The sequence below is a fragment of the Choloepus didactylus genome, chromosome X (assembly GCF_015220235.1).
Source record: "Choloepus didactylus isolate mChoDid1 chromosome X, mChoDid1.pri, whole genome shotgun sequence".
Classification (NCBI taxonomy): domain Eukaryota; kingdom Metazoa; phylum Chordata; class Mammalia; order Pilosa; family Megalonychidae; genus Choloepus; species Choloepus didactylus.
In genome coordinates, this window is record NC_051334.1 from 91,658,825 (window position 1) to 91,947,182 (window position 288,358).

At 37.4% G+C, this 288,358-nt stretch overlaps 2 protein-coding genes and 1 pseudogene across 2 annotated transcripts; 1 reads left to right on the forward strand and 2 right to left on the reverse strand.

Annotated features, from left to right (window-relative positions):
- Positions 1 to 28,831: 28,831 nt before the first annotated feature.
- Positions 28,832 to 29,442, reverse strand: LOC119523861 (annotated as a pseudogene).
- Positions 29,443 to 79,080: 49,638 nt separating this feature from the next.
- LOC119522773 (unconventional prefoldin RPB5 interactor-like) lies at positions 79,081 to 81,436 on the reverse strand. Its single transcript, XM_037821404.1, has one exon. The coding sequence runs from the start codon at positions 81,298 to 81,300 to the stop codon at positions 79,699 to 79,701; it is 1,602 nt and encodes a 533-aa protein (XP_037677332.1). The 5' UTR covers positions 81,301 to 81,436; the 3' UTR covers positions 79,081 to 79,698.
- A 16,076-nt stretch (positions 81,437 to 97,512) lies between these two features.
- Positions 97,513 to 243,137, forward strand: LOC119522251 (DNA-directed RNA polymerases I, II, and III subunit RPABC4-like). The gene is made up of 2 exons (XM_037820845.1): positions 97,513 to 97,651; positions 242,965 to 243,137. Exons 1-2 carry the CDS (start codon positions 97,513 to 97,515, stop codon positions 243,135 to 243,137), a joined length of 312 nt encoding a protein of 103 aa, XP_037676773.1.
- Positions 243,138 to 288,358: the final 45,221 nt, after the last annotated feature.

The window sequence follows — 288,358 nt, forward strand, 5'->3', positions numbered from 1 at the left end:
TTTTAAATTTTTTTTATTTTTCATGCAGTTGATTTAAGAAAAAAAAGTTTAAAAAAAATAAAAAATAAACAAGGAAAAAAATATGCAGAGCCCCCTTGAGGAGCTGGTGGAGAATACAGGGGTATTGGCCTGCCCTACCTCGATGGTTGCTAACATGGCCACAGACATAGGGGACTGGTGGTTTGATGGATTGAGCCCTCTACCATGGGATTTGCCCTTGGGAAGACTGTTGCTGCAAAGGAGAGGCTAGGCCTCCCTATAATTGTGCCTAAGAGCCTCCTCCAGAATGCCTCTTTGTTGCTCAGATGTGGCCCTCTCTCTCTACTTAAGCCAACTTGAAAGGTGATATCACTGCCCTCCCCCCTACGTGGGATCAGACAACCAGGGAAGTGAATCTCCCTGGCAACGTGGAATATGACTCCCAGGGAGGACTGTAGACCCAGCATCGTGGGATGGAGAACATCTTGACCAAAAGGGGGATGTGAAAGGAAATGAAATAAGCTTCAGTGGCAGAGAGATTCCAAAAGGAGCCAAGAGGTCACTCTGGTGGGCACTCTTATGCACAATATAGACAACCCTTTTTAGGTTCTAATGAATTGGGGTAGCTGGTGGTAGATACCTGAAACTATCAAACTACAACCCAGAACCCATGAATCTTGAAGAGAATTGTATAAAAATGTGGTTTATGAGGGGGGACAGTGGGATTGGGGGGGCCATGGGGATCACACTCCCCTTTGTCTAGTTTGTGGATGGATGAGTGGAAAGGTGGGGGAAGGAAACAAACAAACAAAAGACAAGGACACCCAGTGTTCTTTTTTCTTTAGTTGCTCTTTTTCACTTTAATTATTATTCTGTTTATTTTTGTGTGTGTGGTAATGAGGGTGTTGGGGATTGATTTTGGTGATGAATGTACAACTACATAATGGTACTGTGAACAATTGAATGTATGATTTGTTTTGTATGACTGTGTGGTATGTGAATATATCTCAATGAAATGAATATTTAAAAAAGGCTAAGCTTACTAAAGGCTTCCTAAAAATATGCCTTTTCTGGTATCAATTTGATGTTCAGTTAGAAGAGCTGAAAATAAATAACTATTAATTCAATAGTGTACTTCCAAATCTTCTGCAAGGAATTACAATTACATCAAACCAAACTACCATTTTGGAGAGATCAAACTTAATAGCAGAGCACATAGCATGAAAATTTTCTCCACCTTCCATCTGAACTACAAAAAGCCTCTATATGTCAAGAACTATATAATGAGTTTTGTAATTGGCTTCTTTACACTCAATGATTTTTAGTGTTTGCCATACCAGTTTAATTTAATGTAAAATTTTGATATTGAAAGCTGGTCTCAGTAATGGATGTCTAGATTTCCTCTGCATTAGAAGGAATGGTTTGCATTTAAGGTTAACTGTATTCACAAAGTATAAAATTTCTTAAGAAACAAACCAAAGCAAACAGCCAACCTCCTGAAAAAAAAAGGACTTAAACCTCTCAAAAAAGGAAAGACTTTGAATAAATCAAAATCAGAAAATCAGAATATAGGGATTTTAATATAAAAATCTAATTTAGAAGCAATTTATCAAAAATATTCCACATTCTTCATGAAATACAACTATTTTAGTAAGGTGTTTTGTTTTCATCAAAAACTTTATCACGTCATTTAAATTACTTGTAACAAAAAGCAGATTTTTAGTTAATTTAAATTTTATAGCTTAAAAAACATTGTATTTCTTTAACTGAAAAGAAGTATATTAAGGGCCTGTTGTTTTGAATTGTGAAGAGTACACATGGTTCATGTTGTCCACCTAAATTTAAGTAACCCATTCAAGTAGCAGGTGAATTCTTTGTCCAAGGAAGGCACTGCTGATGTCAATCCACCCTGAAGCCTTCCTAAATGTTTTGACAATTAGCTGCTCTTTTCTGTGAATTTCTATCATTTTTTGGGTTTATCTCTCCTATAACCCTCACCTCATTATGCATTGTGCTACATCTCAATGTTTACATGTCCCTTTGCTCTGCTAAACTGCATACATTTGTGGACAGGATGCATCTCCTCAATGGATTATACCCAGTAGACATGCCATTTGTCTACTGAACAAGTAGGGAAAGCAGATAAAAGAACATGGAAATCAACAATGGCTTCCCAAAGATGGTGTGGGTTTGCTTCCCGAAGTTTAAAGTAAAAATGCTTTTAACCATTAATAGATAAATTTCAAAAATAAAGTGTTTGGCTTAAATACCTATTGAGAACACTGCCTGGAGTCCTGTTCTTTCAGTCTGAAGAATTCCCTTTAGCATTACTTTAAAGGCAGATCTAGTGGTGATGTCCGGTTTTATCTGGGAATGTCTTAATCTCTCATTTTTGAAGGAAAGTCTTGCTGGATGTATAATTATTTGATGCAGTTGTTTTCCTTAAGCATTTAAAAGATTTCAACACCCCAACATCTTGCTTCAGTGGTTTCTGATGAGAAATCAGCACTCAATCTATTTGGGACTCCATTGTATCTAATGTGTTACTTTTCTCTTGCAGCTTTCAGAAATATCTACTTGCCTTTACATTCACTAGGGTGAACAATAAATAATGGGGTGTATTTTTCCTCATGTTTATTCTGTTTAGTGTTCTCTGGGCTTCTTGGATGTGTATATTCATGTCTTTTGCTAAGTTTAGGAAGTTTTCTGTTGCTAGTTTTTGAATATTTTTTCTGCTCATTTCTCTTTTTTCTCCTTCTGGGACTCCCATAATGCATATTTTGATATTTTTGATGGTGTCCCAGTGGTGTATTATAATATTTTTATGTTTTATAATTTTTTCTTCTTTCTTCTCCTCAGCCTGATTCATTTCAAGTGTCTTGTCTTATGTTGCTAATTATTTTCCCAGTTCTAACCTGTTGTTGAAAGCCTCCTGTGAATTTTTCATTTTAGTTATTGTGGTCTTCAACTCCAGTAGTTCTGTTTGGTTCCTTTTTAAAATTTCTATCTCTTTACCTAAAATATCATATTGCTCATTTGCTATTTTTCTGATATACTTTAGTTCTTTCTCTTTATTTTCCTTCATCTCCTTTTGCATTTTTAAGATTCTTTTAAAGTTTTTCTTTGGTGTACCAACATTCTAGTCTTCTTTGTTGGTGTTTTCTGAATTAATATGCTCTTCCTCTGGATGGGCTCTATTTTCCCTTTCCTTTGTTTGTTTTGTACTGTTTTGTTGCACATTGTATATTTTAATATTTTAAAATGTTAACTCTGGGATTTACTCCCCATGATGTTTCTTTCTTGATTTTATAAGCAGCTGGTTACAAGATAAAGATTTTGTTTGGTGTCAGCCTCCTCTTAGGAAGGTTAATGTTACGGTGCCCGTGAGTTAAAGTATGAGACAGCCAAACAGAATTTAAAGAGCCTTTTATTAGCCAGCTAGCAGGCGGCTGCTGTCTCTCACTCCGCGCAGGGAGTTCAGCAAGCAGCCCCCACCTGTGTGCGCTGGTGCCTTATATAGACAGAAACCGTATCCTAGAAACGCAAGCAAGCAAGCTATTCTAACAGAAGCAGAGTTGGCAGTTTAGCTCTTGATCACAAAAACAATTACACAAAGAGTTTCACTTGGAACTGGAGCAGTTATTGATCATACAAAACAATTTCACAAAAACAATTTCACAAAGAGTTTCACTTGGGACTGGAGCAGCTATTGATTATTAAAGGTTACAAAAAGTTTCACTTGGACCTGGAGCAGTTATTGTTAAAAGGGTTATGCTTGGCTGATGCGTGCAACCACAGCTTTGCCTCCCCTAAACGGTAAAGTTTTGATTTCTTTAACTGGTACAGGCCCAGTCTCACTCCCCCCCCTCATGGCCTAATGCTGTTTACACAACACTATTGCTTTGCAGATGTTTTGGGATTAAGGGAAAGGGACCCCACTTCAGTTAACCCAAGGTGCATGCAGAGTGCAGGAACTCAATTTCTTTTCTGTGCCTGTGTCTTGTTTTGTAATTGTGTCTGTTATTTATTTTGTGGTTCCCCTTTCTACAGAAGTCTGAATGCCCACCCTATTTTCTGGAAGACAGCTGAATCCCTCCCAGATGTTTAAGGCAGGCATGCCTTTGACCCATGCTGTCTGCCTCTATTCTTTCTTAAACTTCTTTCATTTTCTCAAACTGCCTACACCTGGAGGGTCAAATCTGAAGGCACCATGCCACAGGGAAGTTTCCCAAGTCAGTCTTTACCAGCCAAAACAGAGCCATTGACCCATAAAAGTTATGCATACTGACTCTTAATTGCCTTGGTAAAGAGAAGAGGAAGTGCACAAGTAGATTCTTTCATGGCTTCACAAAGCTGAGCTTCCTTGATCTCCACAGCAAATGCACCCTTCAACTAACTGTCCTCCACAGCCCAGGAAGCATAGTGATTTTAAGTCCTCTCTGTTACTGCCTTTGCTGGAACAATGGCCACAAACAGAGCCAGACCCCAAGTGATCCAAGTCACTAATCAAAAGTTGTGGTTAGCAATTTGCTGTTCCCACCTTTGGTGTTGGGAAAGAGGATTTTTTTGCTCCTTTCTGCTACCAGCCATCTAGCCAGGAACTGGTCCCCGTGGTGGTCTGCTATGAGAGTTGTTGATGGGCACTGCTAAGCACTGCATGGAGAGAGTAATTTACTGTTCTTTACTGTAATTTACCAATCTCTTCCTCCTACTCTTCCTTGGATGCTGTCGTGTCCTAGTGGCCTCAAGAGTTTCAAAATAATTGCCCTAGTCAGCCCCTGCATGTTTGATAGTTGTTCTGGTGTAAGGGCTGAATTGTGGTACTTCTTACACCACCATCTTCCCATAATCCTGTCCTGTAATGTGTTCTTGAATTTGAGATGTATGTTTTCCCTTATTAATTCTCTATGTCTTCCTTTCTAGTAGTCTTGCTCTAACCTCTAAATGGCCTCATGGTATCATCAGCCCCAAACTAGGATGTGTTACTTTGGATTAACCCAGAATTATATAATGAAACAGAGGTTCCAGTTTAAGTATTTTACTTTGGAGGTGATTCTAGGAAACATTAAGTTAATGAGGAATGGAGAAAGGCAGCCAAAATAATTTGTTATTGAGCAAATAACCATTATGTATAACTGAAATTTATACCTCTGGGGAACTCTGGAATCTAGTGTAAAATAAACATTTGAGACTGCCACAGATTATGGCAGGAGTCCATGTATTTTTCAACCAATTTCTGCCACTCATTGTTTGAGGGCTGCTCTGTGAACATTAATTCCTTGGAACTTTTCACTTGTTGCATGGGTGACAAATAGTGCTTCAGATGCCAGAGAAAATTTGCAGGAAAGGATAAAGCTTTTAGTATTTGGAAGTCAGGTCATTGTGGGGCACTGAAAGTGTCTACTTTATAGTGTTTATAATAGTGGTTGAGAATTGCTATCTTGCAATCATGTGGTTATATTACAGGTTCAGTCGCTCAGACTACAAGTGGCTTGACTCGGTGTCTATGATTCTGTGGTCTGTGTTCTTTTTTATTCTAAATTCAGTTTTATTGAGATATATTCACATAATCTACAATCATCTGCAATGTACAATCAGTTGTTCACAGTACCACCATATAGTGGTGAATTCATCATCACAATCAAATTTTGAACATTTTCATGACTCCAAAAAATAAAAATACAAGTAAAGAACACCCAAAACATCCCCCAACCCCTTACTACTCATTTAATTTTTGTTCTCATTTTTCTACTCATTTGTCTATACACTGGATAAAGGTAGGGTGAGCCACAAGGATTTCACAAGCACGTAGTCACACCACATAAGCTACATACTTATACAATTGTCTTGAAGAATAAAGGCTACTGGGTTGCAGTTCAACAGTTTCAGATATTTCCTTTGAGCTATTCCAATACACTAAAAAGTAAAAAGGGATATATATACAATGCATAAGAATAACCTCAAGAATGACCTCTCAACTCCATTTGGAATCTCTCAGCCACAAAACTTTATTTTGTATCAATTCTCTTCCCCATTTAGGTCAAAAAGATTTTCTCAATCCCATGATGCTGAGTCCAGGCTCATCTTTAAGAGTCATTTCCCAGGTTGCCAGGGATATTTATACCCCTGGAAGTCATGTACCACATATGGGGGGAGGGCACTGGGTTTACCTGCCAAGTTGTCTTAGAGAGAGGCCACAACTGAGCAACAAAAGAGGTTCTTAGGGGCAGGCTTAGCCTCTTCTTTTCAGTAAGGAGCATCATAGCACAAGCCCCAAGATCAAGGGCTTGGGCCTTCTAAATTAGGGTCCACATGCTTGTGAGAATATCAGTAATTCCCCATGTGTAAAAGTTTAATATTTCCAAATATTTTCCCTGGCCCTCAGGGGGACTTTGTAATACATTTTTATTCTCTGGCAAATTACCTTGGGATGCATCAGGGTTTCATACTAACCTGTACAAACCAACAAGATTTCAATCCCTATTCAAAGTTCCATGTAATTATGGTGTTTTAATACACTGAATGTACAAGTTCAATTATTTAGTGTGCTACAGAAAATATAGATTTTGCCCCAAATAAACATTTCTTCCTTTGGTCTCACACAGAAGTTGAAGTTTTCAAATACAGTCAATATCATCCTTTACCCTTTAATCTGATTTGCCTTAGTCCTACCCACATCTGCTTAATTAATATCTCTAATTAAAATCTGAACTCATTTTCAGATTTTTAAAGTTGATGTATGGGATAATACTGACATTCATAGATGCCAAACCCTATATCTGAGTTTAAGGTATCACACAGACAACTCCAAAGTTCATGGGACTGATCAGGTTTTACACAGAGCTCAGCATCTCAGAGTTTAGAGATAACCAATAAAACTCAGGAATAGATGTGACAGCTGTAAGAGTCTGCAATCTAGGAACCTTTATAGCAAGCTTCCTCTGACATCCTGTTTTCTAAGATTCAATTCTCAGAGATTGCACATTATAATTAGTCCATATTAATGAGACATTATAATGTTTGTCTTTTCATTTCTGGTTTATTTTACTCAAAATGTTTTCCTCATGATCCATTCACCTGGTTACATTGCTCACAACTTCATTCATCTTGAAGTCACTCGATAGTCTATTGTATGCATACACCACAGTTCACCATTCTGTTCTTCAGTTGATGTACCCTTAGGCAACCCCTATGCATTGAAAATCATGAATACTGCTGCCATAAAAACCAGTGTACAAATGTCTATTCATATCCTTGCTCTCAGTTCTTCCAAGTAGACACCCAATAGTGAGGTTGCAGGATCTTGTGGCAACGTCATACTTAGCTTCTTGTGGAACCACCATACTGGCCTCCAGATGGGCTACACCATTCTAGCTCTCCTCCAATAGTGAATAGGTACATCCCTCTCTCCACATTTTCTCCAGCACATGTATCCTTATGTTTAATTTTTCCCCTGAAAATTTATAGAGATATATTTACATAACATAAAATCATCCATGGTGTACAATCAATTGTACACAGCATCATTATATAGTTCTATATTCATCACCAAAAATAGTCAGCCCTTGAAAACATTCATCACTCCAAAAATAAAATAATATAATAAAAAGATAAAAGAAAAATAAAAACAAATAAAATAAAATAGGATTAAAAGGTCAGAAATACCACCACCAACAATACCATACCCCTCCCTTATATACCCCTATTATACACATTTACCTGTGTTATATTTATTTTGTTACAATTAATGGTAGCATTTTCAACAGCTTGCAAAGTTGACATTCATTTTTTCTTGCACATGTAAAAACATTTTTATATTTGCACATTTAATCACCATCATTGACCACTCTTGTTTTCCATAAGTTATACAGTCCCATTCTTTATCTTCTCTTTCCTTCTTGTGTCATATATGTCCCCAGCCTACCTCTTTCAACTTTCCTCACAATCATCGTTTTTCAGTGTGCTTACAATATTGTGCTACCATCACACAGTATTGTGCTACCCATTTCTGGATATACAATCAATCCTTTTGAACAGCCCATACTCCTTCAACACCAAATGCCCGATCTCTATCCTCTATATCCTGATAACCTGTGTTCTCAGCTTGAACTCTCAAAGTTTGCTGATTAATGTTAAATCATGTAAGTGAGACCATGCAGTATTTGTCCTTTTGTTTCTGGCTAACTTTGCTAAACATAACATCCTCAAGGTTCATCCACATTATTATATGTTCTGTGACTTTGTTCTGTCTTACAGCTGCATAATATTCCATCATACATATATACCACAGACTGTTTATCCACTCATCAATTGACGGACATTTGGCTCTTTCCGTCTCTTGGCAATCATGAATAACACCACTATAAACGTCAGTTTACAAATGTCAATTCATGACTTAGATAACAGTTCTTCTGAGTATATACCTAGAAATGAAATTGCAGGATAATATGCCAATTCTATACTTAGCTGCCTGAGGAACCACCCTACTGCATTCCAGAGTGGCTGCACCATTCTACATTCCCACCAAAGTGAATAAGTGTGCTCTTTCTCCACATTCTCTCTAGCAGTTTTAATTTTCTGTTTTCTTATAGTAGTCATTCTAGTAGATGTGAGATGACATCTCATTGTGGTTTTGATTTGCAATTCCTTAATAGTGAGTGAAGTTGAGCATCTTTTCATATGTTTTACAGCCACTTGTATTTTCTCTCCAGAAAAGTATCTGTCCATGTCATTTGCCCCTTTTTAAATTAGGTTGTTTGTCTTTTTGTTCTTGAGTTGTATGATGTCTTATCTGACATGTGGTTTCCAAATATTCTCTCCCCTTGTATAGACTGTCTTTTTACTTTTCTGACAAAGTCCTTTGTTGTACAAAAGTGTTTAATTTTGAGGAGACCCCATTTATCTATTTTTTCTTTCATTGCTTGCACTTTGGGTGTAAGGTCTAGGAAGCCAATTCATAGCACAAGAACTTTAAGATATTTCCCTATATTTTCTTCTAAAATTATGTTCTTAGCTCTAATGTTTACATCTTTGATCCATTTTGAGTTAATTTTTGTATAAGGTGTGAGACAGGAGTCCTCTTTCATTCTTTTGGATATGGATATCCAGTTCTCCAAATGCAATTTATTGCAGAGGTTGCTCTGTCCCACTTGCAATGGCTTGACCACCTTATCAAAAACCAATTGTACATAGATGAGAGGATATATTTTGGAACACTCAATTCTATTCCATTGGTTGTTATATCTATCTTTATGACAGGACCTGCTCTTTTAACAACTGTAGCTTTGTAATATGCTTCAAAGTCAGGTAGTGTGAGACCTCCCAATTCATTCCTCTTTCTGAAGATATTTTTGTCTATTTGAGGCACATTGCCTTTTGAAAAAAAATATTGGTTATTTTTACTATTTCTCAAAAGTATGTTGTTGGGGTTTTAGTTGGTATTGCCTTGCATCTATAAATCAGCTTAGGTATAATTGACATCTTAAATATATTTAGTCTTCCAGTCCATGAACACCATATATTCCATTTTTTTTTCAGGTCCTGTTTCATTTCTTTTAGGAATTTCTTGTAGTCTTTCTCCATCTAGGTCTTTTGTGGCCTTGGTTGTTTATTCTTAAATACTTAATTCTTTTGGTTGCTATTGTAATGGAATTTTTTTCTTGATTTCCTCCTCATGTTGCTCATTAGTGGTGTATAAAAACACTACTGATTTTTCAGTGTTGATCTTGGACCCTGTCACTTTGCTTTATTCATTTATTAGTTCTAACAATTTTTTTTCTAGATTTTTCAGGATTTTCTACATATAGGATCATGTCATCTGCAAACAGTGAAACTTTTACTACTTCCTCTCCAATTTGGATACCTGTTATTTCTTTTCCTTGGCTAACTTTTCTAGCTAGATCTTCCAGTACATTGTTGAGTAACAATGATGACACTGGGCATCCTTGTTTTGTTCCTATCTTAGAAGAAAAGCTTTCAGTGTCTCCCCCTTGAGTATGATGTTAGCTGTGCTTTCTCATATATTACCTTTCTCTTCTTGAGAATGGTCCCTTCTATTCCTATACTTTTGAGTGTTTTCATGAAGAAAGGATGTTGAATTTTGCCAAATGCCATTTCTACATTGATCCAAATGATCTTGTCTTTTTTGTGCTTTGATTTATTGATGTGGTGTATTACATTAATTCATTTTCTTGCACTGAACCAGCCTTGCATACTTCAAATGGATCCCACCTTTCATGGTATACAATTATTTTAATATACTGCTGGACTTGATTTGAGAGTATTTTGTTGAGGATTTTTCATCTATATTCATTAAAGATATTGATCTATAATGTTTCATTACAGTATCTTTTTCTGGCTTTGGTATTAGGGTAATGGTGGCTTCATAGAATGTCTTCTTGAGGATTCCCTCCTCTTCAGTTTTTGAAGAGTTTGAGCAGGATTGTTAGTAATTCTTTCTTGAATGCTTGGTGGGATTAATGTGTGAATCCATATGGCCCTGGACTTTTCTTTTTTGGAGCTTTTTGGTGACTGACAATCGTTTTACTTTTGACTGGTTTTTTGAGGTCAGCTATTTCTTCCCAGATCAATGTTTGTTGTTCATGTGTTTTAGGAAGTTTCCCATTTCATGTATGTTGTCTAGTTTGTTAGCATATAGTTGCTCATAGGGTCCTTTCATTATCTCCTTTATTTCTGAGTGATCAGTTGTTATGTCCCATTTCCCATTTCCAATAGTATTTATTTTTCTCCTATTTCTTTTTTTTTGTTGTTAGGCTAGCTAAGGGTTTATCAATTTTATTGATTTTCTCAATGAACCAGCATCTGTGTTTTTTTTTTTTTTGATATTTCTATTGTTTTCATATTCTCAATTTCATTTATTTCTGTTCTAATCTTTGTTATTTCTTTCCTTCTGTTTGTTTGGGTTAGTTTGCTGTTGTTTCTCTGGTTCCTCCATGTAGAGAGTTAATTTATCATTTTTTGCCCTTTCTTCTTTTTAAATATAGACACTTATGGCAATGAAATTCCCTCTCAGCACCACCTTTGCTGCATCTCTTGTTTTGTTATGTTGTGTTTCATTGTCATTTGCCTCAAAATACTTACTAATTACTCTTGAAATTTCTTCCTTGACACACTGATTTTTTAATACTATGTTGTTCAGCATCCATATATTTGTGAATTTTCCAGCCTTTAGCCCATTATTTATTTCCAACTTCATTCAGTTATGATCAGAGAAAGTGTTTTGTAAAATATTGATTTTTTTTAGCTTATTTTGACTCACTTTGTAGCCCAACAGGTGGTCTATCCTCAAGAATGTTCCATGTACACTTGAGAAAAATGTGTATTCTGCTGTTGTGGGGTGTATTGTTCTACAAATGACTGTTAAGTCTAGTTCATTTATAGTACTATTCAACATCTCTGTTTCCTTATTGATCCTGTGTCTAGATGTTCTTTCCATTCATGGTAGCATTGTATTGAAGCCTTCAACTGTTATTGCAGAGCTGTCTATTCCTCACTTCAGTGTTGTCAGTGGGTGTCTCATATATTTAGGGGCACTCTGGCTCAGTGCATAAGTATTTATGATTGTTATGTCTTCTCAATGAATTCTTTAATTGAAACAGTGCCTTTTTTCTCACTTTTAATTGTTTTACGTTTGAAGTCTACTTTGTTTGATATTAGTATAGCTATCCCCACTTTTATATGGTTGTTTTCCTGAAATATCTTTATCCAACCTTTCACTTTCACTCTATTTTTTCTGTGTGTCTACATTGAGTCTTTTGTAGAAGCATATAGTTTGGTCCAGTTTTTAATCCATTCTGCCAGTATATGTCTTTTTATTGGGGTATTTAATCCATTAAAACATAACGTTATTAGTGTCAAAGCAGTTCTTTCTTCTACCATTTTGTCTTTTGGATTTTATATGCCACATTTTATTTTTTTCTCTCTTTGCTTTTACCCATCTTGACATTCCTGATTTCTACACTCTTCTCCATACCTCTCTCTCTTGTTTTTTCTTATCAGCCTGTAGCTCTCCCTTTAATATTTCTTGTAAAGGAGGTCTCTTTTTCACAAAATGTCTCAGTGTCTGTTTGTCTGAAAATATTTTAAATTCTCCCTCATGTTTGAAGTAGAATTTTACCACATATAGAATTTTTTGATGCCAGTTTTTCTCTTTCAGTATCATTGCATGTTTTCTGCTCAGAAATCCACACATAATCTTTTTGAACTTCCCTTGTATATGAGGAATGGCTTTTCTCTTGCTACTTTCAAAATTCTCTCTTTATCCTTGACATTTGACTATCTGATTATTAAGTTTCTTGGAGTAGTTCTTTCCATGTCTATTCCATTTGGGGTACATTGTGCTTATTGGATCTGTAATTTTATATCTTTCATAAAAGATGAGGAGTTTTCATGATTATTTCCTCCATTATTCTTTCTGCCCCTTTTGCCTTCTCTTCTCCTTCTGGGATACCAATGACATGTATATTCATGTGCTTCATGCTGTTATTCAATTTACTGATCTCCTGCTCATATTTGTCCATTGTTCTCCCTATCTCTTCCTTTGTGTGTAGGTCCTCTATTTCAAGAATTCTTTCTTCTCCTTCTTCAAATCTGGTGTTGTAAGTTTCCATTGTGTATTTAATCTTTCCTATTATGTCTTTAATTCCCTTAGTTTTTGCCATTTCCTTTTTTCAAACTTTCAAGTTCTTCCTCATTTTCACCCAATGTCTTTATATCCTTAATCTCTTTTATCATATCTTCCCTCAGCTCCTTGATTTGATTTTTGAAATGATTTGGCATGCTTGTTTAAATATCTTTAATTAGTTGTTTCAACTTCTGTATCTTGATTGAACTGTTAGTTTGTTCTATTGACTGGACCTTATCTTCTTTCTTCTAATGTAACATAATTTTCTGTTGGTTTCTAGGATATTTTTTCTTAATTAGTGTGCCAGTTTGAATGTACTGTGTCCCCCAATTCCATTATCTTTGATGTAACCTTCTGTGGGCAGATGTTATCAGATTTGATTAGATTTCTTTGAGTGTTTCTTCGGAGCTGCACCCCACTGAGCTGTAGGTGAAAACTCTGATTAGATATTTCCATGGAGGCATGGCCCCATCCATTCAGGGTGGGCCTTGATCGGTGGAGCTATATAAATAAGCTGACAGGCAGAGGGAACTCAGTGCAGCTGAGAGTGAACTTCTGAATAGGAGTTACAGCCAAGAGGGACACTTTGAAGAAAGCACAGGAGCTGCAGATGAGAGACATTTTGAAGATGGCTGTTGAAAGCAGACTCTTGCTCTGGAGAAGCTGAGAGAGGACAAATATCCTAAGTGCAACTATGGCAGCCTAGAGAGGAACGTCCTGGGAGAAAGCCATTTTGAAACCAGAACTTTGGAGCAGATGCCAGCCACGTGACTTCCCAGCTAACAAAAGTTTTCTGGACACCTTTGGCCATCCTCCAGTGAAGGTACCCGATTGCTGATGTGTTACCTTGGACACTTTATGGCCTTAAGACTGTAACTGTGTAACCAAATAAACACCCTTTTTATAAAAGCCAATCCATTTCTGGTGTTTTGCATTCTGGCAGCATTAGCAAACTAGAACGGATTTTGGTACCAGAAGTGGGGTGATTTTGCTGCTGCATTTGCAAATACCAAACATGTTGGAAAGGCTTTTTAAATGGATAAGGGGAAGATTCTGGAAGAATTGTGAGGAGCTTGATAGAAAAGGCCTAAACTGCTTTGAAGAGACTGTTTGTGGAAATATGGACTCGAAAGATACTTCTGATGAGGCCTTGAGCAGAAATGATGAATGTGTCATTGCAAACTGGAAGAAAGGTGATCCTTGTTTTAAAGTGGCAGAGAATTTGGCAAAATTGAGCCCTGGTGTCACATGGAAGGAAGAAGTTGAAAGTGACAACCTGGAATACTTAGCTGAGGCAATCTCCAGGCTACATGTGGAGGATGTACCCTGGCTTCTCCTTGCAGCTTATAGTAAAATGCGAGCAGAGAAAGATAAACTGAGAACTGAACTCTTGGTTTCAAAGAAACCAGAAACTGATGGCCTGGAAAACTCTGAGCTTCCAGGGGATGGAACTCCAGAAGCTACAGCCCAATATGAGGATTTAACTGAACATGGAACCCAGCCACCATTTCAGTACAAACCAAGATTGGAGATGGAGTTATCAAGAAAGGATTTGTGGAAAGTCCTATTGTCTGATGGCTTTGACCCCTGTGTGCTTCATGCAAAGCCAACAGAATTTTTGTGAGATCTTTATAGACAGAGCCATTTCCGGTCTGGACTGGAGGAGCCAAACAAGGAAAAAATTGAAGGAAAAATTACATCAAAGACAGAGCCATGGAGGTTGAGGTCTGGTGTCAAGAGGTCTCGGGCTGGGAGAGCAGAGCAGCCCACACACATGGAAAGGGTGAGTTTGCCCTGGAGGTCAAGGGCAGGCCTTCCACCTCGATGCTCAGGAAATGTTCTGCAACCCCAAGCCCCAAAGAGGGTGGAGCACATTCCCAGGGAATTGGGGAAGGCCTGGCCGCCACCACACTGTTCTGAAGGGGTTGAGCATGTGCCCCAGAGATGGAAGGGAATCCAGGTGCTGCCCCTACGTTTGAGGAGGGTGGGGCCAAGAAGGTGGTCTCCCCAATGTGTGGATATGTTGAAGCACTCACCCAAGCATTTGGAGAGGAAAGGGCTGCCACAAAGGCCCTTAGGAAGGGTTGGATTCCCACTCTTTCAAGCCCCAAGGATGCAACCTCATTCTGTTAATGATTCTCAGACTTTGAAATCTAATGGAGCTTGTCTGGCAGGTTTTAGGGACTGTTTTGGTCCTGTGAACCCTGTTTTCTTTTCAGTTTTTCCTTATGGCAATGGGAATGTTTATCCTATGAATGCTCCTCCTTTGTATATTGGAAGCACATAAGTTGTTCTAAGTTCACAGATCCACAGCTAAAGGAAAGTTATGCCTTAGGACTGACCATGCCTATAATTGATTTTGATGGCATCTTGTACTTAACTATTGTTACTGAAATGATTTAAGTTTCTGTGATATTGTTGTGGGATGAATGTATTTTGTATATGGAAAGATAATGTCATTTTGGGGTCTGGGGGTAGAATGTGCCAGTTTGAATGTATTGTGTCCCCCAAACACCATTATATTTGATGTAATCTTGTGTGGACAGATGTTATCAGTTTTGATTAGATTTCTTTGAGTGATTCTTTGGAGATGTGCCCCCACCCAGCTGTAGGTGATAACTCTGATTAGATATTTCCATGGAGGCATAGCCCCACCCATTCAGGGTGGACCTTGATCAGTGGAGCTATATAAATTAGCTGATGAGCAGAGGGAACCCAGTGCAGCTGAGAGTGAACTTCTGAATAGGAGTTACAGCCAAGAGGGACACTTTGAAGAAAGCACAGGAGCTGCAGATCAGAGACATTTTGAAGATGGCTGTTGAAAGCAGACTCTTGCTCTGGAGAAGCTGAGAGAGGACAAATATACTAAGTGCAACTAAGAGTGATGTTTTTGTGGAACTGCAGCCTAGAGAGGAACGTCCTGGGAGAAAGCCATTTTGAAAACAGAACTTTGGAGCAGATGCCAGCCACGTGTCTTTCCAGCTAAAAAAAGTTTTCTGGACACCTTTGGCCATCCTCCAGTGAAGGTACCTGATTGCTGATCTGTTACCTTGGACACTTTATGGCCTTAAGACTGTACCTGCGTAACCGAATAAACTCCCTTTTTATGAAAGCCAATCCATCTCTGGTGTTTTGCATTCTGGCAGCATTAGCAAACTAGAACAATTAGTATGCAGTTTGGATGTATTATGTCTTCCAAAATGCCATGTTACTTTATGAAATCCTGTGGGTTAGTTGTATTAGTGTTAAGTTGGAATCATTGGATTAAATTGTATCCATGGAGATGTGACCCACCCAACTGTAGGTGATAACTCTGACTGGATTATTTTCATGGAGGTGTGGACCTGCCCACTCAGTGTGGGTCTTAATTTAATCACTGGAGGCCCATAAGTGCTCAGACAGAAGGATCTCACAGCAGCAGCTGAGAGACATTTTGAAGATGGCCATTGAAAAATGATGCTGACATTTTGGAGAATGCCATTTTGAAATGCAACCTGGGAGCAAGCAGATGCCAGCCCATGTGCCTTCCCAGCCAACAGAGATTTTCTGGATGCCAATGGCCTTTCTCCAGTGCATGTACCCTATTGTTGATGCCTTGCCTTGGACACTTTATGGCCTTACAACTGTAACTTTATAACCAAATAAACACCATTTATAAAAGCCAATCCATTTCTGGTGGTTTGCAAAATGGCAGCAACAGAAAACTGGAACAATTAGTTCATTCTTGAGGTCATTTTCACTCTTTTACTTTGGTTTTTATTGTTGGTTAGCCTAGTTATCTGTTTTTGGCATTCAGTTCAACTTATTCTAGACCTCTAACATAGCTTCTGTTTGACTGATCAGAATTTTTTAACTATTGTTATTCTTGTTATTGCCCTGCCTATATGTATCTCTCACTGGCCAGTTGTCAGATTAGCTCTGCCTCTCAGTACCTCCTATAACCAGGCACCCACACTAGTCTGCCTCTTTGGGGTAGGCACTGGGCAGCATATAAATTTCTCTATGTTTGTGTGTAAAAAATTCTGCTTGCTTCCAGTGGTGTTCCATTTTTTTTTGCCAGCCATCAAGTCCTTGGTTTCTTTTAGAGCACTGATTTAAATTTTGGGCCATCTGTATTTCTCAACTTAAAAGGGAAGGTTTCCTGGGATAGTGGTTTAGATCAGTTCCACTGGTTCTGGGTTAAGGTTTAGAGAGGTTTCCAGAAGTCCTAAAATTACCTTGCCCTTTTCAGTCTGCCCAGCAGTTGGTGCTGTTCAGTGACTTAATTGTCCTCAGAAGGTGTTTACCTTCTGTATCCAAGGCTGTGTTTGAGCAGGTGAGGCTGAATTATCTCTTGGAGCTCAGCTGCATCTGGCTGGGTGAGACTGAATTACCTGTTTTATCCTGGCTGTGGCTGGGTGGGGCTACAGTACATCTTAGAGCCCAACTGATTCTTGTTTGATGGTGTTGATTACCTCCTGTTGCTCATGTCTGACTGGTCACAGCTGAAGCTGTGGGTTTCCTACACCCACACATTTCTGGGTAAGGTCTGACTCAATGTGGGGCTGTGTCTGCCACTCCCTTTGCAGCAGAGGACTCCCCCAGCTGTCACAGATCTCAGCCATCTGAAAGGCAAGTATCAGGCTGCCAGCTATTGTATTCCTCAAGGGTGAGGGAAGGGCTTTCAAACTCAGGGCTAGAAATGTCCCATGCCCATGTTTTCTCAGACTTTTTGTCCCTCACCAATGTGGGTCTTGAAATATTCTCCCCTATGCCAATGATCTCCAAATTATGGGGATTTGTCTCACTGCTGTGAGCAATTCTTTAGTCTCTGTCCCTGGTGAGTGGTGAGTCAAACCTAACTGCAGGGTTCTGTTTCTTCCATGCTGTGTGAGACTGAGTGAGGGGAAGGGGAGAGGACCTGCCAGCCCAGAATGGAGTTCTGCTATCTTGTACCACACTTCTTCTTCAATTTGGCATCTGTAGGATCCTTCTCCTGTCCATACTCTCCTCCAGAGTTCTGAGCAAGTCAAGGCTATCTCCCTTTTTTGTTTAATATCTGGGGTGATGTTTTTGGCAGCTGTTTACATTGCTGTGTTGGTGACATCACATCCTTGTACTTTGGATTTAATCTGTCATGTCATATTTTTTCTCTATTTATCCTTTTAGTTACCCTTTATTCTAATCTTCATTTATACACTCTTTTCCAAATCTCTCTCCTGTCTTTTCCTTCTGTCTGTAGCACTCTCTTTAGTACTTCTTATAGAGCAGTTCTCTTGTTCATGAACTTTCTCACTCTCTGCTAATCTGAAAATATTGTAAACATTCTGCCATTTTGACTGACTCATTTGCTGATTATAGAATTCTTGGTTGGCAGTTTTTCTCTTTTATTATGTTAAATATATCATATTGCTACCTTGTCGCCTCCATGATTTCTGCTGAAATTTTCATACTTATTCTTATCAAGCTTGCCTTGTATGTGATGGAACACTATTCTCTTGCTGCTTTCATAATTCTCTCTTTGTCTTTTACATTTCAGAATATGATTAGTAAGTGGCTTGGAGTAGAACTCTTTGGATCTATTTTGTTTGGGGTACACTGTGCTTCTTGAATCTGTAATTTTATGTCTTTCATAAGAGTTGGGAAATTTCATTGATTATTTCCTCCACTTTTATTTCTGACCCCTTTCCATTTTCTTCTCCTTCTGGGACACCTATAAAACATATATGCATGAGCTTCATGTTGTCATTCTGTTACCTGAGGCACTGCTCATATTTTTCCTTTCATTTCACTACCTCTTCTTTTGTGTGTAGAACTTCAGATATACTATCCTCTAATTCACCATTCCTTTCTTTGAACTCTTCAAACGTGTTGTTTTATGTCTTCATTGTGTTTTTCATCTCTTCTATTGTGCCTTCATTCCCATAAGTTCTGTCATTTGTCTTTTCAAGCTCTCAAGTTCTTCTTTGTGGACACCCTGTTTCTTCTTTATATCCTTCATCTCTTGCCACATTTCCCTTCCACTCATTGGTTTGATTTAGAAGATTTCCTTGAACATATTTCAATATTTATTTCAACTCCCATATCTCAGTTGATGTGTTAGTTTTTCCTTTGGCTGGGCCATATTTTCATTCTTCCTGGTGGGTGTCATTTTTTTTTTTTTTTGCCAGTTTCTAGGGATCTGATTTTCTTGCATGGTTTACTCTGGAGTTTGTTTTCTCTAGTTTGCCTAGGGTTTTCTTGTTGTTTGGGTTTGCTTTCTTTCTGTTCTTTGTCTATCTTGCCAACCACTTGTCAGATTTGGTTTGTCACTCAGTCTCCTCCAAACACCAGGCTTTCATAGTGGCCTGCTTTATGTATGGGGTGTAGGCACTGGGAACCACAGCAAAATTTCTGTGTGTGGGTTAAATGTCTGCTGGCTCCCAGTGGTTCTCTGTTTTTCATTGGTCAGCAAGACCTGGGTATTTCTATGGTACTGCTTTAATAGTTGGGTTGTCCATATTTCCAAGCCAAAACAGGGTGGGTTCATATGCAGGGGGTCTTGACCAGATTTAGTGGGACTGAAATAGTCTATGAAGAGCCCTTCAATTCTCTTGCACCTTCCAGTCTGCCTGGTATCTACTGGGCAGTTCCATAAATTAATATTCCTCAGAAGCAGTTTCTTTGGCATCCAAACCTTTTCACCAGGCAGGCTGAAACTGGGTTTCCTGAGCCCTCACCTTGCCAATGAAAATCTGGCTCAATGTGGGGCTGGGTCCCTCAATTTATTTGTGGCCAAAGAATCCCCAAGGTTTTGTGGTTTTCAGGTGTCCCTCAGGCAAGGAAACTGCCTCCCACTGCTTTTTCCCTCTCTAGTGGGGTAAGGGCTTTCAGACCCAGGGGTGGAAAACGAGTCTCTGTCCATGTTTTCTTGGTCTTTGTCCCTCACTCTTCTGGGCCTTGAAATGTCCTCCCCTGTCCCCAGGTTCTCCAATAGTGGGGGTCTATCTCATTACTGTGAAAGAAATTATATTTTGTGTCCCCCATTTGAGGGATCCTGGTTGCTGTGAGTCTGTGAGTGGGGGACTGTAGAAGAAAAGCCAGTATGAGATGAGATTTTGCTATGTGATATTTATCTCTGTCTTCAATTTGTCATTTGCAGGGACCTTCTCCAATATATATCTTTCCTCCAAAGTTCTGAACAATTCAGAATTGTCCTTTTCATTTCATTGATTTTCTGGGGAGAGAAATTCAGTTGTTGTTCACATCTCCGTGTTGATCACATATCGGTTTTTAAAAGACTAATATTGCTCTTGTGTGGGGGCCTAAGGAAGCAAAAATGGAATGAGGAAGAATAGTGACTCTTGAAGTACATATTTTCTTTCTAAAAGGAAATACAGGAAACTCTCACAGTGATTACTTTGGGATTCTGGAATAGGGAAAGAGACAGAACATGTAATGGAGACATTTGCTTTTCATTTAATAGCCTTCAGTATTGTTTGAATTGATAAGCAATGCCTATACCCTGTTAGCATAAAAATAAAATTACATAAAACTAAATAAAGAAATGAAACAATAGGAGGCCATTGAAATAATCTAGCAAAGAGATGGTTGGGGTTAGTCTGCTGCCAAGAAGATGGTAAAAGAGAAATAACTCAATATTTATTTGGTAGTGGAAAAAATAAGGGTTGCTGATACATTTGTCATGGGAAGTTTGAGGGAGAGCTATTTGATGGATAGGTATTCTATTTATTGCATTGAAGTTTTTAATTTATTGATAATTGTGCAGGTAAACATCTTTGGTGTGTCTTGATAAGTGGTGTGAAATCAAGAGTTCAGTTTTCAGAGGATTGTGGGAAGATGTCAGAGTAGGAAGCCCAAGACTCAGACCTTCCACCAAAACCACTATTAAACAGGCAGGAACTGTCTGAAACAATTATTTTGAAACTCCAGAGGACAGAAGAACATTGTACAGAATCCAGTGAAGAATGAGAGGAAGAGGCTGATAAATTATGGTAAAAAACAGTAAACTGCTTTTCTGCCTGGCAGCTACCAGCACCCATACCCCTTTCTCATGGCAGGACACTGTGGGTCCAGCCCTTGGATAACACATTGTTGATGGAAATGGATGTAAAAATCCTCTTCCTCAAGACCAGGAGTGATCATGGCTTTTGATTAGCAAATTTTAATAGCTGGGATCTCTGACCATTATTTCAACCCACCCCAGAAGGAGGTTGTGGTGGAGAAGACTTAAAGACACTGCACTTTCTCAGGGGTTTGTGGGACAGAGTGTTTAATGACTGCATTTTCTGGGCAGCCTAAGAAAGCTAAGATATTGAAAGCAATGTAGGAAACTCTTGGTGCCCTTCCTGATCCCTCCCTAGGGCCCTTTGAAGCAGGTTTGTACCATCTTTGGGGGCCTCTGTCCATGCTTTGACTGGGAATGACTGTCTTGGGAAAGTAATCTCCTTGGTACCCCTTCTGCCAGAATGTGCCCTCCAGGCAAAAGCAGCAAGAGACAATGGAAGTGGTGTAAGAAACTAAGGGCAGACAATCTGGGATAAAGGCCTTCTAGCTATAAACACCTGGGAGAGGGAGGTCTGTCTCCTGGAAAATTGAGGGAAAAAACCAAACTCCTGTAAACAAGGGAATTCCAAAACAACTAACAAGTACAAGTCCAGGACAAGACACAGTCCAGAAAGACAGGGAAAACCCTGTACACTGCATTTGCCTTGAGCAGACCTTCCTTATAGCAGGGCTGAAGCTTAGGGAAATCTCTGTCATCACCAGAGATTTTTTTATCAAGAAAAAAGACATCTCATGGAATGAATCCAAGAATTAATATTTTAAAATATTAAAAGGTACAGTGGAAAACAAAAGATTATAAGACAAAAAAAGAAACAGCAAATAATGGCCCATTTAAAGGAAAAGGAAGAGATTAAAAATCAAGTAACCACCAATGAAGAAGACCAGAATGCGGACATACAGAACAAAGTATTTTAAAAAATGATCTTACAAATGCTCAAGGAGATGAAAGAGAGTACAGATATAGAACTAGAGGATGTGAGGGAAACAAAGGATGAGAAATATCAGAATCTCAGCAAAGAGGTAGAAATTTTAAGAGACACAAAACAGAACTACAGGACTTGACCACAGAACTGAAATGAAAAATTCACAGGAGGCTTTCAACAACATATTGGAGCTGAAAGAAGAAAGAATCACTGAACTCAAATACAGGGCACTGAAAATGTGTTACCTGAGGAGCAGAAAGAATAAAGAAATATGAAAAGCAAAAATATCCAAACACACCACTAGGACACCATCAAGTACACCAACATATGCATTATGGGTGTCCCAGAAGGAAAAGAAAGAAAGAAAAGGGCAAAGAGTATTCAAAGGAATAATGACAGAGAAGTTACAAAACTTAGCAAAAGACATCAGAATGCATATCCAAGCAGCCCAGAGAACACTAAACAGGGTAAACATGAATAAAAATAGAGCCTGTTACATATTGACCACAGTAGTGGATGCAAAGTAAAATTAGAGCACCCTGAATGATGCAAAAGAAAAGCAATATGTCAGATAAATGGAGTTTCAATTAGATTGAGTGCTGGTTTCTCATTAGAAACCATGTCAGCAAGAAGGCACTGGGTTGAAATACTCAAAGTTCTGTCAATGAAGAATTTATATCTGGTGATACTTTTTTTAAAAAATGATGGATAGATTAAGACATTCCAAGATAAAAAAAAAAAAAAACTGAGGGAGTTCATCACCACTAGACTTGCCCTTTGAGGAATGCTGAAGGGAGTTCTTCAGGCTGAAAGGAAAGGACATGAGGCAGTGGTTCAAAGGAGCATAAAGAAATACAGTTCTGCAGTAAAGGTAGTCATTTGTGTAATTATAAATGCCTGTAGTATTGTAGTATGTTGTTTGTTATGTAACTCTGCGTCTTACTTCCTACTGGTACCAAAATGCAAATGCAAATGCATACAAGTGTTAACCAGTACAAAAAGGTGATGGTACAGAACGGTATAGGAAAAGGATATGTTTATGTTATTTAAGTAATTTAGTATTACACCAAATATGATCATTATACATTTAGGATGCTAAATTTTAGCCCTATGGTAAAAACAAGGAAAATAGATGAAAAATATATCTGGATAGAAAACAGAGGGCACTCATATTGTGAAATAGAAAAAAAAAATGTAAAATTAAGCATTAGTGGAATAACTGAGGGCCTAAAACATGTAATTTATAAAGGCCAAATAGCAAAATTGCAGATGAAAGCCCCATAATATCGGTACTGACTTGAAATGTAAATTGATTAAACTCCAATCAAAAGGCAGAGATTGGTAGAATGGATAAAAGCATGACCCAAATATACACTGTCTCCAAGATATTCACCTTAAATTCACAAGTAAAGTAAGGTGACAGTGAAAGGATGGAAAAATATGCCATGCAAGTAGTACCCAAAAGAGAGCTGGGGTGACTATACTAATATTGGATAAAATAGACTTTAAGTTCAGATGGGTTTGGAGACTTGCTCTTGGCCCTACATGGTCCTGATCTGGTGGGGAAAAGGCAGCCAGGTTCAGGCCTGGCCACAAAGAAAAGTTCTCTGTGAAATTAAAGGAAGAAGATAGTTGAGATATTTACAGAATATCAAAATCAGATCTGTAGGTGAAATAAACTCATTCAGAATAAAAAGATAACTTATTGAAGTTGATTGTTGAAGCAAAATGCCCCAAACAGGAAATTGAAGTATTTACTGCTAATATCCAGGATCTTAAGAATCGGAGAAGAGTAAGGAAACCATTTCCACTTCTTACAAAGCTAATGAATAGAGATTTGAAAGGCTGCAGAAATCTGTAGAGTTCTATAAAGGTTGACTTGGACCAGAAATTAAAATGTTTTATGATAATAGAATAATATGAACATCAAATGCAGAAGCAGATATACTATATCCTGCAAATAATCTCCAGTTTCATATGGGAGGTTTTATGGTTTGAAGTTGTATTTACAGGAGAAAAATCATGCTCTTTTCTTAATGCAATTTTATTTACACATATTCATATACCATACAAACATCTAAAGTGTACAATCAGTTGTTCACAGTATCATCATATAGTTGTGTATTGACCCCATCAATCCATTTTTGAACATTTTCATTACCCCAAAATGTAAAAATAAAAATAAGAATAAAAAATGTAAAGAAGAACACAAAAATCACCCCATACCCATCTTCCACCCTATTATTCATTTATTTTTGGCCCCATTTTTTGACTCATCTGTCCATGCACTGGATAAAGGGAGTGTGAGCCAAAGGGTTTTCACAATCACAGGTGGCTACAGCATATAAGATATATAGTTATATGATCATCTTCAAGAATCAAGGCTACTATATTGCAGTTCAACAGTTTCAGGTATTTCCTTCTAGCTATTCTAATACACAAAAAACTAAAAAGGGATATCTATGTAATGCATAAGAATAACCTCCAGAATGACCTCTCAACACAATTGAACTCTCTCAGCCACTGAAACTTTATTTTGTTTAGTTGATCTTCCCACTTTTGCTCCATAAAGATTTCTCATCCGCGGGAGTCATGACCCATATTGCCAGGGAGATTTACACCCCTGGGAGTCATGTCCCACATAGGGGTGGGGCAGCAAATCCACCTGCCAAATTGGCTTAGAGAGAGAGGCCACATCTGAGCAACAAAATAGGTTTTCTTATGGTCACTCTTGGGCACAGTTATAAGTAGACTTAGCCTCCCCTTTTCAGTAACAAGCTTCATAAGGGCAATCCCCAAAATCAAGGACCTGGCATACTAAACTTGTAGACTCCAATGTTTATGAAATATCAGGAATTCCCCAGGTGGGAATGTTTGATATTTCCATATTTTCCCCAGTTCTTTGAGGGGGCTTTGCAAATTCTTTTTTATTCTCTGTCCAGATTACCCTGGGATGTATCATGGCTTCACTCTAACCTTTACAAACTAACCAGATCTACTCAATATTTAAGGTTCTATATAATAGTGTTTGAATAAACTGACTACACAAGTTAAATTATATAGCGTGCTACAGAAAGTATAGATTTTACACCAAACACATTTTCCTTTGGTCTCACACAGAAGTTGAAGTATTTTTATATAATTTTTATTAAGATTTATTCACATGCCATATAATCATCCAAAGTATATAATCCATTGATCACATTGCCATCATATAGTTGTTCATTCATCACCCCAATCAATTTTTTTTACATTTTTTTAAATTGAGATTGTTCAGACACCATACAACTATCCAAATATACAAGGTGTACAATCAACTGCCTATGGCACCACCATACAGCTGTGCATCCATCAACACAATTAATTTTTTTTTCATTTTTAGAACATTTTCACTGCTCCAGAGAAAAAATAAATACAAGAAAAAAAGGAAACTCAGATCCTCCCATACCCCTAACCACATCCCCCTCTATTATTGATTCATAGTTTTTGTATAGTACATTTATAATTGTTGGTGAAAGAATGCTAAAATACTACTATAACTGTAGGATATGGTTTGCAATAGGCATATATTTTTCCCTATATGCCTCTATATTATTAACTTCTAGTTATAGTGACATACAATTTTTATAGTTCATGAGAGAGATTTCTAATATTTTTATAGTTAATCATGGACATTGTCCACCACAAAAGTCACTGTTTTATACATTCCCATCTTTTAACCTCCAACTTTCCTTCTGGTGACATGTATGACTCTGAGCTTACCATTTCCACCACCTTCACACACCTTTCAGCACTGCTAGTTATTTTCATAACATGCTACCATCACCCCTGTCCATTTCCAAATATTTAAGTTCACCCTAGTTGAACATTCTGCTCACAATAAGTAACTGCTCCCCATTCTTTAGTCTCATTTCTATATCCTGGTAACCTATATTTCATGTCTATGAGTTTACATACTATAATTAGGTCACATCAGTGAGACCCTGCAATATTTGCCTTAATGTGTCTGTCTCATTTCACTCAATATAGTTCCCTCAGGGTTTCTTCAACAACCCATTTCTTTTAAGATGGTTTTGTTCACACACCATACATTCCATCCTAAGTAAACAATTGTTGGTTCCCTGTATAGTCATGTATATATGTATTGAGCACAATAGGCACTCTCTATATAAGGACATCTCCATTTCTTCCACAAAGATGGAGGAAGAGTCAAAGAAGGCAGAGATGCAAGAGAAAAAGAAAAGAGAAAGAGAGAAAAACAAACAAAAACAAAAAGAAAAAAAAGCAAAACTTGATAGCTAGAAAGAGATGAAAGGAAAGATAGCATAAACCTAAAGTAGAACAAAGAGTCAGACAACATCACCAGTGTCAGGTGTCCCATACCCTTCCCTATTCACCACCCCTCCATATGAATTTAGCTTTGGTACACTGCCCTTGCTACATCAAAGAAAGCATAACACAATGTTTCTGTTAATCCTAGCCTCTAGTTTGCATTGATTGTATTTTCACCCAATCCCACCCTATTTTTACACCTTGCAATGTTGGCATTCATTTGTTCTACCTCATGTAAAAACATATTTGCACCTTTTATTACAATCATTGAGAACCCCAGGTTTCCCTGAGTTACACAGTCCCAGTCTTTATCATCCATCTTTTGTTCTTGTGTCCCACATGGTCTCAGCCTTCCTCCTTCAACCATATTCAGTCATCTTTGTTCAGTGTACTTACATTGCTGTGCTACTATCTCCCAAAATTGTTTTCCAAACCTCTCACTCCTGTCATTTCCTTTCTTTCTGCAATGCTTCCTTTAGTGTTTCCTGTAGAGCAGGTAACTGGTTCACAAACTCTGTCATTGTTTGTTTGTCAGAGAATATTTTAAGCTCTCCCTCATATATGAAGGATAGTTTTGCTGGATATAGGCTTCTTGGTTGGTGGTTTTTCTCTTTCAGTATCCTAAATATATCACCCCACTTCCTTCTTGCCTCCATGATTTCTATAGAGAAATCCACACAGTCTTATCAAGCTTCCTTTGTATATGATAGATTGATTTTCTCTTGCTGCCTTCAGGATTCTCCCTTTATCTGTGACATTTGATAATGTGATTATTAAGCGTCTTGGAATAGGCCTATTCAGATCTGTTCTGTTTAGTGTATGTTGCACTTCTTGGATCCATAATTTTATGTCTTTCATAAGAGATGGGAAATTTTCATTGATTATTTCCTCTATTATTGCTTCTGCCCCCTTTCCCTTCTCTTCCCCTTCTGGGACACAAATGACACATAAGTTCTTGCTTTTCATTTTGTCTTTAAGCTCCTGGAGACATTGTTCATATTTTTCCATTCTTTTCTCTATCTGTTCCTATGTGTGTAGGCTTTCAGCTGCCTTGTTCTCCAGTTTCTGAGTGTTTTCTTCTGCCTCTTGAGATCTGCTGTTGTATGTTTCCAGTGTGTCTTTCATCTCTTGTGTTGTGCCTTTCATTTCCATAGATTCTACCAGTTGGTTTTTTGAACTTTCAATTTCTACCTTATATATGTCCTGTGTTTTCATTATATGGTTCAGCTCTTTTGCCATATCTTCCCTAAACTTTTTGAATTGACTTGTTAGTTGTTTCAATTCCTGTATCACAGTTGAAGTGTAAGTTTGTTCCTTTGACTGGGTCATAACTTCATTTTTCTTAGTGTTGGTTGTAGTTTTCTGTTGTCTAGGCATGGTTTCCTTGGTTACCCCAATCATGTTTTCCCAGACCAGATCAGGCTCAGGTCCCAGAAGGAAGAAATATTGAGTATCTGGTTTCCCTGAGGATGTATCTTAGAAAATTTTTACACCCTGTGATGCCTCAGGTCTCTGTGCTTTTCTGCTCAGAAGGTGGTCCATGTCAGCCAGTAATTCTTGACTGGTGTAAGGAGGTGTGGCTGTTTTTCCCTAGTTCTGAATGGGAGGTGGATAGTAGAGCTGGGCCCCACCCATTTCCTCCTAGAGAAGATAGTCCCCCCAGGGGGAAGTCATTAGCATTTCAATAGTCTCTCTCTGCCTGTGCTATACCCTTGTCTGGGTCACAGCACTGGGAACTGAAAATGGCTGAGACTTTCTCCACTGAGCTGAAAAAGAAACAGAAATTCCCCTTCAGAGCAAGTCTGAGGTGACCCTCTGACTCTCCAAGGTCAGTCATCACCCAAAGCCTCTGTCTGCTTGTTGGGGATTTGTACCTAGTAGTGAGCAGTTCACACTCACTAATTAAAACCCCAGTTGGAGCTCAGCTGAGCTATAGTTGCTTGCTAGGAGAGAGCTTCTCTCTGGAACCATGAGGCTTTGCAGCTCAGACTGTGGGGGAGGGGTCTCCCAACTTGGATCTGCAGTTTTTACTTACAGATTTTATGCTGTGGTCTTGGGCATTCCTCCCAATTCAGTTGTTGTATGATGAGTGGACAGTCTCATTTGTCCCCCTGAAGTTATTCCAGATTATTTCCTAGTTGTTTCTGGTTTTTTAAGTTGTTCCAGGGGGACTACTTAGATTCCACTCCTCTCTATGCTACCATCTTAGAACTTCCTCCCCAATTGATTTTTTAACATTTCCCTTGTACCAGAAAAAGTGAAAGCAAGAATTAAAAAAAGCAAGTGTAAAAACAGAACAACCAAATTGTCCTCCTCTCCATTCTTCCTTTAGTTTTTTTTTTTGCCCCCTTTTTTCTATTCATCCATCCATACACTGGACAAAGGGGAGTGGGATACACATGGCTTTTCCAATCACATTGTCACCCCTCATAAGCTACATTGTTATGCAATCATCTTCAAGATTCAAGGGTTCTGGGTAGTAGTTTGATAGTTTCAGGTATTTACTGCTAGCTATTCCAATTCATTAGAACCTAAAAATGGTTATCTATATTGTGCATAAGAGTGCCCACCAGGTGACCTCTCAGCTCCTTTTGGAATCTCTCAGCCACTGAAACATTGCGTTAGAAGTTGAAGTTTTAAAACACTGTCAATATCATCCTTTGCAATTTAGTCTGAATTACCTTAGTCTTAACCAAGTCCATTTCATTCATATCTCTAAATCAAGTCTGATCTCTGTTTCAGCTTCTTCAACAGTTGCTGTATTAGTTAATCCTGAACTTCATAGATGCCAACCTCTGGCTCTGAATCTCAGGTGTCACATAGATTTTTTTTTTCTTTTCAAGTAACTTTTATTTCTTATTTACAACAGAATTGGGTCTTTATTCTTCATATTTGGGGACATTTGTTATCAGCAGCCAGATGGAAAGGTTGTGGTGAAGTCAAACTCATTCTGCCCCAGCCACAGCTCTGGAAGCTTATTGGCTCAATCCAGTCACAGTTCCACCACCAGCAACATCAGCACCTCATCATTGACTGGCTCCAAATTGGTGATAGCAGGGCTCCTGGCACTGGTAAGAAGGAGTATTCCCACCCCTCCTGTCTGAGCTGCAAAGCCCCAGTTTTGCAGGGACCCTGCCTCACTGGGTTGGCCTGGAGTGGCAGTAGCCATCCCATAATACTGGCTATTAAGTTTCTGCAGCTGCCTACTGGCCATCAGGTGAGGGGTGGGATGGTGGTAGTAGAGCTTATTGGAGATGGAGATTGGTAGGAATTTGTGGGATCCCCACTGGCCTTAGTTCCATTTGAGGCCACCCCAGGGCAGTGCAGAATGGCTACTGCTTTATGGTCTTTCATCCCCAGGTTAGTGCAGGCCAAATATCTCATCTCATGATTGGTATCATCCTTCACAGGTGAGGTGCCACCCCTGATATCAAGTGCAGGCCTCAATATAGTTGACATTTCAGAGCCTTGGCAGAAGTTGGATAAATTGGTGGGAGATTATCCTGCCAGCTGGAGATCTTGTGCTCTGCAAAGTCACCTGCCAGAGGGCCCCATCAGTTATTGGTACCTTCCTTGGCCGTCTTCCTCCTTGGCAGAAACAGCAGGCTGCTGAGGGCAGCCAGGCAGGGTGAGCCTTCTTTTGGTAGCTCAGCAGTGCTGCTTCTTTATTTTTTTCACTTTTAATAAAGTTATTTTAGTTGGCTTGCTGGGGATACACATTTCTCCCTTAAAATAAGAAGGTTTTGAATTGAGTCAATTTCATCTTTATTCTCTTTTTTCTCCACCATATAATAGTCCCTACACCATCTTAGCCACTGCATTTTCTTTTCTTCCTCTTTTTTCCATACCAAAATGGAGGAATGGGGAAGTCAACAAGCACAGCATAAAAACAGGATGCTCAGAGTAGTCAGATTATAAGGCAGTTTTATTGAATTAGTTGCATGTAAGAGAAGTTCCAGGGACCAATGAGGCTATACACAAACAGTTCAGCATCTTAGAACTTAGAAATAACCATTACAACTCATGAATAGATGTGACTATTGTAAGAGCTTTCAATCTAGGAACCTTTACAATAAGCCTTCCCCTGATAACCCTTGCTCTCTGGTTCAATTACCAGAGTATGCACATAACAGTCCATATTAGTGAGGCATTATAATGTTTGTTGTTTCATTTCTGGCTTATTTCAATCAACATACTGTCCTCAATGTCCATTCACCTAGTTGCAGACCTCACAACTTCCTTCCTTCTTGCCACTGCACAATACTTCATTGTATACACCACAGTTCACTATTCCATTTATCAGTGTACCATTAACCTAACTCCATCTATTGAAATTTGTGAATACTGCCACCATAAACATCAATGTGCAAATGTCCATTTGTATCCCTGTTCTCAGTTCTTCTAAGTATATACTCAATAACAGTGTTTCAGGACAATATAGCAACCCCAAGTTTAGCTTTTGGTGGAACCACCACACTGCCTTCCAGATGGGCTGCACATTCTTCTTCCCCACCAACAGTGATTATATGCATGCCTCTCTCCACATTTTCTCTAGCACTTGTATCATCTGTTTATTTTTAAACAGTTTTATTCACAGACCACACAATCAATTTTAAGTAAAGAATAAAGAAATCCAGTATAATCACAAAATTATGCATTCACCACCACTAACTGTATGAGGACATTTTGATTTCTTCTGCAATGAAACAGGAAGAGGAGAAAAAAATGAAGAATAAAATAAAAGAAGAAAAACTAAAATGGAATAAACATAAAATACAATGAAAACCTCAGACAACAAAACAATATCAAGAATCCCATACCACTCCCTTAAATATCCCTTTTATAGACATTTAGCTTTGGTATATTGCCTGTGTTCCAATGAAGGGAAGTATGTTACAATATTACTGTTAACCATAGACTCTAGTTTGCATTGATTGTATTTTTCCCCATACCATCGAATTTTCAACACCTTGCAAAGTTGACATTAATTTGTTCTTTCTAATGTAAAACATTCTCATCTTTGAACATGTAAAAACCATCATTGACCGCTCTAGGTTTTGCAATGTTATACAATCCCAGTCTGTATCTTCTGTCTTTCCATCTGGTGTAATTCATGCTCCTAGCCTTCTTCTTTCAACCACACTCACGTTCATCTTTGTTCAGTGTACTTAAAATATTGTATTGCCATCACATAGTATTGTGCTATCCATTTATGGATCTATACAATGAATCCTGTTGACCATTCTGTACTCCTTCAGCATGAAAGGCCCCATCTCTACCCAATTTCTATCTTATGATAACCTGTGTTCTCAACTTTAACTCTCCAAGTTCACACATTAATGTAAATTTGTATCAGTGAGAACATACAATATTTGTTCTTTTGTTTCCAGCTGATTTTGCTCAACATAATGTATGCTGTCTATCATTTTGTCTTTTGGATTTCATACACCATCCTTATTTTATTTTTATTTTACTCTCTCTTTTTACCATTAATGATAGTCTTCATTTCTACACTCCTCTCCAAACTTCTCTCTCCTGTCTTTTCCTATATGCCTGCAGCGTTCCCTTTAGTATTTCTTGTAGAGCAGGCTTTTGTTCAAAAACTTTTTCAGTGTCTGTTTGTCTGAAAATATTTTAATCTTTCCCTCATTTTTAAAATTAAATTCAGTTCTATTGAGATATATTCAAGCACCATACAATCATCCATGGTGTACAATCAACTGTTCACAGTACCATCATATAGTTGTGCATTCATCACCCCCATCTATTTTTGACAATTTTTCTTACACCAGAAAGAATCAGAATTAGAGTGAAAATAAAAGTTAAAAGAACACCCAAGTCACCCCACTCATCCTACCCAAATTTTCATTTACTTTGTGTCCCCATTTTTCTATTCATCCATCTATACACTGGGAAAAGGGAGTGGAATCCACAAGGTTTACACAATCACACTGTCACCCCTTGTAAGTGACATTGCTATACAATCATCTTCAAGAGTCAGGGCTACTGGCCTGGAGTTTGATAGTTTCAGGAATTTACTTCTAGCTATTCCAATACATTAAAACCTAAAAAGGGTTATCTATACAATGCATAAGAATGTCCACCAGAGTGAACTCTCAACTCCATTTGAAATCTCCCAGCCACCAAAGCTTTATTTTGTTTCACTTCACATCCTCCTTTTGGTCAAGAAGATATTTTCAATCCCACAATGTCAGGTCCACTTTCATCCCTGGGAGTCATATCCTGTGTTGCCAGGGAGATTTACAACCCTGGGAGTGAAGTCCCAAATAAGGGGGAGGGCAATGAGTTCACCTGCTGAGGTGGCTTAGCTAGATAGAGAGGGCAACATCTGAGAAACAAAGAGGTACTCAAGGGGAGACTCAGGCACAATTATAAGCAGATTTAGCTTCTTCTTTGCAGTAACAAGATTCACAAGAGCAAGCCCCAAGACAGAGGGCTCAGCATACAAAACTGTCAGTCCTCAATGTTTGTGAGAACATCAGCAACAGTCCAGGTGGGGAAGTCCAACACTTCCACAATTTCCACCAGCTCCTTCAGGGGTGGGTGCTGCATATATATTTTTATTCTCCACTCAAATTACTTTAGGATCTGTTACTATTTCATTCTAATCTATAGAGACCTACCATAGATCACTTCCTAGTCAAAGTTCCATGTATTCATGGTGTTTGAACAAACTGCCTGTAGAAGTTATATTGTTTAGAAAATATAGATCTTCCACCAAATAAACATCTCTTCCCTTGGTCTCACATGGAAATTGAAGGTTTAACATACAGTCAGTTTCAACCTTTACACTTTTGGTCCAATTTGCCCTTGTCTTAACCAGATCTGCTTCATTCATATTGTTAATTGAAGTCTGGGCTCCTTTTCAGCTTTTTTTTATACAGTTGCTGTATGTGCTACTACTGACATTCATATCTGCTAAGAGCTAGCTCTGAGTTTCAGCTGTCACACAGAAGCCCAATGATCCAGAGGCCAATTAGGTTGTACACAATGGGATCAGCATCTCAGCGTTTGGAGATAGCCATTACAATTCAGGAATAGATTTGACTGCTGTAAGAGCTTACAATCTAGGAACTATTGCAATAATCATTCCCCTGTTAGGCTGTGCTATAAGATTCAATTCTGAGTTTACACATTGTAGTTAGTCCTTATTGGTGAGGCATTATAGTGTTTACCTTTGTTTCTGGTGTGCTTCACTCAGAATGCTGTCTACAGGATCTATTCATTTCATTGTCCGTCTCACAGCTTCACTCCTTCTGGTAGTTGCTCAACATTCCATTGTATGCATACATCACAATTCACCATTCTGTTCCTCAGTCGATGTACCCTTAGGCCACCACCACCCATTGCAAATTATGAATACTGCCTCCATGAACACCAGTGTGCCAATGTCCATTCATGTCTCTGCTCTCAGATCTTCCAAGTACATACCCCATAATGAGGTTGCAGGACATTATGGCCCCCACATACTTAGCTTCTTGTGGAACAAACACACTGACCTCCAGAAAGGGTAAACCACTCTGCCTCCTTATCAACAGTAAATAGGTACATCCCTCTCTCCATGTTTCCAGCATTTTACCCTTATTTATAATTTTTCCTACAATTTTATACAGATATATTCACATACCATACAATTATCCACAGTGTACAGTCAGTTGTTCATGGTACCATCATATAGTTGTACATTTATCACCACAGTCAGCAATTGAAAATACTGATTATTATGAAAAAGTCATTTTTTATTGAATAATAAAAAGATAATAAAAAGAAAAATAAAATGTCATGCAATACAATATAATAGTAAGGACAGAAAATGACACAATTACCAAGAATCCCATATCCCTCCCTTATATCTCCTTCTCATATACATTTAGCTTTGGTATATTGCCTTTGTTACATTTAATGGAAGAATATTACAATGTTATTGTTGACAATAGATTCCAGTTTGCTTTGATTATGTTTTCCTGAAATACCATCCTTTTTTCAACATTCTGCATGGTTGATATTCATTTGTCCTCCTACATGTAAAAACATTTTTACATTTGTACACTTAATAACAGTTATTGGCCAGTCCAGTTTTTGCCAAGTTATACTGTCCCAGTCTTTGTCCTCTATCTTTACCTCTGGTGTCATGCATTCCCCTATCCCACCTCTTTCAGCTTTACTCACCATCATCTTTTTTCAGCGTACTTACAATATTGTGTTACCATCACACAGTAATATGCTATCTATTTCAGGATATATACAATCAATCCTGCTGAACATTCTGTAGTCCTTCAGCATCAAATGCCTAATATCTACCTTCTTTCTATCTCTTGGTAACCTGTGTTATCATTTTTTAACTCTCAAAGTTTGCTCATTAATGTTAGTTCATATTAATGAGACCATACATTATTTGTCCTTTTGTTTCTGGCTAACTTCACTCAATATAATATCCTCAAGGTTCATCCACATTATTATATGTTCCATGTCTTTTTTGTGTCTTACAGCTGCATAATATTCCATCATGGGTATATATCACAGTTTGTTTATCCACTCCTCCATTGATGGACATTTGTGCTGTTTTCATCTCTTGGCAGTCATGAATAATGCCACAATAAACATTGGTTTAAAAATGTCCACTTTGAGTCTTAACTTTCATTTCCTCTGAGCATACACCTAGCAATTGAATAGGTGGGTCACATGGCAAATCTATACTTAGCTTCTTGAGGAACCTCCACACAGTCTTCCAGAGTGGTTGTAACATCCTACATTCCCACAGACAATGATAAGTGTGCCTCTTTCTCCACATCCTTTTCAACACTTATGATTTTCCATTTTTTGGATAATGGCCATTCTGGTATGTGTGAGATGATATCTCTTCATGGTTTTGATTTGAATTTGCCTAGTAGCCAGTGACATTGAGCATTTTTCATGTTTTTCAGCCATTTGTATTTCCTCCTCAGAAAAGTGTCTGTCCATGTCTTTTGCCCATTTTTAAATTGGATTGATTGTCCTTCTGTTGTTGAGTTGTAGGATCCCTTTATATTTTTTGAGATATTAAACCCTTATCTGATATATGGATCCAAATATCCTCTCCCATTGCATAGGCTGCCTTTTGACTTTTCTGACAAAATCTTTGATATACAAAAGTGTTTAATTTTGGGATTCTGGAATATAGCAGTTAGGAAAGACAGAGCAAAAAACATCTCCATGAAAAATATGAGATAAAAGTCAGAAAGTGTCCCAGAACACCAATTCCAGCAATGCACCAGCTGGACAAGGTCTACTAAATCCACAGGGACCATGCACTTGGTGAAACTGGGAGCCTACATTCTGACTGCTGTAAACATGGAAGTCACCTTCCACAAGAATGTTAGGCAGGGCATGGCTGAGTACAAATTATAGCTTTTGATCATCAAATTGTGATCCCACGGTCCTGACTTTGAATCATAGATTTAGCCCACACATACAGGGATTGCCTGACCATTGTTTCAACCCTCCTCTGACAAGGGTGATTGTGGTGGAAGTTCCAAGAACACAAGATCTCCTCAGGGATGAGTTAAAAATTTGCTGAAGTATGCCATTTGCTGGGAAGGCCAGGAAAGTGCAGCTTCATGGAGCCATCTAAAAGGATTCGGGGCATCTTTCCAGACTCTCTCCCCAGGGTTCTTTGGAACTGGTCTGTGTTCCCTTCATGGGTCTCTGGGCCTGATTTGGCTGGGAATTATTGACCAGGGAAGGTCCCCTCCAGGGTGATCTTCCTCCCAGAATTTGCACTCCAAGCAAAAGCAGCTAGAAGCAATTAAAGAGAAGTTAAAAAAATAGAGAGAGGCAAAATACTGACAAATAGAATAGATCAAGATTCTTGGAGAAGGAATAGAATAAAGAAAGCTTTCCACTGATGGTGAAGCAATTGCACAAATAGTTCAATCTTACAAATTTTACTGCATACCCAGATGAAGAAGAACTGAAAAAATCTGATTAGTTCAACATGGGCAATTCAAAAGGTCTAGAATAAGTTGAGCCAAGATTCAAAGAAAAGCCTTAACACACAAGCAATAATTGCTATTTGAGAGAAAGAAACTGGCCATCAGAGCAAACTCATCAAGATAATTAGATGCATAGACATAGGCAAAAATACAAGATATATTAAGAAACAGGGAGATAATTTGTCAAAGAAACAAATTACAGTGTCAGAAGTGTCACAGAATTTGAAACAATCAAAGACATTCAAAGTAGTCTCCTAAATCATCTCAAGAAGATTAAGGATAATATGGTTAAAGAGCTAAAAGACATTAAGAAAACACTGGATGAGCATAAAGAAGAATTTGAGAGCACACAAAAAACAAAACAGAACATATGGGAATGAAAGTCACAATGTATGAGATTAAAAATACCCAAGAGGCAGATTTGAACAGGAGGAAGAAAAGGTCAGCAAATGTGAAGACAGGACATTCAAAATCTTGAAAACAGAAGAACACAGACAAAAAAGAAAGGGAAAAATTGAGCAGGGTATAAAAAATTGAATGATAGCACAAAGCATACAAACACATGCATCATGGGTGTCCCAGAATGAGAAGAAAGGAAAAGAGACAGAGAGAATATTTGAGGAAATCATAGCCAAAAATTTTCCAACTTTTACAAAAGACATAAATATATATGGCCAAGAAGTGCAACTTGCACCATACGCAATAAATCCTTATAGACCTACTCTGAGACACAAACTAAAAGGAGTGTCAACTGCCAAAGATAAATAGATAATTTTAATAGCAGCAAGGGAAAGTGATTCATCACATACAAGGGATCATCAATAAGACTAAGTCCTGATTTCTCATCAGAAACTGTGGAGGTGAGAAAGCAATGGTATGATATATTTAAGGAATGAAAGGGAAAAGCGGCCAGTCTAGAATACTTTATGCAGCAAAACTGTTCTTCAAAAATGAGGGAGAGTTTAAAATACTCACAGATAAACAGAAACTGAGAGACTTTGTGAACAAGAGAGCAACCCTACAAGAAATCCTAAAGGGAGTTCTGCAAGCTATATGGAAAATACAGGAGAGAGATGCTTGGAAGACAGTGGAGAAATGTAGATTATCAATAAGGGTAACTAAAAGAGTAAAAAGTGATAAAAAATGATATGACATATAAAAACCAGAGGATAAAATGTTTGAAATAACTACTGCATTTACAGTAATAACATCAGTGTTAATGGATTAAACTTCCCAATAAAAAGCAACAGATTAAGAGAAGGGATTTTAAAAAGTATGATCCGTCCACATGCTGTCTACTAGAGACTCACCTTAGACTCAAGGACACAAATAAGTTGAAAGTGAAAGGTTGGAAAGGCATTCCATTCAAACAGTGACAAAAGGAAAAAAAAAAGCTGGGTAGATATACTAATACTGGACAAAATAGATTTTAAATTAAAAATTATTGCAAGACACAAAGAAGGACACTATATATTAATAAAATTGGTAATTCACCAAGAAGAAATAACAATTATAAATATTTATGCACCTAACAAGGGTGCCCCAAAATATATGAAGCAAACGCTGGCAAAACTGAAGGGAGAAAAGACACCTCTACAGTAATAGTTGATGACTTCAATACACTGCTGTTGTCAGTAGATAGAACATGTAGACAGACAATAAGGAAACATAGAACTTGAATAAGATAAGTGAAGTAGACCTAACTGACATAAACAGAACATTGCACCCCAAACAACAAGATATGTATTCTTCTCAAAGGCTTATGGACAATTCTCCAGGATAGAGCACATGATGATCCACAAAATAGCTCTCAATAAATTTTAAAAGATTGGAACAGTACAAAGCATTTTGTCTGAACAAAATAGAATATAGCTGAAAATCATTATCAGGCAGAGAACTGGAAAATTCACAAATATATGGAGGTTAAACCACCAATGGGTCAAAGGAGAAAATGCAAGAGAAATCAGTGAATATCTTGAGATGAAAGAAAATGAAAACACAGCATATCAAAACTTATGGGATGCAGGGAAGGCAGTGCTGAGAGAGATATTTATAATACTAAATGCCTGCATCAAAAAAGAAGAAAAAGCTAAAATATAAAACCTAACAGCTCACCTGGAGGAAGAAGAAAAAGAGCAGCAGATAAATCCCAAAGCAAGCAGAAGAAAAGAAAGAAAAAAGATTAGAGCAGAAATAAATGAAATTGATTATGAAAATAATGGGCACATTCAGAAAACCAACAGTTGGTTCTTTTAGAGGATAAATAAAATTTGACAAACCATTAGCTAGACTGACAAAAAAAGAGAAAAGATGCAAACAAAGAACATCATAACTGAGAGGGAAAACATCACTTCACAGAAATAAAAAGGATCATAAGAGGATACTATGAATAACTGCATGCCAACATGTTAGACAACTTGGGTGAAATGTACAATTTTTAGAAACACATGATCCACCTACACTGACTCAGGAAGAAATAGAAGATTTCAACAGAAGAAATAGAAGTAAAAATATTGAATCAGTTATCAAAAACCTCCCAAGAAAGAAAAGCCCCAAACCAAATGGCTTCACGAGTGAGTTCCACCAAGCATTCCAAGAAGAATTAAGACCAATCCTGTGCAAACTCTTCCAAAAAATTAAAGAGGGGAACACTATTTAACTCATTCTACAAACCCAACATCAACCTAATACAAATCAATATCTCTATGAATATAGATGCAGAAATCCTCAAAGAATTACTTGTGAATCATATCCAACAGTAAATTAAAAGATTACACACCATGATCAAGTGGGTTTCATCCCAGGTATGCAAAGGTGGTTCAACACAAGAAAATCAGTTAATGTGATACACCACATTAACAAACTGAAGTAGAAAAACATGCATCTCAATTGATGCAGAAAAGGCATTTGACAGAATCCAAAATCCTTTCTTGATAAAATAAAACTCTTTGGAAGATATGAATAAAAAGAAACATCCTCAATATATACAAGGCATATATGACAAATCAATAGCTAACATCATAATCAATGGTAAAAGACTGAAAGCTTTCCCTCTTAGGGAACAAGACAAGAATGCCCACTGTCACCACTGTTATTCAACATTGGGCTAAAAGTTCTAGCAAGAGTCCAGAAGACAATTATATAATAATGTAGATTACAAGGGGTGACAGTGTGATTGTGAAGACCTTGTGGATCACACCCCCTTTATCTAGTGTATGGATGAGTGGAGGAATGGGGATAAAAACTAAAGGACAAATGGGGTGGGATGGGGGGATGATTTGGGTGTTTATTTTCACTTTTATTTTTTATTCTTGTTCTGGTTCTTTCTGATGTAAGGAAAATGTTCAGAGATAGACTGTGGTGATGAACGCATAACTATGTTATCATACTGTGGACAGTGGATTGTATATCATGGATGATTGTATGGTGTGTGAATGTATTTCAATAAAACTGAATTTAATTAAAAAAAAAAAGTTCTAGCAAGAGCAGTTAGGCAAGGAAAAGAAATAAAAGACATCCAAATCACAAAGTCATAAGGAAAAGTTTCCCTATTTGCAGATGATATTATCCTATATAAAGAAAGTCCTGAAAAATCAACAACGAAGCTACTAGAGCTAATAAATGAACTCAACAACATGGTAGGATACAATACAAACACATAAAAATCAGTAGTGTTTCTATATACTAATACGAGCGATCTGAGGAGGAAATCAAGAAAATTTCCATTTATACTGTCAACAAAAAGAATCAAATATCTAGGAATGAATTTAACCAAAGATGTAGAAGATCTTTAGAAAGAAAAACAATTAGGGGGGAGGAGGGGCAAGATGGCAGACTGGTGAGCTGTATGTTTTACTTACTCCTCCAGGAAAGTAGGTAGAAAGCCAGGAACTGCGTGGACTGGACACCACAGAGCAATCTGACTTTGGGCATACTTCATACAACACTCATGAAAACGTGGAACTGCTGAGATCAGCGAAATCTGTAAGTTTTTGCAGCCAGGGGACCCGCGCCCCTCCCTTCCAGGCTCAGTCCCATGGGAGGAGGGGCTGTCAGCTCCGGGAAGGAGAAGGGAGAACTGCAGTGGCAGCCCTTATCGGAAACTCATTCTACTGATCCAAACTCCAACCACAGATAGACTGAGACCAGACACCAGAGAATCTTAGAGCAGCCAGCCCAGCAGAGAGGAGACAGGCATAGAAAAAAAACAACACGAAAAACTCCAAAATAAAAGCGGAGGATTTTTGGAGTTCTGGTGAACATAGAAAGGGGAAGGGCAGAGCTCAGGCCCTGGGGCGCATATGCAAATCCCGAAGAAAAGCTGATCTCTCTGCCCTGTGGACCTTTCCTTAATGGCCCTGGTTGCTTTGTCTCTTAGCATTTCAATAACCCATTAGATCTCTGAGGAGGGCCCTTTTTTTTTTTTAATACTTTTTTCTTTTTCTAAAACAATTACTCTAAGAAGCCCAATACAGAAAGCTTCAAAGACTTGCAATTTGGGCAGGTCAAGTCAAGAGCAGAACTAAGAGAGCTCTGAGACAAAAGGCAATAATCCAGTGGCTGAGAAAATTCACTAAACACCACAACTTCCCAAGAAAAGGGGGGTGTCCGCTCACAGCCATCATCCTGGTGGACAGGAAACACTCCTGCCCATCGCCAGCCCCATAGCCCAGAGCTGCCACAGACAACCCAGTGTGACGGAAGTGCTTCAAATAACAGGCACACTCCACAAAACTGGGCATGGACATTAGCCTTCCCTGCAACCTCAGCTGATTGTCCCAGAGTTGGGAAGGTGGAGCAGTGTGAATTAACAAAGCCCCATTCAGCCATCATTTCAGCAGACTGGGAGCCTCCCTACACAGCCCAGCAGCCCAGAACTGCGCTGGGGGGATGGCACTCACCTGGTACATAGCACAGTCATCCCTCAACAGAGGACCCGGGGTGCACAGCCTGGAAGAGGGGCCCACTTGCAAGTCTCAGGAGCCATACACCAATACCAAGGACTTGTGGGTCAGTGGCAGAGACAAACTGTGGCAGGACTAAACTGAAGGATTAGACTATTGCAGCAGCTTTAAAACTCTAGGATCACCAGGGATATTTGATTGTTAGGGCCACCCCCCCTCCCTGACTGCCCAGAAACACGCCCCATATACAGGGCAGGCAACAACAAATACACACGCAAGCTTGGTACACCAATTGGACCCCACAAGACTCACTCCCCCACCCACCAAAAAGGCTAAGCAGGGGAGAACTGGCTTGTGGAGAACAGGTGGCTCGTGGACGCCACCTGCTGGTTAGTTAGAGAAAGTGTACTCCACGAAGCTGTAGATCTGATAAATTAGAGATAAGGACTTCAATTGGTCTACAAATCCTAAAAGAACCCTATTAAGTTCAGCAAATGCCACGAGGCCAAAAACGACAGAAAATTATAAAGCATATGAAAAAAACAGACGATATGGATAACCCAAGCCCAAGCCCCCAAATCAAAAGATCAGAAGAGACACAGCACCTAGAGCAGCTACTCAAAGAACTAAAGATGAACAATTAGACCATAGTACGGGATACAAAGGAAATCAAGAAGACCCTAGAAGAGCATAAAGAAGACATTGCAAGACTAAATAAAAAAATGGATGATCTTATGGAAATTAAAGAAACTGTTGACCAAATTAAAAAGATTCTGGACACTCATAGTACAAGACTAGAGGAAGTTGAAAAACGAATAAGTGACCTGGAAGATGACAGAATGGAAAATGAAAGCATAAAAGAAAGAATGGGGAAAAAAATTGAAAAAATCGAAATGGACCTCAGGGATATGATAGATAATATGAAACATCCGAATATAAGACTCATTGGTGTTCCAGAAGGGGAAGAAAAGGGTAAAGGTCTAGGAAGAGTATTCAAAGAAATTGTTGGGGAAAACTTCCCAAATCTTCTAAACAACATAAATACACAAATCATAAATGCTCAGCGAACTCCAAATAGAATAAATCCAAATAAACCCACTCCAAGACATATTCTGATCACACTGTCAAACACAGAAGAGAAGGAGCAAGTTCTGAAAGCAGCAAGAGAAAAGCAACTCACCACATACAAAGGAAACAGCATAAGACTAAGTAGTGACTACTCAGCAGCCACCATGGAGGCGAGAAGGCAGTGGCACGATATATTTAAAATTCTGAGTGAGAAAAATTTCCAGCCAAGAATACTTTATCCAGCAAAGCTCTCCTTCAAATTTGAGGGAGAGCTTAAATTTTTCACAGACAAACAAAGGCTGAGAGAATTTGCTAACAAGAGACCTGCCCTACTGGAGATACTAAAGGGAGCCCTACAGACAGAGAAACAAAGAAAGGACAGAGAGACTTGGAGAAAGGTTCAGTACTAAAGAGATTCAGTATGGGTACAATAAAGGATATTAATAGACAGAGGGGAAAAATATGACAAACATAAACCAAAGGATAAGATGGCTGATTCAAGAAATGCCTTCACGGTTATAACATTGAATGTAAATGGATTAAACTCCCCAATTAAAAGATATAGATTCGCAGAATGGATCAAAAAAATGAACCATCAATATGTTGCATACAAAAGACTCATCTTAGACACAGGGAAACAAAGAAACTGAAAGTGAAAAGATGGAAAAAAATATTTCATGCAAGCCAAAGCCAAAAGAAAGCAGGTGTAGCAATATAAATCTCAGATAAAATAGACTTCAAATGCAGGGATGTTTTGAGAGACAAAGAAGGACACTACGTACTAATAAAAGGGGCAATTCAGCAAGAAGAAATAACAATCGTAAATGTCTATGCACCCAATCAAGGTGCCACAAAATACATGAGAGAAACACTGGCAAAACTAAAGGAAGCAATTGATGTTTCCACAATAATTGTGGGAGACTTCAACACATCACTCTCTCCTATAGATAGATCAACCAGACAGAAGACCAATAAGGAAATTGAAAACCTAAACAATCTGATAAATGAATTAGATTTAACAGACATATACAGGACATTACATCCCAAATCACCAGGATACACATACTTTTCTAGTGCTCACGGAACTTTCTCCAGAATAGATCATATGCTGGGACATAAAACAAGCCTCAATAAATTTAAAAAGATTGAAATTATTCAAAGCACATTCTCTGACCACAATGGAATACAACTAGAAGTCAATAACCATCAGAGACTTAGAAAATTCACAAATACCTGGAGGTTAAAAACACACTCCTAAACAATCAGTGGGTTAAAGAAGAAATAGCAAGAGAAATTGCTAAATATATAGAGACGAATGAAAATGAGAACACAACATACCAAAACCTATGGGATGCAGCAAAAGCAGTGCTAAGGGGGAAATTTATAGCACTAAACGCATATATTAAAAAGGAAGAAAGAGCCAAAATCAAAGAACTAATGGATCACCTGAAGAAGCTAGAAAATGAACAGCAAACCAATCCTAAACCAAGTAGAAGAAAAGAAATAACAAGGATTAAAGCAGAAATAAATGACATAGAGAACAAAAAAAACAATAGAGAGGATAAATATCACCAAAAGTTGGTTCTTTGAGAAGATCAACAAGATTGACAAGCCCCTAGCTAGACTGACAAAATCAAAAAGAGAGAAGACCCATATAAACAAAATAATGAATGAAAAAGGTGACATAACTGCAGATCCTGAAGAAATTAAAAAAATTATAAGAGGATATTATGAACAACTTTATGGCAACAAACTGGATAATGTAGAGGAAATGGACAATTTCCTGGAAACATATGAACAACCTAGACTGACCAGAGAAGAAATAGAAGACCTCAACCAACCCATCACAAGCAAAGAGATCCAATCAGTCATCAAAAATCTTCCCACAAATAAATGCCCAGGGCCAGATGGCTTCACAGGGGAATTCTACCAAACTTTCCAGAAAGAACTGACACCAATCTTACTCAAACTCTTTCAAAACATTGAAGAAAATGGAACACTACCTAACTCATTTTATGAAGCTAACATCAATCTAATACCAAAACCAGGCAAAGATACTACAAAAAAGGAAAACTACCGGCCAATCTCCCTAATGAATATAGATGCAAAAATCCTCAACAAAATACTTGCAAATCGAATCCAAAGACACATTAAAAAAATCATACACCATGACCAAGTGGGGTTCATTCCAGGCATGCAAGGATGGTTCAACATAAGAAAATCAATCAATGTGTTACAACACATTAACAAGTCAAAAGGGAAAAATCAATTGATCATCTCAATAGATGCTGAAAAAGCATTTGACAAAAACCAACATCCATTTTTGATAAAAACACTTCAAAAGGTAGGAATTGAAGGAAACTTCCTCAACATGATAAAGAGCATATATGAAAAACCCACAGCCAGCATAGTACTCAATGTTGAGAGACTGAAAGCCTTCCCTCTAAGATCAGGAACAAGACAAGAATGCCTGCTGTCACCACTCTTATTCAACATTGTGCTGGAAGTGCTAGCCAGGGCAATCTGGCAAGACAAAGAAATAAAAGGCATCCAAATTTGAAAAGAAGTAAAACTGTCATTGTTTGCAGATGATATGATCTTATATCTAGAAAACCCTGAGAAATCGACGATACAGCTACTAGAGCTAATAAACAAATTTAGCAAAGTAGCGGGATACAAGATTAATGCACATAAGTCAGTAATGTTTCTATATGCTAGAAATGAACAAACTGAAGAGACACTCAAGAAAAAGATACCATTTTCAATAGCAACTAAAAAAATCAAGTACCTAGGAATAAACTTAACCAAAGATGTAAAAGACCTATACAAAGAAAACTACATAACTCTACTAAAAGAAATAGAAGGGGAACTTAAAAGATGGAAAAATATTCCATGTTCATGGATAGGAAGGCTAAATGTCATTAAGATGTCAATTCTACCCAAACTCATCTACAGATTCAATGCAATCCCAATCAAAATTCCAACAACCTACTTTGCAGACTTGGAAAAGCTAGTTATCAAATTTATTTGGAAAGGGAAGATGCCTCGAATTGCTAAAGACACTCTAAAAAAGAAAAACGAAGTGGGAGGACTTACACTCCCTGACTTTGAAGCTTATTATAAAGCCACAGTTGCCAAAACAGCATGGTACTGGCACAAAGATAGACATATAGATCAATGGAATCGAAGTGAGAATTCAGAGATAGACCCTCAGATCTATGGCCGACTGATCTTTGATAAGGCCCCCAAAGTCACTGAACTGAGTCATAATGGTCTTTTCAACAAATGGGGCTGGGAGAGTTGGATATCCATATCCAAAAGAATGAAAGAGGACCCCTACCTCACCCCCTACACAAAAATTAACTCAAAATGGACCAAAGATCTCAATATAAAAGAAAGTACCATAAAACTCCTAGAAGATAATGTAGGAAAACATCTTCAAGACCTTGTATTAAGCGGCCACTTCCTAGACTTTACACCCAAAGCACAAGCAACAAAAGAGAAAATAGATAAATGGGAACTCCTCAAGCTTAGAAGTTTCTGCACCTCAAAGGAATTTCTCAAAAAGGTAAAGAGGCAGCCAACTCAATGGGAAAAAATTTTTGGAAACCATGTATCTGACAAAAGACTGATATCTTGCATATATAAAGAAATCCTACAACTCATTGACAATAGTACAGACAGCCCAATTATAAAATGGGCAAAAGATATGAAAAGACAGTTCTCTGAAGAGGAAATACAAATGGCCAAGAAACACATGAAAAAATGTTCAGCTTCACTAGCTATTAGAGAGATGCAAATTAAGACCACAATGAGATACCATCTAACACCGGTTAGAATGGCTGCCATTAAACAAACAGGAAACTACAAGTGCTGGAGGGGATGTGGAGAAATTGGAACTCTTATTCACTGTTGGTGGGACTGTATAATGGTTCAGCCACTCTGGAAGTCAGTCTGGCAGTTCCTTAGAAAACTACATATAGAGTTACCATTCGATCCAGCGATTGCACTTCTCGGTATATACCCGGAAGGTCGGAAAGCAGTGACACGAACAGATATCTGCACGCCAATATTCATAGCAGCATTATTCACAATTGCCAAGAGATGGAAACAACCCAAATGTCCTTCAACAGATGAGTGGATAAATAAAATGTGGTATATACACACGATGGAATACTACGCGGCAGTAAGAAGGAACGATCTCGTGAAACATATGACAGCATGGATGAACCTGGAAGACATAATGCTGAGCGAAATAAGCCAGGCACAAAAAGAGAAATATTATATGCTACCACTAATGTGAACTTTGAAAAATGTAAAACAAATGGTTTATAATGTAGAATGTAGGGGAACTAGCAATAGAGAGCAATTAAGGAAGGGGGAACAATAATCCAAGAAGAACAGATAAGCTATTTAACGTTCTGGGGATGCCCAGGATTGACTATGGTCTGTTAATTTCTGATGGATATAGTAGGAACAAGTTCACAGTAATGTTGCTATATTATGTAACTTTCTTGGGGTAAAGTAGGAACATGTTGGAAGTTAAGCAGTTATCTTAGGTTAGTTGTCTTTTTCTTACTCCCTTGTTATGGTCTCTTTGAAATGTTCTTTTATTGTATGTTTGTTTTCTTTTTACCTTTTTTTTCATACAGTTGATTTAAAAAAGAAGGGAAAGTTAAAAAAAAAAAAAAGAAAAACAAGGAAAAAAAAAGATGTAGTGCCCCCTTGAGGAGCCTGTGGAGAATGCAGGGGTATTCGCCTACCCCACCTCCATGGTTGCTAACATGACCACAGACATAGGGGAGTGGTGGTTTGATGGGTTGAGCCCTCTACCATAGGTTTTACCCTTGGGAAGACGGTTGCTGCAAAGGAGAGGCTAGGCCTCCCTATGGTTGTGCCTAAGAGCCTCCTCCCAAATGCCTCTTTGTTGCTCAGATGTGGCCCTCTCTCTCTGGCTAAGCCAACTTGAAAGGTGAAATCATTGCCCTCCCCCCATGTGTGATCAGACACCCAGGGGAGTGAATCTCCCTGGCAACGTGGAATATGACTCCCGGGGAGGAATGTAGACCCGGCATCGTGGGATGGAGAACATCTTCTTGACCAAAAGGGGGATGTGAAAGGAAATGAAATAAGCTTCAGTGGCAGAGAGATTCCAAAAGGAGCCGAGAGGTCACTCTGGTGGGCACTCTTACGCACACTTTAGACAACCCTTTTTAGGGTCTAAAGAATTGGGGTAGCTAGTGGTGGATACCTGAAACTATCAAAGTACAACCCAGAACCCATGAATCTCGAAGACAGTTGTATAAAAATGTAGCTTATGAGGGGTGACAATGGGATTGGGAAAGCCATAAGGACCACACTCCACTTTGTCTAGTTTATGGATGGATGAGTAGAAAAATAGGGGAAGGAAACAAACAGACAAAGGTACCCAGTGTTCTTTTTTACTTCAATTGCTCTTTTTCACTCTAATTATTATTCTTGTTATTTTTGTGTGTGTGCTAATGAAGGTGTCAGGATTGATTTAGGTGATGAATGTACAACTATGTAATGGTACTGTAAACAATCAAAAGTACGATTTGTTTTGTATGGCTGCGTGGTATGTGAATATATCTCAATAAAATGAAGATTAAAAAAAAAGAAAGAAAAACAATTAAGCATTGTTAAAAGAAACAAAGAGGATCTAATTAAATTTAAGGATATTTCATGTTCCTGGATTGGAAGACTAAATATTTTATGAGATCATTTCTACCCAAATAGATTTACAGATTCAACACAATCCTAATTAAAATTCCAACAGCTTCCTTGCAGGAATTGAAAAACCAATCATAAAATTTGTTTGTTAGGGTACAAGACCTCAAATACCCAAAAACATTTTGAAAATAAGAATGAAATTGAAGGACACACACTTCCTGACTTTAAAGCATATTACAAAGTTACAGTGCACATGGAACTGGCATAAAGATAGACACATCAAACAATGGATTTTATTAGAGAGATCAGCAATAGATCCTCCCATCTATGGTCAATTGATTTTTGACAAAGCTGCCAAGTCCACTCAACTGGGAAAGAATAGACTCTTCAACCAGTGGTGCTGGGAGAACTAGATATCCATATCCAAAAGAATGAAAGTGGACCCTTATCTCACACCATATACAAAAATTAATTCAAAATGGATCAAAGACCTAAATATTAAAGCCAGGACCATAAAATTCCTAGAAGAAAATATATGGAAGCTTCTTCAGGATCTTGTGGTAGGCAAAGATTTTTTTGACCTTACACACAAAGCACATGCAATGAAAGAACAGCTAGACAAATGGGACGTCCACAAAATTGAATACTTTTGTGCTTCAAAGGACTTTGTCAAGATGGCAAAAAAACAGCCAATTTAATGGGAGAAAACATTTGGAAACCATGTATCCTATTAGCATTTAATATCAAGAGTACATAAAGAAATTGTACAACAAAACAATAAAAAAGACAATGAAATTAAAAATGGGCAAAAGGCTTGAATAGACATTTTTCCCAAGATGAAAAACAAATGCCTAAAATGCACTTAAAAAGATCCTCAGCATCACTAGCTTTTAGGAAAGTGCAAATCAAAAACCACAATAAGATATCATTTCACACTTATTAGGATGGCCACTGTTAGTAAAACAGAAAACTACAAGTGTTGGAGAGGATGTGGAGAAATAGGAACACTTATTCATTGCTAGTGGGAATGTACAGCCATTGTTGAAGAAGTTTGGCAGTTCCTCATATAGTGAAACATAGAATTCTGATACAATCTGACAATGCCACTACTAGGTATATACTCAGAAGAATAGAAAGCAAGGACAAGAATAGACATTGGCACACTTATCTTCATGGGGCTGTGCTGATTTTGATGTATTATGTCCCCAGAACACCATTATCTTTAATGGAGTCTTGTGTGGGCAGGAAACATATTGGTGTTGATTGGGTTGAGACATTTGATTGGATGTTTTCATGGAGATGTGATAAGTCAAGTGTGGGTGAGATCTTTCATGGGATAATTTCCATGGAATTGTGACCCTATCCATTTGGCATGGGCCTTGATTAGTTCACTGGAGCCCTATATGAGCTCAGAGAAGAGTGAGATTTCTACAGCCAAGAGGGACACATCGAAGAATGCACATGAGCTGAGAGAGGAGCTGCAGATGAGAGACAGTTGAAGATGGTCTTTGAAAGCAGACTTTTGCTCCAGAGAAGCTAAGAGAGGACAAATGCCCCAAGAGCAACTGAAAGTGACATTTTGAAGAAGAACTGCAGCTTAGAGAGGAATGTCCTTGGAGAAAGCCATTTTGAAACCAGAACTTGGAGCAGACACCAGCCACATGCCTTCCCAGCTAACAGAGGTTTTCCAGACACCATTGCCCATCCTCTAGTGAAGGTACCTGATTGTTGATGCATTACCTTTTACATTATATGGCCTTAAGACTTTAACTGTGCAACCAAATAAACCCCATTTATAAAAGCCAGTCCACTTCTAGTGTTTTGCATCCTGGCAGCATTAGCAAACTAGAACAGGGGCCAAAAGATGGAAGCAACACAAATCTGCATGAACTGATGGATGGATACATAAAACATGGTATATACACCCAATGGAATGTTATTCAGCTGTAAGAAGCAATGAAATTCTGATGCATGTGATCACATGGATGAAACTTGAGGACATTATGTTATGTGACTTAAGCCAGGTACCAAATGACAAATAATGTATGATCTCACTAACATGAACTAATTATAATGAATAAACTCAGAGTCAGAACCTAGATTTTAGTTTACCAGGTAATGGGCTAGATTTAGGGAATACGTTTTTTATTGTTCAAAGTGTATGGAGTTTCTGTTTTGGATGGTGGAATAGTTTTGGTAATATATGGTGTTGAAGGTAGATAATATTGTGGATATAATAAACAAAATTATGCATTTGATTGTGGCTAAAAGGGAAAACATGGGCAAAGCATCTGAATGGAACATTTCTTCAAATAATATATACAGATGGTTAATAAGCACATGAAAATATGACCAACAAAACCTATGTCCACACAAATCTTGTACACAAATATTCAGAGCAGCATTATTCAAAATAGCTAAAAAAGTTTTACCAACCCAAATGTCAATCAACTGATAAATAGGTAAACAAAGTATAGTATATCCATCCAGTGGAATATTATTTGTCTATGAAAATAAATTACAGATACATGCTACCACATGGGTGAACCTTGAAAACATTATGCTTAGTGAAAGAAGCTAGTCACAAACGGCCATGTATTATATGATTCCATTAGTATAAAATGTCCATAATTAACAAATCCATAGAGATAAAATATTTTGGTTGCCAGAGGATTGAAGGAATGAATAATGGGGAATGACTAACAGCCATGGATTTTGGGGGGAGGTGATGAAAATTTATATAGTGATGATTGTTACACAACTCCAGGAACGCACTAAATACACTGAATTGTACATTTCAAAAAAGTAAAATTTATGGTATGTGAGTCATATCAATAAATTTGTTACTAAAAATACTCTAGGCAGGGGTGTGGGGCAGGATGGCGGAATGGTGAGGTGTATGTTTTAGTTACTCTCTTGGGCAGTTGTTAGAAAACCAAGAACTGTGTGAACTGGACACTGCAGAGGAGTTTGAGTTTGGACACACTTCATACAACACTCATGAATGTGTGAAGCAGCTGAGATCAGGGAAATCTGTAAGTTTTCTTGGCCAGGGGGCCCACACCCCTCCCTGCCAGGCATAATCCTGAGGGAGGAGGGGCCATCAGTGCTGGGAACCAGGAGGGAGAACTGCAGTTGTAGCACTGATTAACAATCTCAGACTGCTGAACAAAAACTCCAACCATAGATAAACTGAGACCAGACACAGGAGCATCGGAGCAGTCAGCCCAGTGGAGAGGAGATAAGACTAAAAAAATAGCAAAAAACATAAAAACAGAGACTTTTGGAGTTCTGGTAAACATAATCAGGAGAAAGGCTGGGCTCAAACAGAATCAGGCACATATGGAAACCCAAGGGGCTGGGCCCTTCTCTGAAAAGCTGGGGTTTTGTTTCTTGATTGTTCCTTAATCACTCTTACCTGCTTGCTTTTTGCATTTCAATAGCCCATCAGAACTGTGAGGACTGAAATAGTCTATACTGGGCACTTCTTTTCCTTTTTTTCCTGTTTTTTAATCTGTTTCTCTTTTTTTAAATGACTATTCTAAGAATCTAGGAAGCCCATTAGAGAAAGCTTCAAAGACTTACAATTTGGACCCAGGCAAGAGCAGAGCTAAGACAGCTCTGAGAGACAAAGCAATAGGTCTAGTGGTGGAGAAAATTTGCTAAAGACCATAAGTTCCCAAGATAAGGGGAGCATGTCCCAGCTCCAGTGGCAGCCCTCTTTTGGGGAACTCAGAACACAGGGGCTGGGATTCAGAAACCAGCTCAAGTCAGCCATTCCCCCAACAGGATGAGGGTCACCAGTCTCCATAACTCCTCACACTGGTGAGGAAGCTGCAAGATGTCAAGCACCATGTCCTGGACAGCATAGGAAAATCACAGAGACTAAAGGCCTAACAGCAGGGTCTCATTCTCAAGGAAACTCCATATCCTCCTCCTGAGACCTGAAACACTCTGGACTGGGAAATACTGACTGGGGTTGATGATATCTGAGGAGACTGTCACACAAAAATTATACATAGAGTCAGGGCAACAAACAGAAAACAAGAGGTGAAAAACTGATTAACAAAATAGAACCTGATATAGAGGACTAGGATAATCTGAACTAAATACTAAAGGTTAGAGAACAAAGGCAACCAACAAGAAAACCCTAGGTAAAAGAGTGAACACAAGCTCCACAATAAACTAATCAAGAAAGTCAGATGACTAGACAGCTCAAAATAACAAGCCATATTAGGAAAAATGAAAATATGGACCAGCCAAAGGAACAAACTAATAGATCAAACAAGATACAGAAGTTGAGGCAACTAATGTTAAATCAATTCAGTGTACTGAAGGAAGAACTAATTAAAGATGTCCAAACAAATTTTCTAAATGAATTAACAAATCAAGTCAATGAACTGAGGGAAGATATAGCAAAAGAGATGAAGGATATAAGGAGGATACTAGGTGCATAAAGAAGTCATAAACATGAAAAAACAAATGGCAGAACTTATGGGAATGAAGGACATAATGGAGGAGATGAAAAAGACAATTGAGTGATATAACAGTAGATTTGAGCAGGCAGGAGAAAGGATCAGTTAATTGGAAGACCAGACATCTGAATTCATACACACAAAAGAACAGATAGCAAAAAGAATGGGAAAATACAAGCAGGGTCTTAGGGAGCTGAGTGACAACATGAAATGCACAAATATATGTGTTATGGGTGTCCCCAAGGGAGAAGAGAGGGGGAAAGGCACAGAAAGAATAATAGAAGAAATAATCACGGAAAATTTCCCAACTCTTATGAAAGACAGAAAATTGGAGATTCAAGAAGTACAGTGCAACCCAAACAGAATAGACCCCAATAGACCTACTCCAAGACACTCACTGATCAGATTGCCCAACATCAAAGACAAAGAGAATTCTGAAAGCAGCAAGAGAAAAGCAATCCATCACATACAAGGTAAGCTCAATAAGATGATGTACAGATTTCTCTGCAGAAGCTATGGAGATGAGAAGAGAGTGGTCTGATATATTTAAAATACTGAAAGTGAAGAACTTCCAACCAAGAATTCTACATCCAGAAAAACCGTCCTTCAAAAATGAGCGAGAAATGAAAATATTTTCAAACAGACACTGAGGAAGATTGTGAATAAGAGACCAGCGCTACAAGAAATACTAAAGGGAGTGCTAGAGGATGATAGGAAAAGATAAGTGAAAGAGGTTTGGAGAAGAGTGTAGAAATGAAGATTATCAGGAAGGGTGAAAAGTGAGAGGAAAAAATAAGACATGACATAAAATCCAAAAGACAAAATGAGACAAGAAAATACTGCTCTTATAGTAATAACAATAAATGTTAATAGATTAAACTTCCAGATAAAAAGACAGACTGGCAGAATGGATTGAAAACAGGACTCATCTATATGCAGTCTATAATAAACTCACTTTACACACAAGGACAAAAGTAGGCTGAAAGAGAAAGGTTGGAAAAAGATATTTCATGCAAACAGCAAGCAGAAAAAATTGGGAGTATCTATATTAATATCAGACAAATTAGACTTCAAAAGTAAAACAATTAAAAGAGAAAAACAAGGACAATATATATTAATAAAAAAGTAAATTCATTGAGAAACCATAACCAACAAAAACGTTTATTCACCAAGCCAGAGTGCCCCAAAATTCATGAGGCAAACACTGAGAACACTGAAAGGTGAGGTAGATAACACTACAATAGTAGTTGGAGACTTCAATACAGTGCTCTCATCAATGGGTAGAACATATAGACAGAGGTTCAATAAGGAAACAGAGATGTTGAATTGTATGACAAATGAACTAGACTTGACAGACACTTATAGAACACTACAACCCACAACAGCTGGATACATGCTTTTTGCAAGTGCTCATGGAATATTCTCTATGATAGACCAAAAATTCAGTCACAACACAAGTCTCAACAAATTTAAAAATATTGATATTATAATAAACCCTTACTTGGAACATAATGGAATGAAGCTGAATATAAATAACAGGCAGAAGATTGTAAAATTCACAAATATATGGAGACTAAACAACACAGTCTTAGAAAACCAGTGGGTAAAGAAAGAAATTACAAGAGAAATCAGTAAATACCTCGAGGCAAATGACAATGAAAACACTATATATCCAAACATATGGGATGCAGTGAAGGTGGTGTTGAGAGGAAAATTTATTGCCCTAAATGCCTATACTAAAAGAGAAGAGAGAGCAAAAATTGAGGAATTAACTGTCCACCTGGAGGAACTAGGAAATAACAGCAAACTAACCCCAAGGGAACAGAAGGAAAGGAATAACAAAGATTAGAGCAGAAATAAATGAAACTGAGAACAGGAAAACAATAGAGAGAATCACCAACATTAGAAGCTTGTTCTTCAAGAATATCAACAAAATTGATGGACCCCTAGCTAGGCTAACAAAAAAAAAATGGAGGGTGGATGGAAAGAAGTGCATTCAGAAACAGGAAGGGAAACATAACTTATGACCCTGCAGAAATTAAGGAGATAATGAGAAGATACTATGACCAACTAAATGCTTACAAACTAGACAACTTACATGAAATGGACAACTTCCTAGAAAAGCATAACCAACATTTACCTGAGAAGAAATAAACAACCTCAACAAACCAATCACAAATAAAGAGATTGAGTCACCATGAGAAAGCTGCCAAACAGAAAGCCAAGGACCAAAAGGATTCATATTTGAGTTCTACCAAGCATTCAAGAAACAATTAATATAAATCCTGCTCAAATTCTTCAAAAAAAACTGAAGATGAGGGAAAGCTACCCAACTCATTCTATGAAGCCAACATCACCCTAATATCAAAATCAGACACATGCCCCATATGCAGGGCAGGCAACACCAATTACACACGCAAGCTTGATGCACCAGTTGCATCCCACAAGACTCACACCCACACTCACCACAAAGACAAAGTAGGGGAAAACCGGCTTGAGGGGAATAGGTGGCTCACGGACGCCACCTTCTGGTTAGTTAGGGAAAGTGTACTCCATGAAGCTGTAGATCTGACAAATTAGAGATAAGGATTTGAATCAGTCTACACATCCTAAAAGAACTCTATCAAGTTAAGCAAACACCAAGACGCCAAAAACAACAGAAAAATTTAAAGCATATGAAAAAAAACAGACAATATGGATAACCCAAGGCCAAACACCCAAATCAAAAGATCAGAGGAGACACAGTACTTGGAGCAATTTATCAAAAACTAAAGATGAACAATGAGAGCATGGCACAGGATATATAGGACATGAAGAAGAGCATGGAACAGGATATAAAGGACATGAAGAAGACCCTAAAAGAGCATAAAGAATAAATTGCAAGAGTAAATAAAAAAATAGATGATCTTATGGAAATAAAAGAAACTGTTGACCAAATTAAAAAGATTCTGGATACTCATAGTACAAGACTAGATGAAGCTGAACAGCGAATCAGTGACCTAGAGGATGACAGAATGGAAAATGAAAGAACAAAAAAAAGAATGGGGAAAAATTGAGAAAATTGAAATGGACCTCAGGGATATGATAGATAAAATAAAACATCCAAATATAAGAGTCATTGGTGTTCCAGAAGGGGAAGAGAAGTGTAAAGGTCTAGGAAGAGTATTCAAAGAAATAGTTGGGGAAAACTTCCCAAATATTCTAAACACCATAGATACACAAATAACAAATGCTCAGAGAACTCCAAATAGAATAAATCCAATAAACACACTCCAAGATATATTCTGATCACACTGTCAAATATGGAAGAGAAGGAGCAATTTCTGAAAGCAGCAAGAGAAAAGCAATTCACCACATACAAAGGAAATAGCATAAGACAAGGAGTGACTACTCAGCAGCCACCATGGAGGCGAGAATGCAGTGGCATGACATATTTAAAATTCTGAGAGAGAAAAATTGCTGACCAAGAATTCTTTACCCAGCAAAGCTCTCCTTCAAATTTGAGGGAGAGCTTAAATTTTTCACAGACAAGCAAATGCTGAGAGAATTTGCTAACAAGAGACCTGCCCTACTTGAGATACTAAAGGGAGCCTTACTGACAGAGAAACAAAGAAAGGAGAGAGAGATATAGAGAAAGGTTCAGTACTAAAGAGATTCAGTATGGGTACACTAAAGGACATTAGGAAAGAGAGGGGAAAATTATACCTGACAAACAAAAACCAAAGGATAGGATGGCTGATTCAAGAAATGCCTTCACAGTAATAATGTTGAATGTAAATGGATTAATCTCCCCAGTCGAAAGATATAGATTGCCAGAATGGATAAAAAAAAATTAACCATCAGTACATTGCATACAAGAGATTCATCTTACACACAGGGACACAAAGAAATTGAAAGTGAAAGGATGGAAAAATAGTATTTCATGCAAGCTACAGCCAAAAGAAAGCAGGAGTAGCAATAATAATCTCAGATAAAATAGACTTTAAATGCAAGGATGTCATGAGAGACAAAGAAGGCCACTACATACTAATAAAAGGGGCAATTCAACAAGAAGAAATAACAATCATAAATGTTTATGCACCTAATCAAGGTACCACAAAATACATGAGACAAACACTGGCAAAACTAAAGGAAGCAATTGATGTTTCCACAGTAATTGTGGGAGAATTCAACACATCACTCTCTCATATAGATAGGTCAACCAGACAGAAGACCAATAAGGAAACTGAAAACCTAGAGTCTGATAAATGAAGTGGATTTAACACACATATACAGAACCTTACATCCAAAATCACCAGGATACACATTCTTCTCTAGGGCTAATGGAACTTTCTCCAGAATAGATCAAATACTGGGACATAAAACAAGCCTCAATAAATTAAAAAAAAATTTAAATTTATTCAAAGCACATTCTCTGGCCACAAAGGAATACAATTAGAAGTCAATAACCATCAGAGACTTTGAAAATTCAAAAATACCTGGAGGTTAAACAACATGCATCTAAACAATCCATGGTTTAAAGAAGAAATAGCAAGAGAAATTGCTAAATATATAGAGATGAATGAAAATGAGAACACAACACACCAAAACCTATGGGATGTATCAAAAGTGGTACTGAGGGGGAAATTTATAGCACTAAATGCATACATTAAAACAGGAAGAAAAAGCCAAAATCAAAGAACTAATGGGTCAGCTGAAGAAGCTAGAAAATGAACAGCAAACCAATCCTAAACCAAGTAGAAGAAAATAACAAGGATTAAAGCAGAAATAAATGACACAGAGAACAAAAAAAAAAAAAAAAAAAAACAAGAGAGGATAAAAAACAACAAAAGTTGGTTCTTTGAGAAGATCAACAAGATTGACAAACCCCTAGCTAGACCAACAAAATAAAAAAGAGAAGACCCATATAAGCAAAATAATGAATGAGAAAGGTGACATTACTGTGGATCCCAAAGAAATTTTAAAAAAATTATGAGGATACTATGAACAACTGTATGCCAACAAACTGGATAATGTAGAGGAAATGGACAATTTCCTGGAAACATATGAAAAACCCAGACTGGCCAGAGAAGAAACAGAAGACCTCAACCAATCACAATAGCTAGCAGTAAATACCGGAATCTATCAAACTACAGCCCAGAACCCATGAATCTTGAAGATGATTATATAAAAGTGTAGCTTATGTGGGGTGACAATGTGATTGGGAAAGCCACACTGACCACACTCCCCTTTGTCTAGTTTATGGATAGATAAGTAGAAAAATGGGGGAAGGAAGCAAAACAAAACAAAAGAAAGCAAAACAAAACAAAAAAGGCACTCACTGTTCTTTTTTACTTTAATTGCTCTTTTTCACTTTAATTTTTATTCATATTATGTTTGTGTTTGATAGTGAAAATGTCAAAAATTAATTTCGGTGATGAATGCACAATTATATAATGGTACTGTAAACAATTGAATGTGCACTTTGTTTCATATGACTGCATGGTATGTGAATATATCTCAATAAAATCAGTAAAAAAAATCAGGTGAAGATTCTACAAAAAAAAGAAAATTATAGACCAATCTCTTTGAATATAGATGCAAAAATCATAAAAAAAGCACTAAATATTGAATCCAGCAGCACATTGAAGAATTATACACCACAACCAGGTGGAGTTTATTCCAGGTATGTAAGACTGGTTCAACACAAGAAAATCAAATAATGTAATACACCATATCAATAAATCAAAGCAGAGGAATGTCATGATCATTTTGGTCAGCGCAGGAAAGGCATTTGACAAAATTCAGCATCCTTTCTTGAGGAACACTCTTCAAATGATAGGAGTAGAAGGGAATGTTCTCAATACAATAAAGGCAATATATGAAAAACCCACAGCTAACATCATACTCAATAGGGAGAGACAGAAAGTTTTCCCTGTAAGATCAGGAACAAGACAGGGATGCCCACTCTCACCGTTGTGATTCAACATTGTGCTGGAAGTTCTAGCTAGAGCAATTAGGCAAGAAAAAGAAATAAAAGGCATTCAAATTGGAGAGGAAGCAGTTAAATTTTCACTGTTTGCAGATGACATGATTCTATATTTAAACAATCCAGAAAAACTACAGCAAAGCTATTAGAGTTAATCAATAAAACAGCAAAGTGACAGGCAACAAGATCAACATGCAAAAATCAGTAGTGTTCTTATACACAAATAATGTGCAACAAGAGGAAGAAATAAAAAAAATCCATTTACAATAGTGTTCTAGTTTGATAAGGCTGCCAGAATGCAAAACACCAGAAATGGATCAGCTTATATAAAAGAGGTTTATTTGGTTACAAAGTTACAGTCTTAAGGCCATAAAGTGTCCAAGGTAAGTGATCAGCAATCAGGTACCTTCACTAGAAGATGGTGAATGGCATCCAGAAAACCTGTTATCTGGGAAGGCACATGGTTGGCGTTTTGCTCCAAAATTTTGGTTTTAAAATGGCTTTCTCCCAGGACATTCCTCTCTAGGCTGCAGTTCCTCAAAACTATCACTCTTAGTTGCTTTTGGGATGTTTGTCCTCTCTTAGCGTCTCTGGAGCAAGAGTCTGCTTTCAACAGCCATCTTCAAACTGTCTCTCATCTGCAGATCCTGTGCATTATTCAAAATGTCCCTCTTGGTTGTGGTAAGCCTGCTCTTTCTGTCCGAACTTATATAGTGCTCCAGTAATTTAATTCAGACCCACCCTGAATGGGTGGGGCAACACCTCCATGGAAATTATCCAACAAAAGGCCTTGTCCACAGTTGATTGAATCACAACTCCATGGAAACACCCCAAAGTTTCCAAAATCTAATCAACACTAATATGTCTGCCCACACAAGATTGCATCAAAGATAATGGCATTTGGTGGGAAATAATATATCAAACTGGCATATTCCACCCCCTGGATGCCAAAATGACATTATCTTTCCATATACAAAATACATTCATCCCACAACAATATCACAGAAACTGAAATCATTTCAGTAACAACAGTTAAGTACAAGATCACACCAAATCAGTTACAGATGTGGTCTGTCCAAAAGCAAAATTCCCCTCTAGCTGTAGATCTGTGAAACTTTGAACAAGTTATATGCTTCCATTATACAAAGGAGTGACATTCACAGGATAAACATTTCCATTGCCATAAGGAAAAAAATAAAGAAAACAGGGTTAACAGGACCAAAACAGTTCCTAAAACCTGCAGAACAAACTCCATTAGATTTCAAAGTCTAAGAGTCATTAACCGAATGAGGTTGCATCCTTGGGGCTTGAGAGAGTGGGGGTCTAACCCATCCTAAGGGCCTTTGTGGAAGCCCTTTCCTCTCCAAATGCTGGAGTGAGTGTTCCAACGTATCCACACATTGGGGAGACCACCTTCTTGGCCCCACTCTCCTCGAATATTGGGGCAGTACCCAGATTCCCTTCCATCTCCAGGGCACATGCTCAGCCCCTTCAGAAGAGTGTGGTGGCAGCCAGGCTCTCCCCAATTCCCTGGAAATGTGCTCCACCCTCTTTGGGGATTGGGGTGGCAGAACATTTCCTGAGCATCAAGGTGGAAGGCCCACCCTGAACATCCAGGGCAAAGTCACCCTTTCCATGCATGTGGGCCCCTCTGCTCTCCAGCCCAAGACCTCTTGACTCCAGACCTTAACCCCCATGGCTCTGTCTTTGAAGAAATCTTTTCTTCAATTTGTTCCTTGTCTGTCTCCTCCAGTGCAGACTGGCTCTGTCTATAAAGATCTCACAAAAATTCTGTTGGCCTCACATGAAGCACACAGGGGTCAAAGCCATCAGACAATAGGACTTTCCTCAGATCCTTTCTGCTTAACCACTCCTCCAATCTTGGCTTATGCTGAAATGGCAGCTGGGTTCCATGTTTGGTTATATCCTCATGATGGGCTGTAGGTTCCGGGGTTTCACTCTCTGGAAGCCCAGAGCTTTTCAGGACGTCAATTTCTGGTTTCTTTAAAACCAAGACTTCATTTCTAAGCTTATCTCTGTCCTCTCACATTTTACTATAAGCGGCAAGTAAAAGTCAGGCTATTTCTTCTGTATTTGCTTGGAGATCTTATCAGCTAAATATTCCGGGTCACTGCTTTCAAATTCTGCCTTTCATCCAACATCAGGACTCATTTTTTTCCAAATTCTCTGCCACTTTAAAGCAAGAATCACCTTCCTTCCAGTTTGCAAAATCACATTCATCATTTCTGCTCAAGTCCTCATCAGAAGTATCTTTAGAGTTCCTATTTCCTCAATCTTGTCAAAGCAGTTTAGGCCTTTTCTATCAAGCTTCTCACAATTCTTCCAGAATCTTCCCCTTATCCATTTAAAAACCATCCAAACATGTTTGGTATTTTCAAACTCAGCAGCACCCCACTTCTCTGGTACCAAAATTTGTTCTAGTTTGTTAACGCTGCCAGAATGTAAAACACCAGAAATCGATTGGCTTTTATAAAGGGGGTTTATTTGGTTACACAGTTACAGTCTTAAGGCCATAAAGTGTCCAAGGTAATGCATCAACAAACAGGTACCTTCACTGGAGGATGGCCAATGGCATCTGGAAAACCTCTGTTAACTGGGAAGTCATGTGGCTGGTGTCTGCTCTAGAGTTCTGCTTTCAAAATGGTGTTCTCCCAGGACATTCCTCTCTAGGCTTCAGCTCCTCAAAAATATCACTCTTAGTTGCCCTTGGGGCATTTGTCCTCTCTTAGCTTCTCCAGAGCAAAAGTCTGCTTTCAAAGGCCATCTCCAAAATGTCTCTGTAAGCTGAAGCTCCACTGTCAGTTCCAGTGCATTCTTCAAAGTGTCCCTCTTGGTTGTGGCAAGCCTGTTCCTTCTATCTGAGATTATATAGTGCTCCAGTAATTTAATTCAGACCCACCCTGAATGGGTGGGGTAACACCTCCATGGAAATTATCCAACAAAAGGCCTTGTCCACAGTGGATTGAACCACAATTCCATGGAAACACCCAAAGGATTGCAAAATATAATCAAACTAATATGTCTGCCCACACAAGATTGCATCAAAGTTAATGGCATTTGGGGGAACATAGTAAAATTGAGCTGGCACAAATAATAACCAAAAGAATCAAGTTTTTAAGAATAAAGTTAAAAAAGGCCACAAAAGACCTATACAAAGAAAACTGAAAGAAACTGCTAAAAGGAATTGAACAGGACCTGAAAAAATGGCAACATACCATGTTCATGGATTGGAAGGCTAAATATAATTAAGATGGCTATTTTATCAAAACTGATTTATAGATTCAATGCAATCCCAATTAGCATCCCAGTAATTTAATTTGCAGGCATAGAAAAACCAATAACCAAACTTATTTGGAAGGGCAAGTTTCCTCAAATAGCCAAAAATATCCTGAGAGAGAGGAACAAATTCAGAGGTCTCACAGTACCTGACTTTGAAGCATATTACAAAGCTACAGTTCTCAAAGCAACATGGTACTCACATAAGGGCAGAGATTCTGACAGTTGGCATTGAGTTGAGGGTTCAGATATAGACTCTCACATCTATGAACCATTGATCTTTGATAAGGCCATCAAGCCAAAGCAACTGGGACAGAGCAGCTTATTCTATAAATGGTATTTGGAGAACTGGATATCCATTTCCAAAGAATGAAAGAGGACTTGTGTCTCACACCTTATACAAAAATTAACTCAAAATATATCAAAGACCTAAAGATTAGGACCAAGACCATAAGACTCTTAGAAGAAAATTTAGGGCAATTTCTTAAATATCTTGTGATAGGAGGTGGTTTCCTAGACCTTAAACTGAAAGTGCAAGCAACCAAAGAACAAATAGACAAATGGGATCTCCTCAATATCAAACACTTTTTTACATCAAATGACTTTGTAAGGAAAGTAAAAAGTCAGCCAACACAATGGGAGACAATATTTGGAAACCACATAACAGATAATTGTTTAATATCCTGAATATATAAAGTGATCCTACAACTCAACAGAAAGACAAACAGCCCAATTGAAAAGTGGGAAAAGACATGGATAGACACTTTTCTGAAAAGGAGATACAAATGCTCAAGAACATGTGAAAAAATGCTTAACTTCACTGGCTATTAGGGAAATTCAGATCAAAACTACAATGAGATATCATCTCACACCTACCAGAATGGTCATTATGCAAAAAAAAACAGAAAATTACAAGTGCTGTAGAGGATGTGGACAACGAAGTACAGTTACTCACTGTTGGTCAGAATGTAGAATGGTGCAAACACTCTGGAAGATAGTATGGGTGTTCCTCAGGAAGTTAAGTATAGATTTGCCATAAGACCCAGCTATTCCATTGTAGGTATATAATCAAAGGAACTGAAAGTTAAGACACAAAAGGACATTTCTAAACCAATGTTTGTTGTGGTATTATTCACAATTGCCAAGAGATGGAAATAGCCCAAATATCCATCAATGGATGAGTGGATAAACAAACTGTGGTATATACACATGATGGAATATTATGCAGCTCTAAGACAGAACAAAGTCATGGAACATCCCTCTCTCCATGTTTTCTCCAGCACTTTTACCCCTTGAGGGCATTATGTTGAGTGGAATTCTCCAGTAACAAAAGGACAAATACTGTGTGGTTTCACTAGTATGAACTAATATTAATGATCAAACTTTGAGAGTTAAAAGCTTATAACACAGGCTACCAGGAGATTGAAAGAGGGTGGAGATCAGGCATTTGAAGCTGAAGTACTACAGAATGTTCAGAAGGGTTGATTGTATAGATGCAGAAATAGATAGCATAATACTGTGTGATGGTAACACAATATTGTAACTACACTGAACAAAGATGTCTATGATTAAAGCTGGAAAAGTTGGGATAGTGGAACATATGATATCAGATGTAAAGCTAGATGATTAAGCCTGGGACGGTATAACTTGGCAACAACTGGAGTGGCTAATGACTGTGACAAAATGTACAAATATCAAAATGTTTTTACATGTGGGAGAACAAATAAATGCCAGCCATGCAGAGTGTTGAAAAAGGGATGGTATTTTGGAAAAAATATAATCAAAGCAAACTGGAGTCTATGGTCAACAGTAACATTGTAGTATGGTTCCATTAAATATAACAAAGGCAATATACAAAAGCTAATTGTGTATGTGAGGGGGATATAATCAGGGATATAGGATTCTTGGTAGTGGTGTTGTTTTCTGTCTTTACTATTGTATTGTATGACATATAATTTTTCTTTTTATCTTTTTTTATTATTCACAGAAAAACCTCTTTCATAGTAGTCAATATGTTCAAGTGCTGACTGTGGTGATAAATGTACAACTATACAATGATACCATGAACAACTGACTGTACACTGTGTATAATTGTATGGTATGTGATTACATCTCTATAAAATTGTATGAAAATATAAATAGGGTAAAAGTGCTGGAGAAAACACGGAGAGAAGGATGTACCTAGTTACTGTTGATGAGGAGGCAGAATGGTGTAGCCTTTCTGGAGGTCACTGTGGTGGAGCCACAAGAAGCTAAGCATGTGGGGGCCATAAGGTCCTGCAACCTCATTATGAGCATGTACTTGGAAGATCTGAGAGCAGAGACATGAATGGAGATTGGCACACTGGTGTTTATGAAGGCAGTATTCATAATTTGAAATGGGTGGAGGTGGCCTAAGGGTACATCAAGGGAGAAACACAATGTTGAACTGTGTTGTATGCATACAATGTAATATTGAGCAACTACAAGAAAGAGTAAAGCTGTGAGACATGCAAAGAGGTGAATCAATCATGTAGACAGCATTTTAAGTGAAGTACACCAGAAACAAAGACAAACGCTATTATGTCTCACCAGTATGGACTAACTACAATGTGTGAACTTAGAATTGAATCTTAGAGCACAGCCTAACAGGGAAATGATTACTGTAATGGTCCCTAGATTGTAAGCTTTTATTGCCATCAAATCTAATCCTGAATTGTAATGGCTATCTCCAGACTCTGAGATGCTGATCCCTTTGTGTATAACCTGATTGGTCTCTGGAACATTGGGTATCTGTGACTCCTGAAACTCAGAGTTAGAGTTTGGCACATATGAATGTCAGTATTAATGCATACAGCAACTGTTTAAAAATAAAAACTCAAAAAGAGTCCAAACTTCAATTAGACATATGAATGAAGCAGACCTGGTTAATAATAGGGCAAATAGGGCCAAAGGGTAAAGGATGAACTGACTGTGTGTTAAAACTTCAACTCCCATGTGAGACCAAGGGAAGTGATATTTATTTGGTGCAGGATCTGTATTTTCTAAGTAGTGTAACTTCTACAGTTAGTTTGTTCAAACACATGGAACTTTGTATTGGAAGTGAGGTATGGTAGGTTTTTATAGATCAGAGTGAAATAGCAGCACATCCCAAAGTAATTTTGATGGAGAATAAAAATATATGCATGAGGAAAACCTAAGATGGCAGTTAGGTGAGACAGGGCAAAAAAAACACCTCTGTGAAAAATACTAGATAAAAATCAGAAGGTGACCCAGAATACCAGTTTCAGAGATGCACCAGCTGGACAAGGTCTGCTAGAACCACAGGGGCTGTACACTTGGTGAAACCAGGAGTCTGCATTCTGAAATGAGTGAGTAAGCCAGCTGGAAGACCCACAGCCATGCTGCAGTGTGGGGAAGCCAGGGGTTGGCATTTGGAGAAGGACTGGTTCTTTTTTTAAAAAAAAGGGAAAAACCCAGGAGCAGCCACAGTTGTGACGGTGGGAACTGCACAGTGAAGCAAGGCTGGAGTGAGCCGAGCCAGCCTCTCAGTGTCTGGCATGGAGGATAGACTGCTGCAGATTCCCTCAGGGCCAGGGGAGTGGAGGGGAGAGCCAGAAGGAGAAAGAAACCGCACTGCTGGCAGTTGGCTTCCCAGTGGGCTGGAGACACTCCTGCCCGGGGCCATGCCCACAACCCAGAGCCGTGCCAGTTGTCCCGGAGCTGGGAAGGAGGAACTGTGCAAGGAGGGGTGGTTGAGATGTCCCATTAAGCCATCTTTGCAACAGGCTGAGAGCGCCCCTGCATGGCCCAGTGGCCCGGGGCTTCCCTTGAGGGATGGCATGCACTTGTGATGTAGCACAGCCTTCCCTCAGCAGAGGTCCTGGAAGATCACAGGAGAGAAGGGGGGCCCACTCGGAAAACCCAGGGATGCTACATCAATGCTGGTGATTTGTGGGCCAATGACAGAGAGGGTCTGAGGCAGAACTGAAATGAAGGCTTAGACTCCTGCAGTAGCCTTGAATCTCTGGGAACACCTGGGGGGTTTGAATATTAAAGCTACCCTGCCTCCCTAGCCACCCAGACACATGCCCAACATTCAGGGTGGATGGCTCCAGCAACACACCCAAACTGAGTTCACCAACTGAACCCCACAGGAATCATTTCCCCACACACCACAAGGACAAAGTTGAGGAGGACTGACTTGAGGGGTATAGGTGACTTGCAGACAAGATCTGCTGGTTAGTTAGAGGAAGTGTATGCCACCAACTTGTATTTCTGAAAAATTAGATTGGTATTTTTTTTTTACAACTTGAAAGAACCCTATCAAGCAAAGCAAATGCCAAGAGGCCAAAAACAACAGAAAATCTTAATGCATATCATAAAACCAGATGATATGGAGAACCCAGTTCCAAACACCCAAATCAAAATATCAGAAGAGGCACAGTACTTGGCACAATTAATCAAAGAAGTACAATTGAGGGATAAAAACATGGCAAAGGATAAAAAGCACATGAAGAAGACCATGGCACAGGATATAAGCGACATAAGGAAGACCCTAGAAGAGCATAAAGAAGACATTGCAAGACTAAATAAAAAAATAGAAGTTCTTATGGAAATAAAAGAAACTGTTGGCCAAATTAAAAAGACTCTGGATACTCATAATACAAGATTAGAGGAAGTTGAACAATGACTCAGTGTCCTAGAAGTCCACAGAACAGAAAATGAAAGAATAAAAGAAACAATGGAGAAAAAAATTTGAAAAAATCAAAATGGATCTCAGGGATACAATAGATAAAATAAAATGTCCAAACGTAAGACTCATTGGTGTCCCAGAAGGGGAAGAGAAGGGTAAAGGTCTAGAAAGAGTATTCAAAGAAATTGTTGGGGAAAACTTCCCAAAACCTTCTACACAATATAAATACACAAAGCATAAATGCCCAGTGAACTCCAAATAGAATAAATCCAAATAAACCCACTCTGAGACATATTCTGATCAGACTCTCAAATACTGAAGAGAAGGAGCAAGTTCTGAAAACAGCAAGAGAAAAGCAATTCACCACATACAAAGGAAACAACATAAGACTCAGTAGTGACTACTCAGTGGCCACCATGGAGGCAAGAAGGCAGTGGCATGACATATTTAAAATTCTGAGAGAGAAAAATCTCCAGCCAAGAATACTTTATCCAGCAAAACTCTCCTTCAAATTTGAGGGAAAGCTTAAATTTTTCACAGACAAACAAATGCTGAGAGACTTTGCCAATAAAAGACCTGCCCTACTTCAGATTCTAAAGGAAGCCCTACCAACAGAGATATAGAGAATTTTAACAGACATATATACTACCTTACATCCCAAATCACCAGGACACTCATCTTTCTCTAGTGATCACGGATCTTTCTCCAGAATGGACTATATGCTGGGACATAAAACAAGCCTCAATAAATTAAAAAAAAAAAACAATTGAATATATTCAAAGCACATTCTCTGACCACAATGGAATACAAATAGAAGTCAATAATTTTTGATTTGCAACTCCACTATTTACTTCCTACATGATGTAAAATACACAAACTCTAATGACAAATAAGTGGTTTTGAACTCAATGTAAAACATGTAATTTTTGACAAGAACTATATAAAGTTGGGGGAATGGAGGAGTATCGGAACATAGTTTATGTGTCCTATTAAAGTTAAGTTGGTATCAAAGAAAAACAAGATTGTTATGGATTTAAGGGGTAAATTTTAAGCCCCACAGTAAACACAAAGAAATTATCAGAGAATATGACCATAGAGATGAAAAGTAGAGTATGGATTAAGAGAAATGGGGGAAGGGGCAATGGGGAGTTAAGAAATGAGTGTAGGGTTGCTGTTTGAGGTGAAGGGAAATATCTAGTAATGGATGGTGGGAAAGAACATTACAACATTCTAAATGTGATTAATCCCACTAAGGAAATGCTAGGGAGGGGGTGGAATGGGAAGATTTAAGCTGTATGTATGTTTCCACAATTGAGGAAAAAAAAAGAAAAAAGACAGTCTAAATAGATGACAATTGAATGTCAAGGATGACCCTGGATGGGATCTGAGGATGGAGGACAGGAGGCTCAAAGGGACACAGGTGAGACATAAGATAAAAAAAAAAGGAAATATAGAATGTAAGCTTTGTATCAATGTTGAATCTTTTGTACCTCTTAGCTGCATTTAATGGGATTGCATAAAAGAATGTTCTTGTTCATGGGAATTGTATATGTGAATTATAGTGTTTGTTCAAGGATGGTGCAGCTAGCTCTCATATGTTCAGAAGACAGAGCAATACATGATGGATGATAGATAGGGAGGAAGGGATGGAGGGAGGGAAGGAAATAGCAGTGTGACAGCATGTTAAAGTTGATGGATTGGGGTATCAGGGGAGGGGGGTCAGGGTATGCTGGAGTTCTGTGTATGGGGTTTGTATTGGTTTTGCAACTGTTCCTATAACTTTGAATTTATTTCAAAATAAAATTAAAAAAATTAAAAAAAACTCAGACATGGAAAAATAAATATATATATGTGTATATATATATATATATGTACATGTGTGTGTGTATATATATATATATATATATATATATGCACCCTCCCCAAAGAGCCGGGGGAAAATGTGGAAATGTTGGACTTCCTCACCTGGATTGTTGCTGATGTTCTCACAAACATTGAGTACTGACAGCTTGGTATGCCAAGCACTCTATCTTGGTGCCTGCAATTATGAACCAGGTTACTGCAAAGGAGAGGCTAAATCTGCATATAATTGTGCCTAGGTGACTCCCCCTGTGTATCTCTTTGTTGCTCAAATGTGGCCCTCTCTCTCTAGCTAAGCCACCTTGGCAGGTGTACTCCTTTTCCTCCCCGCTACATGGGACCTGACTCCCAGGGGTGGAAATCTCACTGACAATGCAGGATAAGACTCTTATGTATAAGCCTAGACCCAGAATCATGGGATTGAGAGCATCTTCTTGACCAAAAGGGGGAGAAAAATGAAAAAAAATAACTTTATATATACATATATATTTTTATTGAGAGTGTTCACATACCATACAATGATCCAAAGATCCAAATTGTACAATCAATTGCCCGTGATACCATCATACAGCTGTGCATCCATCACCACAATTAATTTTTTTCAATTTTTAGAACATTTTCATTACTCCAGAAAAGAAATAAAGACAAAAAAAAAAGAAAATTCAAATCCTCCCATACCCCTAACTACCCCCCCCCATTATTGATTCATAGTTTTGGTATAGTACAATTGCTACTGTTGATGAAAGAATGTTAAAGTACTACTAACTGTAGTATATAGTTTGCAATAGGTATATTTTTTCCTATATGCCTTTCTATTATTAACTTCTAGTTATAGTGTCATACAATTGTTCTAGTTCATGAGAGAGAGTTCTAGAATTTGTATAGTTAATCGCAGACATTGTCCACCACAAGATTCACTGTTTTGTACATTCCTATCTTTTAACATCCAACTTTCCTTCTGGTGACATACATGACCCTGGGCTTACCCTTTCCACCACATTCACACACCTTTCAGCACTGTTATTTATTCTCACAACATGCTACCATCTCCTCTCTCCCTCCATTTCCAAACATTTAAGTTCACCCTAGTTGAACATTCTGCTCATAATAAGCAAACACTCCCCATTCTTTAGTCTCATTCTATATCCTGGTAAATTATGTTTCATGTCTATGAGTTTACATATTACAGTTTGTTCATATCAGTGAGACCCTGCAATATTTACCTTATGTGTCTGTCTTATTTCACTCAATATAGTGCCCTCAAGATTTCTTCATCAACCCATTTAAGATGGTTTTGTTCACACACCATACATTCTGTCCTAAGTAAACAGTCATGGGTTTCTTGTATAGTCATGTATTTATGTATTTGGCACCATCACAACTATCTATATAAGGACATCTCCATTTTTTCCACAAAGAAGGCAGAGAGACAAAAGAAAAAGAGAAAGGGAGAAAAACAAACAAACAAACAAAAAACTTGATGGCTAGAAAGCAACAAAATGAAAGATAGCATTAACCTAAAGTAGAATAAGGAGTCAGCATCACCAATGCCAGGAGTCCCATATCCTTCTTTTATTCCCCAACCCCCATATATAGCTTTGGTATATAGCCTTTGTTATAGTAAAGGAAGCATAATACAATGTCTCTGTAAATTATAGTCTCTAGTTTGCATTGATTGCATTTCCCCCCAATCCCACCCTATTTTTAATACCTGGAAATGTTGACATTCCTTTGTTCTACCTCAAGTAAAAACATATTTGTACAGTTTATTTCAACTGTTGTAAAATTATTACAATTGTTGAGCACCCTAGGTTTCCCTGAGTTACACAGTCTCAGTATTTACCCTTTGTCTTTTGTTCTGGTGTCCCACATGTTCCCAACCTTCCTCTTTCAACCATACTCACAGTCATCTTTGTTCAGTGTACTTACATTGCTGTGCTACTATCTCCCAAAATTCTTTCACAAACCTCTCACTCCTGTCTTTTCCTTTCTGTCTGCAGTGCTTCCTTTAGTGTTTCCTGTAGAGCAGGTATCTTGTTCACAAACTCTGTCATTTTCTGTTTGTCAGAGAATATTTTAAGCTCTCCCATAGCAGTAAGGGTCAATTTCTGAACCCTCAATTCAATTCCATTGATCAGTATATCTATCCTCAGGCCAGTACCATGCTGTTTTGAGAACTGTAGCTTTTTAATATGCTTCAAAGTCAGGTAGTGAGAGACCTCCCAATTCATTCCTCTCTCTCAAGATATTTTTGGCTATTTGGGGAAACATGCTCTTCCAAATAAGTTTGGTTATTGGTTTTTCTATGCCTGCAAAGTAAGTTGTTGGGATGTTAATTGGTATTGCATTGAATCTATAAATCAGTTTAGGTAGAGCTGACATCTTAATTATATTTAGTCTTCCAATACATGAACATGGTATGCTCTTCCATTTTTTTAGGTCCTGTTCTATTTCTTTTAGCAGTTTCTTGTAGTTTTCTTTGTACAGGTCTTTTGCGGCCTTTGTTAAGTTTATTGCTAAATACTTGATTATTTTGGTGGCTATTGTAAATGGAATTTGTTTTTAATTTTTGCCTATTGCACATTATTTGTGCATAAGAACACTACAAATTTTTTCGTGTTGATCTTGTAGACTGCCATTTTGCTGTATTCATTGATTAGCTCTAATAGCTTTGCTTTAGATTTTTCTGGATTTTCTGCATATAGAATCATGTCATCTGCAAACACTGAAAGTTTTACTTCTCCCTCTCCAATTTGGGTGCCTTTTATTTTTTCTTGTCTATTTGCTTTAGCTAAAACTTCCAGCAAAATGTTGAATATCAATGGTGACAGTGTGCATTCCTGTCTTGTTCCTGATCTTAGAGGGAAAGCTTTCAGTCTTTCCCCATTGAGTATGATGTTAGCTGTCAGTTTTTCATATATTGCCTTTATCATATTGCAAAAGTCCCCTTCTATTCCTATCCTTTATATTGCTTTCATCAAGAAAGGATATTGAATTTTGTCAACTGCCTTTTCTACATCCATTGAGATGATCATGTGTTTCTTCCATTTTGGATTATTGATGTGGTGTGTTATATTAATTGATTTTCTTTTGTTGAACCAGCCTCAATTCCTGGAATAAATTCCACCTGGTCATGGTGTATAATTCTTTCAAAGTGCTGCTGAATTCTATTTGCAAGAATTTTGAAGAGGATTTTTGCATCTATATTTATTAAAGAGATTGGTCTGTAATTTTCTTTTTTGTAGTATCTTTGATTTTGTTGTTAGGGTGATGTTGACTTCATAGAATGAGTTGAGTAGCTTTCCCTCCTCTTCAATTTTTTTGAAGAGTTTGAACAGAGTTGATATTAATTCTTTCCTGAATGCTTGGTAGAATTCACATGTGAAGCAATCTGGCCCTAGGCTTTCTTTTGGTGGAGATTTTTGATGACAGACTCAATCTCTTTACTTGTGATTGGTTTGTTGAGGTCCTCTATTTCTTCTCAAGTCGATATTGGTTGTTTATGCTTTACTAGGAAGTTTCCCATTTTGTATAAGTTGCCTAGTTTATTAGTATATAGTTGCTCATAGTATCTTCTCATTATTTCATTTATTTCTGCAGGGTCAATAGTTATGTCTCCTTTCCCATTTCTGATTGTATTTATTTGCATCTGCTCTCTCTCTCACTCTCTCTCTCTCTCTCTCTCTCTCTCTCTCTCTCTCTCTCTCTCTCTCTCTCTCTTTTTTTTTTTTTTTTTTGTTAGCCTGGCTAGCAGTCCATCAGTTTTATTGATTTTCTCAAAGACCCAACTTCTGGTTTTGTTGATTCTATTGTCTTCATGTTCTCAATATCATTTATTTCTGCTCTAATCTTTGTTATTTTTTCTCATCTGTTTGCTTTGGGGTTAGTTTGATGTTCTTTCTCTAGTTCTTCCAGGTGAACAGTTAATTCCTCAATTTTTGCTTTCTCTTCTCTTTTAATATAGACATTTAGGGCAATGAATTTTCCTCTCACCACCAACTTTGCTGCACTCCATAAATTTTGATATTTTGTGTTTTCATTTTCATTTGTCTCAAGGTTTTCACTAATTTGTCTTGTAGTTTCTTTCTTTCCTCAATGGATTTCTAAGAGGGTGTTGTTTATCCTCCATATATTTGTGAATTTTATGACTTTCTGCCTATTTTTTCCAACTTCATTCCATTATGGTCCAAGATGTATGTTTTTTGTATAATATTAATAATTTTAGATTTGTTGAGACTTGCTTTATGACCCAACATGTCTATCCTAGAGAATGTTCCATGATCACTTGAGAAAAAAGTGTATCCTGTTGTTGTTGGGTGTAGTGTTTTATAAATATCCGTCAAGTCTAGTTCATTTATCATACAATTCAACATTTCTGTTTCTTTATTGATCCTCTGTTTGGATGTTCTTTCCATTGATGAGAGTGGTGTATTGAAGTCTCCAACTATTATTGTAAAGTATCTACTTCTCCTTTCAGAATTGTCAGTGCTTGCCTCATGAATTTTGGGGCACCCTGGCTTCATGCATAAATATTTATGATTGTTCTGTTTTCTTGATGAATTGATCCTTTTATTAGTATATATTGTCCTTCTTTGTCTCTGTTTCACTTTTGATGTCTCATTTTTTTAATATTAATTTCTTCTGCCATTTTGTCTTTTGGATTTTATATGTCATAACTTATTTTTCCCTCTCCTTTTACCTTTCCTGATAATCTTCATTTCTACACTCTTCTCCAACACTCTCTCTCCTGTCTTTTCCTATCAGTGTATAGTACTCCCTTTATTATTTCTTGTGGGTCTGGTCACTTATTCACAAACTCAGTGTCTGTTTTTCTAAGAATATTTAATCTCTCCATCATTTTTGATGGACAGTTTTGCCAGATATAGAATTCTTGGTTGGCAGTTTTTCTCCTTCATTATCTTAAATATATCATGCCACTGTCTTCTTGCCACCATTGTTCCTGTGGAGAAATCTGTACATAGTTTTCCCTCTTTTACCTAGTGATTTCTTGTTTCTTGGCTTGGTTTTCTAACCTTTGTTGCTTAGTTCAACTTATTGTAGACCTCTAATTTAGGTTCTATTTAGTTGATCATAATTTTCCCCTCTTGTTTTTCTTTTTCTTGCCTTGCCTCTATGTAGCCTTTTTGTGAGAGGGTTTCCTCAGATGTGTTTGTCCCCATTCAGGTTTTCCCAATCTAGAGAGGCCCAGGTCTCATGAGGAGGATATGGAGTTTCCCTGAAATGAGATCCTCCTGTGAGGCCTCTAGACTAAGTGCTTTTCCTATCCTGTCCAGCAGGTGGCACTTGCCAGCCTACAGGTCCCTCACCAGTGTAAGAATGTGTGGTGCCTTTAATTCTCTGCAGACTGAGCCTGTCAGGGGAGTGGCTGACTGAAGCTGGAATCTGAATTCCAGCCACTGGAGTCTGAGTTCCCAGAAGGAGGGCTGTCAATGGAGCTGAACTTCCCTCCACTCTCCCAGTCTTAGGATCTCCAGCTCTTTCCTAGGGGCACTCTTCCCTTCTCCCTTCTCCTCTTTTGGACAACTCCAGCTTAATCCCTTGGTCAGCCCATGTTGCCATTTAAAGACCAGTTTGTAGACTTTCTTTAGAAGTGAATCTGAAATTCAAAGAAATTCTGGGTACTCTGTTTCCCCCCAAGAATAGCATAGACCATCAACTTGTGCTCTCTGATAGAAAATAATTGCATATTTTACTTTTAAATTTAAAAAAAGGAAAAAAAAACAAAAAAGTCCTTTTTAAAAGCCTTTCTCTAAACTGGAAATTTTGTTAGTGTCAGAATAGAGTGTTTAAAGATGGACTTCAGGCTATTGTCTGGATAATTACTCTCCAACAGCTTTAATCCTGCCCTTGCCAGAGGCTAATAAAGTGCTAAAAATATGGAGTCAGTGAGAAAAGAGAAGGGACAAAATGTAGGGAAAAAAGCATTTTTGGAGCTAGGGAATGGGCGTCCACTTTTATGTGCCCCCCATTCCCAGATTCCAACCCTTCTCTAGCACTCCTAGCTCCAAAAATTAGTTCATTAATTTGTTAATTAATTCTGCAGTTGATGCCATGTTGAGTCCCCCTTCTTGCCCTCAGCAGATTGTTTTTTTTTTTCCTTTCAGTGAGCCAGCTGCAAAACAGTCCACGGGGCCTGTGTGGGAAGGGGCACCTGACCACTTATTGGGGGTTGTTACAAAGTTTGCTGTGATCTCAGCTTTTCCACTGCTTCCAAATTGTGTATGATGTGTGACTGGTCACTGGATACCCCCAAAACACTGTTTCATACTGTTCCTGGGTAATTACCAGCTGCCCTAGAGGAGAGACTAATTTCCACACTTCACCTCTCCACCATCTTGCCCTCTCCTTTCCTTTCCCTCATTTTTGAAGGACAGTTTTGCCAGATATAGAATTATTATTTGGCAGTTTTTCTCTTTCAGTATCTTAAACATATCATACTCCTGCCTTCTTGCCTCCATGGTTTCTACTGAGAAATGAACAAATATTCTCATTGAAATTCCCTTGTATATGATGCTTTCAGAATTCTCTTTTTGTCTTTGGAATTTGATAATCTGATTATTAAGTGTCTTTGAGTAGGTCTATTCAGATCTATTCTGTTTGGGGTAGGCTGTGCTTCTTGGATCTGTAATTTTAGGCCTTTCAGAAGAGTTGGGAAATTTTCAGTGATTATTTCCTTCATTATTCTTTCTACCCCATTCCCTTCTCTTCTCCTTCTGGGACACCCATAACATGTATATTCATGCACTTTATGTTTTCACTCAATTACTTGAAGCCCTGCTCATATTTTTCCATTCTTTTCCCTATATGTTCTATTTTGGGTAGGATTTAAGATGTCCTATACACTTGTGAATGAATCCTTTCTTCTGCCTCTTCAAATCTGCTGTTGTATGTCTACATTATGTTTCTCCTCTCTTCTATTGTGTCTTTCATTCCTATAAGTTCTGTCACTTGCTTTTTCAAGCTTTTGAGTTCTTCTGTATGGACACTCTGTGTCTTCCTTATATCTTTCATCTTTTTCTCCATATCTTCCCTCAACACAATGATTTGATTTTTGAATTGATTCACCATATTTCAATAACTTTAATTATTTGTTTCAACCCCTGTATCTCATTTGAAGTGTAAGTTTGTTCCTTTGACTATGCCATATCTTTGTTTTTCCTAGTGTGACACACAATGTTTTTTCACTAAGGCATTTGGTTTCCTTGATTACCCCAATCAATTTCACCAGACCAGTTGGACCCATGTCTCAGGAGGAGGGTGTAATCTGTACCAAGTTTCCTTAAGGATGAGACTTAGCAGCTTGTCAGACTTTCCTTTGAGTCCTCTAGATTCTGTGCTTTTCCTGTCCTGCCCAGCAGGTGTTGCTTGTCAGCCTGCTGCTCCCCAACTGCACAAAGAGGTGTGGTGCCTTTAATTCTTGGAAGACCCTGTCCCTGCCAGTGACTGAAGGTGAGTCCAAAACCAAGTTTAGATGTTTCTGTTTTTTTTCCCCAGTCCTTTGCGTCTGAAATATCTGATGGAGGGCAGCCACTTAAGTTGTGCCCTGTCCCCCCTTTTCATAGGTAAGATACACCCTTAGGGAATTATTTCCTTTACTTGAATTCTTCCTTTGTTTCCCTAACTATCTTAACCCCACATTTGCCTGGGTAAGTGCTGACAATTGAAAATTCCTGGGACTTTCTCTAATGAGCTATTTAGAATGAGATATAAAAGGGAAAAGAGAGAAATATCATTTTATGATCCAGTCCCTAGCCACCCAGTTTCACCAGTCAAGACCTGGAGTTGGTACCTGGTTCCATGTGCCATTTTTCTTGGCATACAGCCGTTTTCGATTATTCTGACTTTAGCCAAGTCCATAATTCTTTTTTATTTATTTATTTATTTATTTACTTGATTGTTTATTTATTATGCTATTTTCTGTCTTCCCTGCCTCCTCTCTGCTGGGAGACACCCCAGGTTTACTTTTCTGCTTCCTCTGGGTTTATCTGTGCTCATAGCTTGTATTCAGTAGTATAAATTTGTTAATTAAAACTCCAATTGAAGCTTTGTTGAGCTACTTTCCCTTTCTCCTAGTAGACAATGCTTCTTTTTCACAGAGGGAAGTGTTCCAACTCAGCCTGCCATGCCAGTGTGGGAGGGGTGTCAGCTCTGCTGTTTGAGGGTTTTATTTATTGTTCAATGCTATGATCTCAGACCTTTCACCCATTCCAGAGTGGTGTACAAAGTGTGTCCAGTCATGGATGTCCCCACACTGTTGTTTCAGACTATTTACTAGTTTTTCCTGGCTGTTTACTAGCTGCTCTTCAGTACTAACTAAATTCCACACCTCCCTATACTGTCATCATTCCCCACCTCCCAGATCATGTTCTTTTATTACCTTCTTGTAGTTGTAGACATATTGTGGGTGGGGCCTTTTAATTAGGTTATTTTCATTTGACGCATGCCCCACATGACTCTCCTACTGGATTCCTTTATAAGAGGATAAAAGACAGAAAGAAAACACATAAAATGGCCAAGAAAAGCTCAGAATGAAAACCAAAGAAACAGAGAGGAAACCACTGAAGCCAGAAACTGGTAGCAGTGAAACATGGGAGATAATGGAGAGAAAAGTCAACATTGCCATGTGCCTGAACAAGTGATAGAGGATCACCAGTACCTGGTCTTCAGGGAGAAGATATCAAGCTGTTGATGCCTTGATTTGGACATTTTTCATGGCTTCAGAACTTTAAACTTGTAAGTTAATAAATCCCCATTGTAAAATCTAACCCATTTTTGGTATATTACATTTTGTCAGTTTGCACAAACTAAAACTAGAGGCAATGGTGATATGCCTCCACCTTTAAACATACCAAATGACATTTCCCTCTAGATACTTCATCAAATGCCTTCTGAGAGATCAGGAGAAATTAATAGGGGATTTTCATGTGTGGCACGCTGAAGAATGGTTCTCAAAGATATCCACATCCTAATCCCTAGAACCTGTGAATGTAACCTTATATAACAGAAGGGACTTTGCCACCAGTGTGAATACATTAAGGATCTTAAGATGGGAAAAAAGAATCTGAATTGGCCATAAATGTAATCAAAAGTATCCTTATAAGTAGGAGTAGGAGTGAGAGTTGGCTACTGAATGGGAGAAAGCAATGTGACACCAGAAGCAAAGATTACAGTGATATGTTCTTAAGATGGAGAAAGGGCCATAGGACAAAGAACATAGGCAGTCACTAGAAGCTAAAAAGTAAAGCACTATGAATTTTCCTCTCATAGTCCCTAGAAGAAACCAGCCCTGCAACCACCTTGACTTAGTCCACTGAAACTGATTTCATACTTTTGACATCCAGAAGTGTGAGAGAAGAAATTTGTGATGTTTAAAGACACTAAGATTGTGATAATTTGTTACAGCAGTCATAGGAAACTAATACACATGGAACTATTTAGCTTCTCTGGGCACCACATTATCATACAGTATTTGTCAGGGTGAGGTCCTTGGACCAGCATCATAATTCCCACCACCTGGGAGCTTGTTGAATATGCAATTTATCAGGCCTCACACAAACTTGATAATGAGAAACACTGGGACAGGTCCAGCAATCTGGGTTTTAACAAACCTTCCAGATGACTATGAGGCAGTTCAAATTGGAAGAAAAGCATTATAATATTTTTCTTTTGACTTGGCAACTAGAAGGATGTTATGTATTTGTGAAGGATGAAATAATCTAAGAGAATATCACTTTTCTGAGACAGACGTTATGAGAAGGCAATGTGAAAAACAGAGGTACATCCCCAGTACACTATATCAAAAATAGCAAGAAAAAGTCTTCAAAATAACAACATGAGAAATATTATTAATCTAAAGTCTATTCCATCTGTGCTCAAATGTTTGAAACAGCAAATTCAAGTGTGGTTGAATTTATTGGAATCAGCTAAATAGTAAATTTTTATTTGATGAAATATATTTTCATTTAATGGAATGACAAATAATTATTTTTTACTCAAAAAAATTTCAGAGTGTGTGCAGTCTGTATTCTTATCAATTTCTTGACTTAGAATTACTATGTTGAGCATATGAGGATAGAATCTCCAATGTCATATTAATGGTGAGTTCATTTAAATTCAAATATATGTTACTCTAAATATATCTCAGGTTAACTTAGAAAAATAATAGCATTTTCAATATGATGCCTAAAAATGCCATTGCATACAAATTTTGCATAATACAAACACATGATACCTATTTTTATATTAAATTTAATTTTTTTTTTTTTTTTTTTTTTTTTTTGAAAAATTATTTAATGACATTACTCCTAGAGATTACATGCTGGTAAAGAATACCACAACAGTCGGACAAGAAATTTTGTTTCAGGGCGGGGGGGTTGGCTATCTAGTACAGAATGGCTCACTTGAATTGCAGATGGAAATGGGAGCTCCTTTGTGTTTGTGTGATGTACATTTTATTTGGTTTGGCTTTTTTGGGGGGATGACTTGAGAGTAAAACAGTTTTAAACTGCAAAATATATGCAGAGTTGATCAAAATTTACAAAAGTACAAATATGCATCTTTAGGTGATCTTTCAAAATCAGGCCTCTGTTCAGAATTATCCAGTAACTAGTGGGGATTCAAGCTCACCCCCTTATTACTAAAATACATATTCATAAAACTTTTACAGTTGTGTTGTTCCAGTTACAAATAGTTCTACTTTTCTAGGACATAATTTCACTGTGTTTAAGCAAAAATTCATTAAAGAAGCTATAAATAACCTTTAAATATTTAGCCATGAATAGAAAGAGTGGACTGGCATCGATGGCTTATTTTAGTACTAATGCAGAATGCTTTTTAAAAGCCATGGTTTAATATGCATTGAGCTCATGATTAACACTTGCAGTTTAATTTTCAACATCAGAATAAATTTCTCTTTATTTTAGTTTGCTAAAAGTAAATATTTTAGTTATTTACCAAAATATTTCATTTCAGCCAGCCTTAGAGAATAAAATGTAGAAGATTAAAACGTAAGAATTCTAAACTTAAAAAATCTGCTTTTTAGCATTCAGAAATCTTTCCCTTTTTCCAGAATATGGGTGGAGTTATAACTACACACATTATGGGAGAAAAAGTGCCTATGGATTATAAGAATTCAAGGACTCATTGTGTCATGCTTGTAACATATAGATGCTTGCATCATAAAGTTCACAACATTTAAGAGACCAAGTTCCATAAAATTTTTACTTGAAAAAAAAGTTTTACAAAATACCATTCTTCCACAAAGAAACTTTCCCACAGGGTACATGTAAGCTTTCTGCCTTAGAGATACAGCATGACATTCAAAGGGGAGAGGTTTTTAAATAGCCACATAACTGCAAAACCTACAAGATAAGTAGGTGGGTTTTTGTTGTTGTTAAAGTGCCTTTAAAATGCTAAAGCAAGTAATGAAATATAATTGTTGAATCTATTTGAAATTTTAAAACTTTCTTTAAAATGATCCATATGGTATGCACAACATCACAGCTGGTACAAAACTGCCTGTATTGAAACACAAAAACAATGCATAAGAACAATATTCTCTTAAAAATAATTTGAAATGCTGACACTGCATCATAAGACAAACTTAGACAAGGGTGTTGACAGTATTCAGGGAATTAACAAAATAAGCTGAATATTAAAGTATTCAAACATTTAATTTTAATATCACTCTGAGGGTAAGAGAACTTGCTATAACTTAACTCAGGAACCCTTATTTCAAACTACATGTAACATATTTTGCTATATATACTCTAAACAAATGCAAAACTAGGTTTCAGGATGTTAACTCCCATTTCCAAAGAAGAGCCTAGTTTTTCTGTTGCAATCTGGCAGCTCTGAACTTTGAAACCCTCTTGGTAGTTTCTTCTGACACATTTGACAAAAATTCTTTTCGTTCTGGAATAGTGGGTAGTACAGGATGAGCAATGGCTGGATGAGGTGTTAAGGATGGTAATATAAATTCTTTTTCTATTACAGTTCCAGAAAAAGCCTCAGGTGTTCCTGATAAAGGCGAAAGTTTCTTTTGATGACTTTCTTGTTGTTCTTCCAAAATGCTCTCACTGGTATCGCTGCAAGTGGCTTCTTCACAGCTAACACTCCTCAGAACTCCACGTCGATCATCAAATTCAGCGGCACTGCTTTCACTGGTATCACTACAAACACTGTTCTCTCTGCTTCTAGACTTCAGGATTGATTTACGAGGGACATATTCTCCATTCACAACATCAACAAAGACTCTGTAAATGTCAGCAGGAGTCCTAATGGTAGGCAGCTCCTGGGCAGAATGGCCACTGCCAGAGCTGTTCTTTCGCTTACGTTTGGCTTCTTCTCTCTTTTCACTAAATTTTAAAGTGGTATTTTTTCCAGTATTTATTCGGACCCTCTTAGGTTCAACAGTATGAGAAAAATATATTGTTGGTACAGATTTATCTCCAGTCCCTAAAGCATCATGGTCATTTTCATTATCACCATCCTCATCATCCTCATCCTCATCATCTTCATCATCTTCATTACTAGGATAGGAATTTGAACCATTCACTGAACAATTCAACTGAGTATTCACTTGACCACTGAACAGTTCTGAATTTGTAAAATCCTCATGACAACTGCTGGGAGTAAGAGCATCTGTTACTTGATCAGCCCCATTCCCGTTTGGGTTTTGATCTTCTTTTTCATCCTCAGAAGAAGTTGTATCTTCTCCATTTGCAATTCCAGAATCAGGATGACTATCAAGTTCTCCCAGCAAACTTTCTTGTCGCTCTAGTTCTTCAAGTCGAGCCCACAGTTCCTCATCAGCAAGCAAATCTTTGGATTTTACATCATTTGAAGAAAAATCTGCTTCAAAAATATCTGAAGTTTTGGGTTTGGAGTGAGGTTTATGGGCAATTCTGTGTTTTACTTTAAATTCAAAGTCACTTTTAATTTCTTCTCTTATGTCAACAATATCACCTGCAGCATCACTCATTTTCTGCAAATCTTCTGTGAATTCAACTCTGGATTCAAAATTTTTCATCACTTTTTTAAAATCATCTATTGTTTTTCTTACATGTTCTTTCCTGTGCTCAACTAAGCCTACAGCCTGCTTTGCTGAGCACTTTGCAAACCAGTTGTCCCCAAGTAAAACAGTGACTTCATTAGTATGGACAAGTTTTCCTGGCATGAAGGCAAAGGGGCCAAATGGTACCATGATATTATAAGACAACTTATCAGGCAATGTACTGAGTCTTTCTTGAAGGGCATTATAGTCATTATCTACCTTCTTCCAGTGCTGGATTTTCTCTCGGCAGTTACTGACCACCTTTTCCTGCTCCTCGCGGAGCCGCGCCACCTCCGGGCCACGCAGCAGCGCCGAAGCCGAGGCCGCGGCGGAGGCGTCAGCGTGGGGCCCGGGCTCGAGCGGGGCCTCCATGGCGGGGGCGCCGGGGATCTGGGGTGGGGGGAAGGCGGCCGGCCGGCGGGCTCAGCGCAGCGAACGAGTCCTAAATGAGTGTTTATGGCAGCGGCGTGGCCGGCGGCTGCCCAGCGCCCGCGTGCTCGCCCTCATCCACCGCGCGTCCGGCGCTGAGGAGGCCGCGCCCGCGCTGCCCGCTGCTGCGGCGGCCGCTGCTCGCGTCCCGGCTGCCCGCGGCCGCATCTCACTCGCACATGTCGCCCGCCGCCGCCGCCGCCGCGGGCTGGGAGCCGGAGTCGCCTTTCCCGGGCGGGCCGAGCCGAGCGGGGCGTCCCGTGGCGGCCGCGCCTCCTCCGAGCCTCTAAATTTAATTTTAAGTTACATACATATGACATACAATCATCCATGGTGTACAATCAACTATTAACAGGACCATTATATAGTAGTGTATTCGTCACTCTAATCAATTTTGAACATTCTCCTTATTCCAAAAGCAATGCAAATAAGAAAAAATAAAAGTAGCAAAGAACACCCAAAGCATTCCATCCACCATCCCACTGTATTTTTCATTTAGTTTTTGTCCCCATTTTTCTACTCATCTCTCCATAAACAGGATAAAGGAAGTGTGTGCCACAAGGTTTCACAATTACACAATCACACCATGTATGACACATAATTATGTAATCATCATCAAGAATCAAGGCTTCTGGGTAGCAGTTCAACAGTTTCAGTTATTTCCTTCTAGCAATTCCAATACACTAAAAACTAAAAGGGGATATCTGTATAGCAAATAAGAATGCCCACCAGAGTGAACTCTCAACACCATTTGAAATCTCTCAGCCACTGAAACTTTATTTTGTTTTACTTTGCTTCCCCCATTTGGTCAAGAAGATTTTCTCAATCCCATGATGTGAGGTCTAGGCTCATCCATGGGAGTCATGGCCCATGTTGCCAGGGAGATTTACACCTCTGGGGCTCATGTCCCAAATAAGGGGGAGGGTAGTGAGTTCACCTTCTCAGTGGGCTTTTAGAGAGAGAGAGGGCCACATCTAAGCAACAAAAAGGTTACCTGGGGGAGACTCTTAGGCATAATTATAAGTAAGCTTAGTCTCTCCTTCACAGTAACAAACTACATAAAAGCAAGCCCCAAGATCAAGGCCTCACCCTACTAAATTGTTAGTCCTCAATGACTGTGAGAATATCAGTATTAACCTAGGTGGGGAAGCCAACAGATCCACATTTTCCTACAGTTCCTCATGGGGGCCCTGCAAATATATTTTAATTATCTCCTCTAATTACTTTCAGATGTGTCAGGATTTCACCCTAACATGTAGAAACCTCTCAGATCTCACTTCCAATTCAAAGTTCCATGTAATTCTGGTGTGTGAATTCTGACCATACAAGTTAAATTATTTAATGTGCTGCAGAAAATAAAGTTCCTGCACCAAATAAACATCTCTCCCCTTGATCTCAGATAGAATTTGAAGTTTTAAAACACAGTCAGTATCATCCTTTACCATTTGAACTGATTTTCTTTAGAATAATTGAATTTGCAAGAAACTCACTTTAGACACAAGGACAGAAATAGTCTGAAAGTGAAATGTTGGAAAAAGATATTTTATCCAAACAACAACCAGAAAAATGCAGGAGTAGCTATATTAACATCAGATAAATTAGACCTCAAATGTAAAACAATTACAAAAAACAAAAGAACAGTACATATAAAAAAAGGGTCAACTCACCAAGAAACCATAACAATCAAAATATTTATGCACCAAGCCAGAATGCACCAAAATACATGATGTAAACACTAACAACACTGAAAGGAGTAGATACCTCTACAAAAATAGTTGGAGATTTTAGTACACCACTCTCATCAATGGATAGAACATCTAGACAGAAGATAAATAAGGAAAACAGAGACATTGTGTTGTATGATAACTGAAGTACACTTGAAAGATATTTTTAGAACATTATACCTCACAATAACATGATACATATTTTTCTCAATTTCTCATGGATCATTCTCTAGGATAGACCATATGTTGGGTCACAAAGCAAATCTCTACAAATATGAAAATATTGATGTTGTCCAAAACACTTTCTTGGATCATAATGGAATGAAGTTGGGAATCAACAACAAACAGAAGGTCAGAAAATTCACAAAAACATGGAGGCTAAACAACACACTCTTAGACAACAAGTGGGTAAAGGAAGAAATTACAAGAGAAAGTAGTAGATACCTCAAGGAAAATGATAATGAAAACACAGCATATCAAAACTTATGGATGCAGCAAAGGCAGTTCTGAGAGGGAAATTTATTTCCCTAAATGTCTATATTTAAGAAGAAGAGAGAACAAAAATTGAAGAGTTAACTGATCACCTGGAGGAACTAGAGAAAGAACAGCAAACTAACCCCAAAGCAAACAGAAGGATAAAAATAACAAAGATTGGAGCAGAGATAAATGGAATTGACACCAGGAAAACAGAGACAATCAACAAAACCAGAAGTTTATTCTTTGAGAAAATCAATAAAAATCAAGGACCCTTAGTTATGGTAACAAATAAGACAGCAGATGCAAATAAATAGATCAGAAATGGGAAAGGGGACATAACTACTGACCTCACACAAATAAAGGAGATAATGAGAAGAAAATGCCAGCAGCTATATGCTAATAAACTAAACTACATAGATTAAATGGAAAACTTCCTAGAAAAGCAGGAACAACCAATATTGACTCGAGAAGGAATAGAGGACCTTAACAAACAAATCACAGGTAAAGAGATTGAGTCAGTCATCAGAAAGCTCCCCCAAAAGAAAAGCCAAGATGGCTTCCCAAATTAATTCTACCCTGAATTCAAGAAAGATTTAGTGTAATTCTGCTCAAACTCTTCAAAAAAATTGAAGAGGAGGAAAAGCTACCTAACTCATTCTATGAAGTTAATATCACCCTCTTACCAAAGTCAGACAAGGATACTAAAAAATAAAATTATAAACCAACCTCTTTAATGAATATAGATGCAAAATCACCAACCAAATACTTAAGAATTGAATCCTGCAGCACATTAAAAGAATTATACACCATGACCAGTTGGGATTTGATGCTGTTTCAACACAAGAAAATCAAATAATGTAATACACCACATCAATAAATCTAAGTTGAGTGTCAGAGAAGATGGTGCATAGAGAGGAGTGGAAGTTAGTTAGTCCCCACAGAGCAACTGTAAATAACCAGGAACAGCTAGTAAAAGATCTGGAATAACTGCTGGGAGACGACCATGACTGTCCACACATCACACAACAATCTGGATTGGGAGAAATACCCAGGATTGCAGCATAAAATCTGTAAGTAAAAACTGTAGACTCAAGCTGAGAGCTCCTCCCTCATGGTGGATTGAATTGCAAATCCTTGCTGTGCTAGAAAGCAGCACTCTCTGAACAACTGAGCATACCTCAGTCAAGCTCCAACTGGGGTTTTAATGTTAACTGCTCAATACAAACTATGAATCCCCAACAAGCAGACAGAGGCTTTTGGTGATGACTGAACTTGGAGAGGCAGGGGACATATCTGTCTCAGGATGGGGAGCCCAAAGTATTGGGTGCAATCTCTGGTCAATGGGTGAATCTGGGGGCCAAAACCAGACCCTGACAGGAGGCTTTCTGTCCCTTTCTTTCTCTCTCAACCTGGGTGGCTCAGTGGAGAAAGCCTCAGCCATTTTCAACTCACAGTGCTCTGCAGTAGAGAAAGCCTCAGCCATTTTAAATTTGCAACAATCTGAACCAGACAAGGGTGGAGATAGCAGAATCAGAGAAACAAAGAACCTATTTATATGCAAATGACCTCTCTCTAGGGGGCATATCTTCCCTAAGAGGAAGACAGCTGTGCCAAGTTCTACTACCTGCCTTCCATTCAGAATTAGACCCCAGAGACTGGGGGAAAACAGCCATGGGCCACACCTCCTTACACTAGTCTAGAGAGACAGGCTGACAGTTGCCACCTGCTGGGCAGAAAAGCACAGGGTGTGTCAATCCTCTAAGAAACACCATCAGAGAAACTGTATACTGAATATTTCCTCCATCTGGGATCTGAGCCTGTTCGGGTCTGTGAAAACCTGATTGGAGTAACCAAGGAAACTAGATGCCTAGACATCAGAAAACTACAACCTACACTAAGAAAAATGAAGTTATGGCCCAGTAAAAGAAACAAACTTACACTTCAACTGAGATACAGGAATTTAAACAACAAATGCTAAATCAATTCAAAAAGTTTAGGGGAGATATGGCAAAAGAGATAATGGCTACAAAGGAAACACTGGGTGTATACAAAGCAGAAATCAAAAGTTCAAAAAAACAACTGACAGAATCTATGGAAATGAAAGGCACAACACAAGAGATGAAAGACACAACAGAAACATACCACAGTGAATCTCAAGGGGCACAAGAAAACACTCAGGAACTGGAGAATGAGACATCTGAAAGCCTACACACAAAAGAACAGACAGGGAAAAGAATGGAAAAATATGAGCAATGTCTCCAAGAACTTAAGGGCAGAATAAAATGCAAGAATGTACATCTCATGAGTGTCTCAGAAGGAGAAGAGAACGGAAAAGGGGCAGAAGCAATAATAGAGGAAATAATCAATGAAAATTTCCCATCTTTAATGAAAGACATAAAATTACAGATCCATGAAGCACAGTGTACCCCAAACAGAATAGATCTTAACAGGCCTATTCCAAGACACTTAATAATCAGATTATCAAACATCAAAGACAAAGAGAATCCTGAAAGCAGCAAGAGAAAAGTGATCCATCACATACAAGGAAGCTTAGTAAGACTATGTGCAGATTTCTTAGCAGAAACCATGGAAACAAGAAGGAGGTGGTGTGATATATTTAAAATACTGAAAGAGAAAAACTGCCAATGAAGAATCCTATATCCAGCAAAACTGTCCTTCAAATATGGAGAGCTTAAAATATTCTCTGACAAGCAGAAAATGACAGAGTTTGTGAACAAGATACCTGCTATACAGGAAATACTAAAGGGAGCACTACAGACAGGTAGAAAAAGACAGGAGTGAGAGGTTTGGAACACAATTTTTGGTGATGGTAGCACAGCAATGTAAGTATACTGAACAAAGGTAACTATGAATATTATTGAAAGAGGAAGTTTAGGAGCATATGGGACACCAGAAGAAAAGAGGAAAGATAAAGACTGGGACTGTATAACTCAGTGAAACCTAGAGTGTTCAACAATTGTGATAAAATGTGCAAATATGTTTTTCATGAGGGAGAAGAAATTAATGTCAACCTTGCAAGGTGCTAAAAATAGGGACGGAAAATACAGTCAATGTAAACTAGAGACTATAATTAACATAAACATTGTATTATTCTTCCTTTAATGTAACAAAGTCAATATACCAATGCTAAATGCATATAAGTGGGGGGCATAAGAGAGAGGTAAGGGACTCTTGGCATTGGTAATGTCTGACTCTTTATTCTACTTTAGTTTAAGGTTATCTTTCCTTTTGCTGCTTCCTAGCTGTCATGATTTTTTTCTCTTTCTTTTTTCTTTTTCTTTTGCCTCTGTACCTTCTCTGACTCTTCTGCCTGCTTTGTGGAAGAAATGGAGATGTTCTTGTATAGATAGTGGTGAGGGTGGTTAACACATAAATGTGTGACTATGCAGGGAACCATAGATTGTCTACATAGGATGAAATGTATGGGGTGCAAACAAAACCATCTCAAAAAATGGGTTGATGAAGAAAACTTGAGGGCAATATACTGAGTGAAATAAGCCAGACATATAAGGACAAATATTGCAGGGTCTCACTGATAGGAACTAATTATAATATGTAAACCCATAGACATGAAACATAAGATATCAGGATATAGAAAGAGGCTAAAGAATGGGGAGCAGTTGCTTGTTATGAGCAGAATGTTCAACTAGGTTGAATTTAAATGTTTGGAAATTAACAAAGGTGACAGTAACACATTGTGAGAATAACTAACAGTGCTGAATGGTGTGTGAATGTGGTGGAAAGGGGAAGCTTAGAGTCACATATAGCACCAGAAGGAAAGTTGGAGGTTAAAAGTTGGAAATGTATAAAACAGTGAAACTTGTGGTGGGCAATGTCCATGATTAACTGAACAAATATTAGAAATCTCTTTCATGAATGAGAGCAAATGTATGACCCTACAACTAAAAGATAACAGAGGAGCATATAGGAAAAAAAATATATACACTTATTGCAAACTGCATACTACAGATAGTAGTATTTCAATGTTTTTTCATATACAGTAACAAATGTACTATAAAAATACTATGAGTCAACAATGGAGGGGTTGGTTAGGGGTATGGGAAGATTGGAGTCTCCTTTTTTTGTCTTTATTTCTTTTCTGGAGTAATGAAAATGTTCTCAAAATTGAAAAAATTTAAATGTGTTGATGGATGCACAGCTGTATGATGGTACCAGGGGCAGTTGATTGTACACTTTGGATCTTTGGATATTTGTATGGTATGTGAAAAACCACAATTTAAAAATGTGATAATAAAAAATAAATCTAAGTGGAAGAAACACAAGATCATATCAATTGCAGAAAAGACATTTGACAAAATTCAACATCCTTTTTTTGATGAAAATATTTCCAAGGGTAGGAATAGAAGTGAACTTTCTTAATATGATAAAGGCAATAAATGAAAAACCCACCTGATGCTGAATGGGAAAAGACTGAAAGCTTCCCTCTAAGATCAGGAACAAGACAGAGATGCTCATTGTCACTATTTTTATTCAACATTGTGCAAGCAGTTCTAGCTAGAACAATTAGGCATTAAAAATAAATAGAAGACATCTAAATTTGAGCAGGAGAACAAAACTTTTACTGTTTGCAGATGACATGATCCTATATGTAGATAATCCAGAAAAATCTACAGCAAAGATATTAGAGCAAATCAATGAATACAGCAAAGAGAAAGACTACAAGATCAACACACAAAAATCAGTAGTGCCCCTATACACATGTAATGAGCAACAGGAGGAAAAAATCAAGAAAAATTTCCATTTACAATAACAACCAATGGAATCAAGTACAAGGAAAAAACTTAACCAAGGCCACAAAAGAACTACAGGGAGAAAACTACAAGAAACTGCTTAAAGAAATCAAACAACCTAAAATAAATGGAAGAACATACCGTGTTCATGGATTGAAGACTAAATAGAGTTAAGATATCAATTATAACTAAACTGATTTATAGTTTCAATGCAATACCAATTAAAATCCAAACAACTTACTTTGCAGTAATAGAAAAACAAATAACCAAATTTATTTGGAAGGACAGGGCACCCTGAATAGCCAAAAATATCTTGAGAAAGAGGAACAAAACGTGAGGTCTCACACTACCTGACTTTAAAGCATATTACAAAGCTACAGTGGTCAAAACAGCATGGAACTGGCATAAAGATAGACATACAGAAAAATGGAATAAAATGGAGTGTTCAAAAATAGACCTTTTCATCTACAGACAATTGATCTTTGATAAGGCCATCAAGCCAAAGCAACTGGGCCAGAGCAGCCTCTTCAATAAATGGTGTTTGTAGAACTGGATATCCATATCCAAAGAATGAAAGAGGACTCCTATCTCACACTTTATACAAAAATTAAATCAAAGTGGATCAAAGACCTAATCATTAGAGCTAAGATGCTTAGACTTTCAGAAAAAAAATATAGGGAAATATATTAAAGATCTTGTAATAGGAGGTGGTTTCCTAGACCTTACACCCAAACTATTGGCAACCTAAGAAGAAATAGACAAATGGGATCCTCAAAATTAAACATTTTGTACATCAAAGGACTTTGTCAGAAAAATAAAAATGAAGCCTATACAATGGGAGACAACATTTGGAAACCACATAGCAGATAAGGGCTTAATATCCAGAATACATAAGGAGATCCTACAACTCAACAACAGAAAGACAAACAACCCAATTAAAAAAGGGAAAAAGACATGGATAGGCACTTTTCCAAAGGGGAAATGCAAATGGCTTAAAAACATGAAAAGATGCTCAACTTCACTAGGTATTAGGGAAATGTAAATCAAAAGTACAGTAAGCTATCATCTCAATCTAACAGAATGGCCATTATCAAAAAAACAGAAAATCACAAGTGCTGGAGAGAATGTTGAGAAAGAGGCACATTTATTAACTGTTGGTTGGAATGTAGAATGGCACAGACACTCTGAAATGCAGTGTGGTGGTTCCTCAGGAAGCTAAGTATAGAATTGTCTTATGATCCAGCAACTCCATTACAAGTATATACTCAGAGAAACTGAAAGCTAAGACATGAATAGACATTTGTAAACTGATGTTATAGTGCCATTCTTCATGACTGACAAGAGATGGAAGCAGCCAAAATGTCCATCAAAGGATGAGGGGATAAATATCTGTGGTATATACAAATGATGGAATATTATGCGGTTGTAAGATAGAACAGAGTCACAGAACATATAATAATGTGGATGAACCTTGAGGACATTATGTTGAGCTAAGTTAGCCAGAAACAAAAGGACAAATACTGTATGGACTCACTATATGATCTATCATTAATGAGCAAACTTTGAGGTTAAAAGATGAGGAGAGGTTATCAGGTGATAGAAAGAAGTTAGACGTCAGGCTTTTAATGCTGAAAGACTATAGAATGATAAACAGGATTGATTATATAGATCCAGAAATGGATAGCATAATAGAGTGTGATGGTAGCATAATATCACAAGCACATTGACCAAAGAATTCTGTGATGAAAGCTGAAAGAGGAAGGCTAGGACAAGTAGACACCAGAAGGAAATATAGACAATAAAGACTGGGATTGTAAAACTGAGTGAAACCTAGAGTGATCAATGATTGTATCTGTTCTGGTTTGCTAATGCTACCATTATACAAAATATGAGAAAGTGGCTTTTATAAAAGGGGTTTATTTCATTACAAAGTTACAGTCCTAAAGCCATAAAAGTGTCCAAAGTAAGGTATCCACAATAGAATATCTTTACTGAAGAATGGCCGATGACATCAGGAAAACTTTTGTTAGCTGAGAAGGCACGTGACTGGAATTTTCTGATTCTTTGCTCTGGGGTTCTGGCTTCAAAATGGCTTTCTCCTAAATGTCTCTTGGCTCCTCTCTCTTAGATTCTTCAGCTCCTGTGCATCTAGGCATCACGGGTCCTCGCTTAGTTTCTATGGAGCAAACTCTAGGCTAGTATCTCCAAATATCTCCCAGCAAATTCGTGTCAGCTCTTAGCTTCTCTCCAAAACTCCCCACTCAGCTTCTCTGAGTTCCTTCCATTTGTGAACTCTTTTATAAGACTCCAGTGATAAAATCAAGACCCAGCCTGAAAGTGCAGGGTCCATAACTCCAAGGAAATAATATAATTGAACCTTTCACCCACAGTTGATTGAGTCACATCTCCATGGAAGCAATCAAAAGCTTCCAACTGAATCAACAGTAATATGTCTCATCTGACAAGATTCCATTAAAGAATATTGCTTTTGGGGGGACATAATGTACCCAAACTGGCACATTCTACACCATGGACCCCAAAAGGCATATACTTTCTGAATTCAAGATACTTTCATCCCATCACAATATCAAAAACTTAAATCCTTTCAGTAAATCCAAATTCCAATCAAAATCAGTCACATCTCTGGTCTTGTCCTAAAGCAAAATTCCCCACTGGTTGTGGACCTGTGAAACCTAGAACAAGTTACCTGTTTCCAATATACAAAGGAGGAACAGTCATAGGATAAACATTCCCAGTGCCATAAGGAGAAACTGAAAGGAAAACAGGGTTCACAGGACCAAAACTGTTCCTAAAACCTGCAGGGCATACTTCATTAGATTTCAAACTCTGAGAATCACTTATCAAATGATGTTTTATCTTTGGGGCTTGAGAAAGCAGGAGGCCAACCCTTTCCAAGGGACTTCCTGGCAGTGCATTTATCTCCAAATGCTGGGGTGAATGCTCCATCATATCCATGCACTGGGGTAACCAACTTATTCTTGGGCCAACACTCCTCAAACTTCAGGGCATCACTGGGACTCTGCCTCTCTAGGACAAAGGTTGTCTCCTCTCTGAACAGAGGGGTGGATGCCAGGTTCTCTGCAGTCCCCAGGAAAGGTGCTCCACACTCTGTGAGAACTGGGGTGGCAGCACTCTTCCTGTACATGGAGGCAGAAGGCCTGCCCTCTGCCTTCAGGTCAAACTCATCCTTTCCACATGCATGGGTTGCTCTGCTCTCCTTGCCAGAGATTTCTTGACTCCAGACCTCAATTTTCATGGTTCTGTCTTTGAAGAAATTTTTCCATCAATTTGTTCCTTCTTCCCCTCCAGTCCAGACCACCAGTGAATCTGTCTATACAGAACTCACAAAAAATTGTTGGTTGGCTTGTCATGTGTCTTACAGGGTCAAAACCATCAGACAATAAAACTTTCCACAAATCCTTTCTGGATAACTTCATCTCCAATCCTGGCTTGTACTGAAATTGCTGGCTGGTTCCAGGTTTCAGTAAATCATCACAATAATCACGTGGGGATGTAGCCTTTAGGGTTTCACTTTCTGGAAGCCCAGAGTGTTCCAGACCACCAATTTCTGTTTTTTTTTTTTAACCCGTGTCCATTTCTTGGCCTATCTCTTTCTTCTCACATTTTGCTGGGTCCATATCTCCATGGAAATTATTTAATCAAATCTTTCACCTACAGTTGATGGAGTCACATATTCATGGAAACACTCAATCAAAATATTCCAACCTAATCAACCCTAATATGTCTGCCTCCACTAGATTGCATTAAAGAATATGGCTTTTGGGTGGGACATAATATATCCAAACTGGCAACGTGTCTACATGTACAAATATAAGAATATTTTTACATGTGGGAGAACAAATGAATGTCAACCTTGCAAGGTGCTGAAAAACGGATGGTATTGGGGAAAATGTAATCAAAGCAAACCAAAGTCTATGGTTAACAGTAACACTATAATATATTTCCATTAAATGTAACAAAGGCAATATATCAAAGCTAAATGTCTATGAGAGGGAGATATAAGTGAGGAGTATGGGATTCTTGGTAAATGTGTTGTTTTCTGACATTATAATCATATTGTGTTATATGGTATTTTAATTTTTTTCTTTTCTATTACTTTTTAAATTTTTTTGAAGTGATGAATATAGTCCAGTCCCGATTGTGGTGATGAATGTATAACTATATGATGATACTCTGAATAATTTATTGTACACTGTGGATGATTGTATGGTATGTGACTATATATAATATTAAAGAGAAAAATATAAAGAGGAATACAAGTGCTGGAGAAAACATGGATAGAGGGATGTACCTATTCACTATTGGTGGGGAAGTAGAATGGTTTAGCCTATCAGAAGGACAGTGTGGTGGTTCCACCAGAAGCTAAGTATGTGGGTGTCATAAGATCCTGCAACCTTATTATGAGGCATATACTTAGAAGAATTGAGAGTACCACACCAATAGACATTTGCACACTGGTGTTTATGGCAGCAATATTCATGAATTGCAATGGAGGGGGATGGCCTCTGGGTACATCAACTGATGAACAGAATGGTGAACTGTGGTGTATGCATATGATAGAATATTGGGCAGCTGAAAGAAGGAATGAAGCTGTGAGATATGCAACTAAGTGCAGGGATCTTGAGGAAAGCATTTTGAGTGAAGTATGCCAGAAACAAAAAGGCAAGCATTATAATCCCTCACTAATATAGTCTAACCATAATGTGTAAACTCTAAGAATTGAATCTTAGAGCACAGCTTATCAGGGGAAAACTTGTAACAGTATCTAGATTGTAAGCTCTTACAGTAGCCGCATCTATTCCTGTGTTGCAATGGTTATCTCCAAATTATAAGATGCTCAGCTTTTTGTGTGTAACCTTGTTGGTCTCTGGAATTTTGGGTATCTGTGTGACACTGGGAACTCAGAGCTAAAGCTTGGTAGCTATGAATGTCAATATTACCTCATACAGCAACTGTTTAAAAACCTGAAAAAGAGTTCAGACTTTGATTAGAGATATGAATGAAGTGGATCTGTTTAGGACTCAGGTAAAACTGTTTTTAAAATGCCAAATTTAATACTATATGGAGCTTTTTATTGAATGAATGAATATCATACCTTGATAAGACATTTGCATGGAATGTAGGGTTTCAAGAGTAGTAAACCAGAATGAAGACCTAAGCTGTATTTTTAATTCCTATACTTTCATAGAAAGGGGTATGCAAGACATTATAATTAATATTTAGGACTTTACTTTTTTCTGTGGTAATGTTTGGTTATCAGAATTTTGCGTCTTTGCTGACCACACTCCATGTTTATCAATATTTCTTGTACCATACAGAAATAAACTGGAAGAGTCCATGTTGTGGGATCAAAGAACCAGTTAACAAAGAAAGGCAAGTGGAATTCATTTCCTTGCCAGGGCCAAAAAGTAACAAATTCTTTGTAAATTTGGTAAACAGGACCCAAATAAACTTTTATATTACTGCATTTAATAATTTTGTAATTTTGTTTTACATGGCTCTTTTTACATATTCCAAATTAATTCAAGGTATTTAGTAAATGACAATTTCATCAACATGTTTACAGCTTGAAACACTAGGCTAAGAAGTAAAATGTTAAATGTGGGAGGACAACCATGCCCAAAGTGAAAGGAGGTATTCCCTGCTTCACCCTTCAGATACCAATCATGTAAAAAAAAAAAAAAATAACAGAACATCACAGACTTGTTATTACAGCATTCTATTTATAATGAATACCTGGGTGAAAAACTTATTTTTTCTGCTATCACTGAACAACTTGCATCATACTGCAGAACTCTATGGTATGACGCAGTGTAATTTACTAATTTAATTTTTTGATTATACTGAGATATATTCACATACCATACAATCATCCAAAGTGTACAATTGTTCACAGTACCATTGTATAGTTGTGTATTCATCACCACAATTAATTTTGAACATTTTCATTACCACAAAAAGTATAAAAATTAAAGTAAAAAAGACCCAAAACATCCCATCCCCAAATCTGTCCCTATTATTCATTTACTTTTTTGTATCCATTTTTCTACTCATTTGTCCATACACTGGATAAAGGGAGTGTGAGCCACAAGGTTTATACAATCACAGGGTCACACAATGTAAGCTATATTGTTATACAATTGTCTTCAAGAATCAAGGCTACTGGGTTGAAGTTCAACAGTTTCAGGTATTTCCTTCTAGCTATACCAGTAAACTAACAACTAAAAAGGGCTATCCATGTAACACTTAAGAATAACCTCCAGAATGTCCTCTCAACTCCACTTGAAAACTCTCAGCCACTGAAACATTATTTTTTTATTTCTCTTCCCCATTTTTATCAAGAAGCTTTTCTCAATCCCTCAATGCTGGGTCCAGTTTCACCCCTGGGAGTCATGTCCTGTGATGTCAGGGAGATTTACACCACTGGGAGTCATGTCCCACTTAGGGGGGAGGGCAGTGAGTTTGCCTGCAGAGTTGGCTTAGAGAGAGAGGGGCCACATCTGAGCAACAAAAAGGGTTCTCTTGGGGTGACTCTAAGCACATTTATTTATAAGTAGGCTTAGCTTCTCCTTTGCAGTAACAAGCTTCATAAGGGCAAGCTCCAAGTTCAAGGGCTCAGCCTTCTAATTTGGTACTCCCAAATGCTTGTGTGAATATTGGTAATTCCCCAGGTGTGGAGTCGAATATTTTCACATTTTTCTCCAGTACCTCTCAAAGGGGCTTTGCAAACATATTTTTATTCTCTGCCCAAACTACTCTGGGATTTATTGGTGCTTCACACTAACCTGTGCAAGCCAACCAGGTCTCACTCCCTATTCAAAGTCCCATGTAATTATGGTGTTTGAATAAACTGATCATATCATTCAATTATATAATGTGCTACAGAAAATATAGATTTTGCATCAAATAAACATCTCTTCCTTTGGCCTCACATAGAAGTTGAAGTTTTAAAACACTGTTCCTTTAAACTCACGTAATTATTCATTCACCACCAAAATCTGAATGAGAACATTGCCACTTCTTCTGCAAAGAAAGAGGAAGAGGAGGGGAATGAAAGAAGAGAAAAATGAAAACTAAAAGCTAAAAGAAAAACTAAAATAAAAATAAAATAAGTTCAGAAAACACCACCACCAAGAGTACCACACCCCTCCCTTATATCCCCCTCTTATAGACATTTAGCCTTGACATATTGCCTTTGTTACTATTAATGGAAGCACATTATAATGTTACTGTTAATTATGGACTCTGGTTTGCATTGATTGTCTCTTTACCCAATACAATCCCATTTTCAACACCTTGCAAAGTTGACATCCATTTGTTCTCCCTCATGTAAAAATATTCTTATATTTGTATATTTAATCATAATTATTGACCACCACTCTGGGTTTCACTAAGTTATATGGTTCCAGTCTTTATCTTTTATCTATCACTCTGGTGTTGTACCTACCTGTAACCATCCTTTTTCAACCATACTCACAGTCATTGTTCTGTGTACTTACAACATTTTTCTACCATCACACAGTATTGTGCTAGAGATTTCTGAATCTATATAATTGCTCTGTACTTCTTCAGCATCAAATCCAGACCTCTACCCTGTTTCTGTCTCCTGTTATCTTCATTTCTACACTCTTCTCCAAACCTCTCTCTCCTGTCTTTTCCTATCTGAATAATATTCCCTTTATTATTTCTTGAAGAGGATGTCTCCTGTTCATGAACTCTCTCACTGTCTGTTTATCTGTAAATATTTTAAAATCTCCCTCATTTTTGAAGGACAGGTTTCCTGGATATAGGATTCTTGTTTGGCAGTTTTTCTCTTTCAGTATCCTGACTATATCATACCACTACCTTCTTGCCTATATGGTTTCTGCTGAACGATCCATACTTAGTCTTATTAAGCTTTCCTTATATGTGATGGATTGCTTTTCTCTTATTGCCTTCAGAATTCTCTCTTTGTCTTTGACATTTGAAAATCTGATTAGTAAATATCTTTGATTAAGTCTATTGAGATGAATTCTTTTTGGGGTACACTGCACTTCTTGGACTTGCAATTCTATATCATTCATAGGAGTTGGGAAATTTTCATTGATTATTTCCTGTATTATTCTTTCTTCCCCCTTTCCCTTCTCCTCTCCTTCTGGAACACCTATAACATGTATATTCATGTGTGTCATGTTGTCATTCAGTTCCCTGAGACCCTGCTTATACTCTTCCATTCTTTTTCCCTATCTGTTCTTCTGTGCGTAGGATTTCAGATGTCCTGTCTTCTAGTTCGCTGATCCTTTCTTCTGCCTCTCCACATCTGCTGCTGTATGTCTCCATTGTATATTTCCTGTCTTCTATTGTGCCTTTAATTCCTATAAGTTACAACATTTGTTTTTTCAAGTTTGTGAATTCTTCTTTGTGGGCCCCCAATATCTTCTTTCCAGCCTTTATCTCTTTTGTCGCATTTCCTTGCAACTTGTTGATTTGATTTAGAAGATTTGTTTGCACATCTTTAATTAGTTGTTTCAACTCCTGAATCACAGTTGAGATGTTAGTTTGTTCCTTTGACTGGGCCATATGTTTGTGTTTCCTGACATGGTACACTTTTTTTTTTTTTTTTCATTTCTATCTAGGCATCCAATTTTCTTACTACTTTATTCTGGAGGTTGTTTTCTCTCTTTTTCTAGGTTTTGTTGCTGGTTAACTTTGATCTCTGTCTTTTCTTTGTCTCTGTCACTGGCTAGTTGTCAGATTGGCTCTGTTCCCCAGTATTCCACCCCAAATCAGGCATCCACTGTGGCCTGCCACAGGGATGGTAAGTAGGCACTGAGAACCCCAGGAAGTTCACTGTGTGTGGTAATACAGATCTGCTCACTTTCAGTGTTTTTCTGCTTTCTGGTGACCAGTAAGACCTGGGTTTGTTTTAGAGCTCTGCTTTACAGTTGGGTCTTCCATATTTCTCAGCCAAAACAGGGCCAGGTTTCTGTTCATGGCATGTAGACCACCTCCTGTCACATTAAGGAAGTTTTTCAATTCTTGCACCTTCTGGACTGCCAAACAGATGGCACTATTTCATACCTTAATTGTCCTCAGAAGCTGCTTTGCCTCTGAGCATAGGGATTCCTATGCACTCAATTTGCTCACCAAAATCTGGCTTAATGTGTGGCTACACCTGTGGCAAAGTACTTCCTCAGGTGACTCACGACTCCAGCCAGCCCCAGGCAAGTAAACGGCTGCTGGTTGCTGCTTTCCTCAAGGGTGTGGAAGGGTTTTCAGACCCAGGGTTGGAAACACAGTGTCAGTCCACATTCTTTCAGTCTCTTTGTCCCTCACTGACCTTGGACTTGAAATGTTCTCCCTGTCCCCTGGGTCTTCAAATGGTGAGGGTATGTCTCACTACTGTGAGAGATTTTGTAGTGTGTCCATGGTGGGATGGGTCTCATCTGCTGAATCTGTGCCTCTCCCACTTGAGACTGAGTGAGAGGGAGGAGAGAGGACTGGCTGGTCTGGGATGGAAGATTCCTATGTGATGTTCTTCCCTTTCTTCAATTTTGTATTTACAGTGTCCTTCTCCAGTCCATATCCTCCTCCAGAGTTTCAAACAATTCAGAGTTATCCTTTTTTCATTGAATCTCTGGAGAGAAGTTTTCAGTAGCTGTTTATGTCACCATGTTGATGACAACATCACCTGTGTGTTTAGTGTTATTTACTCTTAACCCTCTAATAAAGGCTCAGCCATTGAGTAGAATACATGTATTTCAAGGGGAACAGAATATGTTTGCTTGTGCTGTGTTTACAAATACATCCTACTCTTCAATTCACTATGAAAACATTTCCTAGAAAATTATTATTAATGGACTGAAGAGATATGGGCCTTCTTTATATTGAACATGAAAGGAAAGTGTAAAAAATATATAGAGATGTGAAGTCAAAATAGTTATGAGAGGGACAAAGATGGTAATTCTAAACTGATAAAGGAGAGAATACAACAAGATATAACAATTATAGATATATATGCATCTAATTACATACACCCAAAGTATGTGAAGCATATACTGACAGGTTTAAAAGAAGAAATTGATGGTTTTACATTAATAGTAGGAGACTTTAACATACCACTCTCAATAGTGGGTAGAACAGCTAGTCAGAAGATCAATAGGAAGTACAGGACCTGAATGATACACTAAATCAGCTAGACCAAACAGACATATATAGAACACTGCAACCAGGAAAAATAGAGTATGCATTCTTTTGAGTGGACATGGATCATTCTTCAAGATACACCATATGTAGGGTCACAAAACAAGTGTCACTAAATACAAGCATATTGAAATCATAGCATGTATCTTCTCTTACAACAATAGAATGAAGCTAGAATTCAATAACAGAAAGAGAAATGGAAAATTCACAAATACGTGGAAGTTAAACTGCATACTCTTAAACAAACAATGTGTTAAAGAAACCAAAAGCAAAATTAGGGAATACATTAAGATGAATGAAAACATAAACAAATATATCAAAATTTATGGGATGCAGTGAAGGTAGAGCTGAGAAGGAAATGTGCAGCCCTAAACAATTAAATTAAAAAAAAAAGGAAGTACTAAAATCAGATCTAACTGCATACCTGGAAGAACTAGACAAAGTAGAGCAAACTAAACCCAAGGAGAGCAGGAGGAAGGCCACAAGACAGACTAGAGCAGAAATAAATGAAATAGGAAACAAAAACACAATAAGGAGAATCAACAAAACCAAAATATGGTTCTTTGAAAAGATAAGTAAAATTCGCAAACCTTTAACTAGATTGACAAAGGAAAAGACAGAGAGGATATAACTAACACAATTCAGAAATGAAAAGTGGGACAGTACTGTAGACCCCACTGAGACTGAAAAAAAACTTTGAGGAGACTATGTAAAACTATATGTCAATAAATTAGATAACCTAGATGAAATGGACAAATTCTTAGAACCACACAAACTATCTACATTGACTCAAGAAGAAACAGAAGATATAAGCAAACTGATTACTGCCAATGTGATTCAATCAGTCATCATAAACTTCCCAACAAAGAAAAGCCTAGCACAAGATAGTCTCACAAGGGAATTCTACCAAACTTTCCAAAAAGGCTTAACTCATATTCTGCTCAAAAACTTCTAAAAATTAAAGAGAGGGAACACTGCATAATTTATTCTATGAAGCCAACACCATCCTGATACCAAGGGCAGAAAAAGACCACAAGGAAATAAAACTGTAGATCAGTATCTCTTATGAATATGATGCAAAAATATTCAACAAAAATCTAGTAAACTGAATCAAGCAATACCCTAAGATAATTATACAGCATTATCAAGTTGGATTTATCCCTGCTATGCAGAATTGATTCAATATAAGAAAATCAACTAATGTAATATTCCACATTATTAAAATGAAGGAGAAAAAATACATGGTCATCTCAACTGGTGCAGAAAAGGCATGTGACAAAATACAGCACCCTGTCTTGATAAAAGCACTCAAAACACTAAGAATAGAAGGAGCATTCCTCAATATGGTAAAGGGTGTATATGAAAAGCCCACAGCTAACATCCTACTTAATGGTGAAATACTGAAACTTTCCCTCTAAGATCAGGAATAAGATAAGATGCCCACAGTCACCACTGTTACTCAACACTGTACTAGAAGTTCTAGCCATTAGACAAGGAAAAGTAATAAAAGGCATCCAAACTCTAATGGAAGTAGTAGTATCCTTATTTGCAGAAGACATGATCCTATATGCAGAAAATCCTGAAAAATACACAACAAATTCCTAGAGCTAATAATTAAATTCAGCAAAGATCAGGATGTGAGATCAATATGCAAAGATCAACAATGTTTCCATACACAAGAAATGACCAATCAGCTGAAGAATCAAGAAATAATTTCCATTTACAAGACCAATAAAAAGAGTTAAATATCCAGGAATAAACTTAACCAATGATGTAAAAGGGCCTATACACACACAACTAGAAAACATTGCTAAAAGAAATCAAATAAGACCTAAATAAGTGGAAAGACATCCCATGTTCATGGATTGGGAAGCTAAATGTTGTTAGGATGTCAATTCTACCCAAATTAATCTACAGATTCAATGCAATACCAATAAAAATACCAAAAGCCTATTTTCAGCAATGGAAAAGCTAATTATCAAAATTATTTCAAAGGCTAAGGGGCCTTGAATAGTCAATGTATCCTGAAAAAGAAGAATGAAGTGGGAGGACTCACACTTTGTGACTTTAAAGCATATTGTAAAGTCACAATGGTCAAAGTGTCATGGTACTGGCATAAAGATAGACATATTGACACATGGAATCAAATTATGAGTTCAGAAATACACACTTTAATCTATAGTCAATTGATTTTTGACAAGGCTTCCAAGTTCACTCAACTGGACAGAACACTCTCTTCAATAAATGGTGTTGGAAGAACTGGATATCCACCCCCCATAGAATGAAAGAGGATCCTTAATCCACGCCCTATACAAAAATTAACTCAAAATGGATCAAAGGCATAAATATAAGATCCAGCACATAAAACTCCAAGAAGAAAATATAGTGAAACATTTTCAAGATACAGTAATAGGTGGTAGTTTCCTAGACTGTACACTCAAAGCACAAGCAACAATAGGAAACATAGATAAATGAGACCTCCTCAACATTGAATACTTCTGTGCTTCAAGGGGCTTTGTCAAAAGGGTGAAAAGACAGCTGACTCTTTGGGAGAAATTTTTTATAAAACACATACCTGATAAGGGCTCGATATCCAGAATATATAAAGAAATCATACAATTCAACAATAAAAAGATGAACAGAGCAATTAAAAAATGGGAAAAACACATGAACAGACATTTTTCTAAAGAAGAAATACAGACGGTAAACAGCACATGAAAAGATGCTCAGCTTCACTACCTATTAGGGAATGCAAGTCAAAAGCTCAACGAGCTATCATCTCACACCTATGAGAATGGAAGTATTAAACAGGAAACTACACGTGTTGGAAAGGGTGTGGTGAAATAAGAATTGGAGAGGGTGTAGTAAAATAGGAACCCTTGTACACTTTTGGTGGGAATGTAAAATGATACAACTGCTGTGGAGATCATTTTGACCATCCCTCAGGAAACTAAGTAGAGAGTTGCCTTGCTACCTGGCAATCCTGCTACTCTGGATATACCCAAAAGATCTGAAAGCAGGGATGAAAACAAGTACTTGCACACCAATGTTCATAACAGCATTATTCACATTGCCAAAAGATGGAAACAACCCAAGTGTTCATGCAGATAAATGCATAAACAAAATGTGATATATACATCCGACAGAAAGTTATTCAGCAGTAAGAAGGAAAGAAGTCCTGAAGCATGTGACAGCATGGATGAACCTTTAGGAAAGTATGTTAAGTGAAATAAGTCAGACACAAAAGGACAAATATTGTATGTTCTCACTGATATGAACTAATAGTAATATGTAAACTCATAGACATAAAACATAGAATATAGGATACCAGGATATAGAATGAGGCTAAAGAATGAGAAGCAGTTGTTTAAAATGTGCAGAATGTTTAACTACATTGAACTTAATTGTTTGCAAATGGACAGCGACAGTAGCATGTTATCATGAGAATAATTAATATACAGAGTGGCATGTGAATGTATTGGAAAGGAGAAGTTTAGAGTTATGTACGTCATCAAAAGAAAGTTGGGAGTTAAAACATGGGAATGCATATCACAGTGACTCTTTTGGTGGACAACGTCTGTGATTAACTGTACAAATATTAAACATATAAAAAGTTCTTGTATGAGCTAGAATAAATATATGACAGATTATAAGGGTTAACAGTAGAGTGGAATATGGGAAAAATTACCAATCACAAACTATGAACCAGATTTAACAGTAATATTTAAATATTCTTTCATCAACAGAAAAAAAAAGTACCACACCAATACTATGGGTCAACAATAGGGGGAGATAAAGGGTATGGGAGTATTTGAGTTTTATTTTTTATGTTTATTTCTTTTCTGGAGTAATGAAAATGTTCTAAAATTGACCATGGGGATGTATGCACAAGCATAGCTGATGATAATTTGAGCCACTGATTGTGCAGTTTGGATGGTTTTTATGGTGTGTGAATATATATCAATAAAATTGCAAAAAAAAAAAAAAAAAAAAAAAGCCTTCCCATTGGTAAGGAGTAGAAGAGGGTAGGGAAATGGCTAAAAGAGCTTCCAAAAATTTTCCTTCCCCATCTCACAACAGGGACAACTGTCAGGCCATTCTAGTTCCCAGACTGAATCATTCCAGGGAGAAAACTGGCTGAGGGTGTTCACTATAGTCAAATGTTCACCAGGCAACACATGAAGAAACAAGCACAGGACTCTTTACACATTTGAAAAGAGAACCATTTCTTGTAGAAACTCTCAATAGGCAATTTCAAGTCCTGCAATATAAGCATCTTCCCATATGATGTGGGGAAAATCCTGGTGGAAGTGTTACTTGCTGTCACCCCATATATAGATCACTCTTAGGATAGGCTTAGGGGAGCTCTGAATTTGGAGAAAGGGCTGGAAGAAGGAAATACATCCAAATGCAGTTTTTGTACTCAGAGATAAATAACATTGTGTGTGTGTGTGTGTGTGTGTGTGTGTATTTTTCCTTACTAGTGGTTTTATCTTGTGTGGTTTTATTTTTTTCCTGAAATTATCCTATGAAACTAACACAACAAAAATAAGATGGGGTAAAAAAATAAAGGCATCAAAATTGGTATGGAAGAAGCAGAACTTTCCCTCTTTTCAGATTACATGATCCTATTATACAGAGGTTCCTGTAAAACCCATGACAAAGTTCCTAGAGCTAATAAATGAATTCCACAAAAGTGAAATATACAGGATAAGTGGCCAAAAATAAGTAGTGTTTTTATATACAAGCAGTGAACAATCAGCAGAAGAAATCAAGAAAATAATTCCATGTATGACAGGAACTAAAAGAATCAAATATCAGGGAATAAATCTGTCCAAGGATGTAAGGGACTTGTACACAGAAAACAAACAAACAAACAAAAAACATTGCTAAAAGAAGTCACTCAAGTATTAAATAAATGGAAGGACACTCATTGTTCATGGATTTGAAGACTAAACGTCATTATGAAGTCAATTCTTCAAAAAGTGATTTACAGACTCAACATAATTCCAATCAAAATTACACAACCTTCTTTGCAGAAATGGAAAAATCATTCATCAAATTTGTATGGAATGGTAAGGCATCCCAAATTGTCTAAGTCATGGAAAAGAAGAATAAAATTGGAGTACTCCCACCTCCCAATTTTAAATCTTACAAAGCTACATTAACCAAAGCAGCATGGTACTACAACAAGAGCAGGCAAATAGACCAATGGAATTGAAGTGAGGACTCAGAATTCAACCCTCAGGTTTAAGGCCAGTTGATTTCAACAGGGAGGCAAAGACCACTCAAATGGGAAAGAATAATCTTTACAACAAACAGTGCTTGGAAAACTGGTTCTTCATTTGCATAAAAAGGACAACCCTTACCTCACACCTTACACAATAATCAACTCTAGGTGGATAAAATACCTGAATGTAGGAGCTAAAGCTATCAAACTGCTAGAAGAAAACATAAAGAAGTGTCTTCAGGACCTTTGTTAGGTAAATGGTTTGTTAGTCTTTATACCCAAAACACAAGCAAGCAAGCAAAAAATTACACATGGGACCACATCAAAATTACAAACCTTTGTTCCTCAAATGATTTTATCAGGAATGTAAAACAACAACCTACACAATGGAAGGAAATATTTGGAATGCAAATATCTAATGAAGGCCTAATATCCAAAATATATAAAGAAGTCCTACAACTTAACAACAGAAAGATAAACAACCCAATTAAAAGTAAGCAAAAAACCTTGTGGTGGTCTGAAGCTGTTATGTACCCCAGAAAAGGCTGTGTTCTTTTAATTTATTCCTTTTGGTGCAGACCTGTTGTAGGTTGGAACTTTTGATTAGGCTATTTCAATTGAGATGTGAGTCACCTCATTCAGGTTGGGTCTTAAGCTCTTTAATTGAGTCTTTTATAAGAGGATAAATAAAAGCCCAGAGAGCTCAGAGAAGCCACAGAGAAATTAAAAGAATTTAAGAGAAGTTCAGAGATAAAAGCCCCAAAGAAGCTAGGAGAGGACACACAGAAGCTCAGAGAGGAAGCCACAGGAAACAAGCTGAAAGCACCAAAGCCCAGGAACAAATGACAAGTTGATGCCAGCCTTGTGCCTATCCATGTGACAGAGATGTCCCAAATGCCAGCAGCCTGTCCTCAGAGTCCAGATATTGTCCTGTTGATGCCTTGAATTGGACATTTTTGCAGCCTAAGAACTGTAAATTGTAAGTTAATAAATCAACATTGTAAAGGCCAAATCATTTCTGGTATATTGAATTCCAGCAGCTTTACGAAATCAAAACACACATGAACAGACAACTGGATTTAAGATATACAAATGGCTAGAAAGCACATGAAAAGATGCTCAACATCATTAGCCATCAGGGAAATGCAAATCAAAACCACAGTGAGATATCATTTCTCACCCATTAGAATGTCTGCTATATGAAAAATGGAAAATAAGTGTTGGAGAGGAAGCAGAGAAATAGGAACCTCATTTATCACTAATGGCAATGTATTTTTGTGCAGCTGCTGTGGAAGACAGTTTGGCAGTTTCAGCAGTTCCTCAGATAGCTAAGTTTAGAACTGCTATATGTCCTGGCAATTCCACTATTAGGGATATACTCAAAAGAGTTGAAAGCAGAAACTCAAACAGGTATTTTCACACCAATGTTCATAGTGGCATTATTCACAATTGTGAATCATTGGCTTATTGATGAAATTTAAAGTTATGGATTAAATTGACTAAGGTGAGAGTGTAGGGAGAGGTGAAAAGAGTGCTTAAGACTGAAGCCTGTTTGAAACCAGTCTACAAGTAGAAGAAGAGTCAGTGAATGAGAATGAGAATAAGAATGAGAATGAGAGGCTACAAATTTAGAGAGCAAATCAGCAGGGTATAATATCACAAAATGAGAAGGAAAGAGTGTTACAAGCAATAGAGTTGTCAAAAATTGTCGAAAGTAAAATGAAAAAATGAATCATCAAAGCATTAAAAGAAAGTTGATATTTTCTAGCACTGAGGTTCCAAGTGTGCCTCATTTTCTTTAGGCTGCAAAGGTTAGACAGTGTCATCCCTGGATCTTGGTCCCTTTCATGTCTTGCCACCTTCCTTGAAAGTTGGCTATGATCACCAATAGTAATATATTTTACAAACCATAGTTCACATTACTCCATAACCACTAGTTCACATTACTCCATAACCACTGTCTTAAGATATATACACAAAGTGTAGAGATTTCTCATGATGGGACTTCTTGTGATCTAGTTGCCCCAATCTCAGTTTTTGAAGGCTTATATTACGATATTGATAGTTGGATTTGACTTAATTGACCAGAATTAAGATGAAATGAATAATTTATTTTAACTCCTGAAATGCTGTAGCTATTGTGTCAATGAGACCTTTGCCTTTTTTTTGGAAGTGGTTGGTCATTGGGGCAGTAGAGAAATAAGATAAAGTGTTGGTAGTACTTTGTAAAATCCAGGAGCTATTAGACCTATTAATCTAATTGAGAGTCTCCAAACTCAAGATCATAGACACCTCAATATTGCCATATTTGATGCCTTGGTCAGTCAGTATGTAGTCTAAGAACTCCACCTCAGGGCTATTGTCTTTTTAGACTCCTCAAGCATAGGAGTTAGTAGGAGTCCAACTTCTGTGAATAAATAGAGTTGCGTGCAGGCAAACATTTAAATAACTGTTTTAAAGGCTATAAAAAATCCCATTCATGAACAGTTGTAAGACAGTGGTGGCACTGAAGACAACAAATAACATCATCCTCTGTTCACTTTTGGAGTATATTTGTAATTCTAACTTTCAATTTTTTCCTCTTTTATGACCCAGACAAGGTGGTATGCACACTAGAAACCCAGTTTTATTAAACTTGGCTTGCAAAGTGGTCCAGAAGTCAGGTATTAGTAAAAGCTATCCAATTAACCAGTAATATCACATATCCATATATAGCTTTAAGTGCAGTACAAAGTAAAATATGTTGCTAAGATTCCCTTTAATCTCTCAGAAGTGAGGATCAGACAAGGGTGAGTTAGGTAGCACCTTAGAAGATTGTCCATTTTAGTACACAATTCTCAGAAGCTCCAATGAAAAGTGATCATGACCTCATCCATTACACACTCATCTGAATGATGGTGAATACTGTAGATCCTAGGGAAGGGTTCAAATAGTCCTTTCCACATTTCTCATGGGTGTCAAGAACCGTCTTCTGGGTGAGGTACCATAAAAGTATTGGAGGAGGCGGGCAAGATGGCGGAGTGGTGAGGAGCAGAATTTTGTCTCTCCCCTAGAGCAGCTGGCAATTACCCAAGAACTATATGAAACAGTGTTTTCGGAGTCTCCAGTAACCAGTCACACATTGGACGCAAGTTTGGAATTGGAGGAAAAGCTGAGATCACAGTGAACATTGTAAGTTCCCCGGACCAGGGGTCTGGCGCCCCTCCCCACCCAGACCTCACAGACTGTCTTGCTGCCGGCTCCCTGAAAGGGGGGGAAAAAAACCAAAAACAGCAATCTGCTGAGGGCAAGAAGGGAGGCTTAACCCAGCCTCAACTGCAGAATTAATTAACAAATTAATTAACTAACTTTGGGAGCTGGGGTGCTAAAGAAAGGCTGGGCTCCGAGAAGTGGGGGCACGTAAAAGCAGGCACCCATTCCTAGACAACAAAAAAGCCATTTTATTTCCCTTACATTTTGTCCCTTATGGGTTCTCGCTGATCTCTTATCTTTTTGCATTTCAATAGCCCCCGGCAGGGGTGGAACTGAAGTGGTTGGAGAGTAATTATCAGACAATAGCCCAAAGCATATCTTTAAATGTTCTATTCTGACACTGACAAAACTTCCAGGCTGGGGAAAGACTTTTAAAAGAGACTCTTTTTTTTTCCCTTTTTTCTTTTTCTTGATTTCTTTTCTACTTTTTTTTTTTTTTTAAATCTAAAAGTAATATATGTGGTTGTTTTCTGTCGGAAGGCCCGGGTTGAGGGACTAGGCTGGGCTTGGGGGAGACGGAGTACCCACAGTGTCTTTGAGTTCCGTGTTCACTACTGAGGGCCTCCACCCCTGTCTTTGATTGGCAACTCAGGCTGACCAAGGAATCTACCTGGAGAGGCCCCAAAGAGGAGAGAGGAGAAGGGAATAGTGCCCCTGAGGGGCAGCTGGAGTTCTGAGGATTGGGAGAGTGGAGGGAGGTCCAGCTCAACTGGCAGTCCTCCTTCTGGGAATTCGGACCCCAGGGGCTGGAATTCAGATTCCGGCTTCAGTCAGCCACGCCCCTGACAGGATCAGAGTCACAAGGAGAACTAAAGTCTCCATACCTCCTTACACTGGTGGGGGAGCTGCGGGCTGGCCAGCGCCACCTGCTGGACAGGAGAGGAAAAGCACCAATTCTAAAGGCCTCATAGGAGGGTCTCATTCTCAGGAAAACTCCAGACCCTCCCAATGAGACCTAAGCCTCACTAGACTGGGAAAATCTGACTAGGGTCGACCATATCTGAGGATACCCACTCACAAAAAGGGTACATAGAGGCAGAGCAAGAAACAGAAAAAACAAGAGGGAAAAATTCTGATCAACTAAATAGAACCTAAGTTAGAGGTCTAGAATAAGTTGAACTGAATAGCAGAGGCCAGAGAACAAAGCCAACCAACAAGAAAACCACTAGGTAAAAGACAGAAAACAAGCTCCAAAATAAACTAATCAAGAGAATCAGATGCCTAGACAACTTAAGATAACAAGCCATACCAGGAAACACGAAAACATGGACCAGCCAAAGGAACAAACTAATAGCTCAGCTGAGACACAGGAGTGGAGGCAACTAATGCTAAATAAATTTGATGAAATGAAGGAAGATATAGCAAAAGAGCTGAAGGATATAAAGAAGACACTGGCTGACCATAAAGAAGAATTCATAAACTTAAAAAAACAAATGGCAGAACTCATGGGAATGAAGGCCACAATGGAGGAGATGAAAAACACAATGGAGGGACACAGCAGTAGATTTGAACAGGCAGAAGAAAGGATCAGTGAACTGGAGGACAGGTCATTCGAATTCATACACACAAAAGAACAGATGGTGAAAAAATAGAAAAATATGAGCAGGGTCTTAGGGAGCTGAGTGACAACATGGAACACACAAATATACGTGTTATGGGTATCCCAGAAGGAGAAGAGAGGGGAAAAGGGGAAGAAAGAGTAATAGAAGACATATTCACTGAAAATTTCCCAACTCTTATAAAAGACAGAAAATTAGAGATTCAAGAAGTACAATGTACCCCAAATAGAATAGATCCCAATAGACCTACTCCAAGACACTTACTGGTCAGATTGTCCAATGTCAGAGACAAAGAGAGGATTCTGAAAGCAGCAAGAGGAAAGCATTCCATCACATACAAGGGAAGGTCAATAAGACTATGGACAGATTTCTCTGCAGAAACCATGGAGGCAAGAAGATAGTGGTATGATATATTCAAGCTACTGAAAGAGAAAAACTGCCAACCAAGAATTCTATATCCCGCAAAACTTTCCTTCAAAAATGAGGGAGATATTAAAACATTTTCAGACAAACAGACACTGAGAGAGTTTGTGAATAAGAGACCGGCACTAGAAGAAATACTAAAGGGAGTGCTACAGGCTGATAGGAAAAGACAAGAGAGAGAGAGCTGGAGAAGAGTGCAGAAATGAAGATTATCAGGAAAGGTAAAAGGAGAGGAAAAAATAAGATATGACATATAAATTCCAAAAAACAAAATGGTAGTAGAAAGTACTGCCCTTACAGTAATAACACTAAATGTAAATGGATTAAACTCCCCAATAAAAAGACACAGACTGGCAGAATGGATTGAAAAACAGGACCCATCTATATGCTGTCTACAAGAAACTCACTTTAGACACAAGGACAAACATAGACTGAAAGTGAAAGGTTGGAAAAAGATATTTCATGCAAACAACAACCAGAAAAAAGCGGGAGTAGCTATATTAGTATCAGACAAGTTAAACTTCAAAAGCAAAACAATTGAAAGAGACAAAGAAGGACACTATATATTAATAAAAAGGCCAATTCATCAAGAAAGCATAACAGTCATAAATATTTATGCACCAAGACAGAATACCCCAAAATTCATGAGGCAAACACTGTGATCACTGAAAGGAGAAATAGATACCTCTACAATAATAGTTGGAGACTTCAATACACCACTGTCATCAATGGATAGAACATTTAGACAGAGGATCACTAAAGAAACAGAGATGTTGAATTGTATGATAAATGAACTAGACTTGACAGACATTTATAGAACACTACATCCAACAACAGCAGGATACACTTTTTTTCTCAAGTGCTCATGGAACATTCTCTAGGATAGACCACATGTTGGGTCACAAAGCAAGTCTCAACAAATTTAAAAATAGTGACATTATACAAAACACTTTCTCAGACCACAATGGAATGAAGTTGGAAATAAATAAAAGGCAGAAGGTCATAAAATTCACAAACATATGGAGGCTAAACAACAACCTTTTAGAAAACCAGTGGGTAAAGGAAGAAATTACAAGAGAAATTAGTAAATACCTCAAGGCAAATGACAATGAAAACACAACTTATCAAAACTTATGGGATGCAGCAAAGGTGGTGCTGAGGGGGAAATTTATTGCCCTAAATGCCTATATTAAAAGAGAAGAGAGAGCAAAAATTGAAGAGTTAACTGCTCACCTGGAGGAGTTAGAGAAAGAACAGCAGACTAACCCCAAAGCAAGCAGAAGGGAAGAAATAACAAAGATTAGAGCAGAAATAAATGCAATTGAGAACAGGAAAACAATAGAGAGAATCAACAAAACCAGAAGTTGGTTCTTTGAGAAAATCAATTAAATTGATGGACCACTGGCTAGGCTAACAAAAAAAAAGAGAGAGCAGATGCAAATAAATGCAATCAGAAATGAGAAAGGAAATGTAACTACCGACCCTGCAGAAATTAAGGAGATAATGAGAAGATACAATGAGCAACAATATGCTAATAAACTAGACAACTTAGATGAAATGGACAACTTCCTAGAAAAGCAAAAACAACCAACATTAACTCAAGAAGAAATAGATGACCTCAACAAACCAATCACAAGTAAAGAGATTGAGTCAGTCATCAAAAAGCTCCCAAAAAGGAAAAGCCCAGGACCAGGTGATTTCACATGTGAATTCTACCAAGCATTCAAGAATGAATTAGTACCAATCCTGCTCAATCTCTTCAAAAAAATTGAAGAAGAGGGAAAGCTACCTAACTCTTTCTATGAAGCCATCATCACCCTAATACCAAAACCAGGCAAAGATACTACAAAAAAAAAAAAAAAGAAAATTATAGACCAATTTCTTTAATGAATATAGATGCAAAAGTCCTCAACAAAATACTCGCAAATCGAATCCAGCAGCACATTAAAAGAATTATACACCATGACCAGTTGGGATTTATTCCAGGTATGCAAGGCTGGTTCAATACAAGAAAATCAATTAATGTAATACACCACATCAATAAATCAAAGCAGAAGAACCACATGATCATCTCGATTGATGCAGAAAAGGCATTTGACAAAATTCAACATCCTTTCCTGATGAAAACACTTCAAAGGATAGGAATAGAAGGGAACTTTTTCAATATGATAAAGGCAATATGTGAAAAACCCACAGCTAACATCACACTGAATGGGGACAGACTGAAAGGTTTTCCTGTAATATCAGAAACAAGACAGGGATGCCCACTATCACCATTGTTATTCAACATTGTGCTGGAAGTTCTAGCTAGAGCAATTAGGCAAGAAAAAGAAATAAAAGGCATCCAAATTGGAGAAGAAGAAGTAAAACTTTCACTATTTGCAGATGACATGATTCTATATGTAGGAAATCCAGAAAAATCTACAGCAAAGCTACTAGAACTAGTCAATGAATACAGCAAAGTAGCAGGCTACAAGATCAACACGCAAAAATCTGTAGTGTTCCTATACACAAGTAATGTGCAACAAGAGGAGGAAATCAAGAAAAAAATCCCATTTACAATAGCAACCAAAAGAATCAAGTATTTAGGAATAAACTTAACCAAGGACACAAAAGACCTTTACATAGAAAACTATAAGAAACTACTAAAAGAAATTGAACAAGACCTGAAAGAATGGAAGAACATACCATGTTCATGGATTGGAAGACTAAGTATAGTTAAGATGGCAATTTTACCTAAACTGATTTACAGATTCAATGCAATACCAATTCAAATCCCAACAACTTACTTTACAGAAATAGAAAAACCAATAACTAAATTTATTTGGAAGGGTAAGTTGCCCCGAATAGCCAAAAATGTCTTGAGAAAGAGGAAAGAAGTGGGAGGTCTCACACTACCTGACTTTGAAGCATATTACAAAGCTACAGTGCTCAAAACAGCACGGTACTGGCATAAGGACAGATATACTGATCAATGGAATCGAATTGAGTGTTCAGAAGTAGACCTTTACATGTATGGACAACTGATCTTTGATAAGGCAGTGAAGCTGAAGCAACTGGGAAAGAGGAGCCTGTTCAATAAATGGTGTTTGGAGAACTGGATATCCATTTCCAAAAGAATGAAAGAGGATGTCCATCTCACACCTTATACCAAAATTAAATCAAAGTGGATCAAAGACCGAAACGTTAGCACCAAGACCATAAAACCCTTAGAAGAAAATGTAGGGCAATATCTTAAAGATCTTGTGAAAGGAGGTGGTTTCTTAGACCTCACACTCAAGGCACGAGCAACCAAAGAACAAATAGACAAATGGGATCTCCTCAAAATTAAACACTTTTGTACATCAAAGGACTTTGTCAGAAAAGTCAAAAGGCAACCTACACAATGGGAGATGATATTTGGAAACCACATATCAGATAAGGGTTTAATATCCCAAATATATAAAGGAATCCTGCATCTCAATAACAGAAAGACAAACAATCCAATTAAAAAATGGGCAAAAGACATGAACAGACATTTTTCTGAAGAGGAATTACAAATGGCTCAAACACATATGAAAAAATGCTCAACTTCACTGGCTACTAAGGAAATGCAAATCAAAACCACAATGAGATATCATCTCACACCTACCAGAATGGCCATTATCCAAAAAACAGAAAATGACAAGTGCTGGAGAGGATGTGGAGAAAGAGGCACACTTATTCATTGTTGGTGGGAATGTAGAATGGTGCAACCATTCTGGAAGACAGTATGGAGGTTCCTCAGGAAGCTAAATATAGATTTGTCATATGACCCAGCTATTCCATTGCTGGGTATATACTCAGAGGAACTGAAACTTAAGACACAAACAGACATTTGTAAACCAATGTTTATTGCAGCATTATTCACAATTGCCAAGAGATGGAAACAGGCCAAATGTCCATCAAAGGATGAGTGGACAAACAAACTGTGGTCTATACACATGATGGAATATTATGCAGGTGTAAGACAGAACAAAGACATGGATCATGTAATAATGTGGATGAACCTTGAGGACATTATGTTGAGTGAAGTTAACCAGAAACAAAAGGACAGATTCTGTATGGTCTCACTAATATGAACAGACATCAATGAACAAACTTTGGGAGTTAAAAGCTGACAACACAGGCGACCAGGAGATAGAAAGAGGGCAGAGATCAGCCATTTGATGCTGAAGCACTACAGAATGTTTAGGATTGATTGCATAGATCCAGAAATAGATAGTATAATACTGTGTGATGGTAGCACGGTATTGTAAGTACACTGAACAAAGATGTCTGTGAGTAAAGCTGAAAGAGGTGGGATAGGAGAATGTATGACCCCAGAGGTAAAGATAGATGATAAAAACTGGGACTGTATAATGTGGCAAAAACTGGAGTGGCCAATGACTGTTACTAAATATACAAATATAAAAATGTTTCTGCATGTGGGAAAGCAAATGAATGTCAACCATGTAGAAATTTGAAAAAGGGATGGTATTCAGGAAAAAACATAATCAAAGCAAACTGGAGTCTATGGTCAACAGTAACATTGTACTATACCTCCATTAAATGTAACAAAGGCAATATGCCAATGCTAAATGTATATGAGAGGGGGATATAGGAGAGTAATATGGGATTCTTGGTAATGGTGTTATTTGCTGTCCTTAGTAGTATATTGTATTATATGACATGTTATTTTTCTTTTTATCATTTTTTCTTATTGCTAAAAAAAAACAATTTTTCTTTTAGTAATCAGTATGTTCAAGTGCTGATTGTGGTGATAAATGTACAACTTTATGATGATACCATGAACAACTGATTGTACACTGTGGATCAATGTATGGTATGTGAATATAACTCTATAAAATTGTAAGAAAATATATATATAGGAGTAAAAGTGCTGGAGAAAACATGGTGAGAGGGATGATGCCTCACCAATATGGACTAACTATCATGTGTAAACTGAGAATTGAATCTTAGAACATAGCCTAACATGGACACAATAATTGCAATAGTCCCTAGATTGTAAGCTCTTACAGCAGTTAACTCTATCCCTGAATTGTAAGGCCTATCTCTAAACTTTGAGATGCTGATTCCCTAGCATATAACCTGATTGGTCTCTGGAACAGTGCATATCTCTGAGACACCTGAAACTCAGAGCTAGAGCTCAGCAGATATGAATGTCAGTATTAGTGCATACAGCCACTGTCAGAAAAAAAAAAAAAAAGCTGAAAAAGAGCCCAGACTTCAATTAGTGATATGAATGCAGCAGGTCTGGTTAAGACCAGGGCAAGCCAGGCCAAAGGATAAAGGTTGAAACTGACTGTGTTTTAAAACTTCAACTTTCATATGAGACCAAGGGAAGAGATATCTATTTGGTACAGGATCTAAATTTTCTAAACAGTACAACTGTACAGTCAATTTGTTCAAACACCACAATTGCATGGAACTTTGAATAGGAAGTGAGATACGGTAGGTTAGTATAGCCTGGAGTGAAATAGTGACACATCCTAGAGTAATTTGGGCAGATAATAAAAAATATATTTACAACCTCCCCCTCCCCAGCTCCGAGGATCTGGGGGAAGGTGCGGATGTGTTGGACATCCTCGCCTGGACTGGTGTTGATTTTGTCACAAACATTGGGACTGGCAGTTTGATGTGCTGAGCCCTCAAGCATGAGACTTGCTCTTATGAAGCTCATGACCACAAAGGAGAGGCTAAAGTTGGATGTAATGGTGCCTAAGAGTCTCCCCCTGAGTACCTCTTTGTTGCTCAGATGTGGCCCTCTCTCTCTCTAACTGAGCCATCTCGACAGGTGAACTCGCTGCCTCCCCCCCTACATGGGACCCAACTCCCAGGGGTGTAAATCTTCCTGGCAACACAGAGTATGACTCCCGGGGATGAATGTGTACCCGGCATCGTGGGACTGAGAGTATCTTCTTGACCAAAAGGGGGATGCAAAATGAGATGAAATAGTTTCAGTGGCTTAGAGATTCCAAATGGAGTCGAGAGGTCACTCTGATGGACATTCTTATGCACTATATAGATAACAACTCTTAGGCTTTAATGTATTGGAATAGCTAGAAGTAAATAACTGAAACTACCAAACTCCAACGCAGCAGTCTGGACTCCTGAAGACAATTATATAATAATGTAGATTACAAGGGGTGACAGTGTGATTGTGAAGACCTTGTGGATCACAACCCCTTTATCTAGTGTACGGATGAGTGGAAGAATGGGGATAAAAACTAAAGGACAAATGGGGTGGGATGGGGGGATGATTTGCGTGTTCTTTTTTCACTTTTATTTTTTATTCTTGTTCTGGTTCTTTCTGATGTAAGGAAAATGTTCAGAGATAGATTGTGGTGATGAACGCATAACTATGTTATCATACTTTGGACAGTGGATTGTATATCATGGATGATTGTATGGTGTGTGAATGTATTTCAATAAAACTGAATTTAATTAAAAAAAAGTATTGGAGCTGGATTTGTAAGTTATCATCTGAAGTAATAAAAATGAATGAGAAAAATTGAACAGTAAGTAGAAGTGCTAAGGCCCAAGGAGACAGGAGAGTGAGACAGGCATTGAAATGTAAGTATCTTAAGCTTCTCTATATATGCTGATGAATCCCAAACTCATATCTCCTGACAAGACCTTCCCGGTGATTTCTAGACCATATATCCAACTGCTAACTGATATCTTCACTTAAATGCTTCACAAGCACTGCAAATTCAACAAGTCCAAGTTGGAACTCATGCCTTACTTCCCCTCTGAATCCATTATTCTTCTATTGCTCTCTCATATATATTGAATTGGTTAAGCAAACTAGAAACTTAGACCTCTGTCTCACTTTCCTCTTGCTTACAAATCTCTTAAATTGCTCCCTTTCTCTCCATCTCTATTTCTACTACCTGTCACAATTGTTTGTCACCTTAAACTACTGCAATAGCCTATTACAATATATTCACCCAACAGCCAGTAAGAACTTTTAAAAATGCCTATCTATTCAAACTTTTTGATGGCATCCCATTATAATTAGCATAAGGGCCAAATTTCTTAAACCATACTTAGCCTGGTTTGACCCCTACATACCTTCCCATATAGTCTAGCTTACATAACCCTCTTTTAGTTAATGAGGCAATGATATTGGTCTACTTTCAGTTATATTCATGTACTTGCTTTGCACCTTTCTTTGTCACATTTCAAGGCCTTTGTATATACTATTCCCTCTGCATGGCAATCTCTTCACCTTTTCTTATTTCAATCAATTTCAATTCACCCTTCTGGTTTCAACTCAAATGTCCCTTCTTCAATGAGGTGTTTCCTTACTTCCTAGATTAGCAGGTCTATTACAAGCTAAATTACACTGCACTTCTTTTTGCAGCATTTATTACATTGGTAATTCAAATATTGTACAAATATTTGTTTTATACCTGGGTCCTCTAATTGTAAGGAAGAAGGAAGAAACTATATCTGCCCAGTTCATCAGTATCATTGCCTCATGCAGTACTTAGCACATATTAGGTACTCAGTGAATTAATGAGTGCAGCACATAGCTAGGAAGGATCCCCAGGTCAAAGGCAATAATATGACATGTGAGTTGGGAATTAACCAAGAGTAGGGGAGCCCACATGATTGCTAAGACCACTAACTATGGGTGTTTGAGGTTGCTTTAATGGGCTGAGAAGGGTATGATTTGTAGGTAAGATCATCTTGACCTAAGTACTCCAATAGAAAATACTTCTCTCCACACCATCATATGTATACAAGGCCCAAAGCTTTTCCCAGCCCCTTTTAGGTTGTCTTTCCATTTTTAAATATCATAATTGTGTTTCTTTTCCTATAAATGTCATAATTGTGTATCTATTCCTACACAACATGTCCTTCATTGTCTTCCTTTCCTTCTTTGCTCCCTATGCAAAAAATAGACATTAAATAAAATAATTCCTTTACATATTTACTTTAATATTGTGCTTTTTCATCATAAAGATAATGCATATTCAGAGAAAGTTTAGAGTATAGAAAAAATAGGAAGAAAATGTCACTCAAATTTCACCAACTAAATGCAATGACTTGTACTAATTTACTATATTTCATCCTAGTCTTTTCTATTTCTAGGCATAGACTTTGTCTTTTCCAGATTGTTATTATAAAATATACAGTCTTATAATGAAATATTTAAACAAACTGTTCTTAATTGAACAACCCACACCTCCAAGATAAAGCAATCTTCTGGGACCTTGAAACAATTATTTGCAAATGAAGACCTAAATTCCAAACTTTTAGACCATGTTCCTAAATATAGTTTTAAATATATATGAAACAACACTCAATAATGATACACAGAGAGAGATGAATGTTTATTTCTGCTATAGTAATAGAATTTTGGTTACCTTTAATGCATCAGATTCCCATTAGTTTGGGAAAATTCTCTGAGCCAACATTTCATTGACTTATAAATTATTCCTGAATAAATGCTTGAAATCTTCCTCTTTGACATTGCTGGGGAAGATCCAGTACCAGGTGGATATGGGAGAAGAGCGAAGGAGTGACTGTCTGAACTAAGTGATTAGAAGAAGGGTGGGGGGACTACATAGCTAAATTTATGACCATAAGATAATATATATTTTAAGGTTAGCATTCTTTTTCCTGATTTCTTAAAAATTTTGTTTAAGAATATTGATTATTTTGTCTTTAAGGGGTTTCTGTCTCCAGTTTTAGGTATACTATATTGAACATATTTTTACTTAGTCATTATTTTTTATATGGACATGTCTCTGGGCATCATATTATTTAGATTCCTACTTCTCTCATCTTTTTAGACTAATTTTATCTAAAATCCAGGTCAGTTCCTGATTTCAGCCCTTGTATCCATGGGAACTACATACCAGATGGTCCTGTGACTAACTACACACTTACACTTATCTACTTCATTGCTCCATCACCACAACTGAATCCTGCAATTTGATAGTGTTATTCTCTAACCAGATATTGTACTGAAAGATACTAAAAGTTTTGATTATCCAATTTTTATCAGCTTCACTCTTCTCATCCACTATTTTCCTCCTCCTTACAACTGCTCTTCTTAATTAGATTCAATAAGGACTGTTTATGTTAGGGAATATTTGTACCAATTACTCTTGCAGAATATGTAGTAATCCTTGCTTTTAACCTCTGGAATGTATTAGATATTCAGCAATGATTCCAATATCTTCTTCTAACTACTAGTCTGGATATCCTTGAATGGGTGGTTTTGTTGGTTACAGAGAGAAGAACTAATAGAAATAACTCATCATGCAGCTGCCTTGGTGGTGAAAGAGGGAATGTTAATTATTTTAGGTACTGAAGTTCTAAATTGGTGGCCATTCTAAAATGACTAGTGAAGTCTGCACACAGTTACCTCTATATTGTACAGGAAACAGAACTATAAAAGATAGTTTTATAATATACATATCTTTGTGTATTCTGAAAAATGATACGTATGGGTTTCTCTCTGTCTCTCTCTCCTTTTTACTTTGCCTCTCTCTCATCTTCCTTTCCTTCCTATCTTCTTTCCTTCCTTCCTTCCTTTTTTCTTCCTGCTTAAAGAAATACTTCCCAAGAAATGTTGAGAAAATTTTGTTTTTTTGTTTTTTTCTGGGCTTGGTTACAGTGTATGCTATCTCTTCTTTACCATTACATTGGGGTTATTTCATTGTGTTTAAGAAGTTCCTGTTCACAATTTGTCAAGTCTAGGTTTGATTTAACCTATATAGATAGAAGAAATTATTTCTTGATATAAAATGAAAGCTATGGAAGATCTCATAGCCAATCATTTATCAAAGATGATTGGCTTCATAGGGTAATTCTTGCATAAAAATTCAATTTCAGACAATCAGTCCAACGGCTATGGAGTGCCTATTATAAGACTGGAAGGCAATGTAGTGGTGAGAATACCCAACTGGAAATTAAAAATAAATAGGTAACAGTCTTAGTCTGGCTAATTAGTACTTGATCTTGGAAAAGTAACTTTAACCACCTGAGATTGAGGTTCTTACCATTGAATTAACACAAAATTACAAATTTGGCCTATTTAGTAAAATTTGATTTGGAAGTACTATCTAAATTGCAATGTATAAATATTAGGAATAATTTTTATAGTGAGTCCAAATTTTAAGGAAAACATCAAATAATAGAACAGTCTCAACATATTTCAGTAACATCCCAGCTGACTTATTGCAAGTAGGAGATTTTAGGTTAGGAATCTGGGGAGACAAGATGTAGGGGCATAATGCACTTTAACCAGCAAACTGTGGGATAATAAGAAAAGTAATTATGAACTAGGACACAGAAGATGGAGAGAAGCATACTATAAGTTGCCTGCATACATTCAACTTTGAGAAGGTTGGATAATTTTTCTAATATACCAATTTTTTCCAGTGGTCCAACTTGTATACTTGATTTTCTAGGAAGCCATTATCCAAGCAAAAGTGTGTCAAAGACTTAAGTCCCAGACTGCTTCTGGTAACATCAAGTTAACATGGCCTAGGGAAAATATTTCTGAATAAACATGATAGGTTGTATTTAGCACATATTAAATTTTCTGAAGTAATCTAAGTACTCAATCATACAGGAGATCTTGTTAAATAAAGTAACTTCCAAATAATGAAGTGAGTCTTTTGTACTACTCCAAATGTGGATTCAGTAAACCTCATGTGATATTATTAAATAAAATGGCATGCAAATTTCAAATGGAGAACATGTAAATATGGTTGTGTTAGTAGAACTCACCATTTAAAAATGAATCAATGTGTATTCTGAATCTATTTTATGTGAGTTTAACCATATGTTCCTGTTGGAATCTTTCTTTACTTTGTGAGACAAAATAAGGGCCCTTGAAATTCTTTGCAGATAACATGTTTATACTCTTGCTGAGAAGAGTTAAACTCTACAGACTATGGGCACATTTTGACTCATGGGGAGTTCTCATATTCAAAACTAGACAATTTCCTCTAATTTTCTCATTCTTCACTTAACTATTTTCTTTTCGGAAGGGATGCTAGATGGAAAAAGAAGAAAACCAACTCATGGGAATGTTAGTCTGATCAATTTATATAGTCTTCAATGAGAAAAAATTGATGGTGCATCTGGCATTTGCTAGGTTAAACTAATTTGGAGAAAATTTATTAGAACAACAGGACAAATAAACTATTGACATTTGTTTATGACAATATTCTTGGAGAAAACTATTCAGTATTTGTATTAAAATGGTTTATAGAATGAACTCCTGTTTCTTATCTCTTTCTCAGTGTGATGACCCAGGGCCTTAGGTTCCAGGTCTTAAAATTTAGGGAAAATAAAACTTCTGCATTCATATATATGAGGTAAGGTAACCTAGTCTGAATTTTAAGGTGGTTCGTTTTGTGTCAGTATTTTAATGACTTAGGCATCTATCCTTGTAGACCTATAGATAATGTGAACCTTCAGCTTACCATTAAAAACAAACATATAATAAGAGAAAAGTTCTCAAGGATGAAACAGTTACCCAGCAAACAGTTCATTGATGTGTGCATTGCCATCTACTGTTGTGTTGGCATCAAGAGAAAGACTAAATGCATACTGCTTAACCAAATTTTTCTTCAGGTGGTTGACTGGATTTTCACTACAGATTCTTAGCTTGTCAGGTCATACTTATTAACTCATTTGTATGGAATTTAGATCTGCTGTTTTAAAATTAAATTCAGTTTTATTGAAATATATTCACATACCGTATAGTCATCCATGGTACAATCAACCGCTCACAGTACCATCATATAGTTGTGCATTCATCACCCTAATCTATTATTGAACATTTTCATTATACCAGAAAGAATCAGAATAAGAATAAAAAATAAAAATAAAAAAGAACACCCAAATCATTGCACCCATCACATCCTATTTTTCATTTAGTTTTTGTCCCCATTGTTCTACTCATTCATCCATACATTAGATAAAGGGAGCACAACCCACAAGGTTTTCACAATCACACTGTCACCCCTTGTAAGACATTGTTATACAGTTGTCATCAAGAGTCCAGAATACTGGGTGGGAATTTGGTAGTTTCAGGTATTTACTTCTAGCTATTCCAACACATTAAAACCTAAGAGTTGTTATCTATATAGTGCATAAGAATGTCCACCAGAGTGACTCCATTTGACATCTCTCAGCCACCGAAGCTTTATTTTGTTTCATTTCATATCCCCCTTTTCGTCAAGAAGGTGTTTTCAATCCCATGATGCTGGGTCCAGATTCATCCCCAGGAATCATATCCTACATTGCCAGAGAGATTTACATCCCTGGGAGTCAGGTCACATGTAGGTGGGAGGGATGTGAATTCATCTGCTGAGGTGGTTTAGAGAGAGAGAGGGCCACATCTAAGCAGCAAAGAGGTACTCAGGGAAAGACACTTAGGCACAATTATGTGCAAGTCTAGCTTCTCCCTTGCAGTAATGAGATTCATAAGGTCAAATCCCATGATAGAGAGCTCAGCACATCAAACTTCCAGTCCTCAATGTCTGTGACAATATCAGCATCAGTCCAGGTGAGGAAGTCCAACTCTTCCCCATTTTCTCCCAGTTCTTCAGGGGGTCCCTGCAAATATAGTTTTATTCTCTGCCAAAATTACTTTGGGACATCTCACTGTTTCACTCTAACCTACATAAACCTATCATATCTCACTTGCCATTCAAAGTTCCATGTAGTTTTGGTGTTTTGAACAAACTGAATGTAGAGTTATACCATTTAGAAAATACAGATCCTGCACCAAATAGACATCTCTTCCCTTGGTCTCACATGGAAGTTAAAGTTTTAAAACACAGTCAGTTTACAACTTTATCCTTTGGCCCAATTGGCCCTAGTCTTAACCAGATCTTCATTCATATCATTAATTGAAGTATGGGCTCTTTTTCAGCTTTCTTTCTTAACAGTTGCTGTATATGCTAATACTGACATTCATATGTGCTGAGCTCTAGCTCTGAGTTTCAGGTGTCGCAGAGATACTCAATCCTCCAGAGACCAACCAGGTTACATTTTAAGGGATCAGCATCTCTAAGTTTGGAGACAGCCATTGCAATTCAGGAATAGATTTGACTGCTGTAAGAGCTTACAATCTAGGGAGCATTACAATAATCATTCCTCTCTTAGGCTGTGTTCTAAGATTCAATTCTGAGATTACACATTGTAGTTAGTCCATATAGTTGAGGCATTATAGTGTTTGCCTTTATTTCTGACATACTTCACTCAAAATGCTGTGTACAGGATCCATTCACCTCATTGCATGTCTCTCAGCTTCAGTCCTTCTCATAGTTGTTCAATATTCCATTGTATGCATACACCAGAGTTACCACCATTCTGTTCCTCAGCTTATGTACACTTAGGTCACCTCCACCCACTGCAAATCATGAATACTGCCTCCATGAACACCAGTGTTTAAATGTCCATTCATGTCTCTGCTCTCAGATCTTCCAAGTACATACCCTGTAATGAGGTTGCAGGACCTTAAGGCCCCCACATACATAGCTTTTTCTGAAGCCATCATACTGACTTCCAGAAAGGCTACACAATTCTGCCTGCTCATCAACGGTAGATAGTTACATCCCTCTCTCCTTGTTTTCTCCAACAATTTTACTTCTATTTATATTTTACCTAAAATTTTATAGGGTTATATTCATATGCCATATATTTATCTACAATGTACAGTCATGGTATCATCATAAAGTTGTACATTTATCAACACAATCAGCACTTGAACATAGTTACTACAAAAAAGTTTCTTTGTTTTTTTAGGGAATAAGAAAAAAGATTACAAAAAGAGAAATAAAATGTCATACAAGACAATATAATTGTAAGGACAGAAAACACCACCACCGCCAAGTAGCTCATATCCCTCCCTTATATCCCCGTCTCATACACACTTAGCTTTTGTGTATTACCTTTGTTACATTTAATGGAAGCATATTACAATGTTACATTTAATGGAAGCATATTACAATGTTACTGTTGACCATAGACTCCCGTTTGCTTTATGTTTTTTCCCAAACACCATCCCCTTTTCAACACCCTGCATGGATGACATTCATTTGTTTTCCCACATAAAAACATTTTTATATTTGTATATTTAGTAACACTCATCGTCTACTCCAGTTTTTCCTACTTATGCAGTCCCAGACTTTATCATCTATCTTTACCTCTGGTGTCATACATTCTCATATCCCACCCTTTTCAGCTTTACTCACAGGCATCTTTGTTCAGTGTACTTACAATATTGTGCTACCATCATGCAATATCATGCTATCTATTTCTGGATCTATGCAATCAATCCTGATAAACATTCTGTAGTCAGTCTGCATCAAATGCCCAATCTCTACCCTCTTTCTATCTCCTGATAGCCTGTGTTTCTCATTAATATTTGTTCATATTAGTGAGACCATACAGTATCTGTCCTTCGGTTTCTGGCTAACTTCACTCAACATAATGTCCTCAAGGTTCATCCACCTTATTATATGTTTCATGTTTTGTTCTGTCTTACAGCTGTGAAATATTCCATCATGTGTATATATCACAGTTTGTTTATCCACTCAACCATTGATGGACATTTGGGCTGTTTCCATCTCTTGCCAATTATGAATGATGCTGCAATAAACATTGGTTTAAAAATGTCTATTTGTGTCTTCAGTTTCAGTTCCTTTGAGCATATACCTAGCAATGGAATAGCTGGGTCATATGGCAAATCTATATTTAGCTTCCTGAGGAACCTCCATACTGTCTTCCAGAATGGTTGCACCATTCTACATCCCCACCAACAATGAATAAGTGTGACTCTTTCTCCACATCCTCTCCAGCACTTGTCATTTTCTGCTTTTTGAAAATTTCCATTCTGGTAGGTGTGAGAAGATATCTCATTGTTGTTTTGTTCTGCATTTCCCAAATGGCCAGTGAAGTTGAGCATTTATTCATGATTTTGAGCCTCTTTGTATTTCCTCTTCAAAAAAGTGTCTGTTCATGTTTTTGCCCATTTTTAAATTGGATTCTTTGTTTTCTGTTGTTGATGTGTAGGATCCCTTTATATATTTGGGATATTAAACCCTTATCTGATATGTGGTTTCCAAATATCATCTCCCATTGCATAAGTTGCCTTTTTATTCTGAGAAAGTCCTCTGATGTAAAAAAAAGTGTTTAATTTTGAGGAGATCCCATTTTTCTATTTGTTCTTTTGTTGCTTGTCCCTTGGGTGTGAGGTCTAAGAAGCCACTCCTATTAGAAGATCTTTAAGATATTGCTCTATGTTTTCTTCTAGGAATCTTTTGGTCTTGGTGCTAATGTTTAGGTCTTTGATCCTTTTCAAGTTAATTTTTGTATAACATGTGAGATAGGAATCCTCTTTCATTCTTTTGGAAATTGTTGTCCAAACACCAATTACTGAAGGGGCTGCTCTGTCCCAGTTGCCTCAGCTTGACTGCCTTATCAAAGACCAATTTTCTGTAGATGTGAGAGTCTACATCTGAACCCTCAGTTTGATTCCGTTGGTCAGTATATCTATCCTTATGCCAGTACCATGATGTTTTGACTACTGCAGTTTTGAAATATGTTTCAAAGTCAGGTAGCGTGAGACTTCCCACTTCATTCCTCTTTCTCAAGATATTTTGGCTATTCTGGGCATCCTGTCCTTCCAAATAAATTTGCTTGTTGATTTTTCTATTTTTGTAAAATAAGTTGTTGGGAGTTTAATTGGTATTCTATTGAATCTATAAATCACTTTAGGTAAAATTGCCATCTTAACTATATTTAGTCTTCCAATCCATGAACATGATATGTTCTTCCATTTTTTTTTAAAGTCCTGTTTGATTTCTTTTAGCAGTTTCTTGTAGTTTTCTGTGTAAAAGTCTTTTCTGTCCTTGGTTAAGTTTATTCCTAAATACTTGCTTCTTTTGGTTGCTATTGTAATGGAAATTTTTTTCTTGATTTGCTACTCTTGTTGCACATTCCTTGTGTATAGGAACACTACAGATTTTTGTGTGTTAATCTTTTAGCATGCCACTTTGCTTTATTCACTGAATAGTTCTAGTAGCTTTGCTGTGGACTCTTTTTGGATTTTCTACATATAGAATCATGTCATCTGCAAATAGTAAATGTTTTACTTCTTCCTCTCCAATTTGGATACATTTTATTTCTTTTGCTTACCTAATTGCTCTATTCAGCACTTCCTGCACAATGGTGGATAATAATGGTTACAGTGAGCATCCCTGTCTTGTTCCTAATCTGAGATAGAAAGCTTTCAGTCTCTCCCCACCGGGTATGATGTTAGCTGTGGGTTTTTCATTTATCACCTTTATCATATTGAAAATTCCCTTCTATTCCTATCCTTTGAAGTGTTTTCTTCAGGAAAGGATGTTGAATTTTGTCAAATGCCTTTTTTGCATAGATTGAGATGATCATCGGTTCCTTCTGCTTTGATTTTTTGATGTGGCATATTAACGTTAATTGATTTTCTTGTGTTGAAGCAACCTTGCATACCTGGAATAAATCGCCCCAATCATGCTGTATAATTCTTTTAATGTGATGCTGGATTCAATTTGCAGTTATTTTTTGAGGAATTTTGTACCTGTATTCATTAAAGATATTGGTCTACAATTTTCTTCTACTGTAGCATCTTTGTCTGATTTTGGTTTTAGGATGATGTTGGCTTCATAGAATTAGTTATGTAGCTTTCCTTCTTCAATTTTTTTGATTAGTTTGAGAAAGATTGGTACTAATTCTTTCTTGACTGCTAGGCAGAATTCACATGGAGTCATCTGGTCCTTGGCTTTTTCTTTTTGGGAGCTTTTTGATGACTGACTCAATCTCTTAACTTGTGATTGGTTTGTTGAGGTCACCTATTTCTTTTTGAGTCATTGTTGGTTGTTTATGCTTTCTTAGGAAGTTGTCCATTTTGTCTAAGTTGTCTAGTTTATTAGCATTTAGTTGCTCATAGTATCTTCTCATTATATCATATTTCTGCAGGGTCAGTAGTTATGTTTCCTTTCCCATTTCTGATTGTATTTATTTGCATCTGCTCTCTGTTTAATTTATTAGCCTAGCTAATGGTCCATCAGTTTTATTGATTTTCTCAAAGAAATAACTTCTGGATCTGTTGATTCTCCCTATTGCTCTCCTGTTCTCAGTTTCACTTATTTCTGCTCTAATCTTTGCTATTTCTTCCCTTCTGTTTTCTTTGGGGTTAGTTTGCTGTTCTTTCTCTGTTTCCTCCAGGTTAACAGTTAATTCTTCAAGTTTTGCTCTGTCTTCTCTTTTAATATAGTCACTTATGGCAATTAATTTCCCTCTCAGCACTGCCCTTGCTGCATCCCATAATTTTGATATGCTGTGTTTTCATTGTCATTTACCTCAAGATATTTACAAATTTGAGTTGTAATTTCTTCCTCTACTTACTGGTTTTCTAAGAGGATGTTTTTTAGCCTCCACATCTTTGTGGATTTTATGACTCTCTGCCTCTTGTTTATTTCCAACTTCATTCCATTATGGTCCAAGAAAGTGTTTTGTATAATATCAATATTTTTTAAGTTTGTTGAGGCTTGCTTTGTGACCCAACATGTGGTCTCTCTTAGAGAATGTTCCATGAGTGCTTGAGAAAAAAGTTTAAGCTGTTGTTTGGTGTGAGGTTCTATAAATGTCTGTAAAGTCTAGTTCATTTATCATAGAATTCAACATCTCTATTTCTTTATTGATCCTCTGTCTAAATGTTCTATTCATTGATGAGAGTGGTGTATTGAAGTCTCTAACTATCATTGTAGATGTGTCTACTTCTCCTTTCAGTGATCTCAGTGTTTGCCTCATTAATTTTGGGATATTCAGGCTTGGTGCATAAATACTTATGTTTTCTATGTTTTCTTGATGAATTGACCCTTTTATTAATATATATTGTCTTTCTTTGTCTTTTTTAATTGTTTTACTTTTGAAGCTTAATTTGCCTGATATTAATATAGCTTCTCCCACTTTTTTCTGTTTTTTGTTTACATGAAATATCTTTTCCCAACCTTTCTCTTTCAGTCAATTTTTGTCTGTGTGTCTAAAGTGATTTTCTGTAGACAGCATACAGATGGATCCTGTTTTATAATCCATTCTGCCAGTCTATGTCTTTTTATTGGGGAGTTAGATCCCTTTACACTTAGTGTTATTACTGTACAGGCAGTACTTTCTTCTACCATTTTGTCTTCTGAATTTTATGTGTCAGGTCATATTTTTTCCTCTCTCTTTTTACCTCTTCATTTCTGCACTCTTCTCCAACTCTCTCTCCTATCTTTTCCTATCTGCCTGTAGCAATCCCTTCATTATTTCTTGTAGCATTGGTCTCCTGTTCACAAACTCTCAGTGCCTTTGGGTCTGAAAATATTTTAATCTTTCCCTCATTTTTGAAGGACAATTTAGCTGGATATAGAATTCATGTTTGGCAGTTCTTCTCTTTCAATATCTTAAATATATCATACTACCGTCTTCTTGCCTCCATGGTTTCTGTGGTGAAATTTGTACATAGTCTTATGGAACTTCCCCTGTGTGTGATGGATTGCTTCCCTGTTGCTGCCTTCAGAATTCTCTGTTTGTCTTTGACATTGGACAATCTGATCAGTAAATGTCTTGGAGTAGGTCTATTGGGATCTATTCTGTTTGGGGTATGGTGTACTTCTTGAATCTCTAATTTTCTATCTTTCATAAGAGTTGGGAATTTCCAGTGAATATTTCTTCTATTATACTTTCTGCTCCTTTTCCTCTCTCTTCTCCTTCCAGGACACCCATAACACATATATTCATGCATTCCATGTTGTCACTCATCTCCCTAAGACCTTGCATATTTTTCCATTTTTTTCACCATCTGTTCTTTTGTGTGTATGAATTCAAAAGTTTTTTCTTCCAGTTCACTGATCCTTTCTTCTGCTTGTTCAAATCTACTGTTGTGTCCCTCCATTGTGTTTCTCATGTCCTCCATTTTGGGCTTCATTTCCCTAAGTTCTGCCATTTGTTTTTTAAAGTTTATGAATTCTTCTTTATGGTCATCCAGTGTCTTCTCTATATCTTTCATCTGTTTAGCTATATCTTCCTTCAGTTCATTGAATTCATTTAGCACTAGTTACCTCAAGTCCTGTATCTCAGTTGATCTATTAGTTTGTTCCTTTGGCTGATCCATATTTTCATGTTTCCTGGCATGTCTTGTTATCTTAAGTTGTCTAGGCATCTGATTTTCTGGATTAGTTTATTCTGAAGCTCATTTTCACTCTTTTAACCTAGGGGTTTCTTGTTGGTTGGCTTTGTTCTCTTACCTCTGTTGTTCAGTTCAGCTTATTCTATACCTCTAAATTAGGTTCTATTTTGTGATCAGAATTTTTCACCTCCTGTTTTTCTGTTTCTTTTCCTGCCTCTATGTAGCCTTTATGTGAGAGGGTCTCCTCAGATATGGTTGACTCCAGTCAGATTTTCCCATTCTAGAGAAGCTCAGGTCTCATGAGTAGGGTATGGAGCTTCCCTGAGTATGAGACCTTCCTATGTGGCCTCTAGAATCAGTGCTTTTCCTTTCCTTTCCAGCATGTGTTGTTTGCCAGCCTGCAGTTCTCCCACCAGTGTAAGGAGTTATGGAGACTTTAGTTCTTTGGGTGACTCTGATCATTTGGGGGGCATGGCTGATGGAATGTGGGCTCTAAATTCCAGCCCCTGGGATCTGAGTTTACAGAAGGAGGGATGCCAGTTGAGCTGGGCCTCCCTTTACTTTCCCAATCCTAGGAAATCCAGCTGTCTCTCAGGCACACTATTCCTTTCTCCCCTGTCCTCTTTGGGGTGACTCCAGCTTAATTCCTTGGTCAAACAGTGTTGCCTATTAAAGATGGGGGTGGAGACCTTCTCCAGGAATGAATCTGGAATTCAAAGAAGTTGTGGATAATGTGTGCCCCCAAGACTAACCTAGTCCTTCAACTTGGGCTTTCTTATAGAAAATAACCACACATGTTACTTTTAAATTAAAAAATAGAAAAGAAAAACAAGAAAAAAGAAAAGAAAAACATAGGAGTCCCTTTTAAAAGCCTTTCCCCAGTCTGGATGTTTTGTCAGTGTCAGAATAGAGGGTTTAAAATGTACTTTGGTCTATTGTCTGATAATTACTCTCCAACAGCTTCAATTCCACCCCTACTGGGGGCTATAGAAATGCAAAAAGATAAGAAGTGAGTGAGAAGGGTGGAGGGACAAAATGTAGCGGGGGGAAGTCTTTTTTGGTTGGAGCCTGGGAACGGTTGCCTGCTTTTTTGTCCCCCCCTTCTCAGAGCCCAACCCTTGTGTAGCACTCCCAGTTCCAAAAATTAATTAATTTGTTAATTAATTCTGTGGTTGAGGATGGGTTGAGCCCCCCTTCTTGCCCTCAGTAGATTGTTGTTTTTGTTTGTTTGTTTGTTTTGTTTTTCCCTTTCTCAGAAACAAGACGGTCTGTGGCTTCTGGGTGGGGAGGGACACCGGACACCTGGTCAGGGGAATTTACAATGTTCTCTGCAATCTTATCTTTTCCTCTGATTCCAAACTTGTGTCCAATGTGTGACTGGTTACTGGAGACCCTGAAAACAATGTTTCATATAGTTATTGGGTAATCAGTTGCTCTAGAGGAGAGACTAAATTCTGCACCTCACCACTCTGGCATCTTGCCCCAAACTCCCAGATTTGATTTTAAAGAAGAAAAGATTTTGCAAACTTGTTCTTGTGTATCTTTATAATATTATTCTGTTTATTTTAAGTAATAATATATATTTTTTAAATTTCCTTGGCAATTTAAATATAAGGACTGAGAAATGACAGTGAAGCATGAATTTGTTCAAATGATATATAAAAATTAATAATTGTTCTATCAGTTTTCAATTAAATTTCTTCATGAGAGAAGTTATAGGTTAACAGAAAAAACATGTAAAAATACTGTATTCACATAAATGCTATTGTTGACACTTTGTATTAATGTGGTACATTTGTTTTAACTTATAAAAGAATATTTTATACTTGTACTGTTAAACTGTAGTCCATAATTTACAGTAGGGTTCACTGTATTTACAGTCCTGTATTATCATTTAATTTTTATTTTAGTAACATATATAAACTAAAATTTCCCCTTTTAACCACATTCAGCTACATAATTAAGTGCTTTTAATTACACTCACAATAATGGGCTACTATCACCACCATCCATTTCTAAAACTTTCAATCAACCTCAATAAAAATTCTGAACAAATTAAGCATTAACTTCCCTTTCTCTACACCAACCCAGCCCCAGATAAACTATATTCTAAATTCTACATATATGAATCTGTTTATTCTAATTAGTTCATATTAATGAGACCATTCAATATTTGTCCTTTTGTGTCTGGCTTATTTTATTCAATGCAATGTACTCAAGGTTCATCCATGTTGTCAATTGTATCATGACTTCATTTTTTATGGCTGAATAATATACCACTGTATGAATATACCACTTTTTATCCATTTATTTGTTGAAAGACACTTGGGCTGCTTCCAATTCAATTGTGAATAATGTCACTATGAACATCTGTGTACCAATATCTGGTTGAGTTCCTACTTTCACTTCTTTTGGGTCTACATATAGTAGTGGAATGCCAGGTCACATGGGAGTTTTATTCTTAGATTTCTGAGGAACCACCAAACTGTCTTCCAGAGGAGCTACACAAATTTATTTTTGTCCTTATGTCTAAAGCGAGTTTCTTGTAGACAGCACATAGATGTGTCCTGCTTTTTAATCCATTCGGTCAGCCTGTGTCTTCTTAATGGGGAGTTTAATCCATTAACATTTAGTGTTATTACTGTAAGGGCAGTGCTTTATTCTGTCATTTTGTCTTTTGGATTTTATATGTCATGTTTTTTTTTCCTGTCTCTCTGTTTACCCTTTCTGATAATCTTCATTTCTACACTCTTCCAAACTTCTTTCTCCTGTCTTTTCCTATCAAACTTTAGCAATCCCTTTAGAATTTCTTGTAGTGCCAGTCTCTTATTGACAAACACCTTCAATGTCTGTTTGTCTGAAAATGTTTTATTCTCTCCCTCATTTTTGAAGGACAGTTTTGGCAGATATAGAATTCTTAGTTGGCTGTACTTCTCTTTCAGTATCTTAAATATAGCATACCACTGTCTTCTCACCTGCATGGTTTCTGCAGATAAATCCATACATAGTCTTATTGAGCTTCCCTTGTATGTGATGGATTGCTTTTCTCTTACTGCTGTTAGAATTCTCTGTCTTTGACATTGGACAATCTGATCAGTAAGTGTCTTGGAGTAGGTCTACTGGGGTCTATTCAGTTTGGGGTGCACTGTGCTTCTTGAATCTCTAATTTTCTGTCTTTTGTAAGAGTTGGGAAATTTTCAGTGATTATGTCTTCTATTATTCTTTCTACCACTTTCCCCCTCTCATCTCCCACTGAGGCACTGATAACGTGTATATTTTTATATTTCATATTGTCACTGCACTCCCTAAGAACCTGCTCCTATTTTTCCACTCTGTTCACCATCTGTTTTGTGTGTGTGTGTGTGTGTGTGTGTGTGTGTGTGTGAATTTGGATGTCTGGTCTTCCAAATCACTGATCCTTTCTTCTGCTTGTTCAAATCTACTGTTGTATCCCTCCATTATCTTTTTCATCTCTTCCATTATGCCCTTCATTTTCCCATAAGTTCTGCCATTTTTTTTTTCAATTTATGGATTATTCCTTATGGTCATCTGTTGTCCTCCTTACATCCTTCATCTCTTTTGCTATGTTTTCCCTCAGTTCATTGACTTGGTTTTTGAATTGATTTAAATTTGTTTGAATATCTCCAATTAGTTCTTCCTTCAGTTCATTGAATTGATTTAGCAATAATTGCTTCAACTCCTGTATCTCAGTTGAACCATTAGTTTGTTCCTTTGGCTTGTCCATATTTTCATGTTTCCTAGTATGGCTTGTTATGTTAAGGTGTCTACCCATCTGACTTTCTTGATTAGTTTATTCTGGAGCTTGTTTTCGTGTTGGTTCCCTTTGTTCTCTAACCTTTGGTGTTCAGTTCAGCTTATTCTAGATCTTTCACCTAGATTCTGTTTAGTTGATTGGAGTTTTTCACCTCTTGTTTTTCTGTTTCTTGCCCTGACTATGTAGACTTTTTATGTGATAGTCTCCTCAGATATGGTCAACCCCAGTCAGATTTTTTCCAGCTAAGACAGTACCAGGTCTCAGGAGGAGGGTATAGAGTTTCCTTGAGAATGAGACCCTCTTGTGAGGTCTTTATACTCTGTGCTTTTCCTGTGCTGTCCTACAGTTGCTGCTTGCCAGCCCACAGGTCCCTCTCCACTGTAAGGAGGTGCAGAACCTTCAGTTTTCCTGGTGACCCTGACCCTGTCAGGGGTGTGTCTAACTGAAGCTGGTTTCTGACTTGCAGCCCCTGGGGTCTGAGTTCCCAAAAGTAAGGCTACCACTGGAGCTGGGCCATGCCCCCCTTTTCCTGGGGAGTTATGGTGTTTAGGGAGTTTTTTCAGCCACTAGACTTATTGTTTTATCTCTCAGAGCTACCTTAGCTCTGCTCTTGCATGGGCCCAAATTGCAAGTCTTTGAGTCTTTCTGTAATGGGCTTCTAAGAATAAATATTTTTTTAGAAAAAGAGAAAAAAATTTTAAAAAGGAAAAAAAGAAAAAAAAAGAGCCCAGTATGTACTATTTACAATCCTTCCAGTTCTAAGGTGCTATTGAAATGCTAAAATACAAGGAATTGAGGGTGATTAAGGAGCAATCAAGAAAGCAGAGAAGCTGGTTTTTCAGACAAGGGCTCTCTCTCCCTGGATTTGCATATATGTCTGATTCTGTTTGGGCCCTGCCCTTCTCCGTATTATGTTTACCTGAACTCCAAAAAGTCTGTTTTTATTTTTATGTTTTTGTTTATTTTTGCTGTTTTTCTTAGCCCTTTCTCCTCTCCTCCAGGCTGACTGCTCCCATATTCTCTGTTGTCTGGTCTCAGTTTATCTATGGTTGGAGTTTTTGTTCAGGAGTCTGAGTTTGTTAATCAGAGCTGCAACTGCTGTTCTCCCTTCTAGTGCCCGGCACCAATTGTCCCTCCTCCCTTGGGAATTTGCTTGGTAGGGAGGGGCTCAGGCCCCCTGGCTGCAAGAACATACAGATTTTGCTGATCTCAGCTGCTCCACACACTCATGAGTGTTGTATGAAGTATGTCCAAACTCAAATTCCTCTGTGACAACTGGTCCACACGGTTCCTGGCTTTCTACCACCTGCCCCAGACTAGTAATTAAAATCCACACTTCACCACTCCACCATCTTGCCTCACCCCTCCATCATTTTTAAAGCTATTTGTATGGTTACATTTAGACAGCATATAGTTTTATCTTAATTTTCATCCAATATAAAAATCCCTCCATTTTAATTGTTTTAGACCACATATATTTAATGTGATTATTGATATGGTTTACATAATTTCTTCCAACTTACTATATATTTTTCTCTTTTTTCAATCTGTTCATTCCTTTTTCCCTCTTTTCATGCTTTCTTTTGTTTTGACAAGTATTTTTTATAATTGCATCTTATCTCTTTTGTTGGCTTATTATCTTTAACTCTTTGTTTTCTCATCTTAATGGTTTCTCTAAGAGTTATAGTATACATCTGTAACTTGTCACATTCTACCATCAAGTGTTATTATAGTAATTCCCATATAGTACATTTTTAAACAATATCATTCTGCTTCCTTCCTGGACTTTGTCAAATGTTAAAAATGCATTTTATTTCTCTGTATGTTATATACACCACAACACATGTTATATTTTGCTGTAAGCTGGTAGAAGAAAAAATGAATCCTTTAAATTTACCTCTGCAATTATCAAGTTTTGTGCCCTTCTTTCCATTGTGTAGATCAGGTTTTCATCTGAAGCCTTTTTCCTTCTGTTTGAAGGAGTTATTTTTCCATTTAATGTAATGTAAAACTACATGTGTTGAATTATTTTAGCTTTTTCTGTTTGAAAGTCCTTATTTCAGATTTTTAAAACCTACTTTTTATTTTGTGATAATTGTAGATTCACATGCCATTTTAAGAAAAAATATTGAGAAGCTTTCTTACAGAATGGTGGCATGAGGAGTTCTGTAGCCTCTCACCACGTTAAAACAGACATGATAGGATTAAATTTGGAAAAACAACTAGGCAAAGTTTCTGAAAATTGTCCTAAGAGCATACAACAAATGGAAAAACATTTATTCAATAAAAGCTACTAAATCTCAGTAAGAAAAGAGAATCTGCAGCAATTGTATTCTGACCCATTCTCTCCTCCCTTGTGTTTTCCAGGTCAGCAAGAAGGCAACTCTATTCCAGGCAGGTACTGCCAAGAAGACATCTCCCTCTATATATGTTGTATGATGGTTTCTCCCTAGGTGGTTCACAATGTCAACATTTCTAATTTACACCAGCAACTTGTTGCAGAAACTTTATTCCAGGTGAGTGCAGTTGAGAGATTTGGGTCTCCTATTTTCTGCTAAATCTTCACTCCTAGGATGGAAACTCCACCAAATGCATGGCAAGTTGAGAATACAGGAACATGGATCACCTTCCCCCAGCTTGCTTGTAAAATTGAGGTACTTCATGATAAGGGTCAAGCTAAGATAACCAGAGGTTATCGCTGCCAACCAGAGCCCTGCCAATTGAACAGGTATGTAATGCTGAGGAGAGAGATGCTCTTTGTGATGTTTTAAAACTATATGTACCATGGAAAACATGTTCTTTAATCTAATGCATCCTTGTGGGTGTAAACCCATTTTAAATAGGATCTTTTTAATTTTTATTTTTTAAGAGAAGTTGTGGGTTTACAGAAAAATCATGCATAAAATATGAGACTCCCTTTTACTATGCCACCACCAACACTTTGCCTTGGTGTGGAATATTTGCTACAATTTATGATAATACATTTTTATTGTTGTATCATTAATTAAAGCAATTGTTTAAATTAGGGTTGATTGTAAATATACTGTGGTTCCATGGCTTTTTTAAATTTTTTGTTCAGTTACCAAATATACAATCTATAGTTTCCTTTGTAATACTATTCAGATATAGATTCCAGTGCAAATTGCTTTCACAATGTGCTACTATCACCACTATCAGTAACCAAAATTTATCTATCATTCCAAATAATAACCCTATACATTTTAAGCATTATCCTCCTTTTCTCTACCCCCAACCCATCTTTAGGTAACCTGTGTCTAGATTCTGATTCTATGAGTTTGCTTATTCTAATTGATTCGAATCAGTGAGACCATACAATATTTGCTCTTTTCTGTCTGGCTTACTTCACTCAGCACAATGCCTGCAAGGTTGATCTATTTTGTAGCATGTATCAGGAATTCATTTCTTTTTAAAGCTGAATAATAATCCATTATAAGTCTATAACACATTTTGTTTATCCATTCATCGGTTGTTGGACATATGAATTGCTTCTATCTTTTGACTATTGTGAATAATTCCACTATGAACATTGATGTGCAAATAGTTTGAATACCAGATTTCAATTCCTGTGGGGATATATCTAATAGTAGGATTCTTGGTCATGTGATAGTTCTATAGTTTGCTTTCTGAGGAACTGCAAAATTATCTTCCACAGTGGCTGCACAAATTTACATTGCCATAAGAAATGAATGAGTGTACTTATTTCTTCACATCTTCTTTAATACTTGTTATTTTCAGTTATTGTATTCTTGTAGGTATGGAATTGTATCTCATTGTCATTATGATTTGCATTTCTCTGATGGCTAATGATGTTAAGCATCTTTTCTTGTGTTTTCTGGCCATTTGTATGTCTTTGGAGAGACATCTGTTCAAGTCTCTGATCATTTTTAATTAAATTATTTGTATTTTTATTGATAAGTTGAAAGTTTTCATTATATATTATGGATATTAATCATTTATTGGATATAGGTTTACCAAATATTTTCTCCCATTTTCTAGGTTATTGTTTTACTTTCATGATAAAATGTCCTTTTGGGTATGAAATCTTTTAATTTTGATGAGGTTGAATTTATCTTTTCTTTTGTAGTTTGTGCTTTGGCTGTAAAGTCTAAGAAACCATTGCTTAATGTAAGGCCCTGCAGATGATTCTCTATGTTTTCTTGTAGGAGTTTGATAGTTATAGGTGCTATATTAATGTCTTTGATGTATTTTGAGCTGATTTTTGTATATTGTGTGAGATATGGGTCCTCTTTGTTTTATTAGCAAATGGAGATCCAGTTCTCCCAGCAACATTTTTTTTATTTTTTTCTTACAATATTATTGTGATATAGTCACATACCACACAATCATCCAAAGTGTACAATCAAATGCACACATTGTCACCATAGAGTTTTGCATTCATCACCATAGTCAAGTTTTGAACATTTGCAATAATCCAAAAAGGTAATAAAAATAAAAATAAGAATAAAAATAAAAGTAAAAAAGAACACCCAAGACAACTCATCCTTTCCATCCTTCTAATTATTTATTTACTTTTTATCTCCAGTATTCTAACAATTTGTCCATACACTGGGTAAAGGGAGTGTGAGCTACAAGTTTTCATACAATCGCATGTCACATCATATAAGCTATATAGTTGCAACTCATCTTCCAGAAAATAGGCTACTGGGTTGCAATTCAACAGTTCCAGGTATTTCCTTCTAGCTACTGTATACACTGAAAACTAAAAAGGGGTATATATATAATACATATGAACAACCTCCAGAATGACCTCTTGGCTCCATGTGAAATCTCTCAGCCCCTGAACATTACATTGTCTCAATTTTCTTCCCCATTTTGGTCAAGGAGGCTCTCTCAATCCCACAATGCCAGACCCAGACTCATCTCTAAGAATCATGTCTCACATTGTCATTCCAACATAGGGGGGGAGGACGGTGAGTCCACCTTCCATGTTAGCTTAGAGAGTGGTCACATCTGAGCAGAAAGAGAGGTTCTCTGGGGGTGACTTATGCAAAATTGTAAGTAGCCTTAGACTCCCCTCTGCATTAACAAGCTCCATAAAGGCAAGCCCCAATATCAAGGGCTCAGCCTACTAAACTGGTAGTCTCCAGTGTTTGCAACAATATATGGAATTCCCCATGTGGGTAAATTTAATATTTAAATATTTTACCAAGTCCCTCAAGGGGGATTTCCAAATACTGCTTTATATCCTTTGCACATAATATTCTGGGGTGTATTAGGGTTTAATACTAACCTGTACAAACAAGATCTCACTCCCTATTCAAAGTTCCATGTAATTATGGTGTTTGAATAACCTGACTATAAAAGTTTCATTCTATAGTGTGATACAGAAAATAAAGATTTTCCACCAAATAAACATCTCTATATTTGTTCTCAGACAGAAGTTGTAGGCTTAAAATAAGTCAATATCATCCTTTACCATTTAGTCTTATTTACCTTTGTCCAAACCAAGGGCATTTTGTTGATATCTCTAATTTAAGTCTTGTCCCTTTTTCAACTATGTTAACATTTGCTGTGTGGGGTAATGTTGACATCCATCGTTACTGAATTCTAGCTCTTAGTCTCAGGTGTCACACAGATACTTGAAGTTCCAGGAACCAACCAAGTTATAAACAAGAGTTCAGCATCTCAGAATTTAGAAATAACAATTACAACTCAGGAATAGAGGTATCTGTTGTAAGAGCTTACAATCTAGGAAATATTAAAATATAATTTCTCCTGATAACTTATGATCTCAGATTCAGTTCTCAGAGTTTGCACATTATAGTTGGTTCATGCTAGTGATGTCTATAACGTCTATAATGTCTATATAATGTCTGTCTTTTAATTTTTGGCTTGTTTCACACAAAATACTGTCCTCAAGGACCATTTAACTACTTGCATACCTCACAACTTCATTTTTTTTTCTCACAGCAACTCAGTATTCCATTGCGTGCATACAACAGAGTTCATTCCATTCATCAGGCAATTAACCCTTAGGATACTTACAACAATTGACATGGCCCAAGGTGGCTTTTGCAGCCAAAGGATGAAAGAAAACACCAGACATTTTCTGAGGCATGAGTTTTTCATGGCTTACTTACAAGGAAATGAAAGTGGGTCACATTGCCATGGATTCAGTAGCTATTCTGAATTGCAGTGGTTTCAGATCTCAATGTGAAGATACTCTGCAAAAGCAGGGGTTGCCAGGGAGTAGCTCATAAGGGTTCAGACAAAGACATTCCAATGGATATGAGATCCTAAGCATAGAAGTGGGGGGTCTTGCAAACATAGGGAGGAATGAATTGTACTCAATAGGGAAGAGGGAAGGATTATAGGTTATCTTGTACATAACAGTATCTCTGGGAGTTTCAGGGAGGGAGGTAGTGTTGGGAGGGAGGTAATTTCAGGAGGGAGATAAATTATAGATTACATTTAGTGCCAGAGGCCTCATTTTTGAAGGGAAGTAGGTCAAACATTAACTGCCATAGGTCATGCATATTGCTGCATGCACAGTCTTCAAGGCCCTTAGAGAAGGTCCTGGGCCTGGGGCTCCCACATCAATTGTGAATCATGACTACTGCTGCAATAAACACAGTGTGAAAATGTCCACTAATTTCCCTGCTCTCAGTTCTTTGAAGTATATACCAAATAATGGGGTTGCAGGACCATATGGTAAAACCATACTTCACTTCCTGTGTAACCACCATACTGCCCTCCAGATGTCTATACCCTTCTACTTCTCCACCAGCAGTGATTACATATGTACCTCTTTCTCCACATATTCTCCAGCTCTTTTACCCCCCTGTTTATTTTTTAAACATTCAATCCTAAGTAAACAATAAGTGGTTCCCACTAGAATTACATAGATATGCATTCACCACCACAATCTACATGTGGATATTTCCATTTCTTCCTGTAAAAAAGAGAAAGAAGAGAAAAATGCAAAACAAAAAATAAAAAAGAATTACAAATAAAATATAATAAAATAAAATGAATACATTATGAAGTTTAAACAGGGGCAGGGCAAGATGGCAGAGTGGTGAGGTGTGGAATCTAGTTATTCCTCTAGGGAAGCTGGAACAGCTGCTTTGGGGACATGTGTGACCAGTCATGCATCATACACCAATGTGGAACATGTGGAACAGCTGAGATTGCAGCAAAAGCTGTAAATTTCCCTGGCCAGGGGACTGATGCCCCATGCAGACACTGGAGGCTGTCTTGGAACTGGTTCCCTGAGGGAAAAATAAACAATCTGTGCTGGGAGCACAGAGGGGGCTCAACCTAGCACCAATTGCAGAATTAATGAACAAATTTGGAGTGCTGAATAAAAGCTCCAAGCAGACATAAAGCAGGAGAAGGCAATAAAGGAGCCAGGAGGAATCTGTCTGGCAAAGAGGAGGTGTATCTGATAAGAAAAATAACAAAACACAGAGACTTTTGGAGTTGGAGATGTTCAGATAATTGGAAAAAGTTGGGCTCCAAGAAAAAGGGGTACATGGAAACAGGTATCAATTCCCATCTGCAAACCCATGGAGCTGGGTCCAGCTATGAAAACTGTTTTTTTTTTGTTCTTCTTTTCTTGCTTTCCACCTCTTTATCTTTGTGTTTTTTAATAGCCCATCAGAGCTCCTGCTTCAGCACTACCCCAGGCAAGGGCAGAATTAAGAATTAAAGTTGTCAGAGAGCAACTATTCAGGTGAAAGAGATAAAAGTCTAAAGACTTTTCTTTAAATAGCCCATACCAGGACTGAGAAAACTTAGGGGCTGCAGAAAAGGCCTTGTAAGGGGTTTTCTTTCTTATTTTGAAATACCTATTCTTAGTAGCTCATTACAGAAAGCCTCAGATATTTGCAGTTGGCCACAGGATCCAGGCAATGGCAAAGGTAAGATAGGGTCTGAGAGAGAAAAAGAAATGAGTCTACTGGGGGAGACAATTCCCTAAAGGGCATAACTTCCCCAAGACGAGGGTCAGGGCCAAGTTCAATTTGTGACCCTCACTCAGAGATCTCAGACCCTAGCAGCAGGAAAACAGAAACCAGCTTGATTCAGCCATACCCCTGGCAGAGACAGGATCTGCAGAAAATTAAATGCACCTGTGGCATCTCTTTACACTCTTTACAAGAGCCACCTGCTGGACAGGATAAGAAAATCATAGAGCCTAGAGTCTTCACAGTAGGGTCTCAAAATATGCAGGATCACATCCTCAGGGAAACTTCATACCCTTTTACTGAGACCTGGGCCTCTACAGACTGGGAAAATCTGATTGGAGTCAATCATATTTTGGGGAGACCCTCTCACAAAAAGGTTTCATAGATGCAGGGCAAGAACCACAAAATCAAGAGGTGAAAAATTTGATCAACTAAAACAGAAGCTAGGTTAGAGTTCTAGAGTAAGTTGAACTGCAATGTCAAAGAACAAATAGAGAACAAAGCCAACCAACAAAGCCACACTAGGTAAAAGAGGGAAAATGAACTCCAGAATAAGCTAATCAAGAAAATCAGATGCATAGACACTAAAAATAAAAAAGCCATACTAGAAAAAAATGAAAATATGGAGCAGCCTAAGAAACAAAAACACTTCAACTGAGATACAGGAATTCAAACAAGTAATTAATAATCTCCTAAAATCAATTCAAAAATCAAATCAAGGATCTGAGGGATGATATGACAAAAGACATGATGGATATAAAAAAGAAATTGGGCAAACATAAGGAGGAACTTGAAAAGTTGACCAAAACAATGGAAGAACTTATGGGAATGAAAGGCACACTAGCAGAGATAACAAAGTGGAAAACTTACAACACCAGATTTGTAGAGGCAGTAGAAAGGATAAGTGAACTAGAAGACAGGAATACAGGAACATCTGAAATCCTACACAAAAGGAACAGATAGGGAAAAGAATGGAAAATATGAGCAAGGCGTTAGGGAACTTAATGACAACATGAAGCATGCAAATACGTGTGGTATTAGTGTCCCAGAAGGAGAAGAGAAAGGAAATGGGGGCAGAAAGACTAATAGAAGAAAATAATCACTTACAATTTGCCAACTCTTCTGAAAGACATAAAATTACACATTCAAGAAGTGCAGAGTATCCAATACAGAATAGATCCTAATAGATGTCTTCCAAGACACTTACTGATCCAAATGTCCCATGTTAAAGACAAAGGGAATTTTGAAAGCAGAAAGAGAAAAGTGATCTATCATATACAAGGGAAGCTTGATAAGACTAAGAACAGATTTCTCTGCAGAAACCATGGAGGCTAGAAGGCAGTAATAAGATGTATTTAAGACACTGAAAGAGAAAAAACTGCAAACCAAGATTTCTATATACCCTGCAAAACTGTCTTTCAATAATGATGGAGAGATTAAAAAATTTTCAGACAAACAGACACTGAGAGAGTTTTGTGAATAAGAAACTTTCACTTCAAGAAATACTAAAGGAACTGCTACAGGATGACAGGAAAAGACAGGAGAAAAGAGGTTTGGATAAGAGTTTAGAAATGAAGACTATCAGGAAGGTCTAAAGGAGAAAGAGAGAAAAATAAGATATGACACAGAAAAACCAAAAGAGAGAATGGTAGAAGATAGTACTGCCCTTAGAGTAATAACACTGAATGTTAATGGATTTACTCCTCAACAAAATGGCACAGATGGTCAGAATGGATAAAAAATCAGGACTCATCTATATGCTGTCTACAAGTAACTCACTTTTGACACAAGGCCAAAAATAGTTTGAAAGTGAAAGGTTGGAAAAAGGTATTTCTTACAAACAACAACCAGAAAAAGTGGGAGAAGCTATACTAATAACAGAGAAATTAGACTTTAAATGTAAAGCAATTAAAAGAGACAAATAAGGACACTGTCTATTAATAAATGGGACAACTCATCAAGAAAACATAACATTCATAAATATATATTCACCAAGCCAGAGTGCCCGAAAATACATGAGGCAAACACTGACAACACTGAAGGGAGAAGTAGATACCTGTGCAATAACTGTTGGAGACTTCAATACACAGCTCTCATCAATGGGTAGAACACCTAGACAGAGAATAAATAAGGAAACAGAGAGGTTGAATTGTATGATAGATGAACTAGACTTGATAGACATTGTAGAACACTGAAACACACAACAGCAAGATAATTATTCTCAAGTGTTCATGGATAATTCTGTAGGATAGACAACATGTTGGGAAACAAAGCAAGACAACATATTGAAAAAATTTATATTACAGAAAACACATTCTCTGATCAAAAAGGAATGAATTTGGAAATCAATAACATGCAGAAGGTCTGAAAATTCCTTTACCAGTGGGTAAAGGAAGAAATTGCAAGATAAATTAGTAAATACCTCAATGCAAATGAAAATGAAAACACAAAATATAAAAACTTATGGGATGAAGCAAAAGTGATGCTGAGAGGGAAAATTATTGCCCTAAATTCCAATATTAAAAGAGCAGAAAGGGAAAAAATTGAGGAATTAATTATTCACCTTGAGTACCTTGAGAAAGAACAGCAAACTAACCCCAAAGCAAACAGAAGGATAGAAATAACAAACATTAGAGCAGAAATAAATGAAATTGAGAACAGGAAAACAATAGAGAGAATCAATATAAGCAAAAGTTGGTTCCTTGAGAAAATCAATAAAAATGATATACCCTTAGCTAGGCTAACACATAAAAAAGAGAGTGAAAGCAAATAAAAACAATCAGAAATAGTAAAGAGGATGTAATTATTGACCCAACAGAAATAATTTAGATAATGACAGGATAATATGAACAATTATATGTTAATAAACTAGACAACTTAGATGAAATGTACAACTTCACAGAAAAGCATGGACAAAAACCTTGACTGGAGAAGAAATAGATGACCTCAACAAACCAATCACAATAAAGAGATTGAATCAGCCTTCAAAATCACACAAAACAGAAAAGCCCAAGAGGAGATCACTTGACACGTGAATTCTACCAAGCATTCATGAAAGAATTAATATCAACCATGCTCAAACCCCTCAAAAGATTCAAGAGTACAGAAAGCTACATAACTCATTACATGAAGCCACCAGCCTAATACCAAAGTCAGACAAAGAACTACAAAAAGAAAATTATAGACCAATCCCTTTAATGAATATAGATGCAAAAATCCTCAACAAAATACCCGGAAAACAAATTCAGAAGCATATAAAATAATTATACACCATGACCAAGTGGGATTTATTCCAGGTATGCAAGGTTGGTTCAACACAAGAAAATCAATTAATGTAATACACCACATCAATAAGTCAAAGCAGAAGAACCAGATGATCATTTTGATCAATGCAGAAAAAGCATTTGACAAAATCCAACATCCTTTCTTGATGAAACAATTCAAAGGATAGGAATAGAAGGGAGCTTTCTCAATATATCAAGATAATATATGAAAAACTCACAGCTAATATATTCAATGGGGAAAGACTGAAAGCTTTCTCTCAAAATCAGGAACAAGACAGGGATGCCCACCCTCACCATTGTTATTCAACATTGTGCTGGAAATTCTACCTAGAAGAATTAGGAAAGAAAAAAGCATTCAAATTGGAGAGGAAGAAGTAAAACACTGTTTGCAGATGACATGATCCTATTTATAGAAAATCCAGAAAAATCTGCAGCAAAGCTACTAGAGTAAATCAATTAATACAGCAAAGTGGCAGGCTACAAGCTTAACATGGAAAAATCAATAGTGCTCTTATACACAAGTAATGAACAGCAGGAGAAGGAAATCAAGACAAAAATTCCATTTATCATAGCAACCAAAAGTATTGAGTATTTAGGAATGAAATTAGCCAAGGCCACAAAAGACCTATACAGAGAAAACTGCAAGAAACTGCTAAAAGAAATCAAACAAGACCTTAAAAAATGGAAGAACACACTATGTTCAAAGATTGGAAGACTAAATGTAGATAAGATGTCACTTCTACCTAAACTGATTTATAGATTCAATGCAACACCAATTAAAATCCCAGAAAATTACTTTTCAGAAACAGAAAAAACAATAACCAAATTTATTTGGAAGGGCAGTGTGCCCTGAATAGCCAAAAATATCTTGAAAAAGAGGAATAAAGTGGGAGCTCTCACACTACTTGACTTTAAAGCATTTTACAAAGCTACAGTCTTCAAAAAAGCAGTTTTCTGGCATAGTGGTATACATACTAACCAATGGAATTGAATTGAGTGTTCAGAAATAGAATATCTCATCTATGGACCATTAATCTTTGATAATTCCATAAAGCCAGAGCAACAGGGAAAGAAAAGCCTCTTCAATCAGTGGTGTTTAGAGAATTGGATATCCATATCCAAAAGAATGAACGAGGACTCCTGTCTCAAACCTTATACAAAAAATAACTCAAAATGGATCAAGACCTAAACATTAGCCCTAAGATCATAAGACTTTTAGAAGAAAATATAAGGAAATATCTTAAAGAACTTGTGATAGGAGGTGGTTTCCTAGACTTTACACCCAAAGCATGACCAATCAAAGAAGAAATAGATAAATGGTATCTCTCCAAATTCAAACACTTTTGTACATCAAAGGACTTTGTCAGAAAAGTAAAAAAGCAGCCATCACAATAGGAGAAAAAATTTGGAAACCACAAATCAGACAAAGGTGTAATATCTAGAATATATAAATAGAACCTGCACCTCAACAGCAAAAAGACAAACAACTCAATTAAAAATGGGTAAAATACATTGATAGACACTTTTCTGAAGAGGAAATACAAATGGCTCAAAAATATATGAAAAGATGCTCAAATTCACTTGCCATTAAGGAAATGCAAATCAAATCCACAATGAGATAACATCTCACACCTACCAGAATGACCATTATCCAAAAAACAGAAAATTACAAGTGCTGGAGAGGATGTGGAGAAAGAGGCACATTTCTTCACTGTTGGTGGGAATGTAGAATGGTGCAGTCACTCTGGAAGTCAGTGCGGCAGTTCCTCAGGATGTTAAGTATAAAAATGCCTTATGATCCAACAATTCCATTACTAGGTATATACTTAGAGAAACTGAAAGCTAAGACATGAACAGATATTTGTAAACTGATGTTTATAGCAGCATTATTCATGATTGCCAATAGATGGAAACAGCCCAAATGTCCATCAATTGAAGAGTGAATAAACAAACTGTGGTATAAACACATGATGGAATATTATGCAGCTGTAAGACAGAACAAAGACCATGGATCATATAATAATGTGGATGAACCTTGAGGACATTATGTTGAGTGAGGTTTTCCAGAAACAAAAGAACAAATACTGTATTGTCTCACTAGTATTGTATGGCATTAATGAGCAAACTTTGAGAGTCTGAAGCTGAGAGCACAGGTTATTGGGAGACGGAGGGAGGGTGGAGATCAAGCATTTGGTGCTGAATGAGTATAGAGTGTTCACCAGGATTGATTGTGCAGAACCAGGGATGGATGGCATAGTGCTGTTTGATGATAGTACAGTATTGTGGGTAAACTGAGCAGGGATGTCTCTGAATAAATCTGGAAGAGGAGTGCAGGGGGCAGGTATGATACCAGAGGGAGAGATGGAAGATAACAATGGGGAGTGTGTAGCTTAGTGAAAGCTAGAGTGGTAAATTATGTTGACTAAATTTGAAAGTATGAAAATGTTGTTAATCTGGGAGAACAAATGAATGGTAATTGTGCCAGTTTGATGTATTATGTCCCCCAAAATGCCATTATCTTTGATGCAATCTTGTGTAGGCAGACATATTAGTGTTGATTAGATTTTGGAATTCTTTGAGTGTTTCCATGGAGATGCGGCACACCCAACTGTGAGTAATGACCCTGATTGGATAGTTTCCATGGAGGTGTGGCCCCACCCATTCAGCATGGGCCTTGGTTAGTTTACTAGAGCACTATATAATCTCAGACAGAAGGAGAAAGCTTGCTACAGCTAATAGGGACACTCTGAAGAACACCCAGGAGCTGAGAGAGGAGCTGCAGATGAGAGAGAGTTTGAAGATGGCCATTCAAGGCAGACTCATGCTCCAGAGAAGCTAAGAAAGGACAAACACCCCAAGAGCAAATACGAGTGACATTTTTGAGGAACTGCAGCCTAAAGAGGAATGTCCTGGGAGAAAGTCATTTTGAAACCAGAACTCTGGAGCAGATGCCAGCCATGTGCCTTCCCAGCTAATAGAGGTTTTCCAGACACCATTGGTCATCCTCCAGTGAAGGTACCCAATTGTTGATGACTTATCTTGGACACTTTATGGCCATAGGACTGTAACTTTGTAACCAAATAAATACCTTTTATGAAAGCCAATCCATTTCTGGTGTTTGCATTCCAGCAGCGTTAGCAAACTAGAACAGATTTTGGTACCAGAGAAGTGGGGTGCTGCTGAGTTTGCAAATGCCAAACATGTTCGAATGGCTTTTTAAATGGATAAGGGGAAGATTCTGGAAGAATTGTGAGGAGCTTGATGGAAAAGGCCCAAACTGCTTTGAAGAGACTGTTTGTGGAAATAGGGACTCTAAAGATACTTCTGATGAGGTCTTGAGCAGAAATGATGAATGTGTTTTTGCAAACTAGAAGGAAGGTGATCCTTGTTTTAAAGTGGCAGAGAATTTGGCAAAATTGAATCCTGGTGTTGGATGGAAGGCAGAATTTGAAAGTGATGATGTGGAATATTTAGCTGATGAGATTGTCAAGCAAAATATAGAAGAAGTAGCCTGGCTTTTACTTGTAGCTTATAGTAAAATGTGAGAGGATGAGATAAGTTGAGAAATGAACTCTTGATTTCAAAGAAACCAGAAATTGATGACCTGAAAAACTCTGGGCTTCCAAGGGGTGAAACCCTAGAAGCTACAGCCCAATGTGAGGATGTAACTGATCATGGAACCCAGCCACCATTTCAGTACAAGCCAAGACTGGAAAATGAGTTAAGCAGAAATGATTTGTGGAAACTCTTATTGTCTGATGGATTTGACCCCTGTGTGCTTCATGTGAAGCTAACAGAATTTTTGCAAGCTCTATACAGACAGAGCCACTGCTGGTCAGGACTGCAGGAGACAGACAAGGAACAAATTGAAGGAAAAAATTCTTCAAATAAGAGCCATGGAGGTTGAGGTCTGGAGTCAAGAGGTCTCAGGCTGGGAGAGCAGAGTGGCCCACAAGCAGGGAAAGGGTGAGTTTGCCCTGGAGGTCGAGGGTGAATGGAGCACATTCCCAGGGTACTGGGGAGAGTCTGGCCACCACCCCACTGTTCTGAAGGAGTTGACTGTGTGCCCTGGAGATTGAAGAGAATCTGGGTGCTGCCCCAGTGTTTGAGGAGGGTGAGGTTGAGCACGTGGCCTCCCCAATGTGTGGACATGTTGGAGCACTCACTCTGGAATTTGGAGAGAAAAGGGCTGCCAAAAAGGCCCTTAGGAAGGGTTAGACTCCTGCTCTCTCAAGCCCCAAGAATGCAGCATCATTCTGTTAATGACTCTCAGACTTTGAAATCTAATGGAGTTTGCCCTGAAGGTTTTAGGAACTGTCTTGGTTCCTTAAACACTGCTTTCCTTACTTTTTCTCCTTATGGCAATGGGAATGTTTATCTTATGACTGTCCCTACTTTGTATATAGGAAGCAGATAACTTTTTCTAAGTTTCACAGGTACAGAGCCTGAGGGGAATTTTGCTTTTGAACAGACCATGCCTGTAACTGATTTTGATGGCATCTTGTACTTAACTATTGTTACTGAAATGATTTAACTTTCTGTGATATTGTGATGGGATGAATGTATTTTGTATATGGAAAGATCATGTCATTTTGGGGTCCAGGGGGTGGAATGTGCCAGTTTGATGTATTATGCCACCCCAAATGCCATTATCTTTGATTCAATCTTGTGTGGGCAGACATATTTATGTTGATTAGATTTTGGAATTCTTCGAGTGTTTCCATGAAGATGTGACACACCCAACTGTGGATAATGGCTCTGATTGGATAGTTTTCATGTAGGTGTGGCCCCACCCACTCAGCATGGGCCTTGGTTGGTTTACTAGATCACTATATAAACTCAGACAGAAGGAGCAAGCTTGCTACAGCCAGTAGAGACACTGAAGAGATCCCAGGTGCTGAGAGAGGAGCTGCAGATGAGAGACAGTTTGAACATGGCTGTTGAAAGCAGACTTTTGCTCCAGAGAAGCTGAGAGGACAAATGCCCCAAGAGCAACTAAGAGTGACATTTTTGAGGAACTGAAGCCCAGAGAGAAACATCCTGGGAGATGTTTCTGCTCCAGAACTCTGGAGCAGATGCCAGCCATGTGCCTTCCCAGCTAACAGAGGATTTCTGGACACCATTGGCCATCCTCCAGTGAAGGTACCCAATTGTTGATGACTTATCTTGGACAATTTATGGCCTTAGGACTGTAACTTTGTAACCAAATAAACCCCTTTTATGAAAGCCAATCCATTTCTGGTGTTTTGCATTCTGGCAGCATTTCCAAACTAGAACAGTGACCTTGCAAAGTTTTACAAAGGAGATTGTGTGGGGGAGAGGTATACTCAGTGCAACTGGAGCCTATGGTTGGAAGTAACATTGTAATATGCTTCCATTGAATGTAGTAAGGAGCAATATACCAAAGCTGGATATCTGTGAGAGGGGGATATGGGGAAGCAGTGTAATTCTTGTTAGTGGTGTTGTCTGACCATATTATTATGCTGTATTGTGTGGTATTTTAATTTTTTAATCTTTTTACTTACACTTTAAAATATTTTGAAATAATGAATATGTATAAGTACTGATTGTGGTGATGAATGTACAACTATATGCTGAAACTGTGAACAATTGATTTTACACTTTGGACAATTGTACAGTATGTGAATATATCTCTATAAAATTGCTGGGAAAAATATAAACAGAGGGGTACAACTGCTGGAGAAAACATGGAGAGAGGGATGTACCTATTTACTGTTTGTTGGAAAGTAGAATGGTGTAGCCTATCTGGAGGACACTGTGGTGGCTCCACAAAAGTCTAAGTATATGGGTGCCATAAGGTCCTGCAACTGCATTATGGGGTACATACTTGGTGGATCTGAGAGCTGGGACATGAAGGGATGTTTGTGTACTTGTGTTTTGGGGGGAAGTATTCATGATTTGCAATGGATGGAGGTAGCCTAGGGGTGCATCAGCTGATGAACAGAGTGGTAAACTGTGGTGTATACATGCAATACAATATTAAGCAGCTGCAAAAAAGAATGAAGTTGTGAGACAATCACACAACTAGGTGAATGGATCTCGAGGACAGCATTTTCAGTGAAGTACACCATAAATGAAAGACAAACATAGTGCCTCACTAATATGGACTAACTATAATGTTTAAAATCTGAGAATTGAATCCTAAAGCACAGCTTATCAGGGGAAGGCTTATTGTAATGGTCCCTGGATAGTAAGCTCTTACAGCAGTCACATCTGTTCTTGAGTTCTAGTGGTTATCTCTAAATTCTGAAATGCTGATCTCTTTGTGTATGGTCTGGTTGGTCTCTGGGATGTTGAGTATCTGTATGACAACTGAGACTCAGAGCTAGCACTTGGCAGCTATAAATGTCAGTATTGTCTCATATGGCAACTGCTGAAAAATTTGAAAAAGTTTTCAGACCTTAATTAGTGATATGAATGATGCAGTTCTGGTTGGGACTAGAGAAGATCAGGTCAAAGGATAAAGGATGACATGGACTGTGTTTAGAACTTCAACTTCTGTGTGAGACCAAGGGAAGAGATATTTATTTGGTGCAGGATCTATATTTTCTGCAACACATTAAATAATTTAACTTATAATGTCAGTGTATTCAAACACCAAAATTACATGGAAATTTGAATAAGAAGTGAGATCAGGTTTGTTTTTACAGGTTAGGGTGAAATTCTGATACAACCCAAAGTAATTTGGGCAGACAGTGAGGATGTATTTGCAGTGCCTCCCTAGGGAACTGGGGAAAAATGTGGAAATGTTGGCCTTCCCACCTGGGATGTTACTGGTGTTCTCACAAATGTTGAGGACTGACAGTTCGGTAAGATGAGCTCCTGATCTTAGGGCATTCTCTTATGACACTTGTTGTTGCAAAGTAGAGGCTGAGCCTACTCATAATTGTGCCTAAGTTTCTCTCCCAGAGAATCTCTTTGTCGCTCAGATGTGCCCCCCCTCTAAGCACATGTGGTGGGTGAACTCACTGCCTTCCCTCTATGTGAGACATGACTCCAAGGGTTTAAATCTCCCTGGCAACATGGGACATGATTCCTGGGGAAGAGCTTGGACTTGGCACAATGGATTGAGAAAATCTTCTTGACCAAAATGGAGAAGTGAAATGAAACAAAATAGTCTCAGTGGCTGAGAGATTTCAAATGGAACTGAGCAGTCACTCTTGAGGGCATTCTTGTGCACTATATAGATACCCTTTTTGGTTTTTGGTGTATTGGAACAGCTGGAGGTAAATACCTGAACATGTTGATCAGCAAGCCAGTGGCCTTGATTCTTGGGGAAGATTGCATAACTGTGTAGCTTATGTGGTGTAACTGTGATTGACTCACACTCCATTGGTCTGCTGTGTGGACAGTTGAGTAGAAAAGTGGGGACAAGGACTAGGTGAAGAATGGGGTGGAATGGGTTGTGAGATATTTTAGGTGCTCTTTTTACTTTTATTTTTGTGTTTTTGGGGTAAGGAAAATGTTCAAAAGCTGATTATGGTGAGGAATGCACAACTATATTATGGCACCATGAATAGCTGTATACTGTGGATGATTTTAGGGTATGTGAACATATCTCAATAAAACATTTTTTTTTAAAGTTCAAACAGCACCACCATGACCAAGAGTCACATACTCCTTCCTTATATCCCCTTCTTATAAATATTTACCTTTGTTATATTACCATTGTTATAATTAGTGGTGGCATATTACAATGTCACATTTAACTAAAGGCTCTAGATTGCATTGATTGTGGTTTTCCCCAATACCTCCCATTTTCAACACCTTGCAAATTTGACATTCATTTGTTCTTCCTCATGTCCATCAATTCTTATATTTGTACATTTAGTCACCACCATTGACCACCCTAGTTTTCATTAAGTTTTACAGTCCCAGTCTTTATCTTCTATTTTTCCATCTGGTGTCCTACATCACCCTAGTCTTTGTCTTTCAACCATACTTATACTCATCTTTGTTCAGTGTACTTACAATATTGTGCTACCATCACACAGTATCATGCTATCTGTTTCTGTATATATAAAATCTATCTGTTAAACAGTCTATACTCCTTCAGCATCAAATTCCCAATCTCTAAACTCTATCTTCTGATAAGATGTGTTCTTGACTTTAACTCTCATAGTTTGGTTATTAATGTTAGTTCATATTAGTGAGACCATAAAATGTTTACCATTTTTTTCTGGTTAATTTCACTCAACATCACATCCTCAAATTTCATCCACATTGTTATATGCTTCATGAAATGATTCTATCTTTGAGCAGCATAATATTCCATTGTATGCATATACCACAGTTTGTTCACCCACTTATCTGTTGATATACATTTGGCCTGTTTCTACCTCTTGGTAACTGTTAATAATGTCACTATAAACATTGATGTGAAAATGTCCATTTGCATCCTTGCCTTCAGTTCCTTCAAATATATACCTAGGAATGGGGTTGCTGGATCATAAGGCAATTCTCTACTTAGCTTCCTGATGAACCACTAAACTGCCTTCCTGAGTGGTTGCACCATTCTACATTCCCACCAAGATGTGCCTCATTTTCCACATCTTCTCCAAGACTTGTAATTTTCTGTTTTGTGATAATGGCCTTTCTAGTAGCAGTGAGATGATATTTCATTGTGGTTTGACTTGAATTTCCCTAATAGCCAGTGAGGATGAGCATATTTTCATATGTATTTTATTTCAGTTTTATTGAGATATATTCATATACCATATATGTGTGTGTGTGTATATACATATATATATATATATATATATATATATATATATATATATATATATATATTTGAGCCATTGTATTTCTTCATTGGAAAAATGTCTGTCCATGTCTTTTGCCCAGTTTTAATTGGGTTCTTTGTCTTTTTGCTGTTGAGTTGTAGGATGCCTTTATATATTCTGGATATTAAAACCTTACTTGGTCAGAAGAAGAAGAGGAGAGGAAGGAGAAGATGTAGGCATAGAGAGGGGTGGAAGTTAATTAGTCCCCCCAGAGCAACTAATAAAAAAATGAGGAACAACTAGTAAAAGATCTGGAATAACTGTGTGGAGATGACTGTTACTGTCCACACATCATGCAACAATATGGAATGGGAGAAATGCCCAGCAGCATAAAATCTATAAGTAAAGACTGTGGACCTGAGCCAAAAGCCCCTCCCTCACAGCAGCCTGAACTTCAAAGCCTCACAGTGCTAGAGAGCAGCACACTCTGAACAAGTGAATATAACTCAGTCCAGCTCCAACTGGGGTTTTAAAGTTAACTGCTCAATACAAACTACAAGTCCCCAAAAAGCAGACAGAGGCTTTTGGTGATGACTGACTTGGAGAGTCAGGGGACATATCTTTCTCAGGAAAGGGAGCCAAAATATTGGGTGCTATCTCTGCCCAATGTGTGAATCTGAGGGACATAGACTGACCCTGAAAGGGGGTGTTCTGTCCCTTTCTTTCTCTCTCAACCTGGGCAGCTCTTTGGAGAAAGCCTCAACCATTTTCATCTCACAGTGCTCTGCAGTAGAGAAAGCTTCAGCCATTTTAAACTCTGACCCAGACAAGGGTGGAGACAGCAGACTCAGAGAAACAAATAATCTATTTATATGCAAATGACCTCTCTTTAGGAGCCATATATTCTTAAGAGGAAAGAGGTGGGGCCCAGCTCTACTACCCACCTTCCATTCAGAGCCAGACACCAGAGGCTGGGGGAAAACAGCCATGGGCCACACCTCCTTACACCAGTCCAGAGTGACAAGCTGACAGGCACCACCTGCTGGACAGAAAAGTACAGAGTGTGTCAATCCTCTAAGACACACCATCAGGGAAGCTGGATACTGAATATTTCTTCCTTCTGGGACCTGAGGTGTTCTCATCTGGGAAAACCTGATTGGGGTGGCCAAGGAGGACTGATGACTAGGCAACAGAAAACTACAACCTACACTAAGAAAGATGAAGTTATGGCCCAGTCAAAGGAATAAACTTACACTTCAACTGAGATACAGGAATTTAAACAACTAATGCTAAATCAATTCACAAAGTTTAGAGAAGATATGGCAAAAGAGATAAAGGCTACAAAGAAAACACTGGGCATACATAAGGCAGAAATCAAAAGTTCAAAAAAACTGGCAGAATCTATGGAAATGAAAGGCACAACACAAAAGATGAAAGACACAATGGTAACATACAACAGCAGATCACAAAAGGCAGAAGAAAATACTCAGGAACTGGAGAACAAAGCACCTGAAACCCTACTCAGAAAAGAACAGATAGAGAAAAGAATGGAAAAATATGAGCAATGTCTCCAGGAAATTAAGGACTAAATGAAAATTGGGAATGTAGGTGTCATTGGTGTCCCTGAAGAAGAGAAGGGAAAAGGGGAAGAAGCAATAGAAGAAATAATCAATTAAAATTTCCCATCTCTTATGAAAGACATAAAATTACAGATCCAAGAACTGCAGTGTACTCCAAACAGAATAGATCTGAATAGGCCTCCACAAGACATGTAACAATCAGGTTACCAAATGTCAAAGACAAAGAGAGAATCCTGAAAGCAGCAAGAGAAAAGCAATCCATCACATACAAAGGGAGCTTAATAAGACTATGTGTGGATTTCTCAGCAGAAACCATGGAGGCAAGAAGGAAGTGGTGTGATGTATTTAAGATACTGAAAGAGAAAAACTGCCAACCAAGAATCCTATATCTGGTAAAACTGTCCTTCAAATATGAGGAAGAGTTCAAAATATTCTCTGATACACAGACAATGAGTTTGTGAACAAGATACTGCTTTATAGGAAATATTAAAGGGAGCAATACAGACTGATAGGAAAAGACAGGAGTGAAAGGTTTGGAACACAATTTTGGGTGATGGTAGCACAGCAATGTAAGTACATGGAACAAAGGTAACTATGAATATGGTTGAAATAGGAAGGTTAGGAGCATTTGGGACACCAGAAGAAAAGAGGAAAGATAAAGACTGAGACTATATAACTCAGTGAAACCTAGAGTGTTCAACAATTGTGATAAAATGTACAAATATGTTTTCTCATGAGGGAGAACAAATGAATGTCATCCCTGCAAGGTGTTAAAAATAGGGAGGTATTGGGGAAAAATACAATCAACATAAATTAGAGACTATAATTATAATCTTTCCTTATAATTATAATTATTTCCTTGTATTATGCTTCCTTTAATGTAAAAAAGGCAATGTACCAAGGTAAATGCAAATAGGAGGGGTGCATAGGAGAGGGGTGTGAGACTTTGCATTGGTTGTGTTGTCTGACTCTTTATTCTACTTTGATCTGAGGTTATCTTTCCTTTTACTATTTCATAGCTGTCATGTTTTTTTCTCTTTTTTCTTTTTCTTTTGCCTCTCTACCTTCTCTGACTCTTCCTCCTGCTTTGTAGAAGAAATGTAGGTGTCCTTATATAGATGGTGGTGAGGGTGGTGAACACATAAATATGTGACTATACAGGGAACCGTTGATTGTTTACTTAGGATGGAATGTATGGTGTGTGAACAAAACTATCTTAAAAAATGGGTTGATGAAACCTTGGAGGCGATATACTGAGTGAAATAAGCCAGACACATAAGGACAAATATTGCAGGGTCTCACTGATAGGAACTAACTGTAATATGTAAACTCACAGACATGATACAAGTTACCAAGATACAGAACAAGGCTAAAGAATGGGGAGCAGTTGCTTAGTATGAGCGGAATATTCAACTAGGTTGAACTTAAATGTTTGGAAATGGACAGAGGTGATGGTAGCACAATGTGAGAACAACTAACAGTGCTGAATGGTGTGTGAATGTGGTGGAAAGGGGAAGCTCAGAGTAATGTATGTCACTAGAAGGAAAGTTGGAGGTTAAAAGATTTGAATGTATAAAACAGTGAACCTTGTGTTGGGCAATGTCTGAGATTAACTGTACAAATATTAGAAATCCCTTTCATGAACCAGAACAAATGTATGACACTACAACAAGAAGTTAATTATACAGGGGCATATAGGAAAAGATATACACCTATTGTAAACTACATACTACAGTTAGTAGCATTTCAACATTCTTTTATAAACAGTAACAACTGTACTATACCAATACTATGAGTCAACAATGGAGGGGGTGGTGGTTAGGGATATAGGAGGATTTGAGTTTCCTTTTTTTGTCTTTACTTCTTTTCTGGAGTAAGGAAAATGTTCTAAAGTTGAAAAAAAATTGTTTTGATGGATGCACAGCTGTGTGATATTACGGGGGGCAATTTGTTGTACGTTTTGTATCTTTGGATAATTGTATGGTATATGAACAATCACAATAAAAATAAAACCTTATGTGATATGTAGTTTCCAGATTTTGTCTCTCATTACTTAGGCTGCCTTTTAACTTTTCTGTGAAAATCCTTTGATACACAATATTGTTCAATTTTGGAGTGGGTCCCATTTAATCTATTTCTTATTTCACTACTCATGCTTTAGCTGTAAGTCCTAGGAAACCATCTCCTCCCTCAAGATCTTTAAGGTATTTCTCTACATTTTCTTCTAAAAGTTTTATGTTCTTGGCTTGAGATAGGAATCCTATTTCATTCTTTTCACATATGGCTAACCAGTTCTCCAAACACCATTTATTGAAGAGGCTTCTCTGTTCCAGTTGTCTTGGCTTGACCACCTTATTAAAGATCGGTTGTCTGTAGATAAAACTGAAATTTCTGATCACTCAATTGAATTTCATTAGTCAGTATAGCTATCTTTATGACAACAAGATGGTGTTTTGACCACTGTATCTAACTAATAGGCTTCAAAGTCAGGTAGTCTGAGACCTCCCACTCCATTCCTCTTTCTCAAGAGATTTTTGGCTATTTGGCATTTTTCCCTTCCAAGTAAACATTATTTGTTTTACTATTTCTGTAAAGTAAGTTGTTGGAACTTTAATTAGTCTTCATTGAATCTATAAATCAATTAGGCAGAATTGATATCATAACTATATATAGTCTTCCAATCCATGAATACAGTATGTCCTTCATTTATAAAGGTCCTCTGTTATTTTATTTTAGCAATTTCCTGTTTTCTGCATATAGGTTTTTCATGTCATTGGTTAAAATTATTCCTAAATATTTGATTATTTTGGTTGCTATTGTAGATGAAATTTTTGTTTTGATTTCTTCCTCAGAGTGCTTGTTACTAATGTAGAGAAACACTACTGATTTTTGTGTGTTGATATTGTAGCTTACCCATTTTCTGTATTCATTTATCAGTTCTACTAACCTTGTATATTTTTCAGAATTTTCTACATATAGCATCTTGTCATCTGCAAACAGTGAAAGGTTTACTTTGTCTCCAATTTGGATGACTTTTATTTCTTTTTCTTGACTAATTCCACTAACTAGAACTTCTAGCAAAATATTGAATAACAATGGTGACCATGGGTATCCCTGTCTTGTTCCTGATCTTAGAGGAATCTCCATCTTTCCACATTGAGTATGATGTTAGCTGTGTTTTTCATATATTGCCTTTACAATATTGAAGTAAGTCTCTTCTATTCCTTTCAAGTGTTTTTATCAAGAAAGGGTTTTGAATTTTGTCAAATGCATTTCTCCATCAATCAAGATGATCCTGTGGTTTTTACACTTTTATTTATTAATGTGGTATATTACATTAATTAATTTTCTTGTGTTGAATGAGCCCTGCATACCTGGAAAAAATTCAATTGGTCATGTTGTATAATTCTTTTAATGCACTGCTGGATTTGATTTGTGAGTATTATGCTAAGAATTTTTGCATCTATATTCACTAAATAGATTGGTATATAATTTTCTTTTCTTGTAGCATTTTTGCCTGGCTTTGGTATTAGGGTGATTTTGGCTTCATAATATGAGTTAGGTAGCTTTCAGTCCTCTTCAACTTTTTTGAAACTTTGGAACAGGATTGGTACTAATTCTTTCCTGAATGCTTTGTAGAATTCACATGTGAATCCATCTGGTCTTGGACTTTTTTCTTTTTGTAGCCTTTTGACGACTGATTCACTCTCTGTGCTCATGACTGTTTTGATGAGGTTGTCTATTTCTTCTCACATCAATGTTTGTTGTTCACACTTTTCTAGAAACTTTTCCATTCCATCTAAGTTGTCTAGTTTATTAGCATATAGTTCCTCAGAATATCCTCTCATTATCACCTTATGTCGATGTCATCAGTTGTTATGTCTCCTTTCCCATTTCCGATATTATTTATTTGCATCCCATCTTCCATTTTTTGTTAGCCTATCTAAGGTACATTGATGTTATTGATTTTCACAAAGAACAGCTTCTGGTTTTATGGATTCTTTTTATTGTTTTCATGTTCTCAATTTCATTTACACCTGCTCTACCCTTTGTTATTTCTTTCCTACTGTTTGCTTTGGGGTTTGTTTCTGTTCTTTCTCTAGTTCCTCCAGGTCAACATTTAATCCCTTGATTTTTCTCTTTCTTCTTTATAATTATGGGCATTTAAGGCAATAAATTTCCCTCTCAGCACCACCTTTGCTGCATTCCATAAGTTTTGATATATTTTGATTTCATTGTCATTTGCCTTGAGATAGTCATTAATTTCTCTTGTAATTTTTTCCCTGACCCACCAGTTTTTTAACAGTGTTGCTCAGCATCCATAAATTAGTTAATTTTCTGGCCTTTCACCTGTTGTTTTCCAGCTTCATTCCATTATGATCTGAGAAAGTGTTTTGCCTAATATCAAGATGTTAAATTTATTGAGACTTGCTTTGTGACCCAACATGTGGCCTATTCTGGTGAATGTTCCATGTGTAGTTGAGGAAAATGTGTATCCTGCTGTTGTGGCTGTAGTGTTCTATAAATGTTGAGTCTAGTTCAATTATCATACTATTCAACACCTCTGTTTCCTTATGGATACTCTGTCTAGATGTCTAGATGTCCATTGATGGCAGCAGTGTATTGAAGTCTCCAACTATTATTGTAGAAGTGTCTACTTCTCTCTTCAGTGTTGTCATTGTGTGCCACATGTATTTTGGTTGTTCTGGATTGGTTCATAAATATTTATGATTATTATGTCTTCTTGATATAATGTCCATTTTATTAATATATAGTGTCCTTCTTTGTCTCTTTTGTTTTACATTTGATGTCTAATTTGTCTGATATTAGTAAATCTATCCCCACACTTTTCTGGTTGTTGATTTCATGAAATATATTTTTCCAAGCTTTCACTTTCAACCTACTTTTGTCCTTGTTTTTAAGTTGAGTCTCTTTTAGGCAGCACATAGGTAGTTCCTGTTTTTTTTAAATCCATTCTGCTAGTCTATGTATTTTATTGGGGAGTGTAATCCATTAACATTTAATGCTGTTAGTGTAAGGGCAGTACTTTCTTCTACTATTACACTTTTTGGATTTTATGTGTCATTTAGTATTTTTCCCTCTCTTTCCTTTTACTCTTCTTGATAGTCTTCCTTTCTACAGTCCTCTCCAAATCTCTCTACTTCTCTTTTCTTATCAGTCTGTAGCATCCCTTTAGTATTTCTTGTAAAGCAGGTCTCATGTTCACAAACTATCTAAGCATCTGTTTAACTGAAAATGCTTGAAACTTCCCCTCATTTTGGATGGACAGTTTTGCCAGATATAGAATTCTTGGTTGGCATTTTTTCTCTTTCAGTATCTTAAATATATCACATCATTGCCCTCTCACCTCCAGGTTTCTGCTGAGAAATCTGCAAATAGTATTATTGAGCTTCCCTTGTATGTGATGGATTGCTCTTCTCTTGCTGCTTTCAGGATTCTCTCTTTGTCTTTTACTTTTGACAATCTGATTAGTAAGTGTCTTGGGGTAGGTCTGTTCTGGTCTATTCTGTTTTCGGTTTGCTTCCCTTCTTAGCGGTGTAATTTTACATCTTTGAAAGGAGATGGGAAATTTTCAATGATTATTTCCTCCATTATTTTTCCTTCCCGCTTTCCCTTCTCTTCTTCTGGAACTCCCATTACCTGCATGTTCCTGCACTTCATGTTGTCATTCAATTTCCTGACATCCTCCTCATGTTTTTCCATTCTTTCACTATCTCTTCCTTTGGTTGCAGGATTTCAAATGCTCTGTCCTCTAATACACTTATCCTTTGTTCTTCCTCTTCAAGTCTCATGTTGAAAGTCTCCATTGGGTTTTTCATTTATATTGTGCCTTTCCTTCCCATGAGTTCTGCCATTTGTTTTTTCAAACTTTTGATTTCTTCCTAATGTTCATCCAATGTCTCCATTATATATTTGTCTCTTTTGCCATATCTTCCCTCAAGTCATTGATTTGATTTTTGAATAGATTTAGCATATTTCTTTGGACATCTTTAATTAGTTGTTTCCACAACTGTATCTGGTTTGAAGTGTTCATTTGTTCCTTTGATTGATCCATATCTTCATTCTTCCTAGCATGACTCATAATTTTTTGTTTGTGTCTAGGAATCTGGTTTCCTTGGTTAGTTTATTCAAGAGTTCATTTTCATTCTTTTACTTTTGGTTATTCTTTGGTTGGCTTTGTTCTCTATCTGTTGTTTGGCATTCTGTTCAACTTATTCTAGACCTCTTACATACCGTATGTTTAACTCAGAATTTTTCAGCTCCTGTTATTCTGGTTCTTGCCCTGCCTATATGCCTCTCTTGCCAGCCAGCTGTTAGATTAGCTCTGCCCCCCAGTCTCCCCCTATAACCATGTTCCAACAGCAGCCTGCCTCTGGGAGTTAGGCACTAGGCACCCCAGCATGTTCCCTGTATGTGGGTAAAAGTACTCTGTTTGCATCCAGGAATATTCCATTTTTCACTGGCCAGAAAGTCCTGGGTTTGCTTTAGAATTCTGCTTTAACTGTTGGGTCATTTTTTTTTTTTTTTCAGATTAAACAAGGCCAGTTTCCTATGCATTGTGTGTAGACCAGCTCCACTGGTTGTGTGATGAGGTCTGGAGAGCTTCTGAGAAGTCCTAAAATTCCCTTACACTTTCTAGCCTGCCCAGCAGATGGTGCTGTTTGATGACTTAATTATCCCCATAAGGTGTTTACCTTCTGGATCCATGGCTGTGTCTGATCATGTGAGGCTGCATTATCTCTTGGAGTGCAGCTGAGATTGTCTGGGTTGGGTTAATTGCTTCTTGTAGCCCAGCAGTGTCTGGCTTCAGGGGCTGAATTGCCTCTTGTATCCTGGCTGAGTCTGGTTGGGTGGATCTTGATTACCTCTTGGAGCCCAGCTGATTCTGGCTGGGTTGGGATGGATTACTTTTTTTTTTAAACTAAATTCGGTTTTATTGAAATACATTCACACACCGTACAAACATCCATGGTATACAATCAACTGTCCACAGTATGATAACATAGTTATGCGTTCATCACCACAATCTATCTCTGAACATTTTCTTTACATCAGAAAAACCAGAACAAGAATAAAAAATAAAAGTGAAAAAAGAACACCCAAATCATCCCCCATCTCACCCTATTTGTCCTTTAGTTTTTATCCCCATTTTTCTACTCATCCATACACTAGATAAAGGGGGTGTGATCCACAAGGTTTTCACAATCACACTGTCACCACTTGTAATCTACATTATTATATACTTGTCTTCAGGAGTCCAGACGGCTGGGTTGGAGTTTGGTAGTTTCAGGTATTTACTTCTAGCTATTCCAATACATTAAAACCTAAGAGGTGTTATCTTATATAGTGCATAAGAATGTCCACCAGAGTGACCTCTCGACTCCATTTGAAATCTCTCAGGCACTGAAACTATTTCATCTCATTTTGCATCCCCCTTTTGGTCAAGAAGATACTCTCAGTCCCATGATGCCAGGTCCAGATTCATCCCTGGGAGTCATATTCTGCATTGCCAGGGAGATTTACAACCCTGGGAGTCGGATCCCATGTAGGGGGGAGGGCAGCAAGTTCACCTGTCAAGGTGGCTCAGTTAGAGAGAGAGAGGGCCACATCTGAGCAACAAAGAGGTACTCAGGGGGAGACTCTTAGGCACAATTATCTGCAAGTTTAGCCTCTCCTTTGCAGTAATGAGCTTCATAAGGGCATGTCCCATGATCAAGGGCTCAGCACATCAAACCGCCAATCCCATTGTTTGTGACAACATCAACACCAGTCCAGGTGGGGAAGTCCAACACTTCTGCACCTTCCCCCAGATCCTTGGGGGAGGCTGTAAATATATTTTTTATTATCTTCCCAAATTACTCTGGGATGTGTCACTGTTTCAGTCCAGCCTATACTAACCTACTGTATCTCACTTCCTATTCAAAGTTCCATGCAATTGTGGTGTTTGAACAAACCGACTGTAGAGTTGTACAATTTAGAAAATTTAGATCCTGTACCAAATAGATATCTCTTCCCTTGGTCTCATATGGAAGTTGAAGTTTTAAAACACAGTCAGTTTTGACCTTTACCCTTTGGCCTGGCTTGCCCTGGTCTTAACCAGACCTGCTTCATTCATATCACTAATTGAAGTCTGGGCTCCCTTTCAGCTTTTTTTTTTTTTTTGACAGTGGCTGTATGCACTAATACTGACATTCATATCTGCCGAGCTCTATCTAGCTCTGAGTTTCAGGTGTTTCAGAGATATGCATTGTTCCAGAGACCAATCAGGTTATACACTAAGGGATCAGCATCTCAAAGTTTAGAGACAGGCATTACAATTCAGGGATAGAGTTAACTGCTGTAAGAGCTTACAATCTAGGGACTATTACAATTATTATGTCCACGTTAGGCTATGTTCTAAGATTCAATTCTGAGTTTACACATTGTAGTTAGTCCATATTGGTGAGGCATTAAAGTGTTTGCCTTTATTTCTGGTGTACTTCACTCAAATACTGTGTACAGGATCCATTCACCTTGTTGTGTGTCTCACAGCTTCACTCCTTCTTGTAGTTGCTCAATGTTCCACTGTATCGTACACCACAGTACACCATTCCATTCTTCAGTGTACCCTTAGCTCATTTCCACCCTTTGCAAATCATGATTACTGCCTGGGATAGATTATTTTTTGTAGCCCAGCTGAGTTTGGCAAGATGGGGCTTAATTATCTTTTGGAGTCACACTGGGTGAGGCTGAATTGCCTCCAGGTGCCCCAGTAGAATGGACAAGGCTGAAGCTGCAGGTATCCTGTGCTCTGACTTTGCTTGGTAATATCTGACTCAATGTGTGGCTGTGTCTCCCACACTCTCTCTGCTGCAGAGAACTCCTCCAGTTGCCAGTTTTTCAGCATCCATCAGGCATGTATCCTCAGCTACTATGTTCCTCAAGGGTAGTGGAAAGGCTTTCAGACCCAGAGTTGGAAACAGTCTCTGCTCACATTTTCTAAGGCTCTTCATCCCTCAGTGATCTGTGGCTTGAAATGTCCTCCCCTATACCCCTGATTGCCTAACAATAGGGATCCATCTCAGTGCTGTGAGTGATCTTTTCATCCTAATTGCTGGTTCCGTGTACTGTCTGTGCTGAGTGAGATTGAGTGTGGGGGAGGGGAGAGGAGAGCTGGCCCAGAACATAGTTCTCCTAACTTACATCTCTCTTCTTCTTCAATTTGGCATCTGTAGGGTCCTTTTCCCAGCCATACTGTTCTTCAGAGTTCTGAATGTGTCCAAGCTATTCCCCTTTTCTGCAAAATATCTGGGAAGAAGTTTTAAGCAGCTGTGTACCTCACCATGTTGATGATGTTACCACTTCCCAGCACCATGTTTTTTTTTTAAATTCAGTTTTATTGAGATATATTCACATACTATACAATAATCCATGGTGTACAGTCAGCTGCCCACAGTATCATCATGTACTTGGGCATTCATCACCCTAATCAATCCTTGAACATTTTCTTTACCCCAAAAAGAATGAAAATAAGAATAAAATTAAAAGTAAAAAGAACACTCAAATCATTCCATCCCCCATACCACTGCAGTTTTCATTTAGTTTTTGTCCCTATTTTTCTACTCATCTGTCTACACAATATCTACAGGTAGTGTGAGCCACAAGGTTTTCACAACTGCATAGTCACACCATGTAAACTACATAGTTATGCAATCATCTTCAAGAATCAAGGCTACTGGGATGCTGTTCAACAGTTTCAGGTGTTTCCTTCTAGCTATTCCAATACACTAATAACTAACAAGGGTTATCTATATAGTGCCTAAGAATGCCCTCCAGAGTGTCCTCTCAACCCCATTTGAGGTCTCTTAGCCACTGAAACTTTACTTTATTTCAATTTTGCTTCCCCATTGTGGTCCAGAAGATTCTCTCAATCTCACAATGCAGGGTCCATGTTCATTGGGAGTCATGTCCCATGCTGCCAGGGAGATTTGCACCCATGGGGGTCATGTCCCATGTAGGAGGGGGAGGTCTGTAAGATCACCTGCAAAGTGGGCTTAGAGACAGAGGAACCACATCCTAGCAAAAAAGAGATCCTCAAGGGAGACTCTTAGGCATGATTATAAGTGGGCTTAGCCTCTCCATTGCAGTAACAAGCTTCATAAGTTCAAGCTCTAAGATCTAGGGTATGGCCTACTAAATTGTTAGTCCTCAGTGTTTGTGAGAATATCAGTAGCAACCCAGGTGGGTAAGTTCAACATTTCTGCATTTTCCCCAGCTCCCCAGGGGTCCCTGAAAATGCATTTTTATTCTCTGCCCAAATTACTTTGGGATGTATCACTATTTCACACTAACCTATACAAACATACCAGATCTCACTTCCTATTCCAAGTTCCATGTAATTATTGTGCTTCAATAAACTGACCTTACAAGTTAAATTATTTAGTGTGCTGCAGAAAATATATATCCTGCACTAAACAAACATCTCTTCCCTTGGTCTCTGTGCCAGTTTCAATGTATTATGTTCCCCAAAAGACATTAACTTTTATGCAGTCTTGTGGGGGCAGATGTATTGGTGTTGATTAGGTTGGAAGCTTGTGATTGAGTGTTTCCATGGAGAGGTGACCCAGCCAATTGTGAGTGACACCTATGATTAGGGTGTGACCTCTTGATTGAATGTTTTCATAGAGTTGTGGCTCCATCCATTCAGTGTGGATCATTATGGGATCACTGGAGTACTTTAAAAAGAGCCACACAGGCCCAGATGCTGCTGCAGCCTAGAGAGGAACATCCTGGGAGAAAACAATTTTGAAACCAGAACTCCAGAGCAGATGCCAACCACATGGCTTCCCACTAACAGGTTTTCTGGATACCATTGTTACCAGAGAAGTGGGGTGCTGCTGCTGAGTTTGCAAGTATCAAACATGTTGGGACAGATTTTTAAATGGATAAAGGGGAAGATTTTGGAAGAATTGTGAGGAGCTTTGTAGAAAAGGCCTAGAATGCTTTGAAGAGACTGTTGGTGGAAACATGGACTCTAAAGATACTTCTGATGTGGCCTTGAGAAGAAATGATGAATGTGTCATTGCCAACTGGAAGAATGGTGATTGTTGTTTTAAAGTGGAAGAGAATTTGGCAAAATTAAGTTCTGGGGTCAGATGGAAGGCAGAATTTAAAAGCAATGAGCTGGGATACTTAGCTGAAGAGATTTTGAAACTAAATGTTGAAAGTGCAGCCCGGCTTCTCCTTGCAGCTTATAGTAAAATGAGAGAGGACAGAGATAAGGTGAGAAATGAACTCTTGGGTACAAAGAAACCAGAAACTGATAGTTTGGAAAATTTTCAGCTTCCAAAAAGTGAGACCCCAGAAGCTACAGCCCCACATGAGGATTTAACCAAACATGGAACACAACTGCCATTTCAATACAAGCCAGGATTGGAGATGGAGTTATTTTCTGATGGTTTTGATCCCTGTAAACTGCATGCCAACCCTACAGAACTTTTGTGAGATCTTACTGATGGAGCCAATGCCTGTCTGGACTGTAGGGGTCAGAAAAAGACAAATTGAAGGAAATATTTCTTCAAAGACAGAGCCATGAAGATTGAGGTCTGGAGTCAAGTGGTCTCAGGCTGTGAGAGTGGAGCAGCCCATGCACTTGGAAAGGGTGAGTTTGCCCTGGCAGCAGAGGGTGGGCCTTCTGCCACAATGTTCAGGAAGACTGCTGTCACCCAAGGCCCCAGAGAGGGTGGAACACAATCCCCAGGGATTGGGGAGAGCCTGGCCACCACCCCACTTTTCAGAAAGAGAAGAGTCTTTGCCCTGGAGAGGCAGAGTCTTGGTGGCACCCTGATATTTGAGGAGGGTGGGGCCCAGAAGAAGGTGGTCTCCCCAATGTGTGGGTATATTGGAGCACTCACCCCAGGATTTGGAGAGAAAAGGGCTGCCACATAAGCCCTTGTAAAAGGTTGGACTCCCACTCTCTCAAGCCCCAAGGATACAACATTCTGTGAATGACTCTCAGACTTTGAAATCTAATGGAGTTTGCCCTGTGGGTATTAGAAACTGTTTTGGTCCTGTGAACCCTGTTTTCCTTTCAATTTCTCCTTATGGCAAAGAGAAAGTTTATCCTATGGCTCTCTCTCCTTTCTATATTGAAAGCAGATAACTTGTTCTAAGTTTCAAAGGTCCATAGCTAGAGGGGAAATTTACTTTAAGACAAGACCACACATTTGACTGATTTTCATGACATCTTGTACTTACCTATTGCTACTGAAATGATTTAAGTTTTGTGTTACTGCGCTGGGATGAATGTATTCTGTATATGGAAAGATCATGTCGTTTTGTGGTCCAGGGGGTGGAATGTTCCAGTTTGGATGTACTATGTCCCCAAATTGCCATTATCTTTGTTACAGTCTTGTGGGGGCAGATGTATTGGTGTTGATTAGTTTGGAAGCTTGTGATTGGGTGTTTCCACGGAGATGTGACCCACCCAATTGTGAGTGATGCCTTTGATTAGGATGTGAACTCTTGATTGAATGTTTCCATGGAGGTGTGGCTCCACCCATTCAGCATGTCATTATTGGATCACTGGAGTACTTTAAAAAGAGTAACACATTCCCAGATGCTGCTGCAGCCTAGAGAGGAATGTCCTGGGAGAAAATAATTTTGAAACCAGAACTCTGGAGCAGACACCAGCCACACACCTTCCCATCTAGCAGAAGTTTTCCAGACACCATTGGCCAGCCTCCAGTGAAATTACCCAATTGTTGATGCATTACCTTGGACACTTTATGACCTTAAAACTGTAACTGTGCAACCACATATACCCTCTTTTATAAAAGCCAATCCATTTCTGGTGTTTTGCATTCTGGCAACATTAGGAAACTGGAACAGTCTCACACAGAAGTTGAAGTTTCAAAACACAGTCGATATTGTCCTTTACACTTTTCCTGATTTTCCTTAGTCCTAGCTATATATGCTTCATTCATATTTATCTCTAATTGAATTCTGAACTCTTTTTCAGCTTTTTGAACATATGCTGTATGAGTTAATAATGACGTTCATAGCTGCCAAGCTCCAGCTCTGAGTTTCATGTGTCACACAAATACCAAATTTCCAGAGGCCAACCAGGTTATAAACAAAGAGCTCAGCATTTCAGAAATTGAAGATAACCATTAGAATGCAGGAATAGATGTGACTGCTGTAAGAGTTTAAAATCTAGGGACCATTACAATATGGTTTCCCTTGATAATCTGTGCTCTAAGATTCAATTCTCGGAGTTTACATCTTATAGTTAGTCCATATTAGTGAGTTTTTAATATTTGTCTTTTCATTTCTGGTGTACTTCAGTCAAAATCCTGTCCTCAATAACCATTCAGCTAGCTGTGTGTCTCACAGCTTCATTCCTTATTGCAGCTGCTCAGTATTCTATTGTATACATATACCACAGTTCACTATGCTGTTCATCAGTTGCTGTACCCTTAGGCTGCCTCCATCAATTGCAAATTGTGAATACTGCCACCATAAATGTCAGTGTGTAAATGTCCATTCATGTCATTGCTCTCAGATATTCCAAGTATATACCCCATAATGAGGTTGCAGGCCTTATGCCACCCACTTAGCTTCTTGTGGAGCCACCACACTGTCCTCCAGATAGACTACACCATTCTACTTCCCTACCAACAGTGAATAGGTACTAACCTAGTCATTGAATTGATTATATTTTTCCCCAATACTGTACCTTTTGCAACACCTTGCAAGGTTGTCATTCATTTGTTCTCCCACATGTAAAAAACATTTTAATATTTGTACATTTATTCACCATCATTGACAACTCTATGCTTCACTAAGATATATAGTCCTAGTCTTTATTGTCTATCTTTCATTCTGGTGTCATACATGCCCCTATCCATCCTCATTCAAATTTACTCACAGACATCTTTTTTCAGTGTACTTACAATATTGTGCTACCATGATACAGTATTATGCTATCCTTTCTGGATCTACACAATCAATCCTATTTAACATTCTATACTCCTTCAGCATCAAATGCCAGATCTCTACCATCTTGCTATCTCCTGATAACCTGTGTTCTCAGCTTTTAACTCTCAAAGTTTGCTCATTAATGTTAATTCATATTAGTGAGACCATACAGAATTTGTCTTTTTGTTTCTGGCTAATGTCGCTCAACATAATGTCCTCAAGGTTCATCCACATTATTATATGTTCTGTGACTTTTTTCTGTCTTACACCTTCATAATATTCCATCATGTGTATATATCACTGTTTGTTTATTCACTCATCTGCTGATGGACATTTGGGCTGTTTCCATCTCTTGGCAATAATGAATAGTGCAGTTTTTTTTTTTCCTGATATCATTTTTTTTCATTTTTAAATGCAATTTTATTGAGATATATTCACATACCATACAATCATCCAAAGTATACAGTCAGTTCTTCACAGTGTCATGACATAGTTGTTCATTCATCACCACAATCAATTTCTTGAATCTTTTAATTACTCCAAGAAACAAAAATGAAAATAAGAATAAAAAGTAATAAAAGTATGAAGGAATATCCAAAACACCTACTCCTTTTCCCCCATGTTCATTTACTTTTTCCCCCCTTTTTCCTACTCATCTGTCCATAGACTGGATAAAGTAAATGTGAGCCACAATGTTTTCTCAATCACACAGACACACTGCATAAGCTATATAGTTAGACAATCATCTTCAGGAATCAAGGATACTGGATTGTAGTTGAACAGTTTCAGGTATTTCCTTCTAGCTATTATAATACACAAATAGTGAAAAAGGGATATCTATAAAATGCATAAGAATAAGCTTCAGAATGAACTCTCAACACAATTTGAAATCTCTCAGCCTCTTAATCTTTATTTTGTTTCATTTCTCTTCCATGTTTTGGTCAAGAAGGCTTTCTCAGTCCCACGCTGCCAGGTCCAGTCTCATCCCTGGGAGTCATTTCCCATGTTGCCAGGGAGATTTACACCCCTGGGTGTCATGTCCTATGTAGGAAGTAAGCCAGTGAGTTTACCTGTTGAGTTGGCTTAGAAAGAGTCCACATCTGATCAGAAAAAGAGATTCTTTTTGGGTGATTCAGGCACAATTATAAGTAGGCTTAGCCTCTCCTTTGCAGTAACAAGATTCAAGAGGGCAAGCCTCAAGATTGAGGGCTTGGTCTACTCCAATGGTAGTCCCTAATGCTTGCAAGAATATCAGGAATTCCCCAGTTTTTCCCCAGTCCTTCAAGGGGGTTTTGCAAATACATTTTTATTCTGTACCCAAATTACTCTGGGAAGTATTAGGGCTTCATGCTAACCTATATAAAATGTTCCATGTAATTATGGTGTTTGAATAAACTGACCATATAAGTTAAATTATATAGTGTGCTAGAGAAAATATAGATTTTTTTTACCAAATAAACATATCTTCCTTTGGTCTCACATAGAATTTGATGTTTTAAATCAGTCAATATCATTCTTTTCCCTTTATTCTGGTTTACCTTAGTCCTAACCAATTACATTTTGTTCATATCTCTAAATAAAGTCTGATCTCTTTTTCAGCTTCTTTAACATTTGCTGTATGGGTAATGCTGAAATTCATAGCTGCCAACCTCTTGCTCTGAGTCTCAGTTTTCACACAGATACCCAAAGTTCCAGGGAGTGACAAGGTTATACATAAACAGCTCATCATCTCAAAAGTTAGAAATAACAATTACAACTCATGAATAAATGTGACTGCTGTAAGAGATTGAAATTTAGGAACATTTACCATAAGCATTCCCCTGATAGCCTATGCTCTCAGATTCAAATTTCAGAGATTGTACATTATAGTTAGTCAATATTAGAGAGGTTTTATAATGTTTAACTTTTCAATTCTGGCTTATTTTACATAAAATACTGTCCTGAAGGTACAATCACCTAGTTGCATATGGCACAACTTCATTTCTTCTTGCCACTGCTCAATATTCCATTGAATATATACACTACTGTTTACCATTCCATTTATCAGTTGATGTACACTTAAGGCACCTCTATCCGTTGTGAATCATGAATACTGCTGTCATAAACACCAGAGTGCAATGTCCATTCATGTCCCTGCTCTCAGATTTCCAAGTATATACCCAATAATGGGGTTGCAGGACCTTATGGCAATCCCATAGTTTGCTTCCTGTGGAACCACCACCTTGCCCTCCAGATGGGCTGCACCTTTCTGCTTCCCTACCAACAGTAAATAGATACATCCCACTCTGCACATTTTCTCTAGCACTTGTGTCCCTCTGTTTACTCCTTAGCAGTTTTATTCACACACCATACAATCCATTCTAAGTAAACAATCAATGATTCCTGGTATAGTCATATAGTTATGCATTCACCTCCACAACTTATAAGAGGGCATTTCCATTTAGCACTTATGCTGCAATATCAGCTCATCCACCCTTTCTAGACTAGTGTATGATATAAGTCCAGTCACAGATGTCCCCCTACTATTGTTCCAGATTATTGTTCCAAGGGTCTAACTAAATTCCCCACCTCCATATGCTGCCATCTTTCCCCACCCCTAGCCAAGAGCAATTAACAAGTAGTTAGCAAATTTCAAAGAATATTATTGGTTATAGTTCCACACCTTCAGTTATTTCTTTATTGTGAAATATAATATATATGCAAAAAGGTGATAACTTTAAAATTACAACTTAACAAGTAGCTATAGAGAAAACTTCAATGAATTATATGGGTTGCAGTCTGCCATTTCAGTTCTTTCCTTCTAACTATTCTAATACCCTAGAAACCAAGAGAAAGAAAATTATATAGAGATAAAGTATTCATAATGCTTTCTTAAATTCCATCTTGTTTGTTGCTACCCCTTCCTCTAGTTTAATCACTTTCTTGATCTTCAGGGATGTCTAGGCCATGACCACACTAACTTTTTCATGTTGAAAAGGGGTGATGATATTGTGGGAAATAATGTAATGTAATAAGTTTTAAGATAAGGAAGTGTGAGTCCTGCAACATCATTCTTCTTTTCCAAGATGGCTTTAGCAATTCAGGATCCCTTACTCTTCCATATAAATTTGATGATGGGTTTTTCCATTTCTCCAAAGAAAGTTGGAGTTTCAATTGTGTTTGCTTTGAATCTATAAATTGCTTTTGGTAGTATTGGCATCTTAATGACATTTAGTCTACCAATCCTTGAACACAGAATGTCCTTCCATTTATTTAGGTCTTCTTTGATTTATTTTAGAAAAGTTTCATAGTTCTCAATGTACAAGTCCTTTATATACTTGGTTAGACTTATTCCTATATACTTGATTCTTCAGTAGCTATTGTGAATTAATTTTTTCTTGATTTCATGTCCCAGTTTTTCATTGCTTGCATAAAGAAACACTACCAATTTTTAGATGTTGATCTTGTACCCTGATGCTTTGCTGAATTTATTTATTAGCTCTAGGAGTTTTGTTGTGGAGGCACTGGAAATCAAGTGACATTGGACAGTATTTTGAATCCTCATGAAAAAACAGAGTGTCAGTAAAGATAAACATAATTAATTGTAAAAATTGATATAATTGCATATTTCTTCTCCTTTCTTTCTAAACTGATTAAAAAGAAATTTTATAAAACAATATGTATATGGTTGAATTGTTCTGTCTATAACATTTAGAATTGTAATATATTTGAAAAAAAAACAACATAATTGTGGGAGAAAATCTGTTGAGTAAGGAAATGACACCAGATGGTCATTCAATTTACAGGGAGAAATGAAGAGAACCAGAAATGGTAAATAAGAAATATATAATAATAAATTTTATAAATATATACTTTAGTCTCTTTTCTTCTCTAAGCTTTTCTAAAAGACAAAGCTCTACAAAATGATAATAATCAATTGTTTGTTTTGTAACATGTAGAAGTAGTAATTCTAATAATAGTGTACAAAGTGGAAGAAAGACTAGAGCTATATAGGATAACATTTCAATAATTTACTGGAATAAAGGTAGTGTAAATCTGAAGTAGATTCTTTTAATTGAAGATAAATATTCTGAATTCTAGAGCAGTTATTAAGAAAATAACTAAAAATGTGCTGGAACAAGGGAAAAATTTTATGAGCTATATAGTAAACCATAAGTAAGATGGAAGATGTAAATCTTATCCTACCAACAAAAGCATTAAATATGAAATTATAAATCTGTGTTGATGATTGGGCAATGTATAAAGATACAATTTGTATGACAATAGCAGCACACAGGGAAGGAGAGGGAATGGAGCTATGTAGAAATATTTTGTATGCTATTGTAAATAACTTGGTATTAATTCAAACTATGCTGTTATAAGCTAACTATAACCCCTAAGGCAACAACAACAAAAAATAATAAAAATACATAGAAAACCTATTAAAAGAATTAAAATGTTATACTTAATGGGAAAGAAAGCCTTCAGGAAGTAACAGAGGAATAAAAGAATATAGAAAACAAACATAGAAAACAAACAGATGGGTAAAATCCTCCATCCATAAAAACAATAAAAATACATTTGAGAAGATCTAATCCCAATGGAGAAATTTTTGGTTGCATACAAAACAGTATCCATTTATGTCTACAGTGGACAAATTTTAAAATTTTATATTCAAGGATACAAATAATTTAAAAGTAAAAAGTTGGAAAATATATCATACAAATATAAAACATCTAAGAGCTAGAGTGGCTATATTAATATCAGATGAAATAATCCTTAACATAAAATGTGTTAATAGAGATAAAGAGGAACATTTTAAAGTGACAAAAGAGTCAATACAACAAGAAGGTTTAATAATTATAAACCTATATGCACATGATAACAAATCCTAAAATACATGAAACCAAAAGCAACTGAATTGAACATAGAAATAGATGAACAATCAAAGTTGGAGATCTTAATTCCCATTTTCAATAATAGATATAAAATGTAGGCAGAATATCAACAAGGATATAGAACACAGAGGACCATAAATCAACTAAACTGAATATCTATCTATCTATCATCTATCTATCCATCTATTCCAAAACAGCAGATTATGCATTGATATCAAGTGCACATAGAACATTCACCAGGATAGACCACATAATTGGCCACAATAAAAGCCTTAATAATTTAAAAAATGATTGAAATAATACAAGTGTGTTCTTTGACCAAAATGGAATGAAATTAGAATTCTATATCAAAAGGAAATTTGGAAAATTAACAAGTATGTGGAAAAAACCCACACACTGCTGAATAACCAAAGGGAACAAAGAAGGTATGACAAGGGGAATTACAAAATTTTTAAGATAAATGCAAAGGGAAACACATCATTCCAAAATTTGGGAGAAGTAATTATAGCAATTCACAGAGGGAAATTAATATGTGTAAATGTGTATATTAAAAAGAAGAAAGAAGCAACAAAAGAAAGAATAGATGCATTGGAATTCATCAAAATTTAAAACTTTTGTGCATTAAAGAAAATTACAATGAAAGTGAAAATACAACCCACGGAATGAGAGAAAATAGTTGAAAATGATATATCTGATAAGGTTCCTATTTGGAATGACAGAAATATTTTGGTAATGGGTGGTTTTGATGGAAGAACAGCATTTTTTAAAAAATTCAGTTTTATTGAGATATATTCACATACCATGCAATCATCCATGGTGTACAATCAACGGTTCACAGTACCATCTTATAGTTGTGCATTCATCACCCCAATCTATTTTTGAACATTTTCCTTACATCAGAAAGAATCAGAATCAGAATAAAAAATAAAATATAAAAAGAACACCCAAATCATCCCCATCCCACACTATTTTTCATTTAGGTTTTGTCTCCATTTTTCTACTCATCCACCCATACACTGGATAAAGGGAGTGTGAGCCACAGGGTTTTCACAATCACACTGTCATCCCTTGTAATCTACATTGTTATACAATCATCTTCAAGATTCAAGGCTAACTAGGTTGGAGTTTGGTAGTTTCACGTATTTACTTCTAGCTATTCCAATATATTAAAACCTAAAATGTGTTATCTATATAGTGCATAAGGATGTCCACCAGAGTGACCTCTCAACACCAGTTGAAATCTGTCAGCCACTGAAGCTTTATTTTGTTTCATTTTGCATCCCCCTTTTGGTCAAGATGTTCTCAATCCCATGATGCCAGGTCCAGATTCATCCCCAGAATTTATATCCTGCATTGCCAGGGAGATTTACACCCCTGGGAGTCAGGTCCTATGTAGCAGGGGAGGGCAGTGAGATCACCCACCAAGTTGGCTTAGTTAGAGAGGGCCACATCTGAGCAACAAAGAGGCACTCAGCAGGAGACTCAGGCAAAATTATAAGCAGGTTTAGCCTCTCCTTGCAGCAGCAAACTTCATAGGGGCCAGCCCCAAGACAGAGGGCTCAGCACCTCAAGCTGTCAGTCCCCAATGTTTGTGAGAGCATCAGCAACAATCCAGGTGAGGAAGTCCAACATCTCTGCATTCTCCTCCAGCTCTTCAGGGGGCCCTGAATATATATTTTTATTCTCCATCCATATTACTTTAGGATGTGTTGCTATTTCATTCTAATCTATACAGAACTTCCATAGCTCACTTCCTATTCAAAGTTCCATGTAATTGTAGTGTTGGAACAAACTGTAAAAGTTATATTGTTTAGAAAATATAGATCCTACATCAAATAAACATCTCTTCCCTTGGTCTCACATGGAAGCTGAAGTTTGAATACAGTCAGTTTCAACCTTTACCCTTTGACCTGATTTGCTCTAGTCTTAACCAGATCAGAAGCACAGCATTTTGAACATCATTAATAACATGGAATTATATATCTGAATGTGGTCAAAAGGTGAAATATTAGGTTGTATATATGGTAATAGAATAAAATTTTTAAAAATCCTTGGAACTGCACTACACAAATAGTTAATCCTAAGTTAATTCACAGACTATATTTCAAAGTACAATTATTAAAACGTGCTTTCATCAATTGTAATGAATGTTCCACACCAATGGAGTGTATTAATAATAGGGTTGTATATGGCAATCCTCTATTTTATGCATGATTTTTCTATAACCCATGACTTCCCTAAAAAAGAAAAAATCCAGAATATATAAAGAACTCCTAATACTCAACAACAAAATGACAAATATACTATGAAATAAATTGACAAGGACTTGAGTAGACAGTTATCCAAAGAAGAGATACAAATGGCCAATAAGCACATGAAAAGATGTTCAACATCATTAGCCATTAGGGAAATTCAAATCAAATCCAAAATGAGATCCACCTTAACATGCACTAATATGTCTATCACATTAAAAGCACAGAGACTAACAAATGTGGGAGAGGATGAAGAGAAATGTAAATCCTCATACATTTCTGGTGTGATTATAAAATGGTTCAGCCACTGCAGAAAACAGGTTGTGAGTTCTTCAAAAAGTTAAACATATAATTTCCATATGTCACAGTTCTTCAAACCCATAGAGGTAATAAAAAAGAGATAAAAAAGAGATAAATAATAAAAGAGATAAAAAAGAGGTAAAAGAGATAAATAATAAAAGATAAAAGAGATTAATAAAAGAGATAAAAAATAGATAAATAATAAAAAAGAGATAAAAAAGAGATACTGGTTCACCAATGTTTATAGAAACATTATTCACAGTAGCTGAAAGATGGAAAGAACCCAAGAAACCATCAACAGATGGATGGATAGACAAAATGTCATGTATACATAGTAGAGTGGATGCTTATTTGGCAATAAAAACCAATGAAGTATTGATGCATGCAACAACATGGATGACTCAGGAAAACAGTTTGCTAAGTGAATGAAGTCAGTAATGAAAGACCAAATATCCTTTGTCACCATTTATAAGAAATGTTTGGAATATACAAATCTCTATACAAAAATCATTAGCGGTCACCCAAGTCTTGGGTTAGAAGGAAATGGGGAAAGTCTGATATTGAGTATAAGGTTCTTTACAGGATGATGACAAAGCTCTAAAATTGATGTGGTGATGAATATACAGCTCTATGAATATTGTAAAATCATTGCATTGTGCATTTTAAATACACATCTTGTACAGTATGTGAATTATATCTTAATAAAGCTGTTAAATATAATAGAGTACACAGTTTTCCCCAAAGGCAAAACTATAGTACAATATCACAACTAGGATATTAATGTTGATACATTTGCAATATACAGTATTTCTGTCATCACAAAAATCACTCATGTTACTCTTTTATAACAAGAACTACCTCTGTCATCCCATTCCCCAATTCTGATCCCTAAAAGTGGCAATCAGAAACCTGTCTTCTAATGCTAAAATTCTGTAATTTCAAGACTGTAAAGGGAATAGGAAAAACAGTATAATGTAACCTATTGATTGGCTTTATTGATTCAGCATAATTCCCTAGAAATTCATTCAGGCTGTTTCATGTCTATGTAGTTTGTTCCTTTTTAATGCTTGGCTGTATGTCATGATATGAATGTGCAGTGGTTTGTTCAATCATTCTCCCACTGAAGGACATCTCTGTTATATCCAATTTGGGGCTATTATGAATAAAGTGGCTATGAAGATTCATTTGCATGTTTTTATGTGAACAAAATATAATTTAGAGGTGATGCAATTAGCATGGCGATGAAAGACATTCTCTGGAAAAGTCTTTCCTCCGAATCAGCTAATGAAAGGACAAAACCCACTTGCTTAGAACTCTGGCAGATGATAGATACTGGAGAAGTACTTCACAAAATCAAATAAAAGACTTATGGAAATCAGCTTGGCCCTGGCATTGTGATATTGAGAAAGCATTCTTGGATGACAAGGGGGGAAGAGAAATGAAAGGAAAATAAAGTTTCAGTGGCTGAGAGATTTCAAATAGTATTGAGAGGTGATTCTGGAGGTTATTCTTATGCATTATATAGATATCCCTTTATAGTTTTTAGTGTATTGGAATAGCTGGAACAAAATACCTGAAACTGTGGAACTGCAAGCCAGTAGCCTTTATTCTTGAAGACAATTGTATAGCTATATAACTTACATTTGGTGACCATGTAATTGTGAAAACCTTGTGGCTCACACTCCCTTTATCCAGTGTATGGACAGATGAGTAGAAAAATGAGGAGAAAAAGAAATAGGGAGGGATGTGTTATGGGATGTTTTGGGTGTTCCTTTTTACTCCAATTTTATTCTTATTCTTTTTGTGTGTGTGGTAATGAAAATGTTCAAAACTGCTTGTGGTAATGAATGCACAACTATATAATGTTACTGCAAACAATTGATTGTGCACTGTAGATGATTGTATGGTTTGTGAATATATGTCATTAAAATTGAATTTAAAAATGCAATAAGATTCCATTTTACCCCCATTAGAATGAAAGCAATTAAACCAAATGGAATATAACAAGAATTGAAGATGACAGAGAGAAGTATGAACACTCATTCATTGCTGGTGGCAATGTAATATATTGCAGCCACTGTGGTAGACACTTTGGTGGTTCCTCAGAAAGCTAGGTATAGAACTACTATTTGACCTGGCAATGCTACTAAGAGGTATATAATCCAAAATATTGAAAGCATGGACTCATAGAGATATTTTCACACCAACATTCATAGCAGCATTATTTAGAATTGTCAAAACATGGAGGCAACCCAAGTATATATCATCCAATGAATGGTTAAATAAAATGTGGTATATACATAACATAGAATATTGCTCAGCCCTTAAAGGGAATGAAGTTCTGATACATGTGACACCATGGATGAACCTTGAAGTCATTATGCAGAGTGAAATAATCCAGAAACAAAAGGACAAATATTGTATGGCCTCACTGTTTGAAACAATTAGAATAAGCAAACTCATAGAGTGAGAATCTAGATTATAGGTTACCATTAGATGGGAATGGGATAGGGAATGGGAATTTAAGGCCTAAAATGTACAGGGTTCCTATTTGGGATGGCAAAAATGTTTGGGAAATGGATGGGGGTGATGGTAGCAAAATACTCTGCAAATTACAGCACTGAGATACATATCTGAATAAGACTAAAAGAGGAATAATCAGATTGTATATATGGTATCAGAATAAAATTTTTAAAACTTCATGGAACTACCCTACACCATGAGCTCATTGTTGAGCCAAGTACTTTAATTAATAGTATAATTATAAAAATAGGCTATCTTCAATTGTAACAAAATTTACACACCAATTCAAGATGGTGATGTTGGGTACATGGGAATCCTGTATTTTATGCATGATTATGATATAAACCCACATTTTCTCTAATAAAGAAAAAAATGAGGGGGGATTTAACATATTCACAGAGAAACAGAAACTAAGAGAGCTCATCAAAAAGGACCTCCCCTAAAAGAATTACTAAATGGAATTCTGCATGTCAAAAGGAAAAGACAGGAAAGAGGGTTTTGGAGTAGTGTGAATGAAGAACTTTTGTAAGAGTAACTGAAAGACTGAAAGGGTAAAAGTAAAACCTGTTAGTACTGTCCTTAATATACCTCACTACACTTTAATTCCTGTAAGAGTCAGAATGCAATTGAAAAATTAAAGGCATATTTCCTGATAACAGACATGAAATAGAAAGTGGTAAAGTGGGGAATAATGTAAAGAGAGGAAATGGGGATATAGTAGGAGAGAAGATATAAGCTATTGAAGTTAAGATACAATCTTTTCAAATTAGTGGATTATAAATATAGGTTGTAAACCCCAGGGTAACAACAAAGGATGTATTTGAAAACATACCAAAACAGACATGAGAAAGGGATCAGATACATCATAAAAGACTAACAATACAGAAATGTAGGTTGCAATAAAGGAAAAGAGAGACAAAAAAAGATGTGACACAAAAACCAAAGGACAAAATGTCTGAAGTAAGTACTGCCTTTACAGTATAACACTGAATTTTAATAGATTAAATTCCCCATTCAGAGGACACAGATTGTCAGAATTGATAAAAAGCATGATCCAACTCTATGTTGTTTAGAAGACACTTAGAACCAAAGACACAAATAGGATGATGGTGAAAGGATGGAAAAAGATATCCCATTCTAATAGTAACAAAAAAACCAGAAGGTGTAGCTGTGTTAATGTTGGATAAAATAGACTTTAACTCAAAACCTGTTATAAAAGACAAAGGAGGACACTGTATATTAATAAAAAGGGCAATCCACCAAGAAGAAATAAGTCATAAATATTTATGCACTCAACCACTGTGCCCCAAGATACATGAGGCAAACTCGGACAAAACTGAAGGGAGAAGTAGACACCTCTACAAAAATAGTTGAAAACTTCAATACAATGGTAACAAATATTCACACTAATGCAGGGTGTTGATGGTGGGGTGGTGTATGGAAAGTCTGTATTTTATGCATGATTGTTCTGTGAACCCACAACTTCTCTAATGAAAAATATATGAAACAGAGAACATATACAGAAATATTAGTTATAATACTGACATAAACACAGCAATAATTCAAAATTATTGCAAACGTTTTAGTAAATTAATGCACATTAAGGCTATATCCTTTCCACTTTTCATTTATTTCTACAGGAAATTTAATTTTAAATTGTGTATATTTTGATTTGTTGAAGCTCTTTAGGAATGTAACACTTCCACAAAATTATGCTACCCCATAATTAACTTGAAACTTTGTATTCTTACCATGGTAGTAAAAGAAAGATTTTATATCATCTTTTTGCTTAAGTTTAAATTGTTTTCTGTTATATTCCATAGTATTGGTTTTCTCTATTTATTATGAGCAGCTTTCACCTTATAATTTTCCTGTCTCCTTATTATAAGATTGCCTATAACTATAATAAATATCCAAAATCTTAAAAAATGCACAAGAGACACAAAAATAAATAGATCAATTGAATAGTGTAGGTTTTACAGAACAAACCCTGCTGTATTTAAATATTTATTATGTAGTAAAAGGATATAATTTATCCACATGGAAGAAAAGCTTTATTTTTTTTATTTTAATGACTTCATTTTAGAGCAATTTTAGGTTTATAGAAAAATTGTGGAGAAAGTAGAAATTTCCCTCTCCTCCCACACACACAGTTTCTCCTATTAACACCTTGTGTTAGTGTGTGTGGTGGATTCAATCATGTACCCCAATTCAGACACGTTCTTGGTCTTGGTCTACATTTTAGTGGGCTGTGGATTGTGCCAGTTTGGATGTATTACATCCCCCAAAACACCATGTTCTTTAATGCAATCTTGTGTGGGCAGATGCTATTGGTTTTGATTAGATTGTAACTCTTTGTTTCCATGGAGATATGACCCACCTAACTGTAGGTGATAACTCTGATTGGACAACTTCCATGGATGTATGGCCCTGCCCATTAAGTGTGGGCCTTGATTAGTTTACTAGAGCTCTATATAAGCTCAGACAGAAGAAGCAAGCTTGCTACCACCAAGAGGGACACTTTGAAGAATGCACAGGAGCTGAGAGAGAGCTACAGTTTACAGAGACATTTTGAAGATGGCCTTTGAAAGCAGACTTTTGCTCCAGAGAAGCTAAGAGAGGACAAACACCCCAAGAGCAACTGAGAGTGACATTTTGGAGAGAAGCTGCAGCCTAGAGAGGACTATCCTGGGAGAAAGCTGTTTTGAAACTGGAACTCTGGAGCAGATGCCAGTCACATGCCTTCCCAGCTAACAGCAGTTTTTGGATGCCGTTGGCCATCCTCCAGTGAAGGTACCTGATTGTTGATGTGTTACCTTGGACACTTTATGGCCTTAAGACTGTAATTGTGTAACCAAATAAACCCCCTTTTATAAAAGCCAATCCATTTCTGGTGTTTTTCAAAAAGGCAGCATTAGCAAACCAGAACATGGACCTATTGTAAACAAAATATCTTCTAGAAATTACTTCAGTTAAGGTGTGGTCCTACAGAATCAGGTTGTACTTTAATCTGGATTACTGGGATCCATTATAAACAGAGAGAGAGAGAGAGAGAGAGAGAGAGAGAGAGAGAGAGAGAGAGAGAGAGAGAGAGAGAGAGAGAGAAGCCACAGGGAGCAGCCAGAGATCAGAAGTCAATGAAACCCAGAGGAAAAAGAAGATGTCAGCATGTGCATTCATACATGACAGAGAAGTCAAGGAACTCCAAGGATTGCTGACAGGCCAGAAGACACCAGCCCCTGAACCCTGAGCCAATAGATTCCTGTTATTAAGCCAACTCATTTTACGGTCTTTGTTTTAGCAACCAGGAAATGAAAACAGTGTGTTGCATTTGTTATAATTGTTGAAAAAATATTGATACATTACAGTTAAAGTCCATAGTTTACATTATGGTTTGTTCTTTATGCTAGAGAATCATATGGATTTTCACAAGTGTGTAATGTCATATATCCACCATTATAATATCATAAAGAATAATTTCACCACCTTAAAAGTAGCCTGTGACCCACCCATTCATCCCTGCCTTCCTCCTCTGAACCTCAGGCATCCACTGATTCTCTACTGTCTTTTGCAGTTTTACTTCTTCCAGTGTGTCATATACTTGGCCTCATAAAGTAGGTAGGTTATTCAGACTGGTTTATATCACTTATAAATAAGTATTTAAAGTTCCTCAATGAATTTTATTAGAGATGTTGTGGGTTAATAGAAAAATCATGCTTAAAGTACAGGATTGCCATATACCACTCCACCACTAACATCTTGCATTGGTGTGGAACATTTGTTATGATTAATGTCAGCACATTTTAAATAAAGGTAGTATTAATTTAAGTCCATGGTTTAACTTAGGGATCACTGTTTGTACAGTGTAGTTACCAGATTTAAAAATAAATATTCTATTGCCATACAGTCTAACAATTCCCCCCCTTAATCACATTCAGATATATATTTCATTGCTGTTAATTGCATTCACAGTGTTGTGCTACCATCACCACCACCCATTATCAAAACATTCCATCACTCCAAATAGGAACCCTGTACAATTTAAGCCTTAGCTTCCCATTCCCCACCCCTGGTAACCATATTCTAGTTTCTCACTCTATGAGTTTGCTTAATTGTTCCAAATTAGTGAGCTCATACAGTATGTGTACTTTTCTGTCTGACTTATTACACTCAACACGATGTCTTCAAGGTTGATCCATGTTATCATATGTATCAGGATTTCATTCCTTTATATGACTGAGTAATATACCATTGTATGTATATACAATGTTTTATTTATCCATTCATTTGTTGATGGACACCTTGATTGCATCCATCATTGGGCAATTGGTAATAATACCATTATGGATATTGGTGGAAAAATATCTGTGTTCCTGGTTTCAATTCACTTGGGGGTATACCTTTTAGTGAGCTCCCAGATTATATGGTAATTCTATTATTAGCTTTCTGAGGAACTGTCAATTTGTCTTCCAAAGTGGCTGGACCAATTTGTATTACCACAGGCAATGAATGAGTATTCCTATTTCTCCACATCATCTCCAACACTTGTTATTTTCCATTTTTTTATGATAGAAGACATTCCAATGGGTGTGAAATTGCTTCTCCTTGTGGTTTTGATTTGCATTTCCCTGATGACTAATGATTGTATCTTTCCATGTCCTTTCTGGACATTTGTACATCATCTTTGGAGAGATATCTGTTCAACTATTCTGCCTATTTTTTATTGGGTTGTTTGTCTTTCTGTTGTTAAGTTGAAGGATAGCTTTACATATTCTGGACATTGAAACTTCATTGGACATGTGCTTTCCAAATAATTTCTCTGACTATGTAGGTTGTTGGGATGGTTAGGTTCATGTGTCAACTTGGCCAGGAAATGATGCCCAGGTGTCTGGTCAAGCAAGCACTGGCCTAACCATTGTTGCAAGGACATTTGTAGCTGATAATGAACCAGAAGGCTGGATTTAACACAATCAGTTGAAGACTTTTAAGGTGAAGAGAGAGAATCACTTCTTTTTCAGCAAGTCAGCCTCTCCTGGGGAGTTTATCAAAGATCATGTTTTGCCAGATCATGGCCTACCCTACAGAATTTGGACTTGTGCATTCTGTCCTATAGAATTTAGACTCATGCACCCCCACAGTTGCATGAGACACTTTTATGAAATCTCATAATCACAGATATCTCATGTTGGTTCTGTTTCCCTAGAGAACTGTACATAATAAGGCTTGGTATCAGGAGTAATTCTTGAGAAACAGAAACATAAAATGGGCTTTTACAATTGGTTTTCTACTCTGAATAGATTCAGATGCGCAAATGACTTAATTTCCAATAATCAAGATGGCACTGACAATCCATGGCATGAGTTGTCAATGGAAATGCCCAAAATATCACTGTTTGATTATCCTAATCATACTCTTGTATGAAGCAAGTCTCTGGGTGACAGTGTTTTTGACACTGTAACAGAGATTTTTGGAGGTAAGAGGTATAATGGTGTTGACTGGGTGTTCTTAGATATGCTGGATACAGTTATAAGAGAAAGGGATGAGTTGAAGACCTCAAATTTGAAACATAAACATCATATGACAGATGTAAAGATTTCTATGTGTGTCCTGAAAGAAAATCTTATTTCCTGTGGTCAAAGACTTGAGATCTCTGAAAACCAGGCCCAGAGTCTCATTGTGCATGTTGCAGATTTACAATGTAAGCTAAAATCTCAACTTCACAGTGTGTCTGCTGTTAAAGGCATTAGTTGGAAGAGAATGGGATCCTGAAAATTGGGATGGTTCATATGGGTTGATAATGATGGCAGTATGGACATTGGAACCCTGGATTCTACTAAGTCTTTGCTACACATACCTATAATGGACTACCCTGTGGAAACAGGTACCCAACTTACAGCCTGCTTGAGGAAACAGCTTCCAGACCTCCAGTCTGGCCTGAGGAGCCTGATAACCAGCCTCAACCTAAAGACATGAACCCTTAAGTGCCTGCTAAACCTGTATTCACCTTCCCTGAGGAAGCAGCCCTCACTCCTCTGTCTGGATAGATTAATCCTGTTTCAGCAGATGAAACTGCAACAGAATGTCCTGAGGTAATTTGTTTGAAGGACACTTCTAATTCTTTTCATGACTCATCACCACAACCAGTCTTTTCTTCCAGACCTATATCTATACTAAAGTTCCAACAAGGCCTGAAAGGTGATGTACAAAGTGTGACCCATGATGAAGTATGCTATACTCCAAAAGAACTGCATGAGTTTTCCAATTTATGTAGACAGAAATCAGGGGAATATGTGTGGGAAGGGATATTAAAGATGTGGGACAATGCTGGAAAGAATATAAAATTGGATCAGGCTGACTTTATTAATATTGTCCTGCTAAGCAGTGAATATGCATTCAGGGTTGTAGATTGAAGGGTTAGAAAGGGAGTTAACAGTTAGATTGGGTGGTTGGCTGAAAAATGGATCAAAAAGTGGCCAACATTACCTGAGGTCAAAATGCCAGAAATGCCCTGGTATAATGTAAAGGAGGGGATCCAAAGGCTTAGAGAGATTGGAATGTTGGAGTGGATTTATCATGGAAGACCAGCTCATATACCCCAGGAATGTCCAGAAGACACACATTTTACCAGGACTGTGAGGAATAAATTTGAGACTAGCTCTATCATCCCTAAAGAGCTCTGTAGTAGCCCTTACCTGTAGGTCAGATATTACTGTGGGAACTGCAGTCACTGAGCAGTAATCGTTAAACAGACTGGGGATAATTGGAATCCTAACTGCCAGAAGCCACGTGGCAGCAGTTAATCACCAGGGACAAGGTGAGCTTGGCTTCCATAATTGACAGTAGGCTCAAGGAAGCAGTGAAAATTATCTGACTTGCAGAGACTTATGGCACTGGCTAGTAAATAGTGGAGTACCTAGAAGTAAAATAGATGGATGGTCTACTGAATTTTTGTTTGATCTGTATACACAGAAGAATTCTAGGTCAAGTGAACAAAAGTCTAACTTGAATAAAAAGGAGAGACATGGCCCTTTAATCAATTGCCAGATGTGACACCACTTACAGACCCAGAGTCCCTTGAATGAGGGGAAGGCTGGATACCCTTGGGGAAGGATCTTGTTATACTGCCAAAAATTTATACTGTTAATATTCCTCCCAGCCTTCCCCAAGGGGACCTATGTCCTTTAACCACGGTAACTGTGCATTGGGGAAAAGGAAATGATCAGATGTCTCATGGATTATTAGACATTGGCTCAGAATTGACATTAATTCCAGGAGACCCAAAACATCACTCTGGTCTACCAGCCAGAGTAGGGATTTATGGAGGTTAGGTGATTGATGGAATTTTAGATCAGGAATATCTCACAGTGGTTCCTTTGGGTCCCCAGACCCATTATGTGGTTATTTCCCTAGTTCTGGAATGCATTACTGGAGCAGACATACTCAGCAACTGGCAGAATCCCCACATTGGTTCCCTGATTCATGGAATGAGGGTTATTATTTTAGAAAAAGCCAAGTGGAAGCCAGTAGAACTGCCCCCACCTAGCAAAATAGTAAATCAGTATCAATACTGGATTCCTGGAGGGATTGTTGAGATTGCCACGTTTAAGGACTTGAATGATGCAGGGGTGGTACTTCTGACCACAGCCCAAATCAACTCTCTTATTTGGCCTGTGCAGAAAACAGATAGGTCTTGTAGGATTATAGTGGATTATTGTAATCTTAACCAGATGGTGACTCCAATTGCAGCTGCTGTTCCAGATGTAGTATCATTGCTTGAGCAAATCAATGCACCCCCTGGTACCTGGTATGCATCTATTGATCTGGCAAATTCTTTTCTCTCAATAGCTGTTAGTAAGAACCATCAGAAACAGTTTGCTTTCATCTGGCATGGCCAGCAGTATACATTCATGGTCCTACCTCAGGCTTATATCAACTCTCCAGCCCTATGTTATAACATTATCTGCATGGACCTTGACAATTTCTCCCTCCCACAATACATCACACTGGTCCATTATATTGTTATCATGCTGATTGGACCTAGGGAGCAAGAAGTAGCAAATACTCTATACTCATTGGCAAGGCATTTATGTGTCACGGAATGGGAGATAAATCCAAAAAAAATTGCAGGGGCTTTCCACCTCAGTAATATTTCAAGGTGTCCAGTGGTGTGGGGCACATCGAGATACCCCTTCTGAGGTGAAGGATAAGGTGTTGCATATGGACCCTTGTGCCAGTTTGAATGTATTGTGTCTCCCAAATGCATTATCTTTGATGTAGTCTTGTGGGGCAGATGTTTTGGTGCTGATTAGATTTGCTTGGAATGTGCCCCACCCAGCTGTGGGTGATGACTCTGATGAGATATTCCCATGGAGGCATGGCCCCACCCATTTAGGGTGGGCCTTGATCAGTGGAGCCATATAAATGAGCTGACTCAAAGAGAAGGGACTCAGTGCAGCTGTGAGTGACATTTTGAAGAGGAGCAAGCTTGCTAGAGAGGAACGTCCTGGGAGAAAGCCATTTTGAAACCAGAACTTTGGAGCAGACGCCAGCCATGTGCCTTCCCATCTAACAGAGGCTTTCCGGACACCATTGGCCATCCTCCAGTGAAGGTACCCGATTGTTGATGTGTTACCTTGGACACTTTATGGCCTTAAGACTGTAACAGTGTAGCCAAAAAAACCCCCTTTTTATAAAAGCCAATCCATCTCTGGTGTTTTGCATTCTGCAGCATTAGCAAACTAGAACAGATTTTGGTACCAGAGAAGTGGGGTGCTTTTGCTGCTGAGTCTGCAAATACCAAACATGTTGGAACAGCTTTTCAAATGGATAAGGGGAAGATTCTGGAAGAATTGTGAGGAGCTTGATAGAAAAGGCCAAAACTGCTTTAAAGAGACTGTTTATGGAAATATGGACTCTAAAGATACTTCTGCTGAGGACTTGAGCAGAAATGATGAATGTGTTGTAAACTGGAAGAAAGGTGATTTTTGTTTTAAAGTGGAAGAGAATTTGGCAAAATTGAATCCTCATGTCAGATGGAAGCAAGAATTTGAAAGTGACAACCTGGAATACTTAGCTGAGGAGATCTCCAGACTACATGTGGAGGAGGTACCCTGGCTTCTTCTTGCAGCTTATAGTAAAATGCGAGCAGAGAGAGATAAGCTTAGAACTGAACTCTTGGGTTCAAAGAAACCAGAAGCTGATGGCTTGGAAAATTATGAGCTTCCAGGGGGTGGAATCCCAGAAGCTACAGCCCAATGTGAGGATGTAACCAAAGATGGAACCCAGCTGCCATTTCAGTACAAGCCAAGATTGGAGATGGAATTATCCAGAAAGGATTTGTGGAAAGTCCTATTGTCTGATGGCTTTGACCCCTGCATGCTTCATGCGAAGCCAACAGAATTTTTGCGAGATCTTTACAGACAGAGCCATTGCCAGTCTGGACTGGAGAAGACAGACAAGGAACAAACTGAAGGAAAAATTTCTTCAAAGACAGAGCCATGGAGGTTGAGGTCTGGAGTCAAGAGGTCTTGGGCTGGGAGAGCGGAGTGGCCCACATGCATGGAAAGGGTGAGTTTGCCCTGGAGGTCGAGGGCGGGCCTTCCACCTCGATGCTCAGGAAATGTCTTGCCACCCCAAGCCCCAAAGAGGGTGGAGCACATTCCCAGGGAATTGGGGAGAGCCTGGCTGCCACCACACTGTTCTGAAGGGGTTGAGCATGTGCCCCAGAGATGGAAGGGAATCTGGGAGCTGCCCTGATGTTTGAGGAGGGTGGGGCCGAGAAAGTGGTCTCCCCAATGTGTAGATATGTTGGAGCACTCACCCAAGCGTTTGGAGAGGAAAGGGCTGCCACAAAGGCCCTTAGGAAGGGTTAGACTCCCGCTCTCTCAAGCCCCAAGGGTGCAACGTTGTTCTGTAAATGACTCTCAGACTTTGAAATCTAATAGAGTCTGTCCTGCGGGTTTTAGGAACTGTTTTGGTCCTGTTAACCCTGTTTTCCTTAATCTTTCTCCTTATGGCAATGGGAATGTTTATCCTATGAATGTCCCTCCTTTGTATATTGGAAGCATATAACTTGTTCTAAGTCCACAGATCCAAAGCTAAAGGAGAATTATGCCTTAGGACCCACCATTCCTGTAATTCATTTTGATAGGATCTTGTACTTAACTTTTGTTACTGAAATGATTTAAGTTTTTGTGATATTGTGATGGAATGAATGCATTTTGTATTTGGAAAGATAATGTCATTTTGGGGTCCGGGGGGTGGAATGTGCCAGTTTGAATGTATTGTGTCACCCAAATGCCTTTATCTTTGATGTAGTCTTGTGGGGCAGATGTTTTGGTGCTGATTAGATTTGCTTGGAATGTGCCCCACCCAGCTGTGGGTGATGACTCTGATGAGATATTCCCATGGAGGCATGGCCCCACCCATTTAGGGTGGGCCTTGATCAGTGGAGCCATATAAATGAGCTGACTCAAAGAGAAGGAACTCAGTGCAGCTGTGAGTGACATTTAGAAGAGGAGCAAGCTTGCTAGAGAGGAACGTCCTGGGAGAAAGTCATTTTGAAACCAGAACTTTGGAGCAGATGCCAGCCATGTGCCTTCCCATCTAACAGAGGCTTTCCGGACACCATTGGCCATCCTCCAGTGAAGGTACCCGATTGTTGATGTGTTACCTTGAACACTTTATGGCCTTAAGACTGTAACAGTGTAGCCAAATAAACCCCCTTTTTATAAAAGCCAATCCATCTCTGGTGTTTTGCATTCCATAGCATTAGCAAACTAGAACAACCCTCCTATGACAAAATGAGGCACAACTCTTAGTTTCCCCTTTGGATTTTGGAAACAACATGTTCATCATTTGGGTTTGCTATTTTGGCCCTTTTACCCATGGCCAGAAAAGCTTCTGGTTTTGAATGGGGACTGGAGCAAAAGGAGGCTCTGTGACAGTTCCAGGCTGCTGTATATACAGCTCTGCCACTTTGACCATATGAGCCAGCTGATCCATTGTTGCCAGAAGTGTCAGTAGCAAATAAAGATGTTGTTTGGAGACTTTGGCAGGCTCCTATATCGGAAAATCACAATGCAAGTCCTTAGGATATTGGAGAAAAGCCTCACAATTCTCTGAAGGTAACTACTCTCCTTTTGAGAAACAGTTTTTGGCCTGTGTAGGCAAAACATGAAGATATTTGTGTCCCATGCAAATGCTTGCCAGAGGGTAACTTAAGCAGAGGTAGATTTTAATAATCAGATGGATAAGATGACCTGTTCTGTGGATACCAGTCAGCCTCTTTCCCCAACCACTCTTGTCTTGTCCAATGGGTTCATGAACAAAGTGGTCATGGTAGAAGGGGTGGAGTTTATGCAAGGGTTCAGCAACATGGGCTTCCACTCACAAAGACAAACCTGGCCACAGCCACTGCTGAGCACCCAATCTACAAGCAGCAGAGACCCACACTCAGTCCCTGATATGGCACCATTCCCCAAGGTGATCAGAATGCTAGCTGGTGGCAGGTTGATTACATTGGACCACTTACATCATGGAAGAGGCAGTGATTTATTGTAAAAAAAATAGACACATACTCCAGATATGGGTTTGCCTTCCCTGCTCACAATGCTTCTGCCAAACTACCATCTTCAGACTTACAGAATGCCTTATCCATCATCATGGTATTCCACACAGCATTGGTTCTGATCAAGGAAACTACTTCACAGGAAATGAAGTGTGGGGATGGGTATGAGATCATGGAATTCTCTGTTATTACCATGTTTCCCATCATCCAGAGGCTGCTTGATTGATGGAACAGTGGAATGGCCTTTTGAATACTCTATTATGGTGCCAGCTAAGTAGCAACACCTTGCAGAGATTTGCAGTGCTCTCCAGGAGGCTGTGTATGCTCTGCATCTGCATCCACTCTATGGAGCTCTTTCTCCCATAGCCAGGATTCACAGGTCCAGGAATCAAGGGGTGGAAAGGGTTGAGGCACCACTCAGTTTCACCCCTAAGGATCCACTAGGAAAATTTTTTGCTTCCTGTCCCTGCAACCTTAAGCTCTGCTGGTCTACAAGACTTAGTTCCAAAATGATGAGTGCTCCTACCATGAAACACAACAATAACTTCATTGAATTGGAAGTTAAGACTGCCACCTGGCCAGTTTGGGATTCTGATGTGTCTGGATCAACAGGCAAGGAAGGGGATTACTGTGCTGGCTGGGATGATTGATCCTGAGTATCAAGGGGAATTAGGACTGCAACTACACAATGGAGGAAAAAAGAGTTTTAGTGGAATACAGGAGATCGGCTAGGGCATCTATTATTACTACCACACCCTGTGATTAATGTCAATGGAAAACTGCAACAACCCAATCCAGGCAAGACTACCAATAGCCTAGAAACTTCAGGAATGAAGGTTTGGGTCACCACACAAGGCAAAGAATTATGGTTAACTGAATAGTTTGCTGATGGTAAAGGGAACATGGATTGGGTAGTGGAATAAAGTAGTGATAAATATGAACCATGACCACATGACCTGTTACAGAAATGAGGGCTATGATTGCATGAATACTTCCTCCTTGTTTTGTAAGTATGTTTGTATTTGTACATAAAGCAAATATCTTTGTTCTTCTCAATCTTACCCCTTTATCATGTGACATAAGTTGTATTGTTCACTTCACAGTATGTAAGTTATAGGATATCAAATTTTAGAGTGAATGTTACCCAAGGACCTGTCCCCTATTCTCTGGAGGTTTAGTGCATTTTTGGTTGTACACAGGACAGCTGAGCATTGTTAGGCCAAACCTATGTCTATTTTACTGTTCTATTTAGACATTAAGTATGGTTTAAGGTGACATATATAGCTGCCAAATTGGAAAGGTTTGGACTGTGATGGTTAGGTTCATGTGTCAAATTGGCCAGGGGATGGTGCCTAGGTGTCTGGTCAAGCAAGCACTGGCCTAACCATTACTGTAAGGACATTTGTATCTGGTAATAAACCAGAAGGCAGGTTTATTAAATCATCAGTCAATTGATTGCATCTGTGGTTGATTACATCATTGAAGGGAGTGTCTTCCACAATGAGAGAATTCAATCAGCTGGTTTTAACCCAATCAGTTGAAGACTTTTAAGGGAGAAGAGAGAGAACTTTCACTTATTCTTCAGCCAGTCACCCTCCCCTGGGGAATTCATCAAAGAACATTGGAGATGCCTGCTCACTGCCTGCCCCACAGAATTTGGACTTGTGCATTCTGCCCTATGATATTTGGACTCATGCACCCCCACAGTTGTGTGAGAGACTTTTATAAAATCTCATATTAACAGATATCCCCTGTTGGTTCTATTTCACTAGAGAGACCTAACTAATAGGATTATTTCATTTTTTAGGATAACTCCTATGATGTACAAAAGTTTTAACTTTGATTAGGTCCCATTTTTTCTAAATTTTCTTTGAAAAGATGTCTATGAACAGCACTGCAAACAAAAAATAGAATTTTACAGTCTTAGAACTGGAAGCAATCTTAGAAATTATTTAGTCCAAATGCTTATAAATATCAATCACCTCACACCCCATTTAGAACTCTTTATTACCCTAAGATTGTGGCATTGCTTACACAATCATTTCTATATCTACAGATAGCAGTATATTGACTAACACACAGCTGACCCTCAATAAACATTTTCTGAATGAATTTTTCAGATGAGGAAATTGATATCCAAAAGGGGGAATAATTTACACAAGCTCACAGAAGTAGTGATTGAGGAACAGCTATTATCTCTTTTCTCTCAGTCTACAATTTTATCCACAGTTTCCTGATGATTTTGTAACTGTAGGGTATATTTCAAATTTTTTACATATGTATAAGAAGCAAATATCAGTAGTGGAGCTAATGGCCCATAAATAGGGAATGATTATCAGGAAATCAATTAATTATTTAACACTATTGTTGTACCTGCAATAATTTATTTGTTTGAATGAAAGCCACTCCCAAGTCAGTAAAAATATAAGTGCTTGTCATTAAGAGGCAAAATTGGATTGTATTTGTAGATTTTTTAGACATACAGTTGCTAGCAATCACTTAGAGTCATGGAATATTTTTCCACAATCACAGTTATCAGCAATCATAAAATTCTTATTAAGTAAATATGTGCTTTATTAATGGAAACATAAAAAGAAACCCTGATCATGGTGGTAAATATAATTCTGGAACTATAAGGGAATATATATGTGTGCGTGTGTATATATATAGAGAGAGAAGAATTATGTGTATATATATGTGTATATATATGTGTATATATATACATATATATTATGTGTATATATATACATATATATTATGTGTATATATTATGTGCATATATTATATATGTGTTTTATATATATTATGTGTATTATGTGTATTATACATAATATTATATATATGTATATAATATATAGATGTGTATTATGTGTATATATATTGAAGAATTATGTGTATATATGTGTGTATATATATTGAAGAATTATATATATAATTCTTCAATACTATTTAGACTATACATATATTTCTTCAATATTATTTAGAATAACACTTGCTGAAAATACAAAATTGATGAAAATATTAAATCATAAATATTGAATTCTTAGATTTTATTTAATGTATTTATTTTTATTCTTAAAACAAAATTAAATAAGAAGAGAAGATAGAATAGTATTTATGTGAAGAAAGCAAGGAACAAAATGACAAAATGAGGATGTGATGTACACATTAGCTTCTGCTTGTGTACAAAAAATTCATTTCTGTGAATATGCTTGTCACCAATGTATAACACTCTTGTTGAGTGAGAATTATTGAGGGAAAGGGAAAGAGATATGCTGATACACAACTAATCCTCTATCCCATGTTTTTTAGCAAATCCTACCCACATTCTTCTCTCATATTACACAGTTAATCACAAATGTTAACAAATGGAACAATTTACAAATTTCATCTGTAGCTCCTTAACTGATTGGCCATCAATAAACTTGGGGTTCTTAAACTACTGTGTTCTGCACAATTACCTGGGGATCTTGTTAAAAATGTAATCTCCTCTCAGAGCCAGAGTTTTGCAGCTCAGAAAGTCAGCATTACTCCATACAGCATCTGTTAAAGGAGCTGTAAAATAGATCAGACTTCAGTTAGAGATATAAATGAAATGGATCTTGTTAGGATTAAAGCAAATTAGAATATAAGATAAAGGATGATAATGTCTGTATTTTAAAACTTCAACTTCTATGTAAGACCAAAGGAAGAGGTGTTCATTTGATCCAAAAATTAATTTTTCTGTAGCACACTATCTAATTTAACCTATCTCATCAGTTTGTTTTACAACCTGATTACAGGGAACCTAGAAGAGAGAATGCGATCCTGTTAGTCTTTACAGTTTAAGGTACTATCCAGATACATTCCAGAGTATTTTGGGCAGAAAATAAAATAGTGTTTGCAAATTCCCTTCAGGGATAGGGGGAAAATGTGGAACTATTAAACTTTCCCACCTTGGAAACTCCTGATATTCTCTCAAGCATTGGTGACTCCCAATTTAATAAGCCAAGCACTCAATCTTGAGGCTTGCCCTTATGAAACTTATCTCTTCAATGGTGAAGCTAAGCCTATTTATAACTATGCCTAAGAGTCACCCCAGAGAATGTCTTTTGTTGCTCAGATGTGGCCTCTCATTCTAGGCAAACTCTGCAAATAAACTCACACACCCCCCTATGTGGGACATGACTCCCAGGGATGAGTCTGGCCCTGGCATTGTGGGATTGAGAAAGTCTTCTTGACCAAAAGGGGAAAGAAATGGAAAAAGTAAAGTTTCAGTAGCTAAAAGATTTCAAATAGAGTCGAGTTCATTATGTAGGTTACTCTTATGCTAGCTTCAGCCAGATATTGCAACTTGCCACAGTATGCCAAGCTGTAAACAACAGTATTTCTGAAAACCCTGAAGAATACCCTGGGCTCTAAGTCTCTATAAAAGTTTTATACAGGAAGTTTATTTTTTCCTAAACTTAAGTCCTCCTCTTTGTTCCTATGCCAGATAAGCTCTGAAACCCAGAAGTACCAGTCACTCTAAGAACATCTTCCAGGTTAGTTCCTCCTAATGAACACATAATGAAATCCTCATAAGGTCAAGTCCCCTTTCCAGCAGAAAGAAGGTAAAATGGTCATTGCCCAGCTATTCCTGAAGATTGAGAGAATGATAAATGAGAGGGAGGAGGTGTAACTGAGAAATTAGGATTTAACAAATGATTATGACTACTGACTCATTATATAGATTTTTTTTTCTATGATATTAGTATAGATAGAAGGAAATACCAGAAATTGTTGAGCTGTAATCCAGGAGCCCTGATCTTTAATAATGACTGTGTAAGTATATAGCAAAAAAGGGAGAAAAACAACAACAAAGTAGGTTGCCCATGTTTTATGGATCTACTCCTGGATGTTTTACTCTGTTCCACACTATCTCTGACAACACCATACTGTCTTAGTTATCCTACCTTTATTGTAAGTCTTAAAATTAGGTATAATGCAATACCAGGGTTTAATAACAGGGGAATATAAGGGGTATGGGATGTGTGAGGCTTTCTTGTGTCTTTATTTCTTTTTCTGGAGTAATGCAAATGCTATAAAATTGATCATGGTGATGGATGCAGAACTATGTGATGATAGTGTGAACCACTGAACTTTAGATGGATGGTATGGTGTGTGAATATATCTCAATGAAATTTACATTTACAAAATAATCTCCTGACTTTCACTTCAGAGAGAGTTTGAGTAAATAAGTTTGAGTTTAGTATCCCAGATTTTTAACAATTCTGATCTTAAACACTATTCCATACTAATTGGCAAAATTGTATATATAAAAACTGAACGTTGGAGAACATGCCCATAATATAGTTAAAAGAGTGGGATTAGTATTGAAATTATCTCTACATTGATCAAATACACTAATCATATGAAATAATCAGTCTATAAGTTTGTTTTTTTTTACATTTTTATAGTCATTGCAAATTAAGAGACTACACAAGCATCTGAAAGCATAACCAGATGATTTAAGAGAAGAAACTGTTATGTACTTCTCAGACATGACATTTTAGAGCACCTCTTTACATCAGAAATAATGTCCCATTAATTAAATTGAGCTTTGTATCAGCCTCTGTTAGACAATTCCTTTCAAATGTCTAGTTTAAATAATTACATGCTTGAAAGTAATAAAACTAAATTTCTTAAAATATATCTTTTAGTCTTTTCTACTAGTGAATCCAGTCTTACCTTGTACTCTTTGAAACAAAGGAGGCTTGGCTTTTCGAATCCTATCTTCCTGGTTGCATCACTTTGAAAAATATAAACACTGGGGATGCCCTGGATGCCATATTTTCAATGTATCTCTGTTTCTTAGAGAAATTTTATCAATTCAGGTTACATCAAATAAGCAAAATAAACAAATGATGGCACTTCTGGTTCTCAACTTGTTGGCAGTGAATATGGAAACAGGCTGTGATTAATTAGCTGAAAGTTATGGTCTAATGATTCTCTAAAGCATAATCTAAACATTAAAGAAAAGAAAAATTTTAGGCTTTACTTATGTATACATTAGTCAGGTATTGAAGTCAATCTGGAAAAACTGAAATTATCAATTTTATGTCTCTAGTAAATCAATCATATTGCACAAATTCAATGGGCTTTCCCTCATTCTTTCTACAATTCAGGAGTATGTGGAACTTATGCTATCCATTTAAATTGTTGTTGATCATGCAATCAATTAAACCAAATATATATACTGACCTTTCTCTCAGCTAACACTGCATCTAAATGCACTTAATACTTTATTTAAAAAGATTGATATACCAAACTTTTTATTATAAAAATTCAAACAAAAGGAATAGTATAATGATCATCCATGTATCTACTACAAATCTTCAAAAATGTCAACATTTTTTCATGCTCTTCGTTTTGGAGTAATATATAGCCCTTCTTCACAAAATTTAGTCTACAGACCAGCAGAAACATCATCTGTGAGCTTGACGGAAATGTAGAATTTTAGGCTCTACCCTAGATGTAATAAATCAAAATGTGCATTTTATCAATATCCCTAGTGGATTTCTATGCACAGTTTAATTTGAGAAGCACTGATACAAAGCAAATGTCAGATTGCATACACTGTAAATGCACTTCTTACTCTGCAAATAAATGTTATCTCAATATGGTGTAGAATTCCATGCAAATGAAATTTTATTTGTAGATCCAGAATTTCACAAAGAAAGAAAAAAATTTCTTTCTTTAATAGTATTATGAAGATGTGAGGGACTATGAGGAAATATTGGTTACATACATCATGAAGGCTTCCTTTGAAGGTGTTGGTTCTTTGGAGATTATCCACAAACTTCAGCCTGGAGATACTGATTCAGTGAGTATGAGCAATATATTATTATATATAATTTAAAGTCATGACCTCAGTATAACAAATGATTTCCTCTGTAGGCATTGAAGGGGATGTATATGAGAGTATTGGACATTTCAAATCCATGATTGGAAGGTGACACCTTTTCTCTTCATTTGATGTGTGGTCTAGAAGAAAAATGGCTATTTTTGAATCCATAGAGGAATATCATACTTGATTTAGAGATAGATGCAAAATCATCCATATTTTCTTCCAAGATAAGAGAGTTGTTTTAAGAGGCTATTCATGCTTTTCCATGTAATTCTAAGTTGCTAGGTGGAATTAAAGTCAATAAAATGGCAATATAAAGGTTTACATTTTAAGGTCCTTCTGTAATTTATGCTTAATTCATTAAAAATTATATTCTTTTTATGAACTGACAAGTATTTACCTATCTGCTGAAACAATTTTACATGCTGGCAGCAGGGTTTCCAATCCTGTCTTTGTCACTCTCCAACTGTGTTACCTTGGGAAATTCATTAACCACTCTCACTGGATACAATCCATGTTCTCCAAAAGCTTATGCCTTAACTGAGCTCAAAATATAAACACATTTCACAAGAACAACACAAGACAAAGATGCCAGTGATGTCATATGGCAATATAGACCATATACCCTGAATTGTATAGGTGATATTTACAAGTTTAGAGGAAAGAGGAAAAATAAGAGCTATGGTGGTCAGGAATGGCTGCTTGTTGGTCCTGAAGGATGGAAAAGTATTTGACAGGCAGGGAAAAATGTAGAATACACTAAAGGGCATGAAGAAAGTTATAGAGGTAGGAAAAAGTTGGCATTTTCAATGGAGAATAACTAGATCACTCTGCAATGGAGTGTTTACATAGGGATGCAGTTGGAGATCAGGTTTGAAAGATAGACTGTGGCTGGACTGTGAAGAACCATGAGTGACAAGAAGGGAAAACCATTAATAGGGGGAATTAAATACTTGATGGAAATACCTTCATTTATATTCTGTACAAACCCTACTGAAGTTTTTGAAAAGGCACCTGTATTTGAATAATTTCACAGCAAAAAATAAGATAAAATGCACAAGGTTTTCTATCCCTCTACATTTGGTTGAAAATACCAAAGAGTGGTAAGAATGGCATGCTTCTGTGGCAGTTGAGCCATGACCAATTCCACTACATTCCCTCCTCAGATCTGTGTAACAGAAATTCTACATTATTTGTATTCACCCAATAAGAGAGGGCTCCTTTCCAACCTAGCTCCTAGGCTGACACTATGGTTTAATCACGGAAGGGACAGACTCCTGGTGTTTTTCACCCCCATCCACAGTGGTGAGTTACAGAAGCTCTATTTTTGGTATGTGTCCTAGTTTGCTAATGCTGCAGAATGCAAAACACCAGAAATGGATAGGCTTTTATAAAACGGGGGTTTATTTCACTACACAATTACAGTCTTAAGGCCACAAAGCATCCAAGGGAACACATCAGCAATCGGGTACCCTCACCGGAGGATGGCCAATGGCCTCCGGAAAACCTCTGTTAGCTAGGAAAGCAGCTGGCATCTGCTCCAAAGCTCCGGCCTCAAAACGGCTTTCTCCCAGGACGTTCCTCTCTAGCAAGCTTGCTCCTCTTCAAAACATCACTCCCAGCTGCACTCTCTTTTTCTCTCTTTGAGTCAGCTCATTTATATAGCTCCACTGATCAAGGCCCACCCTGAATGGGTGGGGCCAAGCCTCCATGGGAACATCTCATCAGAATCATCTCCCACAGCTGGGTGGGGCACATTCCAAGCAAATCCAACCAGCACCAAAAATGTCTTCCCACAAGACCACAAAGATAATGGCATTTGGGTGACACAATACATTCAAACCGGCACATTCCACCCCCTGGACCCCAAAATGACATTATCTTTCCAAATACAAAATACATTCATTTCATCACAATATCACAAAAACTTAAATCATTCAGTAACAAAAGTTAAGCACAAAATCCCATCAAAATCAATTTAGGCATCGTCAGTCCCAAGGCATAATTTTTCTTTAGCTGTGGATCTGTGAACTTAGAACAAGTTATGTGCTCCCAATATACAAAGGAAAGACATTCATAGGATAAACATTTCCATTGCCATAAGGAGAAACAGTAAGGAAAACAGGGTTAACAGGACCAAAACAGTTCCTAAAACCCGCAGGACAAACTCCATTAGATTTCAAAGTCTGAGAGTCATTAACAGAACAACGTTGCATCCTTGGGGCTTGAGAGAGCGGGAGTCTAACCCTTCCCAAGGGCCTTTTTGGTAGCTGTTTCCTCTCCAAATGCTTGGGTGAGTGCTCCAACATATCCACACATTGGGGGAGACCACCTTCTCGGCCCCACCCTCCTCAAACATCAGGGCAGCTCCCGGATTCCCTTCCATCTCCGGGGCACATGCTCAACCCCTTCAGAACAGTGGGGTGGTAGCCAGGCTCTCCCCAATTCCCTGGAAATGTTCTCCAACCTCTTTGGGACCTGAGGTGGCAAAACTCTTTCAGAGCATCGAGGTGGAATGCCCACCCTCGACCTCTGGGGCAAACTCACCCTTTCCATGCATGTGGGCTGCTCCGCTCTCCAAGCCCGAGACCTCCTGACTCCAGACCTCAACCTCCATGGCTCTGTCTTTGAAGAGATTTTTCCTTTAATTTTTTCCTTGTCTGTCTCCTCCAGTCCAGACTGGCAATGGCTCTGTCTATAAAGATCTCGCAAAAATTCTGTTGGCTTTGCATGAAGCACACAGGGGTCAAAGCCATTAGACAATAGGACTTTCCACAAATCCTTTCTGGATAATTCCATCTCCAATCTTGGCTTGTACTGAAATGGCGGCTGGGTTCCATGTTTGGTTCCATCCTCACGTTGGGCTGTAGCTTCTGGGATTCCACCCCCTGGAAGCCTGTAATTTTCCAAGCCATCAACTTCTGGTTTCTTTGAACCCAAGAGTTCAGTTCTAAGTTTATCTCTCTCTGCTTGCATTTTACTATAAGCTACAAGGAGAAGCCAGGATACGTCCTCCACATGTAGTCTGGAGATCTCCGCAGCTAAGTATTCCAGGTTGTTGCTTCCAGATTCTTCCTTCCATCTGACACCAGGACTCAATTTTGCCAAATTCTGTGCCACTTTAAAACAAGGATCACCTTTCTTCCAGTTTGCAACAACACATTCATCATTTCTGCTCCAGTACTCATCAGAAGTATCTTTAGACTCCATATTTCCATAAACAGTCTCTTTAAAGCAGTTTTGGCCTTTTCTATCAAGCTCCTCACAATTATTCCAGAATCTTCCCCTTATCCATTTGAAAAGCCATTCCAACATGTTTGGTATTTGCAAACTCAGCAGCAAAAGCACCCCACTCTCGGTACCAAAATCTGTCCTAGTTTGCTAATGCTGCAGAATGCAAAACACCAGAGATGGATAGGCTTTTATAAAACGGGGGTTTATTTCACTACACAATTACAGTCTTAAGGCCACAAAGCGTCCAAGGTAACACATCAGCAATCGGGTACCCTCACCGGAGGATGGCCAATGGCCTCCGGAAAACCTCTGTTAGCTAGGAAAGCAGCTGGCATCTGCTCCAAAGCTCCGGCCTCAAAACGGCTTTCTCCCAGGACGTTCCTCTCTAGTAAGCTTGCTCCTCTTCAAAACATCACTCCCAGCTGCACTCTCTTTTTCTCTCTTTGAGTCAGCTCATTTATATAGCTCCACTGATCAAGGCCCACCCCGAATGGGCGTGGCCATGCCTCCATGGGAACATCTCATCAGAATCATCTCCCACAGCTGGGTGGGGCACATTCCAAGCAAATCCAACCAGCACCAAAAATGTCTTCCCACAAGACCACAAAGATAATGGCATTTGGGGGACACAATACATTCAAACTGGCACAGTATGCATCAGAGAAGACTGAGTCTCTCAACCCCCACCAAGTCACACTCATAGTATGGAAGCTTGACGAGCTGCGACAAGCTGAAAACACTGGGCTCCAATTGCCCCTGCTTCTGTTTATTGATATAATGGAGGTTCCACACCAGAAGAGGTAAATCAAGAAGGCCAGGGGCTGCCTTCTCCTTTTTACTTTCTTATCTGTAATATCCAAACCCTCAATTACCACCTGAAACCCACTAGTGAAGTAGGTGTGTCATTCTGAGAAAAGTGGGTCCACTGCTTCCAGGTCTGGTACAGGGGTTCTGACCATGGGAAAGGCAAGCAGGAAAGGCCCTAAGAATGCAGAGATCTACAGCTCTTCCCAAAGTATTGACTTTTATTTGGAACAGAGAATGGACAACTCTATGACTTGGAGTGTTGTCAAGAAGATTGGAAGGTTTTGGAATTGTCTGGGACCTGTGACCCCCATTTTCCTTCCAATTTCTCCCTATGGGGATGGGAGTGTTTATTCCATTCCTGTCCCTCCTTTGTATATTTGCAACAAATAACTCATTCCCTAGGCTTCCTTCAAGTCCACAGACTGAGGGAAATTGTACTCTAGGACAAACCACACCCATTATCATTTTTGATAAGACTTTGTACTCAGTATAGTTACTGAAATTATTGCAATGGAATGAATGTATCTGCATATGGAAAGAACATGTTTTTTGGGGTCCATGAGGGTGGAGTCTGATGGTTTGAAGCTGCATGTATCCCAGAAAGACATGTTCTTAAAGTTATTCCATTCCTGTGGGTGTGAACCCCTTGTAAGTAGAACTTTTTGGTGAGGCTACTTCAGTTAAGGTGTGACCCACCTCATTCAGGATGGGTCCTAATTCTCTTACTTGAATCTTTTATAAACAGAATAAATACAGACAAAGAAACCATGGAAGCAAGAATCTGAAATCAACAAAACCTGGAAGAGAAGGGAGAGAGCAGCAGATGTTGCCATGTGCCTTGCCATGTGGCAGAAGAGCCAAGGATTGCTGGAAGCTTGTCTTCAGGAAGAAAACATCATCTTGATGATGACTTGAATTGGATATTTTTCCCAGATGGTAACCTTAAGCAAATAAATTCCCATTGTTCAAGCTGAACCATTTCACGGTGTCTGTGTTTAACTGCCTAGGAAACTAAAACATTCTTGTTCCTTTATCCTGCCGTTACATCCAATAACAGTGTACTCCAAAATAGCTTTATGATTTTAGCCTTATCACCACACCACCTAGGCTATTACTTGCACAATTATTTCATTTTAATCAACTTGTCTAATCCTAAGGAGTAATATTCAGGAAATCACAGTTTTGGTGTGTGAGTTATATTCTTCCTAATTAAATGTTCATACACCCCTCAAAAAAGAGAAAAAATGGATATCTTGTTGGAGAGAAATTAAGAGAAGACTGGTAGCTCCATGGTACAAGCAAAACAACATAGTAGTCAGAAATTTAATAGAGAGAATAAGGAAAGTGCTAGTTGTCAATAGACCTCCTAGGTGTAGGGAAAGCTGTAAATAGATGTTAGTTTTCACCCATTTTGGAGCAATCAAAGCAAGATGTTGAGCAAACTTGAAAGCATTCTCCAAGCCACACAGAGATCTGTCAATGCAGGACTGAGGACTCACTAGCACAAGGTGTTAAAAAAAAAACCTCTGTCCAAATGCTAACTGAATAACAAGCTATTTGGACCCAGGAGGTACTCCAAGGAAGCCAGGCTTAAAAATAATATCTCAGTCTTCTCAGGGAGACTAGAAGCCTTTCTAATTGCATGACCCCATTCACTTAAGAGAATAATCATAGAAGGAATACCCAAACTACTAGTACTTAGCTGAATGTGTGGCAAAAATACATTAACTTCCTGAACTGTAATAGCAGCCTCCAAGCCATGCACACCTACAATGATAAAGGTAAAAATCTAACTGGCTAAAGGAACTTAATCACAACTTTTTGACCAATAAGTCGCTCAAGTTGGAACAGGGATTACCCCTAGGTATCCAGGCTAAAAGTAAAAGAAAAGAGGAAAATAAAATCTGGCTTAGGACATCAGAGGTGTCACTATACGGGAGAAACAGACTCATAGAATTAGTTCAAACAAATCACAAAACAACTAAGCAAACAAAAACAGTAACCCTGGGGTGGTCATCAGAATCCAGTGTTGATGCAATGTATCATCTAAAATGTCCAACTTTCAAAAAAACTAAGAAAACAAAGAGAAAGGAAAGTGTAACCCATTCACAGAAAAAAAGCAGACAGTAGAAACTGTCTTTGATGGAGTCCTGAGAGTGAACTTAACAACAAAACCTCCAAAGTAGCTATTATAAATAAATAAACTAAAATATGATTAAATAATTAAAGGAGTATGATGAAAATGTCACATCAAATAGAAAAATATCAATAAAGAGATAAAAATTATTTTAAAATAACCAAGTAGAATTTCTGGAGTTGAAAAGTTCAATACAAAATGAAAAATTCACTACAGGAGCTCAGCAGTGGATTTGAAATTGCAGAAGAAATAATCAACAAAATTAAAGATAGATACATAAAGGTATGCACTATGAAGAGCAATGAGAAAAATGAAGGAAAAGGAGAATAGCCTCAGAGACTTGTGGGACACCAATAAGCTCAGTAATATACTTGGAGTAGCAGAAGGAGGAGAGAGAGAAAGGGGTAGAAAAATATTCAAAGGAATAATGGGATAAAACTTCCATAATTTGGGTAGTAAACATTAATGTACATAATAGAAGCCCAATAAACTCCAAGTAAGATAAAGGAGGTGATCCATGCACAGATACATTGTAGTTAAATTGTTGGAGACAAAGACAAAAAGAAAATCTTGAAAGAAAAAAGAAAAAAGCAATGTATATCCAAGGGAACATCAATAAAGTTAACTTCTCTTAAGAAATTATGGTGGCCATAAAGCAATGGCGTAACAAAAATGCTAAAAGTAAGGAAAAAGAAAAAGAAGAAACTGTCAACCAAGAATATTATGTCCATTAAATCTTATACACTTACAAGAGACCCAGAATAGCTAAAATAATCTTAAAAAAATGAAAACAAAATTAGAGAACTCAAACATTTAAAAACTTACTACAAAGCTACAAAAATCAATTAATTTTGGTTTCATCAGAAAGATACAAATATAGATCAATGGAACAGAATTGAGCCCAGAAACAAACCCTTGTATGTGTGGCCTATTGATCCTCAACAAGGGTACAAACACAATTAAATGAAGGAAAATAGCCTTTCCACAAATTTTGCTGGGGCAGCAGTACATTCACATACAAAAGAATGAAGGTGAATCCTTATCTTACATCACACACAAAAATTAACTCAAAAGGGACCATACACTTAAATCTAAGAGCTAAAACTACAACACTATTACAATAAAGAAAAAGAGTATATCTTAGTGAATTTACTTTCTGTTAGGCAGTAGTTCATTTTTTGATGTTTTGATTTTTTATTAGAGAAGCTGTATGTTTACAGAAAAATCATACAAAAAATAAAGAATTCCACATATACCCATCATATTAATAACACCTTGTATTAGTGTTATATTTAATTACAAATAATGAAAAAGTATTATTATAATTGCAATATTATCTATAGCCCATGGAATACATTAGGGTTTCATGTTTATGTTATACAGTTCTATGGCTTTTTATTAAAAATGATTGATTCCAGTACCATACATAAGACCTAAAATTTCCTCTTTTAACAAAATTCAAATATATACTTCAGTACTATTAATTATGTCCATAATTGTGTTCTACCATCACCACCATTCATATGAAAACATTCCCAATATTCCAAATAGAAACTTTTCATAACTTAAGTATGAATTTCCCATTCCCTACCCTCTCCCTTGCCCCTCATAACCTATATTCTAGGTTCTTACTCTATGAATTTGCTTGCTCTAATTATTTCATATCATTGAGGTTGTACAATATTTCTCCTTTTGTGTCTGGCTTATTTCACTCAAAATGTTGTCTTCAAGGTTCATCCATGTTGTTTCCTGTATCAGAACTTGATTCCTTTTTACAGTAGAATAATATTCCATTGTATGTATATACCAATTTTGTTTATGCATTCATTGGTGATAGAGACAAAGTTTGCTTCCACCTTTTGGCAATTGAGACTAATGTCACTATGTACATTGGCACGCAAATATTTGTTTGAGTCCTTGTTTTCAATTCTTTTGTGTATATGTCTAGAAGTGTGCTTCCCAGGCCATATGGTAACTCTAATGCTTAACTTTCAGTAGAACCAACAAATGTTTTCCACAGTGGCTGCAGGATTTTCCATTCCCATCCAAAAAATGAAAGAGTGTTATTCTTTATGCCCATAATATTTAAGACTTGTAATTTACCACTTTTTATGGTACCTATTCTAGCAGGTACAAAATGGTACCTCAACTTGGTTTTGATTTGCATTGTCTTAATGGCTAATGATACTGAACATCTTTTGGCATGCTTTTTGGTCATTTATATTTTTTTGTGGGGAAATATCTATACAAGTCTTTGCCCATTTATTAATTGGTTTGTTTATGTTTTTTGATGTCTAGTTGTGGATTTCTTTATTCTATGTATAAAATATTTATCAAATATACAGTTTCCAAATATTTTCTCCTTCTGCAAAATTCTTCAGGAATTTTTCTTTCATGAGAAGAAACTTTGATGTAAAATAGTACTAATTTTCATGAAGACCTATTTCTCTATTTTTTTTTTTCTTTTGTTGCCAATGGTTTGGATGTAAAGACTAAGAAACCACTGCTTAACCCAAGGTCCCGAAGAGTATTTTCTATGTTTTCTTCAAGGATTTCCATAGTTCTGGTTATTAAATTTAGGTTTTTGACACATTTTTGGTTGATTTTTACATACAGTATGAGATAGGGTTAACCTACATTCTATTGCCTATGGAAATCTAGATTACCCAGCACCACTTGTTGAAGACACTACTTTCCACATTGAGTGGACTTCATGCCTTCATAAAAAATCAGTTTGGAGGGGACTTGTGGCAAGATGGCACCCTAGAGAATTGTAGAATTTAGTTGTTTCTCTATGGCAGTTAGTAAACAGCCAGAAACTGCCTGGAACAAATTTGTGGGGACTTCAGAGTCCAGATATATATTGTACACCAGCCAGGAAGGGCCAAGATTATTATATCACAGCACAGAACTGTAAACAAAATATTCCATGCTGTGGAATCTGGTGCCCCTCCCTCACTAACATGGCAGGCTGATGTGGAGCCTCTAACTGGTAGGAAACAGAAGCCCTCTCTACTAGGAGCAGGAAGAGAGGACCTTAACCATGCTTCAGTGGTGGATTTGATTAACAAATTTGGGTGGCTGAATACACCTCTGAGAAGTGAAATCTACAGTTCAAACAATAAATAAACTTGAAGTTCTGTGGGCTGGGGACTGGCTATGAGAAACAGATTTTTTTTAAGCAGCCCATTAAAGAAAGCAGCAGGCATCCTCCATTTATCAGCCCTGCCCCAAGCAAGGGTGGGGGTAGGGTGCAAGGTAAGGAAAAGTAACTAATCAGGTGGAGGTGATAGATCCCTAATGGGCATATCTCCCACAAGAAAGGGGGATAGGACCCAGAAAGAGTACAGCTCTCATTCATAGAATTTAGATCCTAGGGGCTGGGATATCAGCAGCAGTTTTAACCTAAAAACAATGTGGAGTCCAGCCTGCCTCAAAAACACAATAGTTTCAACCTGCAAAAGCAGAGTCTAGCCTGCCTCCAACATGCTCCTAGCAGGGGCAAAGGGGGACTTCCTGAGAGTATTGTAATTTTTCCAATTTGCAGGGAATGGGGGTTTGAGGAGTGGCTCCTTTCCCCTCCATAAAAAGAGAGGTGGCAAGGCCAGGCAAAGATGGTGACGGTTATTTAGAGAATCCAGACCCTAGGAGCTGGAAAACAGAAACAGTTTAAGCCCACCTTCAGCTTCAGCCTCTGTTTCAACTGTGCCTCTGGCAGGGACAGGGTCTGATGAGAATTAAAGGCAAAATACCACTTTATGTCTGTGGGGACCAGCAGCCTGAAAAGTGCCATCTGTTAGGCAGGATGGGAAAGGCACAGAATTAAGGGGATTCATGAGAAAAGACTTGCAGCCTACTGTGTCCCATCACCAGGGAACCTGAACACTGATTACACCCACTTTGTGAGTCCTGGGCCTGTCTCATCTTGGAAAACCTGACTAAGACTGATTCTATCTGGGGGCCCTACCCCCAGGGCTGGATGTCAAGGTAAAACATGCTAGAGGTAACAAAAGGAGTGGTAAAAACCTATAGAGGGAAAACAGAACAAAGAGCAGATCACCATTCCCTGAGGAGGAAGAGAGAAGAGGAATCCTTTTCCTGGGGGTGAAATAACTGCACAAATGAAGGACAGCCTCAAAAATCTTCCATATAGGCAGGTCAAGAATAAAAAGAAAAAGAGCTGAAAACCTCCAATAAGTTAAACATAAGCTATGCTAGAATCTAGAATAAGTGGAACTGCATGTCAAAGAACAGGTAGAGAACAAAGCCAACCAACAAGAAAACACTAGGCAAAAGAGACAAAACAAACTCCAGAATAAGCTAATCAAGGAAATCAGATGCCTAGACACCAGCAAAAATCACGAGTCATACTAGGAAGCATGAAGTTATAGACCAGTCAAAGGAACAAACTAAAACTCCAGATGAGATACAGGAGTTTAAATAACTCAAGAAGTTCAAACAAATGTTCTAATTCAATTCAACAAGTTGAAGGGAAATGTGGCAAAAAAGATGAAGGGTATAAAGAAGACACTGGGCAACCATAAAGATGAATTTGGAAGTTAAAAAAATAATGCCTGAACTAATGGGAATGAAAGGAAAATAGAAGAGATGAAAGTCAAAATGGGAACATACAACAGTAGATTTGAAAAGACAGAAGAAAGGATCAGTGAACTAGAGGATTAAACAACTGAAATCCTACCACAAAAGAGCAGATAGGGAAAATAATGGATAAATATGAGCAAGGTCTCAGGGAATTGAACGACAACATGAAGTGCAAGAATACACATGATATTCATGTCCCAGAAGAGAAAAGGGTCAGAAAGAATTACTGAGGAAATAATCACTGAAAATGTCCCAACTCTTATGAAAGACATCAAATTACAGGTCAAAAAAGCACACCATATCTATACAGAATACATCCAAATAGACCCACTCTGAGACACTTACTAACCAGATTGTCAAATGCCAAAGACAAAGAATTCTGAAAGCAGCATAAGAAAAGTGATCTGTCACATACAAGTGAAGCTCAATAAGAATAAATGAGGATCTCTCAGCAGAAACCATGGAGGCAAGAAGGCAGTGGTAAGATATTCTTAAGCCTCAGAAAGAGAAAAACTACCACCCCAGAATTCAATATCCCAGAAAACTGTCCTTCAAAAATGATTGAGAGTTTAATATATTTACAGGAAAACAGGCACTGAGAGGGTTTGTGAATGAGAGACCTGCTCTACAAGAAATACTAACAGAAATGCTACAGGCTGATAGGAAAAAGACAGGAGAGAGAGGTTTGGAGAAGAGTGTAGAAATGAAGGCTATCAGTAAGGATAACTAAAAGGGTAAAAAGAGAGAAAAAAATAAGATAGGACAAATAAAAGGCAAAAGATGAAACAATTGAAGAAATTACTGTGTTTACAGCAATAACATTGAATATTAATGGATTAAACTCCCCAATCAAAAGACATAGACTGGCCAAATGGATTGAAAAAACAAGATCTGTATATATGCTATCTAGAAGAGACTCAGTTTAGACACAAGGACATAAATATGTTGAAAGTGAAAGGTTGGAAAAAGATATGTCACATAAACTGCAACCAGAAAAGAATGGAAGTAAATATACGAATATCAGAAAAATTGCAATTGAAATGTAAAACAATAAAAAGAATCAAAGAAGAACACATGTATTAATAAAAGGGACAGTTCTCCAAGTACATAACAGTAATAAATAGTTATGCATCTAGCCAGAATGCCACAAAATACCTGAGGCAAACACTGACAACACTGACCAGAGAAATAGACACTTCTACAATAATGGTTGGAGACTTCAATACACCACTCTCATCAATGAATAGAACATCTAGACAGAGGATCAATAAAGAAAGAGAGATCATGAATATTATAAATGAACTAGACTTAGCAGACATTTACAGAACATTGCATCCCACAATAGCAGGGTACACATTTTTCTCAAGTGCTCATGGATCATTCTCCAGGGTAGACCACATGTTGCATCAAAAAGCAGCTTTCAATAAATTAAAAAGGACTGAAATTATACAAAACACTTTCTCAGATCATAATGGAAAGAAGTTGGAAAACAATAACAGGCAGAGGGCCAGAAATTCACAAATATATGGAGGCTAAAAACACACTCTTACACAACCAGTGGGTCACAAAAGAAGTTACAAGAGAATCAGTAAATATCTTGAGGCAATTATAATTAGAACATAATATATCAAAACTTATGGGATGCAGCAAAGGCAGTGCTGAGAGGGAAATTTATTGCCCTACATGACCATATTTGAAAAAAAAGAAAGAGCCAAAATTGAAGATTTAACTGCTTACCTGGAGGAACTAGAGAAAGAACAGCAATCTACCTCCAAAGCAAATGGAAGCAAAGAAATAACAAAAATTAGGGCAGAAATAAATGAAATTGAGAACATGTAAACAACATAGAGAATTAACAAAAGAAGAAGTTGGTTCCTTGAGAAAATCAATAAAATTGATGGACCGTTAGCCAGGCTGACAAAGAAAAAGAGAGGCTGCAAATAAATAAAATCAGCAATTGGAGGCATGGCATAATGACTTACCCTGCAGAAATAAAGGAGGTAATGAGAGGACACTATGAGCAAATATATGTTAACAAACTGGACAACTTAAAGAAAATAGACAATTTTCTAGAAAAGCATGAGCAACCAACATTGACTCGAGAAGGAATAGATGACCTCAACAAACCAACACAAGTAAAAAGATTGAATCAGTCATCAAAAGAAACTCCTATAAAAGGAAAGTCCAGGACCAGGGGGCTTCATATATAAATTCCACTAAGCATTCAAGAAAGAATTAGTACCAATCCTGCTCTAACTCTTCAAAACAATTGAAGAGGAGGGAAAGCTACCTAACTCATTCTAAGAAGCCAAAATCAACCTAATACCAAAGCCAGAAAAAGATACTACAAGAAAAGAAAATCACACACCAGTCTCTTTAATAAATATAGCTGTAACAATACTCATCAAGATAATTGTGAATAGAACCCAGAAGCACATTTAAAGAATGGCACACCATGACCAAGTGGGTTTTATTTCAGGTGTGGAAGCATACCTGTGCCAGTTTGAAACTATTATGGACCCCAGAAGAGCCATAATCTTTTTATGGTTTTTGTTTTTAATGCATTTTCTATTGTGAACTTTAACATATATACATAACAGTGATAACTTTAAAAGTATGATTTACCAAGTAGTTAGCATTAGCATATTTCAAAGAATATTCTGGTTTACAGTTCCACAATTTCAGTTATTTCAATTATTATAAAATATAACATATATGGAAAGGTGTTAACATTCAAAATACAGCTCAACAAGCAGTTATATAGTTAATTTCGAAAATGTGATGGGTTACAGTTCCACAGTTTCAGTTCTTTCCTTATTGTGAAATATAGGATATATACAGAAAGGTGCTAACTTTCAAAGAACAATTCAATGAATAGCTATAGAGAAAATTTCAAAGAACTTTATAGGTTACTGCTCCACCATTTATTTCCTTCTAGCTATTGTAATATCCTAGCATCTAAATATATATATACATACATATATATATATATACACACACACACACACACATAGTGTTCTCATTTCCCATTATGCAAAATACCAGAAATGGATTGGCTTTTATAAAAAGGGTGCGTTTGGTTACAAGTTTACAGTCCTAAGGCCATAAAAGTGTCCAAACTAAAGCACCACCAAGAGGATACCTTCACTGAAGAAAGGCCAATGTCACCCAAACACCTCTGTCAGCTGGGAAGGCACATGGCTGGTGCCTGCTGGTACTGGGTTGTGTTTCAGCTCCTCTCTCAGTTCCTGTGTGAGCTTAGCTTAGTATCTCCAAACTTCCTTATGTCCACAACTCCAGGCATCTCTGAGCATTAGCTTTCAAAAGCTGTCTTCAAAATATCTCTCTCAGATGCTCTTGGGGCATTTTGTCCTCTCTTAGTTTCTTTGGAGCAAACTCTGGTCTGGAGTATCAAAGCATCAGCTCCCAAGCATCTCTCCAAAAGACATTCTCAGCTGCTCTGAGATCCTTCTGTTTGTGAGCTCTGTTATAGGACTCCAGTGATTTAAGACCCAGTCTAAATGGGCAGAGTAACAATTCCATGGAAAAATCTAATCAAATGTCACACCCTAATCAAAATGATTAATAAATCTGACCTTCCCCCAAGATTGTATTAAAGAATATGGATTTTGGGGGGGGGCACATAATGTATTGAAACTGGCACAGTTTATATAAAGTTTAAGTATTTTAATCCTTTATTAAATCCGATCTTGCCTGTTGCTGCCCCTACCTCTTGTTTAATCACTGTCTCGATCTTTAGGAGCGTCTAGACAGCAGCCACCATAAATTGTTTATATTGAAAGGGAGTGTCAGCAGTGAGGGAAAAGGGACTGCCTATGATTGTTGTTCTTAAAGAGGCTATTACCTCTGGGTTTAAGGACCTGTCTGGCATAGGACTGCTTTATTGGATTTAAGTTTCTGAGAGATAAAACTTAATCAGAGAATATTTTATAGAATCTCAAATATGGACCTGGGTATTTTTTGATTATTGTTGGTAAGGGCATGGTGTACTCTGGCCATTTGGGATACCTAGCTGTGGCTTGCATAAGAGAAACCTCTAGGATGGCCTCTCAACTCTATTTGAGATCTCTTAGCCACTGTAACCTCATTTTGTTACCTTTATTTTCCTCATTTTAGTCAGGTAGGCATTTTCAATACCCCAATGCCAGGGGATCAGGCTCATTCCTGGGAATCATGTCCTATGTCACCAGGGAGATTCATCCTGCTGGGAGTCATGTCCAATTTGGTGGGGAGATTATTATATTTCTTTGCTGAGTTGGGCTTAAAGAGAGAAAGGCCATGTCTGAGCAACAAAAGCAGTTCTATGGATGTGACTCTTAGGCATAATTATAGGAAGGCTCAACCTCTGATTTACAGTCCTAAGTTTCATAAGAGCAAGTCTCAAGTCAAGGACCTGATATATTAAATAGTGGGTTCCTAATTTCACATAACATGTATTCTGTCCCAAGATAGTTTCTCACTTTATTTTCACTTAGTTTTACAATCTTCACTCTCAATTTTGAAAAATTGTCATACTATGAAATATCCCAGAGCTCTTATAAGCTGCTAATTATTCATCCCTAGTATTAATGTAGTGCTGGTAAGTTATCCTTATTAAATATAGCCTATAATATGCAATGGGCAGTTTTCCATTTACTCTATTGTTAGCTCTTTGTACCAGTGTCATACCTTGTAAGTATATCATGCTAACATTACTTATGTTTGCAATGCTACCATGTGGGTTACAGACCTTTAAACAACCACTTTCAAACCTTTTCACCTTCAGTGAGGCACTGCTATTCATAATCCCATTAACAAACCATAATCACACCTGTCCATTCCAATAGCAATAATTCACACTAATTATCATGTCTGTACACATTAGATTATTTCACCTTCACTAGCTTCTGCCTATCTCTAGGTCCCCTATATTCTATATAGTAAGACACTTATTTTACATTGTTAATGGAGTGCATATTAGTGGTATCATACAATATCTCCCCTTCTGTGTTGGCTTATTTAACTCAGCATTATGTCCTCAGGGTTCATCCATGTTGACATAAGTTTCAAGACCTCATTCCTTCTTACTGTTACATAGTATCACATCTTATGTATTTACCACAATATGTTTATCCATTCATCTGTTGAAGTACACTTGGTTTGTTTCCAATGCTTAGCAATTGTGAAAAATGCTGCTGTGAACATCAGTGTGCCAATGTCTGTTCATACAATGGCTGTCAGATCTTCTGAGTATATACTGAGAAGTGAAATTGCCAGATCATTGGGTAACTCAATATCTATTTTTCTTAGGAACTGCCAAACTGTCTTCCACAGTGGCTGTACCATTATACAGTCCCATCAGCAATGAATGAGTCCCAATTTATCCACATCCTCTCCAGCATATGTAGATTCCTGTTTGTTTAATGGCAGCCATTCTTATTGGTGTGAGATGATATTTTATTTTGGACTTTATTTACATTTCCCTAATAGCTAGTGAAGATGGACATGTTTTCATGTGTTTTTTAGCCATTTGTATTTCCTCTTCAGAGAAATGTCATTTCATACATTTTGCACATTTTATGATTGGTCTCTTTCTACTCATGTCATTGAGTTGTAAGGTTTCTTTATATATGAAAATATTAATCTTGTATCAGATATAAGATTTCCAAATATTTTCTCCCAATGCATTCACTGCCTCTTCACCTTTTTTGATGAATTACTCATTATATTCTAGTTTATGGTACAGTCACTTATATTGAGGTATTTGATCCATCTTGAGTTACTTTTTGTATAGGGTGTGATGCAGGGGTCCTCTTCCATTATTTTGGATATGGATAACCAGTTCTCCCACCCCATTTGCTGAAGAGACTGTTCTTTCACAGTTCAGTGGATATGGGGGCCTTATAAACATTATTCAGTCATAGATCTGGGGCCCTATTTATGAGCACTCAGTTTTATTCCATTGAACAATTGGCTTATCTTTACGCCAGTACCATGCTGTTTTGACTATAGTGGCTTTATAGTATGCTTCAAAGTCAGGAAGTATAGGTCCTCCTACTTTATTTCTCATTTTTAGAATGTTTTAGCAATTTGAGGCCACTTTACTTTACAAATAGATTTGATAACCAGCTTTTCCACATCTGCAAAGTAGGTTGTTGGAATTGTGATTGGAATTGCATTGAATCTGTAGATCAGTTTGGGTAGGATTGATATCATAAACATGTTTATCCTTCATATCCCTGAACATGGATTGTTTTTCCACCTTTTTAGGTCCTCTTTTATTTCTTTTAGGAAAGTTATGTGATTTTCTTTGTAGAGGTATTTTTCATCTTTTGATAAGTTTATTCTTAGGTATTTGATTTTTGTAGCTGCACTAGTGAATGGAATTTTTGTATTGAGTGTCTCTTTAGTTAGGTCATTACTAGTGTATAGGAACATTACTGACTTTTGGCAATTAATCTTGTACCCTGCCACTTTGCTGAATTTGTTTATTAGTTCAAGTACCTGTGTCATCAAGTTCTCAGAATTTTACAAATATAAGATCATATCATCTGCAAATAATGACAGTTTTACTACATCCTTTCCAATTTTGATGCCTTTAATTTCTTTGTCTTGCTGGATCACTCTGCTAGAACTTCTAGCACAATGTTGAATAATTATTATGTGGTGTCAGTGGGCTTCCTTGTCTCAATCCCAATCTCAGGTGGAAGGCTTTCAGTCTATCACCATTGAGTGTTATGCTGGATGTGGGTTTTTCATATGTGCTCTTTATCATATTGAGGAGGAAGTTTCCTGCAATTCCTTCCTTTGAAGTGATTTTATCAAAAAAATATTCTGAATTTTGCTGAATGCTTGTTCAGGATCTATTGAGATAATCATTTGAATTTTCACATTCAATTTGTTAATGTGCTGTATTGCATTGATTTTCTTATGTTAGACCACTCTTGCATGACTGGGATGAACCCCACTTGGTCATTGTTTATGATTATATATATATATATATATATATAGATAGATAGATAGATATATTTACTGAGAGTGTTCACATACCATACAATTATCCAAAGATCCAAACTGTGCAATCAATTGTCCATGATACCATCATACAGCCATGCATCCATCACTACAATTATATTTTTTTCAATTTTCAGAACATTTTCATTACTCCAGAAAAGAAATAAAGACAAAAAAGAAGACTCAAATCCTCCCACACCCCTAACCACCTCCCTCCATTATTGATTCGTAATTTTGGTATAGTATATTTGTTACTGTTGATGAAAGAATGTTAAAATGCTACTAACTGTAGTATATAGTGTGCAATAGGTGTATATTTTATTCTCATATGCCTCTCTGTTATTAACTTCTGGTTATACTGTCATACATTTGTTCTAGTTCATGAAAGAGATTTCTAATATTTGTGCAGTAAATCACAGATATCGTACACCACAAGATTCACTATTTTATACATTCCCATCTTTTAAACTCCAACTTTCCTTCTGGTGACATATGTGACTCTGGGCTTACCCTTTTCACCACCTTCATGCACCTTTCAGCACTGTTATTCTCACAACATGCTATCATAACCCCTGTCCATTCCAAATGTTTAAGTTCACCCTAGTTGAACATTCTGCTCATAATAAGCAAATTCTCCCCCTTCTTTAGCTTCATTCTATATCCTGTAACTTATATTACATGTCTATGAGTTTACATATTATAATTAGTTCATATCAGTGAGATCCTGTGATATTTGCCTTTATGTATCTGTCTTATTTCACCCAATATAGTGACCTCAAGGTTTCTTCATCAACCCATTTCTTTCAAGATGGTTTTGTTCACAAATCATACATTCTATCCTAAGTGATCAATTGTTGGTTCCCTGTATAGTCACATATTTATGTATTCAGTACCATCACCACTACCTATATAAGGACTGCTCCATTTCTTTCCCAAAGAGGAGGAAGAGTCAAAGAAGGCAGAGAGACAAAAGTAAAAGAAAAAAGAGAGAGAAATAAAATGACAACAAACATTACAGCTAGAAAGCAACAAAAGGAAAGGTAGCATTAACCTAAAGTAGAAAAAAGAGTCAGACAACATCACCAATGCCATGAGTCCCATATCCTTCCCCTATTCACCCCCATATGCATTTAGCTTTGGTATATTGTCTTTGTTATATTAAAGGAAGCATAATACAATGTATCCATTAATTATAGTCTCTAGTTTGCATTGATTATATTTTCCCCCCAATTCCACCCTAAATTTATCACATTGCAATGTTGACATTCATTTGTTCTACCTCATGTAAAAGCATATTTTTACCTTTTATTACAAACATTGAGCACCCTAGTTTCCCCTGAGTTACACACTGCCAGTCTCTATACTTCATCTCTTTTTTTTGCCCCCATTTTTCTACTCATTTACCCATACACTGGACAAAGGGGAGTGTGGTCCATATTGCTTTCCCAATCACATTGTCACCCCTCATAAGCTACATTTTTATACAATCATCTTCAAGATTCATGGGTTCTGGCTTGTAGTTTGATAGTTTCAGGTATTTACTGCTAAGTATTCCAATTCATTAGAACCTAAAAAGGTTGTCTATATTGTGCATAAGAGTGCTCAGCAGAGTGACTTCTCATCTCCTTTTGGAATCTCTCTGCCAATGAAGCTTTTTTCATTTCCTTTCACATCTCCCTTGTGGTAAAGATGTTCTCCATCCCACGATGCTGGGTCTAGATTCCTCCCCGGGAGTCACATTTCACATTGCCAGGGAGATTCACTCCCCTGGGTGTCAGATCCCACATAGGGGGAGGGCAGTGATTTCACCTGCCAAGTTGGCTCAGCTAGAGAGAGAAGGCCACATCTGAGCAACCAAGAGACATTTGGGAGGAGGCACTTAGGCACAATTATAGGCAGGCCTAAGCCTCTACTTTGCAGCAACAGTCTTGCCAAGGGCAAGTCCCATGGTAGAGGGCTCAGCCCACCAAACCACCAGTCCACCATGTCTGCAAGCATGTCAGCAACCATCGAGGTGGGGAAGCCCAACACCCCTGATTTCTCCACCAGTTCTTCAGGGGGGTCTGCATATATTTTTCATTGTTTATTTTTTTATTAACTCTATTTTTTAAAATTAACTATATCAAAAAAATAAAAAACCATACAATAAAAAAAATTTCGAAAAAAACATAACAAGGAGATAAGAAGAAGACAACTAACCTAAAATTACTTTATTTCCAACATGTTCGTACTCTACCCCAAGAAAATAACCTAATATAGCAACATTTCTGTGAACTTGTTACTACCATACACATCAGAAATTAATAAACCATAGTCATTTCTGGACATTCCCAGAACATTAAATTTACCCACAATAGCTTATCTCTTCTTATCAGGTTATCATTCCACCTTCATTAATTGCTCTTTATCACTAGTTCCTCTACATTCTACATTATAAACCATTTATTTTACATTTTTCAATGTTCCCATTAGTGGTAGAATATAATATTTCTCTTTTTGTGCCTGGCTTATTTTGCTCAGCATTATGTCCTCAAGGTTCAGCCATATTGTCATATGTTTCACCACTCTTTCTTACTGCTGTGTAGTATTCCATTGTGTGTATATATCACATTTTATTTATCCAGACATCTGTTGAAGGACATTTGGGTTTTTTCCATCTCTTGGCAATTGTGAATCATGCTGCTATGAACATTGGCATGCAGATATCTGTTTGCATCACTGCTTTCAGATCTTCCAGGTATATACCGAGAAGTGCAATCACTGGATCGAAGGGTAACCCTATATCTAGTTTTCTAAGGAACTTTCAGACTGACTTCTGGAGTAGCTGAACCATTATACAGTGCCACCAACAATGAATGAGTTCCAATTTCTCCACATCCTCTCCAGCATTTGTAGTTTCCTGTTTGTTTAATGGCAGCCATTCTAATTGGTGTGAGATGGTATCTCATTGTGGTCTTAATTGGCATCTCTCTAATTGCTGGTGAAGCTGAATATTTTTTCTGATGTTTCTTGGCCATTTGTGTTTCCTCTTCAGAGAACTGTCTTTTCATATTTTTTGCCCATTTTATAATTGGGCTGTCTGTACTATTTTCATTGAGTTGTAGTATTTATTTATATATGCAAGGTATCAGTCTTTTGACAGATATATGGTTTCCAAAAATTTTCTCCCATTGAGTTGGCTGCATCTTCACCTTTTTGACAAATTCTTTTGAGGGACAGAAATTTCTAAGCTTGAGGAGTTCCCATTTATCTATTTTTTCTTTTGTTGCTTGTGCTTTGGGTGTAAGGACTAGGAAGTGGCTGCCTAATACAAGGTCTTGAAGGTTTCCCTACATTATCTTCTAGGAGTTTTATGGTACTTTCTTTTATATTGAGATCTTTGACCCACTTTGAGTAAATTTTTGTGTAGGGTGTGAGGTAGGGGTCCTCTTTCATTCTTTTGGATATGGATATCCAACTCTCCCAGCTCCATTTGTTGAAAAGACTGTTATGTCCCAGTTCAGTGGCTTTGGGTGCCTTATCAAAGATCAGTCAGCTGTAGATCTGGGTTTCTATCTCCAAATTTGCAATTTAATTCCACTGATCAGTATGTCTATCTCTGTGCCAGTCCCATGCTATTTTGACTACTGTGACTTTATAATAAGCTTCAAAGTCAGGGAGTGTATGTCCTCCCACTTCGTTTTTGTTTTTTAGAGTGTTTTTAGCAATTGGAGGCATCTTTCCTTTCCAAATAAATTTGATAACTAGCTTTTCCAAGTCTACAAAGTTGGTTGTTGGAATTTTGATTGGGATTGCATTGAATCTGTAGGTGAGTTTGTGTAGAATTGACATCTTAATGAAATTTAGCCTTCCTATCCATGAACATGGAATATTTTTCCATCTTTTAAAGGTCCCCTTCTATTTCTTTTAGTAGTTATATAGTTTTCTTTGTATAGGTCTTTTACATCCTTGGTTCACTTTATTCCTAAGTACTTGATTTTTTTTGGTTGCTATTGAAAATGGTATCATTTTCTTCAGTGTCTCTTCACTTTCTTCATTTCTAGCATATAGAAACTGTACTGACTTATGTGCATTAGTCTTGTACCCCATTAATTTGCTAAATTTGTTTATTAGCTCTAGTAGCTACAATGTCAATTTCTTAGGGTTTTCCAGATATACAATCATATCATCTGCAAATAATGACAGTTCACTTATTCTTTTCCAGTTTGGATACATTTTATTCCTTGTCTTGCCAGATTTCCCTGGCTAGCACTTCTAGCACAATGTTGAATAATAGTGTTGACAGCAGGCATCCTTGTCTCATTCCTGATCTTAGAGGGAAGGCTTTCACACTCTGACGATTGATTACTATGCTGGCTGTGGGTTTTTCATATATGCTCTTTATCATGTTGAGGAAGTTTCCTTCAATTCCTTCCTTTTGAAGTGTTTTTTATCAAAAAGGGATGTTAGTTTTTGTCACATGATTTTTCAGAATCTATTGAGATGATCATTTGACTCTTCTGTTTTGATTTGTTAATGTGCTGTAATACATTGACTGATTTTCTTATGTTGAGCCATCCTTGCATGCCTGGAATGAACACCACTTGGTCATGGTGTATGATTTTTTAATGTGCCTTTGGATTAGATTTCCAAGTATTTTGTTGAGAATTTTTGCATCTATATTCATTAGGGAGACTGGCCTGTAGTTTTCCTTTCTTGTATCAGTTTTGCCTGGTTTTGGTATTAGATTGATGTTAGCTGTGTAAAATTTTTTAGGTAGAATTCCATTTTATTCAATGTTTTGAAAGAGTTTAAGTAAGATTGGTGTCATTTCTTTTTGGAAAGGTTGGTAGAATTTCCCCTTGCAGCCATCTGGCCATGTGCATTTGATTGGGGGAAGCTTTTTGATGACTGATTGGATCTCTTTGCTTGTGATTGCTTGGTTGAGGTCTTCTATGTCTTCTGTGGTCAGTCTAAGATGTTCATTTGTTTCCAGAAAATTATCTATTTCCTCTACATTATCCAGTTTGCTTGCATAGAGTTGTACATAGTATCCTTTTATAATATTTGTAATTTCTTCAGGATCCACAGTAATGTCACCTTTCTCATTCATTATTTTGTTCATATGGGTCTTCTCTCTTTTTGATTTTGTCAGTCTAGCTAGGGGCTTGTCAATCTTGTTGATCTCAGAGAACCAACTTTTGGTGTTATTTATTCTCTCTATTGTTTTTTTTTTGTTCTCTATGCCATATATTTCTGCTTTAATCCTTGTTATTTCTTTTCTTCTACTTGGTTTAGGATTGGTTTCCTGTTCATTTTCTAGCTTCTTCAGTTGATCCATTAGTTGTCTGACTTTAGCTCTTTCTTCCTTTTTGATGTATGTGTTTAGTGCTATAAATTTCACCTTCAGTACCACTTTTGCTGCATACCATAGGTTTTGATATGTTGTGTTCTCATTTTCATTCATCTCTATACATTTAGCAATTTCTCTTGCTATTTCTTCTTTAACCCACTGATTGTTTAGGAGCATGTTGTTTAACCTCCAGGTATTTATGAATTTTCTAAGTCTCTGATGGTTACTGACTTCTAATTGTATTACATTATGGTAAGAGAATGTGCTTTGAAAAATTTCAATTTTTTTTAAATTTTTTGAGGCTTGTTTTATGTCCCAGCATATAATCTATTCTGGAGAAAGTTTCATGAGCATTTCAGAAGAATTTGTAGCCTGGTGATTTGTGATGTAATGTTCTATATATATTTGTTAAATCAAATTCATTTATCAGATTGATTAAGTTTTCAATTTCCTTATTGGTCTTCTGTCTGGTTGATCTATCTATAGGAGAGAGTAATGTGTTGAAGGCTCCCACAATTATTTTGGAAACATCAATTGCTTCCTTTAGTTTTGCCAGTGTTTGTCTCATGTATTTTGTGGCAACTTTCTTTGGTGCATAAACATTTATGGTTGCTATTTCTTCTTGTTGAATTGACCCTTTTATTAGTATGTAGTGGCCTTCTTTGTCTCTCATAACATCCTTGCATTTAAACTCTATTTTATCTGAGATTAATATCACTACTCCTGCTTTCTTTTGGCTGTAGATTGCATGAAATATTTTTTCCATTTTTCACTTCCAATCATTGTGTCCCCATGTCTAAGATGAGTCTCTTGTATGTAACATATTGATGGGTCATTTATTTTTATCCATTCTGCCAACCTACATCTTTTAATTGGGGAGTTTAATCCATTTAGATTCAATGATATTACTGTGAATCAGCTATCCTACCCTTTGGTTTATGTTGGTCAGATATATTTTTTCTCTCTGTCTCTTAATACCCTTTAATGTACCCATACCGAATCTCTTTAGTACTGAACCTTTCTGTATCTCTCTCTTTCCTTTCTTTGTTTCTCTGACAGTAGGGCTCCCTTTAGTATCTGAAATAGGGCAGGTCTCCTGTTAGCAAATTCTCTCAGCATTTGTTTGTCTGTGAAAAATTTAAGCTCCCTCAAATTTGAAGGAGAGCTCTGCTGGATAAAGAATTCTTGGTTGGCAATTTTCTCTCTCAGAAGTTTAAATATGTCATGCCACTGCCTTCTCACCTCCATGGTGGCTTCTGAGTAGTCACTACTTAGTCTTATGCTGTTTCCTTTGTAATTCGTGAATTGCTTTTCTCTTGCTGCTGTCAGAACTTGCTTCTTCTCTTCAGTATTTGACAATCTGTTCAGAATATTTCTCAAAGTGGATTTATTTGCATTTATTCTATTTGGAGTTCTCTGGGCATTTATGATTTGTGTATTTAAGATGTTTAGAAGATTTGTGAAGTTTTCCCCAACAATTTCTTTGAATACTCTTCCTAGACATTTACCTGTCTCTTCCCCTTCTGGAACACCAATGACTCTTATATTTGGACATTTTATTTTATCTATCATATCCCTGAGGTCCACTTCAATTTTTTCAATTTTTCCCCATTCTTTCTTTTGTTCTTTCATTTTCCATTCTGCCATCCTCCAGGTCACTGATTCGCTGTTCTGCTTCCTCTAGTCTTGTACTATGAGCATCCAGAATCTTTTTAATTTGGTCAACAGTTTCTTTTATTTCCATAAGATCATCTTTTTTTAATTTACTCTTGCAATTTCTTCTTTATGCTCTTCTAGGGTCTTCTTCATTTCCTGTATGTCCTGTGCCATACTCTCATTATTTGTCTTTAATTCTTTGTTTAATTGCTACAAGAGCTGTGTCTCCTCTGATATTTTGATTTGATTGTTTGTGTTTGGGTTATCCTTATTGCCTGTTTTTTTCATATTCTGTAAAATTTTCTGTTGTTTTTGGCCTCTTGGCATTTGCTTAACTTGATAGGGTTCTTTTAGGATATGTAGACTGTTTCAAACACTTATCTCCAATTTGTCAGATCAACAGCTTTGTGGAGTACACTTTAACTAACCAGCAGGTGGCATCCGTAAGCCTCCTATTCCTTTCAAGCCAGTTCTCTTCAAATTTGTCTTTGTGGTGAGTGGGGGGTGTGAATCTTGTGGGGTCCAATTGGTCACCACATTTGCATGTGTTTTTGGTGCTTCCCACCCTGAATGTGGGCTGTGTGTCTGAGCAGTTAGGGAGGGATGGTGGCTTAATAACCAAATCTCCAGGTGTTCCTGGAGATTTAAAGCTGTTGCAGTAGCCTAATCCTTCAGTTCAGTCTCTCCACAGTTTTTCTTTGCTGCTGACCCAGAAGTCCTTGGTTTTGGTGTATGGTGCCCTGGACTAGTGAGTGGGTCCCTCTTCCAAGCCATGCACTCTTAGTTCACTTGCTGAGGGAAGAGTGTGCTATGCCACAGGTATGCACCATCCCCCAATGGAAGTTCTGGGCTGCAGGGCTGTGTAGGGTTGTTCCCAGTATGCTGAAAGGGATATCATTCATCTTTTGTGCTGGTGTCCCACGTGGTCCCAACCTTCCTCTTTCAAACATACTCACAGTCATTTTTTTTTCAGTGTGCTTACATTGCTGTGCTGCTATGTCCCAAAATTGTTTTCCAAAACTCTCACTCCTGTCTTTTTCTTTCTGCCTGCAGTGCTTCCTTTAGTGTTTCCTGTAGAACAGGTATCTTGTTCACAAACTCTGTCACTGTATTTTTGTCAGAGAACATTTTAAGCTCCCCCTCATTTTGAAGGATATTTTTGCTTGATACAGGATTCTTGGTTGGTGGTTTTTCTCTTTCAGTATCTGAAATACATCACCCCACTTCCTTCTTGCCTCCATGGTTTCTTTTGAGAAATCCACACATAGTCTTATCAAGCTTCCTTTTTATGTGATAGATCACTTTTCTCTTACTGCTTTCAGGATTCTCTCTTTATCTTTGATGTTTAATAATCTGACTATTAAGTTTCTTGGCATGGACCTATTCAGATTTCTTCTGTTTGGGGTGTGCTGTGCTTCCTTGTTCCATAATTGTATGTCTTTCATAAGAGATGGGAAATTTTCACTGATTATTTACTTTATTATTGCTTCTGCCCCTTTTCCCTCCTCTTCTCCTTCTGGAACACCAATGACACCTACATTCTTAATTTTCATTTTGTCCTTAGGTTCCCAGAGACATTTTTCATGTTTTTCCATTCTTTTCTCTATCTGCTCTTTTGTGTGTAGGCTTTCAAGTGCCTTGTTCTCCAGTTCCTGAGTGTTTTCTTCTGCCTCTTGAGATCTGCTGTTGTATGTTTCCATTGTATCTTTCATCTCTTGTGCTGTGCCTGTCATTTCCACAGATTCTGCTTGTTGGTTTCTTGAATTTTCAATATCTACCTTATTTATGCCCTGTGTTTTCATTACACAGTCATCTCTTTTGCCATATCCTCCCTAAACTTTTTGAATTGACATAGTATTATTTGTTTAAAGTCCTGTATCTCAGTTGAAGTGTAAGTTTGTTCCTTTGACTGGGCCATACCTTTGTTTCTCTTAGTGTAGGCTGTAGCTTTTTGGTGTCTACACATGGTTTCCTTGGTTACCCCAATCATACTTTCCCAGACCAAAAGGGGCTCCAGTCCCAGAAGGAAGAACTATTCAGTATCCAGTTTCCCTGAGGGTGTTTTGGAAAATTGGTACACCCTGTGAGGCCTTGTGTCATTGTGCTTTTCTGCCCAGCAGGTGATGCCTGTCAGCCTGTAACTCCAGACTGGTGTAGGGAGGTGTGGCCCATGGCTGTTTTCCCTCAGGCTCTGGGGACTGGTTCTGAATGGAAGGTGGGTAGTAGAGCTGGGCCCCACCCCTTTCCTCTTAGGGAAGACAGACCCCATTAGGAGAAGTCATAAGCATTTCAATGGTGTCTCTCTGCTATCTCCACCCTTGTCTGGGTCAGAGCACTTGGAAGTGAAAATGGCTGAGGCTTTCTCCAGTGAGCCAAAACAGAGACAGAAATCCCCCTTTATGGTTAGTCCATGGCCACCCTCTGGCTCTCCAAATTCAGTCTTCACCAAAAGCATCTGTCTGCTTGTTGGGGATTTATATTGAGCAGTCACACTTGTTAATTAAAACCCCAGTTGGAGCTCAGCAGTGCTACATTCACTTACTCAGAGAGAGCTGCTTTCTGGCTCCATGAGGCTTTGCAGCTTGGGCCATGGGGGAAGGGGGTTCCTGGCTTGGATCCACAGATTTTACTTACAGATTTTATGCTGCAATATTGGACATTCCTCCCATTTCAGGTTGGTGTATGATGAGTGTATGGTCACATTTGTCCCCCCACAGTCATTCTGTATTATTTAATAGCTGTTCCTAATTGCTTATTAGTTGTTCCAGGGGGACTATCTGGCTTCAATCCTCCCTATGCACCCATCTTAGCTGCCTTCCTCCATCATGTATGATTTTTAAAATGTGTCTTTGGATTTGCTTTGCAAGTATTTTGTTGGGAATTATTGTATATATATTCATTAGGGAGCTTGGACTGTAGTTTTCCTTTCCTTAGCATTTTATCTGGTTCTGGTATTAAAATTAAAGTTTCATAAAATGAGTTAGGTAGTGTTTCATTTACTTCAATTTTTTGAAAGAGTTTGAACATTGATGGGGTGAGTTCTTTTTGGAAAGTTTGTTAAAATTCCATTGTGATGCCATCTGCCCCTTGGCTTTTATTTGTAGGAAGCTTTTTTATGACTGACTGGATCTTTTTTTAATTGTGATTGGTTTGTTGACTTCTTCTATTTCTGCTCATGTCCATAGAAGAAGATCTTGTGTTTCCAGGAAATTATCCATTTCCTTTAAATTGTCTAGTTTTTTGGCATATAGTTGTTCACAGTATCTTCTGATGACTTTTTTTAAATATCTTTGGGACCCACAATATTGAACCCCATCTCATTTATGATTTTGTTTATTTGGGTCTTCTCTCTTTTTTCTTTTTAGTCTAGCTTACCATTTTTTAATCTTGTTGATCTCAAAGGAAAAACTTTTGGTTTTATTTATAATATATCTTTTTTTTGGTCTCTGTATCATTTGCTTCTGTTTTAATCCTTGATATTTTTCATTCACTTGCCTTAGTGTTAGTTTTAGTACCATTCTCTAATTTTTTCAGTTGATCCATTAGTTCTTTGATTTTAGATCTTTCTTCCTTTTTAATGTATTCATTTAGAACTATAAATTTCCCCTTCAGCACTGCCTTCACTGCACCCATAACTTTGATATTTTGTGTTCTCATTTTCATTTGTCTCTAGATATTTAAATGACTTCTCTTCCAATTTCTCCTTTGACACACTGATTGTATAAGAATGTGTTGTTTAACTTCCACACATTTGTGGATATTCTGGTTCTTTGATGGTTATTGATTTCTAGCTGCATTCCACTGTGGTCAGAGAATGTGTTTTGAATAATTTCAATCATTTTAAACTTACTGAGGCTTGTTTATGCTCTAGCATATGGTCTATCCTTGAGAACATTTCAAGAACAATAGAGAAGAATGTATATCCTGGTAACTTGTGATGTAACACTCTATATATGTCTGCTAATCCTAATTCATTTATCACACTGTTTAAGTTCCCTTTTCCTTATTGGTACTCTTCTGGTTGTTCTATCTATAGAAGAGAGTGGTGTGTTGAAGTCTCCTATGATTATTTCAGAAAAATCTATTTGTTCCTTCAGTTTTGTCAGTGTTTGTCTCGTGTACTTTGGAACACCTTGTTTGGGTGCACAAACATTTGTGATTGCTATTTCTTCTTGGTGAATTTTCCCTTTTATTATTATATGTGGTCATTTTTTTCCTTTTATGACCTCTTTGCATTTAAAGTCTATTTTATCTGAAATTAGTATTGCTACCCCTGCTTTCTTTTGGCTTTAGTTTTTATGGAATACTTTTTCCATCCTTTCACTTTCAATCCCTTTGTGTCATTGGGTCTAAGTAAGTCTCTTGTAAACAGCATAATGATGGTTCATACTTTTTAATTCATTTTGCCAATCTGTATCTTTTAATTACAGAGTTTAATCCATTCACATTCAATGTTATTACTCTGAAAGCATTCTTGAATCAGCCATCTCATCCTTTGGATTTTAGTTGTCAGATCTATTTTCCCTCTCTCTCTTTATTTTCTTTAAGTTACTCTTCAGTTCTGTGCCACTGCCCAGGTCCCTGTCTCCTTTCTCTTTTCCTAAACTGGTAGAACTCCTTTTAGTATTTCTTGCAGGGCAGGTCTCTTAATAACAAATTCTCTCAACATTTCTTGGCCTGTGAAAATTTTAAACTTTCCCTTAAATTTGAAGGAGATCTTTGCTGGATAAAAATTTTTGACTGGCAATTTTTCTCTTTCAGAATATTTAAGATGTCATACCAAAGCCTTCTCACCTATGTTGTGCCCACTGTGTAGTTAGCACTTAGGCTTATGTTGTTTCCCTTGTGTATGGTGAATCACTTCTCTCTTGCAGCTTTCAGAAATTTCTCCTTTTCTTCAGGATTTGACAATCTTATCAGAATATGTTTCAAAGTGGGTTTATTTGGATTCATTCTATTTTGAATTTGTTCATTATATTTTATTTGCTTATATATGTCATTTAGGAGGGTTTTAAAGTTTTCCCCAGTAATGTCTTGAGTACTATTCAAATCCCTCTATTTTTCTCTTCACCTTCTGTAACACCAATGATTCTTATATTTGTGCACTTCATGTTGTCCATCAATTCCCTGAGAGTCACTTTAATTTTTGTTTTTTCACCATTTTTTCCTTTGTGATTTTGCATTCCATCACCCTGTCCTCAACTTCACAAATTCTTTCCTATTCCCATTCAAATCTGCTGTGTTGTGTCTCATGTATATTTTAATTTTATCGTCACTACCTTTTATTACAATAAGATCTGCTATTTTTTCATTTCCTCTTTCAAGTTCTTCTTTATGCCCTTCTAGGGTCTTCTTGGTGTCCATTATGTCTTTAGCCATCTCTTTGAATTTATTTTGGAGAATTGGGTCCTGATGTCAGATATAAGGCAGAATTTGAAAGTGATGAGCTGGAATACTTAGCTGAAGAGATCTCCAAGTTAAATATGGAAAATGCAGCCTGGCTTTGCATTGCAGCTTATAGTGGAATGCGAGAGGAGAAAGATAAGTTGAGAATTGAACTCTTGGGTACAAAGAAACAAGAACCTGATAGTCTGGAAAATTCTGAGCTTCCAGAAATGAGACCCAAGAGGATAGTGCACCATGAGGGGATTTAATGAAACCTGGAACTATCCAACCATTTCAGTACAAGCCAGGATTGGAGATGGAGTTATCTAGGAAGTATTTGTGTGAAGTCCTATTTCCTGATGGTTTTGACTCCTGTATGCTGCATGCTAAGCCAAAAAGTTTTTTGTGAAATCTGTATAAATGGTACCACTGACAGTCTGGACTGGAGGAGATAGAGAAGTCAAAAATTGAGAGAAGGTTGTCTTCAAAGGCAGAACCATAGAAGCTCATGTCTGGAGCCAAAAAATCTCAGGCCTGGAGAGCTGACTTATCCATGCATGTGGAAAGGGTGAGTTTGCCCTGGAGGCAGACAGCAGATCTTCCATCTCAATGCTCAGGAAGAATGTTGCCACCCAACATCTCAGAGAGGGTGCAGCACATTCCCTGGAGGCTGGAGAGATCCTGGCCACCACCCTACTGCTCAGAGAGTGGAAAGCCTTTCCCTCAGATGTTTGACAAGGGTGAGAATGAGAATATAGTGGTCTCCTATGTGTAGGTATGTTTGAGCAGTCACCACAGCATTTGGAGAGAGCAAGGCCTCTGTGTAAACCTTTGCAAAGGGTGTTACTGCTGCTTTCTCAAGCCCCAAGGATAAAACATCATTTAATAAATGACTTTCAGATTTTGAAATCTAATGAAGTATGCCATGTGGATTTTCAGAACTGTTTCAGTCCTCTGACCCCATATTCCTTTCAGTTTCTCCCCACAGCAATGTGAACATTTATCCTAAGACTGCCCCTCCTTTGTATATTGGAATCAGATAACCTGTTCTAAATTTCACAGCCAGTGAGAATTTTGCCTTAGGAAAAAAACACACCTGTTCATGATAGTCATGAGCCTTTGAACTTAACTATTGTTAGTGAAATGATTGAAGCTTTTGTGATATTGTGATTAAGTGAATGTATTTTTTGCATTTGGAAAGAACATGTCTTTCTTGGGTCCAGATGGTGGAATGTGCTGGTTTGAAACTGTTGTGGACCCCAGAATAGCCATGATCTTTTGATCCAATTTTTTTGGGTGGAAACTTTTGATTGAGTGTTTCAACAGAGATGTGACTCACCCAACTGTGGGTGAGATCTTTGATTAAATTATTTCCATGGAGGTGTGGACCCTGCCAATTAAAAGTTTGCTATGATTAGATCACTGGAGTACTTAAGAGATTTCAAGAGGCAACACAGATGCTGATGCTTGGAGACACTTGGAGATGCAGACAGAAAGACATTTGGAGATGCTAAGCTAAGAGATGAAGAGAAACATTTGCCCCAGAGATGCTGAAAAAGGAACCCCAGAGGCTGAGAGAAATGCCCTGGGAGAAACAACAAGGATGCCCAGGAGGTGACAGAGAGAAGCTAAGAGAGGCAGAAGCCCATAGACATTTTGGGGAAAGCAATTTGAAACAAGAACCCAGGAGTACAGGACCAGCATATGCCAGCCACATGCCTTCCCAGCTGACAGAGTTATTCCAGATGCCATTGGTTTGCTCCTCAGTGAAGGTATTCTGCTGTTGATGCCTTAGTTTGGACACTTTTATTGCCTTAGGACTGTAAATTTATAACCTAATAAATCCCATTTATAAAAGTCAATCCATTTCTGGTATTTTGAATAATGGCTGTATTAGACAACCAGAACAGTGGCTCAATGCAAGATAATCAATTAATGTAATATATCACATCAGTAAGTCAAAGGGGAGAAAACACATGATTATCTCAATTGATGCAGTAAAGACATTTGACAGAACTCAGCATTCTTTATTGATCAAAACACTTCACAGGATAGGAATAGAAGGAAACTTCCTCAGCATGATAGAGGAAATATATGAAAAGCCCATAGCTTAAATTTTCCTCAATGGGGAAAGACTGAAAAATTTCCCTCTAAACCTGGAACAAAGGAAGGAGGCTCATTTTTACCATTTTTATTCAACATTGTGCTGGAAATTCTAGCTAGAGCAATTAGGGAAGGAAAAATTAAAGGCACCCAAATTTGAATGGAAGAAGGGAAACTTTCACTGTTTGCAGATGAAGGATCTTATATGTAGAAATTACCAAAAAAAAATCTACAGCAATGTTACTAGAGCTATTAAGCATGCACAGCAAAGTGTCAGGATCCATGGTCAACACAAACAAATCAGTAGTGTTTCTATACACTAGTAATGACCAATCTGAGGAGGAAATCAAGAAAAATTTCCATTTACAATAGCAACCAAAAGAATCAAATATTTAAGAATAAATATAACCAAGAACATAAAAAACCTATACACATAAAATTAAAATTTTCTTAATAAATATGGAAAACCTAGATAAATGAAAGAACATGCCATGTTCATGGATAGGAAAACTAAATATAAATAAGATGTCAATTCTATCCAAAATGATTTACAGATTCAATGCAATACCAATCTAAATCCCAAAAACTTACTTTTTGGAAATAGAAAAATTATCAATCAAATATATATTTTAAGTACATTGTGCCCTGAATTGCTAAAAGTATCTTGAAAAGGAAAATGAAATTGGTGGTATCACATGCAACTGTAAGATGGAATAAAGTTATGACACATGCAACAACATGGATGAACCTTAGGACATTATGTTGACTGAATTAAGCCAGAAAGAAAAGGCCAAATACTGAATGGTCTCACTAATATGAACTAAAAACAATGAGCAAACTCGGAAAGTTAAATTAGAGAGCACAGATTATCAGGAGATAGAAAGGGGCCAATGATTGGGCACTCAATACTTAAGGAGTACAGAATGTTCAATAAGGTTGACTGTAAAGTTTGGAAAATGATAGCACAATACTCTGTGATAGTGGTACAATACTGTAAGTGTAATTAACAAAGCTGAGTGTGATAATGGTTGAAAAGTATAAGACTAGAGTCATTTTTGTTACCAGAAGTCAAGCTAGAGGGTAAGAACTGGGACTATATATATTAGTGAAACCTAGAATGGACAATGATGGCGGTTAATTGTACAAATATAAGAAGGTTTCATCATGAACAAGAACCATGTGTTACTATCACAATTGTAAAAAATGGGAAGGTGTATGGCAAAAATACAAATAATGCAAACCAAGTTTTACAGTTAACAGGAAGACTGTAATATTCTTTCATTAATAGTAACAAAGGCAATATACCAAAGCTAATTGTAAATAAGAGGTGGGTATAAGGGGGGATGTGTAGGAATTTTTTCTTTCCTTTTTTCTTCTTTCTTTTCAGAAGAAATGTGAATGATTTTATATATATTGTGGTAGTGAATACATGACAATGTGATTATACCAGGAGCCATTGATTTTAAAATTAGTATGGGTTGTATTTTGTGTCAATAAAACTGCTTAAAAAATAAACAGAAAACCACAAGTGCTGGAGGAGATGTTGAGAAAGAGGTATACCTATTCAATCTTGGTGGAGAAGTGGAAATGTGCACCCCCTCTGGAAGGCAGTGTGGCAGGTCCTCAAGAAGTTGAGTACGGAGTTGCCATGTTATCTGGCAATCCCATTACTAGGTATATGCATGGAAGAATGGAAAGCAGGGGCACGAAGGGACATTTACATTCTGGTGTTTGTTGTGGCATTACTCATGACTGCAAATGGATGGAGGTTGCTCAAGTGTACATTGACTGAAGAGTGGAAGGTGGAATGTGGTGTATACAAATGATGGAATATTGTGTGACTACAGAAATAAATGAAGTCATGAGGCATAAAACTACGTGAATGAACCTTGAAGACATGTTGAGTGAAATAAGCAAGGAACAAAAGAACAAAGATTGCATGCCTAGGATATTGCCTGTATATTAAAACTTCAACCTCTGTGTGAGACCAAAGGAAAAGATGTTTATTTTGTCTGAAACTTAAATTCTCTGTAGCACACTATGTAATATAACCTACCTGTCAGTTTATTCAAACAACCTAATTATAGGGATTCTAAAATAGGGAATGGGATCTTGTTATTCTGTACAAGTTAATGTCATACCATGATGCATCCCCACAGTAGTTTGTGTAGAAAATAAATTAAAAAAATAACTATTTTCAAAGTCCCTTGAGGGACTGGATAAAAAATGTGGAACTATTAAATCTCCCCACCTTGGGAACTCCTGATGTTCTCTCAAGAATTGGGTACTCCCAATTAATTAAGCCAAGCCCTCAATCTTGAAGCTTGTTGTTATGAGATATATTTCTGTAATGGCAAATTTAAGCCTACTTATAATTATGCCTAAGACTCATCCTCAGAGAACTGCTTTTGTTGTTCAGATGTGGCCTCTCTCTCTAAGTGAAATTCTGCAAATAAACTCACTAACCTCCCATTACATGGGGCATGACTCCCAGGGGTATAATCCCCCTGGTGACATGGGTCATGTCTTCCAGGGATGAGTCTGGCCCTGGTGTTGTGGGATTGAGGATGCCTTCTGTGAGCAAAAGGGGGAAAAGCAATGAAACAAAATAAAGTTTCAGTGGCTAAGAGATTTCAAATAGTGTTGAGAGGTCATTATGGAGGTTTATCTTATGCAAGCTTCAGCCAGATATTGCAATTTGCCACAGTATGCCAACCCCCAACCAACCATATTCCTGAAAACCCTAAAGAATACCCTGGGCTCTAACTAAGACTCTGTACAACTTTACCTATTAAGTTTATTTTTTCAGAAACTTAAAGCCTCCAGATTGTTCCTATGCCAGATAAGCCCTGAGGCCCAGAGTTACCAGTCTCTCCAAGATTATCAACCAGATTCATTCCTTTACCCCATAAAGTTGATACCCTTTTTCAGCATGTATAAATTAGAATGGTAATTGCCCAGATATCCTTGAAGATTGAGAGAATGATCAAATGAAAGTGAGGAGTTTTAGCAGAGAAGTTAAGATTTAACAAATGATTATGACTACTGACTCATTATATAGTTTTTTTTTAGTTTCTAGTGTATTAGAGTAGCCACAAGGAAATACCTGAAAATGTTGAACTGTAATCCAGTAGACTTGATCTTTGATAGTGATTGTATATAGCTTTTATCTTGTGACCATTTGACTGTAAAAACCTTGGGACTGACACCCCTTTTATCCAGTGTATGGGTAGTTGAGTAATAAAGACATGCATAAAAATAAACAATTTTCTCTTGCTATTTCTTCTTTAATGCATTGTTTTTTTGTGTGTGAATGTGCTGTTTAATACCAAATATTTATGAATTTTCCAGTTGTCCCTGTTACTGATTTCTAACTTCATCCCATTGTGGTTGGAGAAGATACATTATATGATTCCAATATCTTGAGTGCATTTAAATTATCCATATATAAACTGTGGACAACATTTAATAGTACTACTTTAATAATTTTTCATCAATTGTAACAAATGTAACTACTGTTAAAATAGTAGAATTATTTTTAAAATGCTGTTATCAATTGTATCAGATTTTCCAGACAAAAGCAAGTGTTGGTGGAGTTGTGAATGGGACTCCTATATTTTATGCATAATTGTTCTATAAACCCAAAACTTCTAAAAAATAAAAATATCAGTTTGCCATAAATGTGAGAGTTTATTTCTGAACTATAAATTTGATTCTATTGATCTATAAGTCTCTCCTTGTGCCAATATGATGCTATTTTGGTTATTGTGGATTTGTAATAAGTTTTGAGTTAAGGGTGTGTGAGACCCCAATTTGATTCTTTTTCAAGATGGTTTTGGCTATCTGGGCCCACTTAAGCTTCCATATAATTTTGGTGATTTACTTTCATTTCTGCAAAGAAGGCTGCTGGAATTTTGTTTGGGATTGTATTGAACTTTTAAAACAACATTTGGTAGAATTCACATCTTAACAATATTTAGTCTTCTAATCCATGAACTTATATTTCCTTCCATTTATTTAGATCTCCTATGATTCCTTTCAGCAACTTTGTGCAAGTTTCAATGTGCAATTCCTATACATCCTTGGTTAGATTTATTCCTAGATATTTGACATTTTTAGTTGTCATTGGAAATGAAAGTTTTCCTTGATTTTCTCTTCAGATTGTTCATTACTAGTGTACAGAAACACTATTGATATTTCTTTTTGTTCTTGCACCCTGCCACATTCCTGAATTTATTTATAAGTTCTAGCACTTCTGTTGTGCATTACTTAGGATTTTCTTCATATTGTATTTTTATTTCTTCTTTTCCAATTTGTATGCCTTTGTTACATTTTCTTGATTTCTCTGGCTAGATCTTCCAGTGCAATGTTTAATAAAAGTGGTGATGGTGGATATCCTTCTCTTTTTCCTGTTCTTAGAGGGAAAGCTTCCAGTATTTCATAATTTAGTATGATGTTAATGATGAATTTTTCATATATGCCCTACACCATGTTGAGAAAGTTGCCTTCCATGCCTAACTTTCTAAGTGCTTTGTCAAGAAGAGTGCCAGATTTTGTCAAATGCAGTATCTGTGTCAAATGAGATGATTATATTCATCCCTTCATTCTGTTAATGTGGTGTATTACATTAATTGATTTTCTTATGTTGAACCTCCATTGCAAAACTGGGCTAATTCCCACTTATCCATGGTATATAATTCTTTAAACACTGCTAATGGATTCAGTTACCTAGTATTTTATTGAGTATTTTTGGATCTATAGTCATAAGAGCTATTGGTTGGTAATTTTCTTTTCTGTGGTATCTTTATTTGACTTGGTATTAGGGTGATGTTGAACTCATAGAATCAGTTAGGGAGTTTTCCCTCTCCATCAACTTTTTCAGAGGGTTTGAGTGGGATTGGTGTTAACCGTTTTTGGAATGTTTGGTAAAATTTACCTGTGAAGTCACTGGTCTTGCACTTCACTTTCTTGGTCTTGCACTTTACTTTCTTAGGAGGTTTTTGATAATGGATTCAGTCTTTTTAATAGGTACTCATTTGTTGAGATCTTCTTCAGTGTAGAGAGTTGTTTTTAGGAATTTTTCTCTTTTACCTAGGTTATCTAATTTTTTGGTGTACAGTTGTTCTAGCATACTCTTATCATACTTTTCATTTCTGTGGGGTCAGTAGTTATGCTCCCCCTTTCATTTCTGATTTTCATTATATCTATACTCTGTCTTTTTTCTTTTTCAGTGCAACTAAAGTTATGTCAGTTTTATTTATCTTTTCAAAGATCCAATGTTTTGTTGCATTGTCTATATTACTTTTGTTTTCTATTTCACTTATCTCCACTCATTATTTCCTTACTTTTCACTTTGGCTTATTTTGCTCTTCTTTTCTAGTGTTTACATTTGTGAAGTAACCATCTGATTTGAGATCATCATATTTAATGTATGCATTTAGATCTATATATTTCCCTCTTAACACTGCCTATGCTGAATCTCACAAGTTTTAGTATGCTGTATTTACATTATCATTCACCTCAAGATATTTCCAATTTTCTCTTGTTATTTCTTCTTTAATGCATTGTTTTTCCATGAATGTGCTGTTTAATACCAAATATTTATGAATTTTCCAGTTCTCTCTCTGTTATTTATTTCTAGCTTACCCCATTGTGGTTGGAGAGGATACATTATATGATTCCAATATCTTGAGTGCATTGAGATCTTTTGTATGACCTAATATATTGTCTATCCTGGAGAATGATCTATGTGCAATAGAGAAGAATATGTTTTCTGCTGTTTTTGTTTGTAGTGTTCTATATGTTTTTGTTAGGTTTAGCTGGTTTGGATTATTGGACAAGTCTTGTTTTTCCTTATTGATCTTCTATCTACATGATATATCCATTATGGAAAGTGATGTATTGAATTCTCACAATGTTAATGTAGAATTCTATTTCTCCCTTCAAATCTCTTAATTGTTGCTTCATATATTTTGGTGCTTTGCCAATAGGTACTTATATATTTAAAATTGTTATGTATTTTCATTGAATTGACTCCATTATATGTACATAGTGACTGTCTTTGTCCATACGTTTTTTTCACTTAAAGTCTCTTTTCTCTGATATAAGTATAGTGCTCTTTGGCTGCCACTTGCATGGTATATTTTGTTTTCCATTCTTTCACTTTATTCCTTCTTACATCTTTCACTTAATGAGTCTCTTGCACTTAGAACATTGTTTGGGTCTTGCATATTTATACATTCAAAGACTCTTCGCCTTTTAAAGTCATTTTAATCAATATATATTTAATGTAGCTATTGGTAATGCAGCATTTTCTCTGCTATTTTACTACATGGTCTTTCTAAGCCTTACAGCTTTTTTGATCCTCAATTCTATTAATACCTTCTTTTGTGTTCATTTGATTTTTTTGCATTGTACCATTTTGAGTCTCTTCTCAATTCTTTTTGAATATATCTTAGTGCCAGTTTGGATGTATTATATCCCCAAAACTGCCTTGTTCTTTGACGCCGTTTTGTGGGGGTAGATGCATTAGTGCTGTTTGGGTTAGGATCCTTTGATTGAGTGTTTCCATGGAGATGTGACTGAATAAACTGTGGGTGAAACATTTGAATGAATTGTTTCCATGGATATATGGACCCTGCCCATTCAAGGTGGGTCTTGATTTAGTCACTGGAGTCCTATAAAAGAATTCACAAACAGAAGGAACTCAGAACAGCTGAGAGAGACAATTTGAAGATGGCCATTGAAAGCAGACTTTTGCTAATGTTTCAGAGATGCTAGCCCAGTGTTTGCTATGGAGAAGCTAAGAGAGGACAAAATGCCGCAAGAGCAACATTTTGAAGAATGCACAGGAGTTGAGAGAGCAACTGTAACACAACCCAGGGTCAGCAGATGCCAGCCACATGCCTTCCCAGTTAACATAGTTTTCTGGACACCATTGGCCTTCCTTTGGTGAAAGTATACTTGTGCTGATGCCTTAATCTGGAAATTATCATGGCCTTCAGACTATAAATTTGTAACCAGATAAACTCCCTTTGTAAAAGCCAATTCATTTCTGGGGGTTTCCATAATGGCAGCATTAGCAAACTGGAACAGATTTTGGTACCAGAGAAGTGGGGTGATGCTGAATTTGCAAATATCAAACATTTTGGAATGGCTTTTTAAATGGATAAGAGGAAGACTCTGGAAGAATTGTGAGGAGCTTGATAGAAAAGGCCTAGAATGCTTTGAAGAGACTGTTCTTAGAAATATGGACTCTAAAGATACTTCTGATGAGGACTTGAACAGAAATGATGAATGTGTTGCTGCAAATTGGAAGAAAGGCAATCCTTGTTTTAAAGTGGCAGAGAATTTGGCAAAATTGAGTCATGGTGTCAGATGGAAGACAGAATTTAAAAGCAATGAGCTGGAATACTTAGCTCAAAAGGTCTCTAAGCTAAATATAGATGTAGCATGGTTTCTCCTTGCAGCTTATAGTAAAGTGAGAGAAAAAAGAGATATGCTGATAAATGAACACTTTAGTTCAAAGAAACCAGAAATAGATGGTCTAGAAAACCCTGGGCTTCCAGAAAGTGAAACTCCAAAGGCTACAGCTCCACATGAGGATTTAAGGAAACCTGGAAACAGCCAGCCACTTCAGTATAAGCCAGGGTTGGAGATGATATTATCCAGAAAGGATTTGTGGAAAGTCCTATTGTTTGATGGTTTTGACACTTGTAAACTGCATGCCAAGCCTACAAAATTTTCTGTGAGATCTGTATAGATGGAACCACTGCTGGTCTGGACTGGAGGGATGGAGAAGGGACAAATTGAAGGAAAAGTTTCTTCAAAGACAGAACCATTGAATTTAAGGTCTGGAGAAAAGAAGTCTTGGGCAAGCAGAGCAGAGCAACACATGCATGTGGAAAGGGTGAGTTTTCTCCAGAGGTGGAGGGCAGGCCTTCTGCCTCAATGTTTAGAAAGAGTGCTGCCACCCCAGGCCTCAGAGTGTGGAGCACATTCCGCAGTGATTGGGGAGAGCCTGACCACCATCTCAGTGTTCTGAAGGTGTTGAGTGTGTGCCCCAGAGATGGAAGAGAGTCCAGGTTCTGCCCCAAAGTGTGAGGAGGGTGGGACTGAGAAGTTGGTCTCCCCAATATGTGAATATGTTGGTGAACTCACCCCAGTGTTTAGAGAGAAAATGGCTGCCCCAAAGTCCCTTAGAGAGTTGGACTCCTGCTCTTCAAGCCCCAAGGATAAAACATCACTGTATAAATTACTCTCAGACTTTGAAATCTAATGGAGTTTGCCCTGCAGGTTTTAGGAATTGTTTTGGTCCTGTGAACCCTGTTTTCCTTTCAATTTATCCCTATGGCAATGAGAATGTTTATCCTATGACTGTCCCTCCTTTGCATATCAGAAGAATTGGCCTTCCTTCTGTGAAGGTATACTTGTGTTGATGCCTTAATCTGGACATTTTCATGGGCCTTCAGACTGTAAATTTGTAATCAAGTAAACCCCCTTTATAAAGGTCAATCCATTTCTGGTGGTTTGTATAATGGCAGCCTCAACAAACTGGAACAGTATTTAATATATTTTGGTGGTTACCATGGCTCTAATATTTAACATAAATCTACAAAAATTCATGTTTTAGTTGAGGCCAATTTAACTTCAATTCCATAAATATGCACTGATTTTGTAACTATATCTCCTCACATTTTTGTTGTACTTGTTACAAATTATATCTTTATATATTCTATATCTCAAAACATAGATTTAACATTACTTTTTTCACAAGCAGTTTTAGTGAACTACATCAACATACCACAACATTCATTCAAATGTACAATCAATGGATTTTAGCATATTACCAGAGTTATGTATTCATCAACACAATTTTAGAACCTTTTCATTACTCCAAAAAGAAAAACCCCAAACCCTTCAACAGTCACTGCTCAATCACTCTGTATTTCTCCATCCATACATAACCACTAATCTATTTCTGTCTCTATAGATTTATTTATATTTATATTTTGTATAAATAGAATTATACTATATGTAGTACTTGTGTCTGGTTTCTTTCACTTAGCATTGTGTTTTAAACTTATTATTTTTCTTAATTAGAGAAGTTGCAGGTTTACAGAAAAGTGATGTAAAAGCTACAATGTTCCCATATACCCCCAAATTGTTGACATTTTGCATTAATCTAGTACCTTTGTTACTATTGATGAAAGAATATTAAAATAGTATTATTATAAACCATAGTTTACATTAGGTGTATTTTTGCCATATTCCATCCTATTATTAATATCTTGTATTAGTATCATAAATTTGTTATAATTCATGAAAGAACATTCTTATACTTGTACTATTAACCTCAACCCATCATCAAAAATAGGGTTCACTGTGTTATATAGTCCCATGTTTTATCTTCTAACATTAATTCCAGTAATAAACATGAACCAAAATTTCCCTTCAACCAAATTCACATACATAATTCAACACTGTGAATTACATTAAATTTTATGTTCTACCATCACCACAATCCTTTTCCAAACCTTTGCAATCAACCTAAAGGGAAATTTTGTACAAACTAAGCATGAGCTCCACTTTCTCAACTGCTTTCTATCCCCCAGTAACATATACTATAGTTTCTAACTCTATGATATTGTTTATTCTAATTAGTTCATAACAGTGACATCATACAATATTTGACCAGTCATATCTGGCTTATTTCATTCAGAATAATGCTTTCATAGTTCACCCATATTGTCCCATGTATCAGGACTTCATTCCTGTTTAAAGCTGGAAAATATTCCATCATATGTATATACCACATTTCGTTTATCCATTCAGCATTTCTGGACCCTTTCATTGCTTACATATTTTGGTAATTGCGAATAATGCCACTATTAACATTGGTGTACAAATATCTGTTCAGTCCCCACTATCACGTCTTCCAGATATATACCTATAAGCAAGGTGACAGGTCTTAAGATAATTACATATTTAGCTTCCTGAGGAACTGTCAAGCTGTATTCCACAGTGGCTGCACCATTTTATATTCCCACCAGCAATGAAAGAGTGCTCCTTTTTCAAAACATCCTCTTCAATTCTTGTAGTTTTATTATTTTTAAATAATATGCATTCTAGCTGGTGTGAAATTATATCTTATGGTTTTGGATTTGCATTTACCTAATAGCTAGTGGTGTTCACCTTTTAATGTGCCTTTCACCCTTTGTATATCATCTTTAGAAGAATGTCTACTCAAGTCTTTTTCCCATTTTCAATTGGGTTGTCTTTATATTGTTGAGCTGTAGGATTTCTTTGTATATTATGGATATTAAACTCTTCTTGGATATGTGCTTTTCAAATATTATCCCCCATTGAGTATGTTGTCTTTTCACTTTCATGGCAAAGTCTTTTCATATGCAAAAGATTTTAATTCTCATGAGCTCTCTTTTATCTATTTTTGTTGTTGCTTGAACTTTGCATGTAAATTCTAAGAAACTGTGAGTACCATGAGATACTGAAGATGCTTCTCTACATTTTTTTTCTAGGAGTTTTAGAAACCTAGTTGTTACATTTTGGTCTCTGATCTATTTTGAGGTAATTTTCATAAATGGTGTGAGATATGGATACTCTTGCATTCTTTATTATATGGATATTTAGTTCTCCCAGCACCATTGTTTTTGAACCACAGAACATTTTTATTGTTTCATCATAGGAGAATATTTCTCCAGAAATGTGCAATTTATAAAATCATCAGCAATGAAGAGCTTTACTTGCTCTCCCCATCCTCTGAAGACTTTTATCATTAAAAAATAGGTTTTGCTGTAATATGTGCTGATGTAATTCACTTATAGTTCACTTACATTTCATTAGCTATTAGCAATGCTTTTGTGTGCTTTTCCCTTTCACTATCTATATTATCTCTTTAAATTTCTGAATACTTTACCTATTTATCCATTGGGGTTTTGATGGTGGTCTTATTTATTTTATAAATGTATTTTACTTGACAAGAAATAAACACTTTTCTTGCTATAGATAGTGTAAATATTTATTCTCTTCTATTAAGCTTTTTTCTCTTCATTTTGTTCCCTTTATAACTCTTAATTTTACCACTTTCCTTTTTTTAAATTAAATTTAGTTTTATTGAAATATATTCACATAATGTACAGTCATCCATGATGTACAATCAACTGTTCACAGTACCATTATATAGTCATGCATTCATCACCCCAATCTATTTTGTTTTAACATTTTATTTTGGAATAAATTCAAAGTTATAGGAACAGTTGCAAAAACCATACAAACCCCATACACAGAACTCCAGCATTCCCTGACCCCCCTGATACCCCCGATACCCCCCAATCCACAAACTTTAACGTGTTGTCCCACTGCTATTTCTTTCCCTCCCTTCCTCCCTCTCTCCCTCCCTTCCTCCCTCTCTCCCTCCCTCCCTCCCTCTCTCCCTATCCATCATCCATCATCTATTGCTCTGTCTTCTGGACATATGAGAGCTAGCTGCACACCTCCTTGAACAAACACTATAATTCTCATATACAATTCCCATGAACAAGAACATTCTTTTATGCAATCCCATTAAGCACAGCTAAGAAGTACAAGAGATTCAACAATGATACAAAGCTTACATTCTATATTTCCTTTTCCTTATTTCTCAACTATGTCCCTTTGAGCCTCCTGTCCTCCATCGTCCAATCCTATCCAGGGTCATCCTTGGCATTCAATTGTTGTCTATTTAGACTGTTTTTGTTTCTCAATTGTGGAAACATATATACAGCCTAAATCTTCCCATTCCAACCCCTCCCTAGCATTCCATTAGTGGGATTAATCACATTTAGAATGTTCTAATGCTATCACCTTCCCACCCTCCATTACTAGAAATTTCCCTTCACCTCAAACAGCAACCTTACACTCATTTCTTAACTCCCCATTGCCCCTTCCCCCATTTCTCTTTGATACCAGCTTAACTTCTATAGGACACATAGACTATGTTCCTATACTCCTCCATTCCCCCACCTTTATATAGTTCTTGTCAAAAATTACATATTTTATGTTGAGTTCAAAACCACTGATTTGTCTTTAGAGTTTATGTATTTTATATTATGTAGGAAGTAAATAGTGGAGTTACAATTCAAAAAATTATTGACTTCTATTTGTATTCCATTGTGGTTGGAGTATGTGCTTTGAATATATTCAATTTCCTTTTTTCTTCTTAAATTTATTGAGGCTTGTTTTATGTCCCAGCCTATGGTCTCTTCTGGAGAAAGATCCATGATCCCTAGAGAAAAATGAGTGTCCTGGTGATATGGGATGTAATGTTCTATATATGTCTGTTAAAATTCTCTGTATCTCTTTCTACTTTCTTTGTCTCTCTGTCAGTAGGGCTCTCTTTAGTATCTGGAGTAGGGCAGGTGTTTTATTGGCAAACTCTCTCAGCATTTGTTTGTGAAAAATTTAAGCTCTCCCTCAAATTTGAAGGAGAGTTTTGCTGGATAAACTATTCTTGGTTGGAAATTTTTCTCTCTCAGGATTTTAAATATGTCATGCCACTGCCTTCTTGCCTCCATGGTGGCCACTGAGTAGTCACAACTTAGTCTTATGTTGTTTCCTTTGTATGTGGTGAATTGCTTTTCTCTTGCTGCTTTCAAAACTTGCTCCTTCTCTTCAGTATTTGAGAGTCTGATCAGAATATGTCTTGGGGTGGGTTTATTTGGATTTATTCTATTTGGAGTTCACTGGGCTTTTATGCTTTGTGTATTTATATTGTGTAGAAGGTTTGGGAAGTTTTCCCCAACAATTCCTTTGAATACTCTTTCTAGACCTTTACCCTTCTCTTCCCCTTCCAGGACACGAATGAGTCTTAAGTTTGGACGTTTTATTTTATCTATTGTATCCCTGAGATCCATTTTGATTTTTTCAATTTTTTTCTCCATTCTTTCTTTTGTTTTTTCATTTTCTGTTCTGTGGACTTCTAGGACTTTGAATCTTTGTTCAACTTCCTCTAATCTTGTATTGTGAATATCCATAATCTTTTTAATTTGGCCAACAGTTTCTTTTATTTCCATAAGATCTTCTATTTTTTTATTTACTCTTGCAATGTCTTCTTTATGCTCTTCTAGGATCTTCTTTATGTCGCTTATATCCTGGGCCATGGTCTTCTTGATGTCCTTTAAATCCTTTTCCATGTTTTCATTCCTCAATTGTAGTTCTTTGATTAATTGAGCCAAGAACTGGGTGTCTTCTGATATTTTAATATGGGTGTTTGGACTTGGGTTCTCCATATCATCTGGTTTTATCATATGCATTGAGATTTTCTGTTGTTTTTGGCCTCTTGGCATTTGCTTTGCTTGATAGGGCTCTTTTGAGTTGTTAAAAAAAATGCCAATCTAATTTTTCAGAAACACAGGTTGGTGGCGTACACTTTCTCTAGCTAACCAGCAGGTGGTGTCTGTGAGTCACCTATACCCCTCAAGTCAGCTCTCCCCAACCTTGTCCCCATGGTGTGTGGGGAAATGATTCTTGTGGGGGTTCAGTTGGTGAACTCAGTTTGGGTGTGTTGCTAGAGCCATCCGCCCTGAATGTGGGGCATGTGTCCAGGTGGCCAGGGAGGCAGGGCAGTTTTAATATTCAATCCCTCCAGGTGTTCCTGGAGATTGAAGGCCATCACAAGAGTCTAAGCCTTCATTTCAGATCTGTCCCAGACCCTCTCTCTCACTGACCCACAAACCACCAGACTTGGCACAGTGTCCCTGGGTTTTCTGAGTGGGCCCTCTTTCTCAGCTGTGATCTTCCAGGACCTCTGCTGAGGGAGGGCTGTGCTACATCAAAACTGTGTGCCGTCCCTCAAGGGAAGCCCTGGGCTGCCCTGCCATGCTGGGGCGCTCTCAGCCTGAAGCAAAAATGGTTGAACAAGGCATCTCCACACCCCCCTCTCTTTGCACAGTTCCTCCTTCCCAGCTCTGGGACAACTGGCAGGGCTCTGGGCTGTGGGCACAGCTCCGGGCATGAGTTTATCCAGCCCTCCAGGGATCCAGCTACAAGCCACGGGGCTTCTCCCTCCCTCCGGCTCTCCCCTGCACTCCCCTGCTCCCGAGGGTGTCTGCCGTGAGCTATCCTCCACGGCCGACACTGAGAGGCTGGCTCAGTTCACTCCTGTTGTGTTTCGCTGTGCGGTTTCCACCATCGGCAACTGCGGCCACTCCTGGGTTTCCCCCCCTTTTTTTTTTAAAGAACCAGTTTGTCTCCAGCCACCAACCCCTGCCTTCCCCACACTGCAGCATGGCTGTGGGCCTTCCAGCCGGCTTACTCACTCGTTTCAGAATGCAGACTCCTGGTTACACCAAGTATACAGCCCCTGTGGTGCTAGGAGGCCTCATCCAACTGGTGCATCGCTGAAACTGGTACTCTGGGTCTCCTTCTGTTTTTTTTTCTAGTATTTTTCACGGAGATTTTTTTTTTCCCTGTCTCACCTAGCTACCATCTTAGGTTCCCCCCCACTTTCCTTTTTAATGCAATTTTGTTGAGATATACTCACATAACATATAATCCATCCAAAGTATACAATCACTGGCACACAGTATCATCATATAGTTGTGCATTAATCACCACAATCAATTTTTGATCATTTACATTACTCTAAAATAAAGAAAAATATTTTTAAAATATTAAATGTTTTAAAATATAGAATAAGGAATATAAAAGAACACCCAGGTATTCCAGGTATGAGAGGGTTTCTCTGTGCTGTGGACTAACAATAGACACCCAGAAGGATGTGCAACCCCCAAAGCAGCAGCCAATGATCTATATCTGTGGAGAATGTCACACAGAAAGTGAAATAAAATCCAGGGATCCAATCAGATGCAGAGAATGTGGATACAGAATAATGTACAAGAGAAGGATTAAAAGACTAGTGGTTTTTGATGCTCAATGAAACATGAATTCAGAGAAACATATTCACTTGTAGTTGAATTTGCCATTAATGTTTCACATTGTTGGATAGCTTTTGGTTAGCATACGTATCTTTATGAATACAACTACATATACACAATTTCATTTTATCTCATTTTTAAAATTGTATTGTATTTAGATATCTGTTAATACTTTGTGTAGAGAAAACTATGGGGTGTTTTTTAGTTCAATTACATGACATAATTTAGTTTCATTGTATATTTAATCTGACACATGGTAAGGTTAGAATTGCTTTTCCTAAACCATACTTTTAATCAAAACCTAGAATCACTGGGTCTTTTGTTAAAAATACAGGTTTCTAGGGCACTTTGAGGGTCTGATTAAGTATGTTCCTTGGAAACTACTGTCCTCCATCACCAGTTTACAGTGTTTGCAAACTTTGCAGTGTTATTTGGTAGTGGGTATACTAATGTACTTGCTGTCAGTGTGCATATATCATTTTGACTTCTGTTTTTCATGTATTACTTGATATATAGGACTTTCTGAATTTCTACATAATGCTTGATTAAGATCTTGGGAGAGAGAAGAGAAATTTTAATGGTTTTTCTCTGTAAGGCAAAATCAACTCCAAGTGAAGTGGGTGAAGCAGACTCTTAGGTGCAGTTTCCTGGGTATAGTCATTCATTATGGTCAAAAATTCTGCTTTCAGAATGTAAAAAAGAATGGGAATTGGTTTACACTAAATTATTGGATAAATGTTTAAATATTTTGCCTCCATCTTAAGAACGTGGAATTGATGCTCACATCTGTACTTTATCTATTCCAAGATTTCATCATTATGGAATGTCATATTGGCCTCCTTAACATTTATTTTAAAGATTAGATATATTCCAACTTTTTAATAGCCATTTCTGTCTCTTTTTAAAGAGTGCTTCCTTGATCCAGGCTTTCCTTTATGATTTTTATACTTTTGTGATTCTGGTATGTTCCTTTTTGACCTTATCATTTGCACACAAGGGAATCCTAATATATATACACCGTCTCCTTATGACAACCCCTTAAACAAATAAACCCCAAGTGTAATGTAGTTACACTTAACTGTTCTCATTCATCCTAGGTCTTCGGTGTATTCGTCATTTATTTGAGTATCATTATTTGTTTAATTAGGCAGTTTGGTTTAATGGGAAAATATTACAACTGGAACGCAAGACCTATGTTTTCAGTCAGTCACTTAACCTCTTTGTGCCTCCTTCAATTTGACCTCTTACCTACTTGGATATTTTTATGAAAAAAAATGAGAAAATACATGTAAAATTGCTTTAAAAAGATTCTTTTGAATAGTACTCCGTAAATATAAAAATCAGTACATTTGAGCTTGAAATTGATACATAACTTGTTCCCTAATAAACTGCTTACCAACAACTGTGAACACTGAATGGAAAAAAAAAGTACTGAGTGGAACTTAAAATTTTAAGGTTCAGCTTTGCCTCTTATTAGCTTAATGATTTTGGGTAATTCAGTTCATTTCCTTTTGAACTTCAGTTTCATTGTCAATGTGGAGGAATTATGATGGTTGTTAAGGTAATGTGTTTTGAGATAAGCTATTTTGAGAGATTGAAATTATGAAGCATTCATATATAACAGATGAAATCAGAAATGACCAGCCCTAAGGGATAATAAAATGTATAAAGACATGGCTGAGGAGACATAAAAGCAAGTTGCTTTTTCCTCACATACACATGTGCACATACATCTCCACCCCTCCCAGAATAAGTTGGAAGTTGGTGAAGGAGAAGTGTTGTCATTTGAGCAGAGGGATGAAGGATGAGAAGGAGACAGTCATTGGAAGGTAAAAAAGAGTATTTCTGAAATAGTGAAAATAAGCAGTAGAAAAGCTCTAGAGTGAGAAGTGAGCTTGTTCCCACTTCAGAATGACTGGAACTTGGTGAGGCTGGAGGGTGTAGGAAGAGACAAGGTTGCAGAGGTAGGGAGGGGCCAGCTCCCTTAGGGCCCTGTGATGGAAGCCACTGGAGAAATAAGCAGGAGACTAACATGTTTGACACTTAAAAGATCATTCAGTCTGTTGTGTAAGAATGGGCTGTACAGAGACAAGTGTGGCAGTGGAGAATGAGTTAGGAGCCATCTGTAATAGTTCAGACTGCTAATCATGGTGACTGGACCAGGGTGGTAGCTGTGAAGGAGGTGAGAAGTAGCTGATTGTGAGAGAGATGTTTTGAAGTTGAACTGATAGGACTTACTGATGGATTGGTTAGTGGTCAAGAACTCAGTAAACAGCATGGGCTTTTACTTAAGGCTCTTGGTCGAGATACCCACATTGACCCTTGTTAGCTGGCTATGTGAACTTACTAGGCTTTACTTCCCTCAGTTGTAAAATAGGTGTGAAATACTAGCACCTACTTCAAAGATAATGTTGTAATATAAAATGAAATAAACCATGTGTGGTGGTTTGAAATTATATGTACCCCAGAAAAACTTGTTCTGAAATTTAATCCATTTCTGTGGGTGTGAACCCATTGTAAGTAGGACCTTTGCGTGAGACTACTTCAGTTAATGTGTGACCCACCTCATTCAAAATGGGTCCTAATCCTCTTATTGAAGTCCTTTATAGGAGAATGTGATTCAGACAGAGAGATAGCCAGGGAAGCAAGAAGCTGAAATCATGAAAACCCAGAAGAGAAGGTAGAGACCAGCAGATGCCATCATGTGTCTTGCCATGTGGCAGAGGAGCCAAGTATTGCCAGCAGCTGGTCTTCAGGAAAAAAGCATCACTTTAATGATTCCTTGATTCAGACATTTTCTCAGTCTCAAAACTGTAAGCTAATAAATTCCCATTGTTTAACACAATCCATTTCATAGTATTTGCTGGAGCAGCCTAGGAAACAAAAACACCATGTAAAACTCAGTCTAATAAATGTTAACTATTTATTAAAAAAAAAGAACACTCAAACCATCCCATACCTCTTATCTCCTCTATTATTTATGTGTTTTGTCATTGTTTTATTGCTCATCTGCCCATACACTGGTGAAAAGGAGTGTCAGTCACCAGGTTTTCACTATCATGTGATCACATGATAAAAGCTATATAGTTACACAATTATCATCAAGAATCAAATATACCATGTTACTGTTCAACAGATTCAGGTATTTCCTTCTATCTTTTCTAATGCACTAGAAACCAAGAACGTATATCTATACAATGCATAAGAACAACCTCCAGACACAACTCTAAACTTCTCCTCATTACCATAAGCATGCCCCTAATTCATCACTGTTAATTGTGGTCACAATAATGTGCTACCATCACTTCAATCCATATCCAAACCTATACAATCAATGCACTTAAAATTCTGCACAAAGTAAGCATTAGCTCCCATTCTCTACCCTCATTTTAAATAGCTAAGTGGCAACATCACAGAAGAAAGTCCTATATTATCAGTAGTTACTTTAAATGTAAATGGATTAAATTCTTCAGTCTAAAGGCAGTGTTTGGCAGGAGGGATTAAAAAAAACATGGCCCAAATATATGCTGCCCATAAGAGAATCACATTAAAGTCAAAGATATAAGTAGGTTGAGGGTGAAGGGTTGGTAAAAAATGCACAATGCAAGTGCTATCCAAAAGACAACTGGGGTGGCCATACTAACATTGAATAACATGGACTTGAGGTCAAAACAGTTACGACAGACAAAAATGGTCATTATATAATGATAAATGGGACAATTCAACAATTATAAATATATATGCCCCTAACTGCAGAGCCTCAAACTATATGAAGGAAATACTGACAGATTTGAAGGGATAAATTGATGAGTCTACCTGATAGTGGGAGATTTTAACACATCACTGTCAATAAAGGATAGAGCATCTAGTCAGATGATCAACAAGGAAGTACAAGACTTGAAGGATACATTAAGCCAACTAGGCCTAGCAGACATAAAGAACACTGTATCCAACACAAACAGATACATATTCTTCTCAAGTGCATATGGATCATTCTCCAGGATAGACCATATATTGGATACTGTGCCAGTTTGGATGAATTATGTCCCCCAAAATGCCATGTTCTTTGATGCAATCTTGTGAAGGCAGACATATTAGTGTTGATTAGGTTGAAGTCCTTTGATTATTTCCATGGAGATGTGACACACCCAACTGTGGGTAATACCTTTGATTAGATTATTTCTATGGAGGCATGGCCCCACCCATTCAGGGTAGGTCTTGATTGATTTACTGGAGTACTTTAAAAAGAGCCACACAGGCCCAAATGCTTGCTGCAGCCAAGAGAGATACTCAGGAATGCACAGGAGCTGACAGTGGTGCTGGAACACAATCTGGGATCAGCAGACACCAGCCATGTTCCTTCCCAGCTAACAGAGGTTCTCCAGATGCCACTGGCCTTCCTTTGGTGAAGGTATACTTGCATTGATGCCTTCATTTGGACATTTTCATGGCCTTCAGACTGTAAGTTAATAACCAAATAAACCCCATTTATAAAAGCCAAACAATTTCTGGTAGTTTGCAAAACAGCAGCATTAGGAAACTGGAACTGTTACCAAAACAAGGCTCAATATATTCAAACATATCAAAAGCATACAATGTACATGCTCAAGTCAGAACAGAATGATGATAGTGATCAATAACAGAGGGAGAAATGGAAAAATAACAAACATGCAGAAATTAAACAACATACTCTTAAACAACCAATGGGTTAAAGAAGAAATCAGAAGTGAAATTAGGAAATATCTTCAGGCAAATGAAAATGAAAATACAACATAACAAAATATATGGGATGAAGTGAAGGCAAGTGCTGAGAGGGAAATTTATAGCTCCAAACACTTACATTGAAAAAGAAGAAATATTTAAAAAGAAACACCTAATCTCAAAGCAGGAAAAAGTAGAAAAGAAGAGCAAACTATACCAAACATGAGAAGGAAGGAAATAACAAAGATCAGAGTCGAGATAAATGCAATAAATAAAACAATAAAGAGAATAATCAAACCCAAGATTTGGTTGTTTGAAAAGATCAATAAAATCAACAAACCTTTAGCTAGACAAAGAAAGAAAAAAGAGAAAGGATATAAATAATAAAAATCTGAAATGAAATGAGGGCATTACTACTGACCACCCTGAAATGAAAGGATCATAAGAGACTGCTATGAGCAACTGTATGTCAATAAATTAGATAACCTAGATGAAATAGACAAATTCTTACAAATACATAAACTACTTATATTGACTCAAGAAGAAATAGATCTAAACAAAACTTGTAGAGATTGAATCAGTAATCAAAAACCCCCTACACAGTAAAGACCAGGACCCAGTGGCTTCACAGAAGACTTATACCAAAATTTCAAGAAAATTTAACTGCAAATCTGTTAAATTCTTCCAAAATTTGAAGTGTATGGAACACTCTAACTCTTTCTACAAGGCCAACATCATCCTCCAACTGAAGCTTGAAAAATATACCACAAGAGGAGTGGTGCCTTCAACATGGCAACATAAACAGCTACCAAAAACTTCTCCCCAGATGTTCTACCAAAAGGAGGTTCTCTGACCTGTACCAAACTCTGGAGGAGGTTATAGGCTGGAGACGGACCCTACAGAAGCCAAATCGAAGAGAAAGAAAAACATCAGGTTGGAAATCTCTGCTCTGGTCTGGCTGGTCCTCTCCAGTCCTACTCACTGGATCTCATGCAGTTGGTATTCCTCTCATCATCCTCCAGGTTGCAGATTATAAAATCTCTCACAGCAGTGAGAGAGATCCTTACCATTTGGAGACTTGAGGGATAGGAGAGGACATCTCAAAGCCCAGATAAGTAAGGGATGAAAAGTCTGAAAAACCATGGGCAGAGACTCTTTCAAGTCCTGAGTCTGGAAGCTTTCCCCCACCCTTCAGGGAAACAGTAGCCAGAGGCATGAGCCTTGTCTGGGTGATGACTGAAAAATGTGGGAGCTGGGGCACTCCTCTGTCACAGGTGCAGTGGGGGACACAGCCCCACATCGAGCCAGATTTTGCCTGGAAAAGTGAGGGCACAAGAACCCCATAGCTTCAACCCCTCCCAGCCAGACAGAGGCTCCAAGAGGAAATTCAGTCCTGCCTACCCAGACTCAGCAGGGGCTCCAAGATGTGATTCCAACCTGCCCAGCCACACTCAACCCAGGCTACAAGAAGTAATTCAGCCTACCCAGTCAGACGCAGCTTCTTGGCTCCAGAAGTTAATTTAGCCCTACCTGGAAAGACACAGCAGGGGCACCAAGAGGTAATTGAGCCTCACCCAGTCAGGCAAAGCTTGGGCTAGAGGAGAACTTTCAGCTGTGCCTGATCATATGCAGCCTTTTGGCCCAAGGAGGTAATTCAGCCCCACCTTATCAGAACCAGCACAGGCTCCTAGAAGTAATTCAGTCCTGCCTGGTCTGACACAGCCTTGGATCCACAAGGTTAACAACTTCTGAGGACAAGTCACCAAATAGCACCATCTTCTGGGCAACCAGAAAGTGCAAAGAATTGCCGGACTTCTCAGAACATCTCCAGACCTTATTCCAGGTCCACTGGGGCTGGGCCACACCCCCTGCATGGGAACCTGGCCCTGTTTAAGCTGAGAAATGCAGACTGCCCAATGGTTAAAACAGTGCTGTAAAACAACCCCGGAGCTTGTCAGCTGGTAAAAATGGAGCACCAATTGGAGCCAGCAGATCTGTTTTGCCCAGACACAGAGATCTTCTTGTGGGGCCCAGTGCCTACTCCCCAAAAGCTGGCTTCTGTGGGTGCCTAGTTGTTGGGGTAGACTGGGAGACAGAGCTAACCTGAAAAAAGGCCAGTGAGAGAGATAAAGAACAAATAGATAAAGACCAACCAACATGGAAACCTTAAGCAAAAGAGAGAAAACAACTTCCAGAATAAACTAATCAAGTAAATCAGATGCTTAGACAGCAAAAAATCACTAGTCATACTAGGAAGCCTGTGGATATGGACATCCAAAGGAACAAACTAACACTTCAACTGAGATGCAGGAGTTGAAACAAATAAAGATATTCAAACAAATCTTATAAATCAAATCAGTGAATAGAAAGAAAATGTGGCAAAAGATATGAAGGATATAAAGAAGATACAGGATGTCCATACAAAAGAACCCAAAAGCTTTAAAAAACAAATTACAGAACTTATGGAATGAAATCCACAATAGAAGAGATGAAAACCACAATGGAGACACACAACAGCAGACTTGAAGAGGAAGAAGAAAGGGTTAGTGAAATAAAGGACAGACCACCTGAAATCCTACACACAAAAGAACAGATAGGGAAAGAATGCAAAAATAGGAGCAGAGTCTCAGGAAAATGAATTACATCATAAAGTACATAAATATCTGTATCATAGGTGTCCCAGAAGGAGAAGGAAAGGAGGCAGAAAGAATTATAGAGGCAATAATCAATCAAAATTTCCAAATTCTTATGAAATATGTAAAATTACAGGTCCAAGAAGTGCAGCATACCCCAAACAGAAGTGATCCAAATAGACCTACTCCAAGACATTTACCAGATTGCCAAGTGTAAAAGACAGAATTCTGAAAGCAGCAAGAGACTAGCAATCCATCACTTACAAGAGAGGCTCAATAAGACCAAGAGCAGATCACTCAGCAGAAACCATGGAGGCAAGAAGACAATGGTATGACATATTCAAGATACTGAAAGAGAAAAGAAACACTAAAAGAAGCACTACAGACAGATAGGAAAAGAAAGGAGAGAGTAGTTTGAAGAAGAGTGTAGAAAGAAAGATTAGCAGTAAGGGTAACTAAAGTGTAAAAAGAAAGAAAAAAATAAGACATGACATATAAAGTCCAAAAGAAGCAAGTGGTTGAAGAAAGTAATGCCTTTACTGTAATCACATTAACACCAATGGATTAATCTCCCAAATAAAAAAAAAACATTGATTGGCATAGTGGATAAGAAAAACAGGATCCCTCTATATGCTGTCTACAAGAGACTTATATAAGACCAAAGGACAAACACAGGTTGAGAGTGAAAGCTGAAAAAAGATATTTAATGCAAACAACAACCAGAAAGGAATGGGAATAACTATACTAATAAGAAAAAAAAAGTAGACTTCAAATGTAAAACAATTAAAAGAGACAAAGAGGGAACTACATATTAATAAAGGGAAAAATCCATCAAGAAGACATAAAAATCTTAAATGTCTATGCACCAAGCCAAAGTGCCCCAAAATACTTGAGGCAAACACTGACAAATTTGAAGAGAGAAGTAGACATTTCTACAATTGTAGTGGGAAACTTCAATACACCACTCTTATCAATGGATAAAACATATAGACATAAGAACAATAAGGCAACAGATTTTGAATAAAATGATAAATTAACTAGACTTAGTCATTTACTGAACATCACACCCAACAACAGAAGGATATACATTTTTCTCAAGTGCTCATGGATCATTATCCAGGATACACCACATGTTGTATCAGAAAGCAAGTCTCAATAAATATAAAAAGATTGAAATTATGCAAAAATGTTTTTCAGATCATAATGTAATTAATTTAGAAATGAATAGCAAGAGGCAGGAAAATACACAAACATATACAAGCTAAAAAACACATTCTAAAACAACCGATGGATGAAGGAAGAAATTACAAGAGAAATCAGTAAATATTTTAAGGCAATTAAATGAGAACACAACATATCAAAACTTGTGGGATGCAGCAAAGACAGTGCAGAGAGGGAAATGCATCATGCTAAATGCCCATGTTAAAAAAAGATGAAAGAGCAAAAATCAAGAAATTAACTGCTGACTTGGAGGAACTTGGAAAAGTACAGCAAACTAACCCCAAAACAAATAGAAGAAAAGAAATCACAAAAATTAGAGCTGAAATAAATGAAATTGAGAACATGACAACAATAGAGAGAATCATCAAAACCAGAAATTGGTTCTTGAGAAAATCAATAAAAATGATGGACCCTTAATCAGGTTGACAAAGAAAAAAAGGGAGAGGACACAAATAAATAAAATAAAAATTGGGAGTGGGGACATAACTACTGAACCCATGGAAATAAAGGATGTAATGAGAAGATAATAAGAACTATATGCTAACAAACCATACAACTTAGACAAAATGCACAGCTTCCTAGAAAAACATGAACAACCAACAATTATTTGAGAAGAAATAGAAGACCTCAACAAACCAGCACAAGTAAAGAGATTGAATCAGTCATCAAAAAAAAAAAAAACTCCTGTAAAAGGGAAGTCCAGGACGAGATGGCATCACATGTGAATTTTACCAAGCATTTAAGAAAGAATTACTACCAATCCTGCTCAAACTCTTCAAAAAATTGAAGAGGAGGGAAACTACCTAATTCATTCTGTGAAGCCAACATCACCCTAAACCAAAGCGAGATATAGATACTACAAGAGAAGTAAATTACTGACCAATGTCTTCAATGAATATAGACACAAAAATCCTCAACAAAATACTTGGAAATCCAATCCAGCAGCACATTGAAAGAATTAAGCCACGACCAAGAGGGATTTATTCCAGGTATGCAAGGGTGGTTCAAAACAAGAAAATCAATTAATGCAATATTGCACATCAGTATCGTAAAAAGAAAAAAAAATGTGATCATCTCGATTGATGCAAAAAAGTCATTTAACAAAATGCAGCATCTTTCCTGATGAAAACACTTCAAAGGACAGAAGTAGAAGGAAATTTCCTCAACACAAGAAAGGAAATACCTGGAAACCCACAGCTGACATCATAACCAGTACAGAAAGACTGAAAGCTTTCTCTCTATGATCAGGAAAAAGACAAAGATGCCCACTGTCACAATGGTTAGTCAATACTGTGCTGGAAGTTCTAGCTAGAGCAATTAGGCAAGAAAAAAGAACAAATGGCATCCAAATCAGAGAGGAAGAAGTAAAGTTTCACTGTCTCCATATGACAGGTCATAGAAAATCCCAAAAAAATTCTACAACAAAGTTACTAGAGTTAATAAAAAAGTACAGCAAAGTGGCAGGATACAAGATCAATTGTCAAAATCAGTACTGTTTCTATATTGTAGTAAGGAGCAATCTGGGGAGGAAATCAAGAATAATTTCCATTTACAATAGAAACCAAAAGAATACAATACATAGGAATAAATTTAACTAAAGATATAAAACACCTGAACACAGAAAACTACAAAAGAAATGCTTAAATGCAATCAAGTAAGACCTAACTAAATGGAAGAACAGACAGTCAATGGATTGGATGACTAAATATAGTTAAGATATCAATTCTACCCAAACTGATTTACAGATACAATGCAATACCAGTTAAAATCCCAAAAACTTACCTTTTCAGAGAAAAGAAAGATCAATAATCATATTTATTTGGAAGGGTATGGTGCCCTGAATAGCTAAAAAGATCTTTAGAAAGAGGAATGAAGTGGGTGGTCTCACAGTACCTGACTTTAAAGCATATTAAAAAACTACAGTGGTCAAAACAGCATGGTACTGGCAAAAAGATAGGTATTCTGGTCAACAGAATCAAATTAAGTGTCCAGAAATAGTTCCTTGCATCTTTGGACAATTGATCTTCAATAAAGTAGTCAAGTGAGACAGAGCAGCTTCTTCAACAAATGGTGCTTTGAGAACTGGGTATCCACATCCAAAAGGATGAAAGAGGACCCCAATCTCAAACCTTATACAAAAATCAAATCAAAATGGATCAAAGACATAAACATTAGAGCAAAGATAATAGAACTTTTAGAAGAAAATGTATGGAAATGTCTTGAAGATCTTGTGATAGGATGTGGTTCCTAGACCTTACTCCCAAAGCAGAAGCAATGAAAGAAAAGATAGACAAATGGGATCTCCACAGAATTGAAAACTTTTGTGCATCAAAGGACTTTGTTAGGAAAGTTAAAGAGGCAGCCTACACCATGGGAGACAATATTTGGAAACCACATATCAGATAAGAGTTTAATATCCAGAATATATAAAAAGATCCTATAATACAACAACAAAAAGATAAACAACCCAATTAAAAATGGGTAGAAGACATGGACAGACAGTTTTCCAAAGAGGAAATACAAATGTCTCAAAAATATATTGAAAGATGCTCAATGTCACTAGTTATTAGGTAAATGCAAGTCAAAATCACTATGAGATATCACTTCACACCTACTACTGTAGCTGTTATCAAAAAACAGAAAACTGCAAGTGTTAGAGAGCATGTGGGAAAAGAGGAATACTTATTCAATGTTGGAGGGGTTGCAGAATGGTGCAACCACTCTGGGAGGCAGTGTGGCATTTCCTCTGGAAGCTGAATATAGAATTGCTGCATGATCCAGCAATTCCATTTCTAGGTATATACTTGGAGGAAGAGAAGGCTAGGATATGAAAAGAAATTTGTAGTCTGATATTCATATCAGCATTATTCATGATTGCCAAGAGACAGAAACATCCCAAATGTCCATCAATGGATTAAAGGAAAAACAAACTCTGGTGTGTTCATTTGAAGGGATATTACACAGCTGTAAGCTAAAGGCATGATGCATGTAACAACATGGATGAACCTTGAGGACATTATGTTGAGAGATATTAGCCAGAAACAAAAGGAAAAACAGTGTATGGCCTCACTAATATGAACTAACTATAATTAGCAAACTCTCATACTTCAAGTTAAGAACACAGGTTATCAGGAGGTTAAAAGGTGATAAAGATTTGCTGATGGCATTAAGAATGTTCAACAGGATTGATTGAAAAGGTCCAGAAATGCATAGCACAATACTATGTAATGGCAGCACAATATTGTAAGTATAATGGGCAAGGCTAAGTGTAAGTATGATTAAAAGAGGAAGGCTGGGGGCATGTATGACACCAGAAGGAATGATACAGGATAAAACTGGGATTGCATAACTTAGTAAAAACTAGAATGGACAATGTGGTGATTAAACATAGAAATATAAGAAAGTTTTTACATGAGGGAAAAAAACTGAATGCCAACATTGCAAGGTATTGAAAATGGGATGGTATATGGGGATAACACAATCAATGAAAATTAGGGTCTATAGTTCATAATAACATGTAATAATAACATTGTAATCTTCCATTAATTGTAAAAAGGCAAAACAACAAACTAATGTCAACAGAAGGGTATATAAGGGAGGGGAATAGGAGTCTTGTTATTGTTTCTCCTTTTTTATTTTATTTTAATACTTTATTCTTCTTTTTTCTCTTGATCTTCTTTTTTTGTGGAACTTATAGGAATGTTCTCATGTAGATTGTTGAGGTGAAACCATAATTATGTGATTACACCAGGAGCTATTGATTGTCCACTCAGGATGGATTGCATCATGAGTGAATAAAACGCTTTTTAAAAAAGAAAGAAAAATGTGCTGGAGAAGTTGTGGAGAGAGAGATATACTTATTCAGTATTGGTATGGAAGTAGAAGGATGCAGGTAGATGTATTGAAGGACTGAAAGCAGGGACACAGATAGACATTTACACACTGGTGCTTATGGCAGCAGTGTTCATGATTTGCAATGAATGGAGGTGGCCTAAGGGTATATCATGGGTGAACAGATGTGTGAAATATGGTGTATATTTACAACAGAATATTGAACGGCTGCAAAAAGGAATGAAGTCATGAAGCATGCAACTAGTTGAATAAGCCTTGAGGACATTATGTTGAGTGAAATAAGCCAGAAATGAAAGGAAAAATTTTGTAAGGCTTCACTAATCTAAAGTTACTATAGTGAGCAAACACTGAAAATTGATCTCAAGAGCAAAGGTACCAGGGGATAAAATGTTGGCAGAGATTGGGCAATCGATGATGCAGGAGTGCAGAGTGTTTAATGAGGCTTGTTGTAAAGGTTCATAGATTGTCAGCTCTTACAGCAATCACATGTATTCCTAAGTTTTGACTGTTATTTAATAGATGTTTATTTGGTACAAAATTTATATTTTTGTAGCACACTTTCTAATATATCCCATGTGGCCAGTTTATTTAAACAACATGGTTGCATGGGACCTAGAATGGGGAATGAAATATTGTTATTCTCTACAGGTTAATATGATACCCTGCCCCAGAGTACTTTGGGTAGAAAATAAAAAATTGTTTTCAAAGTGCCCTTGAGGGACTGGGGAAAATGTCAAAATATTAAAGTTCTTCACCAGGGGAATCCCTGATATTCCCCCAAAGCATTAGGGAGTCCCCATTTAATAAGTCAAGCCCTTGATCTTGGGGCTTGCCCTTATTCTTGTTTTGGAGAGGCTAAGCCTACTTATAATTATCCCTAAGTGTCACTCCCAGAAGACCTCTTTTGTTTCTCAAATGTGGCCTCTCTCTCTCAGCGAATTCTGCAAATAACCACATTACCATATCTCCTTACATGGGATGTGACTCCCAAGGGTTGTAAGTCTCCCTGGAAAGTTAAAATTTAAAATTTAAATTTAAATTTAAACATGGGCAAAAGACTTGAACCTTTTTCAAAGACATTAAATAAATAGCCAATGAGCATTATGAAAAGATGCTCAACATCATAACCCTTTATAGAAATGCAAATAAAATCAACAATGGGATAACACTTCCCATCCTCAAGGATGGATATTTGTTTAAAGTGTTGAATAGGAAATAGAGAAACTGCAATACTGATGTATTTTTGAAGGGAATGTAAACTGGTACAGCAACTGTGGAAAGCAGTATGGCAATTCCTCAAAAAAATCAATTACAGGATTACCATATGTCCTAGAAATTCCACTAATATGTATATACCCCACAAAAAACAAAAACTAGAGACCTAAATAGATATTTGTATACCAATGTTCATAGCAGAAATATTCAAAAGAACCTAAAGGTGGAAACAACCCAAATGTCCATCAACAGATAAATGGATAAACAAAATATGGTACATATATACAATGGAATATTAATTGCCCTTAAGACAGAATGAACTTTTGAGACATGCTGCAACATGGATGAACCTTGAAAACATTATACTGAGTGAAATAAACAAGGCACACAAGGGCAAATACTATATGATTTCAATAATATGAAATATCTAGGAAAAGCAAGTTCATAGACACAAAAATTATATTAGAGTTTAACAGGGGATCGGGGAAAGAGTAAAGAGGAGTTGTGTGGCAAGTTTAGAGCATTTTAAACTTTGGAAGTTTTCAATGAAATTATTTTTTTTTTAAATGTAAGTAAAGACAAGCATTGAGAAAATGAATTTTGAGTCCTAAAATTTGGTTTTGAGTACTGAGAGTGAAAGGTTTGCCATAAACAACAGGTTTTGAAAGAGTGCATGGAGATATACAGTTTTTTCTCTCCTAGACTTAGTAAATATTTCTGAGGAAGGAGTGGAAATTAAAGAGGAAAATGACTGCATTAGACTGCAATGTATTTCTGGAAAAGGGTCACTCTATCATCTCACAAATATATTTTAAGAACCAGATAGTAGAAAGGACTTTTTCTCTTTCATTTCTGGAATTCCTGGAAGTAGAGCCTTGTAGAAGTCCTCCAGGCTAGCAAAGTACTGGTACTGCAACAATAGAAGAGGGATGGAGTGGGATACAAGGGGAAGAAAGGACCTGAGACAACCCTATTAAGTCTCCAGTGGTCCTACAGTGATTGGGAGTTGGAAGAACTGAATTTTCCTATCTTCCTGAGAAAACTCATAAATTTTTTGTAAAGGAAATCTTTGATGAATTTTGAATGATATTTATGTTTATGAGAAAGGGGCAGTGAAGTCAAAAGTTGCATGAACTATGAGACCAGAGGGTAAATGGAAGCCCATAGATGTTTCAATTTGCCAAAATAGAGCAGAGACTGATGAAAGACAACTCAGCAGATGTCGAGCAATAGCCAGATGGTTCCAACCAATTCCATGTAGATATGCAATTACTCCTGGAACATAAATGTCACAACATGAAGAAATACAGGGAAGGATAAAAATGAATTGTGTGAATAATGCATCAGAACATAATGTGTGGTCTGTGGACCATTGAGGGAAACTAAAATTGATTTATCATGTACACAGAAGACCAAAACAGCTTTCATAATAATGCTAAGAAAAAAATTGCCCTTTACACTGCTGACACACCACTGATATGCAAAAGCAACAGTGGGTAAACTACTTGCACCTTAGCACAAATCAAGACAGTGACACTGAACTGTATTAGTAAACATTGTATTACCCATCATCACATATTAAAAGAAAATAATATTGCCAATTTCACTCAGGGATGTCTTGCTGGAGTGGTAAAGATTTGTCATTGATTAAATATCATTTGAGTATTCCGTATGACAAAATGGGAATTATGAATAAATTAGTTTTTCCTATTATATTCTCTCTATCAGAAACACACTTAAAATATATAATCACAGATGGATTGAGAGTAAAAGAATGGGGAAAGAACAATGCAAACAGTAACCAAAAGAAAGAAAGCTGGTGCATCTATAGACAAAGTACAAAGTAGAACACAAAATAGAAGTATCACAAGAATTAAAAGGGACATGTTATAATTAGAAATGACTCAGTTAGGAGCATATGGCAATCATAAATATGTATTCACCTAATAACATATCTTCAAAAGTATAAAGCAAAATTTGATGGAAATAAAAGGAGAAGTAGACAAATCCACAATCACAGTTGGAAATGTCAACACTCTTTACTCAGGAAAATCATCAGTAAGAATATAGATTTGAAAAATACCACTAATCACCTTGACCCAATTGACATGTAAGAACACTTGTTTGATAGTGAACTTACAGAATAGTTTCTTCCAAAGTCTGAATGACACTTAAGACCAAAAAATGAAGCAGGCCATTCCATATGGCAAAAGAGTAACAGTTAATTAGGGAATTTACAGACCAGGAAGCTGGCCCTGGGTGGCTGCAGGACATTCAGAGCAGTGCTCTGTGCCACCCAGTGGGTTACAAGGGTTTACATAGGGCAAAAACTAGGAAGGCACAGAGTTAAATTGGGATTTGCCATATTGTAAACAATGTCTCTCTGAAGTTACTTATACATAGCCAGAGTGGTTCTAGTACAGATAGCTATCATGCTTAGCAATGTGCATATGTGCTTTAGGATGTACTTACATGGGGGGTTGTCTTATATAGGAATATATGACCTCTCTGCATATGGCTTCACATTCCACCCCTCAAAAATCCACTCTTAAATTCTATATGCCCATTTTTCATGACTATCACTGAATGACAATTTAGGGGCACATCTAGGGGCAGAATCCACAACAACAATATAAACTACATATACTAACACCTATGCCTGCTAATATCAAGAAGAAAATTAGTAAATCAGATCCCCATACCCAGTTAGCTTGAAAAACAATATTTTCAAAGGCATTTCTGGTAGAAGTCAACAACTTTCCACACACCCAGCAGACAGTCAGGTACTTCAGTTGCCCATTTCATTTCCTTCTTGTTCCAATGTTACTTCTATTCTTATCACTGATGGAGTGGATATCAGGGTCCTGAAATGCTTCCATGCTGAGGTTTTTCCAGTCTTCAGTGCACTATACCTAATTGCATCCTATAAATCATGCAATTAGTGGTTTGGAGATAACCACTGTAGCTGTTGTTATAAAATATCATTCTTTCTATCAAGCCAGAAGCCTGGGGGTTGTATGGCAGATGAAAATGCCAGGCAATTTCTTTTTCTTTTGCTCAGTTCTGGACTTGGTGCCCTGTAAAACGTGTGCCTTGGTCACTGCCAATATGTCGTGGGTACCCATACATGCAGTCCTTGTATTGTTGAAGCTTGATTCACTCAACATACAAAAACCTGCAGAACACTTGAAGCAGTATCTACACAGGTTTGTTCTAACTTTTGTCCATCTGACAGAGGAAGCAGTCCTATATAGTCTATTTGCCAGTATTGTCAGGCCTGCATTCCCTGCAGTATCTGCCCCATATTATGGGGTAGGGGGAACCTCCATCATGCACATGTTGAACAGGACTCACAGGCCATAAGCACATTGCTATATTTAAAAGGGAGATGTAACCTTTTACATAATTCCCATACAGTCTCAGGATGTTTATATCCCTTTTTACAGTATAGCCAATCTTCTTGGTCATGGTTTTCAGCAACTCATCTAATTTTAGCTAAGGTGTCAGCTTCCAAATTTACCAGAGACATGTGTAAGTATTCTGGAATGTGCCAGATTGTTATTTTGGCATTAGGGCCTGTGCTTGAACCCAGATATCTTCCCATATGTCCTCACCACCTACTGCCCATTTCTCCTGTTGCCATGATCCCATCCAGAGTGTCAAACATGGCCCAGCTGTCAGTGCAAATGAACATTGGCATAGGCTCATTGACTGTAACCATCTAGATGGCTTGTAGCTCAGCCCATTGACTGCTTTGATTTCCTTCTTTATCCATCCATATGGTGTCCATAGTTATTTGAACTGCTATAAGCCACTGTTGTGGGGGTGGCCCTCTGCAGAAACCATCAGTATACCACTCAACTTCTGATGGGGCTCTTACAACCTCTATTATTGATGCTATTTTCTCTATTGCTGGCATGGATGGTGTAGGAGATTTCACACTCTCTACATACATAGCTGGCCCCAATAATTTATGTAACTGTTCAGATAGTGAGCTAGTATGGAGAGAACTCTTTTGTTGCAAATAAGCATGCCACTTTTTTTAAGGAAAAATGACTTTATTGGGCTTCCTTATATGTATTTTATGATTCAATATTTTATTATGATTTCATAAAGGCCTTAAATTGCCACTGGCATGGTTTGACATAAAAATATCAATTTAAAAAGAACTACAGTCAAATCTCAGTGGAAGAATCTCTGTCTAGATTGGCCTCACTACTTGACAGTCAATTATTGTTCCATTTAATAGTCCTTATAACCAGGCTATAATTCTCCACCTTGTCCACAAGATAATATAAGCAGTCTTGTCACTTGTTCTGTCAATGAGATGCTATCTACTCATGCATCATCTTCAACTCTCCTAAACCCCCAACACCTCCTCCTCATCCTCCTTTTCAACTGATGACCTTGCATCCTATTTCCTTGGGCAAATTGAAGTTCTCAGAAGAGAAGTGCCATAGGCTCCTGCTCCTACCATCTACCTACTACTTGGCATCTGTGCCCATGTCCTCTGCCTTTCCTCCTATTACAATGGCTAAACTATCTCTCTTGTCTGCAACCACCTGCTCTTTTTGTGCAAAAGTTCTTATCCCTTCAAGCACATAGTTCCAGCCACTCGCTCCTCTCACACATCATCAATTTTTCCTTCTCATCTGAATCATCCCTATCAGTACATGCATATGCTGTCATTTCTCTTACACTAAAAAAGAAAAAAAAAACAAAGCACCTTGAACCCTCTTCTCCTTCCAATTACTGCCACATTTCTTTGCTCTCCTTTAAGAAAATTTTGAAAGATTTTATCTATATTCATCCCACCATTCCTCTATTCTTAATTTCATTTCTTGAACCCACTCTAAACTACGTCAAGGTTATTTATACCCTCTGCATGGTGAAATCCAATGGGCCTCAAAATTGATCTCTTTGGCTGCTGTTCTTCTCACTCCTTTGTTGATCTCTCCCTGATCTCAGTCTTCACTCCTCTTCTCTGTATCTGCATTTAACTCCCTTGGTAATCTCACCCAGTCTCACAGTTTTAAATACCACTAGATTCTGGTGACTTTTCTACATCCAGTACAGACCTTTTCCTCAAATTCAAATCTCTACAACAGCTTGAATATTTAATAAGCAGTCATGTACAAAATTGAACTTTGGATCTTCCCTCCCAAATCTGTTCCTCTTGTGGGCTTCCTCCTCTCTGGCAAGGACCATGACTTTCCTCTCTCTGGTTACTCAGGCCCCAAGCCTTGGTGCCACCCTTCTATCTTCAGAATATATCCAGAATTCCATCACTTCCTCACTGAGCTGCTGTTAGACCTATTCAATGCCTTCATGCAAACTAGAAAAAGTGTCTCCTTTGAGTGGGTGCAGCTGTGCCCTTGTGCCAGGTACAGCCTGCATCTACTCTTTTTTCTGACCATTTTTAATTTACTTTTTTTAATTAGAGGCATTGTAGGGTTACAGAAAAATCATGGAAAAATGACAGTGCTCCCTTATGCCCCCTATAGTTGACACTTTGCATTAGTGTGGTACCTTTGTTACAATTGAGGAAATAATATTAAAATAATACCATTAACTATAGTCCATGGTTTACATTATGTGTATTTTTCCCATATACCACCCTATTATTAACACCTTTCATTAGTGTGGTACATTTGCTATAATTCATGAAAATATTTTTATACTTGTAATACTAACTATAGCCCATCGTTTACAGTAGGGCTCACTGTGTTATAAAGTACTATGCTTTATCTTTTAATTTTTATTCTAGTAATATATATGAGCTAAAATATCCTCTTTTAATCTCATTACACTCACAATCATGCGCTACCATCATCACCATCTATTTCCAAAACTTTTCAAATCAAACTAAACTGAAATTCTTTACAAATTAAATTAAACTCCTCAATCTGTACCCCCAACAAAGCCCCTGGTAACCTGTATTCTAGATTCTAGCTCTATGAGTTTGCTTATTTAAATTATGTCATTTCAATTAAATCATACATTGTTTGCCCTTTTTTGTCTGCCTTATTTCACTCAACATGATATCTTCAAGGTCTAACCAAGTTGTTGCATGTATGAGAACTGCATTTCCTTTTATGGCTGAATAATATGCCATTGCATGTATATACCACTTTTTGTCTATCCATTCATCTGTTGATGGACACTTGAGTTGCTTCCACTTTTGGCAAGTGTAGATAATGCCACTATAAACATGGGTGTGCAAATATCATTTGAGTTCTTGCTTTCACTTCATTTGTGTATATACCTGGTACAGGGATTGCTGGGTCATATGGTAATTCTATGCATAGCTTTCTGAGGAAGCATCAAAATGCCTTCCCCAGTGGCTGCACTATTTCACATAACCACCAGCAATGAATTAGTGTTCCTATTTTTTGACATCATTTCCTATATTTGTACTTTTCTATTTTTTAAGTTTCATTCTAGTGAGTGTGAAATTGTATCTCATTATGATTTTTTATTTAATGCAATTTTATTGAGATATTCACATAGCATATAATTCATGCAAAGTATACTATCAATGGCTCACATTTTCATCATATAGCTGTGTACTCATCACCACAATCAATCTCAGAACATTTTCATTACTCCCCAAAATAAAAAAGAAAAAGAAAAAGAACACCCAAAACATCCTGCACCCCTCATTCCCTCCATTATTTATATTTTTTGTTTTTATTTTATTACTCACCTTTCCATACACTGAATAAAGGGAGTGTCAATCACAAGGTTTTCACAATTACATGGTCACATGATAAAAGCTATATAGTTATACAATCAACATTGAAAACAAGGGCTACTGCATTACAGTTCAACAGTTTCAGGTATTTCCCTCTAGCTATTCTAATACACTAGAAACTAAAAAAGTATCATCTATATAATACATAAGAATAACCTCCAGAATGACCTCTTGACTCTTTGAAATTTCAGTCACTGAAACTATTTTCTGTCTTTTCCCCCTTTTAGTCAAGAAGACATTCTCCATACTTCAATGCCAAAGCCTGGCTCATCCCTGGGAGTCATGTTCAAGTTTGCCAGGGAGACTTACATCCCTGGGAGTCATGTCCCACATAGGGTGGTGGGAAGTGAGTTAATTTGATGAGTTATCTTAGCAATACAGACCACATCTGAGCAACAAAAGAGCTTTTCTGGGGGTGACTCTTAGGCATAGTTAAAAGTAGAATTATTTTCACCATTGGAGAGATAAGCTTCATAAAGGCAAGCCTGCAGGTTGAGGGCTTGGCCTACAAGATTGGGAGACCTGATTGCTTAAGAAAGGGTCAGGAATTCCCCAGATGTAGAAGTTTAATAGTTCCACATCTTTCCCCAATCCCTCAAGGGGACTTTGCAAATACTTTTTGATTTCCTGCCCAAAATATTCTGAGATATATTTGCATATAATGTTAGCCTGTATGGAATATCAAGAACTCATCCTCTATTCTAGGTGCCCTGTAATTACAATGTTTATATAAACTTACAAGACAGGTTCAATTGGATAGTGTGCTACAAAAAATATAAATTTTGTACCAAATATAAATTTCTTTTCCTTTGGTCTCACACAAGGAGTTTTAAAATGCAGTCAGTATCATCAGTAACCCTTATTCTAACTAACTTACTTTGTCCTAACCAAGTCTGTTTCATTCATATCTCTAATTGTAGTCTGATCTCTTTATCAGCTTCTTTAAGTGTTGCTGTATGGAGTAATACTGACTTACAGAGCTTCTGAACTCTAACTCTGAGTCTTAGGTGTCACACAGATACCCAAATTTCCAGGAAACTACCAGGTTATACCCAAAGAGCACAGCATCTCAGAATCTAGAAATAACAGTGATAACTGAGGAATAGATGTGACTGCTATAAGAGCTTACAATCTAGGAACATTTACAATAAGACTTATTGAGCATCCTGTACCCCTTAAACATTGATTGCCCAACATCTGCCCCTGTTCTATCCCCAGATGACATATGCTTTCAAATTCAATTCTCAGCATTTGCTCATTATAATTAGTTTATATTGGTGAGATCTTACAATATTTGTCCCTTTGATTTTGTCTTATTTCACTCAACATAATGTCCTCATGATTCATTCAACTATTTGCATGCCTCACTACTTCAGTCCTTCTTGCAGCCACTCAATATTCTGTTGTGTGTATACACCTCATTTTGCCCCTCCATTCATTCATCAGTGTGCCCTTAGATCTCCTTTATCCACTGCAAATAGTGAATACTTCTACCATAAACATCAGTGTGCAAATGTCTATTTGTGTCCCTGCTTTCAGCTCTTCCAAGTATACACCACATAACAAGGTTGCAAGAGCATATGGTAGCCCTACACTCAACCTCCTGTGGAACTAACACACTGTACTCCAGAGGGGCTGCACAATTCTACTTCCCTACCAGAAGTGAATAGCTATATCTCTCTCTCCACATCTTTTCTAACACTTGTATCTTTCTGTTTATTTTTAAACAGTTTTAGTCACACACCATCCAATCCATCCTAGGTGAACCATCAATGGCTCCCAGTATATTCATGCAGTTATGCATTCAAGACCACAGTCTATATGAGAACATTTCCATTTTTTCCACAAGAAGATAAGAAGAGAAAGAAATAAAGAATATTAAAAAATAAAATATAAAAAGGGAGATGACCACATCAACAACAAGAATCCCATACCCCTCCATTATATCCTCCTCTTATTGACATTTAGCTTTGGTATATTGCCTTTATTACAATTAATGAAAGAATATTGCACTGTTACTGTTAAATATAGACCCTTGTTTGCATTTATTATATTTTTTCCTGTATACCATCCCATTTTCAACGTCTTGTAATTGTGACATTCATTTGTTCTTGTTCATGTAATAACTTTCTTACATTTATATGTCTTACATTTATATGTTCAATCACCATCATTGTTCACTCTGGTTTTGTTAAGCTATACAGTTCCAGACTTTATCCTGTATCTATCTTTCTGATATCATAAATGCCCCTAGCGTTCCCCATTCAACTATACTCATACTCAGCTTTGTTTATTACATTTTCAGTATTGTGCCACCATAAGATAGTATTGTGTTATCTCTTTCTGAATGGTTACAATCAATCCCGTTGAACATTCTGTACTCCTTCAGCATCAAATGCCCAATTCCCACCCACTTTCCATTTCCTGTTAACCTGTGTTCTTAACTTTAGCTCTCAGAGTTTGCTCATTATATTTAGTTCATATTAGTGAGACCATACAGTATTTGCCCTTTTGTTTCTGGCTAATTTCACTCAAATAATGTCATAACTTTATCTCTTCTTACAGCTGCATAGTATTCCATTATATGTATGTACAATAGTTTGTTTATCTACTCATCTGTTGATGGACATTTGGGATGTTTCCATCTCTTGGCAATCTTGAATAATGCTGCTATAAACACCAGTGTACAAATGTCTGTTGGTGTCCCTGCCTTCAGTTCCTCTGTGTATATACCTAGTAATGGGATTGCTGGATCATACAGCAATTCTATACTTAACTTCCTGAGGAACTGCCAAACTGCCTTCCAGAGTGGTTGCACCTTTCTACATTCCCACCAACAGTGAATGAGTGTACCTCTTTTTCCACATCTTCTCCAGCACTTTTATTTTTCTGTTTAGTTACAAAGAAACCTCAGCTGAGTCACATGAAACTGATTTCAGTAGCATCTCGCAAAGTTTGGTTGCAGAGAAACCTCAGCTGAGTCCTGTGAAAGATGATTATCAACAATGATTAGGTTCAATGACCTTCAATATCTGTGCTCTGGTCACTGGGCTGCTGTGTGCTCAAGGACCCAACCTTTTCCCTAAGGGTGTTTCCAACCCCTGGTCTGCCAAAATCCATCCCCACACAGCAATTTGCATTGAGCATAGGACAGATATTGTTTCTATATTTCACAAAAACAGTATAAGAGATAAAATTAGGAGCCCCCCCACATAGAGATAACAATGTTACAAAGTGATGCCACCATATGCAAGAAAGGGAATTAAACCATTCTACTGATAATTTATGAGAACTGTGATTTCAGTCTTTCCTTTCCAGATTTTCTGACATGTTGAATTCTTTCAGCAAGATATTCTATATGTTCTATTCAGAGAGTTCAAGTCCAAGTTCAAGGCAGCCCAGTGGCACCAGATGATGGCAGTTCAGCACTGAGATTTATTGTGACAAATTCTTCTCAAAGTCAGATACAAGCAAGGTTTGTCCTAAGGCAAAATTCCTCTCTGTGGACCTATGGATCTTAGAAAAATTATCCACTTCTAATATAAAAGGAGGGTAAGTCATAGGAAAAACATTTCCTTTGCCATGGGGAAAAATTGGAAGGAAAACAGGGGTCACCAGACCCAAACAGTTCTGGAAACCTGCAGGGCAAACTCTATTAGATTTCAAAGTCTGAGTATCATTTATTTTCAAATACCATACATTTTTCCCTGAATTTTCAGGGAGCTTTCTGGGGTTACATCCATCGTTAATCTAGGCCTAATGAGTGGCCATAAAGTCAAATATGTAGTTCCCTGGAGTATTAGGGATCCTGGATTACTGATATAAATAACCATTGCAGTTTTTGTATAATACTCAAATTTTGAACAACACCAATACCCCATGGGCTTAGGATTCTCAACCAGTGTGGCTGCATTGACCAGGACCATGGCCAATCTACCTTATTTTCCCCACTTTCTAATGCTTGTGGTACAGGTAAGAGCAAATTTTTTTTCACTACCTCATTGTGGTTTTAACATTGCTGGTCTTTTTACCTGAATCCACAGCACTTACATGGATTGCACAGTTACCAAATCAATGGCAGAGGGAGTGGCTGCTAGAGGTCATAAATTGAGGCTGGTGCGGACTGGATATAACCAATGGTCTACTGCTGCAGGGATTGTTTTTCATCTTTTAGCTGCTCTCTCAAAAGCCCATTCATTCTTTAGCATGAAACAAAGTTACCTTGCCCTTGCGGCAGGCAGCCTAGATGTCTTCCCACATTTCTTTCCCCCATAAGGGACAGTCAACAATGGTCCATTGCTCTTGCTTCCATTTGACCATCCACACTGTTAAGCCCCAGTATGCTGCCCAATTGTCAGTACAATATCTCCTGGTTCATGAACAATGACCATCCTTACAGTCCTTAATTCAGCCACTGACTGCTTTGACTACTCCCAGTTTCCCATCATATAGTATCTGTACTAGGTTGCATGGCTACTGCCCTCCAGGTGGTGGGCTGCCCATGTGCTGACCCATAAGTATACTGGACAGACTCCAGTATACTGCAATGTCCATCAATGGTGAGCACAGAAGCAGCCACCTCAGGGGGATCAGTGGGGGGGGTTGCAAACTTTGTTCTTCCACATAGGAAACTGGTCCTAGAATATAATGCATTCCTGAGCTTAAGGGACTGTTGTTAAAGACACTGCATTGCAGAAGATAGGCTTTCCATTTTGTCAGAGTACTCAGATGAGCACTCCCTGAATGTGGTTCATTTGCTGTGTCTTTTATCCACCCCTGTATGGTGGCAGTGCACAATGGCACAAGGCATATTTCAGTTAGTCCTTCATCTTGTAGCAGGGCATTATAGGTAGTTCATAGTTATTTTTCTAAGGGGCTATATAATAGCTTGGCCCCTTTCCAAAGCTGAGACCAAAAGCAGTGGGGAACTCATTTTGCCTGTTGCCTTTGCCACAAGTCCTACCTAAAGCCTATATCAATACTGGCCACATCCAATTAACAAGGCACTTCTGGGTCCAATCCCCTTAAAGCTTGAACCTGTGTGACAGCTCATTTAGCTTTTCAAAAGCAGCCTACTGTGGAACATCTTCTTCCTGTTTTTCCTTTCCTAACTAGGACACACAAAGTTTTAGAATCTGTGCTAAATGGAGTATAGTCTCCAATAAACCAACAAACCAAGGAAAGTCATGAGCTATTTAGGAATATGTGGAGTGGGGTAATTTTTCACTTTATCAACAATAGCAGATGGAATCATAAAGAGAGTGACCTCTTCTGGAGGTTCCCACATTTTTAAATCTTGAGCTACCAAGCCATGCAAATAGTAGGACTATGAAGATATCCTTGTGGTAGAATGGTAAATGTCCACTGTTGTCTTTCCCACATGAAGGCAAATGCAGGCTGGCTGGAGAGATATAAAGAAATGCCAAAAAAATGCATTAGCAAGATCCAACATAAAATGAAATTGTCCTAGTTGAGAACTTACATCCTGTACTTAGTGCTATATGTGGCCTCCAATCCCCATTTGGGGATCTTGACCTACCCCCTAAGCTAGGGGGAAGGAGGCCTCCCAGACCTCCTCTTCTATGGGGCAGTGGGCTCTTTATATAGTTTTGTCTGTGTATTTCAGCCAGAATCCACATACCCCTCTAGTGAACTTGTTTCAAGCTTAATAAACTTCTGTTCCTTGGGCAGTATGCTCCACAGTTTAACTAATACTGATTTGGTTGGCCATCAATATCTTCAATTTTAGCTCCAACAGTTATTAGACCTTTCCACATTTGTCTATGCAACCCTCAGTTTGGACCATCATGTCCCCTCAGGACATGACCCATAGCTCTGTCTCTAGCTCCCCTTCACATTAGGTGATCTGTCTCTCCCAGGTGTGCAATCATTTGGGCAGCCTGTGAAATGGGCTGTCCTATAAGTGGGCTAAGAATGAGCACCAAAGTCCCATATCACTGATTGTGAGCAGTCTGTAGAATTATCTCATTGATCCCTGCAGTGTAATTTACACTATCTGGTCCAATGGCAGCCAGCATATAATCTTCATGCTTCCTCTGTAGCACCCTCAATATATCTTGTAGTTTGTCAGTGGTACCCAACAGGGGGTTTGATGAGGCAAATCACCCTCATGGGACCACACCTCCTTACACTGGAACATAAGCCAATTATATAGTGAATTTGTTTCCATTTTAGGGGTTAACATATATGTGCATTGATGCAGAGAAGGATGGGTGGTGAGAGAGATCAATTTACTCATCTCATACCCTGAAAGCAGTACACAGTCTGCACCATATCCCACAATCACAGTAGCCAATTAAATAAAATTTCTTTAGGTTTTTGTCCAAATTCCTAATAATTCTGAAGTGGTAAAATCTTACATTTTAACATGCATTCACTGCTCAATGGGTGTGGTTGGTGCTGTGGCTACATCAGCTGCATCATCCCTAGTCACCTGGGGGTCCATTTGGGCTGGGAGATGCTCTAACTTAATCTTACATTGGATCAAAGAGTGAAAAATTTTATACCCTTTATCCTCCTTCTCCCAATTAGACCAGGAATCCTCATCATCTGAAGAAATATCCACCAGATCCCAAACTCTGGGATCCCAGTTAGGGGAAGTTAGCATACATCTTACTTGAATCTTAGGTAACCTCCTACCCTTTAATGTAGCATAATGACATGCTAATATTTCAAAATTTTCATCTATTCAGTGTAACCTCTCATTTAAAGCATCTTTCAATTCTGTTTGGGCTACCTGCATATCCCTCTCTAACTTAAGCTCCTCTTGCAGGTGGCAAACTGCCACTTTGGCCATCAAGGCCTCTTCTGCAGCTAATTGCAGAGCCTCCAAAAGTGGCCAGGCTACAGCTGTGGTGACCTGGCAGCTTTCCTTTTTCTTATGAAATCCCAACTGTCCTGCAGCCTGTTGCAGAAGGGCTATAATCCCAGCCAGGGAGTTCTAAGCATCTCCATACTTACTCAGTGGTCCCTATTCATCTAGGAGGTTAGCCACATCCCAACATGGAGATTGCAGGCCATTCTGGGATATCCCCAGAAGTCCCCCCTTCCTGGTATTCATGCTTTCTGTCACAAGTGGTTCTCTGGCCTCCTGGCTGGCTGGCCGGCCAAAGGCTCCAGCCTGAGTCAACCCCAAGAACAAAGAACATGCCATGTAAAACGTTCCCCATGAATTTTAATAGTGACTTAAAGGAGAATTCTTCCCAATGGTGACTGGTTGGGAAAGGAAGTCAATGATCCATACCCACAAGAGGAAGAGGAGCGCCTTATACAGTTCAGAAGAGCCTCACTAGATTTGGTTACAAAGGAACCTCAGCTGAGTCTTGTGAGATATGGTTACAGAGAAACCTCAGCTGAGTCTCCTGCAAGTTGATTTCCAACAGTGATTAGGCTCAATGACATTCAATGTCTGTGCCCTGGTCATGCAGGCCACTGTGTGCTGAAGGATCCACCATTTTCACTAAGGGAGGGGGTTCTGAACCCCTGGCTGCCACACCAATTTAATAGGCAAAGCTCTCAGCCTTGGGGCTTGCCCTTATGAAAGTTATTCCTGCAAAGGAGAAGCCAAGCCTACTTATACTTATGCATAAGAGTCACTCCATAGAACCTCTTTGTTGCTCATATGTGGCCTCTCCTTCTATGCCAACCCTGCAGGTAAACTCACTGCCCCCCACCCCCTACCTGGGACATGACTCCCAATGGTATAAATCTCCCTGGCAATGTGGGACATGACTCCTGTGGGTGAGCCTGGCCCTGACATTGTGGGATTGAGAAAGCCTTCCTGGTTCAAAAGGGGGAAGCATAATGAAACAAAATAGTTTCAGTGGCTGACAGACTTCAAACAGAGTTACAAGGTCATTCTGGAGGTTATTCTTATGTGTTGCATAGTTATCCCTTTGTAGTTTTTAGTGTATTGGAGTGGCTAGAAGGAAATAGCAGAAACTGTTAAACTGTAATCCAGTAGACTTGATTCTTCAAGATGATTTTATAACTATATATCTCTTAAGGTGTGACTTTGTAATTGCAAAATCTTGCAACTGACACTCCCTTTATCCAGTGTATGGACAGATGAGTAAGAAAGCAAAGACAAAAAATAAATAAGTAATAAGGGGATTAATTGTTATGGGATTTTGGAGGTGTTCTTTTTTATTTTTATTCTTATTTTTTGCAGTAATGAAAACTTTCAAAAATTGATTGTGGTGTTGAATACACAACTATATGATGGTACTGTGAATTATTGTACACATTTGATGATTATCTGGTATGTGAATATATCTCAATAAAATTGCATTAAAATAATATTGTCAGTGTTAATTATGTATACATAATGAATGAATTTGAGAGAAATCAACAGTGCTACAGTATAAGGCTTGCTCATCCCTAGTGTGGTTTAATCACCAGCTATATAATTCTTTAAACCCTGTGTGTATGTGCTTTTAAGGAACATTATGCTATTTATTACATGGATGTCTTCAAAATATATGTACATTTCTAGAATTTTAAATTTTGTTTCAAATTTGAATGAATTATTTCCACAGTCCTGGTGTTCAGATAAGGTATTGATTTTGTTCCTTTCTTTTTTACTCTTGGCCTTAATTTCCTACTGGATGTAATTATATTTCACATATTGCTAGGTAGAGAATGATAGCTCCATATTTGATGACTTGCTGTAGTAAATACAGCCTCATTCCATATCATCACAAACTGTGAGTTGCAAGGGAACACTTCAATTCTAAGTAATTTTCCTCCCTTAATGGTGGCTTTGTTGTCAGTCTGTCCAGTCACCCACCCATAGCACCAATATTTGGAGACTTTTTGGATTAAAGAACAATTTAATAGAGACAGTGAATTATAGGTAGTAAAACTGAAAATAAATGTACATCCTGATATTTAAGTAGGTTGTGAGTAAGAAATGAACAAGCCATAATTATATTTTTAGGTTATGGAATGCTATATTGTGATAATATAATTGCCTGTTTTTTCTGTTGCTTTTCAGATTCCAAAAGTATCTAAAGGTTTCTCACCCATCCTCATGAAAATCTGTGTCATTGAGTTAATAAATGAGACACAGGTTTGTTGTGAGTGACAAATGAGGTAATCAACCTTAAAGACCCATGAACATTGCATGCCTGGTAAGTCACCAATTATGAAATATAACTACTACTCCTTTGTCTCTTCCTTGTGTTGGTGATAGTAGTATTATCAGTAAAAGTAGTAGTACCAGTAGCAGTATTAGTAGTACAAAATGTATTACTACTACTATCCTGATTAGTATATATGAGAACATATTTAATATTCACCTTTTATTAGGTGGGGGATATGAAGATAAGCACAGGCAAAATGACTGGCTCCTTATTTTTCTCATTTTCTGAGTTTAACCCATTTGAGTTCCATGAGGTTAGCAATGCATGTGGGACTTAACTCAATGCTGTCCATGCAATGAACCGTCATTGGAAAAACATTGCTTTTGTTTGTATTTGGCAGATTTCTGCCTTGTTGGCCACTGGTACCTGAGACAAGCTAGAGGCATATAGGCAATCCTATATTGAGTGACTACAATCCTTGTGCATAAGTAATTTCTGAACAGGATATCACTGTGCCACTAATGAATTTGAGTAAATGGGTGTGTAAAGGAATTTTGCAATGATATAACCACTTCTGTCTTTTACACATTTTAGGTAAAAAAATGTATTTTAAACATACTGCCTCATTCAATCAGAAAACAATCCTGTGTTACAAAATGCTTAATAATTTTACTGGATGGAGCACTATGAAAATTAAATAAATAATCCACAAAACTGTATTAAGCACCCTGATCAATAAGATCTTGTGCATTCTCTGAAATAAGTTCCTAATAAATTTTGTAATCCAATTTTCTGTTTTTGGGAAATCTATGTTGCCTCTTTATAGATGTCCAGAAAGGAAATGATGAAATTATGCATAACAATTGTATATATTTTTGTTTCTCTTTTGGCTATGTTCTTACTTTCCATTTTATATAATTTGTGCTTGAGGACAAGAAACATACTGATATTTGTATATTTCCTTTTTGCTGCACCACCTTACCTCTCTACATTTCTCTTTTTTTCCAGTTCCATGGATTTTCTTTAAACATTTTTATTCTAGTACCATATATGCATTCTAATTATTTTTCAGATGATTTTTCCTGAATGATATTTATAGATTTCCTGAACTAGTTTAAATAAACATCATACCACATAATCCTACTAAGTGCCTTAAATATAATATCAAAAACAACTGACAAACAGCACCTTCAATTTGGATTGGGGCTCTCTTAGCAATTCTCAACTCCTGTCTTGCAAGGGTTTATTTTATTCCAATAATTGAGCTCAGAAATCATGTTTTTTTAAGGATTTTGCATATTTTCCATCCATCTTTGCCTTGAGATCTTCCTGAAGCATTAACATCCAGAGAACTTTGGATATAAGAAAAGGATAATTTTAGTGAATATTAAAAATTACTGAAAGAACTTTGTTTTATTTTCCTCATTGCTGAAGCAAATATCATGCAATGGGTTGACTTAAATGATGGGAATTTATTGGCTCATGGTTTTGAGGCTGGGAGAAGTCAAAATCTAGTTGTCATCAAGGCAATTCCTTCTCTTCAGAGACTGGCATTCTGTGGCTGGCTGCCTGTGATCCTTGGTTCTTTGCTCTGTCACATAGTAATGCTCATGGTAGCCTCTCCTGGCCTCTTCCTTCTCTTTTGAGTTCTGCTGACTTTCAGCTTCTAGTTGCTTCCTGTAGCTCTTTTCTTTCTCTGTGACCTTCCCTATAATGTATTAACAGGATTAAGACCAATCCTGATTCACCTGTACCACACCTTAACTGAAGTAACCTTATCAAAAGGTCCTATTTACAAGAGCTCACACCCACAGGAATGGATTAAGATTAAGAACATATTTTCCTGGTGTACATAGCTCAAAACCACCACAAACTTACATTTTGGAATTTAGGTAAGTACATTGCAAATAGGAATTTGACCACTCATGTTTTAAATGATTTTTGTTAGGTAAGGAATTTGGGGTTGTAATAGTATGATTGCATTTGCATTTCTGTGGCTTCTAAGCTTCCAAACATATTTTCTACATGTTTCCTCAATTCTCATGACAAATCTGAGCTACAAAATTATTTCCTTGGTACATCTTTGTTATGAGTGTCAAATGTGAAAATCCACATGAAATTTGGATGTATATTATCAGCCAAATAAGTAGTCATTCAGCAAATTTTCCTTTTAATTATTTACCACAACTATTACTATAACTGCTACAATTGGACATAATAAGCAACCATTAATTTTATTAGTAATACAAAGAGCATGTTCTGTTATCACTCCCAGGGTAAGGTAGATAGTTTGTTTTTCATATACATATTGGAACATATTCTGTTTATTATTGTTGAATTTGCTTATTTTCTAGAACATTCCATGGATATCAAAGCCATTTATCTATCCAAGATAGATGATTTTTCTATAATTCAAGCATTGAAGCCACTGTGGAATTTAATGTTTGCCAATGATAAATTTTCTTGATTTTGTCCATCCAACATTAAAATACACATAGAGTGAATGAATGAAGGCATAGAAGAATACAACCAAGGGAGACATAAAATTTGGTAGAAACTAGAATGAATGAATATATATATAAAAAATATATAATTAATATCTATATATAGATGCACATATGTATATCAAAACATGGTAAACCAATTTAAACTTTGTTATTCTGTTATTAGTAAACTTAATTGTAACTGATTTTACATGTAAAACATGTCCCAGCACTTTAGAAGCACGTCAATGCTCTAGTATATGAAGAAACAAATAAGGCATGTGGTTCTATACTCCAGGAGCTTACAATCCAGTGAGGGAAACAGGCACAGACAGGGATATTTATTAATGCAAATACATCCTAGAGTGTATCCAGTGCTACACTAGACTTATAAACATAACCTTGTGGGTGAAGGAGAGATGAATTCTGAATTTAAGCATCTAGGAAGGTAAGGTTTTAGCTTGGATTTGGTGAATTGAGTAGATCTTTGAAAGAAAGGCCCAGGAGGATTACTGCTTCTCTGCATGCCTGTTTTGCTTTCCAGATTGGAATAAATGATCTTGGAGGATATGAAAAGATCATTTACGGGAGGAACACTGAGCTGGGAACTCAGGAAGTGTTGGTTCAGTGAGATTAGAAATGAGATCATCAGGTTTCCCTGTATGTTTTTCAGATCACTTCTTCTTGAGACAAAACAGCTAGGGACCTCAGGACCTGAGAAAATGACATGGTGGTTAGTTCCCTGGTTTTTCTTTTTGTCTCCCGTATCTCAGACTTGGAGCTGAAGAAGCTCAAAACCCAGAAACACCCACAGGAAAGACAAAAAATCCCAAACAAAATCTTGTTCTGGCCAGTCAATAGACCAGGAAAGGGGCAGCCTAGCAAAACAGAAAAGATTTGGACAATAAATGTCCTACTCCAGCCAAATGCCACAGAATAACATTGTGGCCTTACTGCATCCACTCCAGCAAAGGCCTAGTAGGGGCCCAGATGTATACCATTGTGAGGTATAATGAGATGCCCTAACACCCTCTCCAGGAAGGGAAGGAACATGAATAATACTCCCTGGAATCCCTGTAGATATATGGTCACCCACACCTGCTTTCCATGAATCAAGCACCAGGCCTGAATTTGAGGTTCTGTGACACATTTGATTAGTTGTGACAAAAAAGAGATAAGAATGGCTTGAAAAACAGAAAAATTCAGACGTATAGGTCCCATTCATTTCTAAGTAGTCAACATGGAGGATTCTTCCACATGCTATCATGTTGTCGGCAATGCTTCAGACATCCTTGCAGCTTTGTTTTCTTTCACAATTATCTTCTAATAAGATGCTATATCCTTTTTATTATTCTTTGTGTTGATGAATCTTTCCCCTAGGGAAATGGATTTGAATGTTTGGAAACTGTCAAGTGGGATTTAGTGCTTAGTGTCCTAAATCATATGGAAACTCAGGCTGAATAATACAGCCATAGGTCAAAAATAAGTTGCTACCAGAAAGACATGATGATTCATTTTTGCTCTGACTGCAGTTTCTTAAAGTCAGTTTTGAGAAGGTTCACAGCATGGCCACAGACTCCCAAAATTACTATTTTGATGAGGACAGCACTCACACTCGTTTGAATTTTTGCATATATGTCTGTTTCAAGCTCCTTTTTTACAGGATTACAGCTTTCTTTTTAGGCTTCTCCTTTTCACTGCAGTATTGTATCTGCATGCAAAAAGAGATACAGTGTGTGGAAAGATTGAAACTTATTATAAGAAAACTCCTTTAAACTCCTTTCCAATTTTAAATTACCCTTTTTTCCTAGCATTTCTCCATATAGGCAAATAGAAAGTGATATGAACACTTCTATGTACATATAATTTTTCAGTATCTTGTATTTGTACCATTTCACAATTCTGGAATATACCTATGCAATCTTTGCAAAAAAATACATAGGTCCTATGTGTGTCTTGGGGTGCTTGTAGCTGGTAGTATAGCTTTTATATAGAAGCAGTACAAAACATGCAAGTACATTCCCTAATATTGTTCTTATGAAATGAGATGAAGGTTTTCCTGAGACGTTTTGTAATGATATTTGATTATTCTCTGTTAACTGCTCCCTCACAGTTACATTGGGTAAAATTTGTCTTTCATCTGACCAGGAGAGGGCACTAGTGGTACTTGAGTCAGGAACTACAGTGTAGAAAGCAGAGGAAATTCAGGGCTTTTAAATTTTTTTTTAAATTTCCAGCACTCTTGATACAATTTTGTGAAACTTAATGTTTATAACACATATGAATAATTTAACAGGAGAACATGGCAGGAGTTAGGAATCCATTATCAAATAACTTTGTGTGTCAATTATAAAAAAGACCTTTTGCCTGACTCATTAAGAGCCCAGCCACCTATGCATTTGCTAGAGCAGAATCAATTTAGATCTCAGAGGCACCCTGAGGTTGTGCCTTGTTTTGGAGGGACTGGGAAACATTACCTCAACTGAACTAAATGGCAAGGGGCATCAGAGTACTTTTGAAAGAAAATAAAGTATAAGCATTTTAAGTATTATACAGGCCTTGAATATTTAACTCTGGTAATTTTTATTAATCTGAGGTTATTTGCATTTATTTGTCTGAGTTCAGATAACCAGCTTTTTTTTTAGAGAATTTTAGACTCTGCAGGTAACTTATCCAGTGATAGGGAGCTGGGATTTTGTTTTAAAAAGTGACCCTTTTATATTTCAGATGTTCCATTTATTGTTCAGTGCCATGTTAATAAATGGGCACCAAAATCAGAGTGTGATTTTATTGACTGATGTTTTTAAACCAATGAGAAGACTCTACCATCTCAGCCAAAGCAGAATTATTAGGGTCCATGCACAGCTTAGGTAAAGTAGGCAAATTGAGAGGTTTTGGAATTCCTGGGATAGAAAAAACTCTCAAAACCTAAATAATTCTTGATGGTTAGAATCACTACTTTAGGGCACACTGTTTCCAAAATTGTCCTGTTGAAAATGCAAATATTTGACCCTGGAGAAATTCATTAATGGCTTAGTTAACCACATGGCTTGGCAAGCTCCAGAAAGAGTGATCTATAATACAGGTAAGTTTTTTTTTTTTATGTCAAGGGTATTCAGATTTATTTACATGAGTACACCTCAGAACTTTTTTTTTCACATACCATACAATCATCCATGGTATACAATCAACTGTTCACAATATGATCATATACTTGTGCATTCATCACCACAATCTATTTCTGAACATTTTCCTTACATCAGAAAGAATCAGAATAAGAATAAAAAATGAAAGTAAAAAAAGAACACCCAAACTATCCCCCCATCCCACCCTATTTGTCATTTAGTTTTTGTCCCCATTTTTCTACTCATCCATCCATACACTAGATAAAGGGAGTGTGATCCACAAGGTTTTCACAATCACACTGTCACCCCTTGTAGTCTACATTATTATATAATCATCTTCAGGAGTCCAGACTACTGGGTTGGAGTTTGGTAATTTCAGATATTTACTTCTAGCTATTCCAATACATTAAAACCTAAGAGGTGTTATCTATATAGTGCATAAGAATGTCCACCAGAGTGACCTCTTGATTCCATTTGAAATCTCTCAGCCACCGAAACTATTTCATCTCATTTTGCATCCCCCTTTTGGTCAAGAAGATATTCTCAGTCCCACGATGCTGGGTCCAGAATCATCCCCGGGAGTCATATCCTGCATTGCCAGGGAGATTTACACCCCTGGGAGTTGGGTGCCATGTAGGGGGGAGGGCAGTGAGTTCACCTGCTGATGTGGCTCAGTTAGACAGAGAGAGGGCCACATCTGAGCAACAAAGAGTTACTCAGGGGGAGACTCAGGCACAATTATATGCAAGTTTAGCCTCTCATTTGCAGTAATGAGCTTCATAAGGGCAAGTCCCATGATCGAGGGCTCAGCACGTCAAACTGCCAGTCCCAATTTTTGTGACAATATCAACACCAGTCCAGGTGAGGAAGTCCAACACTTCTGCACCTTCCCCCAGCTCCTTGGGGTGGGGGGTGGAGGCTGTAAATATATTTTTTATTATCTGCCCAAATTACTTTGGGATGTGTCACTATTTCACTCTAACCTATACTAACCTACTGTATCTCACTTCCTATTCAAAGTTCCATGTAATTGTGGTGTTTCAACAAATGGACTGTAGAGTTATACTGCTTAGAAAATATAGATCCTGCATCAAATAGACATCTCCTCCCATGGTCTCATATGGAAGTTAAAGTTTTAAAACACAGTCAATTTCAACCTTTACCCTTTGGCCCAGTTTGCCCTAGTCTTAACCAGATCTGCTTCATTCATATCACTAATTGAAGTCTGGGTTCTTTTTCAGTTTTTTTTAACAGTTGCTGTATGCACTAATACTGACATTCATATCTGCCTAGCTCTAGCTCTGAGTTTCAGCTGTCTCAGAGATACGCATTGTTCCAGAGACCAATCAGGTTATACACTAAGGAATCAGAATCTCAAAGTTTAGAGATAGGCATTACAGTTCAGGAATAGAGTTAACTGCTGTAAGAGCTTACAATCTAGGGACTATTACAATAATCATGTCCATGTTAGGCTATGTTCTAAGATTCAATTCTGAGTTTATAACATTGTAGTTAGTCCGTATTGGTGAGGCATTATAGCGTTTGCCTTTATTTCTGACTTACTTCACTCAAGTACTGTGTACAGGATCCATTCACCTCATTGTGTGTCTCACAGCTTCACTCCTTCTCATAGTTGCTCAATGTTCCATTGTATGCGTACACCACAGTTCACCATTCTGTTCCTCAGTCTATGTACCCTTAGGTCACCTCCACCCATTGCAAATCATGATTACTGTCTCCATGAACACCAGTTTGCAAATGTCCATTCATGTCTCTGCTCTCAGATCTTCAAATGACATACCCCATAATAAGGTTGCAGGACCTTATGCTCCCCACATACTTAACTTTTTGTGGAACCACCAGACTGACCTTCAGAAAGGCTATACCATTTTACCACTTATCAAAAGTAGATAGGTACATCCCTCTCACCATGTTTCTCCAACACTTTTACTCCTATATATTTTTTTCCTACAATTTTATAGAGTTATATTCACATACCGTACATTTATCCACAGCGTACAATCAGTTGTTTATGGTATCATCATAAAGTTGTGAATTTATCACCACAATCAGCACTTGAACATATTGATTACAAGAAAAATTGTTGTTTTTTTAGCAATAATAAAAAATAATGATAAAAAGAAAAATAACATGTCATACAATACAATATGATAGTGAGTACAGAAAATAACACCACTGCCAAGAATCCCATATTCCTCCCCTATATCCCCCTCTCATATACACTTAGCATTGGCATGTTGCCTTTGCTACATTTAATGGAGGTATATTACAATGTTACTGTTGACCATAGACTCCGGTTTACTTTGATTATGTTTTTTCTCGAATACCATCCCTTTTTCAACACTCTGCATGGTTGACAATCATTTGTTCTCCCACATGCAAAAACATTTTTATATTTGTATATTTAGTAACAGTCAATGGCTGCTCCAGTTTTTGCCAAGTTATACAGTCCCGGTCTTTATCATCTATCTTTACCTCTGGTGTCATACATTCCCCTATCCCACCTCTTTCAGCTTTACTCACAGACATCTTTGTTTGGTGTGCATACAATACTGTGCTACAATCATACAGTATTATGCTATTTCTGGATCTATACAATCAATCCTAAACATTCTGTAGTCCTTCAGCATCAAATGCCTGGTCTCTGCCCTCTTTCTATTTCCTGGTAACCTGTGTTGTCAGCTTTTAACTCCCAAAGTTTGTTCATTAAGTCTGTTCATGTTAGTGAGACCATACAGAATCTGTCCTTTTGTTTCTGGCTAACTTCACTCAACATAATGTCCTCAAGGTTCATCCACATTATTACATGATCCATGTCTTTGTTCAGTCTTACAGCAGCATAATATTCCATCATGTGTATATACCACAGTTTGTTTATCCACTCATCCATTGATGGCCATTTGGGCTGTTTCCATCTCTTGGCAATTGTGAATAATGCTGCAATAAACATCAGTTTACAAATGTCTGTTTGTGTCTTAAGTTTCAGTTCCTCTGAGTATATACCTAGCAATGGAATAGCTGGGTCATACGGCAAATCTATATTTAGCTTCCTGAGGAACCTCCACACAGTCTTCCAGAGTGGTTGCACCATTCTACATTCCCAACAATGAATAAGTGTGCCTCTTTGTCCACATCCTCTCCAGCACTTGTCATTTTCTATTTTTTGGGTAATGGCCATTCTGGTAGGTGTGAGATGATAACTCATTGTGGTTTTGATTTGCATTTCCCTAATAGCCAGTGAAGTTGAGCATTTTTTCATGTGTTTTTGAGCCATTTGTATTTCCTCTTCAGAAAAATGTCTGTCCATGTCTTTTGCCCATTTTTTAATTGGATTGTTAGTCTTTCTGTTATTGAGACGTAGGATTCCTTTATATATTTGGGATATTAACCCCTTATCTGATATGTGGTTTCCAAATATCATCTCTCATTGTGTAGGTTGCCTTTTTACTTTTCTGATAAAGTCCTTTGATGTACAAAAGTGTTTAATTTTGAGGAGATCCCATTTGTCTATTTGTTCTTTGGTTGCTCGTGCCTTGGGTGTGAGGTCTAAGAAACCACCTCCTATCACAAGATCTTTAAGATATTGTCCTACATTTTCTTCTAAGAGTTTTATGGCCTTGGTGCTAATGTTTAGGTCTTTGATCCATTTCAAGTTAATTTTTGTATAAGGTGTGAGATAGGCGTCCTCTTTCATTCTTTTGGAAATGGATATCCAGTTCTCCAAACACCATTTATTGAACAGACTGCTTTTTCCCAGTTGCTTTGGCTTCACTGCCTTATCAAAGATCAGTTGTCCATAGATGTGAGGGTCTACTTCTGAACACTCAATTCCATTCCATTGGTCAGTATATCTGTCCTTATGCCAGTACCATGCTGTTTTGAGCACTGTAGCTTTGTAATATGCTTCAAAGTCAGATAGTGTGACACCTCCCACTTTGTTCCTCTTTCTCAAGATATTTTTGGCTATTCAGGGCACCTTGCCCTTCCAAATAAATTTGGTTATTGGTTTTTCTATTTCTGTAAAGTATGCTGTTGGGATTTTAATTGGTATTGCATTGAATCCGAAAATCAGTTTAGGTAAAATTGCCATCTTAACTATATTTATTCTTCCAATCCATGAACATGGTATGTTCTTCCATATTTTTAAGTCTTGTTCAATTTCTTTTAGCAGTTTCTTATAGTTTTCTATGTAAAGGTCTTTTGTGACCTTGGTTAAGTTTATTCCTAAATACTTGATGCTTTTGGTTGCTGTTGTAAATGGGATTTTTTTTTTTTTGATTTCCTCCTCTTGTTGCACATCACTTGTGTATAGGACCACTACAGATTTTTGCATGTTGATCTTGTAGCCTGCTACTTTTCTGTATTCATTGACTAGTTCTAGTAGCTTTGCTGTAGATTTTTCTGGATTTCCTACATATAGAATCATGTCATCTGCAAATAGTGAAAGTTTTACTTCTTCCTCTCTGATTTGGATGCCTTTTATTTCTTTTTCTTGCCTAATTGCTCTAGCTAGAGCTTCCAGCACAATGTTGAATAACAATAGTGATAGTGGGCATCCTTATCTTGTTCCTGATCTTAGAGGAAAAGCTTTCAGTGTCTTCCCATTGAGTATGATGTTAGCTGTGTGTTTTTCATATGTTGCCTTTATCATATTGAAAAAGTTCCCTTCTATTCCTATCCTTTGAAGTGTTTCAATCAGGAAAGGATGTTGAATTTTGTCAGATGCCTTTTCTGCATCAATCGAGATGATCATGTGGTTCTTCTGCTTTGATTTATTGATGAGGTGTATTACATTAATTGATTTTCTTGTGTTGAACCAGCCTTGCATACCAGGAATAAATCCCACCTGGTCGTGGTGTATAACTCTTTTAATGTGTTGATGGATTCAATTTGTGAGTATTTTGTTGAGGATTTTTGTGTCTATATTCATTAAAGAAATTGGTCTATAATTTTCTTTTTTTTTTAGTATCTTTTTCTGATTTTGATATTAGGGTGTTGTTGGCTTCATAGAATGAGTTAGGTAGCTATCCCTCTTCTTCAATTTTTTTGAAGAGTTTGAGCAGGATTGGTACTAATTCTTTCTTGAATTCTTGGTAGAATTCACATGTGAAACCATCTGGTCCTGGGCTTTTCCTTTTTGGCAGCTTTTTGATGACTGACTCAATCTCTTTACTTGTGATTGGTTTGTTGAGGTCATCTATTTCTTCTTGAGTCAATGTTGGTTGTTTACGCTTTTCTAGGAAGTTGTGCATTTCGTCTAAGTTGTCTAGTTTATTAGCATATAGTTGCTCATAATATCTTCTCATTATCTCCTTAATTTCTGCACGGTTGGTAGTTATATTTCCTTTCCCATTTCTGATTGCATTTATTTGCATCTGCTCTCTCTTTTTTTTGTTAGCCTACCCAGCGGTCCATCGATTTTATTGATTTTTTCAAAGAACCAACTTCTGAATTTATTGTTTCTCTCTATTGTTTTCCTGTTCTCAATTGCATTTATTTCTGCTCTAATCTTTGTTATTTCTTCCCTTCTGCTTGCTTTGGGGTTAGTTTGCTGTTCTTTCTCTAATTCCTCTAGGTGAACATTTTTGCTCTCTCTTCTTTTTTAATATAGGCATTTAGGGCAATAAATTTCCCTCTCAGCACCGCCTTTGCTGCATCCCATAAGTTTTGATAAGTTGTGTTTTCATTGTCATTTGCCTCGAGGTATTTACTAACTTCTCTTGTAGTTTATTCCTTTACCCACTGTTTTTCTAAGAGGGTGTTGTTTAGCCTCCATATGTTTGTGAATTTTATGACCTTCTGCCTTTTATTTATTTTTCCAACTTCATTCCATTGTGGTCTGAGAAAGTGTTTTGTATAATATCAATATGTTTAAATTTGTTGAGACTTGCTTTGTGACCCAACATGTGGTCTATCCTAGAGAATGTTCCATGAGCACTTTAGAAAAAAGTGTGTCCTGCTGTTGTTGGATGTAGTGTTCTATAAATGTCTGTCAAGTCTAGTTCATTTATCATACAATTCAACATCTCTGTTTCTTTAGTGATCCTCTGTCTAGATGTTCTATCCGTTGATGAGAGTGGTGTATTGAAGTCTCCAACTATTATTGTAGAGGTATCTATTTCTCCTTTCAGTGATCTCAGTGTTTGCATCATGAATTTTGGGGAATTCTGGCTTTGTTTATAAATATTTATTATTGTTCTGTTTTCTCGATGAATTGACCCTTTTATTGATATATAGTGTCCTTCTGTCTCTTTTAATTGTTTTACTTTTGAAGTATAATTTGTCTGATATTAACATAGGTACTCCTGTTTTTTTCTGGTTGTTGTTTGCATGAAATATCTTTTTCCAACCTTTCACTTTCAGTCTATTTTTGTCCCTGTGTCTAAAGTGAGTTTCTTGTTGACAGCATGTAGATGGGTCCTGTTTTTTAATCCATTCTGCCATTCTGTGTCTTTTTATTGGGGAGTTTAATCAATTAACAATTAGCATTATTACTGTAAGGGCAGTACTTTCTACTATCATTTTGTCTTTTGGAATTTATATGACATATCTTATTTTTTCCTCTCTCTCCTTTTACCTTTCCTGATAATCTTCATTTCTGCACTCTTCTCCAACTCTCTGTCTCCTGTCTTTTCCTATCAGCCTGTAGCACTCCCTTTGGTATTTCTTGTAGTGCTGGTCTCTTATTCACAAACTCTCTCAGTGTCTGTTTGTCTGAAAATGTTTTAATCTCTCCCTCATTTTTGAAGGAAAGTTTTGCCAGATATAGAATTCTTGGTTGGCAGTTTTTCTCTTTCAGTATCTTAAATATATCATGCCACTATCTTCTTGCCTCCATGATTTCTGTGGAGAAATCTGTACATAGTCTTATGGACCTTCCCTTGTATGTGATGGAATGCTTTTCTCTTGCTGCTTTCAGAATCCTCTCTTTGTCTTTGACATTGGACAATCTGATCAGTAAGTGTCTTGGAGTAGGTCTATTTGGATCTGTTCTATTTGGGGTACGTTGTACTTCTTGAATCTGTAATTTTCTGTCTTTTATACAAGTTGGGAAATTTTCAGTGAATATGTCTTCTATTACTCTTTCTGCCCTTTTCCCCCTCTCTTCTCCTTCTGGGATACCCATAACACATATATTTGTGCATTTCATGTTGTCACTCAGCTCCCTAAGGCCCTGCTCATATTTTTCCATTTTTTTCACCATCTGTTCTTTTGTGTGTATGAATTCGAATGACTTGTCTTCCAGTACACTGAACCTTTCTTCTGCCTGTTCAAATCTATTCTTGTGTCCCTCCATTGTGTTTTTCATCTCCTCCATTGTGGCCTTCATTCCCATGAGTTCTGCCATTTGTTTTTTCAACTTTATGAATTCTTCTTTATGGTCATCCAGTGTCTTCTTTATATCCTTCAGCTCTTTCACTATATCTTCCTTCATTTCATTGAATTTATTTAGCATTAGTTGCCTCAGCTCCTCTATCTCGGTTGAACTATTAGTTTGTTCCATTGGCTGGTCCATATTTTCATGTTTCCTGGTATGGCTTGTTATCTTAAGTTGTCTAGGCATCTGATTTTCTTGATTAGTTTATTCTAGAGCTTGTTTTCTTTTACCTAGGGGTTTTCTTCTTGGTTGGCTTTATTCTCTGGCCTCTGTTATTCAGTTCAACTTATTCTAGACCTCTAACTTAGGTTCTGTTTAGTTGATCAGAATTTTTCACCTCTTGTTTTTTCTGTTTCTTGCTCTGCCTCTATGTAGCCTTTTTGTGAGAGGGTCTCCTCAGATATGGTTGACCCCAGTCAGATTTTCCCAGTCTAGTGAGGCCCAGGTCTTATTGGGAGTTTATGGAGATTTCCTGAGAATGAGACCCTCCTATGAGGCCTTTAGAATCAGTGCTTTTCCTCTCCTGTTCAGCAGGTGGTGCTTGCCAGCCTGCAGCTCCCCCACCAGTGAAAGGAGGTATGGAGGCTTTAGTTCTCCTGGTGACTCTGATCCTGTCAGGGACATGGCTGACTGAAGCCAGAATCTGAGTTCCAGCCCCTGGGGTCTGAGTTCCCAGACGGAGGACTGCCAGTTGAGCTGGTCCTCCCTCCACTCTCCCAATCCTCAGAAGTCCAGCTCTCTCTCAGGGTCATTATTCCCTTCTCCCCTCTCCTCTTTGGGGCATCTCCAGCTAGATTCCTTGGTCAGCCTGAGTTGCCAATTAAAGACAGGGGTGGAGACCTTCAGAAGTGAATCCAGAACTCAAAGACACTGTGTGTACTCTGTCTCCCATCAAGCCCAGCCTAGTCCCTCAACCTGGGCTTTCCGATAGAAAATAACCACATATGTTACTTTTAGATTAAAAAAATAGAAAAGAAAAACAAGAAAAAGAAAAAAGAAAAAAAAAGGAGTCCCTTTTAAAAGTCTTTCCCCAGCCTGGAAGTTTTGTCAGTGTCAGAATAGAGCATTTAAGGATATGCTTTGGGCTATTGTCTGATAATTACTCTCCAACAGCTTCAATTCTACCCCTGCAGGGGGCTATTGAAATGCAAAAAGATAAGGAATCAGTGAGAAGCCAGAAGGGACAAAATGTAGGGGAAAAAATCACTTTTTGGAGTCTGGGAATGAGTGCCTGCTTTTATGTGCCCCCACTTCTCTGAGCCCAGCCCTTCTTTAGCACCCCCATCTCCCAAAATTAGTTAATTAATTTGTTAATTAATTCTGCAGTTGAGGCTGGGTTGAGCCCCCCTTCTTGCTCTAGCAGAATGTTGTTTTTTGATTTTTTTCCCCCTTTCAGGGAGCCAGCAGCAAGACAGTCTGTGAGGTCTGGGTGGGGAGAGGCGCCAGACCCCTGGTCCGGGGAACTTACAATTTTCACTGCATTCTCAGCTTTTCTTCCAATTCCAAACTTGCGTCTGATGTGTGACTGGTTACTGGAGACCCTGAAAACACTGTTTCATATAGTTCTTGGGCAATTGCCAGCTGCTGCAGGGGACAGACAAAATTCTGCACCTCACCACTCTGCCATCTTGCCCTGCTCCCCAATACAGGTAAGTTTTTGATACAAGGGAGAAAGCAGAAGGGGATGGGGTTGGAACACAGAACACTGCATGGAGTCATAAGGCTTTGGGGGCTGAGCTGGCTCAAGACAGCCTGATGTGGCAGGAACACATTTCATATCTAGTAACAGAGGGATCTGAGGCAGTGGTTTGGGGGAGAGTCTAAGGTAAATTTTTACTTTATAGTTGTCCAGGTCTCTTCTCCAACAGCCACCACTGCACAGCACCTCCTCTTGGATGAAAATACTATGCAATTTTTCATTTGCCAATGATTACTCTATTTTCATTGTGGTACAAATTTGCAGTTGGAGTTAGTTTTGACAGCTGTACCTACATGGTAAAGGTTGTTTACTTAAGTACCATTTGTTTCAAATGTCATATCAGTAAAGCTTCCCATTGTGGCTAATTTTTGATGTGAAAGCCAAAACATACTAAACTAATTTTGACAATATTAATAATAAAAAGAATAGGTATTTGTTTTCATTTATTCTACATATTCTAACTTATTTAAATTTATTTCTGTATCCTACAGTAATTTACATGTATTTGATGAGATAAATTCCTGACCAAATACTTAGATGGGGTTAAAGGTTCTTAATTCAAACATAAATGATTGCTTTTTTGTGACTTTGCCAAGGTCACACAGATTGTGGCAGAGCTGGGATATTTTTTATTGTGGAATATAACATATTTACATAAAAGTGATAACTTTCCAAGTGCAATTTAACAAGTAGTTAGAAAATTTCAAAGATATTATGGGCTACAGTTCCACAGTTTCAGTTATTTCCTTATTGTGAAACATAACATATATGCAAAAAGGTGATAATTTTTAAAGTACAATTTAACAAGTAATTATATGAGTTTTCAAAGAATGTTATGGGTAACAGTACCATAGTTTCAGTTATTTCCTTATTGTGAAATATAACATATATACAAAAAGGTGATAACTTTCAAATTACAATTTAACAAGTAGCTATATAGCAAATTTCAAAAAATATTATAGGTTACAGTTCCACAATTTTGGTTCTTTCATTCTAGCTATTCTAATACCCTAGCAACTAAGAATGAGAAAATTACA

Excerpts from the sequence above, each read along its gene's own strand:
- LOC119522773 (XM_037821404.1), bottom strand. The coding sequence starts at position 81,300 with ATGGAGGCCCCGCTCGAGCCCGGGCCCCACGCTGACGCCTCCGCCGCG.
- LOC119522251 (XM_037820845.1), top strand. The coding sequence starts at position 97,513 with ATGTGTGGCTACACCTGTGGCAAAGTACTTCCTCAGGTGACTCACGAC. Across the intron at positions 97,652-242,964 it reads CCCAGGGTTGGAAACACAGT|ACACCCAGAAGGATGTGCAA; the intron begins GTCAGTCCACAT and ends GACTAACAATAG.